The 268,579-nt window shown below is 32.7% G+C and overlaps 5 protein-coding genes and 1 pseudogene across 11 annotated transcripts; 1 reads left to right on the forward strand and 5 right to left on the reverse strand.

Annotated features, from left to right (window-relative positions):
• Window positions 1-4,001: 4,001 nt before the first annotated feature.
• On the reverse strand, window positions 4,002-6,951 carry LOC127727669 (serine-enriched protein-like; annotated as a pseudogene).
• Window positions 6,952-13,599: 6,648 nt separating this feature from the next.
• Window positions 13,600-67,425, reverse strand: LOC127728028 (DNA (cytosine-5)-methyltransferase PliMCI-like). Its single transcript, XM_052235184.1, has 38 exons — window positions 67,311-67,425; window positions 65,136-65,184; window positions 62,246-62,353; window positions 61,491-61,811; window positions 61,274-61,310; window positions 60,248-60,332; window positions 57,196-57,321; window positions 56,216-56,333; window positions 55,286-55,395; window positions 54,137-54,255; window positions 53,736-53,828; window positions 51,912-52,063; window positions 50,812-50,889; window positions 49,616-49,719; window positions 48,551-48,722; window positions 46,245-46,342; window positions 45,081-45,156; window positions 44,275-44,331; window positions 43,504-43,590; window positions 43,053-43,177; window positions 42,626-42,731; window positions 42,145-42,257; window positions 41,094-41,208; window positions 40,427-40,609; window positions 39,846-40,024; window positions 37,797-37,870; window positions 37,104-37,219; window positions 35,287-35,358; window positions 34,171-34,294; window positions 33,272-33,423; window positions 31,808-31,939; window positions 30,495-30,697; window positions 28,537-28,648; window positions 27,819-27,968; window positions 26,768-26,934; window positions 24,117-24,357; window positions 16,314-16,430; window positions 13,600-15,168 (listed from the first exon to the last, which is right to left on the reverse strand). Exons 1-38 carry the CDS (start codon window positions 67,361-67,363, stop codon window positions 14,986-14,988), a joined length of 4,707 nt encoding a protein of 1,568 aa, XP_052091144.1. The 5' UTR covers window positions 67,364-67,425; the 3' UTR covers window positions 13,600-14,985.
• A 214-nt stretch (window positions 67,426-67,639) lies between these two features.
• LOC127728045 (uncharacterized protein C1orf112-like) lies at window positions 67,640-165,301 on the forward strand. Of its 2 annotated transcripts, none has more exons than XM_052235217.1 (24): window positions 67,640-67,715; window positions 69,984-70,091; window positions 72,881-72,920; window positions 73,673-73,761; window positions 79,190-79,288; window positions 87,523-87,663; window positions 111,779-111,865; window positions 114,345-114,420; window positions 115,146-115,230; window positions 118,695-118,830; window positions 119,381-119,532; window positions 121,751-121,899; window positions 135,133-135,213; window positions 135,543-135,638; window positions 137,050-137,113; window positions 138,218-138,299; window positions 141,456-141,538; window positions 145,922-146,063; window positions 147,577-147,759; window positions 148,259-148,480; window positions 149,143-149,256; window positions 156,192-156,383; window positions 162,949-163,053; window positions 165,043-165,301. In XM_052235217.1, exons 2-24 carry the CDS (start codon window positions 70,002-70,004, stop codon window positions 165,226-165,228), a joined length of 2,694 nt encoding a protein of 897 aa, XP_052091177.1. In that variant the 5' UTR covers window positions 67,640-67,715; window positions 69,984-70,001; the 3' UTR covers window positions 165,229-165,301. The 2 variants fall into 2 exon arrangements, with proteins under 2 accessions (XP_052091177.1, XP_052091178.1); XM_052235218.1 differs by having other exon boundaries at window positions 156,195-156,383.
• LOC127728148 (uncharacterized) lies at window positions 89,399-111,408 on the reverse strand. 4 transcript variants are annotated; one of them, XM_052235395.1, is made up of 5 exons: window positions 111,317-111,408; window positions 102,727-102,780; window positions 98,047-98,248; window positions 95,084-95,196; window positions 89,399-92,857 (listed from the first exon to the last, which is right to left on the reverse strand). In XM_052235395.1, the coding sequence occupies exons 2-5, from the start codon at window positions 102,742-102,744 to the stop codon at window positions 92,624-92,626; spliced, it is 567 nt and encodes a 188-aa protein (XP_052091355.1). In that variant the 5' UTR covers window positions 102,745-102,780; window positions 111,317-111,408; the 3' UTR covers window positions 89,399-92,623. The 4 variants fall into 4 exon arrangements, with proteins under 4 accessions (XP_052091355.1, XP_052091354.1, XP_052091352.1 ...); XM_052235394.1 differs by lacking the exon at window positions 111,317-111,408 and adding an exon at window positions 104,395-104,435; XM_052235392.1 differs by lacking the exon at window positions 111,317-111,408 and adding an exon at window positions 104,297-104,407.
• A 12,732-nt stretch (window positions 165,302-178,033) lies between the features above and the next one.
• Window positions 178,034-211,790, reverse strand: LOC127728097 (uncharacterized). Of its 3 annotated transcripts, none has more exons than XM_052235324.1 (6): window positions 211,513-211,790; window positions 201,230-201,483; window positions 186,933-187,515; window positions 182,901-183,079; window positions 182,043-182,260; window positions 178,034-178,728 (listed from the first exon to the last, which is right to left on the reverse strand). In XM_052235324.1, the coding sequence occupies exons 2-6, from the start codon at window positions 201,362-201,364 to the stop codon at window positions 178,551-178,553; spliced, it is 1,293 nt and encodes a 430-aa protein (XP_052091284.1). In that variant the 5' UTR covers window positions 201,365-201,483; window positions 211,513-211,790; the 3' UTR covers window positions 178,034-178,550. The 3 variants fall into 3 exon arrangements, with proteins under 3 accessions (XP_052091284.1, XP_052091282.1, XP_052091283.1); XM_052235322.1 differs by having other exon boundaries at window positions 201,230-203,121; XM_052235323.1 differs by lacking the exon at window positions 211,513-211,790 and adding an exon at window positions 203,352-203,428 and having other exon boundaries at window positions 201,230-203,121.
• A 20,128-nt stretch (window positions 211,791-231,918) lies between these two features.
• On the reverse strand, window positions 231,919-240,014 carry LOC127728110 (galactosylgalactosylxylosylprotein 3-beta-glucuronosyltransferase 2-like). The gene is made up of 5 exons (XM_052235339.1): window positions 239,781-240,014; window positions 235,507-236,051; window positions 234,856-234,942; window positions 233,825-234,028; window positions 231,919-233,190 (listed from the first exon to the last, which is right to left on the reverse strand). Exons 1-5 carry the CDS (start codon window positions 239,866-239,868, stop codon window positions 233,044-233,046), a joined length of 1,071 nt encoding a protein of 356 aa, XP_052091299.1. The 5' UTR covers window positions 239,869-240,014; the 3' UTR covers window positions 231,919-233,043.
• Window positions 240,015-268,579: the final 28,565 nt, after the last annotated feature.

Consider the following 268,579-nt stretch of genomic DNA (forward strand, 5'->3'; position numbering starts at 1 on the left):
TATTTTTAACAGTTAAATACTTATAAAAACATTTACATACTTATAAAAACACCTATTGTTATTATATAAACATCTATTGAAATATTTTTGTTGGCGTTCAAGGAATAGGTAACATACAAAATGTTGGCATTCGAGGAAGACACCATTGATGCAAGCTCCCTTTCGATTTTTATAAATTTTCGATTTTATATCCGAGTTATGAGATTTTATTTATAAACAAGAGGCTCTCAAGAGCCTGAATCGCTCACCTGTATTTCAGAGGAGAAGATTTTTAAATGTTAGCAAACTTGATGAACAAATTGTGTAAAATTGTCTTTAAAGGGCAATTGACAAGTTTGGTCATATTAACTTTTTTGTAGATCTTACTTTGCTGAACATTATTGCTGCTTACAGTTTACATATATCTATAGTAATATTCAAAATAATAACAAAAAACTGCAAAATTTTGTTAAAACTACCAATTCGGTGGCAGCAACCCAACAATGGGTTGTTCGATTCGTCTGAAAATTTCAGGGCCGATAGATCTTGACCAATTTAACAATTTTACCCCATGTCAGATTTGCTCTAAAAGATTTAGTTTTTAAGATATAAGCCAAAAACTGCATTTGACCCCTATGTTCTATTTTTAGCCATGGCGGCCATGTTTGTCGATGGATACAAACTTCGGATACATTTATAAACAAGATACCCTAAGGAACATTTAGTTAAAGTGTGAAGGTAATTGGCCCAGTAGTTCCAGAGGAGAAGATTTTTAAATGTTAGCAAACTTGATGAACAAATTGTGTAAAATTGTCTTTAAAGGGCAATTACTCCTTAAGGGGTCAATTGACAATTATGGTCATATTAACTTTTTTGTAAATCTTACTTTGCTGAACATTATTGCTGATTACAGTTTATATATATCTATAATAATATTCAAAATAATAACAAAAAACTGCAAAATTTTGTTAAAACTACCAATTCGGTGGCAGCAACCCAACAATGGGTTGTTCGATTCGTCTGAAAATTTCAGAGCTGATAAATCTTGACCAATTGAACAATTTTACCCCATGTCAGATTTGCTCTTAAAGCTTTAGTTTTTGAGATATAAGTCAAAAACTGCATTTGACCCCTATGTTCTATTTTTAGCCATGGCGGCCATGTTTGTCGATCGATCAAAACTTCGGATACAATTTATAAACTAGATACCCTAAGGAACATTTAGTTAAAGTTTGAAGGTATTTGGCCCAGTAGGAGAAAATTTTTGAAATAGTTTACGACGACGACGACAGACGACGGACGACAAGTGATGGCATAATCTCACATGGGGCCCTTCGGGCACTGGTGAGCTAAAAAGGGGGGATTTTCCAGTTTTCAGACAATAACTCAAAAGTGTTATGAGCAGTTTTCATGAAACTTGGGTGACTGGTTTATATCTATTAAAATAACCTCCCTTTAGGTTTTTATAAATTTCTTATATGACATTGAGGAGGAATGGAACTTTATTCTTTGAAAAAGCGACGGGTGTATCATGTGCTCATGGTGCAGCTCTTTATTCACTATTGGTACATACATTTTTATCAATAGGTGTGTAATTTTTTGTACAGCCGAATTACTGAAGGAATAAGTGGTTTTTCAAGAAGAAATTTCCCTTCAATAAAATAGAAGACAATTTTTTTTTTTTTGAAATTGGACAATTCAGTTTGTAAGAATTTAAACGGTGATCAACACCAAATGATTTTCTTAAAAGGTTTTATATATTTCTTTTGCAATTGATATTTCTATATTCACAATTATTTATTTGTTTTTTACTCATTCTGAAGGAAATTATATATTCTTTTTAAATAATAAAGAGCTCTTTATTTTATATTAACTGTACAAAAATTGTATAAAGCCATTTTTAAAAGGTCTTGAATGAATCGGAAAAGGCACTTTATGTTGTTTCTGTGCAATCACTTAAGAATCATTCAACAAATTAAAGCTTTTCAAATTTTAATATGTTGTTACCGATAACAAACAAGCGGTCAAGTTTGATAATGACAATTTTAAATTTAAATTTTGCCATTCAGGAGTTGTGATCCTCGATTGGAAAATTGAAATTTAGGTTGATTCTGTGTAAAGTAGAAAATGCTTTATCCATTTGATATGTTGTCTCTCATGACAAAATAATGGTCAAGAGGGGTTTTAATAATTTTCACTTACACCTTTCTGGATTTATGATCCTTGATTGATTCAACAATGACACTAAAAGATGTAAATAAAAAAGTTTTACTGGCATTTTGACAGCCTTTTGTTAGGTATTGCAAAACAGTTTTTTTAAGGTAACAGTCACTGTCTGTTAGATTTACTGGTACCCAAGTTCTAATTTGGTCCTTTTGGTTTCAATGCTTGTCATTTGTACAACAGCTCTTGATTAAATGAAAATTGAATTGAAAGCTGGGAAGAAAGTGGTGAACACATGTATGGATTCTGATATATCTGTTCTAACAATTCCTGATGTCTTTGTTTAACATTTAATTATGGTGATTTTTGTCGAGCCTGCGACTTTTGTCGCAGAAAGCTCGACATAGGGATAGTGATCCGGCGGCGGCGGCGGCGTTAGCTAACTTCTTAAAAGCTTTATATTTTAAAAGGTAGAAGATCTGGATGCTTCATACTTTGTATATGGATGCCTCATGTTACGAAGTTTCTGTCAGTCACATGTCCAATGTCCTTGACCTCATTTTCATGGTTCAGTGACTACTTGAAAAAAAAGTTCAGATTTTTTGTAATGTTAAATTCTCTCTTATTATAAGTAATAGGATAACTATATTTGGTATGTGCGTACCTTGCAAGGTCCTCATGCCCGTCAGACAGTTTTCACTTGACCTCGACCTCATTTCATGGATCAGTGAACAAGGTTAAGTTTTGGTGGTCAAGTCCATATCTCAGATACTATAAGCAATAGGTCTAGTATATTCGGTGTATGGAAGGACTGTAAGGTGTACATGTCCAACTGGCAGGTGTCATCTGACCTGGACCTCATTTTCATGGTTCAGTGGTTTTAGTTAAGTTTTTGTGTTTTGGTCTGTTTTTCTTATACTGTATGCAATAGGTCTACTATATTTGGTGTATGGAATGATTGTAAGGTGTACATGTCCAACTGGCAGGTGTCATCTGACCTTTACCTCATTTTCATGGTTCAGTGGTTATAGTTAAGTTTTTGTGTTTTGGTCTGTTTTTCTTATACTGTATGCAATAGGTCTACTATATTTGGTGTATGGAATGATTGTAAGGTGTACATGTCTAGCTGGCAGGTGTCATCTGACTTTGACCTCATTTTCATGGTTCAGTGGTCAAAGTTAAGTTTTTGAGTTTTGGTCTTTTTTTCTTATACTATATATGCAATAGTTCAACTATATTTGGTGTATGGAAATATTTTATGATCTATATGTCAGTCACGCAGGTTTTATTTGACCTTGACCTCATTTTCAAGGTTCATTGCTCAGTGTTAAGTTTTTGTGTTTTGGTCTGTTTTTCTTAAACTATAAGCAATAGGTCAACTATATTTGTTGTATGGAAGATTTGTTAGCTGTACATGCCTGCCTTGCATGGTTTATCTGACCTTGACCTCATTTTCATGGTTCATTGGTCAATGTTTAGTTTACTTGGTTAATGTTAAGTTTATGTGGCAGTTGTAATAAAGCTTTATATTTAGGACTATCAACATAATATCAATGATTAGTAAAGAAGGCGAGACATTTCAGCGTGTGCACTCTTGTCTTGGTTAATGTTAAGTTTATGTGACAGTTGTAATAAAGCTTTATATTTAGGACTATCAACATAATATCAATGATTAGTAAAGAAGGCGAGACATTTCAGCGTGTGCACTCTTGTTACCTTAAATGTAAAATGTTTATAAAAATCAAAGAAATATAAATGACAATTGATATTTCATAACATTTATTTTGTCAAATTTACATGACATTGGAATAAGTTACATAATAGCACTAGGTTTGAAACATAACATTATACTGTATTTCTTAAAGTAATAGATCAACACTTTGCTGTGTACAGCTGAATATCTTCTCCATAAGTCTTTGTCCAGTCTTGTGGTGGTTGTATCTTTTAGCTGAAGGAATCAACTTTGAAATATTCTCAGATTTAATTAAATTTCTAACAAAATCCCAGCATGCTCTTTCAAGGTCATCCAAACCAAATTGTGAGGCACCACATAAAAGTCCAGCTAGACAATTCAGTGGCGGATTTACCGGGGGGGGCACAGGGGGCACGTGCCCCCCCCCCCCCAGTCGGGGTCACTAAAATAATTTTCTAACATAGTTTTATTGTTACTGTATCTGCTTATCTAGATCGAAATTGGTCGTTAATTAACCCCAGCTTCAACATGCGTGATTTATGACAACTTATCAAAGGGTGTGTAAATATTGACACCTTTGTGTAATGTCTATATCCAAAAGCATTTATGTAAATTACATGTACATGCACATGCTGATTGGAATTAATATTTTTAATATTTTAATATATTTATTGGTTTTTGATAAATATTACAGGATCAAGATCGAATAACAAGTGAAATCTTCAGATCAGGAAAGAAATCACCAACTAAAATCGTTCTTAAAAGAACATGTAAAAATAGATGTTAAGTGTCAAGAATGTTAGTATCAATATGAGATACGTCTTTATTACCACAGCACTCACATTGTATACGGTTTCTGGGGAATGTGTCTTTCTCAGAACAGTCTTTTTCGGACTTTATTAAACAACAAACGATTTTTTTCAATGCATACAGCATTTTTTTAAACTGAATGTCGTGTTTCTTTTCCCCTTACTTTTTTTTATGGAAACCAACGATTTGTCTTTAAAAAAACCTTTCCCCGCCACAAAACATGAAAGGTCTGTGCCTTATATATAATCATTAATAACATGATATTGTTTTTTTAGAAAACCTACTTATAGTACAGTAATATGTGTATATTTTTTCTTGTTTCAATTACCATGTATGAGGATATGAATAGGTTACCGTGAACGAGGGTATGAATGGTTTACCGTGAACGAAGGTATGAACGGGATTTACAGATTAGAGAATAATGGTCAAAAAGTAAAGACTAGAAAAAAATGGGTCCAAAAAATGTAGAAAACAGATTAAATGTGTGATGAACAATCTGATGAGTTGAGTCTTTTTTAACTGATTTTAATAGTTTGTTCTTATGTTATACTGTTACACCACTGTCCCAGGTTAGGGGAAGGGTTGAGGCTCACAAACCTGTTTAACGCCGCCTAATTCTTTATGTGCTTGTCCTCAGTCAAGAGCCCGTAGTTCAGTGGTTGTCGTTGGTTCATGTCTGTCATATTTTTTTTCGTAAATTGTTTTCGGTTATGAATATGGCCTTTGGTTTTCTCAATTGAATTGTTTCATATTGTTGCCTATAATTGCTTAAAAATAATGAAAAGATATAGAAATGAAGACCCGACCCGCCCCCCCCCCCCCCCCCCCCCCCCCCCACATACACACACACGACCACCATCATCCCCAATACGTGACACCATCACCCCCAATACGTGACACCATCACCACCCACACTCGCATATATACATATCTAAACAAATCTTTAATTTTGGTTTTTTGGTGCCCCCCCCCCCCCCAGACATCGAGGTTCTGGATCCGCCCCTGGACATGTACAATTAATATCTACAGAACCACTGTGTATGAACTGTATGATCTTTCTAAAGTTTTCTGGTTCATACTTCTTCACAACTATTGTAACTTTGTTGGATTTCACAGCGTTTTTCTTTTTCTTGTCTTGTTTGTTAACATTACTTTGAAATTCAGCTTCCTTCTGCTTCTTTAAGATGAGATTATAGAGTACTCTGCTACGTGTGCCAAGGATTGCTTTGACACCATGAACTTTCACCTTTTCTGTACCAACTTCAAATGAAACATCACAAAGTTCTGGTATTAATGAAATGATCTTCAAGTTTTCTGTAAGAGCTTGAGTATTTCTGTAACACATCTTTTCCTTGATTTTTACATCGCGATGACCAAGAGGTCATTTCGATGTATTGCTATCGCCTAAATTTCCATTATGCAAATTAGTTTTGGGTTTTCAACCGATCTATAAAAATTATAGATCCGCGGTCATTATCTAGTGCAAAATAACATTACTTATCGCTTGTTTCAAATTCATTTTTTCAATGGATCATACTCCTATACATATTTTTATTAAAACACAAATTAATAATATGAAAATGTGTTGTCATTAGTTATATATATAAAAGTAAAAAATCATTGATGATATCTATGCACACGTATCGAAAAATTGTGTTAAAGCTGACGGAAGAATATCTCAAGAACGTTTTGTGACACTCCCGGCAAGGACCGATAACTCTGTTATTGTTTTGCAGGAAAATATGAATGGCTTCTCATATCCAATCTTTTAGAAAAATCGATTTTTTACAGAAGAGTGTCCACCATGCACTTGCACTGCACTATAATTAGAATACATGTAGTAGAATAGAATGATATACAAATAGATGAAAATTATATATACATGCAACCGTAATATTAATATAATATATAACAACAAACCAGTGTATACTCTGGGACTATTATTATATTAGTATAATAGTCCCAGGTATACTGATTTGTATCACTACAATATAATAGTTATTACGGTGCGGTTGAATTTCCTGTCATTTATTCATCATCCATGCACGAACTTGTATCAGAAAAAAATATATCTCTGTAAATTAACCTCAGTTTCAGGTATAGAGATGTGATCTATTTCTGTGACATGTGCTTTTGACCATCCACAAGAACCTGCGGTCATCCGATGTTCAGTACTTCAGTACTTTGATTACTGGATCACTGTTGACTGGTATCTGATTGGCCTTTTGTGAATTCTGTGATGGTGTGGATGATTCTGTGTCAGATGGTGTGGATTCATAGCCAGAAGAATAACCATCAAGATCCATCTGTTCAAAGTCCACCAAAGCTAAAGTGGATTCATATCTGTCCATTATGAATTATTGCTGTTGAATTTAATGTTGAAATATCTAACTTGGTGTTTGATATCAGTCAGATTAAACATTGTGTTTTTATATATTTATTTATGAAATGATTTGCTCCTGTTCTGACATAGAGATGAGTTTGACAAAGATGAATAAGAGAGATTTGTGTCAGTCTGTCTAACATGTTCAGTCATGGGTGTGAAGCATTGTTTACTTGTTAATTAAGCTTGGGTCAAAGTTTGATTATTTGATTGGTAAACTTTATCAATTTATAATTAGTGAGACTAATTAATTTCAGTGCTGATTAGTTAAATCTGATTATTAGATAGTTTATTACTGATTGATAAGTCTTGATGAATTAAACAAGAGTGCACAGGCTGAAATGTCTTGCCTGCTTTACTGACCATTGATTTTATATTGAAAGCCTTACAGATAAATGTTTTACTACAAGTATCAGATAATCTGAACATTTCTAAAGATCCATGACAATGAGGTCAAGGTCAGATAAATCCTGTCAGACAAACATGTACACTTTACAATTATTCCATACACCAAATATAGTTGACCTATTGCTTCTGGTAATTGAAAACAGAACAAAACACACAAACTTAACATTGACCAATGAACCATGAAAATGAGGTCAAGGTCAGATGATACCTAGCAGACAGACAGTACCTGTAGAAAACTTATTTCATACAAAATAGCACATCCTTATTTTTACAGTGATGTTGTTTACAGAGCCCGATAGGGATGTTTGCCATAATGTGTTGTTGACCGTATTATACGTCTTATACCACAATTTTAATTTTTAATATGGTTGAATGTTCATACCCTAATAATAACATGACAATATTATACCTTCAACTTGATCCAACCAATTTTACATGAGTTATGGAACTTGGATCATTTTTTTGAGTAGTGTAATAACAACAACTTGGGAGCACAACTCATCAGACAGTTTTATAGAAAGCTCTCATACTTGGTAGGATTGTGTGCCATCATGTGTATGTGTAGGTGACCATATTATACTTTCATTTTGATTGGACCATTTTTACAAGTTATGGAACTGCTTTTTTTACTTTTGGACCACACTTTGTGAATGCAACTCCTCCGACAGCATTCAACAGAAAGCTCTCTTACCTGGAAGTGTTGTTTACCATATCTTAGTAATTTTGATTAGATTATTTTAATGGGAGTTGTAAGATTTTACTATATTTTTATTTTTTTACTATCTTACCACACTGACACATTGAGACATTAAGACACACATTCATTGAGTCCTCATTTATACAGCGGTGTAGCAATCATGTTATAGTACTAAAGCTAGGAAAGGAATTGGTGTCTTGTAGTGACCTGCTCATTGGCAATAAGCTTTCACTACATTTAAGCAAAACACGATATCTTTAGGCTGAAACGAAATCTAAAAAATATTACAAATTTTGAGATAAAATGCTACTATCATTTAATAAAGTGGCAGCCAAACTTGCCCTTCTTATTTTTTTCTCCCCTTTGTCATTGGGACATCTCACATTGCCTGCTTTAAATATTTAGGAATAGCAAGTAACCAAAATTTATCTGGGGAGAGCAACTTCAATGATATAAAGTACAAAATTCTAAATTAAAATTAATGTGCCATAAGGTGAATTGCATGTCCACTGAAAACAGAAAAATGCCATGACTCAACTTATGTCCCAAAAACTTTGATTATTCCTGCTCCTGATATATCACAGAACCTAAGAAGAAATTTCAGATTACTCAAAACAAAACTAAGATTCGGTTCTAGAATAAGTGTTGGCCAACCAGAACTTTCAAGCCTTGGTTTTGGTGAGCACTGTAAACAGAGCTAAGCAATGTGATTTGGACAGGTTTACCAATATATAAATAACACATAGCTGAGAGGGTGATAGAGCAGATTGTTACCCCGAGAAAACATTGTCAACAGAGCGAAGCCAAGGTTGACGATGTCTTTTCGAGGGATAACAATCTGCTCTATCACCCTCTCAGATATTTGTTATTTAATTTATTATACTGAATGTTCTGTTATTACTGTCAATTAGATTTCAAATTGAAAGTAATAAACTATGTCATTTTGTAATGTTGTCATTTTAGCGATATATTTTTTAATATTGCCATGTAAGTGGGAAGTTTGGCTAGCCGTAAAACCAGGTTCAACCCACTAATTTTTCTTAAAATGTCCTGTACCAAGTCAGGAATATGGCAGTTGTTATCAAATAGTTCGTTTCTATGTATGGTGGCGTTTGTTTTTGTTGAACTTCAGTGTTCCTTTTGTTCCTTTGTTTTCCACTAAAGTTGATGTTTCCCTCGGTTTTAGTTTGTAACTCGGATTTGTTTTCTCTCAATCAATTTATGGCTTTTAAACACCGGTATACTACTGTTGCCTTTACTTATAAATAACAATCATCCGTATTTATTAAAGCGCACACTTGAGCAAGCATCTCCGAGAAGGGTAATAGAGTATTTGCCATTGGATAGTAAATTGTCTCCCTCGTATTGACCAATCAAAATCTGGCATTTTGACATGAAGTATAATATTCTGTAATGGCGAATATCTGAAAGACATTTTTCTTAATGTTACGATTCAGCCACATTTCTATTAGAAGAGTTTTTTAATTCAGGTAAATTAATGAGTGATAGATTTCTCTTCTAAGAACAAATTAAAAGGTCTTAGTGAATAAACTACACAGAGAACAATAGCTATTGTATTTATTCAATGGGACAATAGAACTGACAAAAGTTTATTGGGAAAGAAATGATACTTTTCCACAGATTCACTTGAAAGTTACCTGTCAATTTAAACTTTTGCAAGTTCTTTTGTCCCATCTAATGAATAATACATTAGCTATTGTTCTCTGTGGAGTTTATTCAATGGGACCTTTAAATTTCTTCTAAGAGAAATCCATCATTCACCGATTAATTTACCCAATAAAAAATTTAACTTTCAATGATGAAAATACATGTACCAATACTAAATAAGGACACACAAAACTGCATGTGATGTTGTATTTTTTCAATATCGATAATACATTTTCAATTTGTTCAATATTAACACCGATTCAAAAATTAAAAGTTGATTTCTGATAAAATTTTTAATATTTTACCTATTGATTTTTTTTTTTGGTGTGTTTGACAAATAAAAACTTGAAAATGATGATGTTTAAATTAAGGCCTTCATATAAGTATTCTTTAACTGAACAACCACAAAAAAAACATGCAAATATAATTGGAACAATACTAAATATTTTGTCAAAATAAACTTTTTATTTTTAAATCAGTGTTTCTATTGAACAGATTGAAATATATTATTGATTTTGAATAAATACAACATCACATGCAGTTTTTTTAGTTTAAACATGTATTTCAATCAACTAAGAAGATAATTTTTTGGTCAGGAAAATTAATCAATGAATGATAGATTTCTCCTAGAAGAAATTTAAAGGTCCCAGTGAATAAACTACAGAGAACAATAGCTATTTTATCTCTTCAATAGCACAATAGAACAGACAAAAGTTTAAAGACCTTGACCAAGAGAAGATGACTCTGTGGAAATGTTACATTTGGTTCACAATAAATACCTTGAACAAGAGGAGATGACTGTGGAAAAGTTTCATTTGGTTCGCAATAAAGAAACTAGAGGCTCTCAAGAGCCTGTGTCGCTCACCTGTATTTACTTATGCTTTGGAAATCATGTAAAATAAGGTTAAAATCATAATTAATAGTATTAGATATTAGATATTATAATGATATCTAAGATAATAACAAATAAACTGTTATCACAGAGATATGTCTCGCCTTTTTGTAATTTTGATAATGCAAATGTTGAAATTAAAATAGCAATACTTTAACATGTAAGTTATGTAAATATTCAAAGTCGATGAACCAAGACTGAAGGTACATGGCTAAACAATCTCAATGGAATGAGATGTGCCAATGCTAATACAACTGCATACCAAATACCATCGACTTATTATAAGTCGTTCCCTTTAAACAAACCTAAACACAACATTAACTTGTAAACTATGTAAAAGTTTCAAAGTCAATGAACCATGATCAGGGATGGGGCTATATAATCTCTATGGAAATGATACTTGCAAATGCCAATACATTTGCATACCAAATATCATTGACTTAACATTAGCAGTTTATCTTAAACTGATCTTATCACAAACTAATACATGTAAACTAAGCAAAAGTTTCAAAGTCAATAGACCATGACTGAGGGGGCGGGGCCAAATATTCTCCATGGAAATGAGATGTGCTAATGCTTATACAACTGCATACCAATTAACATTGGCCTACCACTAATGGTTCCCCTTGAACTGACCTAATCACAAACTAATACATGTTAACTTAGCAAAATTTTCAAAGTCTATAGACCTTGACTGAAGGGATGGGGCCAAATAATCTCCATAGTAATGAGATGTGCCAATGCTAATACAACTGCATACCAAATATCATTGACCTACCACTAGTGGTTCACCATGAACTAGACCTAATCACAAACTAATACATTGTTGAGGCAGCTGCTGCCGCCACCGCCATCGACGCCGGAAACAGCATACCTGTCTCGCTTTTTGACTCCGTCAAAGCGAGACAAAAACTGTAAAATTACTAACTCAGGGGCAACAACCCAACAACGGGTTGTCGGATTCTTCTGAAAATTTCAGGGCAGATAAATCTAAATCTGATGAACATTTTTGCTACCGGTCAGATTTGCTCTAAATGCTTTAGTTTCAGAGATATAAACCAAAAACTGCATTTTACCCCTATGTTCTATTTTTAACCAAGTCGGCCATGATGGTTGGAAGTCAGGGTTGTTGGACAAATTTTTTAAACTAAATACCCTAATAATAATTATGGCCAAGTATGGTTAAATTTGTCTCAGTAGTTTCAGAGGAGAAGATTTTTGTAAAAGATTACAAAAATTTACGAAAATTGTTAAAAATTGACTATAAAGGGCAATAACTCCTAAATGGGTCGACTGAACATTATTGCTGTTTACAGTTTATCTCTATCTATAATAATATTCAAGATAATAACCAAAAAAACTGCAAAATTACCAATTCAGGGGCAGCAACCCAACAACAGGTTGTCAGATTTGTCTGAAAATTTCAGGGCAGATAGATCTTGATCTGATAATCAGTTTTACCATATGTCAGATTTACTCTAAATGCTTTGGTTTCAGAGATATAAGCCAAAACCTACATTTTAATCCTATGTTCTATTTTTAGCCATGGCAGCCATCTTGGTTGGTTGGCGGGGTCATCGGACACATTTTTTAAACTAGATACCCTAATGATGATTGTGGCCAAGTTTGGTTAAATTTGGCCCAGTGGTTTCAAAGGAGAAGATTTTTGTAAAAAGCTAACGACGACAGACGATCGATGCCAAGTGATGAGAAAAGCTCACTTGGCCCTTTGGGCCAGGTGAGCTAAAAATGAGCTGAAATTATGCCATTTTGCTTGTTGATTTCCAATTAGTGTTATACACTTATAGAACCCTATTGAAAATGCTTATTTGGGCAATCCTTGGAAAAATATCAATTTATAGGTGCATTTACGGCTTGTTCCCATAACTTAAGTAATATTTTTTATGTTTCATATGTTTAACCACAATTGTAAATATTTAATATTATTCCTAAATAAATTTTACCGTTAACCTTTTATCCAATTGCAACCAAAGGTGGCTCATTTGTAAAGGACCTTCCTTTCAATATCCTGCCAAGTTTTGTTGAAATTGGACCAATAGTTTAAGATAAAGATGATAAAAAAATTTTTAAGGGTTCTGCGGAACCCAGTGTCTCGCCTACTTTTGCTGTTGTCTATGTTTTCAGTGAGATAGGTAATGCACATAATAGATTTACAGTTTATGAATCTAATAAATGATTTAAAAACTTTAACTGCAGACTGTATGTAATGTTAACTGGAAGAAAAACGAAGTCCATTTATAAGTAATATACAGAAAAACAGAAATAAAATTTTACATACTAGCTTTTGATCATAAACAAGCTTCTGTCCAAGTTTGGTAGAAATCCAGGATACTTTAAGAAATTTTTATTAAAATTTCAAAAACTTTAACCACAGAGTGAATATTTGTGGACGTCGCCGACAGAATGTAGGATCACTATGTCTCGCTTTTGCGACAAAAGTCGAAGGCTGGACAACAATGAATTTCCATAGTTTCAATGCCACAATTGTTGCTATGTTGCAACTTGATCAATAGTAAACAAGTTCTAAGAAAAACTTAAAAGTTAACCAATGAACCAAGCAAGTGGGTCAAGGTCAGATAAACCCTGCAAGAACATATACACCTTACAATAATTCTATACACCAAATATAATTGACCTATTGCTTAAAGTTCCTGAAATACTGACTTGACCCTGAAAACATAACCTTGATCACTGATCCATGTTATGAGGTCAAGATCAGGTGAACCCTGCCTGATGGACTTTGTTAATGATAATGTGAGGTGAAATTTGTAGTATTCTGGCCTGATTGAAAAAAAAATCAACATCTTATGGGCAATTTTAGCCCTTTGAGAATCATCTCCTTTTACCTTTTGGTTCTGGTAAGCCAAGTGCTATAGAAAAACAAGTTTGTTATGAATAAATATTTAATGTTCAATAATGATTTTCACATGAATTTTTAATCTATATATACAATTTCCTTGAAAAAAGTAAAACATTGCATTTCTTTTACTGAGATTTCATTTATACAATTTAGTCAGCATAACTGTAGCTTATATTTAGTCCTTTAATAAACATCTGCATGCTGCTACATTTAACAACTATTTGTATACATCGTGAATGTATCATACAATATATTGATAATTTTGATTGATAGATTGTTGCTTGTTTAATATCCAGTAACTCGATCCTTTTGAATTTCAAATCTACTGTATGGTTATTCAGAAATTCAATTGTTTTCTTATTACTATAAATTCAGAAATTATTTCGAGGTTTTTATTATAGCGAAAAATACGACAGGGTCATAATCGCAATAATTTAAACTCACATTTTGAAATTTTTTATATGAATTTAACAGGATTTTTCTCAATATTGCAAAAATTGAAATCGCATTTGAGTCTAAAATGAAAAAATCGCAATAATAAATGCACGCAATAATTTCTGAATTTACAGTACTCGGTATATTGTATTGCAATGAATGTAAAATAGAACTTTGACATATCAAGGTTCAACTGTAACTGATAATACTCTTTAATTTCTTAATTAATTTTATATTCATATTAGAACTGTTCTCACATAATTTTTAAGTACAAGCAAAATTACACATTTACTAAATTAAGGATACAAGAACTTTTAGAATAAAACTAAAGGTAAATGTAACTAAAATTATTGGTTTCTTTATCTTGTCATTAAACTTTTTCAACTATTTCATAATCAGCAATGAATTCATGTTGATGGTACATTGAAGGTTATAATAATTTAAGAAAGCAATATGAATTTAATACATTATTTCAATAAATTTGTGACAAAAATTGGTATATGAATCTTTACTGAAAAGAGATGACTTGTACAGCACTAATTATTTTGGCACCTACATAACATTCACATATATTCTTAAATAACACACGAATCAATTTAAACATACAATGTATAATAATAAAAATATTGTATACAAATAGAAATATTGTACATAATCTTTGAATGCTCTTCGCGAAAAGTTTCATAAACAATGATGTTTTAAAAATTTCAAATAACTTAATTATATTTATAGCATCAAGGTAAAATTTAATACAATATATTTTGAAATTGCCTCAATTCTATTTCCTAACATACTTTCAGCAACTATCACCTCCATCTTTCATAATCCAATCTTGAATACTAATCTTTTGGATTTGCTTTCAATATTCAGGTAATGATAAGATCACTGCATATCAATGATAAGATCCATATTTCCATACACAATTCACATGATTCATATCAATATCTATCCCATAATTTCACACATCCAACCGATATTAACATTTAGATGAACCAGCTTTGACGGGTGATTCTTCAATTTTAGATTCAACTTCCATCCCTTCTTCTTTCACACTTTCTTCCTCTTCTTGTTTTGGCTCTTTCTGTGCTTTCCATTCAAGACTTTTCTTTAATTCTAAACCAATAGCCCTTCCCATTGGAGGTGGCACTGCATTTCCAACCTATTTATATATTAAAACAGTTTTAATTAGAACAATACATACACTGTCTGCCAAAAAATTGCACAAATGCCAACGCTTTTTTAAATCCTTCAGTAATATATTTGAAAATTATCCTCAAATTAGGATCAATTTTATCCATAAGTATATTTAAGTATAACTAAATTAAACTAATTAAGTGACAGGGATATCAAGATTAACAGTGATTAAGTCTACTTGACTTCACTCCTTAGACAGACACATCTAAATAAATAGAATTTAGGATGTACAAATACATAAATCAGATTGGTGGTTTTCTCGTTTGAATTGTTTAATATTTTGTCATGTCTAGGTTTTTTTATAGCTGATTATACAGTATGAGTTGTGCTCATTTTTGAATACTGTACAGTGACCTTTAGTGGCATACATCCACATCATTTGGAATCAGATGGATAGTTGTCTCATTGGCAATCATACCACATCTTATTCTATAAAGCATATTTGATATCACATTTTAATCAGACATGGAGTGCCTGTCTATATGCACCTTGTTAAAGAATCCCTCAAGCAATCATTAAAAGGATAAATAACTAACCTATTGCAATTGCAAAGTTTCTTTTCTTCCAGTGGCAGTCTACTCTTATTGCCTTTTGTCATAGTTTATACACTTTGCAACTTATTTATCTGTTTGTTTCAATTGTTTTCATCAAGAATATCATTGAAATATTTGACACTGGAAAAATACCAAATTTTTTCTGCAATTCCCATCTCCCTCCAATTTTCGCATAACCCAAAAAGGTCCTTCCTTTTATAGATAAATAAAAACTGCATAAAAAATTTTGAAATTGGTTGATGCCATCTTGACATAACACAACATAGAAGTGCTGAGGGATAGATTAGGTGATTATTATGGGGTTCCACCGACTAGTTGGCAGGGCCTTACAAGTTTTGGCTCATTTCAGCAGTGATAACATCATTCTGATGTCCACCAATTGTCATTGTTTACCAATGGTAAAATCTCTGATAAAAGGCTGCCTTCAATTATTTCTTAAAATAAATTCTGCTGTATAATCTTCTCAGCAAAAAGATAAGTTATTGCAGTTTTTTCTAATTAAATTAAAACTTTACTGTCTTACGGCAAAAAGAGTAAATATCATTGTTTAAAATACCTGTCTATGTCGGTCTAGTATGGTTCCAAAGAATCTGTATGTGTCAGGAAATCCCTGAGATCTTGCACATTCTCGCACACTTACAACTCTGTGCTGTTCTGGATGTAACACACGACCCTGAAGATATATTCATACTGATAATTTAAAATGGGACATTGAACCAACCCCTGATGAACCTTTTTAAGTGGACACATTGGATATGTAGGGTCATTATGATAAAACACATAAAAAGTAGATTCAATTAAAAAGCTTATGTTATAAGTCTCTAAAAATAATGTTGATAATACTCAATAAATTACATACACACAGCCAATGGAAACAAAAAGTCAAAATGCTTTCAAAGTATTTAGTAATATATTTAAATAGCCATTTTCAAATTGTGAGAGAAAGTTTCGCATTCGTTTTTCCTTGAGAATGATTATAGATCACTTGGTTGTTATTTACTAGAGAATACTGTGCAGATAATTCACATTTCTGAATTTCCTGAAAGGACATATTCTATTTTGTGCTGTTACATCACTCTCCCAAGATAGGGGAGGTTTGAGTGCTCACATATATGTTAAACCCTGTTCCAATGGGGAACCTATAACCCAATTGTTGTTAATTACTGTAATGTTCTATTAAATAAGAAAAAATGCATTGGTCATATCAGCAATAATCCTAAAGTTTGTAAAACAATCATATGTATTTTTTTTTCAAAATATGTGGGTTTAAGGTTTTCTGAGCCCAATATGTCATGTCCTTAGAGTGTCATTGTGATTGAAAAAAATTGCCATTTCAAATTGCTCTTAATATGTATTGATAACAATTTTTCCTGTTCACATGTCTTTACAAAATTTATTTTCTAGCCAGTTTCATGCAAGAAATGTAGTTTGTAAAACTTCTTCACAAAAATGTATGGAATAGTATTTACAGTACTTTCAAATAATAAAAATGTGAAAGAGATGAATTAATTACTTTTCTAATTCACTTTGTAATATTTTCGTTCATTTTTTTTTGTACCACTTTATATATTTTTTTCATTTTTTACCACTTTTCAATCAGTAACTATTATTAAACTATCTGATATTTTTTTGTAGTTCATTATTTTCATATTTAAACACTTATTAATCAGATTTAATCTATCCAATCAGCTGTGAAATTGGTGAGTATCACTATTCATTAATTGACAAAATATACTAGTCAAATAATCAAATTATGACCCAAGCTTAATTAACAAGCAAACAATGCTTCCCACCCATGACTCAACATGTAAGACAGACTGACACAAATCTCTCACGTTCATCTTTGTCAAAGTCATCTCTATGTCAGAACTGGAGCAAATCATTTCACAAATAAATATATAAAAACACAATGTTTAAACTGACTGATATCAAAAACCAATTAAGATATTTCAACATTAAATTCAACTGCAATAATTCATAATGGACAGATATCAATCCACTTTAGCTTTGGTGGACTTTGAACAGATGGAGCTTGATGGCTATTCTTCTGGATATGAATCAACACCATCTGACACAGAATCATCCACACCATCACAGAATTTACATAAGGCCAATCAGATACCAGTCAAAAGGGATCCAGTAAAAATCAAAGAAAAGATGTGTTACAGAAATACTCAAGCTCTTACAGAAAACTTGAAGATCATTTCATCAATACCAGAACTTTGTGATGTTACATTTGAAGTTGGTACAGAAAAGGTGAAAGTTCATGGTGTCAAAGCAATCCTTGGCACACGTAGCAGAGTACTCTATAATCTCATCTTAAAGAAGCAGAAGGAAGCTGAATTTCAGAGTAATGTTAACAAAAAAGACAAGAAAAAGAAAAACGCTGTGAAATCCAACAAAGTTACAATAGTTGTGAAGAAGTATGAACCAGAGGACTTTAGAAAGATCATACAGTTCATACACAGTGGTTCTGTAGATATTAATTGTACATGTCTAGCTGGACTTTTATGTGGTGCCTCACAATTTGGTTTGGATGACCTTGAAAGAGCATGCTGGGATTTTGTCAGAAATTTAATTAAATCTGAGAATATTTCAAAACTGATTCCTTCAGCTAAAAGATACAGCCACCACAAGACTGGACAAAGACTTATAGAGAAGATATTCAGCTGTACACAGCAAAGTGTTGATCTATTACTTTAAGAAATACAGCATTAATTGTTATGTTTCAAACCTAGTGCTATAATGTAACTTATTCTATAAATGTCATGCAAATTTGACAAAATAAATGTTATAAAATATCAAATGTCATTTTTGTTCTTATGTTTAAGGTCAAAATTATCGTAATGGAATGAGAAACGAAGAAATCAGGAATTGTTAGAACAGATACATCAGAATCCATACATGTGTTCAACACCTCTCTACCCAGCTCGCAATTTCATTTTAATTTAATCAAGAGCTGTTTTAAAAAAAATGACAGGCATTGAAACCAAAATGACCATATTAGAACTTGGGTAAGTCTAAGTCACCTAAAGCAAACTCAGTGGGAAATCTAGTGACAAAATATTACCTCCCCTGACTCAGTGATCTCCCCAGGATTTTTTTAAGGCGCAAAATTCAAGGGCGCATAACTCTTTTTTAGAGTGAACGTTTGTAATCTGAAGCAATAAGTCATAAATCATGACATGCAATATGAATTATAAATCTTTGTGTTATGTGTTTAATAATGCAGAGTATTAATGAATTACAAGAATATATATATGAAATAAATTGATTTTAAACACAAAAGTTATTTATATTCAGTCAATTAAAGAAGTCAAAATATAAATATTCATCTCTACTCTCTGCTCCTTCTAGGGATATTGTTTCAAGATAGTGTTATTTTGTTGGACAGTCTGTTCCTCAACTTTGTCTTTATCCTCTTCAGGGTTAAAAATTAAACCCCAACTCACAATAACTTTTGCTTATACCCCCTTTAACATTTCTAAGCCATGAAAACTCAGTCAGCCACTTGTCATTGAAACCAGAAACATGGTGCTTGCTTTTATCAATTGCTAAAACTTGAGCTTGGTTGGGATTAGGAGAAGCAATGAAATCTGCTTATACTGACAGTGTAGACGGAGGTGTATTCCCCTTTTCATTAGAAGTCATTGGTCTGAAAAAAACTTCTACTTCCATCATCTACCTTTTGCTTATAATTCACCCCTTTGTTATTTGCAGAGAACATGTTCATTCAGAATTAATAAAATCGAATATGGTTAAGATATTTGGTATACAACTTTTTAAAAACAATTTTTTTTTATAAATGAACAGCTGACCAGTTTCCTTAGTTTCACATTACGCTTCCATGCGTATTATTGTTTAATCCTATTTTGGCAGATAGATATAAACAAAACTTTACAAATTCTTTAAAGTTAAAACCATTGAAATTATTTACCAGTGACATTATACAGAAGCTGCGGCGATTCTGTACCCGTGTTGATTGTCACATATTTCCCGACGCACGGATTCACGATCGATGTTCAATGATCATTTTATTTCTAAAAATATGACAGTTTCAGACGAATTTACCTTGCAAGCAACATTTTTACACTTTCTATAAAAGTAAATCACTCCTCGTTATCTTTAATCAAACTTTATTTTAATTTTTTCAACTACTGATACTTTCATTCATAGTTTTCATCGTAATTATCTTTAGCAATGTGTATTCAAATTTATCATGTGTATTCAACACGTTCATTGGTCGTGTTTAAATAGATTCTTCTTCTCGACCAATGAAAAAATTTGTTATATAAATGGTCAAGTGATCACACACACGATGCGTAAATACAATGTATTTGCGATCTATTTCTTCAATTTCTGCACTGAAGTTTTAAAATTTTTTAATTTTCTTCAAAAAATATCTATCTTCTTGATGATCATTTATGCTATTACCTGATAAGGCTGAGATAAGCGTGGCTCAGGTAAAACTAATTATCAGTTATTGCTTAACACTGACCGACCCATCAGCGGTGATCAGTAACTTGACAATTTTAACCAACATTTATCATGAAAATGTGAAAATTAACACGCTGCGGGATCAAGTATTAAGGGACAGCGGCCAATTAAGACGCTGCGGGATCTACAAAAATATTATGAAGGGGCTGCGGTACCGCAACGTCATATCGGCCTGGGGAGAACACTGGCCTGTAAATACTGAAAACTAGATCTTCTCAATGTTTGTCCCATTTTAGCAAGGACGCTATCAATTATGTATTCACAGGAAAACGTTCTGGTAAAAATAGAAATAAGTTGAAATAAAACCAAAACTTCCATTCAATGTTCCCTCCTTAAGTAGCAAAGGACAAGTACAGCAGGCTATAGAAGCTTGATGTAAAATTGGTTTAAAATATTGCTATGCGAATAAGTTCCTGGACTACCAACTTTAATTTATTTTTCTACTGGCTGTATACCTTTCTGGAACATGCTAATTATCCATATATATATATATACAGCTAGATCAGAGAAAGTCGGGGAAAAAATTCCAAAGGAATCGATTGATATGCAGCAAAGATTGGCACTTTTGAAATTAAGTTACTAAGCAAATTCAAACAGACCTTATCTCGATGTAAACATTGAATGTGAATAGATCGAGAAGACCGCAAATACATGTACAAAAATCGAGACCTTTTTTAAAATTGTATAAAAAATAGTAGAAAGATACCAACTTTATAAAAATAGTAATCTTTAATTTCTTAACCTGCACAGACAGACTTTTAGATTTTTATATTCACGAAAAGACAGTATTTCTCTATTAAATGTACATGTGACAAGAGCAGACCGGTGTGCTCGATAACTTAGGTGTGAAAAAATAAGTATACTTTAGGAACTTGTAACATGCTAAGAACTTTGTGGAACACTCCGAAAATTGGTGACCCGAAAGATCATTAGATTTTGTATGTTCATGATTTTTTCCAATTTTTCTCCCCAATATGCAGCAAAGATTGGCAATTTTTAAATTTCAGTTTCACAAGCTTCTAATGCAATTATCTCGATAAATACTGAACATAAAACATCGTGTATTTGCATGTATATTTCTAATAACACAGTTTAACAAATAATTTCTTTAAAATGAACAATTATCATTTGGAAATAACTTTTGATCAGTATCGTCACCGGCATTGTTTTATTATTGACTTTCTAGACTCTATCATAAGAGTGAATTTTCTTTTGTTTTCGTTCACTGGATATCCCACTGAACTGTTTCCCTGTGCGATGATGTTTCAATACCTTACAAAAGGCTGTCAAAATAACAGTAAACCATTTTTATCAACATTTCTTAATATCACTGTTTTTAGCACTTAAGGATACTAAATCCAGAAAGGCATAATTGAAAATGATAAAATCCACTCTTGACCATTATTTTGTCATGAAAGACAACATATTAAATGGAGAAACAAGAAACAATATATCACAATTTGACATCTTAAGTTATTGCATAAATAGCTGGTGATGCCCACCATTCTACCCCAAATCAGTAACTAGATTTCCATCAATAAACCCAATTAAAAATCTATATATTTGGTGTAGAGGGAATACATATGGTAATTTTTATTTTAGAGGTAAGTTGTCCAGTATACTGGCTATAAACTCTGAAATACTGTGGATTTATTACTTTTGTGGGATACCAATATTCGGGAATTTCAAGGGTTAAAGTTATCCACGGTTTTCAAATGTTCAACGAAGTAGAAATTTTCTATAGGGTTGTATGCAGACTTTGACAAAACCATGAAATCAAATATCCTCGAAAATACAATTTTCCCTCAGTCCATGAAAATAAATGAACAAATGTGAATTTTTTAATCAATTTATTAATTCCCCATAAAATATATGTAACACTTCAAAATGTGTGTATTTTGCCAAAAGTGTCCATAAAGCCCCAAATCGCTCAAATGTGTCCGATAATTGTTATTCGTCAAAACGTGTCCGCTTTAAAACTTTTAGCGCTATTATGTCCTCAGTGACATCAATAACATTTACGGCAATTCAATAAAAGAAGACACGATTGTAGGTGTTGGGTTTCGATTGGATTCTAAAAAAAAGATTAAAGTCGCTATCAAAGGACTTCCCCACATTGTCATTGGAGAAATAAAATAAGTGTAAGAAAAAAAAATTGTATCAGAAATAAAAATTGAATCATAATTTCATGTCAATATGCACATCTACATAGTATGTCCTTATTATCTACACAGTTTCATGAAATTCTGTTGTGTGGTTTGAGAGGAGTTGCGATGACAAAAGGTTGCAGTAGTATATTGGGCAAATAAGTTCAAAGGGGCGTAACTCCTGGAAAAAAAATTGAATCGTAATTTCCTGTCTATATGCACATCTACGTAGAATGTCCTTATTATCTGAAAAGGTTTCATGAAATTCTGTTGTGTGGTTTGAGAGGAGTTGCGATGACAAAAGGTTGCAGTAGTATATTGGGCAAATAAGTTCAAAGGGGCGTAACTCCTGGAAAAAAAATTGAATCGTAATTTTCTGTCGATATGCACATCTACATAGTATGTCCTTATTATCTGAAAAGGTTTCATGAAATTCTGTTGTGTGGTTTGAGAGGAGTTACGATGACAAAAGGTTGCAGTAGTATATTGGGCAAATAAGTTCAAAGGGGCGTAACTCCTGGAAAAAATATTGAATCGTAATTTCCTGTCGATATGCACATCTACGTAGTATGTCCTTATTATCTGAAACGGTTTCATGAAATTCTGTTGTGTGGTTTGAGAGGAGTTGCGATGACAAAAGGTTGCAGTAGTATATTGGGCAAATAAGTTCAAAGGGGCGTAACTCCTGGAAAAAAAACTGAATCGTAATTTCCTGTCGATATGCACATCTACGTAGTATGTCCTTATTATCTGAAAAGGTTTCATGAAATTCTGCTGTGTGGTTTGAGAGGAGTTGCGATGACAAAAGGTTGCAGTAGTATATTGGGCAAATAAGTTCAAAAGGGCGCAACTTCTGGAAAAAAAATTGAATCGTAATTTCCTGTCGATATGCACATCTACGTAGTATGTCCTTATTATCTGAAAAGGTTTCATGAAATTCTGTTGTGTGGTTTGAGAGGAGTTGCGATGACAAAAGGTTGCAGTAGTATATTGGGCAAATAAGTTCAAAGGGGCGTAACTCCTGGAAAAAAAATTGAATTGTAATTTCCTGTCCATATGCACATCTACGTAGTATGTCCTTATTATCTGAAAAGGTTTAATGAAATTCTGTTGTGTGGCTTGAGAGGAGTTGCGATGACAAACTGTTGCAGTAGTACATTAAATTAACTAAGTTCAAAGGGGCTTAACTCCTAGAAAAAGAATTGAATCGTAATTTCCTATCGATATGCACAACTACATAGTATGTCCTTATCATCTAAAAAGGTTTCGTGAAATTCTGTTGTGTGGTTTGAGAGGAGTTGCGATGACAAGAAACAGGACTGACGGACGGACGGGTCAAAAACATTATACCCTCCGCAACTCATGTAGAGTTTATAATAAAGGCACTCTTCCTACACGAGGTTTTGGATTTAACATCCCCATTCTGACTGGACGTGGCTGCGTACTTTTACATCCCACACAGCCAAACAAATGCCCCACTTTGGGAAGGGTTTTACTGTCGGTTGGAAGAAGTGACCAGATTTCTATTCTGTAGTCACACTTGGGAGTATGACGTTTGGGCGTTCTAAAAAAAAATGGACACGATTGGGCGTTCTTAAAAAGGATAGGTTTTGGCTCCCTTTAGCACCTACACGTTTTGCAGTTCAGTGACGTCATATAAACACATTTGGGGGAATCAGACACGTTCTGAGTGTTACATATATAAAAAGAAATACCTGTTTTCCCATAGGTTCTGGATTGGTTACAGTTGTGCTGAAGAAGCCATCCCATTCCAGCCTGCCATACAGCCCAGCCCAGTGATTATGTCTATTTCCTGTGTGAGGTAAACACCAGGGGACGATAGTATTGAATTGTCTGTCCATAGGATCACACTGTTTCCCCTCAGCACAGGAACAAACTCCTCTCAGGCTTCCGTTCGATGCTTTTCCATTTCTCTTGTCATGATGTGTATATTGCCTGTTAAATATCACACATTCATTAGATACTGTTTATATCAAAATAAATGTATGTAAATTATTGCAGGTGGAGCATAAAAATGTTTTAGACATCATCAATTCTTTAAATTTTAATTCATGCTAAGTTTATAACATCCAACAAAGGCATTCCCAACCGTGGGAGACCCTGCTTGGTAGTCAAGGTCGGTAAACACACATGTGGTAGGAAAGCATCATTTTAATCACACAACGACTTAAGAATTATACTTAGGGCTGTTCCATTAAAACATACAGGAGACCCAGGTTGGAAGGGTGTCAAGTACAGTAAAAATTCGTAAGGGTTCCGCGGAACCCAGTGTCTCGCCTACTTTTGGTGTTAATCGCAGGCTCAACAAAAATGAGGAAAAAAATTAATAAAAATATTCCCCTCTATACTATGTTTTGATTGTAAGTAGCTTCTGTCCAAGTTTGGTAAAAATCCAGGATAATTTATGAATCTAATAAATGTTTTAAAAACTTAAACTGCAGAATGTATGTAATGTTGACTGGAAGAAAAACTAAGTCCATTTATAAGTAAAATACAGAAAAAATGGAACAAAATTTTATCAAAATTTCCTTCTAGATACTAGCTTTTGATCATAAACAAGCTTCTGTCCAAGTGTGGTACAAATCCAGGATAGTTTAAGAAAGTTGTTAAAATTTTAAAAACTTTAACCACAGAGTGAATGTAATGTTAACTGGCAGAAAAACTAAGTCCATATATAAGTAAAATACTGAAAAATGGAATTTTTTTTTTACAAAATTTACTTATGGATACTATCTTATGATCATAAACAAGCTTCTTTCCAAGTTTGGTAGAAATCTAGGATAGTTTAAGAAAGTTATTGAAATTTTAAAAACTTTAACCACAGAGTGAATGTAATGTTAACTGGCAGAAAAACTAAGTCCACTTATAAGTAAAATATGGAAAAAATGGAATTTTTTTTTTACAAAATTTACTTTTGAATATAATCTTATGATCATAAACAAGCTTCTGTCCAAGTTTGGTAGAAATCCAGGATAGTTTAAGAAAGTTATTAAAATTTCAAAAACTTTAACCACAGAGTGAATATTTGTGGACGCCGCCGCCGACGGAATGTAGGATCGCTATGTCTCGCTTTTTCGACAAAAGTCGAAGGCTCGACAAAAATGTAAGTGAAATTTTAAATTTGCCCCTTTGGGTGGTTACCCCATTTTGAAAGTGTTTTCACTGGGTACCATGTATGTTTAAATGGAACAGTTTATATGATTAAGACAAAAAAAATGAATAAAAGAATAATACATATGAAAAATATAAATAATGGCAGTGAAGCTTATTATGAAATGGACAGGATAGAGAAAACTACCCAGTAGACAAGAAACCACAAATAGCTTTGAGCACTATTTACATTAAGACTTTTTTTATTGATTGTATATTGTTTAGTTTCTTAATTTTTAATACTTTTTCAGTTATCTTGAAATACATATTTGAAAACCTACTTTTTCTTTTATTTTCATAAATCCAAAAGGTAATGCAGGACTCCAAAGCTTACAGGAAATATTTTACTATAAAATTGAATACTGAAAAATGTTGATAAAATTGTCAATAAAAAATGTCTAAAGGCCAAAACTAAGCTGGAAATTTTCAGCAAATCACTGCTTGCGACTAGACAACTCTTACCCAGATCTATTCTATACCTGGCAGCCTTAAATAATTCAACTTTACATCAGAAATATATATATAAAGTCAGAAGAATACCACTCCTATTGGAGAGTCAATTGGAAAATGACTGCCTTCTATCCATTGAACTTTTGTTTAAAAGTTAAAATTCTTACAATTGATTGATTGGTGTTTAAAGCCACTTTCAACACTATTGTGCTATTTCATGGCGGTCAGTTTTTATTGGTGGAGGAAGCGGAATGCCCGGAGAGAGAACCACTGACAATCCTAGTCAATTAATATTGGAGTCCTGCCTCGTGCCGGACTCGAATTCACAACCTTGGTGTTGACTGGCTAGTGATACAGTAGTTCGACTACTTAGACCACTCAGCCACCGAGGCCCCTAAATTCTTACAATATCAATGGCATATTAGTTTAGTGGTAGTTAACTTATCATTCTCAAAAATATTCTTCTGGGTTGATTTCTTAATGTTTTGTGTAAATTATTGTGTGGACATTCAAGAGAAGAATTAGTTCAACAATAAATTAATAAATGTTCTGAAAAATAGGTTTATGTAGTCAAGGATAAAGAGCTGATAATTCAGACCCCAATGGAAAAAAAACCCTAATAAAAATCAGAAAGAAACTTGGCTTGCAACAAGCCTTGTATATATTCTTCACGAAGAAATCTTTCTCATCATGAGAAACTTAAGTATAGAGTACCTAAGAATTTTCAAACCTGAAAAAGACTTACAATTTCTTTGACTTAGTCCCATCAGACAGTCTGACCTCAATATTTGGAAGAGATCTCCAGTCTGAACCAGGAGCTAAAGGTATATGCTGCATCCTAGCATGAACTAATGCATTCATATCCTTACAGATATGATCTCGGAGTATTGGCTGGTGTTGTCTACCTCGGATCTACAATTAAAATACTGAAATATTGTAATGATGCACCTTAATATATATTGGTTACATCTTAAACACTAGTAATCTGTGAAGCAAAATGTGTTTATATGCACTTACATCATTTCCTAATTAAGCCATTTTTGGTGGGTTTAGTGTACGAGTACAGCATAACTAGTTTTTGTTTTTAACATTTTTTGTGGGTAAGTCAAGCAATTCTTTATATAAGTTGAGGAAAATGATGATGTTTTCAACAATAGAAATCATGAACACAACTGTTTATGTACTGAAAATATCCAGTCATCCAAATAAAAGAAAAACAATATTTATGGAATCCCCGAACATCAATTTTTATTTTATTTTCAATAAAAGACTTGAGAAAATTTTCACAAACAGACTAACATCAATTTTTATTTTATTTTCAATAAAAGACTTGAGAAAATTTTCACAAAAAGACTAACTATATTCTTCAGAATACTTTTACAATTATACTTCACTGTCAAAGTTCCAGTGAATAATCTTTGTGAACTACTTACAGAGTATCCAAGAAAATACTCAGAATACAATAAACATATTACAATTCAATCTTTGGCCTACAGTAATATAAATAATAAAATAACAGATTAAGTCAATATAACAACAGTCCTTTTACACAAACTAACTATGAACATGCATTTTTATATTCTCAAATTTATTTTGTTTTGTCTTCATTCATAACCCTTGGTAGTTATTTTTATAAAGAAATCATACACCCCTTAGAATTTTATTTTCTGCTCGGACACCATAGTATGTGAAAATTTGAGCATTAAACACTAACATGATATCTTTAGGTTGTTAGGTTACTGTCTCAGTGAAATATACTCCACACCTCCTCCTTCTCTTTTACGAAACATACTAACCAGTTTTTGGAAATGTGACTGTGGATCTCCTTGGTAAGATATCTCCTCTGCCTTGGCACCATTCCTTATATCAGGTAAATCAGACATTGTGTCTCTGATTGTTATTGTCTTAAATGGTGCCGATACCATTCTTGTTATGTTAGACATGAACTGCAAAAAAGTATGAATGCAAGTGCAAATAATATGTTATAGTAGATACCAGTAGAAAATAGTCAGGATATTCTTATAGTTCTAAAGAGTGATAATACTGTAAAACTTAATTTTTGCAAGGTTGTATATATCAATACATGTTTTTAATATAAATCCAATTTTTTAAGGCCAATATTCTTGCATTTTTGTACTTAGTGAAGAATTGAAAGCTGTTTTGTCTGCAAAGTTACTACTTTTTCAATACGTCCTATGTACAACCTTTGACACAAAAATTGTTAAAGAAGCCCTCCCTTCACAAGGATTTGTATACTGATGAAATTAGGAAAGACTATTTGGTGTGCATCATACTACCATGTTTTGACTACCCATGAACTCATAGTACTACAACTTTTCTTTTCCAATGCTGTTACTGGAAAAAGGGTGAAACATTCCCTCCATGAATGGGTATAAAAAAAACAACTGATTTCTTGCTGTATTTAAGAAAATACTTGTATTGAAAAATGTTGATATTTAATGAATTTAAAAAATACATTCATTAATTCCCATTGCTATAGTCTTAGCTTCTTACCCTTCTCTCGTCCACCTGAACAGATAATTGCATGGCTCTTGGAGAGAACACATGTTCTGGTTCGGGGTAAAATGGTAGCTTTTCTCCAGGTGCAGCTGCCAAAATTATAGCCCTGTAAATAAAATATTAAAATTTAATTTATATATACGACTTTATTACTTGAAGACACACCACAATGTAATGTTTAATTAAGCAAATCACTGTATCAGCACAGCTGAGTAAATTAAGTGTTTCTGACCATACCTTAACTTTTTTCAAAATATTGAAATCATATATTCTTCATTTTACCTTCAGATGTTAAACAAGCCAATCAATTCTTTTATCATCATTTCAACAATTACTCTTTATATTACCTTCACTAAACAAGAGTGCACACGCCTTCTTTACTAACCATTGATATTATGTTGATAGTCCTAAATGAAAGCTTTACTACAACTATTACATAAACTTAACATGATCCAAGAAAATGAAGTCAAGGTCATATAAACCAAACGAGAAATACATGTACACCTTACAATCATTCAATACACTAAATATAGTTGACCTATTGCTTATAGTTTCTAAGAAACAGACTTAACCAAGAAAACTAAACATTGACCAATGAATCTTGAAAATGAGGTCAAGGTCAGATGAACCATGCCAGGCAGACATGAACAGCTTACAATCCTTCCATACAACAAATATAGCTGACCTATTGCTTATAGTTTAAGAAAAACAGACTGAAACACATAAACTTAACACTGAGCAATGAACTGTGAAAATGAGGTAAAGGTCAAATAAAACCTGCGAGACTGACATGTACATCATAGAATATTTCCATAAACCAAATATAGTTGACTTATTGCATATAGTATAAGAAAAAACTTAACTTTGACCACTGAACCATTAAAATGAGGTCAAAGTCAGATGACACCTGCCAGTTGGACATGTACACCTTACAATCATTCCATACACCAAATATAGTAGACCTATTGCATAAAGTTTAAGAAAAACGGACCAAAACACAAAAACTTAACTATAACCACTGAACCATGACATGAGGTCGAGGTCAAGCGTATAAAAATCCCAATTTTTTTTTCAAGTAGTCACTGAACCATGAAAATGAGGTCAAGGATAATGGACATGTGACAGACGGATTCTTCGTCACATAAGGCATCTATATACAAAGTATGAAGCATCCAGGTCTTCCACCTTCTAAAATATAAAGCTTTTATGAAGTAAGCTAACGCCACCGCCGGATCACTATCCCTATGTCGAGCTTTCTGCGACAAAAGTCGCAGGCTCGAAAAAGAGTAAAAAATGTTATGTCATCTACTTAGTTTAGCACATAACCAATACTTTAAGTAGAAAGAAACATAAAATAAAATTTGTGTTAGAGCTGATTTCCTAATGCATGTAGATTAAGACTTTGGTTGGCTTGCTTGCTTTGTTTGTATAAACGTTTGCTCAAGCATTGTAATCAAGATTGACATCTGCAAACAATATAAATAGGCGGAGTTAAACCTGTATACATTATATTTAGATTTGATTGGACATTGTGAAATAACCAAATTCTACAATATACAGGTTTAACTCTGCCTACTTATATTGTTATCAGATGTCCATCTTAATTACAATGCTTAAGCAAATGTTTATACAAACAAAGCAAGCAAGCCAACCAAAGTCTTAATTGAAATGCATTAGGAAATTAGCTCTTAATACAAGCAACGGTTATATAAAACAGTAGTGTTTCTTTTTTTTTTTATTTATACTGCATAGGATAGGAGTACACACAAAACTTTTTGTTTCTTTAAAATTTGTGCAATACATTAATGACCGCCTTTATTTAGTTGATGGATTTGTATGTATTTAACAAACATTCTTGTACTGTTAAGTACCAATCAGCTAACTGATATGATGATTGTAATATTGACTAGGCTACGGAATTTCATCATCAAATCTAAAGGATCAAAACCTACCTCCTCCTTGTTTGGGCAACTCCATAACTGCCTGCCTGAAGCACTCCAAATGTACATTGATATCCCATTCTTATCAAGCATTGTAGAGCCAATTTCAATACCATACTTCTTTTGAATGAAACAAAATTCCTCACATTTTCCAGTAAGAAAAATTTTGGTCGATAGTAATCACAGTAACTCAAATACGATGAAATTAATGAATTCTGAAATATATTAAACCAAATATTCATTATCAAACCAAGAAGTATAATAATACTGAACCAACTGTTTCTGGGGGAAATAAGCAGCTGTTCCATTATTGTATGATACTTGTCCCTTAGCAGTCAGAACAATACTTTTTATAGGTACAAATAGCAAAACAAACCGGAGTTTTCATCACAGATGAATGTATGCATGCGTGAATAAAAATTTTGTAAGGTTCAATAAATAACTTGTTATTATGAGACATGCATTTAAATTTTTAAACAAGTAAAGTTCCATAACTTCGAGATGAAACATCTAAAAATCTTCAAAATTAAACAGAAGCTTGTCATAATGAAGCTAAATATTGTACAAATTTTTTTTTAATGATCTGTAGTCAAACTTGAGTTATCAAAATTACTATGAATTCATAATTTTTAATGAATAACAGAGCATGGTGTACATGATAAAAAAAGTTTTTTTCAATTTTGAGACCATCAGCAAACTTTATGCTTAGATTTCCTCAAATATTTTACTAATTAGACCAAACAATTTTTTTTTATATTCTGTAGCCAGGAATGGAGCTTGCTTTGCCAATGTTGCAAATGCACTTTTGAATTTCATCTGGCGACAAAAATGGCTGCTGGAGATATTTCTGGTGCCAATGTTTTTTTCCTATGTCAAAATTTTCATGTTTAATTGTAACAGTAATAAAAAATTAATAGTTTTGCAGTAATTCAAGGTCAAAATGTATCACTTCCGGATAAAATGTAAACCAACATGAATGTTCTTTGTGCTTTCAATTTAAGTTACTTTTCAAGTAGACTATAAAGAGCAAACAATCCTTTTTTTATTTAAAAATTCTGCCATTTTTGGTGAAAACTTGTAACAAAATAAAGGAGAACAGTCATAATTCAAAACATAATTTTGCTCTAAAAACAAAAGGGGGATGGGGGTAAGAATAAAGGATTTTTTTTTAATTGTGCCCTTAAAGTTCTCCAGGTTATAAAAGTAGGTATTCAAAGACATTAAGTCGACCTTAAGATGTTGTTTTGTCATTTTATGTTGTAGGGTTGTTGCCTCATTAATCATTAATGTACATCCTACATCTCCTTTGTATCATATTATAATACCTTAAACATGGAATATTCTCTGGAGTTAAATCTATTCATGCCACTGAATCCCTGACATGGGGGTCCACCACACAATAATTCTACTTCTCCCTTCTGTGGCAGCTTTTGTCCCATTCTGTTTGTAGAATCACCCTTAAAAAAAAATGTAATTAATTAACTTTTTAGGTTATGATGTGGTCTATCAAAGAAAATACAAAAAAAAATTTGTCATAACCTCATGCCCTACATAGTAGTTACAGATTAAGTTGACAGGTTAATCAGTGATTTATTACTCATACATTTGTCCCATATGATACTTAGTTGAGCTGTATTTACTTATAGGTGTCAGCATTATGTAAACTTCATATGTGAACACCTAGATCAGACAGAATGTTCTTTTTTTAATAGTAACTATCATAGGTATATGTAACTAGATCCTGGAATTTTCATGCAGATTTTTAGGTATTTCAGTCATGATACATCTTTTTTTTATAGAGAATGATCCATGCTCTTTTTACTTGCATGGCAAGTCTCAGTAAAACTCCTACAGTCATCTGTGGATACATCCTGGGTTGTTCATTGAGAAGACATATTGTTACCGGCATGGTAAGTCTTAATAGCTCATTACAATCATCTGTGAACACTATACATCCTGGGTTGTTCATTGACAAGTCATATTGTTACCGGCATGGTAAGTCTTAATAGCTCATTACAATCATCTGTGAACACTATACATCCTGGGTTGTTCATTGACAAGTCATATTGTTACCGGCATGGTAAGTCTTAATAGCTCATTACAATCATCTGTGAACACTATACATCCTGGGTTGTTCATTAAGAATGTTCATGTTCATACCTGCATGACAAGTCTCCATAGCTTATTACAGTCATCTGTGAACACTGTACATCCCAGGTTGTTCATAGAGAATGTTCATGTTCTTACCTGCATGACAAGTCTCCATAGCTTATTACAGTCATCTGTGAACACTGTACATCCCAGGTTGTTCATAGAGAATGTTCATGTTCTTACCTGCATGACAAGTCTCAATAGCTCATTACAATCATCTGTGAACACTGTACATCCAGGGTTGTTCATGTTCTTACCTGCATGACAAGTCTCACTAGCTCATTACAATCATCTGTGAACACTGTACATCCTTGGTTGTTCATACAGTATGTTCATGTTCTTACCTGCATGACAAGTCTCAATATCTCATTACAGTCATCTGTGAACACTGTACATCCATAATGTTCATGTTCTTACCTGCATGACAAGTCTCACTAGCTCATTACAGTCATCTGTGAACATTGTACATCCTGGGGTATTCATATAGAACTTGCATGATAAGTCTCAATAGCTCATTACAATCATATGTGAACATTGTACATCCAGGGTTGTTCATGTTCTTACCTGCATGACAAGTCTCAATAGCTCATTACAATCATCTGTGAACACTGTACATCCAGGGTTGTTCATGTTCTTACCTGCATGACAAGTCTCAATAGCTCATTACAATCATCTGTGAACACTGTACATCCTGGGTTGTTCAATCGGAATGCCTGTGCTGCAGGTTCTTCTTTTTCTATAGCCCATTTAGAATCAGCTATGCCAGCTTGATGAAATCCTTCTGACAGACCTTAAAGAGATTATTCTTTTAATTTACTTTAATATCTAAATCAGAAGTTTTGTAGAATACTTTTAAAAAAACATTTTACTTTTTTCAAACAAAAATGTATATTGTGTTTAACCTAATACACTTCATACTGTACTTCTCCTTTGATGTGAAGTTTCTGAAATCCATGACATTGTCCTTCTTGAATAAGCAGCAACATTTATCATAGTTGAATGTTAAGTATGCTTAATTTAATTCCAGATTTCCTTCTTTCTTGTTATGTAGTTTAATTTCATAGAGTAACCTTTTTTTTCAACTTTTGTAGCTTTTAAAGTGATCAAAACTTTAAAAAAAAATATATTGTGTTTCTATTGATCAATGTAAAATTCTAAAGTTTAATTATCAAGATATCTTTACTCTGCTCAATAATCAGCATATTTTGATCAATTAGTTTTCAATTTTTATTTGTTGCCAAATACCCAAAATACAATATATTGATAAAATATAATACTATTTAAAACTATTTCCCAAATGTGAGTTAAAAAATAACCATTGAAGATGTCTGATTAAATTTTTTTTTTGCCAGATGCAAAATTTATACATCATTCTATTTTGCCTGATGCAGTGCACTACCTTTTTGTGAGGTTTCATTGAAATTCAGTCTATAGGCTGCTGAAAGTATGATATATATGGAGAGATTGACAGACTGATACCTATGTGCCCCTCAAACTTTGTTTATATAAAGAACACTTTTTAACATTGAATAGCTACCTCCACAACCAGCAAACACATCCAAACATTTGAGTGGTTTCCATTGTATCTTTGTCTCCTCCACATCCTCAGAAGGTGTAGATGATGATTTGCCTTTGCCCTTGCCTTTACCTTTTCCCTTACCCTAAAAGGTCACATTTTCTTTTGACAAAAGTACATTTGTATGTAAGTCTAAAAGTTGAAAGCTACTATTTTGGCAATGAAGTGTTTTAAGGTAGACCGTTTTTTTTTTTTTTTAGAAAATCGTATTCAGCTATCTTTTAAGGAAAACTTGCCAACATAATAATTTAAGAACTTCTAAGAATATTGCTTACCATACAATTTCACTTATTCAAAAGACACAATAAATCTGGGTACAGCCATGATACAAGAAACTTTAATTTCATTTTTGATACAACAAAAGCTATTAGACCATGCATGACATTCTACCCCACTTAATTTTTTGCCTCTGCTACTTGCAATTTTTACACATTTTGTCCATTCAGTTATTTCTGAAGTTGTAAAATTAAGTTCTTTGGAAGTACAAAATGTTTGCACTATAAGTATGGGCTGTGAACTTTTGTTTACTAATATTAACCCCTGTATTAAGTATTTGGTAGACAGAAATTTGATGAGCAATGAAAGTGAAGATGTATAACACGGTATAAAATGCTCACATGAAGCTTGGACTTTTCTGACTTCTAGTTCTTGAGAAAAATGTGAAATACATTTCATACATGTTTATGTGTAAAAATATCTATAAGTATTCAGTAAACCTGAAGTTGATGAAATACTTTGCTAAAGGCAAAACCAAACCCAACAGAAAGATGTATTGACTTACTGAATTTATGATGAATAAAGGACAGCTTTTGCAATATTTTGCATAAAAGGATTTCATTGACTCAAGTATTGTGTTGGAAATAATTGATATGAAGTATAATTACATGATGATGCAATTTATATCTTCACAAGTTGGACAATGGTAATCCACACATCTAAAATGTATCTAACATTATTGAAACAAATTTTATTTTTTTTATTTTTCTTGTCCCAATAGTATAGAGGTGATATATTGTTTCTAATCACTTCCAACATCAGCATCATAAAATGAACCAAGATTATATAATCTGTACATACCTTTCCCTTGCTTCCAAGTAACCTTGCTTTATGTGGAGGTTCTTCAAATGTTTTGTTTTCACTGTCATATGCCTGTAATAGTTTCATAACGTCACTCTTCATTTAGTATACATATTTCAGCAATTGCAAGTTTATGTATATCTTATTTTGTCAGTCTCAATAAAATTCCTGTTTTTCAATGTCTTTTTAACTCTGATGAGTCGAACTTGGTTGAGTTAAAATATTGGCCATATAAAACAAAGCCCCTTCGAAGAAAAATTATCTTATTGCGTACCAAATTGAAACTTTTCCACAAAGTCATCTCCTCTTGGTCAAGGGATTTAAACCTTTGTCTGTTCTATTGTCCCATTGAATAAATACAATAGCTATTGTTCACTGTGTAGTTTATTCACTGGGACCTTTAAATTTCTTCTAAGAGAAATCCATCACTCATTTGATTAATTTACCTAAGAAAAAAATTATCTTCAAAATAGATGAAAATACATGTACCACCTAAATAAACTGTTAACACAGAGATATGTCTCACCTTTTTGTTATTTTGATAATTAATGCAAATGTTGAAACTAAGAGAGCAATACTTTAACATGTAAGTAATGCAAATATTCAATAAACCATGACTAAAGGTACAAGGCTAAACAATCTCAATGGAAATGAGATGTGCCAATGCTAATACAACTGCATTCAAAATACCATTGACTTATCATAAATCATTCCCTTTAAACAAACCTAAACACAAACATTAACTTGTAAACTATGTAAAAGTGTCAAAGTCAATGAACCTTGATGAGGGGCTGGGGCTATATAATCTCGATGGAAATGAGACTTGCAAATGCCAATACATTTGCATACCAAATATTGACTTAACATTAAGAGGTTCATCTTAAACTGATCTAATCACAAACTAATACATGTAAACTAAGCAAAAGTTTCAAAGTCAATAGACCATGACTGAGGGGTAAGGACCAAATATTCTCCATGGAAATTAGATGTACTAATACTTATACAACTGCATAATTTACCCAGATGTGTAGAAAATCTAATTCAAGAAAATTTGGATGGAAAAGTATACAATTTAAGTTTGAAATACTGATTCAGATATTGAAATCGGATGCTTTTATTGTCGATGGAAATGACTTTCCTCAATTAATGCTACATCAATGAATTTGTTTGTACAACAACTGAGATGGCATGGAAAATTGGAAAGCATTAATTTTATAGGAGGCAATTACTGAATAAATTAAGACAAAAGCAGAGAAAATAAATAAGGAATAAAATAATCATTATAATTATAATAAAACTAATATGAGTTAGGTAAAAAGATGAAGACTTGACATTGACAGAAAAGGAGAATGTTGCAAAAATTCTGCGATCATTTGTTTCGTTCTGCAACTACTTCCCCAAATTGTATTAAGTTATCATTGTAAACATAGAAATAAGATGGTGATCAGATGTGAAAAAAATATATCCAAGTTACATTCTGTCTCAAGTTTAAGAAATATTTTTTTTAAATATTCCATGTTATATCGATGCCTATAGATTGGAATATAAAACTTGATTTCACTTTTCACATACCGGGTTGACAATACAAGTTGCTATTTTGAAATTGTAAAATATGTTGTTATTCGCGACCAGCTCATAACTAGGGTTAAGAGGACTCAACCCTTGGATAAGTGGAACAGTTCAGTTGGGTTCCTTCAACTTCAACTTATCAAGGTTCAACTGAAGTTGTATAGTAGACAAAGACTAAATGTGTCCAAACAATAAGATACCAGCATGTTTTTGATATGATTTTAAATTTTAATTCAAAGCAACCTCACCTCTGAGAAGTAAAATCTATTTGGACCGCTAAGGAAATAAGCCTGAAGATCTTGTATATTGTCACTGTAAACCACTTGACATTTCCCTTTTACCAAACTGAAGTCCACTGTGGCCTCTGTAGAATAAGAAATATATATCAATCAAATAAAGATAAATACTACTTTATAATAAATCAAGTAAAACAAAAAGCTTTTCCAGTATATGCAATGTTACAGCAAAAGATAGATATCAAGGAATACAAGTCAGAAATAAAATGTTGGATTCAATAATGAAGAGATTATAGAGCAGACATGTTGAGTGAACATTTCTCCCCATTTCTTTGAAAATTTCATTGTACATATTATTTGATCTTCTCTCATGCAAAAATGCTCATTTCAAATACCCCATATCAAATTTTATTATGAAGTTAAATAATGTTGATATTAATAATCCATGGTTCATCTGGACAACTACAAAAGTTGGATATTTGAGTAAAATGTCACATAAAAAATCAAAGATATATGTCAAATAAAACCAGCCAATTTCTATTTAGATTTCAGAACTGAAAGAGTCCATGAACAGTAGACTGTAAAATAACATATTAAGTTTTATATGTTATATAATCTTGTATTTCCTCTCTAAATGTTCGACTATGTTCTAAGTGTCTATAGAATACTTAATGTTGTTTTAAAGCTTATCTCTACAGCTCTTACCTTCTTCAGACCAGTACAACATATTGAGATCACAATGATATGTAGAAGTAACTCCTTTGTGTGTATCTTCTGGTCTGTAAAAAGAACCAACATTGAATTGCATAGCTTAGTCATACTGCAAATCAACTAATTGTCCTTAGCACTTTATTTATATGTCTGCGAGTAGAAAAATAACTTGAAAAAATAATGTCACAAATTTTGTCAAATTTTTCTCTTCCTTTATATGATTACATAAGAACAATTGGAAAATCACAACACAGTTGGCTAGAAAGGGCCACATGTAAAAAAAAAACTATATGCCAAATAAAGTTAGTTTACAGTATAAATGTATTTAGAGTATATATTTTCTTCAGAGGTATTAAAGTTATTTTTGTGTCTACATCAGATCTTATTCTTGTATACATTCTACCATATCCTTTTTTCCCCCAAGTTTTAAAGGACTGTTAAGTAAAAGGTTAATTGACAAGACTGCTGACTGTTCAGAGCAAAAGTAAATTGTAGGAATACATGATAATCCATGCCAACCAGTCTAAACTATTATTCCTTAATTCGCCTTGCTTTGTGGGGAAATGGCTTAAATACTAATTTTAGTCTTTGGTTTGATCTGAGATAAACAAATCATTCTTCGGCATAGGGAAATGCAGTTATTTAAATTTCTCGCACATCAGGTAAATATAAATATAACATTCAATAAGGTCAACAAAGACACACTAAAAGATTTTTATCACCAAAAAATAAAACACAGCTATCCAACAAAGACAGGTTATAAATCTTAACATTTGTAGTAAAGCTTAGCTTCATTCAATAATCAACAGTCAGGATTCTACTTCATCAAAATTATCTCTCCGTTAAGCCAGTTCATTTTTACAATCGTAAAAATGGAAGCCATTGTAGGGATGACGCGCTGCCAATTTAGCTCTTAGAAACCGATAAATTTATCCGCATAGCACCATTACGATCCTTATATGCCAGTTGTATTTTAAAAGACAAATGTATCTACTAGCTAATGAGCATCAGTTAATGTACTTGTCTGCATTCAGTCAACTTAAAACTATTGTCTGATCGGTTGTCAGGTGGAATTTTCGAAAATTCTTAAACATTTAAAAAAATTCTAATTTAATATTTCGTGGAAGGGCAGACTAAAAATTTTCAGTGGTTGAAGACTATAAATCCTAGATATCACACACAAAAAATGAAGTTTTTTGGAAGATATGCATATACACAAGTTCCAACTTAAAGTCAAGTACTTTTAGTAAAAATTTGCTATTCGAACACACCTACTCTGTTTTTGTGATTCATTAGAAAGGTATTTCACTTGACCTATATATTTCATTTTTTTAGTACTGTGAATTTTCGATGTTACAAAGTCAACCTGTAGCCTTGATATATAAAAATGATAGAATCTGAAGCGAGATGATGTATCAAATACTTTTGCTTTTTACGTTTTCAAGACAAAATATTCAACTCAAACACGCCCTAACATAAAAAGTTGCGCTCGATTTTCTCTTTTCGATGCAATTGTTACCCATTTTTTGGAATTTTTTCTTGAGTCACATAATGGAAGGGCAGAAATGAAAATTAAGGAACAAATAGATTGACATGTTCTCCCTCCGTGGTAATTTTTTTTGAAAAATCGGAGGTTATGCATTTTTTAGATCCAACTTAATAGACACCCATGTCAACGACCTGATATCTAATTGTTCTGCTTAATTATGTAATAGATAAATTGAAAACTTATACAAATTGTGTTTTTATGATAAAATATTTCTTAATTTAGCCAAAAACTGTCATTTTATTTGTTTCTATTAACTTTTAAAATTTTAGTTACTACAGTAAAAATTACAGTAAGCATTTATTGCTTTCTCTAACAAAGAGCTTCGATTCTTTTGTTCTATTTCAACTGGGTTTCCGCCTGTCAATACTAGCTTTAATCTCATAGTAAAATCTTATTGGCCACTAAACATGTGATTTGAGAGATGTTAAGTGTTCCTACCAGTTGCTTTTGCAACAAATATGCAGGCAACACAAGTTACATTTTCTTCCAATTACCTGTAATATTTACAAACTTTTATTCTAATATTTGTCATGTCAGGAAGTTTTGACCCTGGTGATTTTTTACAATAAATTTCCATAATTCTTCCAATTCTGAAGGGTGTCGGTAAATCCTCATTTGAACCTTTGATGTATTCAGATTTTCTGTAGGCCTCTGTGTACAGATTTTCATCTACCTGTAGAAAAATAAATTACTCATTAAAAGCTGCTTATCCTTAAGTATTTTAATTTTAAACAATGAGTGTAAGCAGATGTGGGACGTGTGTCTATGGGGTTCCTTGGTCAATCATTGTAATTCCTTTCACAAGACAAATTGACAGTTTTACCTCAGTCTCAAGAAATGTTATCTATGGACATATAAGTTTTACTTAAAAGTCATTACACATAAATCACAAGTAATATAGGCTCTGTAGACCTTATAACAGACTTTTGCTAGATAAAAAATTCAGTCACAGACTTTTCTCGAGTAGTTTGACAAGGAAAATTTTGGTCAGTTCGACTAAATTGTCTTAAAAAATTTGACAGCTAGCTATGAAACAACAAAAGCTGACAAACAAAATTATAATGAAGATAATTACTGCACTTTGTTTAGTTGACTTTGTTGATTTCTTGACTTGTTTTATTTTGAAATTGAATCCTTCTGGCTCTATGTAACAACCATCGCCAATCTTATAGTCCACACTATCACGACAAACACTATTATAGAATACTCTAGTATCAGTAGAATCTTCTAATTCTTCTCCCAGACTTGGGATTTCTCTCTGTAAAAAAATAATGATAATTAGTAGACTCAGGGTTCACCACAGGCTATCAAAGGGTGGTACCCTTGAATTTTCAGGCACAAAGCTGTATTTTCTAAGCATAAACCTTTAATTTTGGGATTATATGAGATAAATTTAAAAAAAATATTTCCTTGTTTCACTGTATCATCAAATCTTTTTTTTAATACCAACCAAGTAAAAGCATTTATTAGAATACTTTTGAAAAGAATTCTTTCAAAACAAATTGGAATGTCCATGCAAGCATTATGTTGTTTGAAATCTTTGATACTGATCTGAACAACTAAAAACATCTTTAAATAGACTTTGTCGAGCAGCTGGGTTACAAGAAGAAACGAAAAACTCTCAATTTTTTTCATTGAAATGGATGATCATAAGTCAAAAAGTTTGATCAAATTGACAAATGTTGACAAGATTTTCAAACTAATGTAAAATATAAAATTTTTGGAACATGATACAAACTTACCTTTCTAATTTGATTAAGTCTGTAACAACTAATACAATGTTTATGTTTTAAATTCTCAGGAACTTCTACTTCATTTGATGGTGGATCTTCAAATCTGGCTAAATCTGGATCATACCTATTGAGCACAAATCATACAAGTTTGTTAAACTATTGTTTCTATGAACCTTTTTATTTAAAACTAAATTAGTGATTTCTTAAAAGCTATTTTCCTAATGCTTGTAGTTTAAAGGTTTGGTTGGCTTGCTTGTTTAGTTTGTATAAAAGTTTGCTCAAGCATTGTAATTAAGATTGACATCTGCAATCAATATAGACAGGGCTTCATATTGTATATAGTATACTCTGATTTATACTTAACATCCAATAACATTAAATAAGAATAATGTATACAAGCTGAAGCCCCACCTATCTATTGATAGCAGATGTCAATCTTAATTACAATGCTTGAGCAAATATTTAAAGGACGTTAAGCAACCAACAATCAATCAATCAAATATTTATACAAACAAAACAAGCAAGCCAACCAAACCTTTAAACTACAAGCATTAGGAAAATAGCTCTAATGTAGATTTCAAGAAAACCAAATCAATAAGAAAGAGAATTGTTTTGCCATGTTTCAGTCAACTAAATTGAGAATTGTTTTGCCATGTTTCAGTCAACTAAATTAAGAATTGTTTTGCAATGTTTCAGTCAACATAATTGAGAATCGGAAGGCACTTCACTTTTTTTATGGCCATCACCCCTAAAATTGCATTTTACTTTGCATACATAACCACACCATATGAACTGCGTGACCTGCCCCCACCCATACAAAAATGATTAAAGTGCCTTCCAACATCCCCTCCCCCCCCCCCCCCCATGTTTCGGTCAACTTAATTATGAAATGTTTTGCCATGTTTCAGTCAACTTGATTGAGAATGCTTTTTCCATATTTTAGTCAACTTAATTGATAATGTCACTGTAGAAATGATTTCTTTCTTAGTGTGTTTCTTTTTCGCATATGAAGAGTTGACTTATAGAAACAGTCATTTTTAAATAAGATTTCATAATTTACCATTTTTGATAAAAGTAACTTCGGTTATCCTCTGGATCTACCACTCGGTCCACTTCTGGATGCTCAATGCCCCCTAACATGTGCCAGTTGTCTGCTGGGGCTTTATATATAACCTATAAAAACAGCCTAGGTGTTAACAAATTACTCCATATCATTAGTTAATCTAAAATGAAATCAAAAGGGGCAAAAAACAACAACATTTATTATCAAAACATGTCTAATTCACTTGTAGAAAAAAATTTCAATGACTTTCTGTTTGGTTACAAAATTTAAGATCAACATCATCCGAACAATAAGTTACTTTTTGTTGTCACCATTTTCAAGTGTAGAAAGATTTTATCACTAGTTTTTGTTATAAACTTTAACGAATAGAATAAAAGTGCCCCAAAAAATCCAAATTTAGGCACAAAAATTAGTATGTTAAAATAATTACAATTCAAACAAATTTTTCTCCTAGATGAATGTGAGCATGAATAACTACCTTAATTTTACACGTTACAACATCAAACTTGATGTCTTCACAGTCATCTATCATGAACACTTCTTGGTCGTCTGAAGCTTCTCCTAGCACTGTGTCATTACTTCGACTGAAACAAACATACCAAAATTATTACTTAGTTCTCAGATACATGCAACTTATTGTATTTGCAATTCCATCATACAGGTCAATTTAAAGTTACCCAAAAATGTGTGGAATTATTCTTTTAAGATATGAATCCAAAAGTTAAGTTTAGTACTATATACTAAGGTTGAAATTTTTTTGGTAAAAATACCATGACAAGATATTTACCTTTACCTCAGCCATTGAAATGAATGTAATAAATATTTCACACAAAACAAAACCCAGAAAATGAAACACGATTAAAATATTCAATAAGCATGCCTATTGAGCAGAAAAAAGTATTTACCAAAACCAATGTGCATGAAACATTTTCTGTCCACTACTGGTTTCCCACATGTATGCTATTCTGGCTATGTAGACAGGGATACCAGTGTCTTGTGGTTTTACTGCTACACAGTCATTCACCTTAATCTGAAAAAGGAACCACTAAGTTAACATTTTTTTCCTTTCTACAATTCTGACATGAATTATTTGTTATTATTTGTTTCAAACAACATGTTGAAAAACTTTTTCAATTTTCATACAATTTGAATTTTAACTTTGCAAAAGTTCCATGATTAAACACATGTAATAGCATGCAAATCAAATTAAGTTTCAATTTCACTGAAGAATAACTGTTAGCATTGACTTTTTCTGTATCAATATTTTAACAATAGTAATTATCCTTCAAAGCATTCATTAAAAAAAATATCAGAAATTTATTAAAAAAAAAAACAATGTGAAAGAAAATGGCTTACAATATCATCATCTAGTCTAATAGCTTCATAGTAGGTGTTTCTTCCATCAACTTTGATAGGTTCCTCTCCTTCCCATTTCAGTTTTGCCTTAAACAAAAATTTATATTATTTAAAAGTGCAAACAGAAATGTTTATTTATTCAGTTTTAGATTGGTAGGTCAATAGGTTAAGATAATCAGGTTTTCTACATGTAAAATTTTGTAAAATATCAGACGTGTCATAATAAGAATTAGTTTCAGTGAGTACAGCGAACAAACTTCTTAACTTTAAAGATTCTTATTGTATCAAAGGGCTTAAATTATCACAATATCATAAATACATTTTTTATGCAATATTTATATATCAGCATGTTTAAAACTTATGAAGGAAACCAAACAAAGTCTCTTCTTACTAGATAAATAGCATCAGTTAAAATTATGTCCAATTAATTCTAGGATTACAATTTTTAATTATAAATAATTAAAGGTCTCCCAGGGTTTGATATAGAACTTTCCCTGCATAGGGTAAATTTTGGAATATTGGTCACAAATATTGACAGGAAAAAGTGAATTGTTAAACATTTTTTTTGTGTGATGAAAATTATACATTTAAAACAAGAACTTGTACGTGTGTCCATTGGACACCCTGTCTTGCTCCGAGTCAAAACCTCAATTTGGCATATATTTATGAAATTATAATAAACATGTGTACTAAGTTTCTCATGTAAGGGGCGGGATAAAATAATTCTACAACATAAAATATCATGAACTTTTCTACAAATGAATTACTCACCTTGGCATTAGATGCAGTTTTATGTGTCTTTGTGGGAGTTGTTTCTTTACTTTCACTCTGGAATACATTTTAAGATCAAATAAGCATTAAAAAATAAATGAAAAATCTATTTCAATGCTATTAAAGAGAATCATTCCACCTTAAATATGAAAACTGCTGAAATTGAAATGAAGCCTTTTGACATTTTATGCAATAATCAAGACCTCTGTTTAAACTGTTAACTCCAATATAAATTGTTAAACTTCTTGTCTTGATGAGCACAGCACAAGTTAACAGTCATATTTTGACTGACTTAAACCTTTTTCTGTTGATTTCATTTGGCACAGTACCATTTTCATAGTTGTTACTCTGATTTTACAGGAGTCTTTTATCTTGCAAAATATTAATGGTCTGAAAATTTTTCTATAAAGTTGAATAATGGGATAAATCAAACATAAGCAAAAGTTTCAGCAGCTCAATTGTAAAAGAAATTATTTATAGAGTGTCATAAGAATGTTTCCATGTTGAAGTCAAACCCTCTTTATACTTGTGCAGCTGATATCTAGGAAATTGTGTCCACCTCTCTAATTTTCTAAAGGACCAAAGTTTTTGCATAAGCACAGTGTGAGTATACAATTTTTTTTTTTATCACAAGCAATTTGCAAAAAATCTTTTTTTATAAAATAACATTATTGAAAGATTATGTTTACTGCTTGCTATATTACAAGAATTGTAATCCCAAACATTTTGCAATAACTATAACTGATATATTTTGGCTTGGTTCACATTCATCAGAGGATGTCAGACTCTTATTAGTAATATCTTACATTTAATTTTGAATCATTATCGTCCTCTTCCCAAAGGTCTTCGTCCTCTGCTTCTTTTACAACCATGTTGGGACATCTATAAAAAAAATATATATTTTTTAAACCTCTCAGCCTTTGAGGCCAAAATAGATACGTTTTTAGGATTTCGCAACAGACCCTAATTTTGAGCTCCAACCCTGTTTTTTAAAAAAATTCTATAAAATATTTTCCCCAACATATCAGTTGTTGTAAACCTTGGAACTTATTTGATCAAAATATGAGATATAATTCATTAAAAACATTTTAATTGTTGTCATTATGTTCCATGAACGATTTCATATGACAAACCTCTGACAGGTAAAGTAATATGTACAACACTGCAACTGGATTCAGTGAAGACACAATATTTCCAGATTTTCTGGCTTGTAACCAAAATATATCTGACTGACTATAAAGGAGAACTGTTAATAGCACACATATTCCCTTCTGATAAGCACAAAAAAAATTATCCCTTCTCCCTGATATACAGTATCTGATAGAAAAATAATAATATCATGAGAACTTCACAGAGTTTTATTTTATCTTCACTGATAGTTAATTTACATAAACTGTTGAAACAGAGATATGTCTCGCCTGTATGTAATTTAATAGAAAAATTCAAAAGTTGAAATTGAAATAGCAATACTTTGAAATACAAATTATACAAAATATTCAAAGTAAATAAACCATAGCTGAAGGTATAGGGTCAAATAGTTTCTGTGGAAATAAGATATGCCAATACTAATACAACTGCATACCAAATATCATTGACTTTCATAAGTGATCGCCTTAAACTGACCTAATCACAAACTTTAACATGTAAACTAGGTAAAATTTTCAAAGTCAATAGAAGATAACTGAGGTGGCAGGGTCAAATAATCTCCATGGGATTGAGATGTGCTTATGCTCATACAACTGCAAACCAAACATCATTAACTTACTCTAAGTGGTTTCCCTTAAACTGACCTAATCACAAACGTTAACAATTGTTGACATCGCTGCTGGAAACAGCATATGTAAGTTTTGTTTTTCTTACTCTGTCAAGGCAAGACAAAAATTAAGTTACGTGTCCTTAATGCCTCTTTTTTCCAACTTCATTCCCTTTTTCTGAAATCTACTTGTTAAATTTCACCATGTTTAACCTACCTCCTGTTTACACACGCTTGTTTTGCCCTGCCAGTTCCACCAAATTTCACCATGTCTTTACAAGCATTACATTTACCACAATCTGGTTGCTGACAAGTCTAGTTATTTAAGCAGAAACATATCGTTATTTTTCAAAAATATGATATCCAACAAATCAAAGACGTTTCCCAAACCCACTCCTAAGAAAGTTTTATATACTGTAAATTCAGAAATTATTAATTAAATTAAATTATTGCGATTTCAGGAAATGCTGCAGACAAATAATGCTATCAAATTTAAAATGTGACTTTTTATTTTTGCAACCCTATCGTTGCAATTTTCACAATAATAAAAACATTGCAAACATTTCTGGAAATACAGTATACACTTTATATAGTCCTTACCACAGAAAGAACTAATATACATGTATAATATAAATAAAATAGTGTTACATTGTATATCTCCAAATAAAAGCATGGCCAGTACCTTATATTATATCCAGATGATGAATGCATTTAAAACAAAACATGTCGACAGGACACAAATCCATCCTCCTGCAGCCTAATTAGTGAACTTTTATTTCAGTGATTTAATTCAAAGATGAGGTATTCGAGGAACATACACCATTTGTACACTGGCAACATTGTGTTCATGGATTTAAAATTGGGCTAATATGACCAAACAAAGATATTCATTATTTATTGTTGATAGATAAATAGAGCAAGATGATGGCTTACTGGAAGAATTTTGTATAAATATAATTTCCAAACAAAATTTTAAGAGCAAGAATTGTATTTCTGACTCAATTAAATTGATAACCAGAAATAATATTCATCCTTAAATCCGCAAAGAGTCTGCCAACCAGAAAAGCAAATTTGATCTGTAAGTTATCATTATACACCAATGCACCAAAAAAGTCAGCTCCAGATTGCAGGCTTTGTTGGCATGACACGGGTTATGTTCTTCTCATATATTTTATGATGGTATAATACTAAACCCCTAACAGGAGGGATTGTGCCTGATATTCATATGATGAAGACATAATCTTTCAATCATTTTAATTGAGGTCTGGAGCTGGCATGTCAGTAACTGCTAGTAGTCTGTTGTTATTTATGTATTAATATGTCATTTTGTTTAATTTTCTTTTGTTTTCTATTCGGACATCGGACTCGGACTTCTCTTAAACTGAGTTTTACTGTGCGTACAGTTGTGCGTTTGTTTTTTCTACATTGGCTAGAGGTATAGGGGGAGATGTTGAGATCTCAAAAAAACATGTTTAACCCCACCACATTTTTGCACCTGTCCCAAGTCAGGAGCCTCTGGCCTTTGTTAGTCTTGTATCATTTTTAATTTAAGTTTCTTGTGTATAATTCGGAGTTTAGTATGACGTCCATTATCACTGAACTAGTATACATATTTGTTTAGGGGCCAGCTGAAGGACGCCTCAGGGTGCGGGAGTTTCTCACTGCATTGAAGACCCATTGGTGGCCTTCGGCTGTTGTCTGCTCTATGGTCGGGTTGTTGTCTCTTTGACACATTCCCCATTTCCATTCTCAATTTTATTTATAAACAAGAATGTGTCTATAGTACACGGATGCCCCACTCGCACTATTATTTTCTATGTTCAGTGGACCGTGAAATTGGGGTCAAAACTCTAATTTGGCATTAAAATTAGAAAGATCATATCATAGGGAACATGTGTACTAAGTTTCAAGTTGATTGGACTTCAACTTCATCAAAAACTACCTTGACCATAAACTTTAACCTGAAAAACTTTATCTGAAAAACTTTAACCTGAAGCGGGACAGACGGACGGACGGACAAACGGATGCACAGACCAAAAAACATAATGCCCCTAGGTGGGGCATAAAAAAAAAACATCAGAAAAGTAAATTTTCCAAGAAATTTTGAAGTCCAAGGGCAGTAATTCCAGTAATAGTGTGTCATCATGAACAGAATGCATTCCAAAAATAAGTACAAAATACAATGTTCAGGTAATTTATTAAGTCTAAGGGGCAATTTTTTTTTTTGCAAAGACGTTCAACCAAGACCAAAAGCCAACTTGATTTGCAAATCATTATACAGTAATGTACAAAAAATTAGATCAATATCTGCAGGCATTATGAAATAAGTCTAGGCATCATTTTGATTTCAAAAGGACAGAAGGAAAGAATGATGGACATCAATCAATGCTATGGATACTTAAGTGGTGGGGACAAAGAAATGGAAAAAAAAGATAACCTATCACAATATGAATGTGTGTCAAGGTCTTAAAGTAAAAGAAACTTAATGAATTGAATTAGCAATTCCCTATCAACTTTATTTACCTCACATATACCACATCTTCTACGCTTTGTGCCGTGTCCTGATTTTTCATCCAGCTGACCTTTAAACATACTGTCAAATATCTGGGTCACCAAAGGAGTTGTAGCTGCCATGGTGAAAGCAGGTTTCTTATCTTTAACCTTTGTTTTTCTTAACTCTTTTCTCATTTGTCTCCTGAAATATGAATAATTGGTTTTCATGGAAGAATTGTTTTATATTTTGACATTCCAGGGCCTTTTTATAACTTCCTATACAGTATAGTTTTGCTCGTTGTTGGTTCTAGTTGCTTACATCCATGTTTTTTGGTCTCTGGTGGATATTTGTCTCACTAGCAATCATACCACATCTCTTTATTCTTATATTAATGTAAATTTTACCATATAAATCTAAGTCCTTTAATCAGTGGGGAATAACTGTATGCAGTATCAGCAAAACACCAGAGTGGTTGTGTGCTTGATTTGTATGCAGATTGTAGTGGGTTCAATCTAAGGCTAGGTTAAACAAGACTTTAAATGTCAATCTTATACAAAGCATTGAACTTTAATATTTCATTACCATGGTATTGTCATTCTAGACATTAAACAGCCATTAACCAATTAGAATCAACTTATGGAATCTTTGTACAACTAATCTGTTTTTTATGTTGTGTTTACTAATGCGTGTTTCATGTTTATTCCACAGAGGTCACTTGTGCCACTGATGATATCCTTTATGCTGTAAAATGAAATACCTGCTCGTATTGACACATCCTTACAACGTTATCTCTGTATACAAATGACACTTGTTTAGACAGGTTTTTTTGTCTTGAAAACCAAAATCACAAACTATCATCCCCATAATTTCATAAATTAAACCAGTTTTCCTTGTTTTATTCACATGTTTAAATCAATGATAAATTGAAAATATATTGTCAAATTGCATTGTTAAACTTTAGTAACAATTTGTATGTTTTCTGTGCAAAAATTATCTCTACTCGATCATTGTCAATGCAAAAATAAATGTACTGAAACAAACTGATATTTACTCAGACCTGATGCATTACCTAAAGCTTTGCTAAATAATATTACCTTTTACCAAGAGTAACACCAGCTAGTTTAATTAAAGCTCTCATACAAGGTGTGGCAATTAAGAGATCTTCATCATCTTCAGCTGCTTCATCATAACTCTGTACCTAGAAAAGAAATTATATAATTGATAGTAGATAAAACCAAAGATTTTTATTACCATACATTTTTTAAATGTGTCCAGATATCTGGTCATAAATTGTTTATTATTATTTAGAAACTTTTCTATTTAAAAGGATGTCGTAAATTTTGGAAAACTTCATATTTTTTTTTCAGAAGTTGGCTCCAAATTTTCCTATATATGACTTTCTTCTGAAATCATTTGCAAGATATAAAAAATGCCTAACTTTTGACATCAATGATAAATGTGTTGCATTTGTAGGTTTTGGAAAAAAGTAGACTTTTTATTCTTCATTTGTGAATATTTGTTGTTAAATAAAATAGAAAATTAATGACAGCTTGCTTTTTGTACATAATTTTTCTGGAAGTCTGTACACAGCATGGGTACTTGAATTCTTGTTAAGCATTTTGAATGTAATATAATGAGAACTAACAGCTTTTATGAAGTTAACTAAAACAATGCATACTTTTTTGAATGACTTCTGATCTGTTGAAACTAGTATGGAAATTCATATTTTAAGATGGTGTGAACTAGGGCACATTATGCAGAAATAGAGATTATGCATTATGGCATAGATTTATTCTGTCTGTATTGATCATCTCCAATGTATTGTTCATTACTCACACATGTGTACCTGATTATATACAAAGTAATGGCTGTTTCATTTTGCAAATGAAATTTTGTCTTTGAAATCTTAAATTTAAGAATTTTATCATCGATGAAAGAATATTGACAGCAGCTAAAAATTTTCAAATGCTTGATCAAAACTGTTCAACTGTTTGTCTTAGGTTATAAAACCTGCTGTGCTTATGAAACAACACACAAATGTACAATATAAAAATCAGCTTACAATTGCTCGGATGAAATTCAAAAGGGTATATTGCCTGGAAATTATCTTCTTTTAAATTTTATTTTGTACTTCTTTCCGGTAGTCCACAAAATTTCTTAACTTAAATGTAACTATATATCAAGTATAATCTTCTAATCAAAAAGCACCTTCCACAGTTAAAACTTTTAAAACTTTAATCATTTACTGTATATAAATGCTTTTCTCCTAAATACACTTTAATCAACAAACCTGGTCAACAACAAATTGTGAATGTCTGAGCAAAGAATCTTCTGTCAAGCTATTTAATCCTTGTGGTGGGACAGTTATCTGAATGAAAAAATCCAATACATCAATATATACAGTTAAAATTTTTAAAAATTCTCAACTAATGGCAGTCTTCATGCTAAACCATAGGCCCATCAGCCAAGGCTTCTGAAATTACTATCAGGCTTATAGAATCTATACAAAATTTTTCAATAGTGAGCCCTGTGACTGCAAAAGTGTATCGTGAAGACTGAACTAAAGAAGAACTCTGAAGAGCTCTTTCTATTTGACAAAGTATCAACTAATGTAGTATTCTCTAATTGGAGTTTCATGTCAGGTTACCCAGTTGAAACCATTTCACTCTATCTTTTCAAAAACAAGTTTTTCGTACAGTTTAGAAATCAGAAATGATATTCATCTATCTTGATTGTTTGCAACTGAAATAAGATACAAACTAAAAGCGAGAATGCTATTAAAATTTTTTACAGCCTTTTTATTTTAAAGTACCTTACAAAGTAACCTTATATGCTTTAAGAAACCATATCTTAAAGTTTATGGACCAAAGTGAATTAATTCATTAACACCAGACACAAGTCTGATACAGTCATGAAGTCTGAAGGCACATTTTGAATCTATCATTTTTTCAATAACCAAAATAACTTATGAAGTAAAATGTACATGTATGTAAAAACAAGTCTAGAAGACTTTTAATAAGGTTATATCACATAGTTTGAATTATTTTTTAAAGAAATGTAAATTAAAATACACGTTTAACATAACATTAAAATTCTTAATGCATACACATGCAAGACTGAAATATGCTTATTTGAACTTTTCTGGAACACGACTTCACAATTCTTTACATCAACACTGAAACAACAAGTATTTATGACAGATAATGTAACGCTAAAAACTTACTAAAATTAATTACTACGATCACAGATACTAAAGAAAACTTTGCAAGATTTCAATGCAAAACAATTACTTTTTTGAAATATTTTCCCAATCCCTCCAGGTGACTCTGTACTGAAAGCTTTTGAAATGTGATCTGAAATATTTGACCATATATTTATTTGTATTGTTACCTGAATTTTATTCAGTAAATCTTCATATGTTGCTATAGGGTTGCTCTGTAGGAATTCTATCAACACTTTACTCATGTGAATCTTTTCTCTCATGGTATCCATGAATGGTTTATATGCATCACTAGGAGCCATCAGAATATATTCAGCAAAAGCTGAAAATATGAAATAAATTATAAACTGATTGATTAATTGATTGATTGGTATTTTACTTTAAGAGGGAGTTATCACATGCATATTCAGTAAAAGTTCAGTTAACAAAATTCCGAAATGTACCGTAGAAAGGCTTGTATAGTCCGCGGTTTTATTCTCCAAAATTGGACCTTCCAGACGGGGTGCGGACTATAGAGTACAATAAGCATGAAATAAGAGAAAAATTTCAATTTCGCGGTCGAGGTGGTTTGTTTACGTTCCGCCATCTTTGTTATTTCTATTGTAGAGGGCGCTCTTATCATTTTTCAAACTAATAATTTTAACTCATCCATATTAATAAGTTATTTCTATTCAATATCAAATTAATACTGATAAATATAAAAACTAAACCTTTAATTACAAATTTCTCGTTTCTTTTCAATGCATTGGTTGAAATAAACTGGTATCTGCTCGATTGAAACGATACAAACATAGTGAAAAAGACAACCGTAAACCAGCTTAGAATTTGTAAACTACAAAACGAAATCGGTTATTGTTCGTTCCGTTTTGGTGTTTCATACTGACTAATATGGTTTGTATTAGCTTAAGACCCTTCAAACTTTAATGTGATAGATATATTAAAGACTGTTTTACAAAAGGATGGAACTGTTTTACTTTCAAAGTCGTATTATAGTGATATCTGTTATGTACGGATTTCGACTCTCACGGTTAATTTCTTCTTTTACACGTGCTTTTTAAACTTCCTGTTTAAACATACACAAGTTTCTAAATTGTTTTTTAAGTGAATTAAACTTATTTTAACAATCATGAAGCTTTCTAGAATCATTAACAAGCAGTTTCAGCTTCTGTTTGATGATGGAAAACAGGTTTTTCCAAGAAAATACCGCAAACGACCGCACAGGATTTGAAATTACCGGAGTTTCATTAGACCTTTTCTAACAGTTACAAAAAGTTTTTTTACCTAAAATTTCGTGGGGAGAAGGGGGTGCGGACTATGTACCACTGCGAACTATACAAGCCTTTCTACGGTACATCAAAAATGAGCATGACTGAACAACTGTTAAATGATGCTATATGGGCGAGTGCAGTTAAAATCTTTTCCCAAATGAAGACAAAACTGACAAATTGGATTTAGTAAAGTGTAACTTCTATGTCATTTGGTCTCTGGTGGAGAGTTGTCTCATTGGCAATCATACCACATCATCTTATTTTCATATACTGTGGCGTCAATATTATATGTTAGCCATGAATTTATATGTTCAACTAAGTATAAATTTTCTATAGGCTTGTATGCAGACTTTGGCTAAAACCACTAAATAAAATATCCAATTTAATTTTATTCAATCCATGAAAATTGGTCGCCACAAATTTAAATGAATCTACAGTATTGGATTGACAAAGTGGACATCATAAACATTATTCTTAGGTCTTTGGTAATAAATGTTTTTAAGTAAAATTAAAATTTCTATGTAAATATTTTACTTAAATTGTTCATTATCAGTGAAAATATGAAGATGAATTGGTGAAAATATTTCAGCAACAAATACAACATGCATATTTGAACATGTTAATGTGATAGAAATAAATGTTTGTATGAACCTTTCTTTGTTCAAGACAGACCAAGTCCCCCAGATTGTTCATGTGAAAATAGCCTAATAATATAATATTATATACCTGTACTGAATCCTATCAAGGCATTTTCTCCTCCATCAAATCCAGCAGTCCACCATTCATTGATAGGTCCCATGTTTCTGGTAGGGATTCCACCTAAGGCACACAATCAGAAATGAACAAGACTGTTTACACACTGTTCTGGTATGATAAACCTCAATCTTTTAAATTGTTTTGTAACAGAGAGGAAATTTCAATGAACAGATTAAAAAAAATAGGAGGGGAGGTGGAAATCTAAGTGAACACTTTTAATAACCATCAAAAGCAGGTCTTTCTTATAGATTCAGATTTTTTTCTTCATTTTCTTTATTTGAACTGTTTCTATTTGTGTTAAAAAAATTGCATAAATGTTTTTAAAAATTAAACAACAAAAGCTTCGTCTACTATAAAAGATATGAACATACCTTCATTTGCTGGGTTTTCATCATAAATTGGTTTAACATAACCACTGAAATATAATTCTATGTTCTTCTCTATAAGGCCTGTGTCAAATGGACACAGATGTGTATTCTTGTCATAAGCACTACAATAAAATCAACATAAACATGATGAGTTAAGCCCTTTACAATGTCCCAGATTAAAAAAGCGTTGGCGTGTCCTCAAACATGTTTAAACATGTCACACTCTGTACGTGCCTGTATCAAGTGAAGGGCCTGTAATTCAGTGGTTGTCGTTTGTTGCCGTTGATCATATTTGTTTTTCTTAAATTTTGTTTTTTTTTGCATAAATCAGGCTGTTAGTTTTCTCGATTGAATTGTTTAACATTTGTCATTTCAGTTGTTATTTCTGGGCCTTTTATAGCTTGCTATGTGGTATGGCTTTTACTCATTGTTGAAGGCCATGTGGTGACCTATAGTTGCTAACCTTATGTGTCATTTGGTCTCAGATGGAGAGTTGTCTCATTGGCAATCACACCACATCTTCTTATTTTTATATAAATAACAATTCAATACAAGAGTGCATATGCTGAAATGTCTCACCTTTTTAACTGATCATGATTGAATTTATGTTGAAAGTCTTGGAGAAAAAACTTGTACAAGTATTATATAAAATTAACATTATCAATGATACATGTAAATGAGGTCAAGGTCAGATGAAATCTGCCAGACAGACATGTACACCTTGCAATCATTCCATACACCAAATATAGTTGTTCTACCGCTTAAATAATCTGAGATACAAAAACTTAACCTTGATCGCTGATCCATGAAATGAGGTAGATGTCAGGTGAACCCTGTCTGATGGACATGTAGAGCTTGCACAGACCCCATTTGTCAAGCAAGAAGTTGCACACATCATGCTAAGCATTAAAAGTAAATTAATGTTCTCTAATAATTCAATTACATAAGCTGTTGATACAGATATGTTTTCCCTGTGCGTACTTTTGATAATATTGTGTTTAAAGATAAGTCAACAATTTTAAAACTTACTAACTGAAAGTGAAACTCCATTTATCATAATCTACCCACTTTTATAATTTGAAAAGCAGATATACTAAACCTTCTCTACCGCATGTCAATGTTACTTGTAAACTGTTTCCATGTTCATATTACCTGAAATTTGTGATTTTATGCTGAGGTCTTTCATCATAACTATGAATTTCTTCCTCATCTCCAGTAAACACTGATAATCTAGGATCTGTTAATGCAACATACTCTTCTACCTAAACAAAAGACAATATAAACAAAACCTACTGTTTGTTTAATTACTATGGATTCATTTATTTAAGTGGATACCAATTGTCGTGGATTGAAGGAAAATGGTATTTTTGTGGATATTTGATTTCGTGGTTTTTATACAAGCCTATAGTCAATTATTACTTTGTTGAACATTTTAATTCATGGTTTTTCCTGTTTCCATGAAATCAACGAAAATTGGTACCCAACTGATATCAATGAATCCACCGTAGGCATGTAGATTTTATCAAATTTTAGCTAAATGGTCTACTTATCTTTGGATTTTAACATATTTGTCAGTAAATATGATTTAAGGATAATTTTTTAATTTTCAGAGGTCTATGTGGCCGAGTGGTCTAGAAAGTTTATCTTTAGTGATAACTTGCCTGTCAACACTGAAGTGGTGAGTTTGAACCCAGCTTAAGGCAGGTGAATTTGACCCATTTCTTAATTGACTAAGATTGTCAGTTTGACTGCCGAAAGTGGTGGTTCTCTTCTGGTTCTTTGGCTTCTTCCACCAATAAAAACTGGCAGCCATGATATAGCCAAGTTTGCTTAATGGTGTTCATATTTTTTTACCTACTGCATCATCAGTATCTCAAGAGAACATTATCAAGCCAGCATTTGATTGGTTATATTTGTTAACTTACTGCATCATCAGTAACTCCAGGCAACATAACCAAGTTAGCATCAGCTGACTTTTTATTGATTGGTCAAATTGTTTTTCTAACTGCAGGGAATATTACCAAGTCAGCATCAATCATTATCAATTAAATGTTTATCGATTTGTCATATTATTTTACTTACTGCATCATCAGTAGCTCCAGGGAACATTATCAGGTCACCATCAATTAACTGTTTACATTCTCTGCACTTTGCTGGTGGTCCTTTATTCACAACTTCTTTAATCTCCATCTCTGAAGAACTAAAGTCATATAAATTTCAATTGACTTAGCTGTCTATTATTAATGTCAATAATAATTTAAATGTGTCTTATGAGGCCATACATGTATAAAAAGTTACATCTGGTTCTCTGAAAAAAAAATGCTGCTGGCCAGGATTTAAAGAAGGTAATAAAATCCTTGAAAAACAAAATAGTTTCACATACAAACATACATTATGTATGCTGTGTGTTTGTTTATTCCACATTGGCTAGAGGTATAGGGAGGGTTGAGATGTCACAAAACATCTTAACCCCATCGTTTTTTGGCACCTGTCCTAAGTCTGGAACCTCTAGACTTTGTTAGGCTTTTGTGTTTTTTTTTAATTTTGGTGCAATTGTATGTTTTATTATAGACCCATTGTTGGCCTTGGGCTGTTTTCTACTCTTTGACACATTCCCCATTTCCATTTCTATTATCCTTTGGTTTTTATGTTCTATTATAATACTGTGAACCGACACAATTTCACATCAGGAATGTTTCAGTTTTTAAATAACAAGTATTCATGTGAATATTATCATATTTTGTGGGAACTTGCTTTCTGTTTTGCAGAAGTACGAATTGTTTGGAGACTAAGTGCAAAAGAGATCTTTATATCTGAACATATATGATGCAATGATTTCATAGTAGTAGCTGAAAAATTTCTGGAATTTCCTGATTAAAAAAAAGGTTGCTGCCTGGGAAACATTTTTGAATTTTGAAAAATGGTCAGTATTCAGCAATAAATCAAATGTGAGGAAGAGCCCTCAGTTTCTTTTATTCGATATCTTCTCTCCATTTTTTCCATATTCACCCAAAAATCCTGTCTATAAAAATATATTTTCACACACAGAATATCAGATAAACCTTTTATTTTCAGTGTCCATTTCCTCGCTTTTTTCTCCATTTTCTACTTTAGCTTTCTTTGTATCTTTTTCTTCTGCTTCTTCTTGCTTCACTTCTTCATCAGCTGTAGATTTCCTCTTTCCTGGACTGTGAAGATTATCATGTTTTAGTAAGTTAGAAGTAAGTAAGTACTTTATTTGCTATAGACATAAAGCTTATGGAATGGTTAAAAAGAAAAAAATAGCGGATAAAGGTTTTTATTCAAATTGTTTGAATTTAATTAATGAAACTTAACAGATTGGAAAAATGCAATTATATGGAGATATTCTGATTACTTGAAAAGCAGACAGGAAATTTCTAAAGTCTTACATTTAAGTTTAAGGAACAAATTAATAAAATTGTTATTATATTGATCAATACTATATAATGGAAAGTCAACTTGATTGTACCTAGTTTAAAAGTTGAAACTGAAAACTCAGATAATAATCCTTACTCCTTGAGAGGTGTTACTCAAGGTAATCTGATAGTTCCTATGCCAAAAGCTGAGCTGTTGAAGAATTCTTTTACTTATTCTGGATCAGTGCTATGGAATGGACTACCAAACAAAATGCATAAAGCCCAAAACACTTTTACTTTTAAACAAAGTATCAAGAAGTACTTGACACAGTCCTGATAAGATTTTGTTTTCTACAATGTATTATTTTGATTTGTATATTTTTTTATCTTATTTTGATTTGATTTTTTTTTATTTTTACATATCTCTTATCATGTTTATAATAATACATTGAACTACTTGACTGTAAATTAACTATGTGTAAATATTTGTTTTTGATTGTATTGTAATTTGTATGTGAGGACCCAGGGAAGATTAGTTTATTGTGTTTATCCTCTTTAAATAAAGAATTTATTATTATTATTGCTAGTTTCCAAATTTCAATAAAAATACAATTATTCTTTTTGAATACTAGTCGGTATTTATAAGTTTAAGTCATTTTTAATCTATTGTAAATGCCTTTTACAGATGTTATTTAGATTATTCATGTACAGTATAACAAAATAAATTGGTCTTTGGACTAAGGTGTATCTATTTTGATCAGAAATGATGTCAATGCATTTGATTTTCTCTGTATCTGGCAACAAAACTGCTAGACTAAAATTTGTGACACAAATTGCATTCAACTCTTAAATTTTTGCATTTTATCAATTTTATTTTTTCCTTATTTAATTTTGTTCCAAGTCATTATAAGACATTTTTTTTTCGATATGTACATTTGTATCTAACACTACACACAAGATGATTCAGTTGATTCTCTCTTGGTGATGAAACTTTGCAGTGAATGCTAGCCATGCATGGTGATTAAAAGGTGATTCACTCAGAAATCTATCTCTTTTGTATTCTATAAAGAATGTTACTATGTACAGTATGATTCGAGTCTAAATTCTCCCTATAATCAAATATTGAAGGGTAAGTGTATATTGTGTTTAACTATTCACTGGAAAAATACTGTGGATTCATTTATTTTCATGGATTGAGGAAAATTTATTTTTAATATTTAATTTCCTGGTTTTGCAAAAGTCTGCATACAAGCCCATAGAAAATTTGCATTAAAATTTGTGGTTCACCTGTACCCATGAAATCCACTAAAGCTGGTATCCAACGAATAACAATGAATCTACAGTATTATTTTGGGCGACACTTGGGTTTTATTTTAATTTTAACCAAAATATTCTTAAAATTAACATTTTTTTTCCAAAAAATTTGTAAGGGTTCCGCGGAACCCAGTGTCTCGCCTACTTTTTCTGTTAATCGCAGGCTCTACAAAAATGAGGAAGTAAATCAATAAAAATATTGCACTTGATACTATCTTTTGATTGTAAGAAGCTTCAGTCAAAGTTTGGTAAAAATCCAGGATAGTTTATGAATCTAATAAATGTTTAAAAACTTTAACTGCAGACTGAATGTAATTTTATCTGGAAGAAAACAAAATTTCCTTCTAGATACTAGCATTTGATCATAAACAAGCTTCTGTCCAAGTTTGATACAAATCCAAAATAGTATAAGAAAGTTATTAAAATTTTAAAAACATTAACCACAGAGTGAATGTGTTGTTTCCTGGCAGAAAATCTAAGTCCGTTTAAAAGTAAAATACGGAAAAAATAGATTTATTTTTTTACAAAATTTCCTTCTAGATACTAGCTTTTGATCATAAACAAGCTTCTGTCCAAGTTTGGTACAAATCCAAAATAGTATAAGAAAGTTATTAAAATTTTAAAAACTTTAACCACAGAGTGAATGTGTTGTTTCCTGGCAGAAAATCTAAGTCCGTTTAAAAGTAAAATACGGAAAAAATAGATTTATTTTTTTACAAAATTTCCTTCTAGATACTAGCTTATGATCATAAACAAGCTTCTGTCCAAGTTTGGTACAAACCCAGGATAGATTAAGAAAGTTATTAAAATTTTAAAAACTTTAACCACAGAGTGAATGTAATATTTCCCGGCAGAAAAACTAAGTCCATTTATAAGTAAAATACGGAAAAAATGGAATTTTATTTTTACAATATTTACTGCTGGATACTATCTTATGATCATAAACTAGCTTCTGTCCAAGTTTGGTAGAAATCCAGGATAGCTTAAGAAAGTATTAAAATTTCAAAAACTTTAACCACAGAGTGAATATTTGTGGATGCCGCCGCCGACGGAATGTAGGATCGCTATGTCTTGCTTTTTCGACTAAAGTCGAAGGCTCGACAAAAAACTGACAATTTGTAGATTTAATGTCACTTTAATAACAGTCAAATTATGTCATCAAAGCTAGGCTAATTTTTACTATTTTCTAAAAAGCTTTTCTTCTGATGATTAGTAATGGTATTATACAATGTTTCATGTTCCGTGAATATAGTGAATACTTCCAAAAAATTTTCCTTTGTAGGGAATAAATGATAGGTAATCACCCAAATCACCTTATTTCACACTATCACTCAACACCATTACATGTGAAATTTGATTGAATCACCTTGTGTATACTATACTGACCACTTGGCGACATAGTTTGTATTTTAATAACACTCACGTTCTTGAGAACATTGATGATATAGTAGGCTGATTTACATTTGACTTCTTCCCCCTTCTTCCTTTCGACTTCTTACTTGGTGTTTCTGTTGTATTGATAAAATTAACATTCTTAAATACAAATAAAGGCCATTATCATATAGGCATCACCTGTAATTGTTCTGATCTTTACGTTTTGTCTTGACAGGGCCTTTTATAGCTTGTTTATTGTTGAATATAGTTTTTAACCTTTCAATATTTTGTTTGATATAACAAATAACCTATGGGATTTGCAGATTTGTCTGTCAACTCCTGTGCTCTATGTTCCCTAAATGTATGTCTAAAGGCAGTTGAAATCCAGGAGAATTTTGCCAACTTTCAGCAAAATATCTATTTTTGGTCTATTTAAGGTGTAAACGCCAACACTTTTTTAATGTTAATGCATTAACTTGAAACACTTCGAGTCTTGAATTAATGGACTTAATATATAGAACCTTAACATCCCTCTTTTAAAAGCTCTTTTTCAGGCCTTTACCTGGTAATTGTCTTTTCTTTTCTTGAGGTGTTGGAACATTGAAATCAACAGACCAGTGATCTCTACTGCTAATATTTAATAATTTTTCAATTTTTTGAAATGATGACGGCAATGTTTTTGGTGGCAGTGCTTGGATTATGAACCATGGTTCTTGCAAAGTATCATAAAGGGTTTGGAACTTTCTATCTAAATTTTATCTTTAGTAAGTGTTGGATGTCTGTTATCGATTTTTTAGAAATGTGTTTATCATCTGTTATGCAAGATCATTCTCAAAGGGGCTCTCAAATGTATTATTTCCTCAAAGTTTGATAACAATCCCAGCAGGATTTTAAAATTTTTTAAAAGATTTGTTTATGGCTCTACTCTGAATTCATGTTATATTGTCAGTAGAAGCCATGTTGGTCTGTCCACAGAGCTTTTGGATAAACTTATTGTTGTTAACCATATAAGGATGAAGTAGGCCAAGCTTATATGACATTAATTGCAATGAAGAAGATATAATGAATGTCATACCTTCATCTTTTATTTCTTCAACTTCCATAGATTTTTCCTGTAAAACACAAGACGAAAAACCTTTTATGGAAGAAACAAATGTAAATAGTACCACACAGAACAAAGTACAATTACCTGCAAAATACACTTGCGAAAGAAAGGAAATATAAAACAGACGACTATTGGAAACTATTATAGTTTGTTAATATCATAATTCCCCTAACATTAATTGTATTACCTCTTCAATTTCTTGTTTTTCAGTATTATTCTCCTTGGCAACTTCAGATTTCTCCTCTGCTTCAATATCTTCCTCTACCTTGTTTTCATCATTTACTTCTTTTAACTCTTCTTTGTTTTCTATTTTATCATCAACAGATCCATTTTTACCATTTTCTATATCTGCATGGTTACCGTTGTGTTTTGTGATATCGTTAGATCCGTTTTCTTTGACCTCGATATTACTTTTATCTGTGCCATTTTTCACAGAATTGCCATTTGCCAAAATGTTTGATTCAGTGAACTTCTGCAACAACTTTCCTAGTTGCTTAAAATAACCTTTCTGTAAATATATTTGAAAATCAAATTGACTTGAAATTGCATGCAAGTTGTAATTAAACAAAAACATTTTTCAGTTGGTTAATAAAACAAAAACTATTTAGAAATTTTTGTTTATGTTTTTGTGTTGTTATGTTACTGTCTTATTGATATATATGGCACATTGACCTTTATTCACTTTCAAAGATCTGGTTCTTATCACATTGGTTACAAAACAATCATTACTCGTCTCAAACATTTAACTGAACCCATTTACTGTTTTATAGCCTTTCCTTCTATGACAAAAACATTCGTACAACTTATTTTTAACATTATGATAGTGAATAAACCTTAAAAATATTCTTTTAATTCAGGTAGCACTGAAAAATATGTGTATAATCCAATGTAGAAATAATGATTTGAAGTGTTTTTACAATAATAGATATTGATTGTCATTACCTCTGTAACATTTTCATCTTTGAGCTCTATTTCCAGTTCAGTGATATCTCTTTTTACTCCTTCAGGTAAAATGTCATTTAGAACTTTGCATTTCTTTCTCCAGTACCCCTGTTCATAACCAAAAAAAAAACACAAACATTTTTTATCAAGGATGCAGGACTGTCATAACAGCAAAATAGATAAAAAAAAAATCAAAGCAGAAGTGACAACAAATGACATTTCAATTTTCATTACTGCCGACACGTCAGTTTTAAAGGACTAGACTTATTTCACATTGAAGATGATCACAATATGTGAAGCACTTTGGGGTAGAAACTGAGAAACATATAAATGGTCTTTTTTTCCACACACCATCATTCAATGGAACATGCTACCAATAGCCACAGTACAGTCAACCACAGTTGACAGCTTCAGAGCACACCTTACACAAAATGTTCTCTGTCAACTAATTTAATCCAGATGCTAAATTTTGTAAATAATTTTAATCACTTTTGTTTTTTGTATTATCAGATGATTATACATGCCCAAATTGTCAAAATTTATATATTTTTCTTTGGCATTTACAAGATAACTTAAGTTTGGTAAATACCACGCATGCGCAACGACAAGTAATCTTCAGTATCCTGAAGTTTTTTTGTATAACTGAAGAAGAAGAAGAGTTACATTCTATATGAAATTTCACATGACCATGATCTGACATACTCCTTTACCACTTATAAAATTATCATTTAAAAAATTTATTCAATCCCAGTTGAAACCATGACATACAGTACGGGTAGAGACTTAATATTATGGATGTCTTAATCCGTCTAGATGTCAGACTGGCCGGACAGTTGTCTCAGTGTAATTAACACCTGCTGTGATATTAACCTGTACAATATCCGAGTGGAAGGTCGTAAATCAATCTGTACCAGCTTGATTAGAATTAAATTTTACCTGTACAGATATTATAGTATTTATGGAGGATAGATAATAAATGTAAAATATTGTTTTGTATTCAAAGAAAAAAATTACAATAAAAATAAAAATTTAATATCATGAATATGGGATCAACTTTTTTATAACTTGAAAATGAAAGAAAGACGATTTTTAACAATGTACTGTAAAAATGTGTTGCCAATTATAATAATTGTGTTTGTGCCAATAAACTATTTGTATTTGTATTTGTAAACCGTAAATATTTCATTTTATTCAAAATTATAACAACCAGGACTGTTTTCAATCGAAGTTTTAATCAAAATGTTGAGACACCAATCCCGTAAATTATACGAGTTTTCGTTGATGGTTAAAATATTTCCCCCTTTTAACGTCCTGTTCCTTAAAGTTATTAATAGAAACACAATTTTAAGTAATAGGCCAACATATCATATTTATTAAGTATATAAACAAATTGAATATAGGCATTGTGAATAAACTGTTATTTTCCTTTCGATACCACGTTCCCCGTCGGAGCCTCTACATCTATTCATACCTGTCAATCATTTCTCGCAAGTAAAACAATTTGGTCAGCCAGATCATCCGTGCTTTCTATTTTGACATATATTTCCTGTTAATCTCTTTGAAACAATTGTTTTTTTACAATATTTATAACACAGTGATCATTTTTCGATTCCTAGTTTTTATATAAAAAAAACTTTTCATATGCACATCAATATTCTATGATCCAGCATTATTTTAAATTTTGATTGTTAATAAATTTACATATAATGGAAATAACAGATTTGTTGACACTCGTTGTATTATAACAAAGATATTGCCTTTCTATTTCCATGTTTGAAATTTTAATGCAAATCGTGTTTTTTATAAACATATTTTACGAATTGTGTCAATCAATACATGAAGATCAAAGTTTTACACTATTCACGATCAGCCATCTTTACATTTGCGTCGTATTTCTAGCCATTCTCTAAAGCTTGTGCAGTCAGTAAGATTTTGTAAATCGATGTCGGCAGTTTAAATTGTATAATTCCCGAACTTTAAAGGAGGTGTCCGAATAAATTATTTAAATAGGAATCTGGGTGTTGACTAATAAATATAATAAATAAAATAGTTAAAGAAGACTAAAGCTTGTTTTGTTTATAATTACAAGGATTAAATTTTCTATTCTGGTAAATCAATTATTAATGGATCTCGATCAAGAGCCTCAAAACTAACGCACAATACTGCCAATCATTACGTATCAAATTAAATCATGAATGGATTTTCCCACGGTCGGTCAGTAAGGTCACCTTTGTTAACTGTTACGATATTTCCCGCCATATGAAAATCACGTGCATTTGACAAAATTAATCCCAACGCAGACTGAAAATTAAATACAAATGTAGTGTTGTCAAACTAAAACGTATGCAGCAGCACTTTGCACATCATTCAGCTAATCAGTGAGTTTACGTGGAAAATAAATCAGTAAAACAAAAATAACCTTCCAGAAATAAAAAAGAAAATATTTTAAAAACTGTATGCCAACAAATACGAAAAAGATACATAACAAAAACCAGGGAACATAGAAAATAATATTTTGAGGAATATAAACAGCATTTGAAATATAAAAAGCCATAATTAAAAAAATAGGCTATTTTTATTAAAACAAAGTTGTCCCCAGTACTTCACCTGTAAAAATATTTTATGTCAAATACGATGTAGAACTAATCAATAAAGTGACTGAGAGGTTTAAATCACAGGTAACCCGATTCTGAAATCAGTGAAGCGTAATAATCTAGTAGCACGGATTGAGATGAAAGGACAATTATATTACCGTTCACACCTGGATCTGTTGATTAATGACCATACTACCTACCATAAAAAAGTCGGATTATTCATTTCCGACATGTTCCAGTCCGTTATTTATAGTAATAAGTCTCTACCCGTACTGTATTACCATCACTTATCTTACCTTCTCAGTGACATCACCATCTTTATACTCTTCTTCTAAAACTTTTAACCTGCAAACAAATGGATAAAAAACAAAAATATTTACACTAATTGCCAACAACTAAACAAACATATAATAATAAAATTTCAGTTCCTGAATTATTAGTTGGAAGTGCAGTATAAACTTTACAGACACAATAAGGATGATGATGATGGATGGCTGTTAAACGTACAGTGGCATATTAAATGCATATTCAGGATGAGTACATGTTAATGTAATATGAATATTATTATTAATCCTGTTTTGTACTAGACTGTCACCCTGACCCGGATTATTTAACATGCTAGTTTACAAAGTAACAGCCCACAGAAAGATATTTCACTACCAAGACACATTATTCCAACTCAGAGCCAACAAATCTTTGCTCTTACTCCTCACTGCTGTGTGCTTATTTGAACCCACGACCTCCAGCACTAGAGACTAGGGCTGTAACAGTACTACCTAATGATAAGATACATACGATGCAGTCCGGTAAATCTGCCCACATAAGGCTTTGATCGTATGTATATCTGCTTAATTATATACAAATTGTATAAAATTTTAATATAAATCGATTCACTGACAAATCAACTTTGAGTATTTTATCTCATTTCCCAAAAATTATCTGAAATAAATTTTAAAATCAACAAAACAAGTGGGTCATCATGGTCATCCGTGTTTTTATCGGAAATGTGTTTGTCCTGTAAATCTGCCCATGAGCAGTAAATATGTATGGAGGGACAGTTTATCACAAATTTATGAAAGGAAAAGGTGATCTATTTATTAATAGACCACTTATAAAGGGATTCCAGATAATAAAAAAAAAATTTCAAGTCAGAAATGAGTTTTGAAAGCAATAATATGATTATCGTTAGCTTTAGGAACTGTATTATATATATCACTAAATATTTTCATAATAAAGGATTTTTCTTTAAAATTTGACATGCAGTGATGATAAGTAGTTCCTATGAATAAAATAGCAGACGAAATATTCACAGAGGTGACAATTACGTAAGTAAATGGGAGTGGGCGGGTTTACTGGACGGTCGGAATGGAGGTTTCATGTCGATCCGGCCCAAGTCGATCCGGCCCACGTCGATCCGGCCCAACGTTGATCCGGCCCATATTTAAAGTCGATCCGGCCCCAATAAAAAAATATATTTATAAGGAATAGAAATAGGAATATTAATTGTTTATGAATTTTATTATAATGTAAAAGCTAGGTGTACGGTAAAAAAAAATGGCCTTTGACAAATATTATTAATTATGAAAACACATAACACCAAACAAAAGATCAAACTATGAAGACCTTGTTGATTACGTAACTTTAATCAATCAGGATTTGATTGAATTAAGTGATTACGAGTGGCATTACCTTAGTTCACAATCATCAGACAATTGTTGAATAAACAAACCAATTATAGACTAATGATTTGGTGACACTTGAAGTCATTATATGATGAGTTAAATTTTATAGGTTCCATTGGACTGTAAATATTTATTTAGCTATTCTGTGTGTGAATGAAATACAATAAAAATCGCCATGACATTCACAGTTTTCATGGAAAATAACTTCATATTAATATGTTGAAGCTGCTATACAAACAGACACAATCACACTTAGTTTCGTATCGATTTAAAATAATTCTTTGACTGGTACACCAATACTTCACTTACCTGTTGTAATCCATCATCGATACTTTTTGCAAATTCCATTTATACTGTTAGAATTTGTTACAAAATCCTCCAAAGTCAATATAGTTTATTCATATTTTATTATGGGGCCGGATCGACTTTGGGCCTGATCGACGTGGGCCGGATCGACTTGGGACGGATCGACTTTGGGCCGGATCGACTTGGGGCCGGATCGGTTTGGGGACGGAACGACCGGATACCGGAATGGATACCGGACACTACTGTATTGCAATACAATGATGATGTAATGGTACATTTCTGAAAAAAAATTGTGATAAAAACTGCATTCTACCTGAATTGGTCTATCTATCTATATGTTAAATGGTGGATAATACCTGAATTGAGGTATAATCCATCAAGTAATGGTTATTCCTAACCTGTTTACATCCCTCTTTCAGCAATAAAAAGTCTGATTTTTAAATTGGGGGTCGTTTCTGAACAATTTGACAAAAGAAAGCAAACCTTTCATATATATCTGGGTTTTCGTTTTCTTCAATGTTAATTTTTCCTGGCATTTTGTGTTTCCTTTTTCCAGCAATTAGGATTAACAGTGAAATCAACCTTGTGTTTGGTTACTTTCCCGCGAAATATTGGCCTAAACCATTAGGGAAAACTAGACAAGTTGAACTCCTTTTAAAACTCAAATTATATTAATTTAGATATCTTTTTTATTCAGATCGATTTGCTCATGGCTATTATTTTTTCTAAATTGATCATTTTTTATTCATTAGTGTTTAAAAATGGTATAAATGGATTTTTTAAAACGACATACACCTTTTCGTTAAAATGGACTAAACCGGAAGAGAAGAATGTAAATAAAGAACTTGGCGGAAAATATGATCGTTTGCAACTTTGCTAGTTCACAATGTAAAGTTCACAAAATATTTAAGCATTCCTATCCAATCCCTCCATCTCAAAGAGAAGTGATGCTTCTTTCTAAAGAAAAAGAAAAATCTCAAACCTCATTGCAAGTTTATGCCTGGTTTCTTCATTCAATTACAATGATACAATATTACTTAGTTGCAGAGATTGCAGTGAATGTTTTGCCATTTTCCTCTACTATATCTATATTAACACAGAAAATTATTGTCAAAACTAAGAGCATTAATAATAATAATAAATACTGTATTTAAAGAGGGTAACATGTACATCATTAAGTTGTTGTGTAGGAATTAAAACTAATTAAATAAGAAAACCTGAATCCCCTAGGCCCTACAGGTTAATAGAATGATGTTGATTGTTATTCACAGCGTCAAAAGCAGAGCTGAATAATTATAGGCATTAATATGTTACATACATTTGGGACATACAATATATATTACTATTCCCAGCATATATTGAAATGCATTAACGTAACAATAACTTGAATAACACAGCGTAACCGTAGACACAAATATTTTTGTTGATCATTTTTACATTCTTAATCGGTTCCTAATCCAACCAAGCATTCTGGCCTTTAGTGTCCAACGTAACAATAATTTTTTTTTATTGTTACGTTTCAACATAATACACCTTATCCCAATTTATTCCAATCCAGATATAAGATCTGAAATTACACAAAATTTTTCATCCAGTTGAAGCTATCTGGGGCCCTGTTTAAACAATGTATTATGCATAAAACTTTCAAAGGGACATGTTTAAACCATTGTAAACACTTCAAACAAAGCATTTTTATGATTTTAATTTGTGTGTTAAAAAAGTGGATCATAATCTATCAAATTTTCAAAATGTTCGCTTTTTAAACTTTTTCCTACCTCAGCTCATTACTGATGACTTTTGTTTTTGCAACACTCTACTCAAACAGGAAGTTGTCTAAGTGACTGATTGGACTCAAAAGGGATAAGGTGTATAGTAGCCAGTGCCATAATTATATTAAATTAGATATGATTATTACAATGACTCTTTATAATAATAACAAAAAAGACACTTGTACATAATCAAAATGAATATAAAATTATGAACCATAGTACTTGTCTGGACTCTTTTTGTAATGTTGATTTACCAACTTTTGGCAGAATTACAGCTGATCTTTTGTAATTGGTCTGCAGGTGGGGGAATAAATATTAGAGCTTTTTCTTAATCAAAATTTCATTGAATACAGGTACAATTAATATTTAACTTTACGTTAATTTTGAACATGGAATCCTGAGATATTTCACCTTCCCAGATTTTATTCCCTTAGTTTATCATTGTGACCTTTAGTATGGACTCCAATTGACAGCTTATAGGTTGACATTAAGTGTTACCCTTGACCGTCCTTCTGTCCGTCCGTCCCATTTTCGTTTCTGCACTCTAACTATAGTTTCACTCATCCAAAATTTACGAAACTCATGCACAATGCTAAGAACCAAAACACGCAGACAGAGTTCGAATTTGGGCAGTGAGTCACTTACTCGTCTAGAGAAATGCCCGTCTATAACTTGGAGAATTGAGAATTTTTTCGCTTCTACACTCTAACAAGTTTTACTCATCCAAATTTTATGAAACTCATACACAATGCTGAGAACCAAAACTTGCAGACCGAGTTCGATTTTGGGCAGTGAGTCACTTACCATTCTAGAGTAATGCCCCTTTATAACTTGGAAAATTGCAAATATTTTCGTTTCTGCACTTGGTTTACTCATCCAAATTTTATGAAACTCATACAAAATGCTATGAACCACAACATGCAGACATAGTTCGATTTTAGGCAGTGGGTCACTTACTGTTGTAGAGTTGTGCCCCATTATAACTTGGAAAATTGCAAATATTTTTGTTTCTACACACTAACTTAAGTTATACTCATCCAAATTTTTTGAAACTCAAACAAAATGTTAAGTACCACAACACACAGACATAGTTCGAATTTGGGCAGTGAGTCTTTTACCATTCTAGAGTTGTGCCCTTTTTAACTTGGAAAATTGCAAAGCTTGACCGGGGGCATTAGTGTCCTCAGACACATTCTTCTTTTATTCTCATATAATTTATATGATTTTCCAATAGTATTTCAGCATATTGATTCCTTTAAGAACACTTCAAAGTTGGAACACTGGCAATGTGTTATATGAAGAATACTAGCTCGAAATTCAACATCTAATTTTGTAATAATTATTTGTAGATACAAATTAATATAAAACAGGAAACATTACATTTCAGGAAATGAAGTTTATATAGATGTCACAGACAACCTTTCTTGAATCTGTGGTCAGCTGGGACCATCAGAAATGTCAACAGAATGTTGAGGAAGCTCTACCTAAACTTGTTGTATCCTTTGATAAAATTGTCTTCATGGTATGATGGTACACACATATCCATCTCTCTTGAGTTGGAGTAAATGTACTCACTTTTTTCATGATAACCATGATACTTTAACTTTTTCCTAAAACTGAATTAATTTTTCCGCAGGTTTATGCTGCTGGTTTAAATTTCTGTGTGCAGTTTGCCTGGCCTGAATTAATTTTACATACGCACAGAGAAAAGGTGAAAGCATTTAAATGTATAATGTTTATGTATATATACATGATCATTACATGTACATGTAGTCAAAGGATGTTGAACAATTCCATAACAAAATCATATATAATATACAATCGTGGCAACACTGAGGTTAACCATCTCAAAGATTTGAATATAAATAAGAAGGGATGTAGTAAAATTCAGTGAGACAGCAGCCCAACACATAACAATCAAACAAAAAATGTCATGGAAAGTAAATAGGAAAGGCATGAAACAGTTGTTTACATTTTTGTACTTGCATATTCAATGTTAAAATATTTATAAAACTTGTGATGATGTCATTGAGTGTTTTTTTATGAGTTTATAAAGTAATCCCTTATCTTAATTTAACATTTGAAAGCCACAATTACATGGTAAGCCTCATTCACTGATTGTCTCTTAAACATGAAATGCATGTTGTCATTAAAAATGTTCTGACCAGGCCTCTACAATAACTTTTTTTTCAACTTGTCCAGTAGGACAAGTACATACCAAAATTTACTTGTCCGAATGAAATTGTAACTTGTCCAAAAAAAATCTTAATAATAACCTTTTTTGCATTTTAAGTTGATTCAAGGAACAAAATGAATTAAAACAATAGAACAGAACTTGATTTATATCTTTTGAAATACCATTCAAAAATATGAGCCGAATACAACTGAATCTAGTCATGTCACAGGACTTAGGTTCTAGTTCATCGATGCCAGTCTCATCAGATGCTGCACATGAGGCACCGTCTGATAGGCCTGTCAATATACACTCATTGGATTTGTATCCCGGTTTTTTAAGTTGAAAAAAGTTTATTCAAATGCAATCAATAAAAAAAAGAAGATGAGGTATGATTGCCAATGAGACAACTCTCTGCAAGAGACCAAATGACACAGAAATTAACAACTATAGGTCACCGCATTGCAAGTATTGTTTTTTTCTACATATGATCAAATATGATTTTGTGAATTTAATGGTAAATAATTTTTCATTTTTATTTAAAAAATGTTTTTGTTAAAAAAATTACCGGTATGGTATTTATTATAAAGCAACAGAATAAGGTAGGAAAAACAGGTACTGATTTGTCTTGGTCCCGAAATGTCTGCTGCGATATGTCTCCTGCATTGCCAAACTGTTTATTAATCATATCTATTAAATATGTCTCCTACGGTGCCAAACTGTCTATTAAACTTGGAGCAAATGTTTCTGAGCTGGTGACGAACTGTCTTGTAAAGTTACCTTATCTACAAAGCGCATCGCTGATTCGATCAATAAGACTGGTTTCTGAGAATAGTATGCATTTTACCTGTTAAAAAGTACCTGACAAAGAACCAGTTTTAAATTATCCATGTCTTGTTTTCATCTTCTTTTCTTGTTTTTTGTTTATAATTACTTTGTTCATAAAAGTTGGATTAAATTTTTTTTCTGCAGAATAATTTTATTTGTCCCGTCGGACAAGCTTTATATATCTTTTACTTGTCCGACCCTTTTTCCCTCTGGTACCGGACAATCGGACAAGCGTTATTGTCGAGCCCTGCTGACCGTAAAATTTGATTTCTTTGAAGAGGGGTGGAAATGTGCATGATGTAGGTTATAATGAATACATTTGATAGGATTGAGGCTCATATCAACCTTTGGGTTCATTCAAAAACATTTTGTGCATTAATACATTGCTATATTTAAGAAAATATTGGAGATATTTCAGATGTAAAACTGAACCAAAATCAGTGAACAACCTAAATGTACTTATAATGAATGGCAGCTATGTGTCTGAGTTAGTTTCTTAAGAGTCTTCGCAATCTTCTTGATGTACAAATGTAAGGATAAAACTAGTTTCTTACACAAATTAAGTCATTTTGACTTCATGTAGACCTATAATATGTTTCAGTGAAAAGATTAATTATTACGTCGCAGTTCATTTCTCAAATACTAGGAGTAAAAGACCTGCAATTATGTAACTTTATATTAGGATTCCCTCTTTTTCAGTGGCTGACTAATTCATTTACTTTTCAGAACCTACTTAGTGACTATAATTGATGTATTGTTTTATTTGTTCTTATCCCGAGTCGCTGTGTATCATCACCACCGGATATTGGTAAATGTACCCTTGTCCTGGTTCTCTGTTCATTGTCTAAGAAAAACAACATTACTGTACAAATACCAGCGTATAGCTACCTGTGTACCTATATGTTGGTATATTTACAGTAATGTAGTTTTTCTTGGACAATGAACAGAGAACCAGGCCAAGGTTACCTATATCTGGTGGTGATGATACACAGTGTGAGTGTGTATTTTAAAAATATTGCCTCTGTAAAAGTAAACAGCAATCAATCAACCCTCCAAAGGTACATGTAAGGATTGATCACCATTATTGATAGTTTTCTGTAAGGATTGATCCCCGTTATTGATAGTTTTCTGTAAGGATTGATCACCGTTATTGATAGTTTTCTGTAAGGATTGATCACCATTTTTGATAGTTTTCTGTAAGGATTGATCACCATTATTGATAGTTTTCTTTGAACATGCTTTCTTTCAAAGATAAATAGAATTCTTTCCTTAATATACTGTAGGATTTTCTACAGAACGCAGAAATAATTCAAGAAAAAGTTGGTAAGAACAAAACAATAACATGCTTAAGATGCTGAAAGTGTTGGATATACATTGTAAATATAAACGTGAAGTGAAAAAGGAAAAAATATGATACCACATGCAACGAATAATGCAATGAATCATGGGTAAATGGCTTTTAAAGCTTCAATGCATAAAAGAATAATTTTATGAGCATTCATTTTTTATTGATGGGATAATAGGGGATAAGATAGCAAGGACATGGAGGCAATCAAAACCCACAGATCATAGGAAGACTACACTGTGCTAAAAAAAAATGACACTTTAAAGATCAAAAGTAAGAATAGTTGTTAGAACACTGCACTTGTTTCATAGTTTTACAACCTTTCACTTTAAGCAAATGAACTAAACATTTATAGATATAAATGAATCGCTCTGTCCTTCAGTCTGTCTATATGCCTTGTATGTTCAACTAACAAACTGCATTGATCTTGATGAAACTTTACACAGTTATAGAACACTACCTAAGGGTGTGTATAAATGAAAATCATCAAGGTCCACATATTAAAGGGGAGATAATCAAATTTGCTGGGAGGGGGTATCCTTTTGTGAGTTCACTCACAGTTCTAGTTCCTGTATACAAAAAATGTAGTACTCACAGAATTTGAAACAAATCTTATAATTTGAAATTGTTGGGTTGTATTTGGTTTAACAGGAATGAACTTAAAGCATAAACAATAAATACATGTATTTTTAGGTTTATGCATTTTGGTAATTTACTATTTATATTTTAGGAATTTTGAAGATTATATGTCAGTTATTTTTACCATGTATACAGATTGAAGAATCAGAAAATACATTGTTTAGACATATTGTTGAAAAAGTAAGTCATTGCTTAAAATAATAGTACAGTTTCAGAGAATGTTCAAAGTATTTTTGATGGAATTGTTCTTTTTGGGTTCCATCAATGAATCCAATACTAGTGTATCACACTATGGAAAGCTTTACATTAAACAAAGGTATTGTAGATTTACAGGTACACCACTGTTGAAATCATGTTGTCATATAAGTAAAAGTTCAAGATCATGGCTTCTCAAAATTCCTATTGACTTCTTAGAACAGAGGGCATTGATAAAGTTTGCCGAAATGGATTTTTACAATTAAATTTTACATGTTTTGTACATGTATGTATCATAGACAGAAGCTCCATTTCATATTTTAAGGTTTTACAATATATTGGTCCAAAGTTGTTGGTCTTTAAAATAAAGAGTAACTTACGCATGTGTAATGTTATATTGATAAAATTGAGAATGGAAATGGGGAATGTGTCAAAGAGACAACAACCCGACCATAGAACAGACAACAGCAGAAGGTCACCAACAGGTCTTCAATGCAGCGAGAAATTCCAGCACCCGGAGGCGTCCTTCAGCTGGCCCCTAAACAAATATATATACTAGTTCAGTGATAATGAACGCCATACTAAACTCCAAATTGTACACAAGAAACTAAAATTAAAAATAATACAAGACTGACAAAGGCTAGAGGCTCCTGACTTGGGACAGGCGCAAAAATGCGGCAGGGTTAAACATGTTTATGAGATCTCAACCCTCCCCCTATACCTCTAGCCAATGTAGAAAAGTAAACGCATAACAATACGCACATTAAAATTCAGTTCAAGAGAAGTCCGAGTCTGATGTCAGAAGATGTAACCAAAGAAAATAAACAAAATGACAATAATACATAAATAACAACAGACTACTAGTATATTTAACCCTTTCAACGCTATACACGGCATATGCCACGATGACGTACGCTGTCCGCCACTGCTGTTCGCGGCATATGTTGCGATGACTATGGATTTTTCATCCAGACTCTTAACCATTCAGTTTTCATTCGGGTCCTCTCTAATTTTTCCTCGTATGAATGGAGGATATACAAGGTCCCGTTTGCGCTTGAAATCGTTGGAATTTTAATGGTAATAGCATGCAGTAGAAGAAAAATAAAAAAATATTTTGACAAATATTTCAGCACTTCTATGACGAAACTGACAATTAGTAATAGTTCAAAGGTTTCCCATTATCTCAATGTGTTAATTACATTCAATTCGTGTGGGAAATATGATTTGGTCGATCTTTACGAGACGTAGAAAAAGGGGGGAAAACGGAGGTTGACTGAAAATTTTGAGGACGGAGCCACTTATTTGCGCCACGTTTACATTATACGTTGTGTATGGTGCAAATACGCTACAGAATCGAGCAACTGGTTTCTTGTTTATTATATGGCAGATAAAACAACAAAATGAATGAAGATTAAAAGTTGTTTTTATTCAAAATTCAACACAAATACAATAATTTACACCTTTTACCTGTTAATTACCTGGAAATGCAGGTAGCTTGATGAAAATTTTACTAAAATAATTGCATAACATTACAGTTCATACTCTCCTGAGCATTTTTCATGCACTAACTTTGTCTGTATCTCTAATAATAAAAAAGATACAGCAGTCTGAAAAGGAATATACTGTTCTAATGAATGAACACAAAAAAAAGCAGCAGCAGCAGCCATTTTTCTATTTTTTTGTGTAGCGTTGAAAGGGTTAACAATTTTACACTAATGTGTAAATGTCATAAATACACAAATTCCTTTTTTTATTAAGTCTCCCAAACGAAGTTTGGGAAGACTTATTGTTTTTGCTCAGTTCTTATTATTATTATTATTCTTCTTCTTCTTCTTCTTCTTCTTCTTCTTCTTCTTCTTCTTCTTCTTCCGCCGCTTTTAAATTTGAACTTGTCCGCACCCGTTCTCCAAAACCGCTTGTCAGATTAACTTAGGGTTTCACAATATGTTAGACTAACATGTCTAGTGGTGCAATCAGGGTTTTGTTTGTGCAATGGGGTTTATAAAGGGGTACTTTGAGGGGCAAAAGGAAAAGAGGGTTTTACTATAGAACCCTATGGGATTTTATTTTTCTAAATTTTCAAATGATTATAAATTGAAAACCGTTTGTGATAGACACAATCTTTTTAATTGAAAATGTTCTAAATGATAAAGCCCATTAAATGAAATACAGGGTTAGTCCCCAGGGGTCACCCCCACCCCCTGCCATTTAAGAAAGTTCTAATACCTTGTAAGTGGTCAAGATCCCCACCCCTAAACCATATATATTTTGGTTTGTTATGCTAAGATGGTTTGAATGATATACAGGGTAAGTCCCCAGGGGTCACCCCGACCCCCTGCCATTTGAGAAAGTTCTAATATCTTGTAAATGGTTGAGATCCCCACCCCTAAACCATATATATTCTGGTTTGTCATGACAAAGCACATCAAATGAAATACAGGGTTAGTCCCCAGGGGTCACCCCCACCCCCTGCCATTTAAGAAAGTTCGAATATCTTCTAAGTGGTCAAGATCCCCACCCCTAAACCATATATATTCTGGTTTGTCATGCTAAGATGGTTTGAATGATATACAGGGTTAGTCCCCAGGGGTTATCCCGACCCCCTGCCATTTGAGAAAGTTCTAATATCTTGTAAATGGTCGAGATCCCCACCCCTAAACCATATATATTCTGGTTTGTCATGATAAAGCACATCAAATGAAATACAGGGTTAGTCCCCAGGGGTCACCCCCACCCCCTGCCATTAAGAAAGTTCTAATATCTTGTAAGTGGTCAAGATCCCCACCCCTAAACCATATATATTCTGGTTTGTCATGCCAAGATGGTTTGAATGATATACAGGGTTAGTCCCCAGGGGTCATCCCGACCCCCTGCCATTTGAGAAAGTTCTAATATCTTGTAAATGGTCGAGATCCCCACCCCTAAACCATATATATTCTGGTTTGTCATGATAAAGCACATCATATGAAATACAGGGTTAGTCCCCAGGGGTCACCCCCACCCCCTGCCATTTAAGAAAGTTCTTATATCTTGTAAGTGGTCAAGATCCCCACCCCTAAACCATATATATTCCTATTTGTCATGTCTCGAACATTTGAATGACGTATACGGTCAGTCCCCAGGGGTCCCCCCCACCCCCAATGTTCTAATATCTTGTAAATGGTTGAGATCCCCACCCCTAAACCATATATATTCCTGTTCGTCATGTAATGAACATTTGAATGACGTATAGGGCCAGTCCCCAGGGGTTCCTCCCCACCCCCAATGTTCTAGTATCTTGTAAATGGTCGAGATCCCCACCCCTAAACCATATATATTCTGGTTTGTCATGCCAAGATGATTTGAATGATATACAGGGTTAGTCCCCAGGGGTCATCCCGACCCCCTGCCATTTGAGAAAGTTCTAATATCTTGTAAATGGTCGAGATCCCCACCCCTAAACCATATATATTCTGGTTTGTCATGATAAAGCACTTCAAATGAAATACAGGGTTAGTCCCCAGGGGTCACCCCCACCCCCTGCCATTTAAGAAAGTTCTAATATCTTCTAAGTGGTCAAGATCCCCATCCCTAAACCATATATATTCTGGTTTGTCATGCTAAGATGGTTTGAATGATATACAGGGTTAGTCCCCAGGGGTCATCCCGACCCCCTGCCATTTGAGAAAGTTCTAATATCTTGTAAATGGTCGAGATCCCCACCCCTAAACCATATATATTCTGGTTTGTCATGATAAAGCACATCAAATGAAATACAGGGTTAGTCCCCAGGGGTCACCCCCACCCCCTGCCATTTGAGAAAGTTTTAATATCTTGTAAATGGTTGAGATCCCCACCCCTAAACCATATATATTCCTATTTGTCATGTCTCGAACATTTGAATGACGTATACGGTCAGTCCCCAGGGGTCCCCCCCACCCCCAATGTTCTAATATCTTGTAAATGGTTGAGATCCCCACCCCTAAACCATATATATTCCTGTTCGTCATGTTATGAACATTTGAATGATGTATAGGGCCAGTCCCCAGGGGTTCCTCCCCACCCCCAATGTTCTAGTATCTTGTAAATGGTCGAGATCCCCACCCCTAAACCATATATATTCTGGTTTGTCATGCCAAGATGATTTGAATGATATACAAGGTTAGTCCCCAGGCATCACTAATGCATATAACTTTACTGGACCAAACCAATTTTCACTGGAAGTTGCCCAATGTCAGGCGACCCTGGGAATTACGAATTATGGGAGCTTCGTTTGGGAGACTTCGTAACAGCATCCTGTTACATTCATTTCTTGTTCTGATAGATTTTCAAATTGATGTAGCCTTAAATTTCTTAACAATCCAACATCAAATAAAAGCTACCTCTCTCAGTTTTGACTTTATATGCCCCCGCCGTAGCGGAGGGAGCATTAAATGTTACCCTTGTCCGTCTGTTCTGTCTGTCAAAATTGATTTCCGTTCTCTAACTTTAGTTTACCTCAACTAAATGTAATAAAACTTATACACAATGTTTATTACCACAAAATACATATCAAGTTCAAAATTGGGTGGTGTCACTTTTACCGTTCATGAGTAATGCCCCTTAATAAACATAAAAATTGTTGAATTTTTCATTTCTGTTCTCTAAATTTAGCTTGCCTCAAACAAATGTTATGAAACTTATACACAATACTTATTACCACAAAACATAGATCAAGTTTGAAATTGAATGGCATCACTTTTACCGTTCATGAGTTATGCCCCTTTAAAAACATAAAAATTGCTGAATTTTTTGTTTCCGTTCTCTAACTTTAGTTTGCCTCAACCAAATGTTATGAAACTTATACACAATGCTTATTATCACAAAACACAGATCAAGTTTGAAATTAGGTGGTGTCACTTTTACTGTTCTTGAGTTATGCTCCTTTATAAATGGAAAAATTGCTTAATCTGTCGTTTCCGTTCTCTTACTTTAGTTTGCCTCAACCAAATGTTATGCAACTTATACACAATGCTAAATTGCTTATAATCACAAAACGGTCTTAACCACGTGAATCCTGCATCTGTATGTGGAAGTTGACTCGTGCATATTTACAAGCGCCTTTTCTAATGCCTGCATTGAACTGCTCAGCTCTACATGAAAATTTATGTTGATAATAGACAACTTTCAAATTGTGCATTTTCCTGTACCTTTTTGATGTCACAATGCCTTTGTTATTATGCTAGAAATTGGTCTATAGAAAATTAATTAGATTTAAAAAAATCATTGTATCAGTTTTTATTTTCACATTTCCTTTGCTTATTTGCTGTGCTAAGGAGCCAAAAAGCTCAATATTTTGATTCATGACTGATATTTTACAATAATAATCTGCAGAAAATCTTATACAGTATTTCTATTTACACTTTTTTGAGAGAAACTATTTTATTGTTTACAGGCATGTTGTTCTTTTGACTGTATCTTAAATGACATAAAACAGATCAACAAGAACCAGGATATTTCTGTATTGAGTGGACAAGTGCTCAGTTTGTTGGAGGTGAGTCTTGGTCTCTATTTTCACTAACTTGGATGACTGACAGTAATTACACAAAAATATCATGGTACAAAGAACTTCTATTGAAATAAAAACAACAAATCTTTCACTTGATTTTAGGGGAAGTTTTGTGTTCTATGACTGCACCTGTTTGTTGGGAAAATTTGGGTTTAAATTTGATGAATTTACACTCGATCTTTACTAGAGAATTGGGATTCAAAAATTCCCTTTTCATTAATACTCATTTTCAGAAGCTGATATGCATTTTGAAACTTGAACTAGGATCTAATTTATGCAGATTGATAGCAATTAAAACTAGTGTCTTAGCTATAGGAAAAGGTAATCAAACTCAGTACTTATTATGCCCTGCCGACGATAGTAGAGGGACATTTTCTTTCCCAGTCTGTGAATCAGTATGTCCATTCATTAGTTAGACCTATATCTGGTTAAGGTTTTGGTTAAGGTTAGTATGTGGTCACATCAACTTGAAACTTTCTACACATGTTCACTATGAAATGAATTGTTTAATATATATATATATATATAAGAAGATGTGGTATGAGTGCCAATGAGACAACTCTCCATCCAAGTCACAATTTGTAAAAGTAAACCATTTTAGGTCAAAGTACGGCCTTCAACACAGAGCCTAGACTCAATTAAGGGTTTTGACCGACGGTTCACTGAGCATGGAAGTAAGATACTGCAAGCAGAGCATGTTGTCCTAACTTCTGTGTGTGTAAATCTGCAATTAGTTTTGCCTTTTGAGTTTTAACTAGTGCATCTACTGAACAGAAATTGGACTGGCAGGATCCCTCCACAGATTTGTGATAAGGATACTGTGTATGGGGATTGTGCCTTAGTTATTTTTGTGTATATTCATAATTAATTCTCTTGTATTAGAAAGTCTCTCAGAATTTGAAATTGGCTTACTTATCGGAAAACAGGAAATCAAAATAGTTACAGTTTGCATGGATTTTGTAACTCTGACAAAAGAAGAAGGCTTTAAAATCAAACATTTCTGACTGTTTGAGATTTTTTGAATTAAATGTTAAATATATGTACTTTAATAAAACAATGCTGTATTGCTTAAATATATACTCTTTTCATGAATATAAATAAGAAGATGTGGTATGAGTGCCAATGAGACACTTATCCATCCAAGTCACAATGTGTAAAAAGTAAACAATTATAGGTCAAAGTACGGCCTTCAACACGGAGCCTTGGCTCACACCGAACAGCAAACTATAAAGGGCCCCAAAAAGACTAGTGTAAAACAATTCAAGGAAGGAAAACCAACGGTCTAATCTATATTAAAAAAAACCGAGAATCACTTATGAACCACACCAACAAACGACAACCACTGAACAACAGGCTCCTGACTTACATGTAGGACAGGTGCATAAAAATGCAGCAGGTTTAAACGTTTTAACAGGCGCCAACCTTCACCCTAACCTGAAACAGTGGTATAACATTACAACATAAAAAGACACACAATAAAATATCAATTGAAATGGCTTAGCTCAATCAAAAAGACAATACACAAACACAATGAATGGATAGTTAAGTCAGTAAAATGGTGAAATTATTCAAAATCTTGACTATTTGGCTTGTACATGCTTAGAAATAGTAGAGTAAAAACTTTTGCCAAAAAGATATTTAAATAGTAAAGTGTATTTTGTTTGTGTTTATCTTTTCATTGGCAAAAAATGATTTTGGGCTACACTTGTTAATTTAGTAAAAATGTTCTTACAATTAGCCTATTTTTGCTTAAAATCTGACAAATCTTGTCCATGACATCACTTTAAAGACATCAGAGACAAATTGAGTCATCACCGCATGCGTAATATTCACATTTTTGGAAAAGACTTTCTTCTGATATTTGAAAATTGTGATTAGTTATGACATACTGCCAAGACACCAGTTCTAGGAGGGAGACTTTCTCTTTTCTTTAAAAAATATAAATCTCCCCCTTTGAACCTGACACCTACAAGGGAGGTCAAAATCTCTGTACAACAAAAAATCACCATATTTTGCCCTCTTTTCATATTAAAAATACATCCCATCTCATCATGACTGTTGTTTTAACTAAATGAATTCATGTATAGATAATTAAACTTTATCCTGGTGTGCTTAAAATTAAAATGCTTTAATTTGTATCTTAATACAAAATTTAGAATAAAAAATGTTGTTACCCATAATCACTCTCTCCAAAAGTGGAAATATATAGAGATCTTCCTCTTTATAGCTTTGTTGGCAGGTATCCAACTTCCTAAGCAGATCACTCATCGAGTTATTTGAAAGGGTTTATCTCCATAATCCAGTCATTTGAAAAGAAAATAATGATTTACTTGTTCTTTATGTTTGTTTGAGAGTTTTTCCTGTAATTGTTTTCTCTGGACATTCTAGTTTGCCATTTCCTCAAAGTTGCAATAAATTTAGTAAGCAAATCATTTACTTGTAGTGTATTGCTTTGCCTATTCTGTTTTTTTAATATATCTACACATTGTTCTCTAAAAGTTCTAAGTGGAATTTATGATTGTTCATGGGCAATTTTGCATATATTTGTATATTTCATCGTACAAAGTGTGTAATTGTTAAGTGGTATTGAGGCATATCTCAATTAGTGAAATTTTAGTTTCATTTTCATGTGTTCATTATTGTAGTTTACCTTAATTTCTTCCACAGTGGTATTTAGACATCGCTTAGATAATTGTGATTTTACTTTCACTTTCATAGTTTTGTTGTTGACCTATATTTCACCCGCAGATGTATGCAACTCAATTCAATAAAATTCTGGGAAGTGATCAATCAACTTTAAAATGTAATAAGATTGTTATCACTATCTGTGATTTTTTGCCTTACAATTGATTGGTTTGGATTAAAATCAATACCAGTCTGCAATGTGCACAAAAGTGTATAACAAAAATCCATAATTCAATATTCTGTTAGCTTGGTTTTTAAAAGTTTGTTTATTTGAATAGTATTAGCCAAGTGCACAAAAAGTGAAAATATTTAATAAACGATATGTTGAATTGTTTGCATTTTATCATTTACCATGATTTTACTAAAATTTGTAAGCAGTTCAGAAGGTTATCGGGATTGTCCACAAACACTAATGTATGAAGTCCAAAGTTAAAGTTGTAAATTTGTCGTATTTCTTTGGTAAGACAAACATATAAAAATTAATTTTGGTACAGGTCCTTCTTTAAATTCATAGATATGTTATGACAAGAATGAATCTTGTTTTCAATGTTGGTATACTTAAAGCAATTAATTTTTTTTGTATGAAAAACCCATTCAGGAAGTTTTATTGTTGAGTTGCTGTTTCATGCTTATCTAAGCTTTTTCGTTTGCAGTTAGACTTTGAATCAGCTTTATCCATAGTTTCAGTGTAACATTTAAAGTGTCTACATACATGTATAGCAAGTCAGATGTCCTCACAAAAGTCCTGTTCCTGTCATTGCAACTCCTCTGAAACCTCACAACAGAAATTCATGAAATTTTGTCGATAATAAAGACATACTATGTAGATGTGTATATCAACAGGAAATTATGATTCAATTTTTATACGACCATAAAAAAAATTTGCGGTCGTATATTGGTATGACGTTGGCGTCTTCGTCGTCCGAAGATAAATTGGTTTTCGCACAATAACTTTAGTTTAAGTGAATGGATCTCTATGAAATTTTACCATAAGGTTCAATACCACAAAAGGAAGGTGGGGATTGATTTTGGGGGATATGGTACCAACAGTTAAGGAATTAGGGGCCAAAAAGGGGCCAAAAATAAGCATTTTTGTTACTTCCAGACAATAACTTGTGTGTTAGTGTATGGATCTCTCTGACATTGTACCACAAGGTTCCATATCACAAAGGGAATGCTGGGATTGATTTTTGGGGTAATTGCCTCAAAATTTTAGGAATTAGGGGCCAAAAAAGGGGCAAAAAACTATCATTTTTCTAGTTTCATGACAATAACTTGTGTGTTAGTGTATGGATCTTTCTAAAATTATACTACAAGGTTCCATATCACAAAGGGAAAGCTGGAATTGAGTTTGGGGGTAATTGCCCAAAACGTTTAAGAATAAGGGGCCAAAAAGGGGCTAAAAATAAGCATTTTTCTAGTTTCCAGACAATAACTTGTGTTCAAGTGTATGGATCTCTCTGAAATTGTACTGCAAGGTACCATACCACAAAGGGAAGGCTGAGATGGATTTTGGGGGTAATAGCCTCAAAATTTTAGGAATTAGGGGCCAAAAAGGGGCAAAAAACAAGCATTTTTGTCGAGCCTTCGACTTTTGTCGAAAAAGCGAGACATAGCGATCCTACATTCCGTCGGCGTCGTCGTCGTCGGCGGCGGCGTCCACAAATATTCACTCTGTGGTTAAAGTTTTTGAAATTTTAATAACTTTCTTAAACTATTCTGGATTTCTACCAAACTTGGACAGAAGCTTGTTTATGATCATAAGATAATATTCAAAAGTAAATTTTGTAAAAAAAAAAATTCCATTTTTTCCGTATTTTACTTATAAATGGACTTAGTTTTTCTGCCAGGAAACATTACATTCACTCTGTGGTTAAAGTTTTTGAAATTTTAATAACTTTCTTAAACTATCCTGGATTTGTACCAAACTTGGAAAGAAGCTTGTTTATAATCATAAGATAGTATCCAGAAGTAAATTTTGTAAAAAAAAAATCCATTTTTTCCGTATTTTACTTATAAATGGACTTAGTTTTTCTGCCAGTTAACATTAATTCACTCTGTGGTTAAAGTTTTTGAAATTTTAACAACTTTCTTAAACTATCCTTGATTTGTACCAAACTTGGAAAGAAGCTTGTTTATAATCATAAGATAGTATCCAAAAGTAAATTTTGTAAAAAAAAAATCCATTTTTTCCGTATTTTACTTATAAATGGACTTAGTTTTTCTGCCAGTTAACATTACATTCACTCTGTGGTTAAAGTTTTTAAAATTTTAACAACTTTCTTAAACTATCCTGGATTTGTACCAAACTTGGACAGAAGCTTGTTTATGATTAAAAGCTAGTATCTTAAAGGAAATTTTGTTAAAATTTTGTTCCATTTTTTCCTTATTTTACTTATAAATGGACTTAGTTTTTCTTCCAGTTAACATTACATAACAGTCTGCAGTTTAAGTTTTTAAAACATTTATTAGATTCATAAACTATCCTGGATTTTTACCAAACTTGGACAGAAGCTACTTTCAATCAAAAGATAGAATAGAGAGTAATATTTTTATTAATTTTTTTCCTCAATTTTGTTGAGTCTGTGATTAACAGCAAAAGTAGGCGAGACACTGGGTTCCGCGGAACCCTTACAAATTTTTCTAGTTTCAGGACAATAACTTGTGTGTAAGTGTATGGATCTTTATGAAATTGTACTACAAGGTTGCATATCACAAAAGGAAAGCTGGGTTTGAGTTTGGGGGTAATTGCCCTAAACGTTTAGGAATTTGGGGCCAAAAAAACAAGCATTTTTCTAGTTTCCAGACAATAACTTGTGTTCAAGTGTATGGATCTCTCTGAAATTGTACTGCAAGGTACCATACCACAAAGGGAAGGCTGGGATTGAGTTTGGGGGTGATGAATCATAAGGGGGTTCAAAAATTTGGGGGGGGGGGGATTTTTTTTCTATTTTAAGACTTTTATGATGTATTTAAATTGGTAATTATGGTTGCAAACTCCATTGGAAATTTGAATTGAGATTATGACCATATCTTGAGGGAAAGATTTTTTTTTTTTTTGGAAAAGGGGGGGGGGGGGGAGGTGAAAAAAAAATTTAGGGGGGAAGGGGGTAAAAAAAAAGTTGTGGGGGCCATTTTTTTTTTGGGGGGGGGGGGGGGGGGGGGGGGGGATGGTGTCAATACGCAACAGCATAGTATATTTTACAAAAGCAAAAAATTGAATATGAATTCAAATCATATAACCAATTCTAAGTTCTTTGACTACAGTTATTCGGTGTCAGAAACCTATTATGTGTCAAATATTTAATTACAATCCAAATTCAGACCTGTATCAAGCGTGAATATTGTGTCCATTTTGCCCCAACTGTTCAGGGTTGGACCTCTACGGTCGTATCCAGCTGCGCTCAGCGAAGCATTTTATTTTCTAGGAGTTATGCCCCTTTGAACTTAGAATTTTTGTCTAAATATTCTAGTGCAAATTATTTTTCTAAGAGTTATGCCCCTTTGAACTTAGAATTTTGGCATAAATATACTACTGCAACAGTTTGTCATCACAAATTCTCTGAAACAACACAACAGAATTTCATGAAACTTTGTAGATAATAAGGGCATATAATGTAGATGTGCATATCAACATAAAATTTTGATTCAATGTTTTTTGTCGAGCCTTCGACTTTTGTCAAAAAAGCGAGACATAGCGATCCTACATTCCGTCGACGTCGTCGTCGGCGGCGTCCACAAATATTCACTCTGTGGTTAAAGTTTTTGAAATTTTAATAACTTTCTTAAACTATCCTGAATTTCTACCAAACTTGGACAGAAGCTTGTTTATGATCATAAGATAATATTCAAAAGTAAATTTTGTAAAAAAAAAATTCCATTTTTTCTGTATTTTACTTATAAATGGACTTAGTTTTTCTGCCAAGAAACATTACATTCACTCTGTGGTTAAAGTTTTTGAAATTTTAATAACTTTCTTAAACTATCCTGGATTTCTACCAAACTTGGAAAGAAGCTTGTTTATGATTAAAAGATAGTATCCAGAAGTAAATTTTGTAAAAAAAAAATTCCATTTTTTCCATATTTTACTTATAAATGGACTTAGTTTTTCTGCCAGTTAACATTACATTCACTCTGTGGTTAAAGTTTTTAAAATTTTAGCAACTTTCTTAAACTATCCTGGATTTGTACCAAACTTGGACAGAAGCTTGTTTATGATTAAAAGCTAGTATCTAGAAGGAAATTTTGTTAAAATTTTGTTCAATTTTTTCCGTATTTTACTTATAAATGGACTTAGTTTTTCTTCCAGTTAACATTACATACAGTCTGCAGTTTAAGTTTTTAAAACATTTATTAGATTCATAGACTATCCTGGATTTGTACCAAACTTGGACAGAAGCTACTTACAATCAAAAGATGGTATAGAAAGGAATATTTTTATTAATTTTTTTTCTCATTTTTGTTGAGCCTGCGATTAACAGCAAAAGTAGGCGAGACACTGGGTTCCGCGGAACCCTTACGAATTTTTTTCTAGGAGTTGTGCCACTTTGAACTTAGAATTTTGACCTTAATATACTACTGCAACAGTTTTTCAGTGCAACTCCTCTGAAACCACACAGCAGAATTTCAAAATAACTTTTTAGTTAATGAAAACATAATATATAAAATTGAGAATGGAAATGGGGAATATGTCAAAGAGACAACAACCTGACCAAAGAGCAGATAACAGCCGAAGGCCACCAATGGGTCTTCAACGCAGCAAGAAAATCCTGCACCTGGAGGTGGTCCTCAGCTGGCCCCTAAATAAAATAGTGTACTGGTTCAGTAAAAATATATATATATGTGCATATCCACACAAAATTTTGATCAGTTGACTTTTGTAAGAGTTTTGAGTCTTTGAACTTAAGAATCTGGTGAGATTGTTTTGGCCTAGTGACAATTTGGGAGCTAGGGTACGTGAGCGTGCTCACAAAGGTTCTTTCATTTATTAGATACTTTACTTAGTCTTTGACTTATTTTTGTTAAAAAAAATCTTATATTTACAATCTCAGGCTTAAGTTTTTCTACATGTTTACACATAGAAAGTTTGACTAAGGGTTATTTCTCAAAAGAAAATGTAAAGGGTGGTTATTACATTTTTCTCACACTCACCAGCCTTCTTTTAGAAACCAGAATATTTATTTTTTTAGAAATTATTTTTATCCAATCATTCAAACATTATCCATCTTTATTGCCTTATAAATCCCTGTTCCCTTTTCAACTTTAGAAGGACATCTTTGAAAAGATGTAAGTTATAGGTAAATGCACATTATGCACATAGCTACATCAATACATGTGAATTAAAGTGGAGAGAATTGCATACAGGTAATTTTAGGAGAAAAATTCTTTTAAAAGCTTACAAAATATATTTCTACTTTCTTTTTCCATTCTTCCAGAAAATCTGAAGATAAGACCATCCTTTATTTTGGTGGAAAGAAACTATAATTTTCTGGAAATTATATACTTGCTTATATTTTCTTATCTCATTTGAACAGTTACTGACTGATATAGTGGAATGCTATGAAGTTTGTGTGAAGTATGTTGGGTCCACAGAAATACCTTTGGCCTGGAATAAGGTCCAGTCCTTACCAACTGGAGCTGTCCATATACTTAAAGGGACCTATGGACATTGTAAGGTAAGAATGAAATGTTCATTACAAATGTCATTTGAATATTGTTCATCTACCCTGTTTTGACTGATCATTTTGTTTCAGTTTTGAAAATGTTACAAAGACAGGTTAACAAACATTTCCTCACTGTCAGTCACATTGAGTTATTTGTATTGGTAAACTTACTGTGTTTGGGCTGTGATGTTATGGCCTCTGTCCCAAATTAATTGTTTAGCTCCAATTGCTTAAATCCATATTTTCAGAGGTTAACTTTTTGATTGTGATTTTAATTTTCAGGCATGTTTCATCATCATGATCATTTGTAGGCAATATGTTGTTATTTTCTGCAAGTGAACGGTGCAGTTTGAAACAGAATTGGAATTAGACATTTAAAAATATGCATTCTAGGATGAAATACTGTCAATTCAGAAATGATTGTATGGTTTTTATAAATGCGAATAATGCGACTGGGTGAGAAACACAATGATAAGAACTCGCATTCTGATATCTGATACATATATCTGTATGCAGCTTTTTCCAAAATTGCAATAATTAATCTCACATTTTTGTCCATTCTTCAAAAATTGCAAAAATATATTCATGCTATAATTTCAGAATTTAAGGTAGATTTTTGTAGTGATCTGGAAAGTCCAGTACCTTTTCCTAATGACAAGTACCCATCTTTTTCACCATGCTCAACTGAATGTTCCCAATCAGAATTTATCTCCCTTGAAGAAGAGACCATACAATACCAAACAGGGAAAGGACAATCTTGTTTTCCAAAGTATGAATGTTGTGTAAGGAAATTAAATGGTAATATAATCAATGGCATTGTTTTACCTTTACCCATTTTTGTCTATTGTACAAATGGGAAAAGAGAATGAAATTAACTTAAAACATAGCAGATAATCCTGAAAAAGGAATAGGGCATTAACTGTCAACCTAAAATATATTCTATTGGGGGCTTTTGAGTAATACAATTAATTTGAATTAGACAGTCAAGGTTATGACAGAATCTAGCAACAATTTGGCACTAATCAGACCTTTCACCCTCTATTGAAGGCCTCACTGTCAGATGAATAACAGCAGTAGAAGTACCTTTTCCTTTGCTTTTAGTGTTTCAGGTACCCCTACTTGTAGGTTGTCATAAATTATTTCACTAATCTAATCTTTTCCAGTTGGTCTCTCCTTCAGATGAGGCCTAAGAAAGTTTCCACTTCCTTCAGGTGTATGATGTCTTATTTCTACAGTTCGGGTGTATTTATTCTGGAGATAATTTCTTTGCTCGTTATATTTCACTTTTCTGTTTTTGTTTGTTTGTTTTTGGAAAATATTATGCCCTATTCATACATTATTTCATGTCAAGAAAAATTAACAAAGAAATTGATGGGACTCGTAATTGTCTAAATGTTGGTTTTGCTCATTGTTGAAGGCTGTACTGTGTCCTATAGTTGTTAACTTCTACATCATTTGGTCTCTGGTGGAGAGTTTTCTCATTGGCAATCTTACCACATCTTCTTATTTTTATATAGCAATAGAAATATGAAAATGAAATGAGCATGTTTTGCATAAAAACATTTTTGTAATGTGCTAAAAATGAATGAACTTCAACTAAACAGTTTTTTTAAATGCCATAGTACATGTAGTATGTATACAATAAGGCCATGTAGGTTTTTTGCCATAGAGTTGTGTTACTTTTATGAATTTGAAACGGGAGTGATCATCATCACTGCAGGAATGTTTACAAAGAGAAAATACTATCTATGAATCATAAACATTTATTTTACAACTCTTAACATGTTTTACACAATTTTTGGTGTACAAGTACAGGAAATATAATTCATCTTTGGTTTTAAATTGTCAACACATTGAATTTGTCATTATGATAGTCCATATCCTTGTAAATACATACTCATTAATCCATTTATTCACATTCTTAGGTATAAAATAACTTTGAGTTCTCAAAACAAAATAAACTGCCCCATTTTTTCATCTGTTTGTTATCTTGATTTATAGTTCAAATCTAAAGAGTATAAAAAAGTGATAAAAAATGTGCAGCTGGCTCAAATGTTTTTTTGGAACAGATATGAAAGGTCATATTAACATTTTGATCAGAGAAATGTAAAATTGTAACATTATATTTTGAATTTTATTTCAAAATTATGGACTTTTTTGCATGCACAAAAACATCAATATCACAGCACTAAAAACAATTGTGTTAAAAATCTATAATGTGTCCTACTTGTTTAGGAATGTAATTTTCTGTTGAAAAGTTAACTCTCCGTACACACCTACATTAAAGTTTAAAAAAATTATATATGGATATACTTTATATGTATCACAAACTTTTAAAAATGTTGCAATAAAGGCTTGGACTTGTAAAGTGATTCTTTTGTTCAGCCTTAATTTGTAATATTTACAAAATTGTGTTAGTAATTTGTTTCAAAGTGAAAGCAGAAGTTTTTTTATCAATTTGATAAATATTCTTGAGTTGACAAACATCAAAGAAACAGGATTATTCCCTATTATTACATTGGTAGCATTGAATTACATTGATTTCCCAGTCAAATAAAAACCGATAATTTCACCTATGAAATAAACGTGGTTATTTCACTCTCTGACGTCATACAACAATAGGCGTTGTCAAGACGTCGATAACGTTGGATCAAAACAAATTGTGAATGCGTAGAAAAAAGATATAGTTCCTTACATTTTCTACATTAATTTCATTAAAAAAAGCCATTTGCCAATGTAATAAAAAGAATAACTAATCAAAGAATTCAAATATCGAAAAATATTCAACTCGTGACCGAACAACACTGATAATTAACTCATGCGCTACGCGCATTCGTGAATTAATGTGTTGTTCGGTCACTCGTTGAATATTTTTCTCTATTTGAATTCTTCGATTAGTTATTCTATAATTCTAATATGACGTCCTTCTTTCGCTTTGGAAACAAAGCCATGTTCTAATTACAATAAAACATGGGCTGCACGTGATTGACGTCACAATTGAAATTTCAACGTCAGTTGTATTTTGAACAACGCTGGACAGTTTTGTTTGTGTTGCTCGCTAGGCTAGGAAATTAAATAAAATCATTGTAAAAGTAAGTTTACGTATATATGTTAATTTTTTTATCGTTCAACTGTTGATTTTCTATAATTTTTTTGGTTCAGCAAATCAAAATGGATGCCTTTTTAATGTGTATTATATGTCTGCTTCGAAGTACATAAGTTCTAAATATTCCTATCAGAATCGAAATAATTCTATCATGCCATGCTTTATGCTCGGTATAAAGATATTGACAAATATAATGCCTACCCATGTTAAAATGAGCATAAAGCATGGCATGAAAGAATTATTTCTTAAGTATTTTTAAATGTTTGCTGTAAATAAAATAAAAATAATTAGGACAAAGGTTAATAATTGTGATTATCTGTAACATTTATAAAACGATGACTAGTAATAGCAAATAATATCACAGTTTATGTAATGAGTCTATTTACATGTTTAACAGGTCAACAATTCAATAATGATTTAAATACAACACCATCCTTCTGTAAAACACAACATGCAAAAAATATTTGAAAGTAAAAGTTTGGTGTTGTTATACTATTCTTATCATATTTTATAAAATTTGATTAAGCACTTTAAAAGTGACTTTATACCATGATGTTAGTACGAATAAAGGTCAATAAGGCATCAACCCAACAACACAACAAATAAAAAGACATATATGGGTACGTCGTAGTTACCAATACTGTTATATATATTATAACATTTTTTGGTTTTCAGCTTTTTTTTCTTTTTGCCATATAAGAAATGAAATGAAATTAAAATTGATCATGAACTGATTGATGAACTGTCCCCTTAAATTTGTAGGTAGAACAATTAATTCTCAACATTAGTGTGAATGTCCATCTTCTTGATTATAAATCCTGGCCATGTCCTTAAGTAAGAGAAAAAGTGTTAAAAAGACATTTTTTCTTGTATAAAATTGGGTCATACTTTTATTTTATGATTATTTTTTAGCATTTTATTATGATTTATATTTTTTCATGTAAATATGATGATGACCAAATAGACCACTTTCGAGTAATGTCCTTCACCGGAAAAGTTTGTCAATTATGCACGCCTTAATGGCATCAACAGATAGTGGAGCCCGCCTGTATCCCTGCACTATTAAAGTTCATCAAGCGTCTTCGTAATCGTCATTATGCAGGATAAACTAGAAATAATGTTTGTTCCGTAGGTACTTAATCACAATTCCCTAATGACAGCAGTGCTGATTATCAGGGATTCAGGCGGGCCCCTCTATCCCTGCTCTATTAAAGTTCATCAAGCGTCTTCGTTATCGTCATGGAGGATAAACTAGAAATAATTTTGTTCCCTAGGTACTTAATCACAATTCCCTATTGACAGCAGTGCTGATTATCAGGGATTCAGGCGGGCCCCTCTATCCCTGCACTATACAAGTTAATCAAGCGTCTTCGTGATCATCTTTATGCAGGCTAATCTTGAAATAATGTTTGTTCCGTAGGTACTTAATCACAATTCCCTAATGACAGCAGTGCTGATTATCAATTATAAGAATTAAATTTGCAGAATAATTCGTGCAATATAGCATCATATTTTTATAACCGCTTGCTCAACATGGGAAGGAAGTGACGATGCCCCTAAACACACAAATGATGTTCACTAAAACCAAAGTTTTTGACAAAAATGCAACGAACTCGGAAGTGGTCTATTAGATTTTATACTGTTAAAGCAGAAATTTTTCGGTGGGGTTTTAATATCATTTATATCATGGATATATTATATCGAGGAAATTAAAACCCCAACAAATTTAGCCTTCATAGAATATTACTTTCACATACTGAAAACAAAAAGAAAGAATCCCCTTGAAATGAAATTTAGAGACAAAACCACAAAATTTGAAACCCATGAAAATTAATGTTTTTACAGTATTTGACCCGATTTCTTTAATCAGACCGCAGAAATATGCATTGTATGTGCAGTAAATGGAATGAAATAATATGGATCTGTATAATCTGTACTGTCTTTTCCTGGCTCTTCAGGGATGAAATTTCCTTTAGGGTTGAACTGAAGTGGAACACCGCTGAATGAACTTATCTTCCATGGTGGTTTTTCATTGTTATTTCTAGAACGGAAAGTGAAAAATACAGATGTATCTTTCCCAGAATCCTTTATTTTCCATTTCTGTAAAAGTACAAAAGATATTGCATGAAAGTTTACACCCATTTCAAGGAGACTGCATCAGTAAATATCTGGATTATCTTTTGTAAGTTATATATAAAGAAATCTTGTCATTTTTCAATCAAGTTTAGATGTTTAGAGAAAGTAAAATTATTTGAGAATTATGTGTGATTTTCAGAATATTATATTCTTCTGAAATGGGTCTTTTATAATAAATCCTTAGGGTTTCTACCAAAAGAGAATCCCAAATAAGTGCCACTTGAATTGTTAACAGATATAACAGCAGATTGATTACCCCATGAGCTATCAAAAGGCACAGACTACCTTAAATTTTAGCCAAAAAGACCAGTGCTGGCCAATGCTATTACTTGGTTTCTGTCCTTTAAAGTCATCTGCAATCTTCTCTGAAACCACTGATTCAATTGAAATCAAGGACATCTCTAACAAGAAGTTTTAAAATTGTATCAAATAAAGGATGGAGATTTGGTAATCTGCAGTTATATTGTGGACGAGGAGCAGGGCTGCAATTCACAAAAGGACGTATGATTTACATCCAATTGTTTAGTTTTAGGATTAATGACTGTTAATAAGGTGTAATATTTTTTGTGTTATACAGGCCAGGTATTTAGGAATTATAACTTTAATAATCTCTTTCAAAATTGAGTACGACTACCCTGCAGTCTTCTCCATGTGGCTGCCATGAATATATACAGTGAAAGATGTTGAAACCAATCTCTAACTATGTAAACCTGTCTAAACCAAACTTGCTTCAGTCCCTTTATTCAAAATTACAGACATAAATAAAGTTTGAACCTGTATATATAAACAGAACACCTGTCTTAACCAAACAAATTCATCAGTTCCTAACAGAATCCTAAGGGGTTTGGTTCAGACAGGTGTCACTGTATATAAATATCTCATTAAATAAAAGATATGCCCTGTTTATCATTGCAAAGCAAAAGAATCAGTTGGTCTTTACCTGTCCAATAAATACAAAAGCTATTGTTTTGACTCTGGGGAAAGGCTTCATTTCCTTTGCAACAACAAACACCAAAAAATTAGTATAGGAAGGATTGCTGCTTATGTCAGATACTACTCTACATCCAGTTGTCTAATCATCCCACCAAGATTTTTGTCACTCTTTTCTCAGCTACTACTTAACAGAATGACTTCATATTCAGACATTTACTTCCTTTTTGCCGATAAAAATCCTGTTTGCCCATACAAACTGTAAGTTTTCAGTTTTTGTGTTATGATCTTTAAATTTTCTTAACATATTTCTACATTACTACTGAACAGAATGGGAACATATATGGCAAACAGCTGTACTGTGTGATTGCTTTCCAGAACTGTCAGACATCTTCCATTGGGGTATGCATAGCAGGACAACATGTGCATTCTTGTTTAAATAACAGTTTGACAGTCTGTTAGATTCATTACCTTTCAAAATTGTATTGAGCTCTTCAATAGTAGCTCAAAAAAAATTAAGGAATCTCTTGCATACATTTAACAAGTCATATTCATATCAAATTTAAGTTTAATATTTTTGTCACAATTTTTCTCATAAAATATTAAAAAAGATTGACTTCATGTTTTGTCAGCAGCTTGACAAGTGTTAGAACTTTTCAGATCAGTCAGATAGTGAAGATACTCCCTTCCTGTTCACTGAAACTTAGATTAGAATTTTTCAATGTGCTGAATGAACTGAAAATTTGTCATTACATTTTTTTCAAAAATCACTTTACAGAATGACTTTATATTTTGTCAGCAGCATGACAGTGATGCCTTTTAAAGTGTCAGCACTTTTCGGATCTGTCAGATAACTATATCCTGTTTGTGGATACTTTGAACTTCTTAATAAATTAAATGAACTGAAAAATTTTCAACTACTGAACTGACGGACATATTTGGCCAGCAGCCAAACAGTGATGAGTTGTAAAGTATGTGTGCTTTTTGGGTCTGTCAGGCACATAATTCCTATTTTCTGATACTTTTATTTATAAGTTGATTTTATACTTTGCATGAAAATGCTTACATTCTTGTATGCTTTTGAACTTTGTAATGTTGTGGTTTCAGGGCTTCCAGGCAGTCACTTTCAGTTTGATATCACTTTATTTTTCATTATACCAACTGAGTGAGCATGTAATTTTTGTCAATGTAGCATGTGGGAATATGTTTTGCATGATATCACATGTAACTTTTTGTTTTCTTCCTGTTGTAAAATCTCACCTTTGCTTTGAGATCATGATCTACCATGTACAGTATATAACCTTTACAGGGTCCACCTTTGCATATTAAACGATAGCGATCAGTCAGAATGTCATGGACTATATCAAATAAAGCTGGAAAAAAAAATACTCGTAATTATTCTATCAGTACAATTATGACATTCAGGTTTTTTTTCCAAAAATATGTTGGTTGCTTATAACTTGCTATAAACACTGGGATTTACCTTTTTGAATATTGAAATAAGATAACGTTTTTGAACAAGATTATTTTAAAATTTGTGTTTGATTTTTAGAAAGTTTATACTGTTGGTGTATATGTCCTTAAATGATCAGAAATCATTTGTTTTCAAGGTTTTTTGGCACAAAAAAACTTGGTCTGTCATAATTGTTTTTGTTTATAAACCTAATTACTAGTAGCTTAAACCATGCAGTTAGTTTTCTCTGTTAGATTGTTTCACATTATTTTATCTGAGATCTGTATATAGTATGGGTTTTACTCATTGTTGAAGGTTGTAAAGTGACCTTGAGTTGTTTACATAATCGTGTCCTTTGGTCTTTGATGGATAGTTGTCTCATTGGCAACTTTACAACACCTTATTTTTATTTTCTTATTTTGAAATATTGAATTGAAATTATTACAGGTTAGGTTTTGTATTGTAGCTTTGCATTTTTTGCATAAAAAAAATTAGAATTATTCTGCTTAGATGGTATTTTTAGCATAACAAAAATACCCATTCAAAATTTATTTAAAATTTGTTTCTTGCATTTTAAAAGTAGGCTTATTTTGCTGCAATAGGCAAAGCTTCAAAGTTAATATATTTCATTATACTTCATGTCAAAATGCCAGATTTTGATTGGTTAATACGAGGGCACAATTTACTCTATCCCATGGCAAATATTCTATTACCCTTCACGAAGACGCTTGCTCAAGTGTGCGCTTAAATAAATACGGATGATTGTTATGTACAAGACGACATAGTTTATTACTTTGAATTTGAAATTTAATAGACAGTAATAACAGAACATTTAGTATAAGAAATTAAATAACACATATCTGAGAGGGTGATAGAGCAGATTGTTACCCCTTGAAAAGACATTGTCAACCTTGGCTTCGCTTCAGTTGACAATGTTTTCTCGTGGGAAACAATCTGCTCTATCACCCTCTCAGCTATGTTTTATTTATATAATATAAATGGTTGTTAAATTGGTATGCATTGCTTAATTTATACAATTTATGTATTTTTTATGTCCATAGCTGAGGTAGGGGACACATAACTTAAACATTTTGGTTGTTGCTTTGGTGTCTTTCTTTTGGGTTAAGTTTTAGGTTCAGTGAAGTTTTAATAAAGTAGATGTTTATCACATTATTTCTGCACATTACAAAACTGTTTGTATTGATTTATTTTAATTTCCAAAAGTAACCTCCTTTTTTGTCCTCCGCATAACGCGTTGTGGGGGATGGGAAATACCGGGCGTGCGTCCGTGTGTCGGTCTCACAGGTACAATTCTTGCCAGATTTTTATAAAACTTATAGTATAGATTAATATCAGCAATATCTCGGACATGTTTTATAATGGTGGCCGATCAACCTTTTTGTCGAGCCTTCGACTTTTGTCGAAAAAGCGAGACATAGCGATCCTACATTCCGTCGCATGGTCGGCGGCAGCCACAAATATTCACTCTGTGGTTAAAGTTTTTGAAATTTTAATAACTTTCTTAAACTATCCTGGATTTTTACCAAAATTGGACAGAAGCTTGTTTATGATCATAAGATAATATTCAAAAGTAAATTTTGTAAAAAAAAAAATCCATTTTTTCCGTATTTTACTTATAAATGGACTTAGTTTTTCTACCAGGAAACATTACATTCACTCTGTGGTTAAAGTTTTTGAAATTTTAATAACTTTCTTAAATTATCCTGGATTTCTACCAAACTTGGAAAGAAGCTTGTTTATGATCATAAGATAGTATCCAGAAGTAAATTTTTTTAAAAAAAATTTCATTTTTTCCGTATTTTACTTATAAATGGACTTAGTTTTTCTGCCAGTTAACATTACATTCACTCTGTGGTTAAAGTTTTTAAAATTTTAACAACTTTCTTAAACTATCCTGGATTTGTACCAAACTTGGACAGAAGCTTGTTTATGATCATAAGATAGTATCCAGAAGTAAATTTTGTAAAAAAAATCCAGTTTATCCGTATTTAACTTATAAATGGACTTAGTTTTTCTGCCAGTTTACATTACATTCACTCTGTGGTTAAAGTTTTTTTAAATTTTAACAACTTTCTTAAACTATCCTGGATTTGTACCAAACTTGGACAGTAGCTTGTTTATGATTAAAAGCTAGTATCTAGAAGGAAATTTTGTTAAAATTTTGTTCCATTTTTTCTGTATTTTACTTATAAATGGACTTAGTTTTTCTTCCAGTTAACATTACATACAGTCTGCAGTTTAAGTTTTTAAAACATTTATTAGATTCATAAACTATCCTGGATTTTTACCAAACTTGGACAGAAGCTACTTAAAATCAAAAGATGGTATAGAGAGGAATATTTTTATTAATTTTTTCCCTCATTTTTGTTGAGCCTGCGATTAACAGCAAAAGTAGGCGAGACACTGGGTTCCGCGGAACCCTTACGAATTTTTGAAAAGAGTTATGCCTGTTGGAAATAAAATTTATGGAAAATGGCCTCGTTACCGCTCTCATGGGTACAATTCTTGCCAGATTTTTATAAAACTTATAGTATAGGTTAATATCAGCAATATCTCGGACAAGTTCTATAATGGTGGCCGATTGACTTTTTTTTAAAGAGTTATCCCCCTTGGAAATATAAAATATGTGCAACGTGGGGGACATTGGAACTCTGTTTTTTTATAAAAGTTGTATTGATATTAGAATAAATGTTATATCTAAATCGAAAATAAGAAATTTTGCAATAATGAATTGTGTTTAGATGCTTACTTCTTGAGTCATCTTTATTGCCATGGCTACAGACTTTTCCTTCATCTGTTACCATTAGGTATCCATTTTTACAGGGATCCAGAGAGCTACCTATGTGAGTGTTCCAGTATAGTAGTTGTACAGGATATGTTTGGTCATGGTTATCAGACTCAATATCTTGTGTCACTCTCTTCCATTCTTCTGCAGTAGTGATTTCTTTATTCTATAGAAGTTTTAAAAAAAAACCACATAAGTTGCAATTTTCAATTTAATGTATATATAAACTGTAAATTCAGAAATTAATGCATGCATTTATTATTGCGAATTACTGATTACTTGCATAAATGCGAGTTTATAGTACATGTATTGCAAACCTGATACTGTCTTAATTTTCCCAGTGATAAAGATAATCACAATAATTTCTGTATTAACCATGCTTACAGTAGTTATAAATGACTAGCAGAAATATTTTGAAATAAAACAGTGGAAGTACTAACGAGAGGTCTCCAAGTTAAGGCCACTGAAATACAGAAAAGCTATCACCAAATTAGAGTACAGGAAGACAATAATTCAAGTCCATGTACTCATGTTTTATAGTAAAACTTTGCCATTCAAGTTTATTACACATATTCAACTTTTTTATTTATAGTTTGAAGTATCATATGAATTTAATCTATTGGTTGATGTCATCTCAAATATAGTCATTATGTCCTACATTTCATCTCTTTTCACATTGAAGTTTTATGGTATAGAACCACAAATTCAGGACCGGTCGGAAAGAACATACAAGAAAGTAGTACATATTTTAAACAAAATAGTTTCTTAGTACGCATAGCTGTATCTTTGTCAATAGGTTAAATATTTGGGTAGTTTGTGTATCAAATGAAAGCTTGGGGACTTGAGATCACTGTAAAACCCTTGTTGAAAGTTTCTTTTGAATAATAAAGAAGTATATAAAATTTTGATAGGAGGGCACGTTTACCCTGTTGTTCAGATCAGAAGTACCTGTTTTTGTACTATCAAACTTTCGGGAACCAGTACGCTCTAATATGCAATTAAAGGTATGTGGAATTTTTCAGCTCAAGTCAGGATAAGGTATAGTTTTGACATGAAATAACTGCCACTTTATTTGAACTTAAGACAAAGTAGTCATTAATGCTTGAAATTGCAGAATTTAACATAGAAAGCAATGGGGCTATGAATTAGTGGCTTTATACCTATTATCCCCCGTGCAAAAAGGTCCTGGAAATTTTTTCTTAAAGCTTGCTATTTGAGTCACTGCAAGAAACGATTCAATTCTGCTATGTTGTCAAAGTAAATCAAAGCATTTATTAATGAATTAGTATTACTTTCTTCATTTGGGATCAATATAGACTGCATCTGTGTTGCTTTATTGACAAAAAATATATGTAATTCTAAGAAGACAACATGTCCATGTTGAAAATATTAAATCTGATGTATACATTGATTAAAAAGTCTGTACAGTATTGGTTTTCATCACAAAACCTTTTCAGTAAAATATTTTAAAATATATCAACCCTTTGTCAAAAGTGGACGTAATGTTTCATGTTTCTGTTGATGTTGACTATATATGATTGTTGAACCAATATTTTTTATCCTTTCCCATAGGCTTTTGATATTTGTAAAATTGGTGCTGCACCTCAAGGTAAAGTGACATGCAACATTAAATTTAAGATCCACACCCACTAACGATATATATTCTTATTTGCCTTGACAATCTTTCCAGTACTTGAATGTATGTGTGTATTGTGAAGGTAAATCCAGATAAAATGCTTCGCTGAGCGCAGCCTGATACGACCGCAGAGGTCAAACTCTGAACTGTTGGGGCAAGTTTGGACACAATATTCAAGCTTGATACTGTCTGAATTTGGATTGTGATCAAATTTATGACATAATATTGGTTTCTGACACAAAATAAATGAGGTCAAAGATCCTAAAAATCTAATGCGCAATACTGCGCAATTGAAGATTTCTTCTTGAAACTTTTCAAAACATTTGAAATTTCAAAAATTTTGGAAAAAAATGTGAACCCCCCAAAAAATTTGGAGAACCCCCCCCCCCCCCCCAATCTTTTTGCCCCCCCCCCCCCCTTCCCCTTGGAGTAATTACCCCCAAACTCAATCCCAGCCTTCCATTTGTAGTATGGAACCTTGTAATACAATTTTAGAGAGATCCATACACTTAAACACAAGTTATTGTCTGGAAACTACAAAAATGCTTGTTTTTGGCCCCTTTTTGGCCCCTAATTCCTGCATGTTTGGGGCAATTACCCCCATACTCAATCCCAGCCTTCCCTTTGTGATATGGAACCTTGTGGTACAATTTCAGAGAGATCCATATACTTACACACAAGTTATTGTCTGGTTAGTGCTGCCACTAAATTGGTAGTTTTAAGGAAATTTTGCAGTTTTTTGTTATTATCTTGAATATTATTATAGATAGATATAAACTGTAAACAGCAATAATGTTCAGCAAAGTAAGATCTACAATAAAGTTTAATATGACAAAAATTGTCAATTGACCCCTTAAGGAGTTATTGCCCTTTAAAGACAATTTTACACAATTTGTTCATCAAGTTTGCTAACATTTAAAAATCTTCTCCTCTGAAATACAGGTGAGCGATTCAGGCTCTTGAGAGCCTCTTGTATCTTTCCTGAAAGGCAGTATGCGAGACATAGGGATTACTATCCAGTGGCATAAAGTATTTGTATAAAACTTTATTTCAGAAGGTAGAAGACAAGGATGCTTCATACCTTGTATGCAGATACCATATGTTACGAAGTTTCTGTCTGTCATATGTCCATTGTCGTTGACCTCATTTTCATGGTTCAAATTAGTTTTTTTGTCATGTGAATTTCTCACTTATTATGAGTTAAAGGATAACTATATTTGGTATATGGGTTCCTAAGTGCAACATCTACAGTATAAAAATAAGGAGATGTGGTATGATTGCCAATGAGACAACTATCTACCCAAGTTCAAATTAAGTGGATGTAAGCAATTATAGGCAACCATAAGGCCTTCAACTGTGAGAAAAACTCATACTCTGTAGTCGGCTATAAAAGGAACCTGCCATGAAAAATATAAAACAATTCAATTGAGAAAACTAATGGACTAATTTAAAAGAAATCAATTTACAAAAAACAAATATGACAGACATGAACCAATGACAACCACTGAACTACAGGCTCCTGACTTGGGACAGGCACATAAAGAATGTGGCGGGGTTAAACATGTTTGTGAGCACTCAACCTTCCCCCTAACCTGGGACAGTGGTGTAACAGCACAACATAAGAACAAAATATAAAAATCAATTGAAAAAGGTTTAACTCATCAGATCGATACATAGCAGAAAAGCATCAAACAGACGGGACATGGCAGAGTATTAACCCATCCCTCATCTCTAACAACAAAAGAGACACTAAGTACAGATCTAAGAGTACTCACAGTTACTGACAGCTAGTTCAAAGCCAATAACAACTAATAAAAAAAATCATGTATCTAAGACTAAAATATCAATCAGTACACATCCAACATCCAATGGATTTTGTGTAAAGACGTCATTAACAATCAGGGAAAAACATGACCTTGTGCAATACCAAAATATAGGTATCAACATATTGTAGTACCATGAAAGTACATATGTGTATAGCAATGATATTTAGTATGGTTTTAATTTACTGATAACAAAATCAATATTTATACCAATAAAAACAATATTCAAAGATTTAATTACAGTGTTGAATAGGTAACCTTTTAGAATAAATTTATTTAAAGGATTGATAAGTTTACCTCGATCGTATCTAAATTTCCAGGCTCAGTTAACAACATGTCAGACAGGGTTCACCTGAACTCGACCTCATTTCATGGATCAGTGATCAAGGTTACAGTTACATGATTAGGTCCATATCTCAGATACTATAAGCAGTATGTCAGCTATATGTGGTGTATGGAATGATTGTAAGTGGTACATGTCGGTCTAGTCAGTTTCATCTGACCTTGACCTCATTTTCATAGTTCATTGGTCAATGTTAAGTTTTTGTGTTTTGGTCTGTTTTTCAAATACTAATAGAAATAGGTCAGCTTCTTTTGGTGTGTAGAATGATTGTAAGGTGTACATGTCTGTGTGGCAGGTATCATCTGACATTGACCTCATTTTCATGGTTCATTGGTCAATGTTAAGTTTTTGTGTTTTGAACTAATTTCAATTACCATAAGCAATAGGTCAACTATATTTGATGTATAGAATGAGTGTAAGTGTACATGTCTGTCTGGCAGGTACCATCTGACCTTGACCTCATTTTCATGGATCTTAAAAATATTAAGTTATTGTGATACTTGTAGTGAAACCTTTATCTTTAAGACTTTCAACATAAAATCAATGGTCAGTAAAGCAGGCGATAAATTTTAGCCTGTGCACTCTTGTAATAGTGTTATTTTAATTACAAATCAAGTAATCTTTTATTCCTGATTTCCTATTTGTGGCTGAGTTGCATTCTAACAGAAGGGCATTCTTGTTTTCCAAACATGTCTAGTTTTACTTTGATAAGAGACAAACTTTTGTTTGAGTTTGGTAGGGGGTTAATTTTTTAAATCCTAGATCACTGAAAGTTTTTAGTTACTTACAGAATTGATCTGGTGTAAAAATAGATATGATTTTCTACACGTATTATTAAATACCTCTATTTCATTTTCCATTGTAGACTGTTTTGGATCAATAATTCAACTGTTATCCTGTAAAACATTTAAATTCTGTTGAGACATTTGACACATCTGCTTTAGTTTTTGCTGCATTCAAATTTCAAGATAGAGAACAATTAAAATATGTCTTGTGCTTTGAAATCCATGAAAGTAAAAAACATTTAAAGAAATCTTCTAAAATCAGCCTGATTTTGCATATATTTGTGGCAAAAAAACCCACTACCCCACAAAAACATACAGCCTGCCTCAGATATGCCAGTAAAGTTATTGAACATAATTCCCCTTTAATTGCCTCTTTGAATACAGGCAGCTTCCTGGTCTAAATGAGTTCTGAAGTTATTGATTGGTAACTGAAGATGAAACAAATGCAGACAGTTTATTATGTCAGGATTATATTTTACACTTAAACTTGACATTATATTTAAGTATACCAAGAACCTATATATTACTAGTATTACAGAATGTCAGCTGTTTATTGTTGTTTGTTGAACTTAAAGATTTTTTCAAATAAATAATGCCTTCATAATTTTTGTCATTTTGTAAATTAAATTGTCATTAGGAAGTGATTATAGGTCTTAAGACTGTTCATATATACATAACTGTGGCTTAGCTTATCATTTTTCATTCATAAAAATAATTTTATATCATGTGGCTGATGTTTTATTTTCTTAAAATAATTTTTTTTAATCTGAATTCATTAATAAATTCTTTTTTTTGCTTCCTTTTGTATCTTATTAAATGAATTATAAACCACAAGTTTTATTATGAAATATGTTTATAATATTGTCTCATTTCCTTTATAAGAAGTAAATTTGAAGAAATTTAAAATTGATTTTAATTTCATTAAACAAGTCACCTTTTGGGGTCAAGTACCTTTGATGCTTGTAAATATAGGGACATTATATGTGTAAAAGATGTATGATATTTCCAGTCAGACTGAATTTTTACATTCATGTCAAGACCTAATTTTATGAAAATTAAGAATTTTAAGGCTTAGATGAAATAGATAATGCTTAGCTCAAATAATCTTCTGTCCTGATTGAATAAAAAGTTATAAACTTGTAGATGAAAATCTTGGATTTTAACTTTTATATCACCTGTCCAACAGACTTGATTGATCATGCATCTCGGACATTTTATAAGACATTTTATAAGAAAATGAACGATAGATTTTTAATGGAAATGAACTAAATTTCCTTTGTAAAAGAAAGATCATGTGAACAGTTTACTAAATTGTAAATATCAGAGTTCATGTGTTATATTTTCAATGTATATATGGGATTGACCTTGTGTCAAAATATTGCTGCATGTTAATATGTAAATTCAACATTTGTGTTGCATTCTTAACAGTGAATTTCCTTTGTGTGTGAAATAGCAGTTTACCGAACTATTAACCTAAGATATGTTTGTTTACTTAGAATCAGCTGTCATTCATTTAAACTAAACTGTTTATTATAAATAATGTAGTCATGCATTTCGTCTTACCTTTCAACAAAATGTAAATCAATCACAACACTCAGAAATCCTAAGATAATTATTAAATATTTACCTCCAATTCCAACATGCATTGAATGTCCACATGCAATTTAAATGTTAAAATCTACATACAAATATATATTAATTAGAAAAGAAATACACTTGTTTAACCTGTCAATATATACTATGTATTACTACAGATAAGATACTACTACAATCTGATTGGTTGATCTTGAACTGTATGTGGGAGTGCATGGGGCAGTCTTTAAAGGGAATTTCCATTGATAAATGTAGATCCCCAAGATTTATTGAAAATACGTTTTGTGTTACTTCACAATATCTAAATTATATATATTAATTGTACAATTTAATTCTGTAGAAATTTCTCAAGTTGATAACAATAATTGACATGTATTAAATGTCTACTGATAGCATGTAATTGATATATAATGTGTTAGCATGTGGAAAACATGACCATATAAGTTTTTCCCATGGTTTATTAGAAATTCTTTACCTACACATAATGCAATGCATTGATAATATGATATATACATTTTGCAGAAATTGGTTACAGTTAATGACATATTTCACAATCAAAAGTGTGTATAAGAAAACTTCTTTGGGTTTATAAGAAATGCATTTCCATGTGTTTATGCAATTTATGGAAAGTCAATCAATAAAGCATGTATCATGTATGCTCAGGCATTTCCCAGATGATGATGGATGCATTCTCTTTACTATAGCCACAATCATTTCCTCTTTATAAAAATAAGGAAATGTGATATGATTGCCAATGAAACAATTACTATCCACCAAACAAGTTTTATTGTCGAGCCTGCGACTTTTGTCGCAGAAAGCTCGACATAGGGATAGCGATCCGGCGGCGGCGGCGGCTACGGCGGCGGCGGCGGCGGCGGCGGCGTTAGCTAACTTCTTAAAAGCTTTATATTTTAGAAGATGGAAGACCTGGATGCTTCATACTTTGTATATGGATGCCTCATGTTACGAAGTTTCCGTCAGTCACATGTCCAATGTCCTTGACCTCATTTTCATGGTTCAGTGACTACTTGAAAAAAAAGTTCAGATTTTTTGTAATGTTAAATTCTCTCTTATTATAAGTAATAGGATAACTATATTTGGTATGTGCGTACCTTGCAAGGTCCTCATGCCCGTCAGACAGTTTTCACTTGACCTCGACCTCATTTCATGGATCAGTGAACAAGGTTAAGTTTTCGTGGTCAAGTCCATATCTCAGATACTATAAGCAATAGGTCTAGTATATTCGGTGTATGGAAGGACTGTAAGGTGTACATGTCCAACTGGCAGGTGTCATCTGACCTTGACCTCATTTTCATGGTTCAGTGGTTATAGTTAAGTTTTTGTGTTTTGGTCTGTTTTTCTTATACTGTATGCAATAGGTCTACTATATTTGGTGTATGGAATGATTGTAAGGTGTACATGTCTAGCTGGCAGGTGTCATCTGACCTTGACCTCATTTTCATGGTTCAGTGGTCAAAGTTAAGTTTTTGAGTTTTGGTCTTTCTTTCTAATACTGCATGCAATAGGTCAGCTATATTTGGTGTATGGAATGATTGTAAGGTGTACATGTCTAGCTGGCAGGTGTCATCTTACCTTGACCTCATTTTCATGGTTCAGTGGTCAAAGTTAAGTTTTTGAGTTTTGGTCTTTTTTTCTAATACTATATGCAATAGTTCAACTATATTTGGTGTATGGAAATATTTTATGATCTATATGTCAGTCACGCAGGTTTTATTTGACCTTGACCTCATTTTCAAGGTTCATTGCTCAGTGTTAAGTTTTTGTGTTTTCGTCTGTTTTTCTTAAACTATAAGCAATAGGTCAACTATATTTGTTGTATGGAAGAATTGTTAGCTGTACATGCCTGCCTAGCATGGTTCATCTGACCTTGACCTCATTTTCATGGTTCATTGGTCAATGTTTAGTTTACTTGGTTAATGTTAAGTTTATGTGACAGTTGTAATAAAGCTTTATATTTAGGACTATCAACATAATATCAATGATTAGTAAAGAAGGCGAGACATTTCAGCGTGTGCACTCTTGTAATGAAATATGTTTATTATATTGTCATATTTACTTTATAAGTATTTATGAAGAAATTAGAATTGATTTAAATATTATTAGAACCATCGTTTTCACTTTATTTTAGCTCACACTGAGCTATTGCCATCACTTGGTGTCCTTCATCGGTCATCATTTGTCATCATCGTCCATTGCCTTTGACAAAAATCTTTTAATCTGAAACTGCTAGCTGTGCCAAATGAAACCAAACTTAGCCACAATCATTCTTAGGGTATGTAGTTAAAAAATGTGTCTGATGATCCTATCTGTCAACCAACATAGCTGCCAAGGATGGAAATAGTACATATCTGACTTAGGGGTAATATAAAAATCTGACAAGGCAAAATTTGTTCAAAATGACGATATCTAACTACTGTGTGTTTTTTACAAAACTGTCTACCAACTATATAAGTTATTGCCCTTAACTGACAATTTTTTGTCTCACCTGTGACGCAGAAAGCGAGACATAGGTATTACAATCAGTACAATCCAGCGATGGCATAAACAATTTGTATAAAGCTTTATATTTCAGAAGCTAGAAGACCTGGATGCTTCATACCTTGTATGCAAATACCTGATGTTACAAAGTTTATGTCTGTCATATATCCATTAATTGTCATTGACCTGGTTTTCATGGTTCAGTATCTGTTTATAAGTAATAGGATAATTATATTTGGTATATGGGTTCCTTGCAAGGTCTACAAGTCTGTCAGGTAGGGTTCACCTGACCTTGACCTCATTTCCTGGATCAGTGATCAAGGCTAAAGTTATGTGGTCAAGTCCTTATCTCAGATACTATAAGCAGTAGGTCAACTATATTTTGTGTCTAGAGTGATTGTAAGGTTTACATGTCCGACTTGCAGGTTTCATCTAACCTTGACCTCATTTTCATTGTTCATTGGACAATATTTAGTTTTTGTGATTTGGCCTATTTCTCAGATACTATGAGCAATAGGGCCACTTTATTTCTTGTATGGAATAATAGTAAGGTGTACATGTCCAACTGGTAGGTTTCATCTGACCTTGACCTCATTTTCATGATTCATTGAACAATGTTTAGTTTTTGTGGTTTGGTCTATTTCTCAAGATACTATAAGCAATAGGTCAAGTAAATTTGGTGTATGGAATAATTGTGAAGTGTACATGTCTCTCTGGCAAGTTTCATTAAACCTTCACCACATTTTCATGGGTCATTGGTCAATGATAAGTTTTTGTGGTTATGTCAGTTTGTCAGTTACTATAAACAATAGGTCAACTTCAATTGGTGTGGGAATGATTATAAGGTGTACATGTCTGTCTGGCAGGGTTGATATTATCTTGACCTCATTTTCATGGTTCATTGGTCAATGTTACGATTTTTTGGTTTGATCTGTTTCTCTGATACTATAAGAGATAGGACCACTATAGTTGGTGTATGGAATTATTGTTATGGTTTACATGCTGTCTGGCATGGTTTGTATGACTTCATTTTCATGGATCTTTTAGATCTTTGATAATGTTGAGTTTATGTGATAGTTGTAGTAAAACCTTCATATTAAAGACTTTCAATATGAATTCAATCATAAGTAAAGCAGGCGAGACATTTCAGCTTGTGCAGCCTTGTTTATTATACCCCACGCAACGAGTTGCGGAGGGTATAATGTTTTTGACCTGTCCGTCCGTCAGTCCTGTTACTTGTCATCGCAACTCCTCTCAAACCACACAACAGAATTTCACGAAACCTTTTTAGATAATAAGGACATACTATGTCGTTGTGCATATCGACAGGAAATTACGATTCAAATCTTTTTCTAGGAGTTACGCCCCTTTGAACTTATTTACTTTAATGTACTACTGCAACAGTTTGTCATCGCAACTCCTCTCAAACCACACAACAAAATTTCATGAAACCTTTTCAGAAAATAAGGACATACTACGAACATGTGCATATCGACAGGAAATTACGATTCAATTTTTTTCCCAGGAGTTACGCCCCTTTGAACTTATTTGCCCAATATACTCTTGCAACCTTTTGTCATCGCAACTCCTCTCAAACCACACAACAAAATTTCATGAAACCTTTTCAGATAATAAGGACATACTACGTAGATGTGCATATCGACAGGAAATTACGATTCAATTTTTTTTACCAGGAGTTACGCCCCTTTGAACTTATTTGCCCAATATACTACTGCAACCTTTTGTCATCGCAACTCCTCTCAAACCACACAACAGAATTTCATGAAACCTTTTCAGATAATAAGGACATACTACTTAGATGTGCATATCGACAGGAAATTACGATTCAATTTATTTTTCCAGGAGTTACGCCCCTTTGAACTTATTTGCCCAATATACTATAGCAACCTTTTGTCATCGCAACTCCTCTCAACCCACACAACAGAATTTCATGAAACTGTGTAGATAATAAGGACATACTATGTAGATGTGCATATTGACAGGAAATTATGATTCAATTTTTTTTTCTGATACAATTTTTTTTTCTTACACTTATTTTATTTTTCCAATGACAATGTGGGGACGTGGGGTATGTGAGCGCGCTCACTAAGGTTCTTTCATATTTTGCTTATCTAGAAACTAAGTTAGATAAAAGGCAATAAAAGATCTACAAAAAGGTTAGTATGTTGGAAATCATCAGTTGACTCCTCATATGAGTTATTGCCTCTGAATTTATGATTTTATCCATTTTTGGGGCGAAATTGTAGTTCATATGGAGGAACTGTGTATAGCAATAAATGATCATCAGGATAAATCTACAAGAAAATCAAGGTGACCAAATTTTCAGTGGATTCCTTATAGAAATGATTGCCTTTGAAAGTTTGAATGGTGATTTTTGCCTAGCCCTAGGTGTTATTGCCCTTGAAAGCAGATCTATACACATATATATTTTTTTGCAGAAAATATAATAGATAAAGAAAAACTGTCAAAAAGCAAAATGATCAGCAGGAAAAAATCTAATGAATGACAATTTGTACCTATTTTGGGGTTTTTTAACTGGATTTTCAAAGGAAAATATCGGTTATTAATTTGGTGATGTATGGAGGTCTTGCAGGTGGCTGCCAAACAGTGTCTGTGCAATAACTTGAAAATGCTTAGACAAAATCTTTTCAAACTTAGATAGGTTGTTTCCTGTGATGAAATGAAGGTCAAGTTTTATTTTCACGAATTAAGCTTTTATCATTGTTGAGTTATAGACCTTTTAAGTAGTGAAAAATCATACTTAGAGTGTTGTCTGTGCAATAACTTGAAAACACTTTGAAGAAATCTGTGAAAATTTAAATATGTTGTTTTGTGTGACTAAAAGAAGGTCAGTTTGAATTTCATGATTTTAGCTTTTATCGTTAATGAGTTATAGACCTATAAGGACTATGCATGCACTTGATTAAGGCCAAGCTCACATTGATGAAACCACAGACTATCATTCTTCCATTGACCATGCATACATTACAAGACAACAACCATTTGAAAGTGGATTTCTGGAAAGTTATTGGAATGACCACAAGATTCTATAAATAAGTTTACATATTAAATAAGGTTATAATCTCATAAACATGTATACTTCATTATAAAATAAAGATCAGTTTACAAAAATTTCATTGGAAGTTGTTAAATGATTGTATTTATATTACATAATTGGATTGTAGTAGTGCATATAGTTTTAGATATGATCTCCAAAAGTTGAATTGACATAACTGATTGAAATGCTTGAATTATTGAACCTTACAAAGAATGTGTATTAATTACCAGTAAATAGACTATCAAATTCAAGGAACTATAAGATAATTACGTGTTTATTCTGCACCATGTAATAATGTACTTATTTACCTTTAAAGTCTACTAAAGAGATATTGAAAATTTACCTTTTGCTTGTCTGAGTCACAGAGTCGCTTTCGGAAAGTTAATGAAACTTTTGAGTTGAATACACAGATGCATTTCCAATAGAAGCTTGATTTTGTTTGAATATCTTTCTTACTCTGTTTATGGACAAATACTTAAATTTTACCAAAATAAATCAGAATTTCAGTTAGACACCATCTTCAAATATTTTAATATGATTAAATTGTTGTGGCATTATATTGTCATAACCTCAGGGTATATACATGATGTTGTTATACTGTAAATTTCCAAGATTTAAAGATGTTTTTTCACCTTGAAACATAGTTGAGATAGTAGAATTAAGTAAATGTACCCCTCTTATAAAAATAAGGAGATATGATATGATTGCCAATGAGACAACTATCCACTAAAGTTCAAATGAAGTGGATTTTGAACTGTTTAAGACAGCTACTTTCTTTTCTAAGCACGACAATGGGTGCATAGTAATTTTACTAATTTTGTTGTCAGATAGTTGATTTTCACCTGAAAATGAAGGGACATGGGTTAGCCTTTGGTACTTGATAATGTATGATTTAAAGAGGGACATACAATGATGGGATATCTTTGATATTATCTATATAGCTATTGCATTTATTTAAGACTATTGCAATATAAAGCTTGAATGCTCTATAGACAACTGTTGTTAAATGCTATATGTTGATCTTCAGATGTCTTTTGATTTTTTTGTGTTGTAAGTTTGCTGTTTCCTTGACATGTATTTCACATCTATTATTGATATACAAAATACATTCCTGTGATATTTGTAATGAGTAGACATTGTATCAGATATAATGGGATGAATTGGAAGGATAGTCTTATACGGAAAAAATTAACATATAAAATAGAAGCCATTTATTTATAACTTTTAAGGCTGAAATTAGAGGATTTAAATGTAAATTATTTTACACATTATACATATTTTTATGTAGATTGCATGTACATTTAGTTTGACATGTATAGCCTGCAGGTATACAAATTAATTAAAATTAAATGATCCCATAGTGAAAGGATACAGAAAAAAATCATAATAAACTGTTTTGCTGTGTGATCAAATGAAGATATTCACTTTAACCCTGTATAGGAAAATTTAAATAATTATGATTTATAATATCCTTACCAGTTTAATGTTGATCTGTTTGTCCTTTTACTTTACATTTTCTAAATGAAATGCATGCATGGACTTGGTTATATATATTTTTGTCTTTCATTTTACTACAGGCAAGACACTTTATAACTTTTCTTTCCATTCATTGCAAAATAAGCTGAATTTATTTTGCAAGAAGTATATTTGAAGTTTTAGACCTTTCAGTATTTAAGTAACACATTATTAATCATATCTGTTGAGTATTGTGTTATAGGACAACATTATAATTCAGTGTAAACTGAATTTCTAATATCCTGGTTGCCCAGTGCATATGTTATTGTATGATATATAATGATAAATGGTTGCATTTTGATTTGAAAGATATTGTTAATAAATAGTTATTAATTGTGTATTACAGTTGAAAGAGCAAGCTGATCTTCAGAAAATAAAGTTTATTTCTATTTTGAATTGAAGTATAAGTTTGTATTTTTACAGGGAAGCAGTGAGCTGTATGGAGAATTATTGGTTCATGTGTCGGAACCGTTGTCAGCATTGTTTAGAAAGGCCCACAGCTTACAAATGGTACTAAGAAAAAATTGGATTTGGAAAAACAAATATTTTACATACTTGATACAAAAATACCTTCATAAAAGACATTGTTTTTTTTATAATTTACATCATAGATCAAAAAGACATTGTTTTTTTTTTATTATTTACATCATAGATCAAAACATCATTGAAAGATAGTGACAAATAATTGTACTTTCAGATTTTTTATTTTGTTTGAGATTATTAATTACTCAAAAGACATAACATCTGCATGATCTGTAGTTGAAGACTGAACAATAAGCACACATCAATCAACCAAGCCTGTTAGTAGATGCATCTGAGTATATATGGAAATACTTTTTTTTGACAGCTTTGATAAAAAAAAAAAAAAACCAGGATATAGTATCACTTACTTAATAATGAATCAAATCACTTAGTTTTTTCCAGGAAACATTGATGTAATAAACCTATTTTTGGATTTAATGTTTAGGAAGAACAGTATTTACATTCCAAGAACTCTGTTGCTCTTTTGTACCCTAAACAGGTCAATGAATCCTAAAACTGCTGGGTTGTTTTAATTGAAATCAGCATTTATTGACACATATTCCAATTAAAGGACAAATTAGTTGTCCCAAAAATATATAGTGATATTTTAAACAAGTAAAACTATAATTTTTTTTGAAAAATTACAAATTGTGTGTACACTCCATTTAAAAAAAGTATACTACCGGTAAACAACTTCATTAATTTCTTTGGAGTACAAATTTTGATTGTATATAGCTTTTTAAAAACTGATTGAACTGAGTCAAAAAAATTTACACAATATTTCTTCAGTCATAAAAATCAAATTCTGTGAAAATGAAAAAAAAATGATATTTTCAGTTTTGGCTTGTCAAAAATAAAACACAGTTTCAACAACGAACGAAAAATGTTGCCATTTTTGTGAAAACGGAAGTAGTGTTTATCTTTTCACCTAAATACAAGGAAAATTACTTTGATGTTCAGTTCTTAATTTGACTTGATTTCTAATGACCAAAAAATACTATAAGCAATAGGTCAACTGTATTTGATGCACAGAATGATTGTAAGGTGTAAATGTCTGTCTGGCATATATCTTCTCATCTTAACCTCATTTTCATTGTTCATTTTTCAATGTTAAGTTTTCATGGTTTGGTTGATAACTTTTATATTTTACCATTTAGATCCACTATATTTGGAGTATGGAATGATTGAAAGGTGTACATGTCTGTCTGGCAGGTTTTTCTTACCTTGACCTCATTGTCATGGAGCATTGAGTTTATGTGATACTTGTAGTAGAACCTTTGTAATTAAGACTTTCAACATAAAATCAATCATAATAAGTAAAGCAGGCAAGAGTTTTCAGTGTGTGAACTCTTGTTAAATTTTTTGGATGAAATCCCCATTGTCGCCATTAAAATGAAAATTTCCATGTTAACCAATGGACTAATTTCAAGGTTAATCTTAAAGTATACTACAGTTTTACAAATTTTAATCAAAAACAACAAATAAAAATTCTGGATATGGGAAGTTATTTCTGTTGCTGAGTAATCTTAGAATTTTAAAGAAAGCAGAACAGGATACAAGTTTTGCTGCATGTTTGTATACATTTCTGTATATTATGTAGAAAGTAGTTCAACTATTTTTAGAAGTAGGTTCTGAGTTGTCACAAAGCATTGAAATGTTAATAGGGGTAAAAATATCATGTCTGGTCTGTAATATCTGTCTGCTAGCAATATGATAGTACATAAGTAAATGAATACTTGTCATAGTATTAGGCTCTTTTCCAAGATGAAATTAAATCAGTATTGCTAGATTTCAATCATCAATCAGTGTCTTCATTATTTGACCTAACTTCTAAAAAAAATACAGGATAAAATTTAATGGACTATTTACAGTAATGAATAATTTACTTTATAAAAGAGAGACAAAGGTACCAAAGCGATATTCAAACTCATAATTCGAAAACAAATTGACAAATGCCATGGCAAAAATAGAAAAACCATCAAAAGACAAACAACAGTACACAAAACACAATATAGAAAACCAAAGACTGAACAACATGAACCCCACCAAAAATCGGGGGTGATCTCAGGTGCTCCAGAAGGGTTAGCAGATCCTGCTCCACATTTGACACCTTTGGTGTTTTTCCTATGAAATATGTTGATAAGCTGTATCAAGTGATAAGGCATCCCACAAAAGCAGATTTGTAATCAACTCTTATCTAACCGTAAGACATCACCAAATTTGTAAACCATCGGTCATGTGGATTTTCTAACCCTGAAACTTGACCAAGTGTTAAATTTTGAAACTGAAATGTTTTTCATGACAAAGAATAAACAAGATTGTTAACGGTATAAACAACACAGAAACTGAAAAATTAAAAAGGACAAAGAACAACACTTAGAACTAAAGCAAGAGCAACACAAGCCCTTTAAAACAAAAGTAGGGGTGATATATAATATGTCAAATTCACATACATATATTTTTATAGGCATTTCTCAACTTGTTAGATAAATTGACAGTAGATGGAAGTGTCACGGACAAAGATATTGATAATGTTTGTTGTGGTAAGTGTTTCCTGACCAGTTTCTAGCTGTAGCAACACATACGAATCATCAGCCTTACACTTTTGTTAATCAGAAACTCCTTGAAAATGGCTGGACAGAATTCATCGAAACAGATTATTTTCAAGACATACAGTATAAATTGTGCGCTTGCTATTTTGATTTATGATCTAAGTGCTTTTGGATCCCATACTAAACATGGACAACCATTTTTAATTATATTATTTGAAGATGTGAAGCAATACATGTCTTCCTTGGAAGACTCAAAAGACTAGAAAGAAAACTCACATATTTTTAGCAATTTTTTGGGAAATTCAGTACTGTATAGAGATTTAAGCATTTTATCTTTTACTCAAATTTTTTTTGGTCAGGAGATTTTTTATTTAAATGAGATTTTCCTTTATTGGCATATAAATATATCTTTCATAGATTTCATGCCTAGTAATAAGGATAAAGTGGTCAGGACATCTTACCTCATTGATTCATCCAGTAAAAATCATAAATGATTCTTCTGATAGTTGGACTGTTACCTTTGTATTTATCAAAGTATAACAAGAAAATTAATTTAGTATCAAATTGTTATTTTTGGTATTTTATATGCATTCACTTATATAATGATTTTAATTTATATAGACATATATATCTATTCACTTATATAATGAATAATGAAGAGGTTTTTTCAGTTTAATTTATATAGACATATATAATAGATTTCTTTCTCTTTACAGTATGCTATGGATTGTTTGAAGTTTGTCAGATAGTTACCTCCCTTGATGTCAAACTGGTTGTCACATTATGGAAAGCCATTTCAAAGTAATTATGATATGACTAATTATTTCATACATATTCATGATAACAGTAATAATATATAAAGTTATAAATTTTCTTGCTTGTGATGATAGTTACAGAACAGGAGACTACAGTATTTCTTTTCTACTTACAACAGTAGCCTCAATATCCTCAATATCTTATTTCCAATTTCATGTAGAACAGCCAAAAATTGTATAGAGGTATTTCATGATGAGACCTTGTCAGCCAGTCATTGTGGCATGACCATGACCTCATTTTCATGTTGTAGTTGTTATGTGTATTTTTCTTCAGTAACCATACATGATTTTTCAACAATATTTAGTATGTGCATTAGTTGAGAAGAGTTTGTGCATCTGATAATGTCATTTGGCATTTATTGTCTTGGTATTTTTTGGTTTTCAAACAAAAAACAAATTGAGAATTCATTGTTAAAACTAACAATTTAAAAAAAAAAGCTTATTTCATTCTGATAAAATACAGTTCACAAATCCAGGGCTTCCAAAACTGTCATATATTCCGGACTTGACCGAAACTTTCATAAAAAGACCGGCTGCTCTCAGCTTCAAACGGTCAAATAGAATTGGTGTGCCACATTTTGTTATTCAAGGCATTTTCATGAAACGGTCATTTCAATTTTTACCAACTATCGATCGTTAAAAATGTCCGTTTGGGCATTTTAGTTTATAATTGTGGCAATCTATTTCACAAAGATATTTCGGTCATAATTGGGTTTAATAAAACAGAAGCAGCATATTTCAGATACTTTGAAGTGTCTCAGTTAGTCTAATCCTCTGGGTACATAAATGTACGGCTTGGTCTTTAGCTTGTGTACATCAATAAAAAGTAGAAAAAAACACGTTTTCTTTTATTTAAATAACAACAAGCTGTCAAACAATTATCCCTTCAATAAGTTATATTGAAGCCATAAATCATTCACTGATTACAGGTTTGTTACCTTTGATGAGGTGTCCTTAGCTTGTCTTTATCAATAGAATTAATGATGCATAACAATGTACATAAAGGTAATCAGGTAAACGAGGTCAAACATGTAAGCGTGTATGGAACAACATCCTATTTAATTACGCTTTATAGATATTATTTTAAATGAGCATTCAGTTTAAAAAAGTATCCTGATATTTAAAAGTTATTCTTCAAATAAGGATAATTGTAAATGAATAAGTATGATATATATTATTTTATTTAACACTGTACATCGTGTTAAATACTGGGGTACTCTCAAGGGGAAAATTTACTAAAATATATAGGAAAAACTGTACCAAGCTGAGTTGTCCAATAAATAAGGGGGCGTTCTCTAATCTTGTTTTCATATTAAAAACTGTTTTTATAATTAAAATCATAAAGAATAATATCCAATCATGACAATCTCCGACTGTTATAAAGACTTTGTCTCAAATTGAACTTTACAAATCTGCCATCATAGGCAAACGTAAACGTGACGATTCCGATCAAAATTCGAAATCTGCTAGAAGCTTTATTCATAAATGGTTACAACTGTTTTTATGGTTAAGATTTGACAGTATGCTAAATGCCATGTTTTGTGACATTTGTCAAAAACATAAACTTAAAAATAACTTTGTAAAGCCTGGTTCGACAAATTTTCGAAAGTCAGCCGTTGTAGAGCATGCTTATAGCAATGACCACATTCAAGCTCTTAAATTAGAGACAGCTTCCAAAAGTAATCCAATTGTATCAGTATTTGAGAAAGTTCATGAAAAGACTGACAACGGCGCAATGTGCACCTTGTTCCGTAATGCTTACTTTATTGCTAAAGACAACTTACCAATGGACAAATTTCAGTCAATAAATGATTTAACTAAGTTAAATGGTGCCGTGATCACTTCTAAATTATATCAAGAGAACAATATTGCCTCCTCCGAATTTATTCAGACAATTTCCGATGTTATAGAGAAAGAGGTGATGTCCGACGTAAAGTTAAGTCCCGCCGTGGGAATTATGATCGACGAGTCAACTGATCTGGCTACGCAAAAACATTTAATTTTGTACTTATCATTGTACAAAGAAAAATGTTATCACTGTTCAGTAGATTTTACACGGTTTAAAACAATATCCTTCATTGGGCCTCCTCAATGTTATCTAAAAATACCGCATCAGTTGTAAAAGTCACGTGGTCAGGTAATCAATACACAAAAAGAAAAGTATCACGTGTATTGATGATCAAGTTGTACTGCAATTAAAGCCAACATCAACAGTTTCAAATAAGATGGCCTTAATTTACAAAGTGTTAAGTACTCACAGAGAGAAGATAGATTATATAAACAGAAAAAAAACATGAGAACAGTCAGGTACTGAAGCTGATTGATGCAATGATGGTTACTGTATTACAATACACAGAAAAATGACACAATACCGAGGATAATATTTTATTTATTTTTAGAATGAAGAAAACAAAACAGTTATAAATAAATTTATTGCATATAACACTACTAATTATTTAGACACATATATCAATTTATGCATCCTCTCAGTTACATTTAAGTATCCAGCTGATCATTGACCGTCAAAAATATTTCTTTGAAAAATGTCCGGCTGTCGTCAGGAAATTTTGGAAGCCCTGCACAAATCCCTCAGAATTAAAGACTTGCTAGAAGAGATAACTTTTGCACAAAAGTGATAATCAATTTAGGGATAGGGAAAAGAGTGGGGGGGGGGGGGTGGGTAAATAGTCTAGTGCTGCAAAGCAACTATTTTTGAACTTTTAAAAGAATTTAAGAAACCAAGAATTGGTACTAGCCCAAACAAAAAAATTTTGACTGAAAGATATATAAAGAGATCTCTTGAAAATTATATTGATTTCATTTAATAATTATATTCTAATGCCAGCAATTATTTTCTCCTATGTAGTTCATATTAAAATCTTGCAATTTAGAACTTTATTTTCCTTTAAAAGTATGACAATCTATATTTTTAATTAATTTGTTATGGCTCCGCCGACTTAGGTCGCGGACAAATAGATCATTCTGCAATGAACAATATACAGACTTTTATTCTAAACGCCTTATCATATTGAGCTGAATTTTTGTATGTGAGTCATCTATGATGAGTTACAGATCGAGTTTATGTTTGGTTTTGCTCTGCTGATTTTTGCCAAAATAACAGGCTTTGGACTGAAAATTGCATGAAAATAAGTTATATAGACTTTTTTCTAAATGCCTTCACATATTGAGCTGATTTTTAGTATGTGAGTCTATGATGAGTTACATAGGGACTTAAGGTTCTGCTCTGCTGATTTTTGCTGAAATTATGGGCTGCTGACTTTGAAAATTTCAACTCATAAAAATGGCTTCAAGCTTTTTTTGCGAGCGGGGCCATTCGTGTCGTTCCAACACATCTAGTTTTAAATGTCATTGGACAATTCTTTCTGATGTAAATTTAAACATTCATCTTAACTACATAAATTGAATAATCATCAAAATTTTACTTTGTAGACATGCAGTTCAAAAGAAAGATTTATTAAAACATCATCTAGATGTTGATAAGATGATACAGTACCTGTGTTCTGAGATAAGTAATGGTTATACTTATCTGTTCCAGCTGTTGCCACATGTAGATGAGGAAGGAATGGTAAGATTACTCATACTCTAATGACAATTGACTAGGATTGCCAGTTTTCCAGCTGATGATTGGTGGTTCTCTCCAGGCACTTTGGTTTCCTCTACAAATAAAGACTGACTGGCATGATATAGCCAAGAGTGCTGAAAGTGGCATTAAACACCAACACTCAGTTAATCTCTGCCCTTTTCTGGACAGAAAACAAGATAAAATATGTCTAAAATAGTTGTATTAGTGTATTGAAACTAACTGTAGGTTTTGTCTAGTACTGTTAATCCTAGTGTACTTAGTAGATGTAAATAAAATGTGTATTGGTTAATCCCTAATAATGAAGTTTTGTGTTTTCTGAAGAAACGCCGATATTTCTTTGTCTGAAAATTTTACTTAAACCTTGAATGCCTAACACCATGATAGATTTTAGTGAAACTTAAGAAAATGGATATTTCCTGAAGAAATATGACTTGAGTATCACAAATTTGAATGTATTTTAATTTTTTTAACAATGTATCACAATTATATACTTCATTGACATTTGTCATTCATATAGCCATTGTTTTAAAAGGTATTATCCCAGGGTGACGAGAAAGGATTTCAGAAATCGGTGAAGATTTTAGGTTTCCAGATGAAGATAACAGTTACTTTAGTCAAAGAATACAGTGATTACTTATCAGACTGTGGATTAGATGTGTATAAAGTACTTATACATTTACAAAGGTACAGTTACTTTAGTCAGAAAATACAGTGATTACTTATCAGACTGTGGATTAGATGTGTATAAAGTACTTATACATTTACAAAGGTACAGTTACTTTAGTCAGAGAATACAGTGATTACTTATCAGACTGTGGATCAGATGTTTATAAAGTACTGATACATTTACAAAGGTACAGTTACTTTAGTCAGAAAATACAGTGATTACATATCAGATTGTGAATCAGATGTGTATAAAGTACTTATACATTTACAAAGGTACAGTTACTTTAGTCAGAGAATACAGTGATTACTTATCAGACTGTGGATCAGATGTGTATAAAGTACTTATACATTTACAAAGGTACAGTTACTTTAATCAGAGAATACAGTGATTCCTTATCAGACTGGATTAGATGTGTATAAATACTTATACATTTACAAGGGACAGTTACTTTAGTCAGAGAATACAGTGATTACTTATCAGACTGTGGATCAGATGTGTATAAAGTACTTATACATTTACAAAGGTACAGTTACTTTAGTCAGAGAATACAGTGATTACTTATCAGACTGTGGATCAGATGTGTATAAAGTACTTATACATTTACAAAGGTACAGTTACTTTAATCAGAGAATACAGTGATTCCTTATCAGACTGGATTAGATGTGTATAAATACTTATACATTTACAAGGGACAGTTACTTTAGTCAGAGAATACAGTGATTACTTATCAGACTGTGGATCAGATGTGTATAAAGTACTTATACATTTACAAAGGTACAGTTACTTTAGTCAGAGAATACAGTGATTACTGATCAGACTGTGGATCAGATGTGTATAAAGTACTTATACATTTACAAAGGTACAGTTACTACTGTGGATCCATTTATTTTCATTGTTGCTAATTTTTGTAGAAAAAATGCATTTTCGTAGATACCGGATATCATGGTTTTTACTTATTCTGCATAAAATGTATAGGAATTTAAAAAAATTTTTGAACACTAAAATTCATGGTTCATTTACTCCCACATAATTGATGGAAAATTATCACTTTGTTAATAATAATCAATCTACAGAATATGTTTAAATAAAAGGACATGTTGGTTTAAAGTCAATAATGTAGCAACCGACCAGTATATAGATTGGAACAAAAGAAGTACAATGTATAAATATGTGGAGATGTGATATGATTTCCAATGAAACAACTATCATGCAGAGACCAAATGATGAGGATGTAAATAACTATAGGTCACTGTACACCACCATTAATAATAAGCAAAACCAACAACATTAAGTATTCAGCTATAAAAAGCCTTGACGTGACAAAATGTGAAATGACCTGATCTATAATGAATGAAAAACAAATATGGCAGGGAGCAACCAACCACAACCACTGGATTACAGGTTCCAGGCTTTGGACAAGTGCATATAGAATATAACTGGTTTAACATGTTTGTAAGTGCTCAACCCTCCTCATAACCTTGGAACAGCTGTGTAACAGTCTGTTTTTTGTCTCGTGTCGACTAAGTTGAAAATGTTGAAAAAGCAAGACTAAGGCGTGCTTTTTCCAGCAGTGGCGTCAATAATGTACTAATCTGTGAAAAGGTGAAGTTTATTGGGAACCACTAGTGGTAGGTCAATGATAATTTGCATGCAGTTGTATAAGCATTGGCAAATTTCATTTCCATAGAGATTATAGGGCCCAGCCCCTCAGTCATGGTTAACTGACTTTGAAACTTTTGCTTAGTTTACATGTATTAGCTTGTGATTAGGTCAGTTTAAGGGGAACTATTAGTGGTAGGTCAATGATATTTGGTGTGCATATGTATTAGCATTGGCACATCTCATTTAACTTAGTTTACATTTAAAGTTTATGTTTAGGTTAGTTTAAAGGGAACCACTTGTGATAAGTCAATGATATTTGGTATGCAGTGTTATAAGCATTGACATTTCACATTTCAGTGGAGGTTATTTGGCCCTGCACCTTCAGTCATGGATCATTGACTTTGAATGATTGCATAGTTTACATGTTTTGATATTACCATTTTAATTTCAACCTTTGCATTATACCATTAAAATTACAAAATATAAAACATATCTCAGCTTATTTCAGTGAGAGATTTTCAAATGTTAGAGAAAAATTAATTGGAGGCTTAGAACTACTGATATCAGGTGACTTAAGATATACTTTATTTTACATATATCAGAAAATGTGTTGAGATACTTTTACACTTGTAGAATGATGCCACCAAGCATTCACAGACACCAGACTGAGGACCACCATAGCGATGAGATAAGAAGGCAACTTTTGAATGCTACAGAACCATTAGTATCTTGTTTTTTGATCAACACAAAGTTTTTACAATGTTTAGTCAGTTATTCTTCAGGTAAGTCAAGTCATTATAAATTAAAGAACCTTTGTGAGCATGCTCACATACCGCACGCCTCCACATTGTCACTGGACAAACAAAATCTCACCAGATTCCTAAGTTCAAAGACTCATAACTCTACAAAAGTCAACTGATAAAAATTTTCTTTTGGATATGCACATTTACATAAATTGAATCATAATTTCCTGTCGATATGCACATCTACATAGTATGTCCTTATTATCTACAAAGTTTCATGAAATTCTGTTGTGTGGTTTCAGAGGAGTTACGATGACAAACTGTTGCAGTAGTATATTGAGGTCAATAAGTTCAAAGAGGCATCACTCCTAGAAAAAAAATGAATCACAATTTCCTGTTGATATGCACATCTACATAGTATGTCCTTATTATCTACGATGGACTTATTTTTTTACAGTTAACATTTACAGACAGTCTGGGATTAAATTTTTTTGTCATGATAGATTTGTAAACCTTCATGGATTGTTATGAAACTTGGACAGTAGCTTATCTTCAAGACCAAGAAATAGCATTTAAAAAAAAAGTTACTGCCATTTTCAGGCCCTGCCCACTAGATCATGCTCCAGTGACTGCAGAGTTCGTGAAAATCGGCAGTCCTGTCTGCCAAAATGAGGCTCGGACCGGTATTTTGATTGCTAGCGGCGGTCCCGATGACTGATGCAAAAACCGACGTTGCAGTGCCTATGTCAGCATGTTTTTTACATCGTTCATCAGATGTAACTGCAGCTAATTTCCGGTATTAATTTCCAAATTTTATTATAAACAAACCAAAGCGACGAGCTACATGTGGCCTATCAAATTTGAATTTGAATTAGAACAATCAGAAGACCAGAACTGGTCTTTCATTGTAAAATTTGCCTGTGAAGAATAAAACTAATATAAATAAAGTTATTTTTCAATAAAATATGTTATTAATTTTATTTCAGGATAAATTTGACAGATTTTGTAAGACTGACTTATAATGTTGCTTTGTCAGTCCAAAAAAAGTTTTCGTGAACTCTGTGACTGAATTAATAAGCAATGTTGCTGTCCACCAAATTGTCTTTTCTGAATTTTATGCCGATAGGCAAGACATATCTCTATATCAACAGTTTATTTTATAAATGCACCAAAAAATATTTTATTTCTTCATCCAAATGATTTTTGGGGTTTTCTTTCACCACAACATGTACTGTGTCATATCCCCACACTACAGCACACATTTGTATCTGCATCTTCTTCTAAACCTCTAATCAGAATTCAACGAAACTCAATGAATTTTCACTGTCATATTTAGTTTTTTTATCCCTATTATTTTTGTTAGCTCACCTGGCCCATAGGGCCAAGTGAGCTTTTCTCATCACTTGTCGTCCGTTGTCCGTCATCGTCGTTAACTTTTTACATTTTGAACTTCTTCTGGAGAACCACTGAATGGAATGAAACCAAACATGGCATGAATGTTCCTTATGAGGTACTGACCAAGTGTTGTTACTTTGTAGCGGATCCATCATCCAAGATGGCCACCAGCGGGGGACTTAGTTTAACATAGGACCCTATGGGAAATACATACAAATGTCTTCTTTTAGAGAACCACTGAATGGAATGAAACCAAACATGGCATGAATGTTCCTTATGAGGTGCTGACCAAGTGTTGTTACTTTGAAGCTGATCCATTATCCAAGATGGCCGCCAGTAGGGGACTTAGTTTAACATAGGACCCTATGGGAAATACATACAAATGTCTTCTTTTAGAGAACCACTGAATGGAATGAAACCAAACATGGTATGAATGTTCCTTATGAGGTGCTGACCGAGTGTTGTTACTTTGAAGCCGATCCATAATCCCAAGATGGCCGCCAGCGGGGAACTTAGTTTAACATGGGACCCTATGGGAAATACATACAAATGTCTTCTTTTAGAGAACCACTGAATGGAATAAAACCAAACATGGCATGAATGTTCCTTATGAGGTGCTGACCAAGTGTTGTTACTATGAAGGCGATCCATAATCCAAGATGGCCGCCAGCAGGGGGACTTAGTTTAACATTGGACCCTATGGGAAACACATACAAATGTCTTCTTTTAGAGAACCACTGAATGGAATGAAACCAAACATGGCATGAATGTTTCTTATGAAGTGCTGACCGAGTGTTGTTACTTTGAAACTGATCCATAATCCAAGATGGCCGCCAGCAGGGGACTTAGTTTAACATGGGACCCTATGAGAAATACATACAAATGTCTTATTTTAGAGAACCACTGAATGGAATGAAACCAAACATGGCATGAATGTTCCTTATGAGGTGCTGACCAAGTGTTGTTACTTTGTAGCGGATTCATCATCCAAGATGGCCGCCAGCGGGGGACTTAGTTTAACATAGGACCCTATGGGAAATACATACAAATGTCATCTTTTAGAGAACCACTGAATGGAATGAAACCAAACATGGCATAAATGTTCCTTATGAGGTGCTGACCAAGTGTTGTTACTTTGAAGCTGATCCATTATCCAAGATGGCCGCCAACAGGGGACTTAGTTTAACATAGGACCCTATGGGAAATACATACAAATGTCTTCTTTTAGAGAACCACTGAATGGAATGAAACCAAACATGGTATGAATGTTCCTTATGAGGTGCTGACCGAGTGTTGTTACTTTGAAGCCTATCCATAATCCAAGATGACCGCAAGCGGGGGACTTAGTTTAACATGGGACCCTATGGGAAATACATACAAATGTCTTCTTTTAGAGGACCACTGAATGGAATGAAACCAAACATGGCATGCATGTTCCTTTTGAGGTGCTGACCAAGTGTTGTTACTTTGAAGCTGATCCTTCATCCACGATGGCCGCCAGATGGGGACAATGTTTAACAAAGGACCCTATGGACAATACTTACAAATGTCTTCTTTTAGAGAACCACATACTGAATGGATTGAAACCAAACATGGCATGAATGTTCCTTATGAGATGCTGACTAAGTTTTGTTACTTTGAAGCTGATTCTTCATCCATGATGGCCGCCAATGGGGGGACTTCCTTTAACATAAGACCCTATGGGAAATACATACAAATGCTTCTTCTAGAGGTGCACTGAATGGAATGAAACCAAAACATGGCATAAATGTTTCTTATGAGGTGCTGATGAAGTGTTGCTACTTTGTTGCCGATTTACTGTTCAAGATGGCCACCAGGATTTTTTATTAAATTACAGGACCAATATTAAACCAAATTTGGCCTCACTCATTATTAGGGTATCTGTTATGATTTTAATCTATTTTTACATGATTTCCAAAACCAAAGTAGAATCAGGTGAGCGACACAGGCTCTTGAGAGCCTCTAGTTGGTGTTACCCTAATCAAATTATTGCCTTTGCCATTCAAGTATGTGGGGTCTGGGAGTATCATTTTGTAAGCTTTGTCTTTAGTTTTATAATGTGATTTTTTTTCTGTTATTATGAGAAATAGAACAACTGTGTATGTTTTATAGAATCTTTTCAAGGTATATATGTCCGTCAGACAGGTTTTACCTAACCTTGACCTGTGACACCTCTTTGGGTGTAAAGAATGATTGTAAAATGAAAATAACACTTTATAAATATGGTGCGTCTGAAGCACTTTTCTGGATTTACATTAATCAGGAATGATTGTGCCTGATATTCATATGATGAAGACATAATCTTTCAATCAGTTTAATTGAGGTCTGGAGCTGGCATGTCAGTAACTGCTAGTAGTCTGTTGTTATTTATGTATTATTGTCATTTTGTTTATTTTCTTCTGTTTCCTATTCTGACAACGGACTCGCACTTCTCTTATACTGAGTTTTATTGTGCGTTTGTTTTTTCTACATTGGCTAGAGGTATAGGGGGAGGGTTGAGATCTCAAAAAACATGTTTAACCCCGACGCATTTTTGCGTCTGTCCCAAGTCAGGAGCCTCTGGCCTTTGTTAGTCTTGTTTCATTTTAAATTTTAGTTTCCTGTTTATAATTTGGAGTTTAGTATGACGTCCATTATCACTGAACTAGTATACATTTTTGTTAAGGGGCCAGCTAAAGGACGCCTCCGGGTGCGGGAGTTTCTAGCTGCATTGCAGACCTATTGGTGGCCTTCAACTGTTGTCTGCTCTATGGTCGGGTTGTTGTCTCTTTGACACATTCCCCATTTCCATTCTCAATTTTATAAACCCAAAGAATTGTTGAAATGTTAGAATGAATAAATACCTGATTTGTGATGAGCTATATGAGCAAAAGGGATCTAAAAAGAGTAGCTAAATTCATCTAAGGTCAACTTTGTATGAGGGAGTTAGAACATAAGAATGGTGTACATGTCTGTCTGACAAGGTTCATCTGACATCGACCCCATTTTCATGGTTCATTGGTCAATGTTCAGTTTTGTGATTACATCCATTTCTCAGATACTGTTAGCAAAAGGTCAACTGAATTTGGTGTATAGAATGAATATGACTGTAAGGTGTATATCTTACACAGTTTTCTGACTTTGACCTCATTTCACTGCATTGATAATGTTAAGTTTCTGTTAAACCTGTATTTAGACTTTGATCTTAAAGACTTTCTTTATAAAATTCAATCATAATCAGTTACAAAGAGGAGACATTTAAGTGTATACACTCCTATTTATACTCAGTAAGCATGGAATTTTTGTCAATGTCAAATACAAATGATGGTTTTCTTAACATGTCATCTCCTTTGTTGAGTTGTCTTCTTTTTGGTATTTTATATCCTTACACATAAGATGTTCAAGTTTGAAATTGCGATGAAATAAAATGATGAAGGTTTTTATGTTTTTATATAAACCACCTTTGCATAAGTTTTAAAGTGTTGTATTTTTCTACTAGGGATAAAACTGGTTAGGAAAAATCTAAGCATATGAAAAAAAAAGAGATAAGGGGTGTGAATGAGATAGTAACCCAATAACAAAAATAACCGGTAGATATCTAGAGGGCAATATACAGTCTTTAACAAAATACAGGTTCTATGCAATAGGTCATGCTCTAAATTTCCTGGAGTCTTTTCAAGTTGTGAATATTGGAGATGGTACAGTATGTTTTATGGCTTATTTGATCTTGTAAATTCACTGAAAATAAAAGTTTTTGATACTACATCAGTACATGTATTACTAATCATATTTTTTAAGCATTAGATGAAGGGTTTTACAAAAATGTGTATGCTGGCTAAGCCTTAAATCTAATAACACAATTTGACTGTGACGTCACAAGTGAGATTTTTCAGAATTCAGCTAAAATAGACTAATTTGAAGAATATTTTAGCTGAATTATCCTAGATCACAAGCATTGCCCAAAATGGTGTTTTGCCAATGAATAGATAAACACATAACAAACTTACTGTTTAAATTTCTTTTGGTAGACAGAGGAGCTTCATATTAGTTGTAAGCATTTACGAGTCAAAGTGTCAAGATTTTTGTGTAATTTTAGCATTTTACTTAATTTGCTGTCATGTGATTTAGAGCTAATTTGACCCCAAATTGTAATATTTTGCCTTCTTTAATAGAAACAATCTAAAATATGCCTGTCAAACTTAGAATATTTTAATAAAAATGTTCGTCACAAGCTGAAGTTTATAGATTTGCAGTAAGGATAATAGATTGTAAAGGCAAAAGATTGAACTTCCAAATTTTAGTGGAAACTTACACAAATTAGAATAGTTTGTAAAGCAAAAGCTTCAATTTTATCTTCAACCAACAATACAACATTACTTCATTACGAATATATCAACATTTTCTTTAATATGTTGTACAGAATTTCTATGTCTTGTAGTACGTTTATAAAGGTTGTAGTTATGAATCATTGAATATAGAATATTAAGAAAAATTTCTATTTTTATTGTTTATTTATTTCAGAAATTTCATTGTGGCATCCTTATTTTTTGTGCCTGAATCAATTTCATCAGGAAAACTATGTGGTCCTGCTTGAAATTCAATTGTTTCATTTTGCTGTTATACTAAAGGATGATTGTCTAGATGAAATCCATCAGGCAAACCCTTTGATCCTTCTTGAATTTGAGGTGTTTCATTTTGTTGTTGTACTATATTTTCATTGTCTGGGTCAATTTCAGCTGGTGAACCATTTGATCCTACTTTAAATTCAGGTGTTTCATTTTGTTGTTGTTCTATAGTTTCCTTCTCTAATTCAAATCCATCAGGAAGACCATCTAGTCCTACTTTAAATTCAGTTGGTTCATTTTGTTGTTGTACTATAGTTTCATTATCTGGATCAAATCCATCAGGAAGACCATTTAGTCCCACATGAAATTCAGGTGTTTCATTTTGTTGTACTATGGTTGCCTCGGTTTCATTTTTACCTTCACCAGGAATAGGTAGTTCTTTAGTTGGGTTTGCAGTCGTTGATTCTATAAATGAATTAGATTGTCATTAAAATATAGCTATTTAGCTCACTTGGCCTTTCAGCCAAGTAAGCTTTTCTTATCACTGGGCAACTGTTGTCCGTCATCAGTTTTATAAACATTTATAAAAATCTTCTCTGAAACCACATGGCTTAATTTAATCAAACTTGGCCACAATCATTATTGGGGTTTCTAGTTTAAAAAATGTGTCGATTGACCCCGCCTGTCAACCAAGATGGCTGACATGGCTAAAAAAAGAACATAGGGGTAAAATGCAAGTTTTGTCTATTATCTTGAAACTGCTAAATAGAGAAAATCTGACAGGGGCAGAAGTGCTGATCAACCAGCTGTTCATTTATGTTAAGCTGTCAGACAGTTTTTTATAGGAGTTATTGCCCTTAAATGTCAAATTCTATCATTTTTTTGTCTTTTTTGTCTATTATTTGAGATACAAGGACATTTTTATTAGGAAAAATGATTAGCAAGACAAGATCTACAAATAAATCAACATGGCTGAAATCATCAGACAACTACTTTTGGAGTTTTTGCCTATTATCTTGAAAAGTGTATTACAAATGTAGATAGAAACTTTAAAAAGCAAAAATGATCAGCAGGACAAGATCTACAAATATGTCAGCATGACTGAAATTGTCAGTTAAGTCTTTATAGAGTTATTGCCCTTTTGTGATGATTTTTACGAACAAATGGCTATTGTTGAAGATGCAGGTGAACGACACATACTCTTTAGAGCCTATAGTTTTACATATTGTTATTGTTATCTTACTTTATTTTCTCACCTAACTAAAAGGGTCAGCTTTCTCATCAAATGGCATCTGACCTTCATTGTTAAACATTTTAAAGAAACGACTGGGCAAATTGCAGCCAAATTTACCATAATTATTTGTAGGGGTCTACTTAAATGTTTTTAGTTTTTTATCTCATAAAACCAAAAACAACAGTTATTACTATAGATAGAACATAAGGGTAAAACAGGCAAAATTTAAATTTTTTTTTACTTTCCCAGTAAGTAATTTTAATATATCACGTATATGATTGTACAATTAGAAGTAACAGGTAAATAATTATGTTTTTTTTCACAATTTTCTAAAACACTGTGAATCTTCCTTACAGCTGTTGAGCTGATTTTTGGGTCATTGTCGTATACATATTTAAGTAGTAGCGAAGTTCAAAGAGTCAAAAAACGAGACATAGGTATGCTGTTTCCAGCGGCGGCGGGGTCAACAACGTATTAGTGTGTGATTAGGTCTAGTTTATGGTGAACCACTAGTGGTAGATCTATATTTGGTATGCAGTTGTATTAGCATTGGCACATCTCATTTCCATGGAGATTATTTGGCCCTGCCCCCTCAGTCATGGTATATTGACTTTGAAATTTTTGCTTAGTTTACATGACTTTTTTGTATAAGTTTGTGATTAGGTCAGTTTATGGGGAACCACTAGTGGTAGGTCAGTGATATTTGGTATCCAGTTGTACATGTATAAGCATTGGCATATCTCATTTCCATGGAGATTATTTGGCTCTGCCCCTCAGTCATGGACTATTGACTTTAAAACTTTTGCTTAGTTTACATGAGTTAGTTTGTGATTAGGTCAGTTCAAGGGGAACCATTATCGGTAGGCCAATGTCAATTGGTATGCAGTTGTATAAGCATTAGCACATCTCAATTCCATGGAGAATATTTGGCCCTGCCCCCTCAGTCATGGTCTATTGACTTTGAAACTTTTGCTTATTTTCATTGAAAACTGAATCTCCATGACTTATATTTTATACAAGAGTGATTCCAGTAAATATAGGAGTCCAGATTCATCAAATTCAATGGAAGAAAGACTGGCATGGTGGTTCACTGTAAATTGAGAAGGCAAAGCTTTTTTCATGTATTACCCAGTATATAGTTCTTATCACCATAGATAAGTATAAAAAATCTATTTCAAGAATAACACAAAACAATGTGAAAGCACTTTAAAATATGTAAACAATATAAATTTTTACTCACTCAAAAGTATGAAGATTAAAGGAACAGCCAAATAAGATTTCAAATTCCTTCCCATAATGAAGTATCTGGAAAAATACTGTTGTCACTACTCGTATGAAAAATAAATTAGTTTGACAGCTGGTTTGTTATAAATGAAGTTTCATACAGGATATACTTCAGTGATCAGCACTCAAATGTTGGCCTTGCTTGTTCATTAAAGTCATGTGACTGCTTTTCTAAAAGCTTCATCCACCTGTTCGCAGGTTTTTGAGTTAACAGTTCAAAGATCAGAAAACAATACAAGAAAATATATCAAACTTGCTTAAACTTGTATGATCCATAAAATTGATATTGACTCATAATTAGATATGAAATTAGCAAAATCTATTATATCCTACTGTTATAATGCAATAATGCAAGTAATTTTATAACAATTTTTTTCCCATTTCTTTACTGAATTTTTATTCTCTGGAAGTTCAGTAAATCATTACTGAGGTACCGAGAAAAAAGCTGTAATCTTTTAAAATGTAATACAGCAGTTGTGCAATAACTTAAATTGTACAAAAAAAAAGAGGAAAAAAAGTAATGTGACAAAAGACCTACTATTTGGTTGTCACACCCACCATTAGAGTAAACAACTGACCAGAAAATTTGTACCCAATATATTTTGGCATACATTATAAATAACTTTCATTTCATACAAACTTTTAAAGCTTAAAATAGCTTCACAAAATGAGGAGTTGATACTATTGATTGGCTGATTGATGGTTGCTTAAGGTCATGTTGGCAAATATTCACGTCAACCCCTTTAGTCCTGCTTGGTATAAATATTGTTTTTTACGACCCGAAAATTTTGGGAGCATGTAGTAATCTCTTTGTTGTGAGTGTGTCCTAAACAAATGGTAACTTCAATACCCATGGCTTGATTGAAAGCAACTTATACAGGTGGAAGATATAGGGAAGGGGACATTTGTGTCAATAGGTTAAAGGTCATGGTCGCTTTTTCTGAAGAAAAAAAATAGATTTATTTTTCTTAGTCAGTTTTGGTATTGTATCCCACTATGTAATACATTTATACAGTTTAACAATAAACGAGAATAGAACATATATATTGGTCACTCCAATTTTACCATTTTTTTTTTAAAAGTTTTCTCTCAATATATGGACAGTTTGGGGAGCATCAGATGGCAGTTCCAGCTTTTTAGTTATTTTATATTGAGTGAGATAAGAAGTGAAATGAAAGTCCAATTTTCTGGATTTACCCTCATCAGTAACGCTCAAACCCAAAAATTTGAAGGCCAAGGATGTATAAATACCTGAAAACGTTCTGGAGCTAAATGACCAAAAGAGACTTGAAAAGAATTTCTGAGTTGCAAGATCAACTTTGCTTGAGGGAGTTGGAACCTTAGTTTCTAAGTAATTTATCAATTTATTAAAAGAAAATTTTAGAAAAATTTGTAAAAATCATGTCACATTTTTGTTTCTTATTTTTTAAGTACACATTAGCCAGAATAACTAGGTGAATATTTATTTTCTAACCAAATGACACGTACATCTACTGTAGAAAGTTCACCAAGTAGTAACATATACATATATTTGTACCATGTAGTTTAATCATTGATTTTGTTATCATTGTATGATTTCTGTACCACAACTTTTACATCTTATGTTTATAAATCTAAGTCAAATTTTGACAAACAAAACTACATGCATATGAAAAAAGTCAATATTTGGTCTTGTTTTTAGTGTTGCCTGTTTCAGAAATAAGATATAAAAAATACATCTTTAGTATGATATTGACCCATAGAATGTTCTATATAATTAAATGCTAAAGCAGTTTTCCTTTACTCAATACAAAATTATATTCCGGAATATGCAATGGAAAGGTTTCCTCTGAGCTGCCATACCTTGTCCAATGATCTGAAAAGTTCAACTTTCTTATATTTTATTTGTGTTCACAAATCAAGACATTTTTTTTCTTTCAACATTTAAATACCAAACAGTATAAATATATAGATATATAAACATGTACTTAAAACATAGATTTATTATACTGATAAATCTTGCATGACTGTAGCAGGACAATAGTGGTAAAGTTAGAACAAATCAACTGCCATAATTTAACATGTCCAGTGTGCCTCCATTATGGTTAAAGTTTACATTCTAGTTAATATCTCAATAACAGTAAGTGATAAGTTTGTCCAAACTTGTTTGAATAGATGTATCAGTATTTTGGATGAGTTTGTCAGCATCAGGGCAAAAGTAAGTCACTGTGTCCTACATTTCATACTCTATTGCCCTTTGTCAAGTTTTTGGCGAGCCTGCCACTTTTGTCGCAGAAAGCTCGACATAGGGATAGGGATAGCTGCGGCGGCAGCGTTAGCTAACTTTTTAAAAGCTTTATATTTTAGAAGGTGGAAGACCTGGATGCTTCATACTTTGTATATAGATGCCTCATGTTACGAAGTTTCCGTCAGTCACATGTCCAAAGTCCTTGACCTCATTTTCATGGTTCAGTGACTACTTGAAAAAAAAGTTCAGATTTTTTTGAATGTTTAATTCTCTCTTATAGTAATAGGATACCTATATTTGGTATGTGCGTACCTTGCAAGGTCCTCATGCCCGTCAGACAGTTTTCACTTAACCTCGACCTCATTTCATGGATCAGTCAACAAGGTTAAGTTTTGGTGGTCAAGTCCATATCTCAGATACTATAAGCAGTAGGTCTAGTATATTTGGTGTATGGAAGGACTGTAAGGTGTACATGTCCAACTGGCAGGTGTCATCTGACCTTGACCTCATTTTCATGGTTCAGTGGTTATAGTTAAGTTTTTGTGTTTTGGTCTGTTTTCTTATACTGTATGCAATAGGTCTACTATATTTGGTGTATGGAATGATTGTAAGGTGTACATGTCTAGCTGGCAGGTGTCATCTGACCTTGACCTCGTTTTCATGGTTCAGTGGTCAAAGTTAAGTTTTTGAGTTGTGGTCTTTTTTTCTAATACTAAAGCAATAGGTCAACTATATTTGGTGTATGGAAATATTTTATGATCTATAAGTCAGTCGCGCAGGTTTTATATGACCTTGACCTCATTTTCAAGGTTCATTGCTCAGTGTTAAGTTTTTGTGTTTTGGTCTGTTTTTCTTAAACTATAAGCAATAGATCAACTATATTTGTTATATGGAAGAATTGTTAACTGTACATGTCTGCCTGGCATGGTTCATCTGACCTTGACCTCATTTTCATGGTTCATTGGTCAATTTTTAGTTTTCTTGGTTAATGTTAAGTTTATGTGACAGTTGTAATAAAGCTTTATATTTAGGACTATCAACATAATATCAATGATTAGTAAAGAAGGTGAGACATTTCAGCGTGTGCACTCTTGTCTGTTCATTTATCATTTTGGCAAATGTAGGTCACTATAACCTATATTACATTCTTGTCATCATTAATTGATTTAAGTGTATTGTGCAGAAGGAGGCAAACTTTGTAATCATAGATTACTATGAAGCTTTTGATGATTAAAAAACAAATGAAGCAGTAAATTTTATCATCCAGAGGGGTTTCACTGGTAAAAGAAAGATAATTGCCCTTCTGAGCTCTTGCTATATTTATTATGATAGGTCCTATAGTATATACATATAAAATATTATTTATGTTTATATAATGTTTAATTCTCTCTTATAGTAATAGGATACCTATATTTGGTATGTGCGTACCTTGCAAGGTCCTCATGCCCGTCAGACAGTTTTCACTTAACCTCGACCTCATTTCATGGATCAGTCAACAAGGTTAAGTTTTGGTGGTCAAGTCCATATCTCAGATACTATAAGCAGTAGGTCTAGTATATTTGGTGTATGGAAGGACTGTAAGGTGTACATGTCCAACTGGCAGGTGTCATCTGACCTTGACCTCATTTTCATGGTTCAGTGGTTATAGTTAAGTTTTTGTGTTTTGGTCTGTTTTCTTATACTGTATGCAATAGGTCTACTATATTTGGTGTATGGAATGATTGTAAGGTGTACATGTCTAGCTGGCAGGTGTCATCTGACCTTGACCTCGTTTTCATGGTTCAGTGGTCAAAGTTAAGTTTTTGAGTTGTGGTCTTTTTTTCTAATACTAAAGCAATAGGTCAACTATATTTGGTGTATGGAAATATTTTATGATCTATAAGTCAGTCGCGCAGGTTTTATATGACCTTGACCTCATTTTCACGGTTCATTGCTCAGTGTTAAGTTTTTGTGTTTTGGTCTGTTTTTCTTAAACTATAAGCAATAGATCAACTATATTTGTTATATGGAAGAATTGTTAACTGTACATGTCTGCCTGGCATGGTTCATCTGACCTTGACCTCATTTTCATGGTTCATTGGTCAATTTTTAGTTTTCTTGGTTAATGTTAAGTTTATGTGACAGTTGTAATAAAGCTTTATATTTAGGACTATCAACATAATATCAATGATTAGTAAAGAAGGTGAGACATTTCAGCGTGTGCACTCTTGTCTGTTCATTTATCATTTTGGCAAATGTAGGTCACTATAACCTATATTACATTCTTGTCATCATTAATTGATTTAAGTGTATTGTGCAGAAGGAGGCAAACTTTGTAATCATAGATTACTATGAAGCTTTTGATGATTAAAAAACAAATGAAGCAGTAAATTTTATCATCCAGAGGGGTTTCACTGGTAAAAGAAAGATAATTGCCCTTCTGAGCTCTTGCTATATTTATTATGATAGGTCCTATAGTATATACATATAAAATATTATTTATGTTTATTTCTGTTTTCCAGAATTAAGTTAATTTGAAAAATTCTGTTAGATAAAATATCTATGTATTTAGTTTATACTCATTTCAGTTGATAACCTGACTGTTGCTGACAGCTTGCCACATTTATTGCTTACTATTCATGTGATGAATTCCCTTCCCAAACTATCAGGTAAGTTTGTACATAACATTTCCAACATGTTCTTTTTCTTTTTAAATCCTTCATATGTTTGAAACTGGAAACGTTAAAAGGTTTTATTTATTACTGGCCATTTACATATTTTAAATAAAGAAAAAGAAACTTTTGAGAATCTTCCACTGGTATTGTTTAAAAGTACTTATTCTAGCTTTTACATAAAAACTTGTTCATACAAAACGAAGCTGAAAAAAATTGAAAATTAATGTTTCCAGTATTTTGGTTTCTTGCAAGGTATGTTTTTGTTTTGAATGAGAAATGTGTATGTCATAAATTAGTAATATTACTTTTGGTATGATTTACAGACAGTGAAAAGGAAAGATGGTTGTCACCAAATAACCACCCTGAAGACATCCAAGCTCACAGTCTAATACAAACAATCTTCTATCTCCTAAACAAATGTAAGTTTACATACAGAGAAATGGACTTAATATTTAGAAATTATGTTGCATTATGGGACCAATATAAAAGTAAGAAGATGTGTTATTATTGCCAATGAGGCCAAACGATGTAGAAGGTTAGCAACTATAGGTCACTACGGCCTTCAACAATGAGAAGAACACATACCGAAAAGCAAGCTATAAAAGACCCTGATATGAGGAATGTAAAGCAATTTAAATGAGAAAACTAACTGATTTATGTAAAATACAGTAAAAGAGAAAACAAAAATGATATACAGCAACAAAAGACAACTACTGAATTACAGGCTCCTGACTTGGGACAGGTACACACAGAATGTAGCGGGATTAAACTTGTAAGCGGGCTACCAACCCTCTCCCATCCTGGGAGTATAAAACGATAAATGAAAAACAAATATGTATGACTGCGACTTTGAGATGAAGAACAGCAATAAAAGCGCTGTTCCTTTGCTTTTTGTGTTTTTTGCTGTGCATATACTGATATTGTGTCATGGATGGATACCCATATAATTTCTTTTCTATTATGATACACAGCAACAAACGACAACCACATAATTACAGGCTCCTGACTTGGAACAGGCACATATAGAATGTTTTGGACATTTTGATTGGTCCAGAGGTCATTTTCAATAAAAATGCTGATGCTGCATTACATAATTTACAAGATCATAATTTCTGAATTCGTCCATTGATTTTTTTAATAAATTCCTTGGAATCTTCATTATGAGATGATTAAAGCAGAATAAAAAGGAAGTTTCTTAAATTACTAAAGACAAATGGTTTAACCAAGAATACCTATAATTCATCCCAACCTGCCATAACCGGTACTTTTTCTTTCAAATCACTACTTACAATATTATAAAGTAGAGTAAAAAATTCACTTCAATTCACAAAGATCAATATAGAGGTACATTTTTGTATACATAAATTGCTTTTTCTAACAAGCTTGTAGTTCATATTGAATATAATAAAATTGAGAATGGAAATGGGGAATGTGTCAAAGAGACAACAGCAGAAGGTCACCAACAGGTCTTCAATGCAGCAAGAAATTCCCGCACCCGGAGGCGTCCTTCAGCTGGCCCCTAAACAAATATATATACTAGTTCAGTGATAATGAACGCCACACTAAACTCAAAATTGTACACAAGAAACTAAAATTAAAAATAATACAAGACTGACAAAGGCTAGAGGCTCCTGACTTGGGACAGGCGCAAAAATGCGGCGGGGTTAAACATGTTTATGAGATCTCAACCCTCCCCTATACCTCTAGCCAATGTAGAAAAGTAAACGCATAACAATACGCACATTAAAATTCAGTTCAAGAGAAGTCTGAGTCTGATGTCAGAAGATGTTCTGTTAAAATCAGGGAGCATTTTATTTTATATTTGAATAGGTTCAGTGGAGGTGATTTTGCCTGTTTGTGTTCCAGGACTATCCAGTACAAGTAAAAAAGATAAGTATGTACAAATACAGTATATTCCTATTGGTTTTCTTACTGTTTAAAATAATAGAAATGTTTGTTATATATCAATAAGGGATCAACCTAACAACAAAAAACAGAAAAGACATCTAGTCTTTGGCTTCATTCTTCTGTTTATTTGCTGTCTCCTCATTATTTTATCCACAGAATTATATTTTTTCACATTCAAGGAGTTGAGCATTCAAGTATACTGTAAGGTGCATTTTTTGTTATTGAGTAGTTTAAATTTTGTTGGCAAGGTTTTATTTTATTGTTTTTTCTGATCCCTGATTTTAATCTTCCTTAACATCAAATGATTCTTCAAATTTTACAAAAAAGATGAATAGGATTTATATAACTGACTGGCTAATTTTTAAAGTATGTGCACATAGACTCTCTCTTTTTTTAAATCCTATATTTTATCCAAATCTTCAGGAAATTGACTGCGATTGAATTATTGTCTTCCAGTACTTTAATTCGCTGACAGATTTTCTGTATGCAGTGACCTTAACTACACCGGGCATCCAGATCTAAAATCAGCGGAGGGATCTGAATCCAGAGAAGTAATAAATGAAAAGTTTGTAACCGTGGGTAGGTAAAATATGGATCCGATTCCCATGAAACGTAATTCCTCTGTGGGAATTGTATCCAGAATTTACTTACCCACCGTTACAAAATTTTTTTTTTGATTGCTCCTTGGGATTCGGATCCCTCAGCAATTTTGGATCGGTTACATGACTCCTCTAGTTAGAAATTAACCAATCACACTGGTTTACTATATATGCAAAAATGATCAGCAAGACAAGATCTACAAATAAATCAGTATGTTAGAAATCGTATAGGAGTTATTGCTCATAAAATTACCATTTTTTGGGGGATATTTTGTCTATTTTCTTGAAAACTATAATAGATAGTTAGGGAAAAAAAGAAAGAAAAAAATCAGACCTACAAATAAGTCATGAAGGCGGAAATTGTTGGTTGACTTCTTATATGAATAATTGCCCCTAAATGATGATTATTTTTTTGCATTTTTACTTTATTATCTTGAAATAGATGGGAATGGGGTATGTGAGCTCACTAAAAGTACTTTCATTCTTTACAGGGAGGCTTGTTTGTATGATGAAATTTGCGTGCATTTCTGTGGTTTTATTGGAAGTTTACCAGCAGCACATTTTCATAAACTGGTATGTTTTATTTAATTACAGAAGATATTTCATTTTGCTTAGTTCCACCATGTTTGAAATATTTAATATTATTCATTAGACAGCATACTATACTTCTAAACATTTAACCTCATTGGACAGAAAATAACGCTGATTGATTTGAAGTGTAATTGATATTGCAGTATTTTTCAAATGCTTCACATCTTCAACAATATTTTGGATAAAGATTGCATGAAATGCAATCAAAACCCTATGGTACTGACTGGATTTCTAAATCTACCAAGGTTTATCACTACTTTTGAGATTCACAAAATATAGTGCATTGATCATAACATTGTAAACATCCAATCCATGATCATTTCCAGAAATTTATCAATGAAGTATATGCTCAGATATTCAAGTTACAAAATGATGTTTTACTTGTCAAGAAAATTACATAACTTGTGCAAGGGGCATGAATCTAACATTTGTTCTTAAAATATCAATGATGTCTTCTTCTTCTAGTGTATGCCCACCCTATTTGCAGGGTCACCGCATTAAAAGTATATGCCTTTATTATACCCCCGCTTTAAAAAAGGGGGGTATACTGTTTTACCTCCGTCTGTCCATCCGTCCGTCCGTCCCATGAATATTTTTCGTCGCATCTTTCTCAGGAACTACATTACAAGGATTTCTGAAATTTGGTTTCAGGGTTAATATTAGTCATTTATACCGTGTGATGTGTTTTCAGATTCATCACTCAACAACTTCCTGTTTACCTTATACTTTTAGTAGAGCAGGGGTATCATTAGTGAGCAGTAGCTCACAGATTCACTTGTTTTAAAAATAAATTAAATTTACCTTGTTAATATAGTTAAATGTTAATTAAATAAAACAAAGGTAAAATGGTAAAAGGAGAGAGAACATGTATTTACACTGTACACATCCGTCTGACAAGAAATTATAAAACTTATATTATTTTAAAATGGATAAAACTCTTTGATAAGACTGTTTGCTTTATCTGCAGTTAAAAATTTCCACTTGCAATGATAAAAGTATTCATGGTTTCATAGTCTTGACTAATGGATAGGGCCTTATATATCGCGTAGGAACCCTCATATTTGAGTGAATTAAAATCTAAAAAAAAATTAAATTTCAATAGTATAAAATTTAATCTTAAAAAACTGAGTTGGTATGATTTCAAAGTATAAGATTTAACTTTGAGAAGTCTATTAAAAAGGATTAAAAATGGTATTTATTTATTGTCTAGATGTAAGAGACATGGGGATATAATTTAATTTTGGATGTAACGCGTCTTCTGATTGGCTGACGTTGTTTTGTTTATCAGCTCATAGACATAATTTTGTCATGTGACCTTGACGTCATCAATGTTTTTTCATGGTTTACTCAGGTTTAAAATGGAATTTAGAATTAAATTATAAGAAATGACTGTAATATTTTTTCTGTCTATTCGAAATAACATAAAAAATGTGGTGCACACTTTAAAATAACCCGCTACGCTGGTTATTCAGTGTGCACCACATTTTTTATGTTATTTCTTCGTAGACAGAAAAAATATTTCGCATACTAAGAATCCGGTTAAGTGGTTTAAAATATGATAAAACATATGTAGTTGTTGTCTCTCATGACCGATAGCACAACCACTGCTGTATAGTTGTGGAGACAATTTTGCCGATTAATGTTAGTTTTGTTAGAAAACAGTTCTTTTAATTAACACAGTAGTTCAGCTCCTTGATATGCAATGCATAGACCCAATCTTTGCATATTCTTTCTATAGCATCTAAATGAGATATAGATATGTAGGTATTGGTGCTGCAGTCGATTAGCAGTTTATGTAGGTGTATTTCTGATTTAATGACATGGTTATAAATAATCTTGTTGTCTGTCATTATCTTTTTTAATCTACTGTGGTGAGCATTTCTCACATTATCTAGACTTTTACAAGTAATTAGGAAATGTTTGTAATCTTCAGGGCCTTCCTTACATAACGTACATTCAGTCGACTTTGTTTTGTCAAATAGGGAAATGACATTTTAGGTTTTATAAGTCCCTATGAGAATTCTAGAATTAATTATACCTTTGCTGATGTCTCTTTTATGGTCTTTGACACTTCTCCAACAGATATTTGGTTTCTGAAAATTCCAGTTGTTTTTTTCAGTGTGTTCAAGAGGAGATTTAGTTTCAGCTATTTCTGTCCATCTCATTTTCCAGGTTGAATCTATCATATCGTGGGTTATTTTTTTCCAATTTTTCTTTGGGTTAAATATAATTTCATGTGCTGAAGGTAAATATAAGATCTGAGAATATTGTCCACTTTTATAAACCAACTATTGGATTGATAATCTTTTGTTGCCAGTTCTCTTATTCCTATTCTATGTTCGATTAAATTTTCATCTTTTGATATTCTGAGGAATAGGGAGATTACTGCTTTGTGAATAAGTTGGTTAACCGCTTCAGCTCCGAGAAGGATATAAATTGCAGCATCAGCAGTTCTTTGTGGTAAAGACAGAAGTTGCTTGAATGTCTTTTTTTGAAAATTTTCTGATTTTTTATTTATTACTTATGTTCTCCAAAGTTTGTATGATATTAATGGATTAATTCCGTGATTCCGTGTAGACCTGCTCCCATAAGAGAGGGCATATTTTATATGATATTAATGGATTAATTCCGGTGATTCCGTGTAGACCTGCTCCCATAAGAGAGGACATAGTTTGTATGATATTAATGGATTAATTCCGTTGATTCCGTGTAGACATGCTCCCATAAGGGAGTACATAGTTGCTCTTGCAGTGGAGATTCTATTCTCTATGTTTGGATTATTTTGTTTCTGTCTTTCTTTGTCATTGTTAAAGTAATCTTTAAAATTGGAGTTATCTTCCTTTGTCCCTTATTGTAGTTGTATCAACTACAACCAATGCTTTATACAATGCAATGTTTAATTTGACTTCCCACTGATAAATTAAAGCAAACTTTACCCTTCAGTGCTTAAAAGCACTTTGATTAACAGTAGTGTTTCACCATTGACTTAATATAGCATTTCGTTTTTGTTTTGTTCTGTTTCCTATGATTTATTTGACATTTTGCTCTGGAAAGTGTAGTTAAAATATGGGCAGAATTTATTTATTCAAAAGAAGCTTAGTTTTCCTAATACATGTATATGTTTTTTCTATCCCATAGGAAGAAGTATTAATAGATAATTTATTATCTACGAGTCCAGTCTGTTCACAGTTAGCTACAGATGCTTGGTGTTTCCTTGTTAGGTCAGTATTATATAGTCCTTAGTCAGAGGAAAAAGAAGAAGATAAATATTTTATTTGTAGTATTGGTAAATATGAGGGGAAAGTAGTTTTACACATTAAAAATTAGATTGAAGGAAAAAAATCTACACTCTAGATCAAAGGCTTCCAACAGTCATATTTGTCAGACAAATATAAATTTATCAGACATTGTCCGACTGGGCCAAGCATGAAACGGACATCCTACGTAGGTTTGCCATTTCAACGTTCATGTGATTCAGAAAAATCAACCATTTTGACTTGACCTTGTGCTTTAAACAGCCACACTTTTCCTGTCATTAAAGTGACAGTACTCTTATAAACAAGCCCTACTATAATCCCCTCTCATTACAATCATTTACCTGTGATCACCTGTGTTGGGTAAACTATTTGTGTCGGACATCAATCGATCTTTATGGAAGTTATTTTTCTATTTAAATTAAAAACATTCCTGGTTTAAATCTAACTACTTTCTAGCAAAACAGATTGAGACTATCAGAAAAACGTATTTTAAACGATAAGATCATAATTTACATGCAATAGGTAAACTATTTTGTACCGGACATTGATTGGTCTATTTATGAAAAAAAAAAGATTTTTTTTTTAATTTTAGCAGTTTGTATCTATTCAATTTAGTCAAAAAGATTTAGATTATCAGAAATACATATATGAACATAATTTGATGAAATAATTAAAAAGGTTGTAAGTGAAAAATCATCAGAACCATGTTGTTTGAACTAGTTCACAAGTGTGCATGTGCTCAGGAGTCAGGTTTAATTATGCATCCAAATTTTTCAAAAATGCTTGAATCATGATTAATACCTTTATCTAACGTTCATTTCAAGTATTTTCCTGAAGAAATAACATGGAAAGAGCTACTTAAAGTCAATTGTGCTTTGTAAATGTATACGGATTTCACATATCCGTCTCTGGTCCATGTTTTACCATTGTCAAGTCAACATCTGGTATTACAAAAATATGTTTTTTAAAATCGAAAGAGAAGTTGTTGAGTGTTAATTTTCCACAAGTCTAAGGCAGATATTGAACACTTCTAATGATGCACTGTCAATTGAACAGTTTACGTCAGAACATCGAATTTATATCAATAGTCAAGTTTAAATTGTTTGTGTGTCAATCATTGTTTATATGATGCCCAACTGATTAAAATGCTTGCCTTTTGTTACTAAGTCTTAAGGGATTGCAATCAGGATAAGACAAAAAAATGTCCGGCTGGCTCAAATATTTTTTGGAAGCCCTGCTCTAGACATTATAATACAGGACCGTATTGCTTCTAAATATAGGATGGAAGGAAGATCAGTCCTACTATGTTCTTCACCAAAGATGTAGCATCAGTCATACATGAATACACTATTGTTGATCATTCAATTTCATACAGAAAAGTCAAGAGCCCTTGATAAATTAAACTAGTCCTTTTTTAGCTCACCTGACCTGAAAGGTCAAGTGAGCTTTTCTCATCACTTGGCGTCCGTCGTCCGTCGTCCGTAAACTTTTACAAAAATCTTCTCCTCTGAAACTACTGGGCCAAATTTGACCAAACTTGGCCACAATCATCATTGGGGTATCTAGTTTAAAAAATGTGTCCAGTGACCCGGCCAACCAACCAAGATGGCCGCCATGGCTAAAAATAGAACATAGGGGTAAAATGTAGATTTTGGCTTATATCTCTGAAAACAAAGCATTTAGAGCAAATCTGACATGGTGTAAAATTGTTTATCAGGTCAAGATCTATCTGCCCTGAAATTTTCAGATGAATCGCACAACCCGTTGTTGGGTTGCTGCCCCTGAATTGGTAATTTTAAGGAAATTTTTCCGTTTTTGGTTATTATCTTGAACATTATTATAGATAGAGATAAACTGTAAACAGCAATAATGTTCAGCAAAGTAAGATCTACAAATAAGTCAACTTGACCAAAATGGTCATTTGACCCCTTAAGGAGTTATTGCCCTTTATAGTCAATTTTTAACCATTTTTCGTAAATTTTTGTAATCTTTTACAAAAATCTTCTCCTCTGAAACTACTAAGACAAATTTAACCAAACTTGTCCACAATCATCATTAGGGTATCTAGTTTAAAAAATGTGTCCGATGACCCCGCCCACGAACCAAGATGGCCGACATGGCTAAAAAATAGTACATAGGGTAAAATGCAGTTTTTGGCTCATATCTCTGAAACCAAAGCATTAAGAGCAAATCTGATGGTATAAAATTGTTCATTAGGTCAAGATCTATCTGCCCTGAAATTTTCAGACCAATCAGGCAACCCGTTGTTGGGTTGCTGCCCCTGAATTGGTAATTTTAAGGAAATTTTGCAGTTTTTGGTTATTATCTTGAACATTATTATAGATAGAGATAAACTGTAAATAGCAATAATGTTCAGCAAAGTTAGATCTACAAATAAGTCAACTTGACCAAAATGGTCAGTTGACCCCTTAAGGAGTTATTGCCCTTTATAGTCAATTTTTAACCATTTTTCGTAATTTTTTGTAATTTTTTACAAAAATCTTCTCCTCTGAAACTACTAAGACAAATTAAACCAAACTTGTCCACAATCATCATTAGGGTATCTAGTTTAAAAAATGTGTCCGATGACCTCGCCCGCGAACCAAGATGGCCGACATGGCTAAAAAATAGTACATAGGGTAAAATGCAGTTTTTGGCTCATATCTCTGAAACCAAAGCATTAAGAGAAAATCTGATGGTATAAAATTGTTCATTAGGTCAAGATCTATCTGCCCTGAAATTTTCAGACCAATCAGGCAACCCGTTGTTGGGTTGCTGCCCCTGAATTGGTAATTTTAAGGAAATTTTGCAGTTTTTGGTTATTATATTGAACATTATTATAGATAGAGATAAACTGTAAATAGCAATAATGTTCAGCAAAGTTAGATCTACAAATAAGTCAACTTGACCAAAATGGTCAGTTGACCCCTTAAGGAGTTATTGCCCTTTATAGTCAATTTTTAACCATTTTTCGTAATTTTTTGTAATTTTTTACAAAAATCTTCTCCTCTGAAACTACTAAGACAAATTAAACCAAACTTGTCCACAATCATCATTAGGGTATCTAGTTTAAAAAATGTGTCCGATGACCTCGCCCGCGAACCAAGATGGCCGACATGGCTAAAAAATAGTACATAGGGTAAAATGCAGTTTTTGGCTCATATCTCTGAATCCAAAGCATTTAGAGCAAATCTGATGTGAATAAAATTGTTCATTAGGTCAAGATCTATCTGCCCTGAAATTTTCAGACCAATCAGGCAACCTGTTGTTGGGTTGCTGCCCCTGTATTGGTAATTTTAAGAAAATTTTGCAGCTTTTGGTTATTATCTTGAATATTGTTATAGATAGAGATAAACTGTTAACAGCAATAATGTACAGCAAAGTTAGATCTACAAATAAGGCAACATGACCAAAATTGGCAATTGACCCCTTAAGGAGTTATTGCCCTTTATAGTCAATTTTTTACAATTTTCATAAATTTTGTAAATTTTTGTAAATTTTTACAAAGTATTTTCCACTGTAACTACCGGGCCAAGTTCATTATAGATAGAGATAATAGTAAGGAGCAAGAATGTTCAGTAAAGTAAGATCTACAAACACATCACCATCACCAAAACACAATTTTGTCATGAATCCATCTGTGTCCTTTGTTTAATATGCACATAGACCAAGGTGAGCGACACAGGCTCTTTAGAGCCTCTAGTTTTCTATTTTTTTTAGATTTACAGTGATTGTACAACATCAATTGTCAAAAAAAAAAAAAAAAGTTTTAGTTTGAATTCCTCTCTTCAAACTATTTAAGTGAAAGGTTGTTAATATTAAGTAATTGCAGTGTCATGAAAAAATTTCTTACCATCAAAGTTCAGTGAATGATCAGTTTCATGAGAATGAATACTAAGTTATCAGTAAACTAGTTAAACAAACTTGGATATGTAAATTGAAAACTTGAAAAAAATGTAAACTCGTTAGTTCCAATATGGACAAACTGAAACCAAAGATTGTAAAAATAGGTACCATCTGCAGTTCCTCTATTAAAACAGGCAGCATTCAGGAATAAGAGCAAAGGCTAGTTGTTACATAGTCAGAACTATGTGTCTAGGTTGAATAGCATGTCTTACTGTAGACTGCTACCTTAGTGTTTGTTGTTACATAGTCAGAACTATGTATCTAGGTTGAATAGCATGTCTTCCTGTAGACTGTTACCTTAAGTACCTGCTTAACCAAAGATGTCTGGAGTTTCTTAACAAAAATGTTCATTCTATGTGTTATGGTAGGTAAGGAGGCAGGAAACGTAATTAAATATGTCATATACTTTTGCCATAATAAGGTAAATAATTTATCATTTAGATATGGATCTGCAGAATTATGTGACAGCCATGTAAAGTTACTTTTAGAGATAATGAAGAATATACAGGGTTACACAATACAGTACAGAAATGTTACGGTACTAGTTAACAGGATGGTTAAATTCCTAGCCAAAGAACATCAGGTATTTAGATGACAATTACACATTCTTGATAATTATTTAAGGAATGACTGTAATATTTTTTATTTCTATGAAGAAATAACATCAAAAATGTGGTGCACACTGAATAACCTGTGTAGCGTGTTATTTAAAAGTGAGCATTACATTTTTGAGATTATTTCGAATAGACAGAAAAAATATTACAGTCATTTCTTATAATTTAATTCTAAATTCCGTTTTTAAGGAGTAAATCATGAAAAAACGTTGATGACGTCAAGGTCACATGACAAAATTATGTCTATGAGCTGATAGACAAAAAATTTTCAGCCAATCAGAAGACATGTTACATCCAAAATTAAATTATATATGAATAAAAGGTATCTGGGGTAAAGGTCAATGAGACATTTCAATGAGACAGCAACCCAACATATAATACAAATTATTTAAATGACATCTAGAGGTCAACATAGTCTGCATCAGAAGACAGGTGTCTGTATTGTAAAAATTTGAAGTTCTAAATCAGCCCATATTTTAAAATATTGTAAAAAAAAAGAAATAAACAGAAACTATTTGTTATCTACCATCAGTACCAAATTCTCCTAATCACAAAAAATGAGATATTATTTAAAACAATCACTTTGGAGGTTCCCGACTTTGGAAAATGTCTTTTTATTCAATAACATAGACTCCTATCAGTCCTGTTTCAAAGTTTCTGGTAATTTACATCAAATTCATGCTTTACTTGATTGAATCACCAGACACAAGATGTTAGCAACTATAGATCTCTGTATGGTCAACAATTAGCAGGGGCCTGGGTGGCAGAGTGGTCTAACTAGTTGAACTACTGTATCACTAGCCTGTCAACACTGAGGTTGTAAGTTCGAATCCCGCACATGGCAGGTGCGCACAATTCCAATCTTAATTGACAAGGATTGTCAGTTTTCCTACTAAAGATCATGGTTCTCTCTGGGCACTCCTCCAGCTTCCTCCACCAACAAAAACTGACTGCCACAAAATAGCACAATAGTGCTGAAAGTGGTGTTAAACACCAATCAATCAATCAATCAATCAATCAATCAACAGTGAGCAAAACCCAAATCAAATAGTAAGCTCTAAAAGGCCCCGACATGACAAAATGTTAACAATTGAAATGAGAAAACTAATGGCCTGATTTGTGTACAAAACAATAAACAAAAAATAAATATAATATGCAGCAACAAACAAAAACCACTGAATTACAGGCACATGCACAATGTGGGTGTTCTAAACATGTTCACAGCACAGCATAAGAACAAACTTTTAAAATCAGAAAGACCTTGTGCAATGCCAAAATATAAGTTTTAACAGGTTGTTCGACGGTAAGTATCGATAACTGAATTTGGCAGATATTTTACGTATTTTATCATCAAATGTTTATTTTTATTACTGAAGTAAAATTTCCTTGAATTTTAGGCCAATATTAACTTTTCGTGAACCTACTTCTTTCAGTTTTGCTTTAAAATTTAAAATATGTAAATAATAGTTTTATCTTTTACAGGTTGATATAATAAAACTATACCCACTTAGTAATCACATGACAATATGGTCAGCTTTGTCAATTTCTGGTTTCACATCAACAAATGCAAGGAGTTTAGTGGATGACATTGTTGGTCATTGTGTGAAAACTATTCATAACTTCATCAATACAACAGAAAAGAAGCCTGATAGCTTTGCTTTTCTTGTAAGTTAATCTACTTATGTGTCAGAAGCAAAAACCTCTTCGATAATGTGCCTTACATTTGATGCTGTTATTCATTGAAGAAAGCAACCTTATATTTTCTTGAACAAGTTTAAATTATGCTTTGACCTTTTTATTTTTATTTATAAAACTTAAATGAGGATTTCTATATAACCTAATCTGTGACAAAAAATCATAGAGTGAATTATAAAGCTAAGATGATAGTCAATATTTAGAACTATTACAGTTAATTCCCTTTGCACATTAGCTTTTTGTTATTAAGAAGAGTTACCGTTATAATGTTACAGATACAACTTCTATGTATTATTCTATTTTACTAAAATCTAGATTTCTGCTTTATATTAAATCATGTATTTATGACATTTGCGTAAAAGATCAACTTAATGACCAAATAGGCCAATTTTCATTTATATTTCAGAAAATATTTTCATTGATATGCCTAAAGTATCTTGTATTAAAATTTATATTTGTCTCTTTACAGATTTCATCAATAGATTGTCTGCTCAATATTTTTAATGATTCAGATGTTGTTGAAAAGTATCTCCTGCCGAATGCTCAGTCCACCGTTGTTGAAAAGACTGTAATGATTTGTAACAGCTTTTCTGATTGGTTGATATTACCTATTACAAGATTATGCCTTGCAAAGGTCATACATTTATACTCCTTCATCTTGCCTAACTTGAATAATAAAGAAATGTTACAGGTATGTAGAGAATAGACAGATTACCAGGAAAATGACCCTTCGTGTAAATTACTCTGAAAATGAATAACACTATTTATATTTACCAATACTTTCTAAAGTTTTAGTAATCTACACCTATATTGCAGCTAAAATTTATACAATTCTTCATTTCACTTGAAATTCACAAGATACTGGGCAATACCCAAGAGACAGAGTTGCATTGCAGAATAGAAAAAAAGAAATGAAAACACATTAACCTATAAACTATTGCTTATTGTATTCAAAGAGCTCATTAACCTATAAACTATTGCTTATTGTATTCAAAGAACTGTAAATTCAGAAATTATTGTGTGGGATTAATTATTGCGGTTTTGGGAACAGCTGCATACATATATATCTACCAGATATCAGAATGCAAGTATTTATTATTGAGATGTTCACCCAGTCGCATTTTTCGCATGAATAAAAACCTCGCAATAATTTCTGATTTTACTGTATTCAGCAATATAGAAAGTATAGTTAATTTGAACTTGTAATCTTTACGATGATTTTTGCTTAGTCTTGAAGGCAATGTGTCTTCTGATCTTGCATATTTAAACTATTAAGCATTTTTGTTACAAATATTCTTTTCACTTTAGGATAGTTTCCATCGAACTTTAAATGTTATATATCTATACCTTCAGATTTTAATACTGATATCAACTGTGATGAAACAAAGACCAGATCAGTATTTTAAACTATCTGTAGCTGTATTACTGCAACATTTAGGTTCTGTAAAGCTTTCTCCGTCATTTGAGGTATGTAAGTTTACAAGTAATGGATCTTAAATTTCATATCTAAGATGAAAAATAACAAAAATAATGAATACAATGTGATATAGACACAATGAAATGACAATCATGATAGTTTGTCAAATGAAGATTGATTTAAATAATTAATATTAACAAAAATCTCCATTTTAAAAGAATACATTGCTCATCTATAGAATCTCATTTGAGAATTCTAATATTGATAAAGCTGGAGAAGAGGGGGGATTTTGTTTTATTTTAATTGTATTTTTATCCTGTCACACTTTTTGCTTTACATTAGCAACCCTACATACTGTGGATTCATTTATTATATGACCTCATATTTTTTGTGGTCGTAGAATGTAAATTGTACCACAAGGTTCCATGTCTCAAACAGACGGTTGGGATTGATTTTGGTGGTAATGGCCCAAACCGTGTAGGAATTAAGGGCCAAAAACAAGCATTTTTCGTGTTTCATGACAATAAGTTGCGTTTAATTGTATGGATCTCTAAAAAAAATGTACCACATGGTTCCATAGGCTCCGTGTTGAAGACCGTACTGTGACCTATAATGGTTTACTTTTATAAATTTTGACTTGGATGGAGAGTTGTCTCATTGGCACTCATACCACATCTTCTTATATCTATTCAACAGGAAAGTTTGGATTGATTTTGGGGGTTATGGCCCAAACCGTTTAGGAATTTGGAACCAAAAAACTAGGATTTTCATGTTTTCGGACAATAACTTGAGTATAAGTCTATGGATCTCTATGAAATTGTACCATCAGGTTCCAGGCCAGCCAACTTTTGAAAATCCCCATGGGGGATTTTGTGCGCGTCCAGATTTTTAAGGGTTACAATTTTGTGGTGATTCTGTCCAGTGCACTGTTTTTTACTCTTGAAATAGTTTAATATCTCTTCTTTTTTCTTTTGGTATACTGATGATGAGCTAATAAGCCTTGATTTCTTTTATTTGCATCATTCTTGTACTTATTAATTGGCAAAATAACTTAAGAATAGAGAAAAATGGCCTAAAAAAATAAAAGATTCAAAGTGAAGATCCCCCCCCCTCCTTTTTCCCCCTCCATTTCCCCCCTCCAAAGACCTTATCTTCGCACCATGACTCAAAGACCTAAACCTAAATGTCCTAAAGTTAGAAGGATGAAGACAGATCTTGAGTTAGTCTATCAGTATTAATGAGAAAATGGATAAAATTGGAGTTATCTTTCTTTGTGCTCAGAGGCTTATACACAGTAGAAGTGAATACAATATGAGGTCGATTTTAAATCAGAACTGAACAGCAACAGGTCTGATTTTAAAAAGTTTTAACGGATTTGAAGATAAAGGGTGTTTTCTAATGAATTCATTACAGTTTTCATCTTTCAATTAATTATGATTTTGTCATGAAACTACAGTAAAAGTTGCAAATTGTGATCATATGAAAAATTGATTAAAATTGAAATGCCGACTGACCGATTCTATTTACAAATTAATTAATTATTAGGATTGTTATGACCTATCAGATAAGCAGATTACCTGTTACATCAAATTATGACACCTGTTGTGACTGTTGATTAGCTTGGGGTTGTAAACTTGTCATGAATATGTCGCCAGGTATAGAAATTGATCAGAACTTTTGAAAACTTCAAAATCGGTAACCAATAATTTTTTCAGGCAGATTTTGTGAAAATCAGGATTTTGACTTGTTTTACGATCCTGATATCGGGATTTGGGTTGAGGCAAATCGGGATAGTTGGCAGGTCTGAGGTTCCATACCATAAAAGGAAGGTTTGGATACATTTTGGGGGTTATGGCCCTAACCATTTTGGATTTAGGAAAAAGGGGCCAAAAACAATACTTTTTTAGTACTTAGTATAAATTGCATATTTCTTGACCAATTTCAATGGGGTTTAATTCAAAGTCTTGAATCCTTGGGGGTTCTTTAATATGCTGATTCTAAGTATTAAGTTTTTGGATTTTTGGCCCAGTTTTTAAATTGGTCCACATTGAGGTCCAAAGGGTCCAAAATTTAACTTTGTTTGATTTAAAAAAAGTTGAATTCTAGTGATTTTTTGATATGCTGAATCTAACAGCGTAATTTAGATTTTTGTGTCACCTGCGATGAAAGTCGCGGAAAGCGAGACATACGGATTGCTTTTCCAGCAACAGCATCAACAATTATCAAGTTTTCTGCTTAAGTTAGTTTGATAGGAACTACTTGTGATAGATCATTGATATTTACTACGACAACTATCTCGAGGCCCTGCCCTCTAAGTCATGGTCCTATGACTTTGAACTAATAAGCAATTTTCAATGTTAAGTTTTCTGCTTAAGTTAGTTTGATAGGAAATACTTGTGATAGATCATTGATATTTAATATGAAGTTGCATTACTATCTGTACATATCAGTTTGACAACAATTTGAGGCCCTCCCCCTAGGTCATGGTCCAGTGACTTTGAATTAAATTAGCAATTTTCAATGTTAAGTTTTCTGTGCTTAAGTTAGTTTGATAGGATTTACTTGTGATAGATCAATGATATTTTGTATGAAGTTGCATTACTATCAGTTTGACGACTATTTCGAGGCCCTACCCCTAGGTCATGCTCCAGTGACTCTGAATTTTATGCCGACAGACGAGACATATCTCTGTGTCAACAGTATATTGATTTTCGGCCCAGTTTTCAAATTGGTCCACATTAAGGTTCAAAGGGTCCAAAATTAAACTTAGTTTGATTTTAACACAAATTGAATTTAAGGGTTTTTTTTTGATATGCTGAATCTTAACTTGTATTTAGATTTTTGATTTTGGACCTAGTTTTCAAGTTGGTCCAAATCGGGGTCCAAAATTAAACTTTGTTTGGTTTCAACAAAAATTTAATTTATGCAGTTCTTTGATATGCTGAATCTAACTATGTATTTAAATTTTGGATTTGGGCCCCATTATCAAATTTGTCGACAATTAGGTCCAAAGGGTCCAAAATTGAATTCTTGGGGTTTTATGATATGTTGAATCTAACCATGTGTTTAGATTTTGGATATTGGACCATAATAGGTAAATGTCCAATTTCAAATTTTTAATTTCTTCGACAACTTTCATTCTGTGTCAGAAACCTATGCTATGTCAAATTTTTAATCACAATCAAAATTCAGAGCTGTATTGCACAATTAATAGAAATTGTTAGTAGATTCATAGTTAAAAACTGAAATAGCATCAAATTCTAATTTTAGAAATTATGCATGAATATGGTTTAAAATTATCTGTTCATTATTTATAGATAGTTTGAAAAATAATTAATGGTGAGATTTTTAGATTATTAAAAGACATTGTATAAATGATGAATGATATTTTGGAAATTTTTTTTGGAAATATTTTGAAGAACTTGGTGGTAGGTTTGTTTGTTATTCTGTATAAATTAATTTGTTCAGTCCTTTGACCACTTTCATTCTGTGTCAGAAACTTATGCTGTGTTAAATATTTAATCACAATCCAAATTCAGAGCTGTATTAAGCTTGAATATAGTTAGTGTCCATACCAAGGCTTCCAAAACGGTCGTATTGTCCGAAACTTGATATGATATTTTTTGACTTATTGTGTCGAGCCTGAATCAGACATATAAAGTGGGTTTGCCATTTTAACATAATTCTGAAAAAAAATTGAAGTTTATGCAATCTATTTGACCTGACCTTTTGCCTTAAACAGCAACACATTTCTGTTCATAAAAAGACATGATGAATAAGTACTATCAAAACAAACCCTACTTTAACACCCTCTAATGACAATCAAGGTTAATTAGTTGTCTGACAGCTAAAATTTACCTGTTCAGGCGACAGTTAACCTTTTTTTACCGGACATTGATCAGACTATTTAAAGTGATTTTCTTAAATTTCAGTGGTTTGCATCTAATTAATTTAGTCAAAAAGATTAATATTATCAGAAATACGTATATGAATATGATTTAATGAAAAATTTTAAAAAGGTAGCTATTGAAGCTACCATTTGATTTTAATGGGGAGGGGCAGCTATGATGAAATTTGAAAAAAAAGGCAGGACAGGAGTTGTGAGTAAAACAAAAAAGGCAGGATGAGCAACTTGGCAAAAAAAAAAGTCAGGATAAACCAATAAAAAAAAGACAGGACCAAATAAAGTGAAAAATAAAATGGCAGGACAGAGATTACAACAACAAAAAAATGCAGGACAAAATTTTTTCATCCTAGCCCCCCATAAAATCAAATGGTAGCTCCCTAATGAAGGTTTTGAGGGAAAAATCATTGATACCTTTATCTTACGTTCATTTCCGAGTATTTTCTTGAAGAAATAATGTGGAAAGAGCTGCTTAAACTCTATCGTGCTTTGTTAACCTACACAGATTTTACGTATCCGTCTCTGGTCCATGTTTTACCATTGTAAAGTCAACATCTGGTATTAGGAAAAAGTACTCTTTTTAAAATGAAATTAAAGTTTTGACAGCATAATTTTGCACAAATAAAGAGTCTAAGGAAGATATTAGTACGCTGATGTTGCACACTTCAAATGATGCACTGTCAATTTAACAGTTTACCTCAGAATATTGAATTTATATAAAAGGTCAAGTTTAGTATAGTATTTATGTCAATCATTGTTTATATAATGCTCAACTGAATACCATGATTGACTTTTGTTACTAAGTCTTAAGGGATTAAAATCGGGATAAGACAAAAAATGTCCGGCTGGCTCAAATATTTTTTGTAAGCCCTGGTACATACTTGCCCCACTGTTTAGGGTTTGACCTCTGCAGTCGTATCAAGCTGCACCTTGCGGAGCATTTTATTTTTTTTGATACCAATTTTCTTGGATTCAGAAAAACACACTTTCATGGATATTTGATTACATGGTTTTGCAAAGTCTGCATACAAGCCTATAGAAAATAATTCGTTGAACATTTAAATTCGTGGTTCACCTGTATCCATGAAAATTGGTATCCCATGAATAATAATGAATCCACAGTATTTGTATACTACAGAGATTGTTATGTGGCCTGTCTTCTTCTTTTGTACCTTCCCTAGTTGAAATTGTGCTATCTTGAATTATGGGAATCATCCAAATTGTCTAACTAATTAATCATATACCCATATCCTCTAACTTAAGTAGAGTTCAGTAGTTCATAAAATGAATTTGTGTAAAATGTATCAGATAAAGATTTTTCTGTTCTTTTCAAGCTTACATTTTTTTTATGCTTCTCAGTCTCATAACAAATATATATTTGAAGAAAGTGAATTGCAAATCAATTAAACTCAGAGGATATCATAAAAAATCTATGCCCATATACTCCAGCTAGCAAATTAAATTGGTAAAAGAAACACTGAAATGGAAGCATTTTGTTGTATATTATTGTCAAATTGAGCAGTTTTACCTAACCGGTTACCTGGATAATCTTTCAACAGTATGAAAGTTCATGTTAAAAGAAAATGTACCCTAAAGGTAAAGAAATATGATCACTATTGGTCTTCTTACAACCTGCAGTAAAACCCTCAGCCAAAGTGGGTGTCCTTTTGCTGTGTGGGATGTATGCATTTGCAGCCACATCTAGTCAGAATGGGGACAATTCAGATGCCTCCTATAGTGAAAGTGTTACACTCTATGCACGCTAAAATCCTTGCAGCAACTCTTTGAGTGGTCTGTATGAGGTCTGTTGCATGGCTTAACTTCTATCCCTATCAAAAACACCCTCATTTCTCAGTAGCATTTCAATGTCTAACTCTCCATGCCGGTCGTCCAGTATTACAGGACATGCCTATTGAATTAATTGTTAATGTGTTCTCATCCTGAACATGCATGAAATATTTTCCATGTAACTTAACACAAACAGCAATCAATCAATCAACCAATTAAAGAAATGTCTTCAGTACCATATCATGGTGTATGGTTATATTTTATGATGTATTAAAGTTTATCCCACACCTGGTTATATAATATAATGTATTGAAGTTAATGGTCACATGTTTTCCTAAAACATACTGTATAGTACTTGTCTGCATGATACTGGAAAGACCAGTATTCACTAAATTTGCATTTCCCAATTTTTATAAGCCCGTTCACGGGACACATTATGGTATACTGTTGTCCGTCCGTCATCAACATGTCGTACAATAACTCAAAAACACTTTAACCAATTTGCATTAAACTTTAATGAATTGTTTATATCTATTGATTTGAGCTCCCTTTCGATTTTTAAAAATTTTAGATTTTACATTTCCAAATTATGGGGTTTTATTCATTAAAAAAGGGGGATTTTCCAGTTTTCGGATAATAACTCAAAAGTGCTTTGAGCAGTTTTCTTGAAACTTTGGTGACTGGTTTATATCTATTAAAATAACCTCCCTTTAGTCTTTTATAAATTTCTGATATGACATTGAGGAGTTATGGAATTTTATTCTTTAATAAAAAAAAGCAACAGGTGTATCATGCGCTCATGGCGCAGCACTTTATTGAATCAGCATTCCTTTTGAAATATTATCAAGCCTTAAGTTAGAATGAAAAGTACAACTAAATCTTAAATTTGATCAGCTTACAGCTGTTTAATCTCACCTAGTTTATCTAACATTTTGTCCCAAGCTGATAGCCTAATGTGTCATCTAATTGATTAAGGTAAAACTGGAATGTATTCATTGTTAATTAAGTCACATATGTACAGGATAATTGATCTCATTAAGTACAACCGAGCATGTTAAAAGATTACTATTCCTTAATTATGATTTCAATATACATTTATACCAAAACTATTAAAATTGAAAAAGGTCTGATTAACCGAATAATGATTTTGGTATTTGATATCCACAGGTTAAATTTTGACAACACTAATATAAAGCTAAAAACAAAATATTTCTGGGCTAGTCTTGCATTTATTGTCTAGCAAATGTGTCAATTCCCATCATTTGACTATTTATGGTTTATCTTGTTTTTCAGCAGAGTCAAATATTAAACAAAATCCCAGAGATTTTCAACAGTTTATTATCAGATACAACTAGTATTATAAAACACAAAGCATTAGAAACATTTACCAAGTTTGCTGAGGTCACAGTTCATGAGTCTATAGTTCCTCAGTGCATACAGAATGATACAAATATTCAGGACAGTGTTGTAGCATTCCTAAATAAGGTAGGCATAGCTATTGTATTGAAGTAATACCTGTAATTTTACTTCATGAGAATTTAACTCAATGGAATGATTTGAACTTTGGGCCATGTTACTGTGACTTGACTGTTAGTGTTGATCTCCACCTACTGCAGTTTATTCAAAATTTTGTCCAAATTGCAATTTTTTGTTTGTTTTATCAAACCAAACTGTTCCAACTGGTCAGAAATTTTAACAAACTGCTGTAGAAAACCAAAGTGCAAGGTGATAAAATAAAGCATACTTACAATCCTATTATACTTTAATTGCATTTCATTGATATTATGAAAATGTTTATGCTTTATTTTATCATCTTGCACTTTCACGGCTTGACTGGTTTTCTACAGCAGTTTGTAAGCAAAACTTACAGTCAGGTCACAGTAAGTATTCTGTTTTTTGACACTTGACCCCTAAAAACTTGATGAGGAAGGGTAATAAGTTTCTGTATTCATAATTATGTTGACGTCTGCCAGTCTTTTTTTAAATGTATATATATTTCTGTATAAAATATTATATAATTGGAAGGCCTTGAAAAAGATGTCACCGACAAACAGTATTCCATAAAAATTCCACAGCTGACAAAAGATGGATCCACACTTTACAGTGACATGTTTTATGTAGTGATAAAATTTCTGAAATGTTAGTAACAGCATTATTCAATTACTTTCCATTTCTCTCTCAATTATCTAGAAATTTTTGTCTATTATTTGTGTACAAAGCAGAAGGATATAAGGTCTAGCTTTCTTTTTCAGGCTTAATTGTAATTTGACAGCTGTCTCAAGCTGTAGATTTTATCAAATATTCCATTTTGAACTATCTTCAAAAATTGATTTAAAAGTGTGAATCAACACCTTGTGTAAATTAATCGACATCCCTTAGATTAGTTTCTATAAAAGTAATGTGTAAAAAGTTGGATGAATCACAAGCAACATATCTTTCTTTCTTCAAAGGATTTTATCCTTGGGTATATCTATATTCATTCAGGCCATTGTAACTGCTTTAGAAAACTCCTTTTCACAGGTCACTTATGGTCACACTGACACAAAAATTAGTTTTGTTTATATTTTGACTGCTGCAAACCAGATTATCTTTAAATGACTGGTTCGGCATTATACAAGTCAAGAAAATTCCTAACTCGGTAAGAGTTATCTAACCAATATCAAACATGCCATTTTTTAAATTTTTTATTGCCTTAAATACATGTAGTTCAAAAGTTATCCCCCTTTAACCAATTTGAACTGTGTACATTTAAAAAAAAATTGTATTTGTTTTTGTTTTTTTTTGTGATAATACTTGGGGCCAGTATCTGAGTACCAAATACTTTATGTACATGGGCTTACATTGTTTATTTTGTATAAATGGATTTCATTTGTTAGAGTAGTTAAAAAACCAATTGCTAACCTCGGAAATACATTGAATATAGTTTTTGAAAAAAAAAGATGATGTACCATACATCAAAGGAACTGTACTTTTTTGCTGTCCTTCATATGGACAGTTGTGTGTTAATTGATACTGGTAATCCCTACATTAAGATCGATACTTCTGCTAGCTTGGCCACAACTATATTTTTTTGTATATTTTAATGATAATGGCTGCATATGCTTCTGAAAAGTCAGTGAGATTAATCAATAAGCTACATAGAAATAATTTGTATTTATTTATACATATGCTGTTATTAGTTTTCCAGTAAAATACACTATTAACATGCTGATGCAGTCTATTGCAGATTAGAAATATATTCAATAATTGAATTCAGACACAGCCTCACTGCAGGGAAAAATTTGAAACCTTGCAGCTGAAAGGGAAGTTTGGTTTTATTATTACCATGAGAAATTCTCACATGAACAAACACTTTATTTATGTTTAAAAACAGGGAGAATATCAAAACACTGCATCAGATACAAACTTTGTTTAAAATTTACAAATAAAGGGTATGGGTAGGATATACATGAGAAAAAAATCTCACATAATTATACAGGACATATTCATATACTATATATAGCTATGAATTCATTATTTTTTGTGGGATATTTATTTTTGTGGATTTCAAGGGTAAAGATAAACCATGAATGTTCCAACAAGGTACAAATTTACTATAGGTGTGTATGTAGGCAAAACCACAAAATCAAATATCCACAAAAATACAAGTTCTCATCAATCTACAAAAATTATTATCCACAAAATAAATGAATCCACAGTATCTAAGAAATAGTGTTTTCGTTGCATCTTTTTTATCGTGATAGCTGCTAGATTGCCTTCATCCATGAGATGAAATCCTTGAACCTCACATACTTGTAGACCCCTGAAAGACCACAGTACAAATTAATATGTTATTTTGTAGTCTGACACTGTCCAGCTTGGGCAACACATAGTGATCACGTTTGTCGATGTATGTGTCATACTTTTTATACGACCGCAAAAACATTTTGCGATCGTATATTGGTATGACGTTGACGTTGGCGTTGTCGTCGTCGTCCGAAGACACATTGGTTTTCGCACTCTAACTTTAGTTTAAGTGAATGGATCTCTATGAAATTTTACCATAAGGTTCAATACCACAAAAGGAAGGTTGGGATTGATTTTGGGGGTTATGGTACCAACAGTTAAGGAATAAGGGGCCAAAAAGGGGCCAAAAATAAGCATTTTTGTAACTTCCAGAAATTACTTGTGTGTTAGTGTATGGATCTCTCTGACATTGTACCACAAGGTTCCATATCACAAAGGGAATGCTGGGATTGATTTTGGGGGTAATTGCCTCAAAATTTTAGGAATTAGGGGCCAAAAAAGGGGCAAATAACAAGCATTTTTATATGGACAAATAATTTAGTACAAAACATTATTTAAAGCAGTGTAAGGGAGATAAATCAAATACATCATTTGAATTACCTCCCTTACACTGCTTTTAAATTATGTATAAAGTAATGGTTAATGAACAATTAAGACAATTTAAAACAGTGTAAGGGAGGTAATCCACATACAGCGTTTTGATTACTTCCCTTACACTGCTTTTAAATTATGTTTAAAGAAATGCATATTTATAAAGGAAGACCAGTAAAAATATCTGCAAATGTTGCATCTTTTTTTTTTTACAAAAAAATCCATATTAAAGATTTGACACCATATTTTAAATTCTATTATAAAATAGATTAAGTTAGCACTATGGTAAATTTAAATGGGTAATTATGGTTGCAAATTCATTGGAAATTTGAATTGAGATTATGACCATATCTTGAGGGAAAGAATTTTTTTGGGGAAAAAGGGGGGGGGGGGGGGGGGGGGGGAAAGAAATTGTTGGGGGTCATTTTTCTCATTTCAGATTTCAGAAATTAAAAAGAATTATTCTTCAAATATTGAAAAATTTCAAGAAGTAATCTTTAATTGCACAGTATGGCGCATTAGATTTGTAAAATCTTTGACCACATTTATTTATTTGTTATGCCAAATCAGACTGTGTATTTAGATTTTTAATTTTGGGTCCAGTTTTTAAATTGGTCTACATTAAGGTCCAAAGGGTCCAAAATTAAACTTAGTTTGATTTTAACAAAAATTGAATATATGGGGTTCTTTGATATGCTGAATCTAAACATGTATTTAGATTTTAGATTTCGGGCCCAGTTTTCAAGTTGGTCCAAATTGGGGTCCAAAATTAAACTTTGTTTGATTTCAACAAAAATTGAATATATGGGGTTCTTTGATATGCTGAATCTAACCATGTATTTAGATTTTTTATTTGTGGGCCCGGCTAAATTAATCAAATTGGTTCATATTGAGGTCAAAAGGGTCCAAAATTAAACTTTGTTTGATTTCATCAAAAATTGAATTATTGGGGTTCTTTGATATGCCAAATCTAACCGTGTATTTAGATTTTTAATTTTGGGTCCAGTTTTCAAATTGGTCTACATTAAGGTCCAAAGGATCCAAAATTAAACTTAGTTTGATTTTAACAAAAATTGAATATATGGGGTTCTTTGATATGCTGAATCTAAACATGTATTTAGATTTTTGATTTTGGGCCCAGTTTTCAAGTTGGTCCAAATTGGGGTCCAAAATTAAACTATGTTTGATTTCAACAAAAATTGAATATATGGGGTTCTTTGATATGCTGAATCTAACCATGTATTTTGATTTTTGGGCCCCGTTATCAAATTGGTCCACATTGAGGTCAAAAGGGTCCAAAATACTACTTTGTTTGATTTCATCAAAAATTGAATTCTTTGGATTCTTTGATATGCTGAATCTAACCATGTATTTAGATTTTGGATATTGGACCATAATAGGTAAATTAAAAAAAATTAAGTTCTTAGACCACATTCATTCTGTGTCAGAAACCTATGCTGTGTCAAATATTTAATCACAATCCAAATTCAGAGCTGTATCAAGCTTGAATGTTGTATCCATACTTGCCCCAACTGTTCAGGGTTCGACCTCTGCGGTCGTATCAAGCTGCGCCCAGCGGAGTATTTTATTTGATATGCTATGAAGATCACTTTACACATGCTATTTAAATTTTATCCCTGCTCGGAAAGATACTATTTTAATCTTGTCTGTCCATATATAAAAATAAGGAGATGTGGTATGATTGCCAATGAGACAACTATCCACCAATGTTCAAATGAAGTGGATGTAAGCTATTATAGGTAACCGTGCAGCCGTCAACAATGAGAAAACCCATACCGTATGGTCGGCTATAAAATATATATATATATGTTTGTTAGTCCAATGAAATTTCCATCACATTTTCTCTGGGACTAGAGCTTCCAGAAATTTGTAATCAGGCTTCATGTGAACATGCTTAGGCATGTGATGCATTTCCAGATTAGTCTCTTATAAACTTCCTGTTGACTAAATACTTATATATTCTAACATATGATGGCTATGTAAAAATAATTCTGTCATATTTTGCTAGGGAACATGAGCTTTCTGAATTTTGTTAACATATATGTGAACATGCTTTACCCTGTGCTGTGTTTTCACATCCATTCCTTTTCAACTTCTTGTGTTTCGATACTTAAAGAGGGGGTATCATAAGTGGGCAATAACTCACAGTTTCACTCTTTATTTATTTGTTTGATTTTTATACGCCCGTCAAATTTTTGACGGGACGTATTATGTTATACAAATGTCCGGCGTCTGTCTGTCTGTCTGTCTGTCCATCTGTCTGTCCGTCTGTCTGTCTGTCCGGCGTAAACATGTCGCACCGTAACTTGAGAATGACTTATCCAAATTTCATGAAACTTAACATAGTTGTTTCTTATGATGGTCAAACGATCTGTATATTTTTTGGTGAAAATAAGATTAAAACTTTTTGAGTTACGGGACTTAGTAACTAAAACAGGTGTGTGTTTTTTTTTCACATGTCGCGCCGTATCTCAAAAACAATTTATGATTATTGCTTAAAACTTTACACACTTCTTAGTTATATTAATCTTAAGATCTGTATACTTTTTGGTGATGATTCAAAATTTTATTTTAGAGATATTGAGTATTTTGTTAAAAAAGGGGGAGGGGTTTTTCACATGTCGCGCCGTATCTCAAAAACAGTTTATGATTATTGCTTAAAACTTTACACACTTCTTAGTTATATTAACCTTAAGATCTGTATACTTTTTGGTGATGATTCAAAATTTTATTTTTGAGTTATTGAGTATTTTGTAAAAAAAGGGGGAGGGGTTTTTCACATGTCGCGCCGTATCTCTAAAAGATTTATGATTATTGCTTAAAATTTTACACACTTCTTAGTTATATTAATCTAAAGATCTGTATACTTTTTGTTTTGATTCAAAATTTTATTTTTGAGATATTGATTTTTTTTTTTTTTAAAGGGGGGGTTTTCACATGTCGCACCGTATCTCAAAAACAATTTATGATTATTGCTTAAAATTTTACACACTTCTTAGTTATATTAATCTAAAGATCTGTATACTTTTTGGTTTTGATTCAAAATTTTATTTTAGAGATATTGAGTTTTTTGTAAAAAAAAAGGGGGTTTTCGCATGTCACGCCGTATGTCAGAAACTATTTATGCTTATTGCATAAAAATTCACACACAAGACGACGGGCGTATCATGCGCTCATGTCGCAGCTGTTTATTGGGATTTCCCGTACCAAACCATGGACTTAAAATATACATTGTCTCAAAACATCAAATTTATTTGTACAAGGCTTAGAAACAGGTAGACTTTGAGGCTGTTAATTATGTTGATCATTTCTATCCTGTTTTGAGCCAAGAACAAATCAAATGTATTATTTGAAACAATGAATTTTTTTTTCTTTATAGTGCAACCATAAAACTGTTCCAAATGAAATACTTTGGTTAGAAATCATCAATTTCAAATTTGAAGTGTGCAATGTAAAATTTTATGAACCTGCATTATTTCAACACATCTAAGATCAAAATCTTAGAAGCAGACTACCAATATCATGAACTGTCAGTGAATGTGTAAAGCCATCATTTGTACGTCAATGCATTTTGACTGCACAAATAGCACTGTTGCAAAATACATGATATTCTGTTAGCACTTAAATTGAATGCTTGAACTTTTATTTGAAGACTCCATTTCCATCATCTGTGAATAGAAAAGATTATTTAATAACTTTGCTAAACAGTACAGATGAAGAAGATGACAGTGTTGAGAGGAATGATGGCAGACAAGAGGTATAGAAGTCAATTGTGACATTTTAAAAAATAAAGTACAATTCGCTGTTTCAGAATCTTGAGGACTATTGGTAATTAACTTGTTAGTACCCCAGAATGAAAATACCATCACGTTACTGGTAGAATTTCCATTGTTTAAGTCGCTTTTTAACCAATGACAAGGCTTTGGTGGTCTCTTTTGAAAATATTACATTAGATTCTGAAACCACGAATTCTGACAGCATTGAACCAGTACAACACTTCATTTTTAGACAAGTTTTTTAATTCTGTAAGGTGGAGATGTGTATAACATTCATATCATCATATATATCCTCAGTATAAATCAATGGAAGAGGTATGAAAAGAGTCATTATTAGCCACTGAAATAGAAAAAAACACCCAAATTCTTCAATCTGTTAAAAATTGTTAGTTTTAACAGATAAATGAATGTTACAATATAATCTGGACACTTTAAGAATAGGAATTTAAGTTTTGATGTCACTGTGACATAAACAATTTAAAATCATCATATTTGATTGAAATAGCAATTTTATACACAAGATTTTTGCAAATTTGAATATGAGCCAAGGCCTTGCCCAAAATGATGCTTTACTAACATTAACATCTTTGTTTAGGACATCTTGTAACTATCTTTTTAGATAAGGCCTTGGTTTATATAAAAAGTCATATGATACTTCAAATTTTGAAAAAAGTTGAACATGTTTTATATACTTGAATAGCATAGATTTACTATAAAACATGTGTACATGTCATGGACTTTCTTTTAAAAGAAAATCCTTTATTCAACAAAATCTTCAGAAATGTACTGCTATTGAATTATTGTTCTTCCTGTACTCTCATTCCCTGATAGCTTTTCCTTATGCAGTGACCTTTGGTTAGCACTTCAGCACAAGTGCCAGGGAAAAACCGTCATGAAAGAAACGGTAAACAAATGTAGAAGTAAGAAAAATACACAAATCATTTCAAAAGTGTTATGACAAAGTTTAATTAACAAATAGAAATGCATGGAGTATACTAAAACAAATTAAACATTGCTCTAGTGCATGTCTATCATCTCCACTTATTTTTTTCGCATTCCATGATTCTATTTTGATTGTTTATAAAGATCACATTCAGTAAACGTCGGCAATAAAACATGAAAGTTAATTAGCAGTCAAAGTTTTCACTAAATGAAATATTTTTTGTTGATTATATGTAATGGATTCATAATAAATGTAAAAAAATCCTGCATAGAGGACTTACGGTAGTTTAGTATTTATACATGCATTGCATAAGGCAAAATTCAAAATATATAAATATTGATGTTTTACAGATTTTATCTGTCTCATAAAAGCACTTTTAATTAAATGTTAAAAATATATGACAGCTGCACTGTTAGTGATGTGAAACACTTAAGGCTTGTCAAGGTTTTCTACTTGTGTGTATCAAGTACACATATATTCTAGATATTGAAGAAATATTATTTTTACTTTTAAGCTTAAAATCTATGTACAAAATGTGTATCTAGTATACAAAATTTGCCATTTGATTATCTGAGGCCCTATTCATTATTTGAAATATGGTTAATTGCAGGAGGAATATACAATATTTACACTGTCCAAAAATTTAAGATTTATTTTTACTATTCAAGTGTTATTGTCCTTTTTTGATTGAAAAAAGTAGATGTAGGAGGATTTTTTGTGGATTGACCATTTATTTTCATCTGTTGCAACACATGCTTATTTTTTGCACCTCGAGAATTAATTTTCACTGTTGTACACAATTATTTCCTTCATTTTGTGTTACAGAATATTAATCTTATGCTCTTACCAGGCCAGGATGTTTATTTTCAAAATCCTCCCCCCTACCTTCCTAGGTTACCTAGTTTAGATAAATATGTTTTTGACCCAAGTTCAAATTTCTCCATCATTTCCATGTTAAAATTGCACAAATCCAAATATATGTAATGATGTACATGTATTTAAGTATGATTTTTTTTTCCCTTCACAGCCATTAAGTAAACGTCCCAGAACTGAAGATTGTAGAAAATTTGAGAATCAGCAGCAATTGATAGACCTGCTTCTCAGCTGCAGTCAAGGATTACAGGAGAACAAAGATGCTATACCAAATCAGCTAATTTTGAGACTTAAAGAAGCTAGGAATTTGATTTCTTCTTTTCTTGATGAAAAAGGATAAAAAAATATAATTTATATTGACAAACTGCATTATGTGTTCCAAATTTTTTAATGAAAATGTTTATAGAAATATGTTGTGATGTTGTTTGTTTCTAATATGACTGTTGGTTGCCATTGCTACCAAAAACACACTTTTAAAAAAACTCATCAAAGAGTAGTGTTTTATTGAGTTGACCCATTTTATTTTGTGAACCCGTTTCTAGTGTCACTATTATAAACCATTTATAAATAATATCCACTACAAACAAATAACTACCAAAGAAAAAGGGAGATAACAAATACCAGTCATTAAAATGAGGAAAAACATACTGAGGGAGCAATCAAAAATCATTAGTCCAATAAAAACACACTACACCATGGCCAAAAAAGAATATAGGACGAAAAGACATCAGTCCAAAAAACCCTTCACAGAAAACTAAAGATTTCGCAACATAAACCCTATCAAAAATGACTCGGTGTTCCTGAAAGGAAAGCAGTTCATGCTGTGTTAATCATTGCAAGTAAAAACTTGATGTAATTTTGTCGACACACCTTTTGGAGGTCATGTTATTCCCTCAGTTTTTGTTTGTTACCTTGATTTGTCTTGATCTATTTATGTGATTTCAACATTTTATTGGGTCAATCTAAATCAATGGGTGTTACACATTATCCAAACAGTTTGAAAGTAGGAAGAAAAGCAAATGGGCCTAACATAAGGTATCAAACCTATGAAAGTCAGGCAAAGTTAATACTTGGTTAGATAGGTAAACCATATATAATTGATCAGGTAAGGAGCATGAAAGTAAGGCAAAGTTGCCTAAATACTGGGTTAGATAGGTAAACCATATATAATTGATCAGGTAAGGAGCATGAAAGTCAGGCAAAGTTGCCTAAATACTGGATTAGATAGGTAAACCATATATAATTGATCAGGTAAGGAGCATGAAAGTCAGGCAAAGTTGCCTAAATACTGGGTTAGATAGGTAAACCATATATAATTGATCAGGTAAGGAGCATGAAAGTCAGGCAAAGTTGCCTAAATACTGGGTTAGGTAAACCATATATAATTGATCAGGTAAGGAGAATGAAAGTCTGGCAAAGTTGCCTAAATACTGGGTTTGATAGGTAAACGATATATAATTGATCAGGCAAGGAGCCGAACTAATAACAGCTCTTCTGAGATGACATCTGTCAAGCTTTGTCTCTTTTTGTTTAAGATTTATATGAGATGGATAGATGAACTTTGCTGAATAAGATCAGAAGTTTACCAATGATTGAAAATAATTTCAAATATTTCATTTGACAATGCCTGTACTACGCAGGCGTGTTTGGACTAAGACAGTCAACATTTGATTTATTCTATTACTAGTAGGATAACAGAGATGGTATGGACATTGAATTTTTTCGATTTTTACCTTGAAGCTAGTAATCCCCTTTTTCTGACACACATTGAGTCTAGCCACATGTCTGATCTTATCTCAGAAATTGATTGTAAATAAGTATGAATTACGTAGCAATACAGTTGTTTACATGTATAGTCGTGTCACAGTTGCTTTTATTATACTTCATGTCAAAATGCCAGATGTTGATGGGAGGGAGACAATTTACTCTATTACCCTTCAAGGAGACGCTTGAGATCAAGTGTGCGCTTTAATAAATACGGATTATTGTTATGCACAAGACGTCGTAGTTTATTACTTTGAATTTGAAATTTAATAGACAGTACTAACAGAACATTCATTATAATAAATTAAATAACACATAGCTGAGAGGGTGATAGAGCAGATTGTTACCCCTCGAAAAGACATTGTCAACCTTGGCTTCGCCTCAGTTGACAATTTTTTTCTCGGGGTAACAATCTGCTCTATCACCCTTTCAGCTATGTGTTATTTATATAATAATGTATTTGTTTCAGCTTTAATAGATATTTGGTGCACACTTCCAAATGAAACAATGTTTAGTATAATCTTTACTAAGTCCACATCTTAGGTTGACATACAACACTCGCATCAGTCTTTACCACTTGGTTGGTACCATTCTCTAGATCTGCTGAGGTTTGTCAAAGGGTTTGGTTTAGATATCAAAACATTGTATTGTTGATTTTTTTTCTCCGGTTTTTTTTTGGATTTAGAAAGATCATATTCCATTAGCTTTTCGGCTGTTGGTAATTTGTACTTTGTAAAGGAAGACAGGCCTCAGTCTAAAGATGAATGTATTTACCTGTTCCTTTGACATGAACAATTATCTTTCTATAATTTAAGATTTTTTTCCGTAATCACTAAAACAAAAGTGTGAGTAGAAGTAAATACTAGTATATGACCATCTGTATAAGCTCCTTCTAAACGTAACATATGTTGATTCATTGGCTATACTTTAGGGAAGATCTTGTTTGTGTTGACATATTTTGAATTAAAGTCGTGCGAGTTGCACAATGGCAGTTCAACACTTCATTACTATGAATTCCTTTGCAAGCATGAAGTCCTTATCCATTATACCCGATTTGTTTGGTATTACTGTCTCTAATTCGTATGTAGTCCGACTGCGGACAATGTTCAGGAGACCTAACTTCGTGTTCAACGCCTGCAAAGATGAGGATGTCAGGGGCACAGGTAAGCCAAGTTGACAATTTTCAATCTGATCTTGTTTAGGCTAGTATAGTGGTTTTACTATATCTTTTATAAGATACAGTAAAAATATCCACCTTCAAGGTCGAACACTAGGTTCTTGCACAAACTCATTAGACAAACTGTTGTTCTATTTGACTTTATAACATTACGATTCATGTTCTGATATAGAATCCAAGTTGCACCGATGATTCCGTCGTGGAATACATTGCTAAAAAGATTCTCATGGTGTATTGTTTCTGAAGCATTTTTGGGTCTATAGACTTACCCGTGCTAATTCTCTTCGATATATTCTTTTGAGTAAAGCCTCGTTGCAGTTATCTTTGGGGTTTCAGAAGCTTTGGCTCTGAATGATCCTGTCGGCGCTCATATTTTAGAAGCTTTTGCTCTATTGCTCATTTAGGATGCCTTCTATTAGAGTTAGCATGATGTTCACTACCACGATACCTTAGTAATTCTCTGGTTATATTTTATTCTGCCCAATAATGTGATTTTTGATTTGGTTATTATTTTTAAGGCCCTTTTGGTCATATAGCTCTTCAACTGTTTCGGTTCTTGTACATCTTTGGGTTTCAATTATTCCTGATGAAGCTAAATCAAGAAAAGTGCTTCGGATGCATAAAATTGATAGAGCCTTGTTTTCGTTTTTTTTAACTGTTCTAGCAAAACCATTCATTGACAATTGAGGCACATCTTCATCTTTGAAGATACCGTTATTAGTATCGTCGTCGTTAACTTTTTACATTATGAACTTTTTCTACAGAACCACTGAATGGAATGAAACCAAACATTGCATGAATGTTCCAAATGAGGCGTGGCCAAGTGTTGTTACTTTGTAGCAAATCCATCAACCAAGATGGCTACCCATGGGGGGCTTGGTTAAACAAAGGACCCCATGGGAAATACATATCTTCTTTTGAAGAACAACTGAATGGAATGAAACCATACATGGCATGATTTTTTCTTATGAGGTGCTGACCAAGTGTTGTTACTTTGTAGCAAATCCATCAACCAAGATGGCTGCCCATGGGGGACTTAGTTAAACAAAGGACCCTATGGGAAATATATACAAATGTCTTCTTCTAGAAAACCGCTTAATGGATTGAAACCAAACATGGTATGAATGTTTCTTTTGAGGTGCTGACCAAGTGTTGTTACTTTGTAGCTGATTTGTCATCCAAGATGGCTGCCAGCAGGGGGAGTAAGTTTAACATAGGACCGTATGGGAAATACATACAAATGATTTCTTCTAGAGAACCACTTAATAGAATGAAACCAAACATGGCATGAATGTTCCTAATGAGATGCTGACCAAGTGTTGTTACTTTGTAGCCGAACCATCATCTAAGATGGCCGCCAGCAGGGGACTTAGTTTAGCATAAGACCCTATGGGAAATACATACAAATGCTTCTTCTAGAGGAGCACTGAATGGAATGAAACCAAACATGGCATAAATGTTACTTATAAGGTGCTGATAAAGACCTTAATACATGTATCTTTATAGATTGAGATATACTGTAAACTGCAAAAATATCAAGAAAAGAAGATCTACACATAAATCAACATGAGTATAATTGTCAATTGACGTCTTGTTGGAGTTATTGTCCTTATAAAGTCCTTTTCTACAATTTCAATGAACTTATTGGTAGTTTCTGTAAACTTTACAAAAGTCTCCTGCTTTTGATTAAATTACGGGGCCAATATTAAACCAAATTTGGCCTCAATCATTATTAGGGTATCTGTTATGATTTTAATCTATTTTTACATGATTTCCAAAACCAAAGTAGAATCAGGTGAGCGACACAGGCTCTTCGATCCTCTAGTTTTAGTTCAAATGTTTTAATTTCCTCATTCCTGTCTTTCTAACTTTTTCGGTAATAAAACGAGTTTGCGTTTGTCATGGTTTCATTTCCGCTTTAGATCACTCATTTCATTTGTAGAGATCTTCAATGTATTGTTTCCACTCATCGAGAAAGATTCCCATTCTCTCCACTAAAACAGTTTTTTCTGTTGTGCTGCTGCTGACGTAAAAGTTTATTAAACAGGTTAATTGTTTACTTTCACGTAATTGAATCTTGTTGATAGACTAGTTGTCTCATTGCAATCAAAACACCATCTTTTTTTTTATATTGCTTCGTTTTTTGATGATAGTTTATTTCCTAAAGGATATTCCGAATCAGTGCATACACTTCTTATTTTCGTTCACATATTTTCTTCATTCTACTCTGTTCGTGGTTGCTACTCTTATCATTTTCTACTGATAAAACTTTCTTTGAGGCATACAGTTTTTCATTTTACTCTATATCCTCTTGTTAACTGGTTTCCCCGCTAAGTATTTTCGCAAGAAAATGTTCTTCATGTCATTTCCGATTTCCTTATAGATGTTCAACATCTTCCTTGTCAGATCTAGACCAACGTTGCCTTGGAGTTATTTGACAACTGTGCACGTTTTCTTACGTTTTTCATATGCACGGAAAGATGAGCCTTATTAAGAGCATGGTTAGAGACATTCAAATAAAATCTCACTAGCAACTTAATATTTAGTTGTGTATCCATTTTCTTATGCATAACATAGCCAGCTTGTAATGAAGATGGCCCAATCTGTTGCTGAAAAGTTAGCTAAATTGGATATTCGTCCGACAAGCATATGTTATTGCTATCCATATTGTTTTAGCCTCCTAACTCTATCTCTGTTGTACCTTCTACCATTTTTTTAATATTTTTTTTTATATTTCATTTTAATAACAGCCACATTTTTTGCGGTTTATTAGCCTGAATTTCGTATCCGGCATCGACTAATTTATTTTGTCTAAATCGAATGATCAGTTATCAACCTTTACATGATACACAAAAAGGATAACAGGAACCCCAAGATTATTGGACATAACGTTAACCCCTAAGATTATTGGTCATAACAGTAACCCATAAGATTATTGGAAATAACAGTAACCCCTAAGATTATTGGACATAACGTTAACCCCTAAGATTATTGGACATAACAGTAACCTCTAAGATTATTGGACATGACAGTAACCCCACGTTATTAGACATAACGTTAACCCAGAAGATTATTGGATATAACGTTAACTCGTAAGATTATTGGACATAACACTAACCCCTAAGATTAATGGACATAACAGTAGCTCCTAAAATAAGTGGACATAACAAAACACACTATGGCCAAACAACAATAACCAACTCTGAGTAAGAAATTGGCAGTATTTGTTAGAAGTCAGTAAGAATATTTAACAAATATGGATCCAGAAATATTTTTTTTCATATTTCATTTTAACAACAGCCACATCTTTTATACGACCGCAAAAAAATTTTGCTGTCGTATGTTGGTATGACGTTGGCGTCGTCGTCGTCGGCGGCGTCGTCGTCGACGTCGTCGTCGTCGTCCGAAGACACATTGGTTTTCGCACTCTAACTTTAGTTTAAGTGAATGGATCTCTATGAAATTTCACCATAAGGTTTAATACCACATCAGGAAGGTTGGGATTGATTTTGGGGGTTATGGTACCAACAGTTAAGGAATTAGGGGCCAAAAAGGGGCCAAAAAATAAGCATTTTTGTAACTTCCAGACAATAACTTGTGTGTTAGTGTATGGATCTCTCTGAAATTGTACCACAAGGTTCAATACCACAAATGGAATGCTGGGATTGATTTTGGGGGTATTTGCCTCAAAATTTTAGGAATTAGGGACCAAAAAAGGGGCAAAAAACAAGCATTTTTCTAGTTTCATGACAATAACTTGTGTGTAAGTGTATGGATCTTTCTGAAATTGTACTACAAGGTTCCATATCACAAAGGAAAAGCTGGAATTGAGTTTTGGGGTAATTGCCCAAGACGTTTAGGAATAAGGGGCCAAAAAGGGGCCAAAATAAGCATTTTTCTAGTTTCAATACAATAACTTGTGTTCAAGTGTATGTATCTCTCTGAAATTGTAATGCAAGGTACCATACCTCAAAGAGAAGGCTGGGATTGATTTTGGGGGTAATTGCCTCAAAATTTTAGGAATTAGAGGCCAAAAAGGGGCAAAAAACAGGCATTTTTCTAGTTTCAGGACAATAATTTGTGTGTAAGTGTATGGATCTTTATGAAATTGTACTACAAGGTTCCATATCACAAAGGGAAAGCTGGGTTTGAGTTTGGGGGTAATTGCCCTAAACGTTTTGGAATTTGGGGCCAAAAAGGGGCCAAAAAACAAGCATTTTTCTAGTTTCCAGACAATAACTTGTGTTCAAGTGTATGGATCTCTCTGAAATTGTACTGCAAGGTACCATACCACAAAGGGAAGGGTGGGATTGAGTTTGGGGATGATGAATCATAAGGGGGTTCAAAAAATTTTGGGGGGATTTTTTTTTTCCTTTTTTTTTTTTTTTTTTCTTTAAAATTTTCCATTTTAAGTTGGTTATTTCTGATTTATATATAAAAGCAAATAATAATGATATGGTTTGAATAGGTAAATTAAAAAAATTATAAGTTCTTAGACCACATTCATTCTGTGTCAGAAACCTATGCTATGTCAAATATTTAATCACAATCCAAATTCAGAGCTGTATCAAGCTTGAATGTTGTGTCCATACTTGCCCCAACTGTTCAGGGTTCGACCACTGCGGTCGTATCAAGCTGCGCCCAGCGGAGCATTTTATTGCGGTTTATTAGCCTGAATTTCGTATCCGGCATCGACTAATTTATTTTGTCTAAATCGAATGATCAGTTATCAACCTTTACATGAAACACAAAAAGGATAACAGGAACCCCCAAGATTATTGGACATAACGATAACCCCTAAGATTATTGGTCATAACAGTAACCCCTAAGATTATTGGACATAACAGTAACCCCTAAGATTATTGGACATAACGTTAACCCAGAAGATTATTGGACATAACGTTAACCCAGAAGATTATTGGACATTACGTTAACTCGTAAGATTATTGGACATAACACTAACCCCTAAGATTATTGGACATAACAGTAACCCCTAAGATTATTGGATATGACAGTAACCCCTAAGATTATTGGACATAACAGTAGCTCCTAAGATAAGTGGACATAACAGAACACACTATGGCCAAACAACAATAACCAACTCTGAGTAAGAAATTGGCAGTATTTGTTAGATGTCAGTAAGAATATTTAACAAATATGGATCCAGAAATATTTTTTTTTTTATATTTCATTTTAACAACAGCCACATCTTTTATACGACCGCAAAAAATTTTTGCTGTCGTATGTTGGTATGACGTTGGCGTCGTCGTCGTCGGCGGCGGCGGCGGCGGCGTCGTCGTCGTCGTCGTCGTCCGAAGACACATTGGTTTTCGCACTCTAACTTTAGTTTAAGTGAATGGATCTCTATGAAATTTTACCATAAGGTTCAATACCACAAAAGGAAGGTTGGGATTGATTTTGGGGGTTATGGTACCAACAGTTAAGGAATTAGGGGCCAAAAATAAGCATTTTTGTAACTTCCAGACAATAACTTGTGTGTTAGTGTATGGATCTCTCTGACATTGTACCACAAGGTTCCATACCACAAAGGAAATGCTGGGATTGATTTTGGGGGTTATTGCCTCAAAATTTTAGGAGTTAGGGACCAAAAAAGGGGCAAAAAACAAGCATTTTTCTAGTTTCATGACAATAACTTGTGTGTAAGTGTATGGATCTTTCTGAAATTGTACTACAAGGTTCCATATCACAAAGGAAAAGCTGGAATTGAGTTTTGGGGTAATTGCCCAAGACGTTTAGGAATAAGGGGCCAAAATAAGCATTTTTCTAGTTTCCATACAATAACTTGTGTTCAAGTGTATGTATCTCTCTGAAATTGTAATGCAAGGTACCATACCTCAAAGAGAAGGCTGGGATTGATTTTGGGGGTAATTGCCTCAAAATTTTAGGAATTAGAGGCCAAAAAGGGGCAAAAAACAAGCATTTTTCTAGTTTCAGGACAATAATTTTTGTGTAAGTGTATGGATCTTTATGAAATTGTACTACAAGGTTCCATATTACAAAGGGAAAGCTGGGTTTGAGTTTGGGGGTAATTGCCCTAAACGTTTTGGAATTTGGGGCCAAAAAGGGGCCAAAAAACAAGCATTTTTCTAGTTTCCAGACAATAACTTGTGTTCAAGTGTATGGATCTCTCTGAAATTGTACTGCAAGGTACCATACCACAAAGGGAAGGGTGGGATTGAGTTTGGGGATGATGAATCATAAGAGGTTCAAAAAATTTGGGGGGGGATTTTTTTTTTCCTTTTTTTTTTTTTTTTTCTTTTTTTCCTTTTTTTTTCTTTAAAATTTTCCATTTTAAGTTGGTTATTTCTGATTTATATATGAAGGCAAATAATAATGATATGGTTTGAAAAGGTAAATTAAAAAAATTTTAAGTTCTTAGACCACATTCATTCTGTGTCAGAAACCTATGCTATGTCAAATATTTAATCACAATCCAAATTCAGAGCTGTATCAAGCTTGAATGTTGTGTCCATACTTGCCCCAACTGTTCAGGGTTCGACCTCTGCGGTCGTATCAAGCTGCGCCCAGCGGAGCATTTTATTGCGGTTTATTAGCCTGAATTTCGTATCCGGCATCGACTAATTTATTTTGTCTAATTCGAATGATCAGTTATCAACCTTTACATGAAACACAAAAAGGATAACAGGAACCCCCAAGATTATTGGACATAACGATAACCCCTAAGATTATTGGTCATAACAGTAACCCCTAAGATTATTGGACATAACAGTAACCCCTAAGATTATTGGACATAACGTTAACCCAGAAGATTATTGGACATAACGTTAACCCAGAAGATTATTGGACATTACGTTAACTCGTAAGATTATTGGACATAACACTAACCCCTAAGATTATTGGACATAACAGTAATCCCTAAGATTATTGGACATGACAGTAACCCCTAAGATTATTGGACATAACAGTAGCTCCTAAGATAAGTGGACATAACAGAACACACTATGGCCAAACAACAATAACCAACTCTGAGTAAGAAATTGGCAGTATTTGTTAGATGTCAGTAAGAATATTTAACAAATATGGGTCCAGAATTGCTGCCATTCAAATTTTATTTCGATATTTTACTTAAATAATTCCAATAGAATTTTCATATATTACACTGTCACAATTTGTCGAGAAAAGTGAAATTGTCTATACTAAAAGAAATTTTACTGCCCGTCTTCTGATATAAGTCGAAAATATAATTTTGGTCTGTTAGATTTCAATGTTCGATGTGAATCAATGTTTTACCTGTATATTTTTTTTTTCTTTTTAATAACTGAACAATAGAGCACATGCGCTATCCATATCCAACATAGGGTCAGATATTAAAGGTTGCATGTGTTATAGTAAAATTATGAATTGCGAAAGACAAAATTTTAATAAAACATGCATACGGACCCTAATAATGTTAAATTATTGTCTTTCTAGACAATAAAATATCAGCGATGTTTTTGAGCTTAATTTTTTCAACATCTTTGCATCCAGAACTGCAGCCTTTTTATTTTTATTTTGGACTTTAACTCATTTCAATTTGATTTTTTTCTTATTTTTCACCAATTTACGCTGTCACAATTTTGGGAAATACTCCAACCATACGTGTCAAAGTAATACATGACTTGCAAATGCTAATCTAATATTTTAAGTTGTCTACTAAAAGAAACTGTCTTCTGATAAGTCGAACATTATTAGTTACATAGTGTGCTAGTGACCTAATACGGTATATATGGGGTCAGTAAATTCCATATGGGGTGAGAGCGAAGCTCCTGTGTAACGAATTTATTACCGACTATCTTAACATGTGGCATTTAGACCAGTGGCATATCAAAGTGATCAAGTCTTCAATATAAAGAACATACTTCCATTGGTCTATACAAAAACAAATGCCACCAATAACAACTTGTTAACTTTTAATGTGTATCATCTGTATTTATTTCAATCGTTCATCATCAATTTCTATGTATAGGAGGTAAGATAAATAATTTTAATACACAGTTAGTGGTGGTGTTACGTCCCTTTATAAAAACAACACGGCGTTGAGGAAACATCTGAATTGTTTCAACAAACGCAGAAATTGATGATGAACGATTGAAATAAATGCAGAATACACATTAAAAGTTAACAAGTTGTTATTGGTGGCATTTGTTTTTGTATAGACCAATGGAAGTATGTTCTTTATATTGAAGACTTGACCACTTTGATAGGCCACTGGTCTAAATGCCACATGTTAAGATAGTCGGTAATAAATTCGTTACACAGGAGCTTCGCTCTCACCCCATATGGAATTTACTGACCCCATATATACCGTATTAGGTCACTAGCACACTATGTAACTAGTAACATCTAGAGCTTGATACACAGGTATAATAATATATAGCCACTTATATATTGCCGAATTTTGGTGGGGTTCTCATCGTTCAGTCTTATTTTTATTCTGTGTTTTGAAGACTGTTTTGTTTGTCTTTTCGTCGTTTTCTTATTTTTTTACAATGGCGTTGTCAGTATGTTATCAACTTTTGAGTTTCCATATGCCTTTAGTATCTTTGGCCTTCTTTTATCTTGATGAAAACCGTTTGCCTTATTTACAATAACCCGAAATCTCCCTGACTTATATTCTTTTGCTCGATGCCTTTTACTAAAATCTCTGATAATGACGACAACGCCTCTGATTTGTCCGATACTTCTATCTTCTTTGTTTAGCACTCTTTAGAAATGCAACTGTCATGTGGAAGAGAATTAATCGCAAAATTTGTTCAGACCTTTTTAAGATTATAAAATCATTAAAAAATCAAAATGTTCGTGAGAGAAACTTCGGAAGTAGCCATACAATCTCAAAATAATACCTGCTGCGGCATAAACATTTGATGGTCTCCAAACCATGTGAATCTTGTTTCATACATATGAACTAGCTCAAACTTCGTATAAATCTACATTCATTCTGTTGAAGGGAGTTATGGAACCGAAATGTTTTCTTTTTGCTTTGTTTGTTAAAAGTGTTCATGAAAAAAAAAAGAATTTTCAGCAAATTTTTGGCACATATCGTCATCTAGATATCTTTTTTTATACTGGTATTAATCTGTTAACAATTGTTCGTTTAACGTATAGAATCGCCTTTTGATTTTTTTATTCTATATATAAAAGGTTAATATGTGTTACTTTTTGCATTGCGTCATATTGAAGAAAATGAAAGTTTAATAAAAACATTATTTCGACGTTAAGTTATTAAAGCTCAGCACGGCCTAGTTGTATGCAAGGTTTTGTTAACATCTGTGACAAAGATTTGACTTTTAAACAGGTTGAAGTAGCTTTTTCAATACGAATTAAATGACATATGTTTTCTGAAATTGTAAAATGAGGACATTGACATGTTGTATTTAAATATATACGAATTAAATTGAAATTTTTAATCTATACACATCAGACACTTCCGAAAGTTAATACCCATGAGAAATTTTCCATTAAATGAAGTTTAAGATGTTATAGATTTAGCTTTCCACACGGAATAGGGGATACTATTAAGGGACTGTTTGTTTTCTCAATATGATTCCCACTGTGGTCAACATAGACCTATGTGGCACCACAATTACCTTAACAGTGCACGAACTTGACCATTAGGGAATGACAGGGGTTTAGAATTATGGTAACTGGACTTCTATCGTCTGCAGTAACACTCATACTGAGACAGTCTCCGTTTGGAAGTGCATGATGTTTATATAAATTTGCAGACATATCCAGGATTATAAGTTATTGCCATGCTCTTTGGACGTTAAAAACAATCAGATAATGACAAATGCATTAATACATCAGAAGAGAGAAATATGCATGCTCTAAATAAATGAAACATCGATCAACTGAATTTCATTCAGTATTAAATTGCAGAACAATTTGCCAAATAACTAACAGTGATTGTCATGAAACAGAAGTTCCTTCATATATATTAGTTCCAAATGGAATAAATATTCTGAAATGTTATTTCAGAGTATTTGTACCTAATGGAGGAATAAAGGGTATAGAATATTTGCTCCAACAGGAACAAATAGAATGTCATTGTTTATAATAAAGTTTACAGGAGAACTTCGGTTTGACGGAACACATATACGTTGACATGATATACACAAAATCTTGAAATGTATGTAATACAAGGACAATGTATGTACCTGTGCCTTTGATCCAAAGGATTGAGTACATGAAATTCTATTTTTTTAATGTCTACATGAATACAAATGAAAAACGTACAATAAATTAATGGAATTAACACATTGGAAATAAAAATCACAATTTTGATTGTTTAAGTTAGTTTGAATTAAACATAATTGTTCTGAAGTGATATATTTGATTGGTCAGTTTAAATATATTGGAAGAACATCATTGTTCTGTTTGATTATATTTTATGGTCAATTGAAATATATTTGAAGAATACGATAGGTATGTCAAGTTTTGTTATATTTGAATTATTGGTTTAATTTTACATGATTTGTCCATTTAAAACTATTTGACATTTTTTTATATGTAATTGTTCAAAATAAAAACATGATTTTCACATGTTCGAGAAAAATGTACCAAAAGTCAAAATTGGGTTGGGTATGAGTACGATTCCGTTTAGTGTTTGAGTTATACAAAGGTTATTAGTTAAATCTGATATTTTTTTCGCCGATACAAAAAGAGACAGGTAGCCAGATTTAACCATTGTACCACATTACTTAATTATAAATTCCAAGATGTTTTTGTACGGCTTTAACACGTTTAGTCATTTCAGTCTTTATTTTTTCCATCTTTAAGTCTGTGGTTCTTGGATCTGTCATACAATTTTTCCATTGAGGAACTTTTGGGCACTCTCGGTAGTGATGCATCACCGTGTTGTGTTCTGAGAGTAGATACCTACAACAATGAAAAATTAAATATTGAGACAGTTTCGTTTTTTTTGTACTCTTGTTTTGCTATACAATGTTCGTACTTATCTAATTGTATTGATTACCTAGAGGGAACGCTCTCAACCCTACTCCTTTTTAAATCTAGATCAGTGAAAAGGTAATATTACATCAAAGAGCGAACAGTAAAATTCGGTACAGAAAAGGACACTTAAATCTTTGATACAAGTAAAAATAAAATGCTCCGCAGGGCGCAGCTTGATACGACCGCAGAGGTCGAACCCTGAACAGTTGGGGCAAGTATGGACACAACATTCAAGCTTGATACAGCTCTGAATTTGGATTGTGATTAAATATTTGACACAGCATAGGTTTCTGACACAGAAAGAATGTGGTCTAAGAACTTCATTTTTTTTAATTTACCTATTATGGTCCAATGTCCAAAATCAAAATACATGGCTAGATTCAGCATATCAAAGAACCCCATATATTCAATTTTTGTTGAAATCAAACAAAGTTTAATTTTGGACCCCAATTTGGACCAACTTGAAAACTGGGCCAAAAATCTAAAATCTAAATACATGTTTAGATTCAGCATATCAAAGAACCCCATATATTCAATTTTTGTTGAAATCAAACAAAGTTTAATTTTGGACCCCAACTTGGACAAACTTGAAAACTGGTCCCATAATCAAAAATCTAGACACAAGTTTAGATTCAGCATATCAAAGAACCCCAAAAATTCAATTTTTGTTAAAATCAAACTAAGTTTAATTTTGGACCCTTTGGACCTTAATGTAGACCAATTTAAAAAACGGGACCCAAAATTAAAAATCTAAATACACGGTTAGATTTGGCATATCAAAGAACCCCAATAATTAAATTTTTGATGAAATCAAACAAAGTTTAATTTTGGACCCTTTTGACCTCAATATGAACCAATTTGATAGCGGGCCCACAAATAAAAAATCTAAATACATGGTAAGATTCAGCATATCAAAGAACCCCATATATTCAATTTTTGTTGAAATCAAACAAAGTTTAATTTTGGACCCCAACTTGGACCAACTTGAAAACTGGGCCCATAATCAAAAATCTAAACACATGTTTAGATTCAGCATATCAAAGAACCCCAAGAATTCAATTTTTGTTAAAATCAAACTAAGTTTAATTTTGGACCCTTTGGACCTTAATCTAGACCAATTTAAAAACGGGACCCAAAATTAAAAATCTAAATACACGGTTAGATTTGGCATACCAAAGAACCCCAATAATTCAATTTTTGATGAAATCAAACAAAGTTTAATTTTGGACCCTTTTGACCTCAATATGAACCAATTTGATAGCGGGTCCACAAATAAAAAATCTAAATACATGGTTAGATTCAGCATATCAAAGAACCCCAAGAATTCAATTTTTGATGAAATCAAACAAAGTTTAATTTTGGACCCTTTTGACCTCAATGTAGACAAAGTTGATAACGGGGCCCAAAAATCAAAAATCTAAATACATGGTTAGATTCAGCATATCAAAGAACCCCATATATTCAATTTTTGTTGAAATCAAACAAAGTTTAATTTTGGACCCCGATTTGGACCAACTTGAAAACTGGGCCCATAATCAAAAATCTAAATACATGTTTAGATTCAGCATATCAAAGAACCCTAAAAATTCAATTTTTGTTAAAATCAAACTAAGTTTAATTTTGGACCCTTTTGACCTTAATGTAGACCAATTTGAAAACGGAACCAAAAATTAAGAATCTAAATACACGGTTAGATTCGGCATATCAAAGAACCCCAATAATTCAATTTCTGATGAAATCAAACAAAGTTAAATTTTGGACCCTTTGGACCTCAATGTGGACCAATTTAAAAACGGGGCCCAAAATCCAAAAACTTAATACACGGTTAGATTCAGCATATTAAAGAACCCCAAGAATTCAAGAATAAAACCCCATTGAAATTGATCAAGAAATAAGCAATTTATACGAAGTATCTTCTTTTGCACAATACTGTGCAATTGAATATTTCTTGCTATTGTGCAATACTGTACAATTGACAATTTCTTGCTATTGCGCAATATTGTGCTATTGGATATTTCTTGCTATTGCGCAATACTGTGCAATTGAAGATTTCTTGCTATTGCGCAATACTGTGCAATTGAAGATTTCTTGCAATTGTGCAATACTGTGCAGTTGAAAATTTCTTGCTATTGCACAATACTTATTATATAATAATTTACACATCCTGTTTGGTGTGTATCTCCTACCATATCATTATTATTTGCTTTTAAATATTAATCAGAAATAACCAACTTAAAATGGAAAATTTTAAAAGAAAAAAAAAAGGAAAAAAAGAAAAAAAAAAGAAAAAAAAAAAATCCCCCCCCCCAAATTTTTTGAACCCCCTTATGATTCATCACCCCCAAACTCAATCCCAGCCTTCCCTTTGTGGTATGGTACCTTGCAGTACAATTTCAGAGAGATCCATACACTTGAACACAAGTTATTGTCTGGAAACTAGAAAAATGCTTATTTTTGGCCCCTTTTTGGCCCCCAATTCCTAAACGTTTCGGGCAATTACCCCCAAACTCAATTTCAGCTTTCCCTTTGTGATATGGAACCTTGTAGTACAATTTCAGAAATATCCAAACACTTACACACAAGTTATTGTCATGAAACTAGAAAAATGCTTGTTTTTTGCCCCTTTTTTGGCCCCTAATTCCTAAAATTTTGAGGCAATTACCCCCAAAATCAATTACAGCCTTTCCTTTGTGATATGGAACCTTGTGGTACAATGTCAGAGAGATCCATACACTTACACACAAGTTATTGTCTGGAAGTTACAAAAATGCTTATTTTTGGCCCCTTTTTGGCTCCTTAACTGTTGGTACCATAACCCCCAAAATCAATCCCAACCTTCCTTTCGTGGTATTGAACCTTATGGTAAAATTTCATGGAGATCCATTCACTTAAACTAAAGTTAGAGTGCGAAAACCAATGTGTCTTCGGACGACGCCGGACGACGCCAGACGACGACGACGACGACGACGACGACGACGACGTCATACCAATATACGACCAAAAAATTTTCAATTTTTGCGGTCGTATAAAAAGATTACAAAAACAGAAGTCAAAGCAAAACAATTAAATATTGTACCAAATAATTCTACCAATTACATGCAGTACCGACAGCAAGCTCTAAGTACTTCTAATCTTCTGGTATGCCACTATGCCTCTATACACTCTTAAAATCGGTTGATGCATGCTTCAAAATATATTTCACACAACACCGACATAAATATAATACAATCAGATCATACCTTTTGTATCGAATTTTAGGTGTAAATGTGTGAGTTGTTACTTCAGATACCCTATTGGGAATGTAAATATTTTTAAAACATTCTACTCGAGGCTCTGTCCTCTGTACGTATTTAGTAAGATATAGGTCACCACTTCCAGTATCACCCCAATCCAGAATAAAGAAGGAGACATTAAATGTAAATCCAGCTGCATTGGAGTATTTTGGCATCAGTTCTTTCTGGAAAAAAAAACAACATATAATATGTAAAACTTTTATAAAGCTGCAATATTTTGAAAGTAAGTAGCAACACAGAAAAGTGTTTGTGAAATGTAAAACAATGGCAAATTAAATCTTTTCAGGTTAAGTATTGAAAATCTTAGAACCATGCATGTTCCTTGAAGCGTTTGTAAACCAAGTACAAAGTAATAATACTAATAAAGAATAAAATTCGTTTTAATTGAGTTAAGTATTTCGTGTTTATCCTTTTAAGCTTTATTAATGTAGTCGAACTAATTTCTAATTCTTTCAAATAAATAAAGTCGAAATTTTAAACCTTTGTTTACTATAGTAAATTAATATTCCACGTGACGCGAAGCACTAATGCAAGAGGTATCTCTCTTAATCCAGGTCTACCTGCTAAAATATGGAAGTTAAGTATGGTATGGCTTTTATATCAAGATAATAAATTCTTGAATTCGTAACCAATTTAATAAAAGGCTCCTAAGATCCTGAATCGCACACATGTTAAATCTTGAAAATTTTACCAGTTTCAAAATCCGGCTTTTGATTAAAAACTCAGTGGAACAATCATTGAGTAGGCGAGAATAGCTATGCTCAACACAATGAGTTGTGTACTGCTTCCGCCCTTATTACATACATTTAGAATATCTTTATAACTCCATAATTGATCATGCACTATGTACTCATCGAAGTCCACCACACCAACATAATCGTAGCCTTGTAATTTTTCTTGGCAGCTGTAAACACCGACTTGTTTGTCATGTGAGCATTGAGGTAGTGAAAAGCGGTATTCCTCAAAACCCCTGTCTTGAAAACCTAGAAAAAGAACAGATGTCATGCAGTATTTAAATCTACGCAAAGGAACAAATCTCTAAACACATTTGACAAATACACCTGGCATCTCCTTTATTCATTTTTAGCATATATTTGTACCTTTATACCTTAATGTTATATTTATATATGAAGGTAAAAAAAAATCAGAAGCAAGTGCATGTGAAAGAAAAATGTAACATAAAATAGTTAAACTCACAATTTACATACATTAGACGAAGGACTGACACGCGATACCGTTAATTCTGACTGAATATTTTTACTCTCTCTTATGAATTAAATTATTTCTGTCGGGTACAAGTAAATTAATACTCTCGACGTTATTACCACCTAACGTACACGGCGAGAGTGACCCATAAATTGATGCTTTAATTTTACCATGTTTCCATGGTTACACCTATAATGTTCACTTTTACACTCGTTGGTTGTATTGTTGAACTATGTAATAAAGTACCGTTTTAGACTCATACTTTCTAAGTTGTATAATGTGATAGTTTAACAAATTAAATTACTTCTAACAAGTAAATGTATAATAATTACTTATCGGTCTGACAGCATCATAAACGTACATTTATTTCGTATTTTATATATGATGACCGATATGATATTACCACCATACACATCATGCAGAGTGAAAAATGTGAATACAACTAATCGTGTTATAAAGATTAAGGCAAAGTAAACGCTTAATAATAAATGTACCAATATTGACTAACAGCACTTATCCAACAATATGTGATCCTATAACAACATATTCTTCGATCGGGTCTCCAATACCCATACTGTCAGACCATCCGTATATATATATCATTTGTTCTCCCCTTCCTGACGTGTTCTCAATTTTATAACTCATTCAAGCCAATAGAATCTTAGCCATACCAAGAAGCAACCAATCAGAACTAACTAACATGGCGTGAACATCGTCTGGAACTAATTGCTTCGCAACGTGACGCGAAGCACTAATGCAAGAGGTATCTCTCTTAATCCAGGTCTACCTGCTAAAATATGGAAGTTAAGTATGGTATGGCTTTTATATCAAGATAATAAGTTCTTGAATTCGCAACCAATTTAAAAAAAGGCTCCTAAGATCCTGAATCGCACACATGTCAAACTAGAGGCCCCAAGGAGCATGTGTCGCTCACCTGATATTTTTGTTTACAATTGATGCATGAAACCATGCAACAATAATACTTTTTTTAAAGGAATCTGTGTGGATCAAAATCTAATCTATCGTTTGATTTTAACTGCTGTCAACCCATTTATCATTTTAAGTTTTCATGATTAAAACACACATTTCAAGTATGCCGTACTGCTGTTTCATGAACACAATATTTTTTTAATATCATTTCTGGTAAAGGATCATCAAAGAAACTTTAATTGATTTTGCCATGTTTATTATAAGTTTTTCAATTGGTTGTTACAGCAAAATATTACAAAAATTTACGAAAAATAGTTAAAAATTGACTATAAAGGGCAATAACTCCTTAAGGGGTCAATTGACAATTTTGGTCATGTTGACTTATTTGTAGATCTTACTTTGCTGAACATTATTGCTGTTTAATGTTTATCTCTATCTATAATAATATTCAAGATAATAACCAAAAAACTGCAAAATTTCCTTAAAACTACTAATTCAGGGGCAGCAACCCAACAACCGGTTGTCTGATTCGTCTGAAAATTTCAGGGCTGATAGATCTAAACCTGATGAACATTTTTACCACTGTCGTATTTGCTCTAAATACTTTAGTTTCAGAGATATAAGCCAATAAACTGCTTCGCCGAGCGCAGCTGGATACGACCGCAGAGGTCGAACCCTGAACAGTTGGGGCAAAAATGGACACAATATTCAAGCTTGATACAGGTCTGAATTTGGATTGTAATTAAATATTTGACACATTATGGGTTTCTGACACAGAATAAATGTAGTCGAAGAACTTGAAATTGGTTATATGATTTGAATTTGTATTCAATTGAAGATTTCTTGCTGTTATGCAATATACTGTGCTGTAGCGCAATACTTAGTAAATATGTTTTCAAACTATATACAAAGAATTAGCAAAATAAATTGTGACCCCCAATTTTTATTTTGGAAAATTGATAATTTCTTAAATCTTAAGGGAAAAAAAATGATCCCCCCCCCCCTTTTCCAAAAAAAATATTTGAAGAAATTTTCTTTTGTAAAATGTGGTACAATTTAAGAGACATCCATAAAATTACTAATTCAGGGGCAGCAACCCAACAACGGGTTGTCTGATTCGTCTGAAAATTTCAGGGCAGATAGATCTACACCTGATGAACATTTTTACCCCATGTCAGATTTACTCTAAATGCTTTAGTTTCAGAGATATAAGCCAAAAACTGCATTTTACCCCTATGTTCTATTTTTAGCCATGGCGGCCATGTTGGTTGGCAAGCGGGGTCGTCGGACACATTTTTTTAACTAGATACCCCAATAATGATTGTGGCCACTTTTGGTTAAATTTGGCCCAGTAGTTTCAGAGGAGAAGATTTTTGTAAAAGTTAACGGACGACGGATGCCAAGTGATGAGAAAAGCTCACTTGGCCTTTCAGACCAGGTGAGCTAAAAAGTATCTTACATTACTGATCATCTTTGCTGTTTAAAGTTTAGTATCTATCTATTATGAATTTCGAGACAAAAATGAAACTTGAAAGTAACTCAAACATTGTCATTTAAGGGAAATAACTCTTATAAGGAGCCATCTGATAATTTTGGCGAAAAAGGAAGAAGGTAAACGTTGACATTCTGAGAATTTTCCCTCCGGTCACATGTGGTTTTCAAGATATAAGACAACTGATGCATTTTACCCTATGTTTTAGTTTAAGCTATGGTGGCCATGCTAGTTGATAAGCAGAAACAAAAACCGCGAATTTTATACGACATACACTAAGGATTGTTCAGTTTAAGTTTGGTTGATATTGATCCGGTGGTTTCAGAGGAAAAGATATTTGAAAAAGTTTACGACGACGACCGACCAACGGACGCTAAGTGATGTCAATAGCTTACATGACCCATTACTTGACTAGCGAATTTCATGTTTTATTTTTTACTTTCAGTTTTGTTTAGAAATGAACTCTCGATGTGGTGAACATAGACATTTTCTGTCAAATGGTGAAAAGGGAAAAACTGGGACAGGCGTTAAATGAATAGGTTTTCGGGATATGATACTACATATTTTTATATGATGGCCAGAGAGCTATCAGTTAAAATGTTACAAATTTATACTTTTTTGTGTTATATTGATACCCGCTGCCGTCCCTTCTCCTTCAAACACTCCGTTATTCCGAAATCGAGCAGTTTTCAAAAATTCTTTGGTTTATAAGTTGTAGATTGAGATTTTGTTTTGTTAAAAGTTAATTACTTTACACGGAATTAAGGCCCATTGGCTGTCATGAAAAGTTTTTTTTCGTTCTCCGCACTTGCTCCTCATTTTCCTTCGGTTGTTTATATGCCCCACGCGCGACATATAAATAACTGAACGAAAATGAGCTAGTGCCAGGAACTAATTTTAATTAGATTGATATTCAGGACGAATCTTGTAAAACTTGAGCTGATCTTTTTTCAACCATTGTGTAACGGGGAGTTAAAGACCGAGCTCGCTTTCGCATCAGATGACTTTCTTTTTACCTATTACGGAGTCCTGTCAAACGGAACAGAGCAAGCACTAATATTCAACTTCAAAGAAAGGATAAACTGATGCATCCGTTCATGAAACAACACCAAAAAACGGGTCCTTGAAAAGAAAAGGGACCGAGCTTTTATTGCTGTTTTTCATCTAAAGTTAAAGCGAGGCCTTCAATATGAAGCAGATAAACTTACCGATTACTTTGCCTGGAAGTGGCAATGGAAAATCATCAATTTCTCCAAATTGAAGTTTTTGATAATACAAAAGCACCTTGTATGCATCTTCATTAAGATACTGGACCATAGTAAGAACTTTGTCGACACCCATCAAACGATGATATTCAAACCATTCAATTAGTCGTTGTGGTGACAAAGTTCCATACGCAATCTTTGCACAAAGAGCTAGTTTTCCCTTTTCCCGGCTCGGATAAAACACTGGAATTGTTGTCATAAATATAGAACACGGTGACCCACGTTCGACCATTCCAACATGTGTTGCGTTCATAATGCATTTGGGAACATGGCACTGGTACTGACGTGCAATCAAAGGAGAATATCCAAAATTATTCTTGATGTAGGCTTCCTTCATTACAAAATTATCCATTGTTTTCTTGTTGAAAATACAGCAATCAAATTTCTTGTTCTGAGATCCATCCCACAGATTTATCGTAATACTTGTAAAATTCCCCCATCTCTCATCTGGATTGGCTACTGCAGAGTACAAATAAATTTCACCACGAGGTAATCTTGTTATAAAACAAAATCCTGTGACGATATTCTGAAATGTAAAGAAATAGAGGTAACTTTTTGTCAATTTTTAAAAACTAATGAAAAAACATTCCCTATGATATCCACTCCCGGGAACTTCAGTCCACCCGGAATCACTGTATGGCATACACTGATACTCCAATTTTTAAAATCTACTTTCTGATTTAAAAAAAAACAAAAGTTTATACATGTAAAAAGGAAATAAAGTTTCGTCAAAGTAATTACAATGTGGTATAATTATGCTGACAGTGAATAGAAAATTCCTAAAACTCCGTATTCAGGCAAATGGAAACAGACAACATTTGATAATAAGCTGCAGTTAGGAAGTCACGAGTTTGCCAAAAATGTGAAAAGTTAATTATTCCAACCGTAAATCGACTCACTTTTTGCTAAATTTTGTAAAAAATAAAAATGTTTATAGTTATGCTGATACGCAATTGGAAATCGGAAGAACTCTCTGAACCGAATTTAAATCGGTTGTTGACTCATTACATGCAGCAGTATTTTAATAATAGTTACTGTAGCTTCCAAACATGAGGGGAATAAGAGCCTGAATTGCTCAACTGCCAGAAATTATAATAATAGTAAAAAACTCAAAAGTTATTTAAAAATCGTCTTTTTAGGGCAATTACTGCTTTTAAGGATCAGCCAATTGTTCTGCCATATTGGCATTCTTATAGACCATTTTGCTGTTAACAGTTTCGTCTGGTTTTTTTTTCTCTCTGATCAACAATAAATGCTTTCTTATAACCACTAAATCAAAGTTCTGTAGGTATCAACTGAAAAATTCGCTTGCATGTATTATACTAATCTGGAATTAAGGATAAAGCTGCTCTATTTTTGTTTTTTACATCAACTGTTTACTTATTTTTTATCATCTCTGATTGTTCTCTGCGTGTAACATAACCATGAGCGATGCAAATATATATCAACTAAAATAATTAACATGTTTTTAGTTCATGAACTGTGCAGCAAATTGACCGTTCAATTATATGTAGCGTTCTAGGGTTCACGATTGCTTTTCTTTGTTTTTTTGGGTTTTTTTTAAAGAAAGCAATTTGTTTACTTTTAATTGTATAATAATGGGTTTTAGTGGAGTGACCAGGCCAACAAATTTTTACTTTAATTAACCGCCCTACCTACATTATGATTTTTCGTTTAGAGAAATGTTTAAACTTTAATTTTTGCCTGGTCGTAGAATCGAAAAAAGGTGCATTTTTTTTAAATTTGAGGTCAAAGTTTGGTAGTTGAGATTGTCATTAGTGTTAAAAAATTTCACAAGGGGTTATTAAAAGTCAGAAAATAATATCTGGATTGTGAAAAAGGCAAAAAATTACTCCTTTAATGAAAGAATAAACAATAGCAGTTCAAATTCAAGTCAATGTGAAAAAAAAAATGTAATCACCAATTTTTAGGGAATTCAGATGGGCAACAAGAAAAAGGAAAAAACGGACTGCTTTCAATTGAAATTTGTACATTTAAAGATATATTTTTGAACTTTGCACTATCTTACAAAAGAATCGAGGTTAATTTTGTTTCTGTTTATTTATATACCGGTTTCCAGCGGCAAATATTTCACTAGGTAACTAAATAAAATGGTTTAAATGAAGTACTGATAGGTTAGCATATATTTTTCTGTCATAAACATTGCGATTGTATTGGTAGTAATATTGATATCACTGCGGGGCAACCTACTATAGACCCCTCAGAAAGAATTGCTGCAAGGGTCCTTTAACACGCAAAGTGCACAACATTTTCAAAACTCCGGGCTTCTCATTGTTCATTAGTGGGTTTAAACATTCGCATAGTCAAAGGGGTATCAACCCTTCACGAGTTCTACTGTAATATATTTGTACGAAATAATTTTTTCCAATATTTCTGGCTTTACATATTTAGCTCAGATATCGTTTTCATCGTCGTCTGCTTGGTGAGTAATGTGATTCCTTCATCCCGCAGACCCTCCACCCGATAAAATTCTTGTACAAGCCAAATTATGTGTGTTGTAAAAATAAGGTCTTGAAGGAAATCTGATGACATAGGTCCCTCGAAGAAAACCGGTATGTGTTCTCAATTCTTCAAACAAATGTATGGTCTTTAAAAACAATAAAGAAATCTTTAATGCCTTCAGTGCTTTCGGATGAGACAAAAATCAATTATGACAGTCAAGAAACGCCTTTCATACGTTTGGTTCAATACTTTTTATACAGTTAATGTATTTGCATCAATTGAAAAATGTTTTAAATAAAGGAACCATGAAAGCTTCATAGGGTAGTGTTAATTCTGGATCACCACGATTAATATGTTCGCAAATAAGAATGTGTTACTGTATTTCGAGCATAACTTCCAGAGTCAACACATACGTCGTAAAGCCAAGCTGGTGCAAATAACGTACCAACTGTTGCTATATAAAGAGTAAAGCCCATGAAATCTTCCTATAATATGGGAGTAAAAATGTCTGCCATAGACAATTTATCATGTTGGCCAATAACATACAATTGCTGGTTAAACGTTTGCACAGCATTTGGCTGAACTAAACATTGTTTCATAGTGGTATAGTACAATAAACTGTTGTCATGTTGCTAAGTTTGGTGTCTATGACCGGAGCGTAGGCTAGAAACGTATCTTCAAATTTGAATAATGGTAGCCTTTTGTAAGAGCAATCCGAATTATGACCATTTTTTCAGTATTTTCTGCAGAAATGTGAACTGGTTCTAAGTTTTGTCTTGAAATAAGTCAGATGTATCTATTTTTCCCTTAAATCTTAACTCAATCTCTCCATAAGTATAGTTAAAACAAAGTCAATATACTTTTTGTTAGCTTGTCGATTGGTAAGCATGCCATAAGTTTGGTATTGTAACCATCAAACGTCAAAGATTTCTCTAGTTCAAGTTTAACCTTAAAACAACTTAGTACGATAGTGTTTGATGTGTCTTTTTTTACTGAAAGACAGCCATAGGTATGGAGTGAAAGTCTTTGTTACCATCAATTGTCTCAGCATTGATGTCAATATTATAAGCTCCCTTCTATATTATATGACCACATTCTTCAACAGCAATACTGTTAGGTAAATATGACATATTTAGATTCTGCCTATTTCAAATTTTCTAAGCTAGTGAGATATCTTCGTACTTCCGAGTATGAAGCAGCAAAGTCATGGGAATTTAGATTGTCAATCATATTATTTTTATCTACACTCTTGGTGTAGTTGTAATGCCAACTCAAGAAGAAATTGGGTAAAAAAAACAGTTGCTTAATGTAACTATAATTTCTGCTATTGCCAAGACTTTGCACATCTTGTCGGCTGCAAGTTCTGAAGCATTACCCTCATCACTGTAAACTTAAGCATCAATTATTCACAACAAAAACTTCTTAAGTAAGCAGGGAGTGTGTTGTGTGGAATATGACGTGGAAATTTCAGATGGTGTTGGGTAAGTCCCATTTGACATATTTAAGGACTGCATTCAACTATAGGAACTATAGAAGCGGCTGCATGTAATCTTTGGTCTTCTTTTATAGTTATTGTCTCAATTTCAGTTTCAATTTCTGACAGTATTTATCCAGATTTTAAATGGCTACCTGCTTGAATGGGTTCAGAAATTGAGATTTAACTACTGAATCCTACTTTTGATTCTATCTGCCTTTTCTGTTTCCGTATAACGGTTGATTTTCCATAATGTTTTTCTAACCTACACTGTATTTTGGCTGAAGCGTGCGTTATTTTCAATTCGTGAAGTAGGAAGCACCAGTATTTTTCAAAAAGAAAAGACATGATAAAGAGTGTTTGTGTACAATCTCGTAAAACATCCAACTCATCGTTTAATTCTTCTTTCTTTGGAAAAATCATAATCAAGCAAGCCCTGCAGTTAAGGGGCTTGGTTTTAAGTTCTTGTGAAAAAGGAGTGATTTTATTTCTCGTTTTTGTCCAATAATTCATTATTTTTTGGGAGTCCTTCGACAGTTTCAGTATAACGTAGATGTTTCAAGTTCGCGTTTGTACGATTTATGCTTGCAGAAAATACTAGCAGTCCATTCAAAAGGGATGGACAATGATCTGGTCATAACAGACTAGGAACAACATGGTTGATCATCGGCATGGAAAGTATCTGTATTGATCATGCCGTGTATTCTTTTCTAAATTTACCATACAAGTGTATGAATTGTTACAAGATTTGTGATAATGATATCTTTATATATTATTATTGTGTATATTTTAACTAATTTGGTTCGTTCAGAAAGAGTCACATGTTCAACTATATTTTCAAAGGTAGACTGAAAACAGCAGATAGAAAAGTGATATTATACGATTTTTTTTAGAAAAGTGATATCGCAGTTATTTTTAGAATATCTGACACAATCGAAACAACCAATCAAATGAATTAGTGCTCTACTTCTGGCTTATTGACAATAATAATATAACACTTGTAGACTTTGTATGTGTTCGATACGAGGATATATCTACCTAAAAAAGTATATCGACCACTGACTTTGTCCTCAGTCCATATAATTCTTTCAGGTCGATATATCCTCGTATTGACCTCTTACAAAGGCTATAATTGTATTATATCAACATCATCAGGTGAACTATACTAACTTCATAGAGTCGGTGGTACACATAGTCTGTCGGTCTTGTGTTCACAGCATTATAAAGGGTTAGAAAAAATCTATTTTTTAAATAATTGAAAAAAACACGATCAAATATCTTTTTGACTAAAAATTATCGTTCAAAAGCTTTAAAAAATGTTCATTAAACCTGTGATACAAAAATATCAATACTATCATATTTCATTGATACAAACACGAGCAATGGTCTGATGCAGTAATTTTTTTTTTCAATAGTTAAAAATAGATTTTTCACGGACTTATAATGTCTATTAAAAATATGTCAAAAAAAAAACGTGAATTTATTTTAAAAATTGAGCCGGAGTGGTCTGATAACTTTACAAAATGAAGTTTTGTTACTTTTTATCTCGAAAAATTTGGAAGATATTAATGTAATGTAAATTTACAGATGTTGTAACCACTCCGTTGAAATAAAACAGAGTGCATATTTTCAAAACTAAGTGAAAACGAACATAATAAGACTAAATAGAGGGAATTATAGTTTTACAATATGAATAAGCACTTAAAATCTTCATAAAATGCCAAATCAAGACTGAGGATTATAAAAGAAACAAGAGTAAAATATTTTGTCGAGTTGCATTTTGAATGAAAAAATCAACATGTCTTTTTCTTTCCGTTTTGAAAACTCAGGGCACCACACGAAATGACTACGACCGGCCAAAAAGTAAGATTAAGATATTGGCTTTGCAAAGAAAAAAATTTTAGCCTGCAGTTATGACGTTCCATTAAAGTCGTGAAATAAGCACCCGTTTCTTGATTTGTCACTCCACTATTTGTACTGTTTGTCATGAATGTTACCATTTAGCAAATCAGAGTCAACAGAACAACATAGTTTTCATTAATTTTTCATAGAGTTTGGCTAAGAGTGAAAGGACAGTAAGACTATGAAATAAAAAAGAAACAGTTTCTGGAATTATTCGATATCATAAGTATATATAAGTTTCTGGAGGACAAAAATCGATATTTACATTAATATCAGGTTTATTACACATTTGTTACTATTGATATTTGTTCTAAAATTATACCCTTAGAATGTGTACCGTTAATAAGTATTGAATTTCAATATCTGGGGACAAAGAAAGAAGATACAATGCAGATAATTAAGTTCCAGCGTATTGTCATGGAAACCAGTTGAAAATGTTTTATTTTATTTTTGTTTTAAGAGACAAACGGTTTTCAAATTGAATCCCTTTATTACTCAAGCATAGCAAAATCAAGTAATTAAATTGTCAACTAGATACATTTATTTTTCTGAAATACAAAAAAAATGAAACAGAATAAAGATATACATCCTAAATAATTTCAAATTCTAGAATTAGCTTTAAAACTGATCCTGAAATGTTCTAGTCATTAAAAGGTCGAAACCGAGGCAACGCTACAGTAGTATTTGTAGTCAAGTAATAGCAAAATATAGACGAGTGCTAACATGAATCTCTGTAGGTTCGTGAACATTCTGAAAACAAAACCTGTTTGTGGAACGGGAATGAAAGGAAATGATGAGAAGTCTGACGACTGCGTTCAAATTGTCCTTTTATACGAACAGAGATCTTTCTTGATCAGTCCAGAGGGGTTACTTTGCCAATGGCAGTATTATATTGACATAAAATAAAATATAGCATTGAACGTGTTAATGATCAACACGATAATTTGATATCTAACCAGCTAGGAGGTTATATTGTATACGAAATTAACTGTCCCATTAAATAGAATATAACAATAGAAACGAGATTGCTTGATGTAGCAACTAGTCCACAGGTCACCATTCGTTGTTTTTAAACCACCCATTTGTTAATAGTTCAAGTAACTTTTGTTGTATTCTCCTTATATACCGATATATACTAAAGTCCCTATTGACAAGGTATTGTTTTTAGTGATCGAAAGGAAGTCTAGCACCTGATTATTAGGCATGCTGTTAGCCTATTATATTTATGAGATTTTTCAATTTCAATACTTAATGGATAATAACAGAGATTATCCTGAGGAGTTTCTTTATGGAATAAAGTAGACGAATCAAATATTGCAACGATATTGTGATACCTCCTTGTCCACTGTGTGTTTATTTTTGTCTTTTTGAAAAGGTCAGGTAAAAATTTACATTTCATCCTAAACATATGATTAATTCAAGTTCTCAGATCTATGCATCTTTTAAAAGTAAACGTGCATTTCTGGGAAAATGTAGTAAACTTATTCATTTTAATGTAAATAAAGTATGACTTTAATTTTGTAACGTGTTTAAATTTTTGGGAAAATTTATACTTGATCTATTTGTTGTTCAAACTTATCCAAAATACATTAATTTATTAACAATATTAACTGTTAAAGTTGCAAGTCAGAATGCAGTTGGAATTTGAAATTGCACACACAAATTTAATGGTTTTCTTTCTGTTCTTAAATATTTTTAGAACTGTAAACACCGCATTAGCAAAAATTGTCAATTGGGCATTGTCATTAAATGAAAGAGTGGTTCTACTTACTAGAACCCTTTTACAAAGATAAGTGATTCATTCTGGTTAAAATATATTTATTATGTGACAATGGGGAAATATATTAGCATTATTATTTTAAGAGGTAAATAGGCCTCTAATACTATGTTTTACAAAACCAAATGAGATATGGAAGTATTATTTTCTTTTGTTGGGACAATTCAATATACATGCAGTATGTGATATTGTTCATTTATATCCCTGTGCTTTAAACATATACATTATATAGCCAAAATATGTTAGATCTGCAAATTTGTGGTAGTATTTTTTTCCTCGTCTCATCTATACATGTCATTACACATTAGGTACTGTGTTATAAGTATAGGAAATCACTAGACTAACGAAAGCTTTCAACTATAAAAAAAACAATGAGATGTGGTATGATTGAAAAAATGAGACAACTATCCACCAGAAACCATAGGACGTAGATGTTAGCAACTATGGGTCACCGTACTGGCTTCGACGATAAGCCAATATCAAATACAACTATTTAAAATAATGAGATGTGGTATGATTGAAAAAATGAGACAACTATACACCAGAAACCATAGGACGTAGATGTTCGAAACTATTGGGTCACCATACTGGCTTCGACGATATGCAAAACCCGTATTGTATTGCAAAAAATCCTAGTTTGATGGGTGATCTAGGACACAGTGCGGAGTTGCCAAAGAAGCACGATTTACTTTATAACCTACATGCCAACTGCTTAGAAGATAAGAAGCAAACACAAAATTTCAAATATTTGGTAATACTCGGACTAGAATTGAACCCTCAACATTCAGAAATTGGGGCGAGCATGCTACCCCAGAAATGATTTGAATCATTGGAATATAATTCATAAATACAACACTGCACGGTGAACTTGGTTTCTCATATTTAATATCAACAATTGCTTTCTGTTAATTGTTTAAGAATTGAATGCTTCCTTTTGTTATTTTATTGGGGTGTAAAAGCGTTGACCGAATGTGCGCACTATCAACGCTTGTACAATCCTATGAAATTACAAAAAGAAGAATTCAATTCTTATTATTACATTTTTATGTTACAACCGTGAAATAACGAGTTATATCACACTTTTTTAATGTTTTCCTATGCATTGTTGTGACATTGTCACGGGAAGCACGTGTTGTCAGAAATGTTAAATTTTATTTGGAAATAAAATCTAAGTTTGGAATGTCTATCGATTGTTGTCAGCCAATCAAAAGTATGGATTCTTATGAAGCATACATGTAATGTAATTACCGCTACTATGTTGTGATGTAATATGTAAGAATTCGGAGATAGTCTTGCGTAACGTGATACCTTTCAGTTTATGATATGCATGAGCTTTAATAATTATGTAATGTGGTTTCTGCTTACGTAATAATTTGCTTTTTTCTTTGTTTCCTGTACAAATGTACTTGTCTACTGGGTTTTGAATTGTGCAAAGAAAAAAATCGAATAAGTTCATGTATTTTTTCGCTCTCCATTATTTTATGATATTACCTCTGAACATTCATTATTATGTTAGAAGAAACTTTTTTCATGTGATTATACAAATTATATGTCGCCGACACACGTTACTAGTGCAGTACCCTTTATAAAAATTAATTACGTGTAAACTGATGATGATCATGATGATAGGTCATTTTCCTCCTCGATTTTTTGAACAGATATATCATGTTAAGGAGGGGTATTTGCGAAAAATACCAGTCGAGAGAATGTTAAATTTCGCGAGCCGTAAGGCGAGGGAAATTCATTCTCAAGACTGGTATTTTTCGCAAATACCCCTCAAGAACATGCTATATCTGTTTAATTACACCGCATGTTAACGTTCAAAAACGCATTGATGATCGTGACGTTACAAGCGTCCAGTCGGATAGAGTATTTTTGGCAAATACCATGGCAGAGAGGGTAAAAAAGGCATATCCTTTTTGCATATACCCCGGCGGCGTTAAAAAATGAACGATATTCATTTGATAACAGTAAATTGGCGAAAAATACACTGGATATCAACCAATCAAAACCCAGGATTCTTACATAAGGTGTAATTATACTATCTATCATCGGCCTTAAGTGGTGATTAACATGATCAGTATACATAATTCCATACATAAAATAAAAGTTTCTTGCATACAAATTTATAGGAATGATTACATTACATGTATGTTTCATTATAACACGTTATTTTTAATGCTAACAGCAATCTCGCGTCATTCTGAAATTAACCTTCATTTCCAAAATGAAATGTAACATTCATGATGACACGAGCTCCCACAATAAAGTGCACAGGTAAATAAAAGAAAAACTTGATAGAAATCGTGTTTTCATGATCCTAGCAAACAAATGTAATTATAAGTATTGAATGCTTCTTTTAGTAATTTTATAGGGTTGTAAAAGCATTGACAGTGCGCACATTTTTAGAATGAAGCGCGGAAGCGCTTTCATACAACATGTACTTCGGTCAACGCTTTTACACCCCTATAAATTTACAAAAAGAAGCATTCAATTCTTAAATGAAGTTTGTACCAAATATTTATAAAGAAAAATGTATGAGCTTGATGATTTTGACATTCAATGTTCAAAAGTTATTCCCCTTAGTTACTAAATTTTTTATTTATTTTTGCTTTTCAGGTTTTAATAAAAGTTTATACCGTTTGACAAAATATTTTTTAGATTTTATCACAATATTATGAAACATAGAATACAGGTCACAATAAATTTTATATTTGGGTTTTGCATTTTCTTTAAAGAGTTTTTTTTCTGCAAGCGAGGATATCTGATTGATTGACTTTTGTTTGTTGAACGTCGAGTGTTAAATATTTCATGCATGTTCAGGACAATGGATCACTAGATCACCTAATATAAAAAAAAGAAGATGTGGTATGATTGCCAATGAGACAACTCTCCACAAGAGACCAAACGACACAGAAATTAACAACTATAGGTCACCGTACGGCCTTCAACAATGAGCAAAGCCCATACCGCACAGTCAGCTATAAAAGGCCCCGAAATGACAATGTAAAACAATTCAAACGAGAAAACTAACGGCCTAATTTATGTACAAAAAATGAACGAAAAACAAATATGTAACACATAAACAAACGACAACCACTGAATTACAGGCTCCTGACTTGGGACAGGCACATACATACAGAATGTGGCGGGGTTAAACATGTTAGCGGGATCCCAACCCTCCCCCTAACCTGGGACAGTGGTGTAACAGTACAACATAAGAACGAACTATAAAAATCAGTTGAAAGAGGCTTAACTCATCAGATGGATAAAAATACAAATACTACAAATACAAGTGGACGTGGCCGGGTACTTGTACATCCAAACAACAAAAAGACACTAAGTACAGATCTGAGAGTACTCGCAGTTATTGACAGCTAGTTCAAAGCCACTAACAACTAATAAAAAAAAATCATGCATCTAAGACTAAATTATCAATCCGTACACATCCAACATCCAATGGATTTAGTGTAAAGACGTCATAAACAGTCAGAGAAAAACATGACCTTGTGCAATGCCAAGATACAGGTATCGACAGATTGTAGATCCATGAATGTGTATATGTATATAACAATAATATTTAGTTTGCTTTTAATTTACTAATAACAAAATCAATATTAGTACCAATAAAAACAACATTTAATGATCTAATTACAGTGTTGAATTGGTAACCTTTTAGAATAAGTTTATTTAAAGGATCGATAAGTTTACCAGGATCGTTTCTAAATTTCCGGGCACGGTAAACAATATTGCCGTAAAAATGAGGATGTGCAATCCCGTTTGAAATAAGTTTTCTACAGATACAACCAAACTTCAAAACCAAATCTTTATATCTGTGGAAGAATTTAGTAAAGGTTTTAAGTAATTTGTGGTAACGAAATCCCTTGCTTAATAATTTACCAGTAATACATAGATTACGTTCGTTAAAATCAAAAACGTCACAACAGACACGAGCATAGCGAACGAGTTGTGAAATATAAACACCGTAAGATGGTGCCAAAGGATCATCACCATCCAAAAAGGGAAAATTAACAATAAGGAACGAAAAATCGTACCTTTTGTCGTAAATTTTAGTGTGGAGTTTCCCGTGTAAAACCGAAATATCTTAATCTAGGAAAGGACAGTTGTTACCGTTTAAATTTGATTTATTTAAAGTAAGTTCCTTTGGGTAAATTTCGGCAGTATATTGAGAAAATTCTTGATTATTTAACGAAAAAATATCATCAAGATAACGGTAAGTGTTGTTGAATTTATCAATTAAATGCAATTTAGACGGGTCTTTACTGAGTTTGGTCATAAACTGTGATTAATAACAGTACAAAACAAGTCTGCTATTAAAGGGGCGCAATTAGTGCCCATAGGAATACCTACAACCTGTCGATAAACTTTGCTGCCGAAACGTACATAAATATTATGTAAATCTACTTTTTACTTGGCATCGTTCTTTCCTGGTAAGATATAACACAATTTTCTGACAAAAATCGTCATTTAAGGACAATTTCTCATAAGTCATCCAATGCATGGTTTCGGTGACATTTTTATAGCTCTTGTATTGTTGATCATTGTTGATGATTACAGTTTCTACCTATCTATTATAGTTTTTGAGATAATGGGCAGAAGACGAAATTTAAAAAAAAAAAAAACGTATTTCAGGGCAGAAACTCCTATAAGAAGCCGTTTGATAATTTTGGTGCCATTAGGAAGTAGGTAGGTTATTACATACTGAGCATTTATTTTGAAAACATTATCTTTTGATTTTCAAGATAATATTAAGATATTTAATGCATTTTAACCTTTTGTTCTAGTTTTTCTAGCCGTATTTGGCCATGTTTGTTGACTGACGGATATACCCTAAGGATCATTCATTTCAAGTTTGGCTGAAATTGGAATTGTAGTTTCAGAGGAGAAGTTTTTTTAAGATTACGACGACTACGACGACAGACGCCACGAATGATTGTACCGTTCCGTTCCCACACTGAAGTTAATTGCATATTCAGGACGCGAACATGTTGATGTTAAATGAATATGAAACCTGCTCACACGCTAATTGTCCGACATACTTTCATTACATTTTTTAATTTGCATATATTTTTAAAAAGTGGGACAATCGGGAAGACACCAAGTCAACAGCTTTTATTATGTTAGCACGGCAGCTGTCGCTCAAAAGAAGATCATTGTTCATTATAGTTTAAACATTATAGATTCGGAAAATCTAGATATATTAGACAAAACAACTATTTTTCCGACAAAAAGTAAGGATACTCGAGCTGTATTACTGGAGATGAAACAAAAAAGAGATAATTTTCTTAAAAATTTCATAGTAATTTCAGATAAGAAAATGTATATATCAAGTACTCTAACTATTACTAGGCGTTCAACATTGGCAGAAGCAGTCTTAATCTTTCAAAATAATTTTCAATAGGGGATTTGAACATCAAGGAATTTTTATACTAATTTTTCTGTAAAAGGGAGGGAGTATATGTCAACATTTTCACGTAAAGGAGAACATTATTTTAGTCTGTAAAACCTAAAAGTATAGCATTGCTCTGTTTCTTACATCACTTGCTAGTAAAGAAACTACCTAACAGCTGGTTTCCACCTTTAAACTTGGAGGACAACCATTAAACTTTTAGGGGGGTTATGTTTTTTACTACAAAACATATTCTGATCCCAACTTTGAAGAATAAAATATTTGAACTGGGAGAATGAAAATAAAGATTCTGATTGAGAGTGTTGTCATTAAATTAATTTAATGTTAATTTCTTTAAAGATAAATAATTTGATGCGTGCGTGGTACGAAAAATGTATTAGAATGAATAAACCCCTCTGCCTACCCCTCAAAGTTAAATGGTTGTTCCCTTAAATGCGTCAAAATTCAAAATCAAAGTCAGTGATTTTTTAAATATATATATATATATATATATATATATATATATATATATATATATATATATATCAGTAACACTTCGATCCTGTTGGGGTAGGGTGGGCAGCTGAAACATCCAGTTTCCGACCCTTGTCACATATTTTTTTATAACAAAAATACATAAACTATCATGTATTTTTTGACAATAATATATCAGTAGCTAAAAATGACGACCTGTTCCTGCGGCTCATCCCTACCACTCTTTACATGGTTAGTCCCCCCTTTTCCTCCCGAGGTCGGCCCCTATGGTATTTGTAAAATTACTGTCACATCTTTCAAGTGGATAATTTCTATTTAAATACTTTTATCTAAAAAAAATCCCCACCAATCTCAAATATCAGTCGTGTTAAGCGAGTGAAAGGAATTCTTTCGGAGTCCTGAATACAAGTTCCCCTATTTTACACAATATTTACTGACAAAAGCACATTACTCTCTAACCTAAACGGATTCAGAAACAAGACTGGGCTGTTTCCTGAAATAATAAACACGACAAGCTTTCCTATGTTTCACTGATCACAAAGCATGTCGATCAGATTTCGATATGATAAAAAAATATGTTAGCAGTCCAATTCTGTTTTTCAAAAATATTCTTTAGAAATTACATTCAGCCGTGAGGATGAATTGGGTGTGAGAGAACGGAGGAAACGGATCTTAATCAAATTTTACAGAAAAAAACAAATATTTATAAAACCACCTACCTGAAAAATTGAACTTAAAATATCTGCCCGTTTCAGTTTGTCGTGTGTGTAGAGATGACCAGCAAACAAAAACCCAAGGACAATGAATATTGCTAGACTGTGAAACTTTAGAGTAAATCGACGATACCGGATCATTGTGTATAACAAGTAATCCTAATTTCTATCAGATGTTCGAATGTATTTTTAAAATAACACACATGCTGTCCGTTGATCAAACTATCTCCGGTATTATTAGCACCTTTCCAACTGTAATACTGTAATGTGAATAAATAAAATTAACAAGTAAAGCCTGATAATTCATATGCATCTTGTGTATTGATATATATATATATTTATATATTGTTTGCAATCGTAAGATGTTCGATCAATAATGACTGGCCTAGCTGCACTCTGTATAATTATCCATCTGTTTGTATGAATCTATTTGTATGTCCCGTGTTTTAATTATCTACATGAAAAATCTAAATCATATACACATGGTAGAAACTTCGGACACAATCGCCGATTCATCCTTTACAAAATGTTAAAACCATATATCATTGCGCGTACTCATCGGATACAGCACCCTTGTGCACATTTGTCTGTTAAAATTATTTCTTTTATTATCATCAACGATAGAATGTGTAACGAGAGAGATCAATACACGGCACACAAATTAACGAAGACATTGCGCCAAATGAACGAAGATGTTGAAACTAAAGCGTGAACACTGCATTTTAATCAGATTGAAATAATCGTAAAAGACATTTATAAATTCAAATTGAGGTTTAGTTTAACACCTCACATTATTTCCATTGTCATTCAAGGCAATTTGAATTTTGAATAAGCTTTGAAGCCTTCCTTTACGCTTCATGCACACATATATCTCCAAGGCAATTTAGAATTTGTTAAAAACAAATATTTGTAAAGATTTTTGAAATAAATATGGAGCGTAAACGACCTAAGAAGACCGATCTTATCTGCAACGCTAGTAATAAAAGATAAAAATATACGAACAAGATGAAATGCCTTGAAATCGTATCGACAAATATTTCGGCATATCAAATGGCCTTCATCGTTCTGGCTGCCACGAAATATATAGTGCTGAAAGTAGCGGTAAACACAATTGTAACATGAATCTTCTTTTTTCCTTTGATCTTTTTATGGAATAAGATAGAGACGACAAGCATGTACAATAATGTATGCTCTAAACTGAAGCAACCAAATAATATTGCATGAAAGGTCACATGGGCCTATATAACTCAATGAGAAAACAGCCATGAAATAACCAACAACACTAAAACCAATATTGCATGGGTAAGCTCCGCCTCCTTAGGAAAAGATGACGCCTACAAAAAACCACACACATCAATGTCAGTTTTATTAGGTTTCAAATACAAAATACAAATTTAAAGGAAATTTCTGCAGATTTTATCCGTCAGGCAAGAGAACAAAAAATATAATGTCCACTCCTAAATTTCAAGAAGTAGCCGAAAAAAATAAACATAACTTCTGTCACTTTTGAAACAGAACATATTTGCAAAAAAAAAAAAAAACAACAACAATAATAAATCAAAATGAAATGTTGCTCAAGTTGCAATTTGAAAATGATCCTTTGACGTTTTATCGCTGGAATGGCCAACACGCTCGAGTTTTCCATTTGTCGCTTCAGTACCAGAATTTTCCTCATAAAATGGCGCTGGTGCAGTCCCGGTGGAATCTAGAGGCGGATTAAGAATTGGAAATCTCCTTGTCAAACGTTCCTAAATCGTAATAATCCACAGCTTGCGAAACACTCATGCCATAAAATGGTTCAATATTTTGATGCGTTTGAATTTGCGACAGATTAATATTTTCCTCTATTATTGCCGACGCGTCTGCTAATGATATATCTTCTCGACATCGTGAAGAACCTGCAAAACAGTAAAAAAATATTTTTAAAAATTCGTTTTAATAGAATAAAACATTTTCATTTCCGAAAATACATTGCTCATAAAGGGCATATAAATCAGATGATCGACATAATTGAAATGTATACTAAGCTAAAAAAATCACAGCAATATTTACCGATTTCCGATTAAAAGCCCCAAAAAAGGACAATAACCGCAAGTCAATCTAGTTTTATATAAAAAAAAATACACACCTGAGAGAGAACTATATCATCGCCTTCGATTTCTAGCTAATCTGGAAGGGGGAATACGTCTGCCATGCTTCCTAAAATATTTTGACACTGCGGTTTATTATATTTTGCCGCCAAACGATGTTTTGGAATGTGGGCGGGTCATTCATGTCACAAATCATTTATAGCAACGCCTTCCTCGTTAGCCAAATAAACTTCTCACGCTTCGCGTTCGAAAGTTTATTTGTCTAACTCGGAATACTATGCTATAAATATAACTTAATTTGTGTGAACTTTGAGATATACTTAATAGAAAGGGGATTTTCAGTAATTTCAATGTTTACCTTATTTTTAGGATAAAGCATGATACATGTCGAATATCCATTACATCTGTAAATGACATCAGGATGTGAATAGCTTCAAACATCTTATTATAGATTAAATTTTAATAACGATGAGTTCTTCAGGTGCGGATACAGAAAGTGAGGGCCCCTGTCAAGCCAACGTTTGGAGTGATTCTATGCATTTATCATATATGTTGCTCTATAAGGGGACGAGCCCCCTCCCTCCACACATAAATTTACCTCTCTTCTTATATATAAATTAACGATGAATGATATACTTATATATTATAGACCATGGCGTTTTTAAAACCGAATTAAGATTATATCTTAGATATTCGTAGAAGTGTGAATTAATATTTAAATAACATCTTAAAGAAAAAAATCTTTGGAGAGATGTCAATTTATAAGTGCATTTTAAAAGCTTGATTGATTAACTTTAGCTAATATATTTATGTTTTATATTTTAACCACTCTTGTAAATATCTAATATCATTCCTTAACGAATGTTACCTTTTATCTTTATTGTATTATTATTTTTCGTTTATTTAAGTTCTAAATCCACTCTCTTGTCATATATGAAACATTTTATGTATAACTTCATGCGTTATTTAACATTGAATACATTTCAAAAATTGAAATATGGAGTATCTGGATTGACATGTACAAAAATAATATTCAATATATATCACTGAAAACTAACTTTTACCCCCGGGTTTGAACTTTAACGTTTCAGCTAATAATCACATCAGGTGACATCACATCGTCGTTTTTACAGATGGAGATATATTCAGTATCAAAGTCCAGCATATATTTTTTGTTTGTGTTGCAATGAACGTGAAATATTATACAATTACGGTCTTTTGATGAGGTAGATATGTGGTTACGACGACCGAAGAGAATATAAGTTTTTCAAAAGTCAATTAAACCACATATTTACCGAAACAAAAGACATCAAAAGTGAGACGAAAGATACCAAATGGATATTCAAACTCACAAGTCGAAAACAAACTGACAATGCCATGGCAATACACGAAAAACGACGAAAAGACAAACAACAGTACACAAAACACAACATAGAAAACTAAATACTGAGTAACACGATCCCCACCAAAAACGGGGGTGATCTCAGGTGTTCCGGGAGGGTAAGCAGATCATGCTCCACATGTGGCATCCGTCGTGTTGCTCCTGTTACTGTAAGTACAAACCAGGCGATAAGTCTAAATTCGATATGTTACATTCGAGGAAAAGAGGAAACAGTTATTGTTTTACTCCATATTCGTAACCAAATGTACATCAAACATTATACCAATTAAAGGTGAATATCATTGTTATTCGGTTGAAAATGCTGTTTTATTCAAAATCCAATTCATATAGAAAACCCTACTATAATTGTACCTATATGGAATAACAATGAATATTGTAAATCATTAGTGTAAGATGCTCATTTTCCATCAATGCGTATATATGTCTGTAATGGTGCTTGACGATGTAACATTTTTACATCTCATTATTTACAAAACATGTCTACGCGTCTGTGGCTATATAAACGAATAACTGCACTTTAGACAAGGGACCTCGGTGATAGAATGGTTTAATTAGTTCATCTACTGTTGGAACCCCGCACGTGACGTGTGCGTTCGACTCCGATCTTAAGGGCATACGATACAGTTTTTATCCCACGGTGAATTTTTGACTAAAGTTTGCATACAAGCTGTTTTCACCTAGTCAATTCAAATATGTAATAAAAAATATACCTTCATGTGCTACTTTTAGAGATAAATGGGGTAGAAATTTTAGACATTTACTGGAAATTTCGGTTTCTTTGAAATGTCTATCCTTTGTGAAGACATACCTAACTTTTTTGTTTCAAAAGATAAACGCAAGCGGACTTTTGTAAAAACATCTGTAATATCTTCTCTACAGAAGTGTGCTTTGAATTTGTGTAACACTTCTTTGGAAATAATCGATTTATTCATATTTTCATGATTTTTGTCAAAAAACGGAATTTTTTGCTGTATATCTATCTAATTTAAAAAAAAATTCATCGGTGATTTGTTTATAAAAAATGGCAAAAATAATCTTTATACATAATCAAGCCAAATGTCATTTTTAAAAAGAGGGGTCCATGAACTCGTTTTAAAGTTAAATCAGTCTGAATGATAAAAATCAGTCGAAGAATGCATCTTTTCGCGATATGTCACAGTTTGACGTCGCGAAAAATAACATTTTACGTTAGCAACGTCGTTACCTCCCCTGTAACTGTATCGTATGCCCTTAATTGAATGGGGGACTGTCAGTTTTCCTGCCGATTGTCGGTGGTTCTATCAATCAATCAATCACTTAAGGAATTTGTGAGCAAAACAAATAGTTCAATTACTTGAAATATAATTGTTAATTTCTAACATGAGACAATATCAAACATGAAACAGTCAGGATCTGTATTGCTGTGGCTCATCATGGAAGTTGTTAAAACTTCACATTGATAGTTCAACAGTAGATAATAAAGCTTCATTGAGCATCGCCCAAAACGAATGACGTTAGCTCAAGATATACCAGAGCATATAGAAATATAAAAAAAAACCTTACAGTTTTTATTTTATTTTTTTGTATCTCTTAAATAAAGCTTGTTTTGTGAAGGTTTGTATAGTACTCGAAAGCAATAAGTCCAATCCATTCTCTGTACGATGAGTTTACCATCAGACGATAAACGTATACATGTTGCTTTATTGTCTAACGTTACATCGATGACTTATTGACAACTGATCTGCACATTTGTGCATCATTGTTGCAGATATCATTACACCAAAAACATTTTGAAAAATCGGATATTTAATTTAAAATAGTTTGCAATACAACATGCGTTCTATTTTCTATTTTGTATCCAATTTAAAAAAAAGAAAAAAAGTACATATTGTTACGCCCCTCTAGGTTTGACATTTTTAGTTGTGTTCATATATAGGCGTATTTACACTTGTATGCAAATTTGTCCGCCATTACGTAAAGTCACACAGGTAAACTTTGACATCATAATTCAAAACATTTGACGTCACAATTAAAAAGTGATTGTTGCCTGACGTCAAAAGGTGATTCGGAGTAGATCTAAGGTCATTCGGAGGCAAAATATAGCTAAATACCAAAAGTGTAAATCCGTTTATTATTACTGCGGTCTCCGTTCCACACTTGGTACATGCAGATGTCCGTTGTTGTGTTCTGATCCGTATTTTACAGAAGAAATAGCCTACCTGGACCTCACATTATCTAATGACTTCCTAAAATCTACATATAGACTTTATTTATGAGTGTAATTGTTCATTTTGTATTTGTTTACATTTAGTTTCATTGCAACGCGCCAAATGTAACGTTATGTGTTCCTGTTCTTTTATGAATAACTTTACATCACCAGTAAACCGACGCTTTTGTATAAAATGCGGAATGCAAGTTCCAACTGGGAGATTATCTCCCAAGATTCAAGATTATCCATGCGGTTAGCAGTATATCTCAAACAATGTTTGCTGCACCAAGTAAGAATGCTTGGTGACTTATATTCAATAGACTTGATAATTAGCCAAGTCCTCATATCCAAAATGCTGACGTACTGTTTGCTCGGGTAAATCGCAATCGGCAATCCTCGGGTGACTCCGCTACTCTCCTTCTATGAGGTACGGAATCGGCCGAGTTATGACGAATGGGGTAAATCGCTAACCATGCACCGAGTATCTGAATGACCCTGAATGCAGTGAACCAGGTAGATTTTCCTGCACCAAGTAATGCGAAGTATTAGAATGCAGTGTCTCAAGCAGATTTTCTTGCACCGAGCGCTAGAACTTAGAAGAATTTTTTTATTAAACTTGGTGCAAGTAATGCACCTTGCTGTATTACTTGTATAAATATATTATGAATGTATTTTATTTCATCTCGTGTATATTTTATGAACCACTGTATTTGTTGTATTGCATATCAAAATTACTGAAACAGAAAATAATACAATTTATGAACTGCATTTATGATTTTTATTATTACTTCCTTCACCGGAGGCCAACATAAGTAACGCCGGGAATCCTGATTCGAAAACCCCGGAACGCTACACTGGTGTCAGAAGTGGGATCAAAATCATTAATTTTAAAAATTATCTGGTGTAAGTTTGAAAAATAAAAATCATTTTAAAATGGATGATTCTTTGCAGTCTGATATAATTAGATTTAGTCCAACTGATAGATCATCAATTGCTAGTGATGATATATAGGTGAGTAATACACATGAAATGAGAACAATCTAATAGTTCACCAGCTATTTCTCAGTCAGTAGGAGCAATATTTGAATCACTCACAAATGAAATAAGAGATACATTTCGTATGGTGACAAATGAAAGACGGGGGGAAAGGGGAAAAGGGGGTGGGGGTGGGGGGGGGGGGGGGTAGGCATCTATCATGATCATGTTGATATTGTACCCCCCATCTTTCAAAGTCTGTCAAAAATTCCCAACGGCAATACTTTTTTACACACTAGGTGCAAATGATAGGTAAAGGTCTATGGTCCATTGAGCCAAAAGGCCCAGGTTGGACAACTCATGGTTTGTCTTTACCAGAGGACCAAACTTAGGTCTAAAGAGTCTTAAACGCCTACCCCTCACTCCACCCCCATCTTTCAAAGTCTGTCAAAAATTCCCAACGGCAATAATAAGTACTATTTCTAAACCTTACAATGAGCAACACAATTGGACGATTCAGTTATCCCGTAGTTATCATTATACTTCGGTGGGGCACATGTATACCTTTGTTTTCACTTTTGAAAAGGGAATTAAAATACTGGTATATAATTCTTCATTTAACATCTTCTTCTTAATTTTACAATTGCATAGTTTGATATATTTTAAAAACAATTCTGTTGAATTTAAATCTTATGCATCTTTTAGGATTTTAGATTTATCTTTAAAGTGGCTGCTAGCGTAGTGGCTGCTAGCTTGAGCCTGGTTCTCTTTTTTTTTGGGTATTTTATACTAAACATAGTATGCTATACATGCTATATTGAGAGGGCGCTTTTTTTCCTTTAAGTGAACACCAAGTGACTTCCTTCTAAAGTCGGATATAGATAAATCTACAAAAGATCAATACCGTAGATGACAAAATACCAGCAAAAAAGTACAATATCAACATGATCAACGTAAATCATACATGAAAACGGTCGTTGATATGCAGTGCGTACGGTTGCTAGGTAGTTTCTAAGCATACAACAAGCTAACAAAATGTAAGATTTGTACAATTGCCGTTTAAGTACCTACAATAGAAACATATAGCTTTGGTTTATAACACATTATTGATTACATAAATCTTGAGCAGATACCAAATGTTGTGGTTGCTTAGTATAAGGTATTGTTGCTAAGGGTCATTCTGGTGGTTAAGGTGTTGATATATACTCGTTTAAATAATATTAATAAATAAAACGTAACTGTTTGAGATTTCCATGAATGTATTATACAATGATACATTTTGATTCATATGGAAAAAACGCATTTTTTGATAAATAAGGTATATAATAGTATATTAATGGCAGATTTCAAATCTGTTGCTAGGCAACCAAAAAAATGATAATACAAAAAATTGTCATTTTTTTAAATTTCTAAATCTAGTCTATTGAAATTATAAAAAGCAGGGGCCAAAAATGACCCTTATTGTACCTTGTCCTTTATCTTTAACGCGAAAATTTACTTTAAACGCGTTGAAAGTATACTTTTTAAACTTTTAACGCGTTACATCTTCTCTTAACGCATTTAACCTTCTTTTCTGACGCGTTAATTATTGTTTTAACGCAATAAGTAATCAATGACAATAATATCTAAATGTGCTGAAAATCTTTAAACATTATCGTGTTAATTGACGAAGATGTGACACATGCAGCCATTTCATTTAGTAAGTTTCAAGTAAAATTTGACGTCTTTAAGGCGAAAGTAGAATGCTTTTTCGGTCATTTTTTGAAGTTTAGTGCTTAACGCGTTAAATAATCAATAATCAATTAACGCGTTAAAACTGTATTGATCGCGTTAAATGTGATTTGATCGCGTTAATTGTTAACGCGTTATTTTATCTTTTTTTTTTACATGAACGGCCTTTCATAAAAGTCTGCCCCAATGTCATACTAAAAGTTCACTAATGAGGAAAAACTTACTAGTCAAAAAGTTGGATGATCAGCATTATTTATAATATAAGTTAAGTTTATACAAGCACCTCTCTCTTCCAAAAACGGAAAAGTGTAGTTAATTCAAATATCAGATTAGAATACAACAAAATAGCTATGTATATGCTTCATCAACATATAAAAGTCACTTCCTTTAACGATGGAAGTGAAATGAAATATAATACTTCCATGATTTAACAAATCCAGTCGTTTATGTAGGAAAACAACTTGCTAAATCATTTAAAATTCCCTTAGAAAAAGATGACGTAAAAAAAGAAAATTCGGCACTTGTCTAGTGTTTGTTATTCTTTTTTTTCCTCCCATTTATTTTCATTCTCTGATTTTATTGGCCTTTTTTTTATTAAACAACCTTTTCAACTGATGATCTTCAAGTAGATATGATTTAAGGAATCTCCGAATGGTTTTTAGATGACGATGTTCACAATGATGTCTGTTTGACATGTTTAATTCAATGCATTCTGTTATTTTCATGTAATGAAAATAAACACTTTGTACTCAAAATTTTGGGAATATTTTCATTGTAATTTTCATGGTCCAGTACTGAGTCATGTCAGTAACTTCCGAATTTTGACCCTGTGGAGGAAAGTTGGCTATATATCTTTTTCGTCTTGTTCGAATACTTGGTCTAGTCAACTTTTCGATATGTGGCGTAGATACTAAGTCTTGGGTCTTTGTAACAGCCGTTTTGACGTTAAGGGCATACGATACAGTTTTGATCCCATGGTGATTTTTTACGAAAATTTGCAAACAAGCTATTTTTTACTTAGTCAATTCAAATATGAAATAAAAATATACCTTTATGTGCTAAATTTAGACTGATAAATGGGGTTGAAATTTTAGACATTTACTTAAAATTTCGGTTTCTTGGACATTTCTATCCTTTGGACAGACCCACTTAACTTTTTTGTTTAAAAAAATAAACATATGCGGATTTTTGTAAAAAGATTAGGAATATCTTCTATACAAAATTATGCTCTAAATTTCTGTAACAATTCTTTGTAAATAATTCATTTTAATTAAATTTTCCACATTTAGACAAACGGGATTTTTTGCTGCTTATTTACCTAATTTAAAAAAAAATTATCTGTGATTTTTTCATAAAAATTGGAACAAATACTCTTCATACAGTATCGATTCAAATGAAGAGGGGTCCATGTGCTCGTTTTAAAACTAATTATTAAAAAACACTCGAAAAATGCATCTTTTCCCGATATGTCGCAGTTTGACGTCGCGAAAATAACATTTTACGTTAGCAACGTCATTACCTTCCCTGTAACTGTATCGTATGTAAGCTGGTTCTCGGCTGACTACTACACTTTGTTCATAGACGTTTGAGTGTAGCTTAAAACAATCGGATTCCAGTTTATATCGTATGCCCTTAAGATATGACGAAAGCCTATTAGGGTCACAAAAAAAATATTTTTATCTCGTAATTACGAGATAATCATAGTTTATCTAATAGGCTTTCGTAGTCTCGTCTACACACACAATAAAATTTATTTTAATATGAGGTAGGTGTAACCTGTGAATGGGAACGAAGTCAGCAAACCAGTTGGCAGTTACCTGTATGGCTATAGAATACTTTATAAATATGCGTTTTCAACAAATTTATATATATAACATGTATTGAATATTGTAATGTAACTTACAGTTGTAAATGATCCAAGTTGTCACCAAGTTCTATGATTCAGGTATAATCAGATAATTTCTCTCAGTATTCCAACGACTGTATGTAATTTAGTTCCCTGTTGATACACATAAAATCGGCAAGTTATTTTTTGTCCACAAATTGAAATATGTTTAAAAAGGAATGTCTCCTATTTGTAAATACATTCACACAGTGACTTAAGAATACCTATCACACATATTTATTTAACTGATACCCTGTTAATTTTATTGATAATGTTTAACAGTTGCAAAATAATCATGGTTAACTGTTAAAGAACAAACAATTTTAACTGTTAAATTATGCAAAAAATAAATTCTGTTTGGAAAATATGAAAAACTTAAGTTATATATGTTATGACCTTCAAAGTATTTAACTTTCTGTTATCCGCTCAGGATGAGACATATGCACTGTTGTACATGCACATGCAGAAAAGAAAAGAACTTCAAAGAAGAACAATTGTAAAGATTTCAGAACAAGCATACATTTCTCAATACAACAATCAACAGTCAACATGACTGTTACAACAAATTGTGTCTTACTCGGAGTTGACTGTAATTTCTTCGTTATACATGTACATGAACTTGATCCGACATGGTTCATGATATTGTCACTGGTTGTACTGTCAATATCTCTTTGGAACCCTTGGGCCTTACTTAACAAGGGGAGTTACTTGATATATTTTATAATTTACAAAATAAACACATTAAAATTGTCTGCATGCTTAAACAAAAACTTTAAAGAGATGCAGTTACATATGCTACATACATTGTTGTATATTTATATATATGGTTCCTAGTTGTTAAAGGGTTAATTGTGCTTTTATCATTAATAACATGGAAATGTTTATCACTGAATTAAGACAAAATAACTAATACATAAACTATATATCTACGGTAACAATACAGCATACGCTTGATTTATATATATATATATATATATATATATATATATATATATTTAGACTTGTTTATATTTTTTCGTTTGTGCTTGTATTATATTTTCCTTCGGGTTTATATGATCCGTTCATCCTATTTCTGATATTTCGACTCTTCAAAATTCAAGAGTCTATGCTAAATTGAGGTAAATTATATGGCCTTCCAAATACCGTTTCGATCCGTAACATCACTGAAGAGACATTAATTGTCGAAATCCGGATATGGTGTACTAATTTTTGCACCTTTTGTTTGCGGTATACCATCTTTTCCGCAAATTTATTGTTTTCTGTTTGGTATTAAATTAATAATTTTGAAAGATCCATTTTGTAACATCTTGTGATCCGTTTATTTGGCAATCGCCAATGGCAGTCAGCAGGCTTTAAAAACATCTGTGATTCGACCTGATAGTCAAATGCGTTTTGTTAAAATATACTTTTTCACTTTTTTGGTCTTTTGGAAAGTGTTGTTTGTGCTGTATTTAGACCCCTCTATCAAGAAATTTGTTTTGCATGCACACGTATAAAAAATGCGGTTTTTATCCAACGCAATCATAGGTTTGAACGTTGTTTTCAATTTAGACTTGTTTATATTTTTTCGTTTGGGCTTGTATTATATTTTCCTTCGGGTTTATATGATCCGTTCATCCTATTTCTAATATTTCGACTCTTTAAATTTCAAGAGTCTATCCTAAATTGAGGTAAATTATATGGCCTTCCAAATACCGTTTCGATCCCTAACATTACTGAAGAAACATTAATTGTCGAAATCCGGATATGGTGTATTAATTTTTGCACCTTTTGTTTGCGGTATACCATCTTTTCCGCAAGTTTATTGTTTTCTGTTTGGTATTAAATTAATAATTCTAAAAGATCCATTTTGTAACATCTTGTGATCCGTTTATATGGCAATCGCCAATGGCATTCAGCAGGCTTTAAAAACATCTGTTGTTCGACCTGTTAGTCAAATGCGTTTGGTCTTTTGGAAAATGTTGTTTGTGCTGTATTTAGACCCCTCTATCAAGAAATTTGTTTTACATGCACACGTATAAAAAATGCGGTTTTTATCCAACGCAATCATAGATTTGAACGTTGTTTTCAATTTAGACTTGTTTATATATAAATATATATATATATATATATATATTAAATGACTGAATAATAGCCAACGATAAATCTTACGGGGCGATGGGTAATAAAATTATGATACAGTACACTACAAAATATAATATATAACAAGTCTAAAAGGGTACAACATCATCAAATCAAAGTACTGAAGTACTGAACATCGGATGACCGCAAGTTATTGTGGATTGTCAAAAGCACTTGTCACAGAAAAAAATCACATCTCTATACCTGAAACTGAGGTTAATGTACAGAGATATTTTTTCTGAGACAAGTTCGTGCGTGGATGATGAATAAATCACAGGAAATTCAACCTCACCGTAATAACTATTATATTGTAGTGATACAAATCAGTATACACTGGTTTGTTGTTATATATTATATTAATATAACAGTTACATGTATATATAATTTTCATCCATTTGTATATCATTCTATTCTACTGTTCTAATAAGAGTGCAGTGCAAGTGCATGGTGGACACTCTTCTGTAAAAATTCGATTTTTCTTAAAGATTGGATATGAGTAGGCATTCATATTTTCCCGCAAAAACAACTTCCATGCAGAGTTACCGGTCCTTGCCGGGATTGTCGCAAAATGTTCTTGAGATATTCTTCCGCATGTTTTACCATATCAATGATTTTTTACTTATATATGTATATCTAACGACAAAACATTTTCATATTATAAATTTATGTTCTAAACAAAAATATTGTTATCAGTATGTATTTATAACAAACGATAAGGAATGTTATTTTGCACTCGTTAATATCCGCGTATTTATCATGTTTATAGATCGGTTACAAACCCAAAACGAAAGTTACGTAATGGAAATCTAGGCGATAGCAATACATCGGAATGCCCTCACGGTCATCGCGATGTAAAAATGATTAAATCATGAACACATTTTAGATATTTCGGATAACTAATATCTTTCATCAGTAAGATGTAAAATAAATCATTTCTTGACATGTGGTAGTCAAAATGAAATAAAAATCTTGAATGCTATACAAATTATCAATAATCAGTACGCTGGTAACTTTTTTCAATATTGATGTTTGGGAGGAGGAATAAATTTCTTAAAACTGTAAGAGTCCAAAACGGAAGCCTGAGTTACTGGAAACAAGTGATGGTAGGGGAAATGAGTGACACATTCTATGTTTTTTCATTTATGCCCTCTGGGGAAACTGTCCTAAGCTTTCTTATCCAAAACCTTTCCCGAGCAAGTCTGTCGGCCCTTGACCAACCCTCGTTGTGGTCTATGATAGTGATGGTAAGGTTTTTGAGATCAGCTTGGGCGTGCCCAGGTGATCTCAAATGACGACCTACGGGGAGGTCGGGCTTGCAGGTGTAGTCACTTCGATGACCATTCATGCGTTTGTTGAATGGCTGTTCTGTCTCGCCAACATACTGCATGCCACATCGACACTGAAGAAGGTATACAATATTCTGGGTTTTGCAAGTTACATTGCAAAATATAGTGTACACAGACCCGGTGAAGTGGCAAGTAAATGTTTGAGTATTCAGTATTTGTTGGCAAGTCAGACATCGTCTGTTACCACACGACTTGCACCATCCTGCAGTTGAACAGCTTTTATTATGCTGATGGCTCCTCTAATAAAAGCTGTTCAACTGCGCTTTCCAAATACAGTTTCGATTCCTAACATCACTGAAGAGACATTAATTGTCGAAATCCGGATATGGTGTACAAAAACCTTTGCACCTTTTGTTTGCGGTATACAACTTTTCCGCAAGTTTATTGTTTTTCTGTTTAGTAATAAATTTATAATTAAGATCCATTTATTACATCGGTGATCCGTTTATTTTGGCAATCGCCAATGGCTGCAAGCAGGGTTTTAGAACATTTGTTGTTCGACCTGTTAGTCAAATGCGTTTTGTTAAAATATACTTTTTCACTTTTTTGGTCTTTTGGAAAATGTTGTTTGTGCTGTATTTAGACCCCTCTAACTAGAAATTTGTTTTGCATGCACACGGATAAAAATTGCGGTTTTTATCCAACGCAATCATACTAGGTTTGAACGTTATTTTCAATTTAGACTTGTTTATATTTTTTCGTTTGGGCTTGTATTATATTTGCCTTCGGGTTTATATGATCCGTTCATCCTATTTTGACTCCACAAAATTCAAGAGTCTATCCTAAATTGAGGTAAATTGTATGGCTTTCCAAATACCGTTTCGATTCCTAACATCACTGAAGAGACATTAATTGTCGAAATCCGGATATGGTGTACAAAAACCTTTGCACCTTTTGTTTGCGGTATACCATCTTTTCCGCAAGTTTATTGTTTACTGTTTAGTATTAAATTTATAATTAAGATCCATTTATTACATCGGTGATCCGTTTATTTGGCAATCGCCAATGGCAGTCAGCAGAGTTTAAGAACATTTGTTGTTCGACCTGTTAGTCAAATGCGTTTTGTTAAAATATACTTTTTCACTTTTTTGGTCTTTTGGAAAATGTTGTTTGTGCTGTATTTAGACCCCTCTAACAAGAAATTTGTTTTGCATGCACACGGATAAAAATTGCGGTTTTTATCCAACGCAATCATAGGTTTGAACGTTGTTTTCAATTTAGACTTGTTTATATTTTTTCGTTTGGGCTTGTATCATATTTTCCTTCGGGTTTATATGATCCGTTCATCCTATTTCGACTCTTTCAAAATTCAAGAGTCTATCCTAAATTGAGGTAAATAATATGGCCTTCCAAATACCATTTCGATTCCTAACATCACTGAAGAGACATTAATTGTCGAAATCCGGATATGGTGTACAAAATTTTGTACCTCATGTTTGCGGTATACCATCTTTTCCGCAAGTTTATTGTTTTCTGTTTGGTAATAAATTAATTATAAGATCCATTTTGCTACATCTTGTGATCCGTTTAATTGGCAATCGCCAATGGCAGTCAGCAGGGTTTAAGAACATTTGTTGTTCGACCTGTTAGTCAAATGCGTTTTGTTAAAATATACTTTTTCACTTTTTTGGTCTTTTGGAAAATGTTGTTTGTGCTTTATTCAGACCCCTCTAACAAGAAATTTGTTTTGCATGCATTCGTATAAAAATTGCGGTTTTTATCCAACGCAATCATAGGTTTGAACGTTGTTTTCAATTTAGACTTGTTTGTTGTATATATATATATATATGTCTGGAAATCAATCTGCATATATATATAGGCAGCATTATGATTAATGATTATCACGTCATGAAAGTAAAAAAATAGGAAATCATATAAACTTAACATTATATATGATACTTTAGTAAAGTTTGGTTGGTATGTTAACGGTGAATAGTTGTCTAACTGGCAATCATTCCACATCTCCTTAATTTTATAATGATGAGGCCACTTTTTTTTTATCTTCCAATGGTACAGAGTAATCCTACTATAAAATAAAAATGTATCATTGAAGTCAACAATTTATTTTAATGTCTTTAGTATTGATGAAACATGTGAAAAGTACAATTATCTTATAAAAATAACAGCTTTCCATTTCTAATGCAAGTCATAAATAATTTTACTGTATGAATTTATTTCAAGAAAAAGTCATTTAAGGAATAAGTTTCATTGTTTACTTGTAAATAAACATTAATCAATATGTGTGTCCCTTTGTTCACTGAATAAAGTTCGTGTATGTTCACTCAATGATACAGAGTTGTTTTACAGTAAGATTTTGCAACCAGCTAGAGACTAGTATGTCCCCTGCAGAGTTACAACAGATATTTAAAGAGAACAGTCGATAACTGTATAAATTATACAATAAAGGTACCAGCTAGAGATTGGTTTATCCCCTGCATGGCTACTGGGAGTGATCAATACTGAAAAGAATCATTTTGATTTGATTTTATTTTTGGTGTTTTAACGCCACTTTTAAGCACCGCTTTTGGGCTATTTCGTGGCGGCCAGTTTTTATTAGTGGAGGAAGCCGGAGTGCCCGGAGAAAACCACCGACCTTCGATAGGAAAACTGACAATCCTAGTCAATTAAGATTGGAGTCGAGTGCACCCGCACGAGCGGGGTTCGAACTCACAACCTCAGTGTTGACTGGCTAGGGATTACAGTAGTAACTACTTAGACCACTCGGCCACCGAGGCCCCGAATCATTTTGAAAATAATTACAAAACGTGAATAAAAAAATAAAGTAAAACTTTAAGCAATATATATATCTCCTCTGAGTTATTATTAATTTATTATGATACAAATTTTACTTTTGTTTAACTTTTCTTTTTTGAAAAAACATTAAATTGGGTTAGGCATTAATTTTTCGTAAACAAATATCCTTTTAATTTTGTAAAACAAACTTCACGTAATTTTTATACATGTAGGAAAAAAATATTAAATTTAGTTATACATACATTGTTTAACTTGCAGACCTTTCATGTTTTTGTCATTCTCAATCCATACAGCATGAACTTATACAAAAAAGGTAATTTCAAGCAGTCAAATATAAATAATCATGTAAATGTTTGATATTCATTTGATTTATAAAATAAGCCTTCTGAAACTATAATACTTTACAGACTTAAAGGGTCATATTAGGAATAAGCAGTTTTCATCATGCATACATGTGATTTGTATATTTAGAAATTGCATTGACAACCACCATTATCCTTTTAAAAATCTTTTGACGAGAAGAAGTTTTTGTCTGTACACAAAGATGTTATATGCTGTTATTTACAGATATTTACTAAACATGCTAAAGATTAGATATGTTGTAATTCAAACTGGGAAAATACAATCACATGTATATATATATTATATGTCTATTGTATTGTAGACAATAAATTAATTAGTTTTGTGAACGGTCAGCTTACAGTTCAATTTTCTACCAATGTATTTTTCTAAAATTTCACATTTACTACATCTAACTATCATAACTATTTACAACAATAAACAAAAAAAAAGTTTTAAGATAGATCCGGTGTCTTTCTAAGCACCCTTCTGGGCATGTTGCAAAATACCTTTTTTTTACCACGTATCATTCAATATACCACAGAAACATCTAAAACTTAAAATTTTAAGATAATACTATCATAATTTAAGTGTTTTATAAAATTTCAGAAAGAATACTTTTAAAATCAAGGGCAGATAATTATATAGAATTTGATAGGACAATTTGTGTTGTTTTGGATTTTAGGCTGATGACGCCCTATCTTAATTTGGTAATTCAGAAGTATTTATTAAAAGTAATTTTCTCATTGAACTGTAACCAATTCTATCGTTTACTAAATAAGGACAAAATTAAGATTCCCCTATTTAACCCATATAAAAGAAGTGATTTTGTTAATATTAATATATGTATTTTAATGAAAAAACAAGATGAGTGAACCCCAGTTTTTATATTAAATTTAAAAGTACATTTACCTTGAACATGCTGAAGTTTTTAACAGAAGTTTAAGAACAATCTATCATCGAAAATTTAGACACCCCAGCTACCTTAAATTCCAATGAAAAATTATTGTTTTAAAATTTCATGCTGTATGGAGGTACACATATTTGTGTACCACTCTTCATATAATCATCTGTAGGATGGACTCCATCATACAGATTTTGGAAGTTAAATCGGTAATATTTCTTGTTTCTTCTGATTTTTATGTTTAAAATTGTTTTGTCCCATCTGATGTTTGAAACCCCCCTTCTTTATTTAAATCCATGATTTCCTGGTTGATGTAATATCAAGTTCCAGCTCTCTCTGCATCAGGTTAATTTCAACATCTGAAAATACACTGTGCCTCAGCCTGTACTACTGTTTCTTGAATTCATATTTATTTAGGTTGAAATCCCTGTATTTTTTTATACAGACTGGGACAATTGACACGAAGTGAACAGGTATATTATTCTTTGATAAATCTGAATGATTTTTGTTTAGCTCAGAGACAATATTAACAACATTGCTGTTGTCTCTTAAATACCTTAACTCTGTACCATTTTCATGATTGACCTTTTCTGTAAGGTTGCACAGACCAGCTGCTAATACAACCCTAATGTTTGTATGCTTAATGGAAGAAATTTCTTCCTTTATGTCCTCATATATTTGGTTTATCCCCCCCCCCTGGTCTCACAAGTACATGGGAAATAAAACGTGTCCCAAAGAACATGTTGTAATCTATAAAATCATTTAAACGGGCCCCCTAGACGTACAATCAAAAACTATGTGTCCAAGTTCAGTCATGATATGTAACCTGTAAGAAAGTTTAATAAATCATAACTAATACCGAAATTAAATAATAGTTACAATATATAAAAATTATTTTACTGTGTGATCATATGCCATCCAAAGCTTTTAAGCTGAGGTGATTTATCTTAGTTGAGTCGATTCAGAACATCTGAGTGAGCCAAGGCTACATGTTGAAGGCCGTACTTTGACCTAAAATGGTTAACTTTTTACAAATTGTGACTTGGATGGAGAGTTGTCTCATTGGCACTCATACCCCATGTTATATCTATATAGGATGATGTCATTAGCCAACGTCATTGAAGCTGCCTAGTGACAAACAAATATAATCTAGTGTCTTTCAATTATATAAATCCCCTCTTGTTTTCAGAGCAAAAGATATTCTAATAGTGGTCTTTCAATTGAAGGAAGTTTTTTGTTTACAAATCGCATCTCAATAGACCTTAAATGAAATTGTAGATGAGAAATCTCCCTCTCCTTATAAATAAACCAACAATATACATTCAGCATTAGAGACTGGTATGTCCCTGAGCAAAAACAAAGTTGTTGGTTAGAGAATGGTATGTCCCCTACCACTGGCATGTTGGATGAGCAAAAATGTTGTTTTCGGTTAGAGACTGGTTTGTCCCCTAATACTGGCATTTATACATGTTGGATGAGCAAAAATGTTGTTTTTGGTTAGAGACTGGTATGTCCCCTAATACTGGCATGATGGATGAGCAAAAATGTTGTTATTGGTTACAGACTGGTATGTCCCCTACCACTGGCATGTTGGATGAGCAAACATGTTGTTTTTGATTAGAGACTGGTATGTCCCCTACCACTGGCATGTTGGATGAGCAAAAATGTTGTTTTTGGTTAGAGACAGGTATGTTCCCTACCACAGGCATGTTGAATGAGCAAATATATTGTTTTTTGTTAGAAACTGGTATTTCCCCTACCACTGGCATCTTGGATGAGCAAATATATAGTTTTTGGTTAGAGACTGGTATGTCCCCTACCACTGGCATGTTGGATGAGCAAAAATGTTGTTTTTGGTTAGAGACTGGTATGTCCCCTACCACTGGCATGTTGGATGAGCAAAAATGTTGTTTTTGATTAGAGACTGATATGTCCACTACCACTGGCATGTTGCATGAGCAAAAATGTTGTTTTTGGTTAGAGACTGGTATGTCCCCTACCACTGGCATGTTGGATGAGCAAATATATTGTTTTTTGTTAGAAACTGGTATGTCCCCTACCACTGGCATGTTGGATGAGCAAATATATAGTTTTTGGTTAGAGACTGGTATGTCCCCTACCACTGGCATGTTGGATGAGCAAAAATGTTGTTTTTGGTTAGAGACTGGTATGTCTCCTATGACTGGCATGTTGGATAAGCAAAAATGTTGTTTTTGGTTAGACACTTGTATGAACCCTACCACTGGCATGTTGGATGAGCAAAAATGTTGTTTTTGGTTAGAGACTGGCATGTCCCCTACCACTGGCATGTTGGATGAGCAAAAATGTTGTTTTTGGTTAGAGACTGGCATGTACCCTACCACTGGCATGTTGGATGAGCAAAAATGTTGTTTTTGGTTAGAGACTGGCATGTCCCCCACCACTGGCATGATGGATAAGCAAATATATTGTTTTTGGTAAGAGTCTGGTGTGTCCCCTACCACTGGCATGTTGGATGAGCAAGATGTTGTTTTTGGTAAGAGACTTATATGTCCCCTTCCACAGGCATGTTGGATGAGCAAAAATGTTGGTTTTGGTTAGAGACTGGTATTTCCCCTACCACTGGCATGTTGGATGAGCAAAAATGTTGTTTTTGGTTAGAGACTTGTATGTCCCCTACCACTGGCATCTTGGATGAGCAAAAATGTTGTTTTTGGTTGGAGACTGGCATGTCCCCTACCACTGGCATGTTGGATGAGCAAATATATTGTTTTTGGTTAGAGACTGGTATGTCCCCTACCACTGGCATGTTGGATGAGCAAAAATGTTGTTTTTGGTTAGAGACTGGTATGTCCCCTACCACTGGCATGTTGGATAAGCAAATATATTGTTTTTGGTTAGAGATTTGTATGTCCCCTACCATTGGCATGTTGGATGAGCAAGAATGTTGTTTTTGGTTAGAGACTGGTATGTCCCCTACCACTGGTATGTTCGATAAGCAAATATATTGTTTTTGGTTAGAGACTGGTGTGTCCCCTACCACTGGCATGTTGGATGAGCAAAAATATTGTTTTTGGTTAGAGAATGGTATGTCCCCTACCAATGGCATGTTGGATGAGCAAAAATGTTGTTTTTGGTTAGAGACTGGTGTGTCCCCTACCAATGGCATGTTGGATGAGCAAAAATGTTGTTTTTGGTTAGAGACTGGTATGTCTCCTACCACAGGCATCTTGGGTGAGCAAAAATGTTGTTTTTGGTAAGAGACTGGTATGTCCCCTACCACTGGCATGTTAGATGAGCAAAAATGTTGTTTTTGGTTAGAGACTGGTGTGTCCCCTACCACTGACATGTTGGATGAGCATATAAATTGTTTTTGGTTAGAGACTGGTATGTCCCCTACCACTGGCATGTTGGATAAACAAAAAGTTGAGTCGATTCAGAACATCTGAGTGAGCCAAGGCTACATGTTGAAGGCCGTACTTTGACCTAAAATGGTTAACTTTTTACAAATTGTGACTTGGATGGAGAGTTGTCTCATTGGCACTCATACCCCATGTTATATCTATATAGGATGATGTCATTAGCCAACGTCATTGAAGCTGCCTAGTGACAAACAAATATAATCTAGTGTCTTTCAATTATATAAATCCCCTCTTGTTTTCAGAGCAAAAGATATTCTAATAGTGGTCTTTCAATTGAAGGAAGTTTTTTGTTTACAAATCGCATCTCAATAGACCTTAAATGAAATTGTAGATGAGAAATCTCCCTCTCCTTATAAATAAACCAACAATATACATTCAGCATTAGAGACTGGTATGTCCCTGAGCAAAAACAAAGTTGTTGGTTAGAGAATGGTATGTCCCCTACCACTGGCATGTTGGATGAGCAAAAATGTTGTTTTCGGTTAGAGACTGGTTTGTCCCCTAATACTGGCATTTATACATGTTGGATGAGCAAAAATGTTGTTTTTGGTTAGAGACTGGTATGTCCCCTAATACTGGCATGATGGATGAGCAAAAATGTTGTTATTGGTTACAGACTGGTATGTCCCCTACCACTGGCATGTTGGATGAGCAAACATGTTGTTTTTGATTAGAGACTGGTATGTCCCCTACCACTGGCATGTTGGATGAGCAAAAATGTTGTTTTTGGTTAGAGACAGGTATGTTCCCTACCACAGGCATGTTGAATGAGCAAATATATTGTTTTTTGTTAGAAACTGGTATTTCCCCTACCACTGGCATCTTGGATGAGCAAATATATAGTTTTTGGTTAGAGACTGGTATGTCCCCTACCACTGGCATGTTGGATGAGCAAAAATGTTGTTTTTGGTTAGAGACTGGTATGTCCCCTACCACTGGCATGTTGGATGAGCAAAAATGTTGTTTTTGATTAGAGACTGATATGTCCACTACCACTGGCATGTTGCATGAGCAAAAATGTTGTTTTTGGTTAGAGACTGGTATGTCCCCTACCACTGGCATGTTGGATGAGCAAATATATTGTTTTTTGTTAGAAACTGGTATGTCCCCTACCACTGGCATGTTGGATGAGCAAATATATAGTTTTTGGTTAGAGACTGGTATGTCCCCTACCACTGGCATGTTGGATGAGCAAAAATGTTGTTTTTGGTTAGAGACTGGTATGTCTCCTATGACTGGCATGTTGGATAAGCAAAAATGTTGTTTTTGGTTAGACACTTGTATGAACCCTACCACTGGCATGTTGGATGAGCAAAAATGTTGTTTTTGGTTAGAGACTGGCATGTCCCCTACCACTGGCATGTTGGATGAGCAAAAATGTTGTTTTTGGTTAGAGACTGGCATGTACCCTACCACTGGCATGTTGGATGAGCAAAAATGTTGTTTTTGGTTAGAGACTGGCATGTCCCCCACCACTGGCATGATGGATAAGCAAATATATTGTTTTTGGTAAGAGTCTGGTGTGTCCCCTACCACTGGCATGTTGGATGAGCAAGATGTTGTTTTTGGTAAGAGACTTATATGTCCCCTTCCACAGGCATGTTGGATGAGCAAAAATGTTGGTTTTGGTTAGAGACTGGTATTTCCCCTACCACTGGCATGTTGGATGAGCAAAAATGTTGTTTTTGGTTAGAGACTTGTATGTCCCCTACCACTGGCATCTTGGATGAGCAAAAATGTTGTTTTTGGTTGGAGACTGGCATGTCCCCTACCACTGGCATGTTGGATGAGCAAATATATTGTTTTTGGTTAGAGACTGGTATGTCCCCTACCACTGGCATGTTGGATGAGCAAAAATGTTGTTTTTGGTTAGAGACTGGTATGTCCCCTACCACTGGCATGTTGGATAAGCAAATATATTGTTTTTGGTTAGAGATTTGTATGTCCCCTACCATTGGCATGTTGGATGAGCAAGAATGTTGTTTTTGGTTAGAGACTGGTATGTCCCCTACCACTGGTATGTTCGATAAGCAAATATATTGTTTTTGGTTAGAGACTGGTGTGTCCCCTACCACTGGCATGTTGGATGAGCAAAAATATTGTTTTTGGTTAGAGAATGGTATGTCCCCTACCAATGGCATGTTGGATGAGCAAAAATGTTGTTTTTGGTTAGAGACTGGTGTGTCCCCTACCAATGGCATGTTGGATGAGCAAAAATGTTGTTTTTGGTTAGAGACTGGTATGTCTCCTACCACAGGCATCTTGGGTGAGCAAAAATGTTGTTTTTGGTAAGAGACTGGTATGTCCCCTACCACTGGCATGTTAGATGAGCAAAAATGTTGTTTTTGGTTAGAGACTGGTATGTCCCCTACCACTGACATGTTGGATGAGCATATAAATTGTTTTTGGTTAGAGACTGGTATGTCCCCTACCACTGGCATGTTGGATAAACAAAAATGTTGTTTCTGTTTAGAGACTGGTATGTCCCCTACCACTGGCATGTTGGATAAGCAAATATATTGTTTTTGGTTAGAGATTGGTATGTCCCCTACCACTGGCACGTTGGATGAGCAAAAATGTTGTTTTTGGTTAGAGACTGGTACGTCCCCTACCACAGACATGTTCGATGAGCAAAAACGTTGTTTTTGGTTAGAGACAGGTATGTCCCCTACCACTTGCATTTGGATGAGCAAAAATGTTATTTTTGGTTAGAGACTGGTACGTACCCTACCATTGGCATGTTGGATAAGCAAAAGTATTAATTTGGCTAGAGACTGGTATGTCCCCTACCACAGAAATGTTGAATTAGCAAAAAAAAAAAGAAAAATAAAGTTTCATACTGTTTATTCTTCATGTTAAAGATCAGTTGTTTCCCTGAATTTTTGTAAAATTTTGCTGTTAATTATATATGAGTATTTTGGAAAAGTTTCAGTAGATAAATTTTGAATTCTTTTAATTTCCATGTCTCTTGCTATAGTTGTGGGAGTGTCAACTTTGTGACATAATCTGTCTTGATTGACTAAGACTGCAGGGTGCCATGCAAAGTCTGGTGGTGTTCTATCGTCACCTGCAGTCTTAGCGCGTGACAGTTCTACAAATAAAGCTCCAGGGGTAAGTGATTACAATTTCCTTGTGCCCGGATTAATAACAATATATCTGCTTGGTTCACCCTCTCCAATAGTCATACCTTGGCATCTGTGTATTGTAGTGCCCCAGCCAAGCCTGAGTGGTATTTGTGTTATAGAACAAGAATAGCAAAAACAATCAACTTTTCGTTTAATAGGTGAAATAGGTACAATTTTTACATCATGGTTTACAAAAGGTGGTCCAGTATATTTTTGAAACTTTACCATGACACAAACCGGTTGACAATCTTTTGGATTTTTGCCTTCTGGGTAAATTATTTCGACAACAGTCCCAGTTGAACCATTGAAGAGGCCAAATTTCACATTTAAGTTTGTTGTCATCATAACTTTACAACCTATGCATAAATAAACAAGTAAGCCTTTAGCATTTTCACTGGATACACCCTTTGCATGTAAACCATGAGAAATGGCATCTACTTTTGCTATTGGATTTCTTTCATTTGCTTTTAAAATTTTTGTTTTATTATGAAGCCATTCTTCGTTATGGGTAGGAAAAACAAAAAAGGCTATTTTCATCCATGTCATCTATAAATGATTGACCATGTGACTTAAGAAGGTCTACCCATTGAAATTATTGCAGCCAGGTTACATGGTCTTAAGTAAGTTTATATTCTCTCAAAGCACCAAGGACATTTTTGAAATAAGTTTGAATCTCTCCTTGACGGACTACAGTTTTTAATAAAACTGCATCATTAAATTCCTTCCAAACAAGTTCACCATGCATACCTGCTGGGCTTTTTGAATTTGCTTTATATACAGGAGTACTAGTATCTAAAACTGGGGGCAGTTGCACATCATCACCAAGAAAAATTACAACAGGGAGACCTCCCCATGAATGAGAAGCATTAATACCTTTTTGTACTGTACATATACACATGAACTCCATCCAACCTAAAGTTGTACACCCAATTAAAGAACGCCCATCCACTATAAGAACTTTTAAACCTTCACAGTTTTTTTGTAAAATTTCACCAGTAGAGCCATCAGGAGCTTTCATTTCTTTGGACTTGTATGTTGCAGGAATTTTCAAAAAACAATGAATGGTTACACCATCTATCAAGTTAGCACTGTTACCAGTAGGACAGAGAACTTGTACACATTTATTTGATTTAAAAAAAAACATTTCACTGCTTCTACCAAGCACTTAATTAAATATGTTTTGCCACATCCTGCACTGCCACCTACAATCAGTCTTAAGGGAGTAAAATTAACTGGGTTATTTTGAAAATCAAATAAAGCTTTCATAACTAAATTGAAGGCAAACATTTGTTCTTCATTTAAAGATGAAATATTTATATCTGTATTAAATGACAGTTCATCAACAGAATTGCTTTCTTCAACTTTCAAGTTCTCTATAAATTTAACTCCCAAGTCTGAAGGATATTTATACTTTGTGACAGACCAGTTGTAATCTGGTCCCCCATCATCAAACTTAAATTCTGAATTGTCTGTGAATTCTGCATTTGGTTTAACAACTTGGATCCAATCTGGCTGAGACATGTTTTCAAATTCAGAATTATCATCGTCTGACTAGTCTTCCATAAGTCCATTATGTGCTGCATTATTTGCTCGTTCAATGTCTTGCCTTAACAAAGTTGGGACAATAGCCAGTCAATAAAAAATACATGAATAAGTCATTCCAACTTACATTATCATCTTTAATGTCTGAAAATTTTCTCCAGTCATGCCAATGAAGAATAAGGGTATTTTTACAATAGTCTTCTGTAAGGGGACATGTTGCTCTGAGACTCCCACCTGATATAACAGGGGACTTTGCCAGTTTTGCAAATAAATTGTACTACGAACAGTGATCAGTTTCTGGACGGGATAAATATTTATCTAATGGGTCTGTTTTGTAGCAGGGGATCCATTTTTTTCTAGTATCCGTGCACCAGTTAAACTTATATTTTGAAATGCATGACTTGATCTATAGAGAGGTAAAGTAGAAAGTTCAAAAGAGGTTTCAACAGCTGAAATATCTCTTTTAACAGTTCCCATTAATAATTTTGTACATAGAGATTTGGTAGTAGAACCTGTTGTTTCATCACCACTACTTACCATATCATTAAATAAATCTGCTACAGCCCCTGTAGGTTCATTGCCTTTACATGCATAACCACTGACATATTTTTCTACTGCAATAATTTCATTAACAGAGGGATTTTCAGGTCCACTCTTTGAAAGAATCAGAGATATATCCCCATTTGCTCTCCATGCATGTGTATGTATTTGAGAATGTTGGACCAGATTAGGGTGGTCCCTTTCCATCTCTAAACGTAAGGATCCATTTGTGTCTTTTACAATTGCTGGACAATCTCTAAGGGGTTTACCTGGGTTTAATGATGTGCCGAACTCCATACGACACTGTTTTACAGGATTTGATTGGTTATTTCTAGGGGCACGAAGACAATAATCAGAGCACCAATGCAGATTTATTCTGTTACATAGAAGTAAATGATCTTCCAAGATATTTTCTTGTGATTCACTTACATCCATGAACAATTTAATTAGTGGATTTTTTTCATCAGGTAGGGCTGGGCAGTGCCTTCTGGTGGAGGCCAAAAATTTTTTTTTGGCTTTCTATTTTCATCTACCCCTGCAGGATGGTTTGCAGTCATTTTATATTCTAGTTTAGCCCAGACAGAGAGAAGTTTTGCACATTCGTCATCTGTTTTTCCATCAATAAAAGCCTGGTGCATAAGGTTGTGAGGTTCTTTGTCAAATCGCCAACACAAACCATGCCAGTGTATCATACCCCTTGACTGAAAATTCTTGCCTATACCAATAACTATTTACCCCGAAGACAGGTCCCATAATCTCTTTAAAATAGCTTTGAGTTCTTTTATCAAAATAATCACCAACAATGTGTGTATAATCTTGTACAGCTTTAAACATGTTGTTGTGGTCATTTAAATCAATTTCATTGCCAGTTGTTTCTTTTATATAAAGGGAAAGTATTCGTTTCAGCGGTTTAAAGTAAAATTCTGCACAACTGCCAGTGGTAAAAAAAGATGGTAATCCCTGACCTTCATTAATTTTATACTGAATAAGAGCTCTTAATTCTTTTGATCTTTGATTCCAATACTGTGAAGTGCCTCTAAGGTTTGCACTGAAATAAAGAATTTTTTCAGCTACAGATCTATCTCCATTTTGTAATTTAGCTTTCAGATCTGAAAGTGTTAACATATTTTCACCTAGTTTTTGTTGAACTATAAATGTACTATTATCTAGCACACCTTTTCTATTTATTATATTGTGAACATTAAATTTAAAAAAATTATGCTTTGCAAAGCGGCAATCCTGATACCAGATTAAATAGTTTGCCCAGTCTGACATTGAAGAACATGTTAATGGGCGATTCATATGGAAGTCTGCACAAGCATGGGGAAATAAACATGGAAAGGCTAGCGTGAAAAAATGTCTTGTAGTGAACTCAGAAAGTGGTATCTTACCACGAGTTGGCCAAGGAATTGATATCTGACCTTTTTTATTAATGGAAATATCAGTAATTTCTTCTTTAGCAATTTCTTCAACAGCATCTTGTATTTTTTGTTTAATATCAACACATGGTTCTGGAAGCAAAACACTTGAGATAGTTTCGCCTTCAACATTACCTGGATCAATTTGCTTTGGTGCTGGACCGTGATCATTTAAATGTCCAACATCAGAGTTATACTATAATAGATATAAGAAGATGTGGTATGAGTGCCAATGAGACAACTCTCCATCCAAGTCAAAATAATGTATTGATGTTTTGTATTTGCCCATCCACTGGTAATAAATTTAAGCGCTCTTCGCTAATTTCAATGTCAGAATAAGAACGATTACTTTTTTTTAACCATACAAGGGCTATTTGTACTTTTTGCCGCCTGACATTGAATTCTTTTGATGTATCATTTTTCCCTATTTTCCTAACTCTAATTATATTAACTTCTGAAGAAAGTTTAGGTAACATTTTGCCAGGTTCATTTACCTCCTGCGGAAATGCCACACAGTGGCCATTTGTAGCAATACCCCCATGTTTTAACATGTGAATATTTATGCAAGGTGAAATTCGGGAAATTAATTGCTCTTCAACAACAGATAAATTTGCTAGTTCAAGGGGTACTTCTCCAGGATTCATCTTATTTTCAGCTGGAAACATTTTGATTGTACCTTTATCTTTAAAACACCTTTCACATACACCATTTTTTTTGTTTTAAATTTATTTTTCTTTCAAAACAAACTAAACAAACATCAATTGTATATGATATTTCTTGTAATTCGAAAGAACGAATGCAGTTAACTGCCTTGTTAAAATGTTCATCATCAGCAAATGGAGGTGGATCTGGTATTGTCTCAAAATCTATATTGAGTTTGTTTAGTTTGTATTTAATTTTATAATAATTTTTTAAGCATCTTTTTTTTTATATTCATCTGGAGTTTCATTTTCAACAGGTGGGTCATATGTTAAACCCAGTTTTCTGCATTTAGTGTGCAGATCTATATCTTTTTCTGTTTGATTGTCAGTCAGATTTGTTTTATGGGTTTCAAGTACTTGATTGTCAGAAATTTTATTTGTTGACACATTGTTTTGACTATCTAGAGAATCTCCAGTACTTAAATGTTCATTGTTAACAGATGTATGAGGAATTTGTGCTGTTTTTGTATTTAGCATGTATCTGATTCTATTTTTAATTCTCATGTATCTTTTTTTATATGCTCATATAAATTGATACCTTGCTCTATACATTTAACCTGCAGTTGTTGATCTCTATTGATTTTTTTAGTGACTTATTATCATTCGACTTTATAATTGGCATGTTAAATTGTTCACAAATTTGATTTTCTGAAATAACATTTGGAAGAAAATCAATCTTTTGCTTTTTTCAGGAATGGTTAAATGTTTAAAATCAATTTTCCTCTTTATACTGGCCTTACCATTTTTATTTGATATTGCATATTTATTTTGGTTTAATTGTGACCAGTGAAATAATTAATTGTAGTTCTGGAATTTCTCCCAAGAGTTGAAAATGATTATGGTTTAGTAAAAGGTCTATTGTTCTAATCTGAGGAGAGTGGATATATTGCTCTTTTGTAAAAACTGTTTCGTTTGCCAGGTTTGTTCCTTATATCCAGATATTAATATTACTTTGAGTATTTTTTTTATGCTATTGATATCTCGCAAGAGGTTGCCCATCCTTTTCCATTGACCATTGTCTGTAAATAAATATCCCTAGTGATATTGTTATAGTGTGAAAGTCTTAACGTATCCTCATATATATAAAAATTGTTGTAAATTTCTGAGCATGATAATGAACGATAAATCTGTTTTTGGGAGAAATCCCCATTTATGGCTAAACTAAGTGATGAGAAAAAGCAATTCCCATCTCCAGGAACATCATATATTATATTAAAAAATTATGATTTTCAATAGCTATCACTCCATTGTGGGGCACATTTAAAAAATATTGTTTCTGCAAAGGTTCTAATTGCACTAAATGTTGTGTGCCTTTTTTGTTGTGGAATTCTGTAAAACACTCTTCAGCTTCAGATTTTAAAACAGTAACTAATTTAGAACAAATGTCTTTAGTTTTTGAATTTTTGGACATGACAACATCTGCATATGTTTGTTTACTATTTTGTGGAGACCTTGAAGCATAAGCCTGTGTAGAAGTTGTAGTTACATTAAAGACTGGCATAATTTCATTCTTGTCAGTTGTTTTCTTGGGGACAGATTTAACAACATCAGCAAAAGATAAATGGGGAACTAAATATGAAACATCATCAGTTTTGCAATAATGATGATCTGAATGTATTATGTCAAAAGAATGACCATTGACCGGTGCATCATTCATATTACCATATGAATGGTTACGGATCTGGTCTGCATTTTATCAAAAGAATGGCCATTGACCGATGCATAGCTCATACAAGCATATGAAAGGTCACTGCCACTGGAACTTGTAATGTTCTGCATTTAATCTTTGTTTAACCTTCTTAAAATAGTAGATAATTAAGATGTCAACTTTCAATTCAATTCACACTTACAAGTAGTTCTTTCAAAAATATATATTACGGGTTTTGTTTGTCTTGAAATTTCAAGGATGGTCAGCGAGCCGATAGTCGTCTGCTAACGAACGTGCAGCCGAGTTTTTTGTGAGAATGAGAAAGGATTTATGGCAATCCTCTAAATTTAATGGCAGTTACTATGCGGTCATGTACTTGTAGAATCGGTATTTAAAAAATATATACATTTAAATGGTAAAAAAAAGACGAAAACTCTTTTATTTTAATGTAAACAAGAAGACGTGTTGCTATGAAGCCATCATCGGCCATCTTTTGAGTTGTTAAGAAGCGGATCTGTATCATAACCGACAAGTGATAAAATGATCATTAATCATGGCGATGACCAATTAACAAATGTTATATGACTTGATACAACTTTTAATGTTAGTTTCTTTTTGTTAAATGTCAAACGATTAACAAAATAACATTAAGCAAGTCTACCATAAACTGAAAAAAGGACATGAAAAGGATATACATTTGCCAAAATTGTTTTCAATGTAAACAAAGAGACGCTATAATCAGGTAACGTTTTTTTTTCATATCAGAGAATAATTAAAATGAAATTGTTATTGTGTTCATTCCTATATATTTGACTGAAAAATATACCCAAAGTCTCATGACAAATGAGACCGGAAGAAAGAAAGCGATTTCTGCGCAAATGCGGGAAAATAAAAAAGTTAGAAAAAAAGTTCATTAGTACATTGCCGTTTCAGAATCTAATGCATTCTGGGTAATATTTTCAAAAGCGTTGTGATTGGTTTAAAACGTTCTAAACAATGGAAATTCAACCAATGACGTAACGTTATTTTCATTTTGGTGTACGAACAATGAGATTACCCATAGTCCTTTAGATTCTGAAAAGGCGAATACAGAAAATTAAAATTATGCAAAGTGTTTGTAAGTAACCTTCTGTGTCTTCAGAGGCGGGTTTAAGGGGGGCAGAGAGGCCCACCCTCCCCCTTATTTGAGCTAAATATATGGTAAATGCATAGACTTTTTAAAAGTCTCACTCCTCAACTTGTCATGCGCCACCTTCTTTTGCAAAACATGGATCCACACCTGATCTTGTTATTATTCTAATACGTTTAATGATAATAATAACAATTGCGAGTTTGAAGGTACACATTAGCTAAGTCTTTCCCGCTCTATCTTAACATTTTAATATTGCAACAAACGCATATTCGATCATTTTACATATCAAAGAAAACAATTTACATAAATATTCAAAACATAATATTAAGTATGAAGAAAAGGGTGAAAAATCAACTACATCACATCTTCTTTGTCAAAAATTATCAAAAATAAAATAGCAGTCTGTTAGAAATAAATCTAGATAAGATGAGTCATTCATTGTACCGGAGTTTTGAAAATCCGTTACAACAATGAGTGTATCATCACATGATCTCTCTCTCTCGCTCGCTCACCCACTCTCTCCCTCCATCTCACTCTCACAAAACACATCAAATCACTTGACCGTCTATTATTATCAACTACGTCGATTTCTTCCTAGCTTTTCCTATGGAAGACACTTTTTCCTTTTTCATTTCATATTTATGGTTTGTTGATGCCTGCTCTGTGTCGTTATAACTTGAGTGTTCAATTATTGGGTCTCTGGCTTTTGTGTGCCATACATGAACCTGCATATAGAAACATAATAAACAGTCAAGTATTAATATCTATCAAATCAAAATTAGTTTTTTAATTTGTCTTGCAAATAATGTTCCCCCGAATGGCATTATGATTTAGATTTTAAGCTATAAAATTGATTGAACCATCCATTGTTCGTTTAATTTAGATGATGTTAACGGACGCCGACGGACGACGGACGCCAAGTGATGAGAAAAGCTCACTTGACCCTTTGGAATGCGATGAGAACAAAAAAAAAATAATTGGCCTCAATACTTATAAATTTATTTCTGAAATGGCCCATTAAGAGTTTGTCAATGGCCCCATGTTATTTCAAATGGCCCCATGAACTGATCAAAATTGGGGCCATAGTCCCATTGTCAAAAAATCTTTCCCAATCACTGTACTAAGACAAATGGCGATTTAGAGCTTGTGGAAAAATCCATACGAATATTTATCTATTATTAACACTATGCATTCGTTGAAAACTCTGGGTTAAAACAAATCCGCGATTCATGACAAAGGAGCGCACCAAACGAACAAGAAGACACATATTTTGTAGATAGGCATAATTTTTTTTATTATGTGTTGCATAGAATGGAATCGTATTTTTACGTTCCCTGTCGTTATTTATAATTTGGTTACCTTCGTGCATCCATTTCCCTTTGGTTCTAAATCACTCAGTAAGCAGCATATTTCCAAAAACATTGTTTCCTGGTAACCAACACGAAATGTCTTCCAAAAATACAACTGAGGATTATAATAAAACATCTTAGTATTCAATGCAAATCCTGCCATATCTATTGGAAATTTTCTGTTTTCGGTATTCCATGCATTAAATTTTATCACCTGAAATAGAAAGGTATGTCTGTATTTTAAGCATTTAAAATACCTACGTCAGAGAAACAATAAATTGAAAGATAAAGTCGGTAGCGAGGAACAACCAAGACCATTACCTCACTGTCGGACACAAGGAACAACCAAGACCGTAACCTCACTGTCGGACACAGAAATATGCAACATACAAGAGCACATAAAAACATCATAAATATTACACCAAATAATAAAAAAGTAGCAGGGACGATGAAAAAGAGTCAGGACAATTTCATGAAATTTTCATTGTCCTAGGTCAGTAAATCCTAGAAATGTAATTCATCAAAAAGAAACGTGTCTTCGACCAGCCAGTATACACTCACAGGGTTAAAGAAAATATTTTGTCTGAAGAAATGGTCACGTGGATTTCAGAATGACAGAATGACAAAAGTAAGCCTTGGGTAACTCTTTATTCCTCGGGTGCCAAGTGTCGGGGCAAAAAAACGGGACTTATTTGCTAGCTATAAACAATAAAATACTTTTATATTTTGTCATGTTAAGTATGGTGTGTTTTAACAATTTTAGCATAACAAGATATATTAACCCTTCAGGTTTAAGAAAAGTTCATAGTCCCGAAGTTTTAAGAGTATTTTTCCATGTGTTTGTTGTTTTGATCACAGGCTGGTTGTTTGTACATCCGCTCTGGTATGAGAAACAATTCAAGCGAGAAAACTAACGGTCTGATTTATGTACAAAAAAAAGACGAAAAACAAACTTGATATACAGCAACAAACGACACAGACAGACTGAATTTGTCGTTTCAGTAAACAAGATATGTACCATATGTAGAACCGACATTTTACCTTTCCATTTTTAAGAATTGGTGTCTGGTATTTTCTTCTGGAAACAAACCCCACTGGCCACACTGATACTTTCTTGGTGTATCTCATCTACAAAGATATTTATTTATAAGTTACAAAAATATTATTGAGTACAACCTGGAAAAAGGAAAATTATTGTAAGAATGTGTTTCTTTGTTGGCAAACACGCCTAATTGCCCAACATACTATCTTTATTTTTAATTATTTTATTTTATTTCGTTTTATTTTTGATCGATTAAGACCGGCAACAAAAGCATATTGAACAGAAGAAAAAGTAAGGTCACTGTTGATAAATTGAAACAAAAGCATATGAAAATGAAAAATAACGTAATTCCAAAAATGTATTGCACTGGCCAATACAGTGACCTGAAAAAGAAAAGCAGAAATGCCCGGAGAAGAACACTTAAGACGAAATCAGAAGAAATTTAAGAGAATTGGAAACAAGCGCAGTACATGGAAAAGGACAGACAGTAAGAGATGTTGACATCTTATTAAATCCATGTTGATTAAGTAAGGTAATATTAACAGAAACACCAACAAATTGAACGATTTTGACAAATACAAATTACAATTAATTCATCAGGAAAGCCAATTAGCAATGGCATTATGAATTTCAGACATTTCTATAAATACCTCTTCAAAAAGTTCCAAATCATACGTATTGTCATCATCAGCAAAATAAACCACGCCATCTTTTGACAAGTCAACATTCTTTCGTAACCAAAATATTGCTTTATTCCTTTGGTGAATCCCTTTTAGACTTGTTGTTAAATTTTTATATGGTTTTGCAGACAAATAGGTAAAATCAATCCCTGATTTTATTAGAAGTTGTTTGACTTCCGGAAGAGTTTGGTTTCCTTCTTCCACAACTATCCAATGTATAGATTTTACATTCTTCAAAGTGTTTGCAACTCTTGTCATTTCCGGTATTTGATTCATGCGTTTGTATGTTGGAGTTATTACATGAATTATTGGCAATTCTTTTAATTCGTCTTCTTTTTCTTCTGCTGAATTTCTTTTAACTCTATTATGTGGGACCGTCTGTTCATAATTCACCACTTCTAATACATTATTTCTTGCTTGAAATGAAGGTTCTTTTTTAACTGGTTCACTTTCCTCTTCTATAGAATCAAAATACCTTGTCTCGTGAGTCTTTAAGCTTGAGTCCCTTAGTTTACCTGATTGAAAGAAGTTAATTTGTTAATTTTATTACATATAACATTATTCCCCTTTGATAAAACAATTGAGTGTTCGATACTACCATAGGGTCGATGGCATAGCTTATCTGTGTAACTAAACCGAATAGCAACAAAGATGGTATTAGCTTCAACATTCCAAATTTAACTCATTATTATCTCGCTGTCGAGATGTTGTTAAAAAACGAACAAATGATCAAGCGTCTCTGTGAATTGCAAAAAGGATAAAAAGAATTATATCTTATGTTAAAATGCCAGCTTTATCGGTGATTCAAGGGAAACATTCCACTCTAACAACGGGTAACATAAATATGTAGAACATTTTGACAACCCTCGAAAAAACATTTCCAACATTTGCTTCGCCTCGGCTGACAATGGTTTTCACAGTGGTTGACAATCTGCTCTATCATCCTACATTAACTCGAAAAATGACACTTTATGTAGACTATAAATAGACTGCTCTAACCTGTTGGTACACCTGGTCGCGATCCGATTGGAGTTCATGTGATTGCCTTAGATTTTGTTTTTAGTCTTGATTTGTATATTCTAAATGAATTTACGATATTTGAACATTGGTAAATTACTGTTGCCTCTAATATAAGACAGAAACATCAAATAATGTCTTACCTGAATGTTGAAGTACACAATATAAAGAAACATAAACAATAAGTAATACTGGTGTAGCAGACAGGAATATAGTCGATTTTTTTGCCATCTTTGAATTTCCTGTATAGTTGTACTGCAATTGTTTTAAACGCTATATTCGGATTTCAAGGTGATGATGATTTAAGCTCTCAACTTTTTTTATTTCTTCCTAAAAGTTATACGTTATCAGTCAGGATTCTACTTCGTCAAAATTATCTCCCCATTACGCCACCTAATTTTTATAATCGTAAAATGGAAGTGATGACGCGCTGTCAATTTAGCTCTTAAAAAACCGATTTTATCCACATAGCATCATTGCGATCCTTATATGCCAGTTGTATTTTAAAAGATGTATCTACTAACTATTGAGCATCATTTAATGTACTTTTATGCATTTGGTCAACTGAAAATTATTGTCTGATCGGTTGTCAGGGGGAATTTTCGAAAGTTCAAAAATATTTAAAAAAATTCTAATTAAATATTTCGTGGAAGGGCAGAATAGAAATTTTCAGAGGTTGAAGACTAATTACCTTAGATAACACACACAAAAAATGAAGTTTTTTTTTTGAAGTTATGCATTTTTAAGATCCACTTGAAAAGTCTGTCGTTAAGTACTTTTAGTGAAAATTAGTTATTCGAACACACTACTCTGTTATGACGCATTAGAAAGGTATTTCACTTGACCCATATATTTCATTTTTGAGTACTGTAAATTTTTAATGATATTATATCAACCTACAGCCCTAATATATAAAAATAATAAAATCTGAAGCGAGATGATGTATCAAATATTTTATACATTTTCAAGACAGAATAGTCAACTCAAACACGCCTGAACATAAAAGGTGTACTCGACTTTCTCTTTTCGATGAAATTATTGCCCATTTTTGGGATTTTTTTCCCAAAACACTGTCGCCGGGGGCAGATATGCAAATTAATGCTTTAAAAAGATCAATCTATTGGAATTTTTTTCGGCGGAATTTATGCGTATGCACAAAAAAGATCCACTTGTATTTGCACCTACCACAATCGACTGTTTTGTGTGAAAATTTGTCTTTAATTTAAATGTTTACAAATATCTCGAAGCTCCATACCATAATTCAAGTACAAACACATACACAAGATGCATAAAATCCTAAATTAGGCACATTCATTAAACTTTTAAAGCCCATAGAAACAGATGTAAACAATTCAAATTTTCCTTCTCTAACAAAGAGTTCCATTTCTTTTGTTTAATTTCAACTGGGTTTCCGCCTGTTATCAATTTGCACCACTAAATTTAAGAAGACCAACTGTTACAGCAGAATGCATCGAGTGTGTAGGTAAAGGCAATGTCTTTGGTTAGCTTGCTTGCTAGCTGAGCCGTGAAGTCATTATTATGTTAGGTGAACTACCCTCCTTTAAGAGTAGACTAGTCCAACAGATAACCAATCTATCTGTCTGTAGGACTAGACTACTCCGAAAGAAGGGTAGTATACCTAACATAATAATGACTTCACGGTTCAGCTAACAAGCAAGCTAACCAAAGATTATACCTTTACCTACACACTCAATGCATTCTGCTGTAAAGACTAGCATTCTTTTGGGTCGAAAGTGGTTAAAATACTAGGGATATACGTTTACTTAACGAATTAAATTCACAATATCTTCTTACAGACAATTATTACATTCTATTCTATTTAAAAACAAGCTTTAAATCAAAGGATAAGTGTTAGTATCTGATTTTTGTCTTATTGAACAAATCTGAAATAAAAACAAAAAATAATCAAATCTGACGTCAAAGTTGGGGGTGTTTTGCCTAAGTTTTAATGTACTTATGAAACGTCATATAATCATAGTTTTTTTGTATTTTCACAGGGGTAACTTTCTGGGGTGTGTTTAATTGCTCTCTTTTGTACATCTCCAGAATATCTCTAGGCGAAGAGTCCAAAAAATTTATCTGGACCTCTTCTGGGGATATTCTGAAGAAAAAACAATAAAACTCAAATTCAATTTGTGGTCGAATATAGCAGAATTTTATATTTTGGATGACATAACTTAAGTTTACGATGTTTTATCAAAAATTCAGTTGCGTCAGCTCATTTGAAAGACACGACTGTAATGGTGTGCTTTGTTTAGGCATTGAAAATTAGTCGGAAGAAATCGCTGTGTTCGTGACTTTTTTGTATGCTTTCTTAACTTAATTCAGTTAAATAAATCCGCCTTGAAGATCCGATTACTAGTATTTGATTTTCAGGAATAATCTTAAATTGTACAAGAATTTGTCAATGTTTGTCTGGTATTTTATTGAATAAGACATCTTGTGTTAAATAAGGGGACGACCATCTGATACTTATTTGTTGTTTTCTTTAATTGTTTGTTTTTTTTTGGGGGGGGGGGGGCGGAGGGGGGGCAGGAGGATTTTCATTATGAATATGCTGGTCTGGTAAGAGCTGAGCCACAGATTAAAAAGAATGGTTTATCCGCAAAAAAATCCTGCAGCCCCCTTCACCTCCCCAGAATATCAAATGGTCGTCCCTTACTGTTACTTTCCGGCTAATTCTATTATATAAAACCACCCTTCTCTTCTTTTATTTTGCCATTTTTGATCAGATATTTTGATTTTATGTTTTCAGTTGGAATATCCGATGGAAATGTAAAAATTATACAGGGATGTCCTACAATGGCAGCCATCACACAGCTTTTATACTATTATATCTGCATTCGTAAATTTATCAATGTCATTTAGACTAATAAGCGACGCCATGCCGTCTAATCTACCTATTTAACAGAATATCTTCTTAATGGAAAAAAAAACAGAAATGGACCTCTTCTCGCTCAAAACCGACCAACAAAAAAACTCGCCTCTTATCTATCACCCTACATTACTCGAAAAATGACACTTTATGTAGACTATATATAGACTGCTCTAACCTGTTGGTGCACCCGGTCGCGCTCCGATTGGAGTTCATGTGATTGCCTAAGATTTTGTTTTTAGTCTTGATATATGTATATTCTATATAAATTTGAACATCGGTAAATTACTGTTGCCTCTTACATAAGACAGAAACATCAAATCATACTTACCGGAATGTTGAAGTACACTAAATAAAGACACATAAACAATAAGTAATACTGATGTAGTAGACAGGAATATAGTCGATTTGTGTGCCATCTTTGAATTTCCTGTATAGTTGTACTGCAATAGTTTGAAACACTATATTCGGATTTTAAGCTGATTTTAATTTAAACTATCGACTATTTATATTTCTTCCTTAAACTTGTGCATTTATCTATTTGCACCACTAAAGTAAGGATTTTGAGTCGTCTGCAAGAAATTTCGCCTTAACTTTTAAGAAGACCACCAATTTAAGACTAGCATTCTTTTGGGTTGAAAGTGGTTAAAATACTAGGGATATACGTTTACTTAACGAATTAAATTCACAATATCTTCTTACCGACAATTATTACAGTTTATTCTATTTAAAAACAAGCTTTAAATCAAAGGATAAGTGTTAGTATCTGATTTTTGTCTCATTGAACAAATCTGCAATCAAAACAAAAAATAATCAAATCTGACGTCAAAGTTGGGGGTGTTTTGCCTAAGTTTTAATGTACTTATGATACGTCATATAATTGTTTTCTCTTTCGGTGCATGGTGGTTAGGTTTCTTTAGATTTAAAGGTCACGATTTGAAATCGAAGTACAAATTAGAAATATAAATATTGAATTTACAAATAAAATACTTAATAAAATTTAATTAGCAATAATCGGACTGTTAAACAATTACGTGACAGGCTATCCGAACCGATTTTAGCACTGCTGTTTAACCTGTAGACGAAACGTCATATTTAAAACTGTTCCTTTTATTAGCTCACCTTTCCAAAGGAAATATGAGCTTTTGCCATCACTTGGCGTCCGTCGTCGCCCGGAAATTTTCAGATGAATCTAACAACCCATCGTTGGGTTGCTGCCACTATTTTGGTAATTTTAAGTTTTTATATGACTAAAATTGTCAATTGACCCCATAAGGAATTATTGCCCTTTAAGGACAATTTTACACAATTTGTTTATCATGTTTTCTAACTTTAAAAAATCATCTCCTCTGAAACTACTGAACCAAATTAAACCAAACTTAAGCTGAAAGATTCTTAGGTTATCTAGAATAAAGTTTGTGTTTTATTTTCTATTTCCTCAGAAAACATGGCCGCCGTGGCTAAAAATAGAACATAGGGTAAAATGCAGTTTTTGACTTATGTCTCAAAAAGTAAAGCATTTAGAGCAAATCTGATTTTAAGGTTATTTCCCCTGAATTGATGATTTTAAGGAAATTTTGCAGTTTTCGGTTATTATCTTGAATATTATTATAGATAAAGATAAACTGTAAATAACAAAAATGTTCAGCAAAGTAAGATCTACAAATAGGTTTTGTATGACCAAAATTGTCAATTGACCCCTTAAGGAGCTATTGTCCTTTAAAGACAATTTTTCACAATTTGTTCATCTAGTTTGCTTACTTTAAAAAATATTCTCATTTGAAACTGCTGAATCAATTTCAGCCAAACTTGGGCTGAATGAGTTTCAGAGTATCTAGTATAAATTTTGTATTTTATTTCCTTGTACGTCAAGAAACATAGCCACTATGGCTAAAATGGAACATAGGGGTAAAATGCATTTTTTTACTTTTGAAGAAAATATGACAGATACAAAGAACATTTAAATGGCATTTTTAAGCCACTCATTAATATATATTGAAAAGCAAAAATAATCATTGATGACAGATTTAAGCAAAAAATTACAGGTGAGCGATTCAGGCTCTTGAGAGCCTCTTGTTTCAATTGACATACATATATTGACATTAAAAACTTTTTGCCTTCTAATATACGAATCCCATAGTAGACTATGGATATCAATTACCCAACAGCCAGTGCTATTGCACTTATATATTGGATGGAGGTGGCTTTAACTGCTCAACGTTAGTTTAAACTCTGTTTAATGTAATTTTAGTTTTAATAAAAACTCACCAAAGACATTTCAATCCCTTCTACTTTCAGGTTGTCATGTTTGTCCGGTTCTGGTTTTCGTGTTTGTCCTGTGGTTTTCATGCTTGTCAGTCCTGTTCTGGTTTTCATGTTTGTCCTGTTCTGGTTTTCATGTTTGTCCTGTTCTGGTTTTTGTGTTTGTCCGGTTCTGGTTTTCGTGTTTGTCCTGTGGTTTTCATGTTTGTCCTGTGGTTTTCATGTTTGTCCTGTTCTGGTTTTCATGTTTGCCCTTTTCTGGTTTTCGAGTTTGTCCTGTTCTGGTTTTCGTATTTGTCCGGTTCTGGTTTTCGTGTTTGTCCTGTTCTGTTTTTTTCATGTTTGTCCTAATCTGGTTTTAGTGTTGGTCCGGTTCTGGTTTTCGTGTTGGGCCTGTGGTTTTCATGTTTGTCCGGGTCTGGTTTTCATATTTGTCCCGTTCCTTTTTTTCATATTTGTCCTGTTCCTTTTTTTTCATATTTGTCCTGTTCCTTTTTTTTCATATTTGTCCTGTTCCGGTTTTCATTTTTGTCTTTTCTGTTTTTCATGTTTGTCCTGAGTGTTCTGTTTTTCATGTTTGTTTTGTTCTAGTTTTTATGGTCGTAATTTTTGTGTGTGTTTGACATTCCATACTTTGTTAACGTTTCAAATGAGCATGCCATAAATGTTATCTTGAAAATTTTGTTCACGCTTTAATAGTGCTATCGAGAATCGTATTACAGATTAATTTTAACAACCTTCCTTTATGGTCGTTTCACATCATTTCTGGTGTATTTCTTTTTTTTTAACTTTTCGTTTTCTATATGCTTTTCAACTCTGTAATAAATGTTTGGCTTTCCAGCTATTTTGATTCGAGCGCCACTGACTAGTCTTGTGTAGACGGAACGGTATCTTTCGTGAGTTTTTGTATACCCTTTGTGACATTCTTCTTTTGTCAATACACTGAAATGTTTACTATCCACAATTCACAATGAACTGCGTCTCAGTGTTTCAAAGCAAATTCATTCTTCTCCATGAGTTTTCAATCACGAATAAGACATAAGAGGTCTTTTTTCTTTTTCATTTAATTAAAAACAGTTGATGAACATCAAAAGGGATGTCAAGGCATTGTTATAATCTTGGTCAACTTTAACAAATAAAGATAATTTAATAGTTTGCTTTAGACGGCTGAGGCATTATTGGAAAGACAATAACGTTGGGCTATACGTCAAATTCATTGATGTTTGAATAAAAAGATGTTAAAGTAAAAATAAAATGAATGGATATTCCAAAAATATGGACAAGTTAAAACTTAAAATGAAAAATCTCAACATGAAACTCCCTTTATCAATTCAAAGTATTTATTTGATTGACTTAATATATTGTAAACAGGGATATCCTTTAATTAATATTAATTGTAACTGCAGGATAACATATGCATACACATAATACTTATACAAAAAGGATAACAGCAATCGGAAATAATAACGCACAGTACAGCAGACCACATCAAACATCAATCGAACATCCCCCCTCCAAAAAAAAAAAATATACAAACAATGGCCATGCAGCAACAACGAGGGGGGGGGGGGGCAATAGGGGGTCCGTTAACATGTTAACAACACCTCGATTTGGAGAAAAACAGTTAACAACAAATATAAAATGCTGATAACAGTTAACACCAACTTTAACTGAATAACAGATAACAGTGGTGTAAAAACTTCAATAACACTTAACAACCATATTCAAAAATCAAACAATGTTAAGGTATTTGATTGTTCTATCCGAATTTGAGGAATTTTCAAAAACAAAACAGCGGGTGTCTTGCAAAAAAGCAGGAAATGCTCACCCTTTCTAAGTACCTCAGTGTTTTTATTAAGTTTTGAAATAAGAGGAAATAATTTCAGAATAGCAGGCAAAAGCATTTTGGCGAGGGGTCTGAGGGCCGCTAAAGGCCCCCAGTAGTTCTTTGTCCTGGTAGGGGGTCCGGGGGGGGGGCTTGAAAAGAGATTTAGCTAATTTTAAGTCATTTTTCAGGGACTCCTTGCTCTCAAAAATAGTCATTTTGAGATAGAGAGGCCCTAAAAATGATTTCAAAATTGCTTATTTTGAAACAATATTTTGCCTGTAGCCATATTTAGGGTCAGTGTTAAGTTGCGTGACCTGAATATATATTTCTGAACATTTTCCTGCAGGTTGGGTGTTAAAAAATATTTTAAAATATTTGTGAAAAAATTACGTGTAGGCACGTACCTAAAGTGCCTAACGGCAGCTACGCCCCTGAGAAATGCATTGTTTAACTGAAAGGGTCCAAAGATTAGTACTATATTGTGTTTTTCTTGAATTATTACTTGTACATGTATTATAGTTTCAAATAGAATTCATTGATAACATTAATTTATGCTTTATTATTTCAATAAATCGTTGTCAAATCCTATCCCAGCAATCCAACTCCATATATCACAAGGTGTTAAGAACATTTATTTAGACCAATTAGAATAAACTAATTGACCATGGCCATGTCCATCGTTAGGAGCCCAAGCCATTGCATGGTGACCTTTAATCTTAAAAATACTGTATTTTTTATAAGGCGCTGGACACCTCGTGATCTGTTTGACTAATACTTTTCTATACTCTTTCCTTTCTGTCCATGTTTATTTAACAAACATAGTATAGAATATATTTTCATAATTTGCAATATATTAATTACCAAGAGTTGCAGATGTTACTGTGTCTTTTCAAGTTTCTATGCCTACGGAAGGCGAAACGAGGTCTTTTGTCAAATAAAAGGTTTGCCTCTTCGTCATCTTTTAATTTATCCCACTGTTTTTAAATATTGTTTTTTTAAGTGTGTTTTCTGTCTTGAACATACTGTGGAGAAAACTAAGTGAGGAGACTGTAATACTGATTTGGGTTCAACCATTAATGTGACATGTCTTTGTTTTGCAGTCACCTCCTGCATAACAGTTTTTATTTCATTTTATTTATATTTGTATATCCCCTTTTAATAAGGCATTCAGAAAAATTACGCATATTGTGTTTGCAAATCTACTGGATCGTTCGTTCATCTCTTAAAGAGAAGCATGTGTCCTTAATTATACCTCTGAAAGTAGAGGACTAATGGATGGCATGAGGACCTCTCTAAGTACTGAAATTTTCAGGGTTTATTTTCCGGAAAAACAGTCAACAGAAATAAATTATGCCAAAATCAGTCAACACTTTAAGTGTCAAGTAACAGATAACAGAAATCCCATTTTCAAATAAAACAGTTAACAACATTGCCAATTTTAACAGAACAGATAACAGACAGAGGGTTGAAACCAGTTAACAGTTTATATATATATTTCAAATAACAGTTAACCTTGAAATAGCCCAAAACAGGTTAACAGAAAAAGGTATTGCCCCCCCCCCCCAACCCTCAACAACGAACAACGTGTGATTCAGATAGCCTGACTTGGTAACCGCACATAATTTGGTGGGGTTAAACCTGTATAACGTGCACACAAACCCTTTTACCTATCTAGACCAGATGTCGTACAATAAAAACATGATGCACGACTTCCCGATTTTATGTAAAAAGAAATGTTTCGGTAAATCTCTAACAATTTATACTGCATTGTTAGTTTAACATTTGGTTAAAGTTATATGAATATGCATGCATGCGTATCCGAAGCAAGTGCTTTTACTAGAATTCGAAATGTATCGGGGAGATAATGAAAAAGTATGTCAGGAAGGCAGTTAAAACAACAAAGACGATAATAAACACTTTCCTTCCATGTACTAGCATTGAAATGATTTAATCAGAAAAGAATATGTAGTATATATCTAAAACGTTTGATCAAATAAACCAAACTAATTAAGGGGGGAGGGGGTCACGATAGGATATGATAAGAGCTATTATTTGACCATGAATTTGCAATATATTCAAAATTCTTCAATCCTTTCAAAAATGGACTAATTACAATCTAATTAAACTGATAAAATGAAGAGTCTGGCACTTTTAGTGCAGAAATGTAATTTGTAATGTCATTATGATGCCATAAACAGTCAAATTTATATATCTATTTGACACAAACTACATGTACAATTTGTTTAATTGTACCGAATTGCTTCAATAAGTTTTTACAGAAGTCCATTACTAGAGCCCTAGTAATGGACATCTGGTTTTAATTATATGAATATATACAATTTTTTTAAACGAAAGCATCCTACAAAATTATTTGTTTTGTTAAAATTAAAATAATTTACAGAAAAGCTAAACAAACAAAAAGAAAGAAATTTCAGTTAAAAAGAAAAGAAAAAACAACTTTCAACCCTTAGATTCATTTAATATACTGGAGTTACTCCTCTTTACCTGAAAAATTGGCTTCGCCTTGGTTTATCAATACTAATACATTTGTAGTCATTTAAAACTATCAGTAATTCCTTTTGTATTTTTTTTTAGCTATATCCTATTGATATTAGTATTCATTTATTGAAAATGTGTACTTGGAATGTTGGGGAGCTCTTTTCTGGGGACATTGATAAAACCCAGGACCAAACCTTATTGAGTCGTTTTCAAAATATGATCTAGCATTCCTCGTAGAAACCCATTTTGGTTAAAATGCCAATACAAAAAAATGTGGTATCTTTTAACTACTACCCTGTATGTAGATCTATCACAAAGGCTAATATATATATTCTTTATTCCAAAAGCAATACAGTTTATAGGTATCAAGTACAATTAATATTACATTAAATATAGTAAACATCACATAGTACAATAAAGTAATTCATTGATATACAATTCATACAATTTAAAACAAATCTAGGAGCATGATATTAATTAACATAATTTAACAATCTTGGAGTATGATATACACATTCAACGATTACGATTTTTTTCGGCAATACATACATACTTACCAAAGTTATTAAGTTCTTTTATATTACGCACAGATAACAATTGTATAAGTCTAAATACTGATGGATTTCTCCAATAATAAGGTTTAATATACTTCATACGAATATCTTTATATCCAATACATTCTAAAATAAAATGATATTCATCCTCGACAGAATTACAGTTGCACATATTACATATTCTAGCGTTTTTGTTTATATTTAAAAACCTTCCAGTTTCAATGTTCAAGTTATGTGCATGTAAACGGTACTTGCTTATTAATGGTTTATATCTAAAATTAACAGGTCTACTAAGATCAAACCATGACTGTCATATATGTATTTGTAAAACTGACATTTAAAAGACTCCTCAAAAAATGACATTGCTTCAGATATAAATCTATCAGTAACACGCTGTTTGAAATCAGCTATAAAAACATCTACATTTAAAACATTTTGTGTCAACCATACATGACTAATGCCATAATTACATAATAAATCTCTTATTTTACATGACCAATTCAATTTATTTTTACTTTTTACATTGCTAGCTTCCAGCATTTCTTCATAACAATTTTTCAGAATACAATTGTCAGTTTTTAACAATTTACACCAATATTTCATCATTTCACAGCACCTATGTACATACAATGGGCCTCTACTTAGTTCGAAATACACCATGTAATTTGAAGTACTATTTTTTACTTTCAAAATCCTCTTTAAAAAATATAAGTGAAGAGTTCCAATGTCAATTGCTTTATGATATCCACACACTTCGTGCCTTTTTACCTTGATTTGACAGCATTTTCTGAGTATAAGTAAAAATACCATTATGATTTAAGAGCATACCCAGATATATAAATTCATCACATAACTCAATATTCTCTCCATTAATGAACCATTGGTTTGATAACACCTCTGTTTCTAAATACAACAATCTTAGTTTTTAACATATTTATATGCAAAGTATATCCTTCAGAACATATTTGAACAACATCTACCATTTTTTGAAGATCGAAGATCATTTATATTTTCGCTGAAAATAACAGTATCGTAAGTATACATTAATAAATAAAGATTGGGCATTATCATGTCATATGATTGACAACCCTGTTTTATTAATTCTATTTCAATGTCATTGACATACATACATGTAGCATATAAAAAAGGTGATAAGGATTCTCCTTGCATTAGACAAAAGTCACAGTTAAAAAACTCAGAAAAATTTCCATCATGTTTAACACATGATTTCAAGTAAGAATACATTGATTTCATTAGATTTAACAATTTTCCGGTTATAACACATTTAGCTAATTACATCCATAATTTAAAATGCTGAACACTGTCAAAATCCTTTTTATAATCAATAAAACAACAATATAACCTTTTTCCGTTTCTCAAAGATTTTGATATGATGGAATGAAGAGCAAATATTGCATCATGAGTTCCGTGGCCAGGTCTAAATCCGAACTGTGCGTCTGAGATGATACAGTGTTCCTCGCTCCATTTCAGCAGTCTGGTATTGATGGTAGCTGTAAAAAGGTTTCCTATATGAGACACTAATGATATACCTCGGTAATTTCCAGGGTCATTAACGGGACCTTTTTTAAATAACGGCACTATTATACTTTTCACCCAAAGCTCTGGGAAGAATCCAGTGCATAAAATTACATTAAAAAGTTTACACAATAAAGGTAATAATACTGGACTGGCTTGCTTTCAATAATATATTCGTTCACAAAATTGTCCACTCCTGGAGATTTATTCTTGTTTAATTTTCTTATACTGTCTTCAAGTTCCTTTTCGGTGAAAGGTCTGTCTAATTCTTCAAATATACACGAGTTATCGCCTTCTACCTGATCCTCAGTACTGGTATCATTGTCATCTTTAGACATCAGATTTTTAAAGGGACAAAAAAATTGCTCTATTGAAATGCTACTTGAAAAAGTTTTTTTGCGATTTTTAAATTTTCGGTATAAACGTTTCGGATTCGATTTTCTCATTGCGTTAAACATGTTTCCTTGTTTGTTTTTATAATTTCGCTTCAGTTTATTCTCCAGTACTTTGTATTTTGGTTTATCTAAGTTCAGAGACATTATAGCGGAATTGCAATTTTTAGAAAACCTCACGTAAAAAATCATGTGAAAATTTAAAAAAAATACTAATACTGATTATCAGTGGGTTGAATTAATCTAAAATAATTTTGGCTTTCACAGAGATTTATATATTTGTGTTATGTATTACCCACCAGTGACATCCACTTACACTAAAAAGGGGGATATAGAACTTTTTGAATGTCTTGAAAATGATATTGCATTATTTTGTAAAGATACCGATAATCTCCTTTGTGACGATTTTAATGCCAGAACTGGAACACGCCCTGATCTAATTATGCAAGATGAAGTAGATTTTCTTCCTTATTATAATTCATATCCGTTGGATAAAACTATTATGTTGCGTAAAAACCAAGATATAAACATGATTGTAGAGGGAAAGATTTATGTGATTTTTGTATTTCTCATCAGCTCAGAATTTTAAATGGGCAAACACTTGGTGATTTAAATGGTAGTTATACCTGCTATACTCCCCATGAAGCAAGTGTTGTAGGCTACTCTATTGTGTCGGAGAGTGCCCTTGATTATATTTTGTACTTTAGAGTTGAAGAATTTGTACCTACATCATCTGATGATCATTGTAAAATTGAATGGGAAATGTCAGCTCAGTTTAGTACTAATTTACGAGATGATTGTACTGATCATGATTTACATACTATGCCTTCTCGATACATGTAGTCGGAGAACTCAGCTACAGTATTTCAGGAGGCCCTAAACTATCCGTCTGTACTTGCATAAGGGGCATTTTGCATCTAAAAAGACATAAATGAAGCCTCAGTTAAACTTACTACCATTTTCATAGAGGCTGCTGAGTGATTTTAAAAGAAACCTAAATCTAGGAAAAAACTAAAAAAAGAACTGTTTAAGTCAGATATTTTAGAGCAATAAGAAACTCTTCATAAGGACAATCCTAAACTATATTGGAAGTTGATTAATAAGTTACAGGACAAAGATCATGATTCTTCAGGTAACAATATATCACCATCTTACTGGCTTGATCACTTTCAAGGTTAATGATATATTTTTAGAGAGGGTAAAACATCTTAGATATCTCAGAAATATTTTAATGAATTAGATTTTGTAATGTCTGATACTGAAATAATCAATGCAATCTCAAAATTAAAATAGATTCAAGATTAATATTTTTATTTACGTCTCACCTTATGCATACAATTATACAATACAATCATAAAAGATACATGTTTAATACATAAGCCAATCTGTACAGATTTATGAGAGACGATAACAACTAAAACAACATGAATATATTTAATTATTTTTTTTTCATGAATGATAATAATATATACAGCATAATTGTGATATTATTCACAATATGAAACTTCTCGGCGTTTTTTCAGAATAAAATTACAGGTTTTGGCACTTAATCTTATAATATCTTGATTCGAAAATAAAAAAAAAAATATTTTCTGACAGTTTGTAAAACTATTAAAATGTTCATCAATTTTAAGAGATTCAGTAAAAAGATTTTGTCTAAGATCATTATAAATAGGATAATGTAAAACAACATGATATTCATGTTCAACAGTATTAAAACAATTTCAACAACATCTCTCTTCCAGTCGTAAATTTTCATACCTCCCAGTTTCCAGCCTAATAGAAGCTACCCCAAATCTAAATTTTGCAAAGGCACTTCTTTCCCTAAAAGGCAGAAACAGTTTACAGTAGTTTTCAACAGCATAATTCTGTTTAAAAATAGTTTACGTTCTCAACTTGTTTCGCCCATTACCCCGACGCTTAGAGGACTACTTAACAATGCTTTTCCATCCATCAATATATCTATCAAACATTCTTGACATGACTTTATCAACAAAAAGATTTTTATTAACATTAGTTTTGGTATTGCAAAAGTCAACCAACTCCAGTTCAGTTGACAAATTGCCTGGGTTGGACAATATAACAAATACCATGATTAAATGCAACCAAAGTATTTCAATGGGTTGCTTCAAAAAATATTCAACTCTTGTTTGAGTAATTGCACATATCCTGAAAAATGGACAGAAGGATATATTACACCTTTACATAAGGCTAATGATATTCTTGATCCAAATAACTATCGTGGTTTAACTATAACCAGTTCAATAGGGAAATTGTTTAATTCCATTTTGAACTCCCGTCTTGACAATTTTCTAATCGAACACAAAATAATTGATGGCTTCCAAATTGGCTTCACAAAGAAAGCTATGACCTCTGACCATATGTTTGTAATCAAGACAATTATTGATAAATATTTTAATAATCCTGGTGGTGGACTATATTTCATTGGAAAATATACTGCCGAAATTTACCCAAAATAAATCAAATATTATTTAACAGCAATAACTGTCCTTTTCTAGATTTAGTTAGATATTTCCGTTTTACAGAAATTCTACTCAAAAATTTACGACATAAGGGACGATTTGTCTTTCCCTATTGCTAATTTTGCTTTTTTGGACGGTGATGTTCATTTGGCACCTTCTTGCGGTATTTAAATATCACAACTCGTTCGCTATGCCGGTGTCTGTAGTGACGTTTTGGATTTCAATGAGCGTAATCTATGTTTTACTGGCAAGTTATTAAGTCAGGGATCTCGTTACCTCAAATTACTTAAAACCTTTAACTAAATTCTTCCATAGATACAAATATTTGGTTTGCAAGTTTGGCTGTACCTGTAGAAAACTTATTTCAAACGGAACAGCACATCCTAATTTTAACGGGACTGTTCTTTACCGACTCGGCACGGAAATTTAGATACGATCCAATCCTTTAAATAAGCTTATCATAATAGGTTACCAATTCGGTGTATAAACTTCAAAATAAGAGAAAAAAGCAATGAAATATAATTAAACATTTGTACAAACAATGATACTACCTATATTTCCCACATCATCAAGTTCTCAAATGTGTGACTTTTTTCCTACCAGAATAGTGACTTTTTTCCTGTGATTTTTTTCTCCGCTGTTTGCATAATGTTAGACCCTGGTTTTTAAAATTATCACGTGTTATTTTATATACTTATAACAGCGTGTAATGGTTTGAAGATAGTTATAAAATGTTTTAAATACGTGTATTGATCGATTCAAATTCATTTATGGCACACAGGTAGATTGTGTGTACAATGGTCAGAATGGAAATACGATGAAACGGTTCAGCAAAGTGATCATTCTGATGTTTTCTCTATTTTTCGGAAGTTTAATATACAATTTCTTCCGATACTGGTTATGGGAATATGAATACAACCCATGGATTAAGGCTTTGTCCTACACAGTTCATCACAGATCACAAATTCATAAGTATTGAAGAACTTCCGGGAAAAGAAGGATGTATTAAAGGTAAACAATAAGTATAAACTGCTATGGACAGTTATGTGTATGTATACATATATACATATAATATAGTACTTACTTACAACTAGAATACTTGTAAGACAGCTTACTTGTATGATTTATGTATATGACTTTTTTTTGGTTATTTAGTAATGATCCAACTGTTTGGTTTCTTAAAGTGACAAAATTTTATTCTTCCATTGACATATTGTTTTAAGAGAAGATTGTGGTGATTCGCTGGAATTGCGCCGGGAAGACAACTTATGATGACCTATCCACGACTAATTTTATTGCTGTTTGATTAATCCTATAAATTAAATCAGTCAATTGACTATTGTAGAATTAAAATGATTGATTTTTGGTGCTTAACATCCAGTGGCAAATATTTCATGCTTGTTCAGAACAAGAACAAATTAACAATACATTCAATAGGTAGGTCCTGTAATAGAGACCGTCCGGTATTAAGGTCAGGAAAATTTTGACTGTCCTTTGAAAATGAAGATATATTGGATAGGGCCAGAATTTTTGCCTTGCAACAGGCCACCTAGCTACGGACCCCTCTAAAAGTTGTTGCAAGCGTGTCACTTTCTTAACACGAGGCATCGGATTTAACGTTCCCATTCTGACTGGACGTGGATGCGTACTTCTACATCCCGCACAGGCGAACAGACGCCCCATTTTGGCAACATATTGTATCCTATATCTATTCTAAGCAAAGGATTATATTAAAATAACTGTACCAAAGAAGAGACTTAAGAATTCTAAGACAGTAGCGTTTAGACGAGGTGGATTTACACGAGACAGCATTCAATGATATACTCGGAAATAACTACACGTAACATACCGGTATCAAAGACATCTCTTTATCGTTCCTGGGGGGGATTAATAACCTGAGACTTCTTTAACACATATATGTGTTATAATAGTCCCAGTAATAACCCAGGATCCGCAGTTTCTTTTGAGCCCGGAACCCCCATAAAGTTATTCAAATAACATCTAAATTTTCTAATCTGATTAAAATCGTGAAAAATACCACGTGAAATTCGTGTGCATTTTTTCACGCAAGCTTCATGTATAAGCTTGTTTGAGGTGAATTCCACGTGAGATTTATGTGAAAAATAAATGAGAAAAATTTACCTGTGCATGCATACAAACTTGACAGAATTGTTTTTATCTCGCCTTGACGGAGGCAAAAAGCGAGACATAGGTATGCTGTTTCCGGCGTTGGCGGCGGCGTCAGCAATGTATTAGTTTGTGATTAGGTCAATTTTGTGGGGAACAACTGGTGGTAGGTCAATGATATTTGGTATGCAGTTATATTAACATTAGCACATCTCATTTCCATGGATATTGTTTAGCCCTGCCCCTCAGTCATGGTCTATTGACTTTGTAACTGTTGCATAGTTTACATGTATTAGTTTGTGATTAGGTCAGTTTACGGTGAACCGCTAGTGGTAGGTCAATGATATTTGGTTTTCATTTGCATTTGCATTAGCATTGGAACATCTCATTTCCATGGAGATTGTTTGGCCCTGCCCCCTCAGTTGTGGTCTATTGACTTCGAAACGTTTGCTTAGTTTACATATATTAGTTTGTGATTAGGTCAGTTATTGGGGAACCACAAGTGGTAGGTCAATGATATTTGGTATGCATATGTATTAGCATTGGCACATCTCACTTCCGTGGAGATTGTTTGGCCCTGTACTTTTAGTCATCGTTCATTGACTTTGAATATTTTGCATAACTTACAGGTTGAAGTATTGCTTTTTTAATTTCAACATTTGCATTTTACTATCAAAATGACAAAAAGGCGAGATATAATTCTGTGTTAACAGTTTTATTTTTTAAATGATACCTTTTGTTATATTAAAGTACTTTCCTTTCTATTATAGTTATAAGAGGAAAGGGTAAATCAGATGAACAACTTACTTGTTATTTTATTAATGTTTAATTTGGTGTTGTTTTTTTTAGGTTGACAGTGGGATTTTGGGAATGCATTGTAATGTTTAGACACAGACAAAGATGAAAATGTGGTCAGACATGTTATACTTTCCCTGCAGATATATGGAAACGTAAAACTTATAACCGACTTTGTCATATTAACAATTACTATGTTTTACATGTATTGCCATTTGTTCTCCAGATATAAAAGTGGAAGACTCACTATTTTCGTATTGTTACATGATTATATTATGATTTGATCAAAACGATAACTCCAAATGGTTTTTCTATATTAAATCATGCTGCAAATTAATAAATATACAATGTTTTAGCACTGATTTATTTTAACCGTGTCTGACTTCAGTTTAAAAAATATCATTATTGTACTCAATGATTACGATGTTAAAGGAAATATACCAACGCCCTTAGGTAATTAAAAATGTAATTGTAATTGCTTGTTATAAATTACGAATTGAAAAGTAATTTAAAGTAATGTGTAATTGAGCATATTTTCAAAAACATATAATTAGATATAGGAAGATGTGGTATGAGTGCCAATGAGACAACTCTCCATCCAAGTTACAATTTATAAAAGTAAACCATTATAGGTCAAGGTACGGCCTTCAACACGGAGCATTGGCTCACACCGAACAGCAAGCTATAAAGGGCCCCAAAAAATTACTAGTGTAAAACCATTCAAACTGAAAAACCAACGGTCTAATCTATATAAAAACGAGAAACGAGAAACACGTATGAACTACATAAACAGACGACAACTACTGTAATCAGATTGAATGTATAATGAATTACATTGCCTTTTTGCCATTTAATTATTGAATTACTTTTCAATTACTTTGGTACATTGAATTTCATTTTTCATATACTTTTGATTATAAATAAGTATTATGTTTAAGAAAATTTATAAATAGTATTGCTAAATATTGCATTTTTTATAACATGTATAATAATCTCCATTTGCATTCATTTCATTTATTAATTTATTCACATTTAAAATGATAAATGATAAAACCAATATCAGTTTTCTCTTTCAAACAGGGTCAAAGATTTTTTTTATATATTTAGAAATTTTTAAAACTTTACGTATTGGTAAGATAATACTTGGTCATGTTTTATGGCTATTTAAAGCTCGAGGCGTAGTCGAGGGTTTTAAATGTTCATAAAACATGACAGAGTATTGTCTTACCAATTTAGAACATATTCACACCTTCGAGTGACATTACAAAATTAGTCTTTCACCATTGTTATAATCAATCATTCAAATGAGCTCACTGTAAGTGTTAACATGGTTAGTAGAATGTATGTAAATCATTTAATGGTCATTCCAACAGATGGAATGAAATAACAATGAGATAGTTTTGTGATAACAAAAAAAGATAGAATTATTCAAAAATGGAGATTTCTTCTGCTTCAGGTACAATTGTATACCTATATATCTAAAATTCCTTCATTTTATAAAGCACATAATGTTAATATACAAATTAGCTTTTCTAAAATTGTTTAATTTTTAATTATGACAAAACTTTATCAATAAATTTTTAAATTACAATCGTTTCAACTTCAGATGCTTACTTTTTGTCGAGCCTGCGACTTTTGTCGCAAAAGCGAGACATAGCGGTCCTACATTCCGTCGGCATCGGCGTCCACAAATATTCACTCTGTGGTTAAAGTTTTTCAAATTTTAATAACTTTCTTAAACTATCCTGGATTTCTACCAAACTTGGACAGAAGCTTGTTTATGATCATAAGATAGTATTCAAAAGTAAATTTTGTTAAAAAAAAAAAATCCTGTTTATCCGTATTTTACTTATAAATGGACTTAGTTTTTCTGCCAGTTAACATTACATTCACTCTGTGGTTAAAGTTTTTCAAATTTTAATAACTTTCTTAAACTATTCTGGATTTGTACCATACTTGGACAGAAGCTTGTTTATGATCATAAGATAGATTCAAAAGTAAATTTTGTTAAAAAAAATCCTGTTTATCCATATTTTACTTATAAATGGACTTAGTTTTTCTGCCAGTTTACATTACATTCACTCTGTGGTTAAAGTTTTAAAAATTTTAATAACTTTCTTAAACTGTCCTGGATTTGTACCAAACTTGGACAGAAGTTTGTTTATGATCAAAAGCTAGTATCTAGATGGAAATTTTGTAAAAAACAATTTTCTGTTTTTCCGTATATTACTTATAAATGGACTTAGTTTTTCTTCCAGTTAACATTACATACAGTCTGCAGTTAAAGTTTTAAAACATTTATTAGATTCATAAACCATCCTGGATTCTTACCAAACTTGAACAGAAGCTTCTTACATTCAAAAGAAAGTATCTAGAGGAAAATTTTTAATAGTTATTTCCCCATTTTTGTTGAGCCTGCGACTAACAGCAAAAGTAGGCGAGACACTGGGTTCCGCGGAACCCTTACGATTTTTTTTATTGATGAATGTATTGTTTTTTTCCCCAAAAACTTCCTTTGATTTTTTTATCAACAGTCATTTTTTTCTTTTAAAAAAAAGGATTTTAGGTCTCATATAAATATTAGATTAAATATTATTTTAACTATACGCCTGTGTTTTATAGTTCTATTATCCTGCTCTCATTTACATATACTAATTAAACAAACAACAGTACACATGATTTTTTTCTCTGTTGCTCTTTTTCTATGGAAATTGCCTCCGGGTATTGTACACTTCGTTAGTGCAGTTTTTGAGAGTTCACTTTCATAATTAATCTACAATGAAAAGTCATTCATGTATAGCATTTTATAACTGCATGGAAAGCCATGTACTATGAAAAATAGAAGAGAAAATACTGATTTTTCATTAGACGAGAATGGGTGAGTATGTTCTAACATTCTATAGAATATAGTAAAGTGCTCTCGACCAATGAAATTGTAGGATTTGGTGTTTCTTATTTTTGAAGAATGAACGTAAATCATGTTCTTAGTAGGATTATCCTATTGTTTAGGCTTATTTACAGTTAAAAAAAAAGAGTTTCTATAGTTAGCTAATTCGCTTACAAAAACTCAGATTACTGCATACGCTGTTGGTAAGAACAGTAATTTTCATTATTCCGATAAAATTAAGAAAAATGCAGTTTACTTTAACTTTTGAATACACTGTAAAAATGGTGTTTAGATCCTAAACACATTTCTAAGCACATCTTTTGTGCACTTTTTTTTACATGTTTAGATCTAAACGTGTCTCAGTACAATGTGTTTAGGATTGTGTTTAGAATCGTGTTTAGCTTAGAGATAAGTGTTTAATTTCTAAACACTTTCATTTTTAAACACATTAAAAGTGTTTAAATTCAAGACATGTTTAGATATTATGTGCTTACTGAGAAATGTGTTTAGAAATTAAACACAATCCTAAACACGTTTAGATCTAAACATGTAATACAAGTGTTTAATTTCTAAGCACGACTTTTACAGTGTATATATATATATATATAAGAAATAATGTCTGAAGCAAAATTTATAAAAAAAATTTTTTTCATTTTCCAATATTTTAATGATAGACGGACTTCGTTTTAAGAAGGAACAGTCTTGGATTAAATATTTTAGACATCACCAGTTTGTCAAACCATTATTGAATGTTATGAAATTGGACAGAAGATTCTTCAAGATTAAGAAATGGCATCCGAAGAAAAGTTCGAATTTAAAAAAAAAATCCGTATTTTACTGATAATTGGACTTTGTTTTTGGCAGTCATTATTACACTTTAATACTGACAGTTCATTGAACCCTTTGCGAGTTTATAGCTTCAAGACAACAATTAAAAACGCATTTTTGTGTAAAAATCGTCATTTAAGGGTAACTTGAAGTTCAGTTTTGACAAAATGGACTGCAGGTAGATCTCGACGTTCTGAAAATTTCTGCCCATTTCAGATTTTCTCTATCTGCAACAGTTTTCAAGACAATAAACAAATCTTACATCTTACCATATGTTTTATTTTGAGCCATGTCGGACATATACATGTTAGTTAGAGGTGTACATCGTATACATTTTTAAAACTAGAAACACACGGATGATTGTTGTCAAGTTTGGTTCTAATTGGCCTAGTGGTTTCAAAAGATTTTTTAAAAGTCTAACTGCTTTTCCTGGATTGTAAATGAACCGAATTTGTACTTTGAATGCCTGCTTGGTATCTTTAGCCTCTTTTTCTAACTGATGACGGACGACAAACGCTACGTGATTGCAATAGCTCGCACTGGGTCTTTAGGCCAGGTGAGCTATAAAAAGGGTTAATATTGATTTAGGGGTAACAAATCCTGTAAGGAGTAGATTGACAATTTCATTCCTATTGTAGATCTTGTGTTGCTATTCAAAGTTTTAGTATATATCTATAATGGTTTTTAAGATGTTGGATAAAAACACTAAAATCGATGAAAAAAATCATCAATTTAGGGCGGTAACTCCAGTACTGAGTTGACTTGCAATTTTTATAACTTTAATCAATTTGTAGAGCTGATTTTGCTGATCCTTTTTGTCTTTCAGTTTTCTTGATCAATTATAGTTTCAGCAAACTAGAGACTCTAAATAGCCTGTGTCGCATCTTCAACAATGGCCATTCTCCAAAATTATTGTCTAGAAAACAGTTCATGACTAAAATGTCCTTTTTGCTTATCATTTTTGTCGCGCCTGCGAAATTTGTTTCGCAAAAGCGAGATATGGCGATCCTAGATTCCGTCGTCGGCGTCAACGTTTAGGTTCAATCTGTGGTTAAAGTTTTTTAAGACATCAATAATTTTGTCAAACCTTCATGGAATTTTAGGAAACTTGGACAGAAGCCTGTTTATGATCAAAATACAGTATCCAGAGCAAAATTTTGAAAATATTTAGTTTAATTTTTTCGTATTTTACTGATAAATGGACTTAGTTCTTTTTTTACAGTTAACATTCAGATTTAGTCTGAGGTTAAAGTTTTTTCAGTCATCAATAACTTTGTCAAACCATCATGGAATTTTATGAAATTTGAACAGAAGCTTGTTTATGACCAAAAGACAGTTTCCAGGGCGAAATTTTGAAAAATATTAATTTCAATCTTTTCCGTATTTTACTGATTAATAGACTAAGTTTTTTTTTAAGTTAACTTTCAGATTTAGTCTTAGGTTAAAGTTTTATTAGACATCAATAATTTTGTCAAACCTACATAGAATTTTATGAAATTTGGACAGAAGATTGTTTATGCCCAAGACAGTATCCAGAGCAAAATTTAAAAAAAATGTTTATTTTTATTTTTCCATATTTATTGATAAATGGACTTAAATTTCTAACAGTTAACACTCAGGCTTAGTCTGAGGTTAAAGTTTTTTTAGACATCAATAACTTTGTCAAACCTTCGTTGAATTTTATGAAATTTGGACTGAAACTTGTTTATGACCAAAAGACAGAATCCACAGCAATATTCTGAAAATATTTATTTTCATTTTCCCGTATTTCACTGATACATAGTCTTAGTGTTTTTTTTACAGTTAACAAGTAGATACAGTCTGTGGTTAAAGTTTGTTAAACATCAATTACTTTGTCAAACCTTATAGGGTTTTATGAAACTTTGGCAGAAGCTTTTAAATGATGAAGAAATAATGTCTGAAATAGACCTTTGAAAACACATTTTTTTTTCAATTTTTAGTGTTTTTCTGATAGATGGATTTTGTTTTTTTAGAGTAAACATTTACAGACCGTCCAGGATTAAATTTTTTAGAAATGATAAATTTGTAAACCTTCATGGATTGTTATGAAACTTGGACAGAAGCTAATCTTCAAGACCAAGACAGCATATAGAGAAAAAGTTTGATTTTTTTTTATAAATTCGGTATTTTACTTATAAATGGACTCATTTTTTAAGTCAACATTACACTTTTACACTGACAGCAGCAATTGCAGGCGAGACACAGGGTTCCAAAGAACCCCTTATAAATTTTTATTGCTTAGTCTCTCCCTACTTTTTTGCCAAAAGTTGTTAAAAAAATGGCAGTAACTCCTATAAGGAGTGGACAGACAATTTCAGCTATGTGCCTTTTTTGTCAATCTTATCTTGTTTGGAGTTTCTCTTTAGATACTAGGTTTTACCCAAAACGCAAACAATGCTCGGGCAATAACTCCTATATGGAGTTAGCTTATGATTTCGGCCATGTTCACTAAATAATATCAATAGATCTAATATTGCTGATCATTGTTTATTTATTAGGTAAGGTAACTTATTAGCTAGTATATTGCTGATCATTGTTGCTATCTATCTGTTTCAGTTGTGTAGATATTTATAGGCAAAAACTTGAAAATTGGTAAAAGCTTGATTTAAGGGCAATAATTCCTACGTGGAATTGACTGAAAATTTCGACCATGTTGGCTTACTAGTAGATCTCGTCTTACTGATTGTTTTTGCTATTAATAGTTTGTCTCTTTATTATTATAGTTTTCAAACATCACATAAAATTGTCATTTTTTAAGGGTTGTAACTCCTTTAAGTAGTCAACTGACGATTTCGGCCATGTTTCTTATCTTGCTGATTATTTTTGCAATTTTAAATGTCTCTCCGTCTATCATACTTTTAAAGATAAAAGGCAAAATCGAAAATAAAAAACATTCCTTAAGGACAATAACTCCTATAAGGAGGTCTCCCAACATATTTGGTCTAAATGCACAAGTTGGCAGATCTCATCATTCTGATCATTTCTGCCTGTCACCATTTCTTTATATCGGTTAAGATTATAGATAATACTTGCCGTTTACCCTTATGATCTATTTTTGGCCTTGGTGGCAATGTTTGTTGGCAGGATGAGTCATAGAAGATACTTTTTAAACTAGATACCGATGATATGGATGATTGTGACCTAGTTTGGTTCTATTTGGCCAAGTAATTTTAGTGAAGAAATTTTGTAAAAGTTCAACAGACGATTAAGATGGATGACATGTGAGGGACACCAAGTGATAGCAATCGCTCAAACTGGCACTTTGGGACAGGTGAGCTAAAATTTGGTAAAAATTGCCTTTCAAGGGCAATAACTTCTTTGTAGATCTTATTGTTCAGGTAATTTTTACTCTTTCAAGTTTCTCTTTATCTAAAATAGTTTTTTATTTCAGGACCAAAAACTTCAAATTAGGTTGTCAAACTTCGAGTTAGTGTCTGATATGTGATTTCTTCTTTTTCAATCTGATGATATTAATGCTAGAAATTCCAAAATCACAAGTTTCATGAAATTTGCTTAACCATTCCTTTGCCTCTGCATGATGCAGGAATTGACAGAAAGGCAATGGTATACCACAATACATTCAACAGACATATGCCAGGAGAAAACTTCAAATTCAGGCATCTGTACACCATATTGATTATCTAGCTCTCTTACATTCTATTATATGTAACGCTATTTACTTATTGTTTACACCACTGCTTTATTAGCGTATTCTGTTTAACATTCTGTGGCATTTGTCTGAGGGAAGCAAAAATGTGTAACAACACTACTTCTCGTAACAGATGTTAATGTCAGGTGTAACTTATTAAACAAAAAGGTCTCTCACAGGGAATTGCAATAGAAGGGAGTATGTTCACAAATGGCGTATAATTGCCCTGAACATTCAATCAATTTACAAATCAAAGAACCTTTTCGAGCACGCTCACATACCCCATGCCCCCACATGGTCACTGGGCAAACAAAATATCACCAGATTCTTAAGTTTAAAGACTCATAACTCCTACAATAAATTGCTTCGCCGAGCGCAGCTGGATACGACCGCAGAGGTCCAACCCTGAACAGTTGGGGCAAAAATGGACACAATATTCGCGCTTGATACAGGTCTGAATTTGGATTGTAATTAATTATTCGACACATAATAGGTTTCTGACACAGAATAACTGTTGTCAAAGAACTTAGAATTGGTTATATGATTTGATTTTATATTCAATTTTTTGCTTTTGTGCAATACACTATGCTGTTGCGAATTTACCTTTCTTTTTTACCCCCCCCCCCCCCCCCTTTTCCAAAAAAAATAAATGGAGAATGAGTCCCCATGGACACAGATGATGCCCCCGCTTACATACAACATTATAAAGGGACATAACTCAAGAACAATAAAAGTGACGCTACCCAGATTTGTACTTGATCTTAGTTTTGTGGTAATAAGTATTGTGTATAGGTTTCATGTTTGGTTGGGGCAAACTTGAGTTACAGAACGGAAACTAAAAATTTTGCAATTTTTCAATTTATAAAGGGGCATAACTCAATAATGGTTAAAGTGACACTACCCAAATTCAACTTGATCTGTGTTTTATCAGTGGAAGGCAAAATTAAACATTGCATTCTATAAAGCATTGAATGTAGTTGATTCAACTACAATCATGGACATAGAGATAACTCCAATTTTAATAAACTGCTTTGCTGAGCGCAGCTGGCTACGCCCGCAGAGGTCCAACCCTGAACAGTTGGGGCAAAAATGGACACAATATTCAAGCTTGATACAGGTCTGAATTTGGATTGTAATTAAATATTTGATATATTATAGGTTTCTGAATAAATGTAGACAAAGAACTTGAAATTAGTTATATGAAAGATTTCTTGCTGTTGTGCAATACACTGTGCTGTTTTGCAATACTTAGTAAATCTGTTGTCAGACTATAAACAAATAAAATCTTATAACTCTGAAATGTAAAATCGAAAATTTATAAAAATCAAAAGGGAGCTTACAACTAGAGGCTCTCAAGAGCCTGTGTCGCTCACCTGTATTTACTGATGCTTTGGAAATCATGTAAAATAAGGTTAAAATCATAATTAATAGTATTAGATATTAGATATTATAATGATATCTAAGATAATAACAAACTAGAGGCTCTAAAGAGCCTGTGTCGCTCACCTTGGTCTATGTGCATATTAAACAAAGGACACAGATGGATTCATGACAAAATTGTGTTTTGGTGATGGTGATGTGTTTGTAGATCTTACTTTACTGAACATTCTTGCTCCTTACTATTATCTCTATCTATAATGAACTTGGCCCAGTAGTTACAGTGGAAAATATTTTGCAAAAATTTACAAAAATTTACAAAATTAATGAAAATTGTAAAAAATTGACTATAAAGGGCAATAACTCCTTAATAATATTCAAGATAATAACCAAAAGCTGCAAAATTTTCTTAAAATTACCAATTCAAGGGCAGCAACCCAACAAAGTGTTGCCTGATTGGTCTGAAAATTTCAGGGCAGATAGATCTTGCCCTAATGAACAATTTTATCCTTGTCAGATTTGCTCTCAATGCTTTGGTTTCAGAGATATTAGCCAAAAACTGCTTTTTACCCTATGTACTATTTTTTAGCCATTTCGGCCATCTTGGTTTGCGGGCGGGGTCATCGGACACATTTTTTAAACTAGATACCCTAATGATGATTGTGGACAAGTTTGGTTAAATTTGTCTTAGTAGTTTCAGAGGAGAAGATTTTTGTAAAAGATTACAAAAATTTACGAAAAATGGTTAAAAATTGACTATAAAGGGCAATAACTCCTTAAGGGGTCAACTGACCATTTTGGTCAAGTTGACTCATTTGTAGATCTTACTTTGCTGAACATTATTGCTGTTTACAGTTTATCTCTATCTATAATAATATTCAAGATAATAACCAAAAACGGCAAAATTTCCTTAAAATTACCAATTCAGGGGCAGCAACCCAACAACGGGTTGTCCGATTCATGAACAATTTTACCCATGTCAGATTTGCTCTAAATGCTTTGGTTTCAGAGATATAAGCCAAAATCTACATTTTACCCCTATGTTCTATTTTTAGCCATGGCGGCCATCTTGGTTGGTTGGCCGGGTCACCGGACACATTTTTTAAACTAGATACTTGAATGATGATTGTGTTTAAGTTTGGGTGCATTTGGCCCAGTAGTTTCAGAGGAGAAGATTTTTGTAAAAGTTTACGGACGACGGACGACGGACGCAAAGTGATGAGAAAAGCTCACTTGACCTTTCAGGTCAGGTGAGCTAAAAACTGCAAAATTTTTGTAAAATTAATAACTCAGGGGCAGCAACCCAACAACGGGTTGTCGGTTTCGTCTGAAAATTTCAGGGCAGATAAATCTAAATCTGATGAACATTTTTGCCACCTGTCAGATTTGCTCTAAATGCTTTAGTTTCAGAGATATAAACCAAAAACTGCATTTTACCCCTATGTTCTATCTTTAACCAAGTCGGCCATGATGATTGGAAGGCGGGGTCATCGGACAAATTTTTTAAACTAGATACCCTAATAATGATAATGGCCAAGTATGGTTAAATTTGTCTCAGTAGTTTCAGAGAAGAAGATTTTTGTAAAAGATTACAAAAATTTTAAAAAAATTGTTAAAAATTGACTATTAAGGGCAATAACTCCTAAAGGGGTCGACTGACAATTTTGGTTGTGACAACTTATTTGTAGATCTTACTTTGCTGAACATTATTGCTGTTTACAGTTTATCTCTATCTATAATAATATTCAAGATAATAACCAAAAACTGCAAAATTTCCTTAAAATTACCAATTCAGGGGCAGCAACCCAACAACAGGCTGTCAGATTTGTCTGAAAATTTCAGGGCAGATAGATCTTGACCTGATAATCAGTTTTACCCTATGTCAGATTTACTCTAAATGCTTTGGTTTCAGAGATATAAGCCAAAATCTACATTTTACCCCTATGTTCTATTTTTAGCCATGGCGGCCATCTTGGTTGGTTTGCGGGGTCATCGGACACATTTTTTAAACTAGATACTTGATTGATGATTGTGTTTAAGTTTGGGTGCATTTGGCCCAGTAGTTTCAGAGGAGAAGATTTTTGTAAAAGTTTATGGACAACGGACGCAAAGTGATGAGAAAAGCTCACTTGACCTTTCAGGTCAGGTGAGCTTAAAATAGATATAAACAATTTACCAAAGTTTCATAAAAGAGTTATTGTCCGAAAACTGGAAAATCCCCCTTTTTGTAATGAATAAAACCCCATAAATATATATTCTGAAATTTATAAAAATCAAAAGGGAGCTCATGTCAATAGAAATAAACAATTCACCAAAGTTTCTTGCAAATTGGTGAAATTGTTTTTAAGTAATTGTCTGAAAACTGGAAAATCTCCCCTTTTTTAATGAATAAAACCCCAAAACTTGGAAACGGTAAATCTGAAATTTATATAAAACGAAAGGGAGCTCACATCAATAGATATGAACAATTCACAAAAGATTCATGCAAATTGGTGAAATTGTTTTTGAGTTATTGTCCGTAAACTTGAAAATCCCCCCTTTTTTAATGAATAAAACCCCAAAACTTGGAAACCGTAAATCCGAAATTTATATAAAACGAAAGGGAGCTCACATCAATAGATATGAACAATTCACAAAAGTTTCATGCAAATTGGTGAAATTGTTTTAGAGTTATTGTCCGAAAACTTGAAAATCCTCCCTTTTTTAATGAATAAAACCCCAAAACTCGGAAATGGTAAATCTGAAATTTATAAAAAACGAAAGGGAGCTCACGTCAATAGATATAAACAATTCACCAAAGTTTCATGCATATTGGTTAAAGCATTTTTGAATTAATGTCCGACATGTTGACGACAGACAGACGGACGGACGGTCAGCCGTATACCATAATACGTCCCGTAAATGGGCGTATAAAAATTACTTGAACAATGACATCATTGATATTTTTAGAACTCTAGAACAGTATAAGTGACCCCACCAAAATTTAAACTTGATCTGTGTATTGTGGTAATAAGCATTGTGTATATGTTTCATAACATTTGGTTGAGGCAAACTTAAGTTAGAGAACGGAAATGAAAAATTTTGCAATTATTCCATTTATAAAGGGGCATAACTCTAGAACAGTTAAAGTGACGCCACCAAAATTCAAACTTGATCTGTGTTTTGTGGTAATAAGCATTGTGTATAAGTTTGATAACATTTGGTTGAGGCAAACTTAAGTTAGAGAACGGAAACCAATTTAGGACGTACGGATAAGGGTTAAACTTAATGCTCCCTCCGCTTTGGAGGGGGCATAAAAATTCTTTCCATCAAGATATGATCATAATCTCAATTCAAATTTCCAATGGAGTTTGCAACCATATTTACCCATTTAAATACATCATAAAAGTCTTAAAATAGAAAATGACATACATAATCATGGCTAACATTAATATTCCTTAATCAGCATTTTTAAATAGTAACTTTTAATAAAATGCTCCGCAGGGCGCAGCTTGATACGACCGCAGAGGTCGAACCCTAAACAGTTGGGGCAAGTATGGACACAACATTCAAGCTTGATACAGCTCTGAATTTGGATTGTGATTAAATATTTGACACAGCATAGGTTTCTGACACAGAATGAATGTGGTCTAAGAACTTAAAAATTTTAAATTGGACATTCACCTATTATGGTCCAATATCCAAAATCTAAATACATGGTTAGATTCAGCATATCAAAGAACTCCAAGAATTCAATTTTTGATGAAATCAAACAAAGTTTAATTATGGACCCTTTTGACCTCAATGTGGACAAAGTTGATAATGGGGCCCAAAAATCAAAAATCTAAATACATGGTTAGATTCAGCATATCAAAGAACCCCATATGTTCAATTTTTGTTGAAATCAAACAAAGTTTAATTTTGGACCCCGATTTGGACCAACTTGAAAACTGGGCCCATAATCAAAAATCTAAATACATGTATCAAAGAACCCTAAGAATTCAATTTTTGTTAAAATCAAACTAAGTTTAATTTTGGACCCTTTGGACCTTAATGTAGACCAATTTGAAAACGGAACCAAAAATTATAAATCTAAATACACGGTTAGATTCGGCATATCAAAGAACCCCAATAATTCAATTTTTGATGAAATCAAACAAAGTTTAATTTTGGACCCTTTGGACCTCAATGTGGACCAATTTAAAAACGGGGCCCAAAATCCAAAAACTTAATACACGGTTAGAATCAGCATATTAAAGAACCCCAAGAATTCAAGAATAAAACCCCATTGAAATTGGTAAAGAAATAAGAAATTTATACAAAGTATCTTCTTTTGCACAATACTGTGCAATTGAATATTTCTTGCTATTGCGCAATACTGTACATTTGACAATTTCTTGCTATTGCGCAATATTGTGCTATTGGATATTTCTTGCTATTGCACAATACTGTGCAATTGAAGATTTCTTGCTATTGCGCAATACTGTGCAACTGAAGATTTCTTGCTATAGTGCAATACTGTGCAATTGAAAATTTCTTGCTATTGCACAATACTTATTATATAATAATTTACACATCCTGTTTGGTGTGTATCTCCTACCATATCATTATTATTTGCTTTTAAATATAAAACAGAAATAACCAACTTAAAATGGCCCCTAATTCCTAAAATTTGAGGCAATATCCCCCCAAAATCAATCCCAGCCTTCCCTTTGTGGTATGGTACCTTGCAGTACAATTTCAGAGAGATCCATACACTTGAACACAAGTTATTGTCTGGAAACTAGAAAAATGCTTATTTTTGTCCCCTTTTTGGCCCCTTATTCCTAAACATTTTGGGCAATTACCCCCAAACTCAATTCCAGCTTTCCCTTTGTGATATGGAACCTTGTAGTACAATTTCAGAAAGATCCATACACTTACACACAAGTTATTGTCATGAAACTAGAAAAATGCTTGTTTTTTGCCCCTAATTCCTAATATTTTGAGGCAATTACCCCCAAAATCAATCCCAGCATTCCCTGTGTGATATGGAACCTTGTGGTACAATGTCAGAGAGATCCATACACTAACACACAAGTTATGTCTGGAAGTTACAAAAATGCTTATTTTTGGCCCCTAATTCCTTAACTGTTGGTACCATAACCCCCAAAATCAATCCCAACCTTCCTTTTGTGGTATTGAACCTTATGGTAAAATTTCATAGAGATCCATTCCCTTAAACTAAAGTTAGAGTGCGAAAACCAATGTGTCTTTGGACGACGACGACGCCAACGTCATACCAATATACGACCGCAAATATTTTTTGCGGTCGTATAAAAATAAATTGACAGCTAATCACCTCAAGACAATACAACCTTTGTTAATACATAATTTAAAAGCAGTGTAAGGGAGGTAATCCAAACATAATATTGTACTTTTTTTTAATTGTCCATTAACCAGGAAACCCTTGTTTTTCCCCCTTTTTTGCCCCCAATTCCTAAATGGTTTGAGCCATAACCATCCAAAGCCAATCCTAACCATCCCTTTGTGGTATGGAAACTTGTGGTATAATTTCAGCGAGATCCATACACCGCTCCACAAGTTATTGTCTGGAAACTAGAAAAATGCTTATTTGGGCCCCTTTTTGGCCCCGAATTCCTAAACTGTTAGGACTATAACCCCCAAAATCAATCCCAACCTTCCTTTTGTGGTTATAAACCTTTTGTTTAAATTTCATAGATTTCTATTTATATCTACTAAAGTTATTGTCTGGAAACCTAATGTCTTCGGACGACGCTGACAACGTGATACCAATATACGACCGCAAAATTTTTTGCGTCTTAAAAGTCAACTGATAAAGATTTATTGTGGATATGCACATTTACATATTATGTCCCAATTATTTACAAAATTTCAAATTTACAAATTCTG

Source organism: Mytilus californianus, unplaced genomic scaffold, assembly GCF_021869535.1.
Source record: "Mytilus californianus isolate M0D057914Y unplaced genomic scaffold, xbMytCali1.0.p SCAF_2, whole genome shotgun sequence".
Taxonomy (NCBI): domain Eukaryota; kingdom Metazoa; phylum Mollusca; class Bivalvia; order Mytilida; family Mytilidae; genus Mytilus; species Mytilus californianus.

Excerpts from the sequence above, each read along its gene's own strand:
- LOC127728148 (XM_052235395.1), bottom strand. Across the intron at positions 95,197-98,046 it reads CAATAAAGATGACTCAAGAA|CTTTATTTGATATAGTCCAT; the intron begins GTAAGCATCTAA and ends TTTTTTTTCCAG. Across the intron at positions 92,858-95,083 it reads ATCATGATCTCAAAGCAAAG|AAATGGAAAATAAAGGATTC; the intron begins GTGAGATTTTAC and ends GTACTTTTACAG.
- LOC127728045 (XM_052235217.1), top strand. The coding sequence starts at position 70,002 with ATGTCACAGACAACCTTTCTTGAATCTGTGGTCAGCTGGGACCATCAG. Across the intron at positions 115,231-118,694 it reads TTATGGAAAGCCATTTCAAA|ACATGCAGTTCAAAAGAAAG; the intron begins GTAATTATGATA and ends TTTACTTTGTAG. Across the intron at positions 119,533-121,750 it reads GTACTTATACATTTACAAAG|AATGATGCCACCAAGCATTC; the intron begins GTACAGTTACTT and ends TTACACTTGTAG.
- LOC127728028 (XM_052235184.1), bottom strand. The coding sequence starts at position 67,363 with ATGCCAGGAAAAATTAACATTGAAGAAAACGAAAACCCAGATATATAT. Across the intron at positions 49,720-50,811 it reads CACAATTTGTTGTTGACCAG|GTACAGAGTTATGATGAAGC; the intron begins GTTTGTTGATTA and ends TTTCTTTTCTAG. Across the intron at positions 48,723-49,615 it reads GGTGTTACTCTTGGTAAAAG|GAGACAAATGAGAAAAGAGT; the intron begins GTAATATTATTT and ends TTCATATTTCAG.
- LOC127728110 (XM_052235339.1), bottom strand. The coding sequence starts at position 239,868 with ATGGCACACAAATCGACTATATTCCTGTCTACTACATCAGTATTACTT. Across the intron at positions 236,052-239,780 it reads TAGTGTACTTCAACATTCCG|GTAAACTAAGGGACTCAAGC; the intron begins GTAAGTATGATT and ends TCTTTCAATCAG. Across the intron at positions 234,029-234,855 it reads CAATTCTTAAAAATGGAAAG|GTGATAAAATTTAATGCATG; the intron begins GTAAAATGTCGG and ends TTTCTATTTCAG.
- LOC127728097 (XM_052235324.1), bottom strand. The coding sequence starts at position 201,364 with ATGATCCGGTATCGTCGATTTACTCTAAAGTTTCACAGTCTAGCAATA. Across the intron at positions 182,261-182,900 it reads GTTATAAAGATATTCTAAAT|AAAGAACTGATGCCAAAATA; the intron begins GTATGTAATAAG and ends TTTTTTTTCCAG. Across the intron at positions 178,729-182,042 it reads CCTAAAATTCGATACAAAAG|GTATCTACTCTCAGAACACA; the intron begins GTATGATCTGAT and ends TCATTGTTGTAG.